This window comes from Neofelis nebulosa, chromosome 1, assembly GCF_028018385.1.
Source record: "Neofelis nebulosa isolate mNeoNeb1 chromosome 1, mNeoNeb1.pri, whole genome shotgun sequence".
NCBI classification, from domain to species: domain Eukaryota; kingdom Metazoa; phylum Chordata; class Mammalia; order Carnivora; family Felidae; genus Neofelis; species Neofelis nebulosa.
Genome location: NC_080782.1, coordinates 154409374 through 154669148, shown reverse-complemented (window position 1 = coordinate 154669148; position 259775 = coordinate 154409374). Strand labels below are relative to the sequence as shown.

General features: G+C 35.4%; 2 protein-coding genes and 1 pseudogene across 2 annotated transcripts; all 3 read left to right on the top strand.

Annotated features, from left to right (window-relative positions):
* The first annotated feature begins 20900 nt into the window (after positions 1 to 20900).
* LOC131485643 (butyrophilin subfamily 1 member A1-like) lies at positions 20901 to 123797 on the top strand. The gene is given in 9 exon segments (XM_058685370.1): positions 20901 to 21148; positions 30370 to 30455; positions 55279 to 55390; positions 55392 to 55552; positions 61738 to 62019; positions 67875 to 67988; positions 93478 to 93498; positions 123192 to 123614; positions 123617 to 123797. Coding segments are annotated over 9 exon segments (1617 nt in total). The 3' UTR covers positions 123787 to 123797.
* A 92223-nt stretch (positions 123798 to 216020) lies between these two features.
* On the top strand, positions 216021 to 216962 carry LOC131485585 (olfactory receptor 14A16-like). Its single transcript, XM_058685252.1, has one exon. The coding sequence runs from the start codon at positions 216021 to 216023 to the stop codon at positions 216960 to 216962; it is 942 nt and encodes a 313-aa protein (XP_058541235.1).
* A 27436-nt stretch (positions 216963 to 244398) lies between these two features.
* Positions 244399 to 245361, top strand: LOC131485522 (olfactory receptor 14A16-like; annotated as a pseudogene).
* Positions 245362 to 259775: the final 14414 nt, after the last annotated feature.

The window sequence follows — 259775 nt, the reverse complement described above, 5'->3', positions numbered from 1 at the left end:
GCTCCCATGCTTACTCCCAAATGTAGGATCAAATAAGACAAATTTTCCACTGTGAAAACACATTGCTGAAAAAGCCTCTCTTTCGGGATGTTGAGGTCTAGACATCTCACAACCTCTGTAGCTGTGCACAGAGGTTCTGTCTACATTTTGTGACATTGTTCATGTTTGCCTTCTCTCCATTAAGACAATTTGAGTGTCACTCATTTCATTTTCTTTGAAAGAGTAAAAGAGTAGCTTAAATTCTAATTCAGAAAATCAAACTTGATACTGAAATGAAGAGTTTAAGGTTAAGATTTTCTTCATTCTGTAAGGTGATTGTTTCATCCTATTATCAATAACCCTGCTTTAATCTTCTTCCTTATTTGGTCCTTTACTATTTAGAGCATGAATCAGTTTGTTTAGAGTCCACTTAATTTCTGCTCACACTTTCTCATATGTGAGTGGCCTAACAAGTTAGTTTTCTGTTTGAAAATTGCATTCACATTGTTTTAGAAATGGTGTGAATGTAAGTAAACCAGACTTCAGGACTATGAACCATGATAGTTCATGGGAGGACAGAGGTCTGACCTTCCAGCACTGAGACCCCCAACTGGGATGCAGCCTTTATGTGAGCATCAGGACCATTCTTCTCACAATTCTGCTTCCCTGACCAGGTGCAGGTAAGTAGGACAGAGAAACAATTATTTTTCCCTACCTGGTTCTTAACTCAAAAGTCATTTTTTCCCATAGAACAGGACTTCAGCTCTTTTCCCATCATCTGGACCTGAAGACTTGAGAATTGTTCTCATTTCAGCCTTTTCTTTCTTTCTTTCTTTCTTTCTTTCTTTCTTTCTTTCTTTCTTTCTTTCTTTCTTTCTTTCTTTTTTCTTTCTTTCTTTTGCCCTTTTTTGTCCCTTTCCTTTTCTATACTTTTTAGAATAAAATCACATAATTATGCAAATGTAATTTGTTACTGTAAATAATATATGAGTAATATCTCAAAATCCTGCCTAGTTTCTGTGACACATTTTCTAAGCTGAGCCTCAAAAAAGGAAATTTAGTTTGCTGCCTTGAGGGATGCTGTCTATCCACTGCTGCCAGAACCTACAGTCAGAATCTTTGGGATCCCATGGTCATGTTGCACCCATGCCCTTCATGACCATTGGTAGGGCTATTAAATACTTTTGGCCTTAATAAATGCCTTTATGCTTACATGAGTGCATTGAAATAAGTTTGAATATTACTTCCAATGTAGAAAGTTTGTATTTAAATAGTGTTGTGAGGAAATTGGTACAATTGAGAAGACACCCAATTGCCAGACAGCAAGTTAGTTGAAAGAAGTTCACAATATTCCATTTCAATTCAAATGTAAACAGTGGAATATCAACACATTTTGTACAGAATATTCATATTGATTTTAGTGAAAGAGGGGCTATTAAACAACAAGGTAAGTATACGCACTTTGCCATGCAATAAAAGGGATCCATTCCTTTTGACTACAGAGCCTATTCTCATAACCATGATGCTCTACTGATTCTCAAAGCCATTACATTCTGAAAATTCCATGTATCAGTATTAGCACTGGTGGGCACCATTGTGCCACTTAGACTCTCACTGACCTAACATATTATTTACTAGTCACCAAATGGTGTTTCTTCAGCGTCTGGCCATCCATGCAATACTAGATAACATTAGATAATTTTCCTCCATAAACTTCATAGACTGACTGTGATAACAAATTACTACAAATGGGATGTACTGAAAGCAACAGAATTTTAATTTCTCACAATTCTGGAGGCCAGAGTCGACAATCAAGGTGTCATCAGGTTATGGTCCCATGGAAGCATCTGAGGAGAATGCTTCTTTGACTCTGACAACTTCTGGTGGGCCCAGGCATTCCTTGGCTTTTGATGGGATTATTCCAATATCTGACCCCATATTCAAAGGGGCAGTTTCCCTGTGTCTCTCTAAGTTTCTTTCTTTTTATATAGACCACAATCGTTTTGGATTAAAACCCACCTATTCCGGTATAATTTCACTTTTACTAATTACGTGTACAGAATGGCATCCAAATATTGCACAGATATCGAAGGTTAGGACTTGAACACATCTAGTAGAAGACAAAATTCAACCCACAACAAGGATAGTTTTGTGCTAGTAAATTTGATCTTTTTTTTTTTTGTAATCGACTGTAATGGTTACTGTACATAATACTGTATGGAATGCTGCACTACTATTCAATGAGCTTCAACACACAGCAGCTTAAACCAAAATTTCTTTTCTTACAAGGTATATGGATAAAGGTACTAGAACTGGAAGAGTGGGTACACACTGCGAGGTTTACATATATCTCTCATCTTGATGGTTTGCTATATCCACAAAATTCACTTTTTAAGATAATTCACAAGACCTGTCTGTGATCCAGTCCTTGAGAGGTGAGGAAAAAAATGAAGGAAAAATTGTATCGCTTTTCTTTGAGGGAAATATTCTGGAAAGAACACACATCATTTCTATTTCACAACACTTCTATCATCATATCAAGTCCACTCCTCAGTGTAAGCTGATTTTGAACATTCAGTCTTAAACTGGACTGGGGTATCCATAGCTAAAACTTACATTATTCCCCAGATTGTTCTGTCCAAAATGGCAGCTACTGGCTGCATGTTTCATTTAAATTTAAATTTAGTTGGAATACATTCAGTTGGCTAAAATATGAACTTCAATTCCTAAGAAATAGCCACCTTTGGCTAATTATTTGGATCACATTGATGTTGGTAGCATTCCCAATATTATAAGAAGTTCTTGTTAAAAATAACTTCTTTAGAATTAGGGATTAAGAGGCATTTGTAAAATGACTACAAGTTTACTACAGAAAACCAATAACTGATGTGTTCCTTTAGATTTAGTGGCTGCAAATGAATTGATAGAGGGTTCTTCCACCCATATTTAAAAACAAAATGATGTTTATTTTTGGCAGAGAGAAAGAGAGATGAATGATCTGGGGAGGGACAAAGATAGAGGGAGACACAGAATCCAGGGTAGTCACCAGGCTGTGAACTGTCAGCACAGAGCCCAACATGGGGCTCAAACCCACATACTGTGAGATCATGACCTGAGCCAAAGTTGGACACTCAACCAACTGAGCCGTCCAGGTGCCTCATTCTTCTGCCCAACTTTAAAAATCATCAAACAACATAATCAGTGATGTTTCAGCTAGGAGGAAGGCAAAAGAAAACAATTAATACAGACATGCTTGGTATGTAGGTACTTTGTTAAATGTTGATACAGCTGATTTTTTTCCCCAAAGTTCTTTGGCTTAGTTATTTTTCTAACTCTCTTTTATGAATAAGAAAGATGAACTTCATAGAAGTTAATTAAAATGTAAACTGGCAAGAAAACTCTTGGAGATGCGTACTTTCTCTGTCTCTCTTTGGCTTTCCTAGTCTCAGGTACAGCTCCTCATATTCACATTGAGCCTGGCAATAGGATGGACATGAAGATGACCTGCACATCCATGGGGTGGTATCCAGAGCCTGAGGTACAATGGAGGGACCTTCAAGGACTCCACTTGGCACCAGCCTTTGAGACGAAGAAAATGGACTGTTTCATGTGGAATTATCTACCACAGTTGATAAAAATTCAAGAGCAGATGTGTCCTGTGTTATAAGGAACCTAATACTCAGTGTGGAGAAGGAGGTGCATGTCTCCGTAGCAGGTCAGTTTCCTCCAAAGTTGATATCTTGAGAAGTCCCTGCTGATCAGGAAGTTCTTACTGATAAAGACCTATGACTGACACACCAGAAGGATATTCTAGTTTATCCATTTCTAAATCTTAATGTGGAGAACCTGGAAAAAGTCACATTCTGTCTCCTTTTATATTTCTTCTTATGATAGAAATGTCATTCTTCTACTTTATACAAATGAACATATGAATGCGCAAAAGTAATAACGTTTTTGAGGAAACCATCAAAGTTCCTTCTAAACTTTTCCTAATCCCACTGCCTAGGGAAAGCTTCTTTTCACAATTTGCTGTTTTCTCCCATCTTTCAAATTGAATTTGAATCCTGGCAGTGCCATTTATCAGCTTCATGGTCTTGGGTAACTATTGACCTGTCTGTGCTCAGTTCCCATCAGTTAAATAAGGATAATCATAGGGTCTGCCTCATAAAAATGTTATGCATATTAACTCATATAATTAATATCACAGGCAGAGAAGAGCTTAGACATCCCAATAATTACCCAAAGTGATTGTTTAAAGAAATAGTTTGCCCACATGGTCTCCTCTAAATTCCTGTATATGCAAATATCCTTATTTGAAGTGTTGCAGTCTGTCAACAGCACTCTATCTCTTGTCCTTTCTAATCTCTCCAGTGTCATATTTCATCCCTCTCTTGTGCTGTCTCCAATTATTCCTACCCCTCATTAATTCTCTGAACATATTCACCCATGCAATACACCATGTAGGCTGTTATTGACACATTTCTTCTAATTTCCTGTAAATAAGTGATTCCCCTTAACTCAGTCTATATTTAACCTTAACCTCTCAGGAAGCTATTCTGTGTTAAGTGCCCTCTTTACTCATACAGTATTTTGATTATATGTTTCACAATTTTGCCAGATACAATATAAACTCCTGAGGACATGGTATCTATTTTTTATATCCCCATTACTTAGAAAAATACTGAGTCACAATATATTTTTCTACAATGGATAAATTTTTATATCACCTTTAATCAGCAAGTGAAGTGACATTTCTTTTGTGCTTTAGTTTGGGAGGTCACATTGGTGTATGTTAATCAGAAAGAGAACTTGAGGTTGAAAATGTGAAAGAAGTAAATACATACACCAAGATAGAGATAAAACATTTTAAAAATGCTCTTATATTTATATATACATATATACATATGTGTTTGAGATCATCAATTAAAAATTACACAGACATTTTGGGGCATCTGCGTGGCTCAGACAGTACCTCTTTTAAAATAATAGTATTAAATACAAAAATATCAAACTGATACTCATTTTTACTGATTTTATTTGCTAGCTGACAAATATCTCATAGGAAATTGTGAATTGAAATAATCTCTGTCACGAGAACCTAGACATGAATTCCATTTGGCTTATCATCCAAGATGTCACAAGTTCTCCTTTAATCTTTAGAATATTCCACATGTTTCTCACTCATTGGTATATTGTCAAATTCACATATATGTTTATGTAGAAAATAATTGGACAGAAAGGACACTTGGCAAAGTCAGTGTGGGGCCTATAGTAGAAAGAATGGAGAAAAGGATGAAAAAAAATACTGAAATGCATTTGTAGACTTTTATTTTTTATAAGACAGTTATTTGTTACAAATATAATACTGGTTGTTAAATCTTGATTGTGGATACATGAATTTTTGATAAATTATTTCTATGTGTTCAGCACATTAAGACATTTGATAATTTATAAAACAAATATCTGATACTCTATGTATTAGGAACATGAAAGGAAAATGAAGTCTCTATAGGGTTTCACAATTCTTTAGAATTGAAGGAAGGGGCAGGTGAGGCTTAAAATCTGTGTCCTTCTTCATAATGTCACCTAAAGGAAAACATCTTGGTATTTGTTCCCAGTAGCCAAGTCTCTGATACCAAGCTAGATGCTAAGTGAAAAAATTTATTTTTCAGATGCCTTGCTTCCCAAGGACTTTTCTTGGGCAGTGGCATTTGCTGTTCTCCTGTCTTTCATGGCCTTTGGTATGATCATCAGTGTTATACTTGTGTGTGCTAGAAAAGCCAAAGGTAAATGAAAAAAAAAAAAAAGGTGGATTGGCTTCATTTTTGAAAGAATTAGAGTATAACAGCAACAAAAATTTAAAATGGTCTATAGGTAGTCTTTAGTATTTAATACAGAGAACAAGAAAACCTGAACCAATGGGGTGCCTGGGTGGCTCAGTTGGTTGGGCTTCCAATTTCCGCTCAGGTCATGATCTCGCGGTTTGTGAGTTGGAACCCCATGTCGGGCTCTGTGCTGGCAGCTCCGAGCCTGGAGCCTGCTTTGGATTCTGTGTCTCCCTCTATCCCCCCCTCTCTCTTTCTACCCCCTCCCCCACTCACTCTCTGTCTCTGTCTGTCAAAAATGAATAAACGTTAAAAAAAAGTTTAGAAAAATAAGAAAACCTGAACAGAAAAACAAAAACAACAACAAGAAACACCTCCATCTACAAACTCTTGGCTCTGAATGTTTGTTAGATAATAGAGGTTGTCTGGTCAAGGTCAATTATTTTATCAAGAAAATTTTTAAAAATACGCTTGGTTTGTTTATGATCTAACATTTAAATTTTTGGGTTCAGAAACAATCATATAAAGGTTTGTTTATGCATTTATTTATGCACCCAGAGATAATCAAATTGTCTATGATATAATTTAACTGAAATCTTAGTTTAGCATTACAATGGCATTTTCTGTGATCAGAATGCCATTTTTCTCTGATATTTGGGGAGGGTGTCAGGTTATAGAAGTATTCATAGCATTTCTTTGTGAGCAAAATCAAGAAGATATTAACAAATTAGAATTTTTCCCAGGCCATTAATGCCTGTGACTGCCTTTCTGCCATTTCTTCTAATGTCTCATAAGATACCGTTATTCTGTGCTCTAGCTTGATTACTTTTCTCTACATAGGACTGGCTACCCACAGCCTGCGGCACTCCTGTGCCTCACTCTCAATGTGTTCAGGAGTTCCTTCAACAAATGCTTTCTGCAGAAGTAATATTGGCGCTTTAGACAGGCTTAGGTAGTTATTCTTTTAGAAGTAGGATATATTTCTGTTTAGATTTGTTCTACATTGATTGAATTTCCAATATCTTGAGGGTTACTTTCCTGCAAATATGATTTACCTCCACTAGGTAAGAGAAGAGAATCAGGACAGTGATCAAAAGTAAAACAAAAACAAACACAACAACAACAATAACAAAACACTGACCGTGAACAGAGCCATTGCATTGTGTGAAAGTTCTCTCATCACCTGTCAGTTCATGCAAATGATATAGTATATACCCCTAAATTTATGTATAGCTTAGAAATCCCTCAAAATATCCAATACTGTCTACTCTGTCAATATGAACAAGATAGTTTTTTTTTAATTAATGTGGGAAGTATATTTTTCAAGGGAGAAAAATGGATTTATAATCTAGAGCATAGCTGATAAATTTAATTTAATTGTTAATTTTACTGGAATTAAAATGAAAAACTTAATAAAAATGTATAGCTGACAAAAAAACATTACATTAGTTCCAAGTCTACAACAGAAGAGTCAACAACTCTTTACATTTTTCTTTGTTATCCAAAAGTGTAGCCATTATCTATCACTAACATCTATTATAATATCCTAAATTATATTACATAAACTGTACCTTTCATTCACGAGACTTACTTCATAACTGCAAGCCCATACCTCTCACTCCTTTTCATCCCTTCACCCTCCACTCCTGTAATCACCAGTTTGTTCTCTGTGTTTATGGGTCTGGTTCTGTTTTGTTTGTTTTGCATTTTACATTTCACATATAATTGAAATCGTATGTATTTTTTCTTTATCTGACATTTCACCAAAATACCCTCTAGTTTCATCCATGGTTTTGCAAATGGCATGATCTTATTCCTTTTTTTTTTTTTTTGGTTGAAGAAGATATATACAATATACACCAAATAATATTTATTAATTTATCTTTCCAAAGACATTTAGGATGTTTCCATATCTTGGGTGTTGTAAATAATACTGCAATAAACATAGTAGAGCACATACATTTTTGAATTAGTGTTTCCATTTTTTGGGGTTTAAATACTGAGTAGTGGAATTACTTGATTGTTCAATATTTCTATTTTTAATTTCATAAACTCCCTGATATTTTCCACAGTGGCTGCACTAATTTAGCTTCCCACCAACAGTGTGAGAGAGTTCTATTTTCTCCACATCTTGACAGCACTTAGTATTTACTATCATTTTGATAGTAGCTATTGTGATAAGTGTCAGATGACATTGCATGGTTTTGAATTGCATTTCACGGATGATTAGCGATGTTGACCATTATTATATGTGTCTATTCGCCATCTTGGAAAATTGTCTAATCAGATCCTCTGCCCATTTTTGAAATTAATTACTTGTTTTCTTTTTGTTTTCCTTTGGTGTTGATTTTATTTTTTTTTTAGATATATTACATATTAAGCCCTTATCAGATATATCACGTACACATATCTTTTCCCATTAAGTAGTTTGCCTTTTCTTTTGTAGTTTCCTTCACTCTACAAACACCTTTGTTTTTGGTGCAGTCCCAGTAGTTATTTTTTTGCTTTTGTTTCCCTTGCCCTAGCAGACATATACAAGAATATGTTGCTAAGATAAATATCAAAGCTATTGTTGCTTATTTTTTCTTCTAGGAGGTTTTGATTTCAGATCTCAGACACAGGTCTATAATTAATTTTTCTTTTTGATATGGTGTAAGAAAGTGAGTCAGTTTCATTCTTTTGCATATAGTTATTCAGTTTACCCGGGTCATTTATTGAAGACAATTTTTTTTTTCCTATCATGTATTCTTGCTTCCATTGGTTTATTTATTTATTTCTGGGCTCTCTCTTTAGATCCATCAATGTGTGGAAGTGTGTGTGTGTGTGTGTGTGTGTGTGTGTGTGTGTGTTGTGCCAATATCATATGTTTTATTTATTTTTTTATTTATTTATTTTTTCAATATAGAAAGTTTATTGTCAAATTGGTTTCCATACAACACCCAGTGCTCATCCCAAAAGGTGTCCTCCTCAAGACCCATCAACCCTCAGTTTGTTCTCAGTTTTTAACAGTCTCTTATGCTTTGGCTCCTTCTCTCTCTAAACTCTTTTTTTTTTTCCTTCCCCTCACCCATGGGTTTCTGTTAAGTTTCTCAGGATCCACAGAAGAGTGAAAACATATGGTATCTGTCTTTCTCTGTATGGCTTATTTCACTTAGCATCACACTCTCCAGTTCCATCCACGTTGCTACAAAAGGCCATATTTCATTCTTTCTCATTGCCACGTAGTACTCCATTGTGTATATAAACCACAATTTCTTTATCCATTCATCAGTTGGTGGCCATTTAGGCTCTTTCCATAATTTGGCTATTGTTGAGAGTGCTGCTATAAACATCGGGGTACAAGTGCTCCTATGCATCAGTACTCCTGTATCCCTTGGGTAAATTCCTAGCAGTGCTATTGCTGGGTCATAGGGTAGGTCTATTTTTAATTTTCTGAGGAACCTCCACACTGCTTTCCAGAGCGGCTGCACCAATTTGCATTCCCACCAACAGTGCAAGAGGGTTCCCGTTTCTCCACAGCATCTATAGTCTCCTGATTTGTTCATTTTGGCCACTCTGACTGGCGTGAGGTGATATCTGAGTGTGGTTTTGATTTGTATTTCCCTGATAAGGAGGGACGTTGAACATCTTTTCATGTGCCTGTTGGCCATCCAGATGTCTTCTTTAGAGAAGTGTCTATTCATGTTTTCTGCCCATTTCTTCACTGGGTTATTTGTTTTTCGGGTGTGGAGTTTGGTGAGCTCTTTATAGATTTTGGATACTAGCCCTTTGTCCGAGATGTCATTTGCAAATATCTTTTCCCATTCCGTTGGTTGCCTTTTAGTTTTGTTGGTTGTTTCCTTTGCTGTGCAGAAGCTTTTTATCTTCATGAGCTGTCAATAGTTCATTTTTTCTTTTAATTCCCTTGCCTTTGGGGATGTGTCAAGTAAGACATTGCTATGGCTGAGGTCAGAGAGGTCTTTTCCTGATTTCTCCTCTAGGGTTTTGATAGTTTCCTGTCTCACATTCAGGTTCTTTACCCATTTTGAGTTTATTTTTGTGAATGGTGTGAGAAAGTGGTCTAGTTTCAACCTTCTGCATGTTGCTGTCCAGTTCTCCCAGCACCATTTGTTAAAGAGACTGTCTTTTTTTCCATTGGATAATCTTTCCTGCTTTGTCAAAGATTAGTTGGCCATACGTTTGTGGGTCTAGTTCTGGGGTTTCTATTCTATTCCATTGGTCTATGTGTCTGTTTTTGTGCCAATACCATGCTGTCTTGATGATGACAGCTTTGTAGTAGAGGCTAAAGTCTGGGATTGTGATGCCTCCTGCTTTGGTCTTCTTCTTCAAAATTGCTTTGGCTATTCGGGGCCTTTTGTGGTTCCATATGAATTTTAGGATGGCTTGTCCTAGTTTCGAGAAGAATGCTGGTGCGATTTTGATTGGAATTGCATTGAATGTGTAGATAGCTTTGGGTAGGATTGACATTTTGACAATATTTATTCTTCCAATCCATGAGCAGGGAATGTCTTTCCATTTCTTTATATCTTCTTCAATTACCTTCATAAGCTTTCTATACTTTTCAGCATACAGATCTTTTACATCTGTGGTTTGATTTATTCCTCGGTATTTTATGCTTCTTGGTGCAATTGTGAATGGGACCAGTTTCTTTATTTGTCGTTCTGTTGCTTCATTATTAGTGTATAAGAATGCAACTGATTTCTGTACATTGATTTTGTATCCTGCAACTTTGCTGAATTCATGTATCAGTTCTAGCAGACTTTTGGTGGAGTCTATCAGATTTTCCATGTATAATATCATGTCATCTGCAAAAAGCGAAAGCTTAACTTCATCTTTGCCAATATTGATTCCTTTGACTTCCTTTTGTTGTCTGATTGCTGATGCTAGAACTTCCAACACTATGGTAACAACAGCAGTGAGAGTGGTCATCCCTGTCGTGTTCCTGATCTCAGGGAAAGAGCTCTCAGTTTTTCCCCATTGAGGATGATGTTAGCTGTGGGCTTTTCATAAATGGCTTTTATGATCTTTAATTATGTTCCTTCTATCCCGACCCTCTTGAGGGTTTTTATTAAGAAAGGTTGCTGAATTTTATCAAATGCATTTTCTGCATCAATTGACAGGATCATATGGTTCTTATCTTTTTTTTTTATTAATGTGATGTATCACGTTGATTGATTTGTGCATGTTGAACCAGCCCTGCATCCCAGGAATGAATCCCACTTGATCATGGTGAATAATTCTTTTTATATGCTGTTGAATTTGATTTGCTAGTATCTTATTGAGAATTTTTGCATCCATATTCATCAGGGATATTGGCCTGTAGTTCTCTTTTTTTACTGGGTCTCTGTCTGGTTTAGGGATCAAAGTAATATTGGCCTCATAGAATGAGTCTGGAAGTTTTCCTTCCCTTTCTATTTTTTGGAATAGCTTGAGAAAGATAGGTATTATCTATGCTTTAAACATCTGGTAGAACTCCCCTTGGAAGCCATCTGGTCCTGGACTCTTCTTTGTTGGGAGATTTTTGATAACCGATTCAATTTCTTTGCTGCTTATGGGTCTGTTCAAGCTTTCTATTTCCTCCTGATTGAGTTTTGGAAGAGTGTGGGTGTTTAGGAATTTGTCCATTTCTTCCAGGTTGTCCAGTTTGTTGGCATATAATTTTTCATAGTATTCCCTGATAATTGCTTGAATCTCTGAGGCATTGGTTGTAATAGTTCCATTTTCATTCATGATTTTATCTATTTGGGTCATCTCCTTATTGCTTTTTGAGAAGCCTGGCTAGAGGTTTATCAATTTTGTTTATTTTTTCAAAAAACCAACTCTTGGTTTCATTGATCTGCTCTACAGTTTTTTTAGATTCTATATTGTTTATTTCTGCTCTGGTCTTTATGATTTCTCTTCTGCTGAGTTTAGGCTGCCTTTGCTTTTCTGCTTCTATTTCCTTTAGGTGTGCTGTTAGATTTTGTATTTGGGATTTTTCTTGTTTCTTGAGATAGGCCTGGATTGCAATGTATTTTCCTCTCAGGACTGCCTTTGCTGCATCCCAAAGCATTTGGATTGCTGTGTTTTCATTTTCATTTGTTTCCATATATTTTTTAATTTCTTCTTTAATTGCCTGGATGACCCATTCATTCTTTAGTAGGGTGTGCTTTAACCTCCATGCTTTTGGAGGTTTTCCAGACTTTTTCCTGTGGTTGATTTCAAGCTTCATAGCATTGTGGTCTGAAAGTATCCATGGTATGATTTCAATTCTTGTATACTTATGAAGGGCTGTTTTGTGACCCAGTATATGATCTATCTTGGAGAATGTTCCATGTGCACTGGAGAAGAAAGTATATTCTCTTGCTTGGGATGCAGAGTTCTAAATATATCTGTCAAGTCCATCTGATCCAATGCATCATTCAAGGACCTTGTTTATTGACCATATGTCTAGATGATCTATCCATTTCTGTGAGTGGAGTGTTAAAGTCCCCTGCAATTACCACATTCTTATAAATAAGTTTGCTTCTGTTTGTGAGTAATTGTTTTATATATTTGGGGGCTCCTGTATTCGGCACATAGACATTTATAATCGTTAGCTCTTCTTGATGGATAGTCCCTGTGATTATTATATAATGCCCTTCTTCATCTCTTGTTACAGCCTTTAATTTAAAGTCTAGTTTGTCTGATATAAGTATGGCTACTCCAGCTCTTTTGACTTCCAGTAGCATGATAAATAGTTCTCCATCCCCTTACTTTCAATCTGAAGGTGTCCTCAGGTCTAAAATGAGTCTCTTGTAGACAGCAAATAGATGGGTCTTGTTTTTTTATCCATTCTGATACCCTATGTCTTTTGGTTGGCACATTTAGTCCATTTACCTTCAGTGTTTTTATAGAAAGATATAGGTTTAGAGTCATTGTTATGTCTGTAGGTTTCATGCTTGTAGCGATGTCTCTGGTACTTTGTCTCACAGGATTCCCCTTAGGATCTCTTGTAGGGCTGGTTTAATGGTGATGAATTCCTTCAGTTTTTGTTTGTGTGGGAAGACCTTTATCTCTCCTTCTATTCTAAATGACAGACTTGCTGGATAAAGGATTCTTGGCTGCATATTTTTTTCTGCTCATCACATGGAAGATCTCCTGCCATTCCTTTCTGGCCTGCCAAGTTTCAGTAGAGAGATCGGTCACGAGTCTTATAGGTCTCCCTTTATATGTTAGAGCACATTTGTCCCTACCTGCTTCCAGAATTTTCTGTTTATCCTTGAATTTTGCCAGTTTCACTATGATATGTCGTGCAGAAGATCGATTCAAGTTACGTCTGAAGGGAGTTCTCTGTGCCTCTTGGATTTCAATGACTTTTTCCTTCCCCAGTTCAGAGAGTTCTCAGCTATGATTTCTTCAAATACATCTTCAGCACCTTTCCCTCTCTCTTCCTCTTCTGGGATACCAATTATGCGTATAATATTTCTTTTTAGTGTATCACTTAGTTCTCTAATTTTCCCCTCATACTCCTGGATTTTTTTATCTCTCTTTTTCTCAGCTTCCTCTTTTTCCATAACTTTATCTTCTAGTTCACCTATTCTCTCCTCTGCCTCTTCAATCCGAGCCGTGGTTGTTTCCATTTTATTTTGCAGCTCTTTTACAACATTTTTTAGCTCCTCCTGAGTGTTCCTTAGTCCCTTGGTCTCTGTAGCAATAGATTCTCTGCTGTCCTCTATACTGTTTTCAAGCCTAGCAATTAGTTTTATGACTATTATCCTAAATTCATTTTCTGTTATATTGTTTCAATCATATTTGACCAGGTCATTAGCTGTTATTTCCTGGAGATTGTTTTGAGGGGAAGTCTTCCGTTTCCTCATTTTGGATAGTCCCTGGAGTGTTGCTGAACTGCAGGCCACTTCCGCTATGCTGTCTTGAATAACTTGCGTTGGTGGGTGGGGCCGCAGTGAGACCTGATGTCTGCCCCCAGCCCACCGCTGGGGCCACAGTCAGACTGGTGTGTATCTTCTCTTCTCCTCTCCTAGGGGTGGGATTCATTGTGGGATGATGTGGCCTGTCTGGGCTATTTGCACACTGCCAGACTTGTGGTGCTGGGGATCAGACGTATTAGCTGGGGTGGATTGGCAAGGTGCACAGGGGCAGGAGGGACAGGCTCAGCTCGCTTATCCTTTGGTAGATCCATTTCTGGAGGGGCCTTGTGGCACCGAGAGGGAGTCAGACCCACCGCTGGAGGAATGGATCCACAGAAGCACAATGTTGGGTGTTTGCGTGGTGCAAGCAAGTTCCTGGCAGGAACTGGTCCCTTTGGGATTTTCGCTGGGGGATGGGTGAGGGAGATGGTTCTGGTGAGTGCCTTTGTTCCCTGTAAAGCTGAGCCCTGTCTTCCAGAGCTCAACAACTCTCCCTCCCGTTGTCCTCTAGCCCTCCCGTTTTCCGAGCAGAGCTGTTAGCTTATAACCTTCCAGATGTTAAGTCCCTCTTGCTTTCACAACACACTCTGTCCGGCCCCTCCACTTTTGCAAGCCAGACTCGAGGGCTCTGCTTGGCCAGCGGGCTGCCCCTCCGCCCCAGCTCCCTCCTGCCAGTCCGTGTAGCACACACCGCCTCTCCGCCCTTCCTACCCTCTACCGTGGGCCTCTCATCTGCTCTTGGCTCTGGAGAATCCGTTCTGCTAGACTTCTGGTGGTTTTCTGGGTTATTTAGGCAGGTATAGGTGGAATCTAAGTGATCAGCAGGACGTGCCGTGAGCCCAGCGTCCTCCTACACTGCCATCTTCCTACGCTGGGAAAGTTGCTTATTCATAAAACTACTGCATTAGATATGCCTTATCAATCATATTTTGCACATGAGGAAATTGAAAGTAACTGCATTCTCTTTTTCATATGGAAGCCAACTAGCTGAGAGATTTTGGCTCGTATTCTCTTCCTATAATCCATGATCTTTTACTGGAGAATATTATAGATTAGACTCTATATCACAGGAGGATAAGGAATCATTCTTGTCAAAGTCCCCGTGTATCTTTTCCATTCACATCTTTCTTGCAACTATTATTCTATTTGGGTTAAAACTGCTTTCTTTCTAGACTTTATACTAACACATAGTGATTCCTGATGTCAAGCTCAATGTACATTCTAGTCACATCATGTTGATCAACTAGTCTATGATTGAATGTGAATAATTACCAGTGGGTATTCACTCTAATTTTGTCTATTAATCATTATACAAAGCTTTTACAGCCTTATCAGTAATACTGATTGCATTGGGGCAAATTCCACTGAATATCCTGATTAGGGCAATTTAGTTTTATTTCCTTCTAATTGCATCCATTTCTATGAGCAGGAGCCTCAGAGAAATTTCAGAGACAGCCTTACTCAAGTGAGATTCAAACCATATCCAATAAGAGTGAACAAGACACAGAATATTAGCTCCAGTTTCCTTTTTTCCCCATTGTTACTAGAGATTAATGTATTTAAAATAATCTTCAAATAATAGGGGTAAAATACTTTCTAATAAGTTAAATTTCAAGTTAAAGTTATACGAAGACTAGAGATTGGATGTGAGTGGAAAAGGACCTTTAGTTCCTGTTATTTCACTTTATGGAGAGAACACAATTGGTAGAAAGTGATATTAGATTTTGATAGAATTGACAGAGTTTTTAACATATCCAGAATACAAGAACTGTACTGAAGGAAATTCCTTCAGTATCACAAGTACCTTGTTTCCTAACGTAAAACACTATGAGAAATTGAAATTGATATTGAATATTGTTCTTAAGAGTTGTGATAAGATTAAAGGCTTAGTATTTATACTATTCACATGTTCTTTACAAAACCCTAAAGCATAGTCAAATAACAATGCCTAAATTTTACTTTATGAAACACACACAAAAAAAAGCAGGACGTTTGCTTGCAAAGGGAACTTGGAAAATAATGATTATGACCAAATGAAGGGAAGAGAACAATGTAAGTCTTCATAATTACTAAGAGAACACAAATAATGGGATTTAAAAATTTTGTGGTCATCCAGAACTGGTTGGGGGAGGGAAGGGGAGGATTCTTGAGGAAGACTTTACAAATTGCCCTCAGTCTACTGCATATCTTAAAAGATGCAGCCTGGGAGTCAAACACAAAACTTTAAAAGAATCTAGAGACTGGCAACAATTTTTTCTAATGATTTCAGAAGCTGAGAGATGTCACTTTTGTGTTCTCCCTCTGCCCTATTCCAGGTTGTCAGTATCTTGCCAAAAGGAGTTTGTGCACATATCTTGCATCCCAGCTTTTGTGGTTGCTTACAAGAGGACACATCCCTTGATAGTCTGGCTCTGGTATCCAGTAGGGCTTGGTTCACAGGTTCAAATGGATGGAAGAAAACATAGAAACTGGCTATGCCCTCATGGTTCAATGCAAAGGCAGCAAACAGAAGCTCCCATCTCTCAGTATTTTCTTGAGAGAAGTTGATTTGCATATTTATATAGCTGGAGGCTGAAGCCAAGACTTCTAACAGAACACACATCCAGAAGCTGAGTCAAATCTCTAGAAACTGAGGATGTTGGTTTGTGATGTAACTGTTTTATCTATCTGCCATGCTTCAGGTTGCTGGCATCTCTCTGTGAAGATTTTGTGCATTTTCAGGCACCTCAGCTATTGTGTCTACCACCCAAGCGGCACTTTCTTTAATTGCCTAACTCTGGTGGCCTACAGGGTTACATTCACAGGTCTCAAGGGACTGTAAACAACCACCAACAAACAAACTTCTTAATTACCTATACGCTCAGGACTCAACAAAGAGGGAATAGACAGAAACACCAATATCCCAGTCTTATCCTGAAATAAACTATTTTCATACTTTAAACCCTGCTACCCTAAGGTCTCACTTCCCATTAGACTGAATCTCATCTAGGTGTGGCCTGAGATCTTCCACTTTATTATGCTGACATGTTTTGTCACATCTTCAACCACTAGGAGCCACTAGGAGGTAAAGAATACAATACTGAGAGGCACCTGGGTGGTTCCCTCAGTTGAGTGTCCGACTCTTGATTTTGGCTCAGGTCATGATCTCACAGTTCATGAGTTCAAGCCCCCCATCGGGCTCTGTGCTGACAGTGTGGAGCCTGCTTGGGATTGTGTCTCCCTTTGCTCTCTGTCCCTGTCCCACTTGCATGCTTATTCTCTTAAAATAATAAATAAAAATAAATAAATTTTTAAAAAGGCTACAATAACTGAATTGAAAATTTCTGTAGAGAGATTAAACAGCAGGAACAGATTGAAGCACAAAAAAGTATCAACAAACTAAAAGACAGAGCAGTGGAATTCACTGAATAATTGCATAAAGTTGGCCTCTGAAGGATGAACAGCATTTGGGAAGGCATTGAGAAATAGAAAGGTCATTTTGGAAGATGGAATAACATGAATGGAGACTGAGATAAATGAGACATATTATACATTTGTCTCATATTTACTGAGTGTCTTCTATGGACCACATGTTGGGATGTTTATTGGATTTACACACATAAATATGAAAAGACTTTTTCTATATAGAAACAAATGGTCAAGTACTGAGGGCATTGCTGAGAAATGAGGATTCAGAACTAACTAGAATGGATACACCATATTGGGAGGCAGAAAGGGGAAAAACAGTACATGCCCTAAGATCCACAGGCTAATAGAAATTGAAAACTAGCATTGTGAAATAAAACATAAGAATCTATTAAGGACTCTTGAAAAATGAAGTGATTTGTTAAGTGGTATTTTAGGCAAATTCCTCTGGCTGAAATATTAGAGCTACATTGTGCTGATCACCTAATACAAATGATCGGCTAAAGACTCTTCTGACAAATTCACAGACCCAAAGAACAATGAAAACCATACTAGTTTATTGCTAATGGAAATTAACAGAAATGTTAGGCTCTGGGAACTAATTTCAGTAAAAGTGGGTTCTAATAGGTGAGTTAATGGAATTGTAGGATGAATGCTGTTTAACATCTTTCAATGCAGGTAATTTGGCTCTACTACATTATCTACTCAGCCCCATGGTGGTAAGGTACGTAAGGTTAGTAACAGGAAATTTGAAGTGATAATGCCAAAAGATATTCTGTTCTGATTACAATTTCATATGCTTCTATTTTCTACCCTGTTCCTCCACTATAGCAATTATTATTTTTCTTTTATTTTTTTCAATGTTTATCTTTGAGAGAGAGAGGGAGAGAGAGAGTGAGAGAAGCGGAGAGAGAGGGAGATACAGAATCTGAAGCATGCTCCAGGATCACACCGTCAGCACAGAGCCCGACCAGGGGCTCAAATTCATGAACTGCGAGATAATGACCTGAGCTGAAGTCAGACTCTTAACCAGCTGAGTCACCCAGGTGCCCCACAGTTATTCTAATTAAACAGTAACCAAGAAAATTTTAATCCTTTGTCTTTTGATTTCTTTTATGTTTACCATCACATTCCGTCTTTACTTTCTTTTCAATCAAGACATGAAATCCCTATCACTTCAAATATGGTCTTATAAAAATGGTCAATCTTGTTCTTCATTTAGAATGGAAGGAAAATCACTAACCCTGGACTATTTTAAACTTGCTACTCATTTTCTTTCTTCCTCTCTTCCTTCCTTCCTTCCTTCCTTCCTTCCTTCCTTCTTTTCTCTTTCTTTACTTCTTTCTTTCTTTTTCTGTTGACAGAGAGAGATGGAGAAAGAGAGAGAATGAGTGGGAGAGGGGCAGAGGGAGAGGTAGAGAAAGAATCCCAAGTGGGCTCCATGATTTCTGTGTGGAGCCCAATGTAGGGTTCAATCCCACGAACTTTGAGATCATGACTTGAGCCAAAATCAAGAGTCTGATGCTTAACTGACTGAGCCATGCAGAAACCCCTAAATCTGCTATTTTTTTTCTCTAAAACAGTTGGTTATGTACAATAGACAAATGACTACACTGCAGGCTTTAATTTCAACAATATCTGTCTGTGTTGTCAGTTATTCCCTTTAGTAATTCAAAGTTTTTCTTTCAAGCATTCTTTTCCACCACTCACCACCTGAAACTGTATCAAAATTTGGTTAATCTCCTCATTCCTTTATACCACTCTGACATTTAATCTGTTGATATAATCTCATCTCCTTCTTCATACTCTGTGAAATGGTTTACTGTCCCTTTTCATTTCATGTATCCAAGAAATAAATAGGTTATGCCCTTCCCACTGACCATTTTCCTATCTCTCCTTTTGACACCATTCCATTCTACTTCCCTTGGTGACAATATTTCATTGTCATAACTTGTCCTCTTTCACTTGGCATTTGCCCCTCATATTATTAAAGAAGGTCTCAAATCATTCTTTCTTTCTGTGTCCTTATGTTTCTAGAAAAACACTTTCTTTAACTTATTGTAGTGTGGACATGAAAAAAAAACACTTTGTTGCCAAATTCAATCCATATATCTAAAAAAAATATATTTTATTATTATTACCTGTGCAGTGTAAGGATCTCTAAACACAGAGCCCAAGGTGGGAACCCCCATTACCAAATCTAAAGATGGGTGATCTCTTTCAAAGCTTCTCCTGTGCTTCTCACATTGACATAGGCTGTGCCTTCTGTCTATGGTGTTTTTTCAACTTGCTTTGTTCAACTTACCTCTTTTCTACTTGCCTTGTGTTAAAGTCACAATATAAATATCTTACTTGGTATTGCACAGTTTATTTCTTCTTTACATACATATATTACAGAGAGACACTGAGTTGAGTGACTTTTATACCAAGTCTTCCATGCTTTCTTCCAGGCTACTTTGCCTTCACTTCAGCTTCTATACATCTACATCAATATATATGATGCAAATCTTAGAAAACTCTAACATAACCATATTCCATTTATGCTATCTCACTAAACAGAGAGATTTCACACATTCATCTATATAGTTAATGCACAGTAGAATGTTCTTTATGAATGAATTAACAAACATAATATGACATTTAAAAAAATCACATCAACCAATTAATGAGAAATATGAGTCCAGAAATAAATCTACACATATGAGTCAATTATTTTTATAAGGATGTCAAGAACACATAATGGAAAAATTATAGTTTCTTCAATAATTGTTGCATGAAAAGTGGATATTTGCATGCAAACGATGGGAGATTGTGTTTAAGATGGTGATGATGCAACATCTTCAACTCACCTCTTCCCACAGACACTCAAATAAAAAAAAATCTACAACTACTCATGTAATAATACCTCCTAAAGGAAGCTGAAAATTGTATAAACAGAGTCTCCACAAAGAATAAAATGATTTATTGAGATGGGAAAGGCACAGAGATATGGGCTCACCTGGGGAAAAAAAAAAACTACATCTCATTGTGATGTGTCACAATCAAGAGAGATACCAAAGTATTCCTTTCACACTTTCTATACAAATTTTGCTGAGGAGTGAGTGATTCAAGCTCTACATCAGGAACCACAATCCTTATATCCTGCACGAAGAAGATAATGCCCCCAAAACGCCAAGCATTTTGAATAATGGAGATTGAGGCACCTGGATGATTCAGTCAATTAAGCATCTGACTCTCGATTTGGGCTCAGGTCATGATCTCACAGTTCTTGAGACTGAGCCCCGCATTGGGCTCTGTGCAAATAGTGTGAAGCCTGCTCTAGAAACTCTCCCTCACTCTCTCTGCCCCTCCTCTGTACACTCTTTCTGTCTCAAAATAAGTAAATACACTTTTAAAATAAAACAAAATCAATGGGGATTTCATTTAAGAAAACTATAAAACAATAGGGTTTGGAAAACCTGCGCTTAAGGTCCATACATTCAGAGCTCAAATTAAAACCAGCGCAAAATCACCAATTTGAAAAATGCATAGACCTTAGGTAAAGGAGATATCTAACCTTAAAGTGTTTGCCATAGAGACAGGAAATGGGAGGGACTCTCCCTGGAAACTAAGATAATAGAAGAAACTATTTTCTGGTCTCAGTCTACCTTACCAATCCTGGCAATGGAATTCTGCCTCTTACCTGCTAACACCAGTGGTTATGTTCTGTTGAGAGCTCCACCCACTGATACAGCACAGCAGCCAGAGACACTTAACACACCAAGAAGGAATCCATCCCCACCCTCCCTGCAGAGCAGGAGTCATGCAAATGTCCAATAGTCAGGCTGGGGCCATCCCTGCCACCAACATGCCACAGCATCTGAAGCCTCGTCCTGTAGCCAGACTGTGTGCTAACCCCACCACCAACATGTCACACCTGCTGTCCTGCCTTAAGAAGAGTGTGCAAACATCCCACAAATGGACAACACCAGAACCTGGCTCTGGAGGCCAAGAGACATTGTGCTTCCTGGGCCCACAGGTCATCTCCTACATAAGACCACTGCTTGAAGAGTGAGAAAGGACACCCTTAGGGGGTCAGTCACTTGGGCATCTATTTCCACTACAGTAAAAGGTGTTTTTCCTCCCTGATGTCTTCTTTCAAGTTTTTTTTTTATTTGTCTTTGATTTTTAGCAGTTTGACTATCACATGCCTAGTTGTAATTTTTAAGGTATTTATCATCTCCATGTTTCCCGGGTTTCATTTATCTGTGGTCTGGTGTCTGTCATTATTTGGGAAATTCCCAGACATTATTTCTTCAAATGTTTCTTATATTCTTTTACCACTTTCTTCTTTTGGTATTCTTATCACATGTATATAACACCTTTTTGTAATTGTCTCAGTTCTTAGCTATTCATATGTTTTATCATTAAGTTTCTATTTTGAAAGTTTCTATTGACCTTTTGTCAAACTCATTGGTGTTTCCTCAGCCATGTAAAATTTATTGATGTCTGATCAAGACATTCTACATTTTCTTACAGTGGTTTTGACTTCTAACGTCTCTCTTTTATTCTTTCTTAGAGTTTCCATCTCTCTGCTTATGTTATCTCTTTTTGTATGTTGTACAAATTTTCCATTAGAAATTCTATCTTATTAATTTTGTTTTTAGTTCCTAGTCAAATTATTTCTACACCTCTTCTTAATGAGAGTGTGATGTGGATTTTCCTTCTATCTCTCAAAATCTCTTTCTCATCTTTTAGTAAGTCATGTAATCTTTTTTTCTTGAAAGCTGGGCATGATGTGTGGGGTAAAAGCACTGAAGTAATAGGCTTTAATGGGAAATTTTATGTTTATCTAGCTAGGAGTTAGTCTGTGTCTACTGTTTGCTCTAGCTGTAGGTATCAGAGGCTGAATTTCTGTCATGTTTTTGTTTTTATCTCCCCTTTTGGATTTGGCTTGCCATAGAGATTTCTACTTGACTAATAAGGTCTGAAGCATGTGTTTCTTTTGTTGTATTCCCCTGCTATTTTACAAGATCCTTACTGATGTGGTGGTAAGGTTAGAAGAAAAGGCATATGTTAGTTGTATAATTAGGTTCCAATCTTTTAGTGAGCCTGTGACTTTGCACAATGGTTTGTAGAAGAGTTTCTCAGTTGTCTCACTTCCCCTTCCCTTAAGTGTTACAGGATGGTTAGAAGGAGCTAGAGCTGGGCATTTCCCTCCCCAGGTTACTGAAGCTCTAGTAAGCCCAGTTTGTTGGACTTTGGTAAAATAGTTTTTTTGAGGACAAACCTTTTAGGAACAGGATGTTTGGTGGGAATTTCAAACTGACCACTTTTTTCTATTTGCTGTTTTTACTATTTGCTGAGGAGAGTTTTCCCCATTCTTCATTATGAAACTCTAGAAAAGCGTCTGGAGGTAAAATTCACAAAACTGTATGGGCCCCCCTATGAAGGACTTCCTTTATGTTTTTGACTCTTAAAATTATCTATCTCAATCCTCCTCTATTCATCCGGTATGGTTTAAATTTTTCTCCTGAGTTCCATGGATGTTTTCTATTTTGGTAAACTGAGATTCTCTGTATCTGCTGGTTGGTCTTTCCAATTTGAGGGAAGCTGTTTTCCCTATGATTTCAACTTTCTGATGAACCTAAGAAGAATTGTTCATTTTGAGTTTCTTTGTTTTTTTTGTTTGTTTGTTTGTTTTTTACTTTGTTTTCTTGTTGTGAGAATGGGAGTGAGGATTTCTTAGTCCCTTCCTTATATGCCAGATTGGAAACCAGAATCCCTGAGAGTTTATTTATTTTAAATATCAGTTTGCCATAAGGATTTAGAATTGAGTGAACATACTAAATACAATGTTTATTTAATAAGTCAAGAGTATCTTCTAATTTCCAAAACGTCTTCAACAGCAAAGGGTTTTTGAAATTAGAAAATTTTTTTTTTCAAAATTTTTAGTTTATTTATTTTGAGAGAGGGAGACTGAGAGAACATGAGTGGGGGAAGGGCAGAGAATGAGGGAGAGAGATAATCCCAAGAATGTTCTGTGACATCAGCTCAGAGAGTCTCACGGCTGGAACTCAGAAACACTTAATCGACTAAACCACATAGGCTCCCCCGGAGGTTATTCTTTTTAACACTATTTTATTTATTTATCCTTATGTTTATACCTTCTTATATTAATATGTGAGATTTTTCTTTGAAATCTGTTATCCTGCCTTCTAGTTCTGTCTTAAGCATTCATGTGCTTTATTTTCAGTGAGTTTTTTTCTTATTTTATTGATAACTCTTATTTTGTTCTTACTATTTTAAATGACACAAATTTTATAGAAAGCTAATTTATTTTCTCATACCATAAATTACAGTGTATCTAATCATGTGATGACATTTCTTTCCTACATATAAAATCAACCTATTATTTAGTATCAGTAATTTTACTATGACTTTGTACTTCTTTAATTCTGAATTTTAAACTTAAAAAAATTTTTAAATAACCATAGACTTATGAAAAGTAGAAAAATTAATACAGAGAAATCGCTTCCTCTGTCTCCCTCTGTGGTAATATTTTGTATAACTCCAGCATAATATCATAACCAGGAAATTGAATTGACTACAATCTACAAAAATTATTAAGCTGTTCCAGTTGCTATACACATTTTGCATGTGTGTTTTTGTGTGTGAGAGAGTAGTTTTATGAAATTTTTCTCCATGTGTAAATTTGGGTAACAACCTCAACCGAGAAATAGAAAAGTACACTCACAACAAAAATGTCTTGGGTTACCCCTTTAGAGTCACATTTGCCTTCCAACCCGCACCTCAAACCCATTTCCAGTTCCTAACACGTGTGAAGCACTAATCTATTGTCCATTTATATAATTTTGTTCTTTAAAGAACATTATTTGGGGGTGCCAGTGTGGCTCAGTCAGTTAAGCGTCCAACTTCAGCTCAGGTCATGATCTCGAGGCCCATGAGTTCAAGCCCTGCATCAGGCTTTGTGCTAATAGCTCAGAGCCTGGAGCTGACTTTGGATTTTGTGTTTCCCTCTCTCTCTCTGCACCTCCCCCACTCATACTCTGTCTCTCAAAAATGAATAAATATTTAAAAGTTTAAAAAAGAAAATGAACATTATATGATTAGACACATGCAGTACACAATCTTTGTCATTGACTTTTCACAGTGTAATTCCACTGATATCCATTCAAGTTCATTTATGTACCAATACTTTCCGTTTTATTACAAGTAGTAAACCATAGTGCATATGTGCACAGTTTGATTAATGACTCACCCCCTGAAGGACATTTGGAGTATTTCAAAGTTTTGACTATTACCAATTAGCTTTATGAACATCTGTAAACATTTTATGTGGACATAATTTTTATATCTCTGTGAATATTCTCAACACTTACAATTATTGTGTCATGGCATTTGGATGTTTATTTTTACTAGAAATTACAAAATTATTATTTTCAGAGTCTGTGTACCATTTTACATTCTTATTAACAATGTATGATTGATCCAGTTTATCTTTACAAGTATTGGCATTGTTACTTAAAAACAAAACAAAACAGGGGTCCCTGGGTGGCTCAGTTGGTTAAGTGTCTGCCTTCAGGTCCGGTCATGATCTCACCTTTCATGAGTTCGAGCCCAGTGTCAGGCTCTGTGCTGATGGCTCAAACCCTGGAGCCTGCTTTGGATTCTGTGTCTCCATCTCTCTCTGTGCCTCCCTTGCTCATGCTCTGTCTGTCTCTCAAAAATAAATTAACAATGAAAAAAAAAAACAAAAAACCAAAGACCCATAACGTTAATTTGTTACAAAAGATGTGTAATGATATCTCATCATAGTTAATTTCATATTTTCTTTATGGCTAGTGATGTTGTACATATATTCAATAAGTATTTATATACCCATATATGATCTGTGGCTAACACAGAGTAACCATAAATCAGACCTGTTTATGTTGTTTGGCCCAGTTTTGTAACTAGTATATTTTTTTTTCATTTTTACTCTTGATTTATGATGTTTGTGATATATTACAGCTAAAATATGTAGCTCCCATGCTTACTCCCAAAAGTAGGATGAAAGGAGAAGACTCCCTCTACTAAAATCCATCCCCAAAACACCCTCTCTCTCAGGATGTTGAGGTCCAGGCATCTCACAACCTCTGTACTTGTTCACAGAACTCCTGTCTGCATTATGTGACATTGTTCATGTTTGACTTCTGCCAATTAAGACAACTTGAATCTCACTAATTTTGTTTTCCTTGAAAGAGTAAAAGAGTGGTTTAAGTTCTAATTCATAAAACGAAGCTCCATACTGAAATGAAGAGTTTAGGGTTAAAGTTATCTTCATTCTGTAAGGAGATTGTTTCATCGTGTTATCAATAAACCTGCTTTAATCTTCCTTATTTGATCCTTTACTATTTGAAGCAAGAGTCAGTTTGTTCAGAGTCCACTTACTTCCTGCTTTCACTTTCCCCTATGTGAGTGGCCTAACAAGTTCATTTTCTGTTTGGGAATCACATTCACAGTGTTTAAGAAATGATGTGAATATAAGTGAACCAGAGTTCAGGACTGTGATCCATGATAGTTCATGGGAGGACAGAGGTCTGACCTTCCAGGACTGAGACCCCCAACTGGGATGCAGCCTTTATGTGTGGGCATCAGGACACTTCTCACAGTTCTGCTTCCCTGGCCACATTCAGATCAGTAGGACACATGAACAGATGTGTTTTTCTTTACCCCAGTTCTTAGCTCAGAAATCTTTTCTTTTTATTTCTGTAGAACATTCCCAGGGCTCCAACTCTTTTCTCATTACATGGACCTGAAGACCTGAGAATTTTCTCATGTAAGTGCCTCTTTCTGTCTTTTTTTTTCCCTTGGCCTTTCTATGTCCCTTTCCTTTTCTATACTCTTTAGGATAAAATCATTTAATTATGCAAAGGTGATTTGATATTGTAAATAATATGAGGAATATATCAAAAATGTTCTGTTATATCTGCCCAGTTTATGTGACACATTTTCTAAGCTAAAGGGAAAAGTCAATTTGCTTTCCTGAGGGATGCTCTCTGCCCACTGCTGCCAGATCCAAGAATCAGAAACTTCGGGATCTAATGGCCATATTGCACCCATCTCTTGGATGGCCCTTGTCAGGGTTATTAAATACTTTTGGCTTTAATAAATGCCTTTATTTTTATGTGAGTGTATTTGAACTAAGATTGAATATCATTTCCAAAATGGAAACTTCATGTTTAAATAGGGTTGTGAGGAAATTGTTCCGATGGAGAAGACATGCAATTGTCAGACAGCAGGTTAGTTGAAAGAAGTACACAGTATTGCATTTCATTGCAAGTGTGAACAGTGAAATAAGAATACATTTTAATAGAACAAATTCATATGGATTTTAACGAAGGATTTGTTAGTAAAAAGTAGTATAAATATACATACTTTGTAATAGAATAACAAAATTTAATTATAAAAATATATATGAGTTCTCTACTTCAGAAACAACATCTATTAAAAATGCAAGAAAGCAATTAGTCCTGGGACACCTGGGTGTTAAGTGTCCAACTCTTAATTTCAGCTCAGATCTAAGATTGAGCCCTGTATCAGGCTTTGCATAGACAGCATGGCTCCTGCCTTAGATTCTCTCTCCCTATCTCTTTTTTCCTCCCACTTTCACACACTCTCTCTCTCTCTCAAAATAAATAAATACACTTAAAAAAGGAATCATTAGTATATTAGAAAATAAATTTGTTAAATTAATTAATTAATTAACTTGAGACATAATTGAAAAATGCTTATTATATTCTTTGAAGTATTATTTTTAAAATTAGCTCTATTGAGGTAAAATTGATATACAAAAATGCACATATGTAATATATAAATTTGTGAATTTGGACATTTGCTGTTTTGTGTTCTTTAATAAAATGTTCAATCAGGTACAGCCATCAGAAGGGATACAGGAGAGTTTCTGGAAAACAAAGCTTTTTTTTTTTTCCATATGTCCTAGGGAAACAGTCATATTCCATGAAAGAGGTTTCATGGAGAAAGACAAAGGAAGTGCCAGAGACAGATAAGCTAAGCACTTTTAGAGTCTATACAGTGGAAGGCTTATGGACAAGTATCCTTAGTGGAGTGAATGTGGGACACGTAAAATAAAGGCCAAATAAGTTTCTGCATTTGAATATCACAAGGTCCTAATGTGAGGAGGGCAAAAAGGGAAACTTGAGGCAAAAGCCAGCTTATCACAGTGGTGCCTGTGGTCACCTGGGATAAGTGCTCCCTAGTCTGTTTATGGACTATTGAGGTAGCAGGAAAGCATGAGATGTAAAAATTTAGAATAGAAAGGCAAACCCCTGTGTAACAATCACCACAATCAAGTTAATCAACATATATAGACCTCCATAAATTTACTCTTGTCATGCTGTTTTTTATAGTGTGTGTGTGTGTGTGCGTGTGGTAAAAACAGTGAATTTGAGTTATACCTTCCTAACAAATTTAAGTGCACTATCAGCACTGTCAAGTGTACATCCTATGTTGTAGCTGATCTCTAGATCTTATTAGTCTTGCCAACTATGAATTTCTCTTTAACTGAAAAAAAAAAGAAGTGGGATGTAATTTTTGTTGGTGTCCTTGGTAAACAGTTCTCATGTTAAGAATGTTGCAGGATCATTTAGCAGGACAATCAAGAAAGAATTGTTGAAGCATTTTATGGCCCAACTAAGTATGTTTATTTAAGTAGCATGGGGACAGGACCTGTGGGCAGAAAGAGCCACACTTTTCCTCTAGGAATCAGGTGTTTATATGCTTAGTGCTCAAGGAGGAGGAGATGTGAAGGGAGTATTCAAGCATAGGTGTTTTCTTCAAATACCTATTCATAAAGCTACTTTTGCAAGAGTTTTCTGGGGCTTATCATTCAACTCAATATTAACTATCGTGAGACAGACAGGCAGTCATGACCCCCTTTAAGAATGTAGCAACCAATCCATAAATATGGTCCCTCATTGAAACTATGCAGGCCACAGCTAAGCCTTCTGGGCTAAAGGTGAACATTTTCCTGTTTCTGTCATCATTTCCCTCTGACCAATTTTCAGTCCTTAAATTTTTAAGATGGTTGAAGGGCAAAGGGCTCATCTTCTGTAACTTCTTCAACCCACAACCAGGCAGAGGATGTAGGGATGTCTCTACATATGGACTGAAATTGGTCACTATCTGTCCTATAAGTAACTATTACAGAAACTAATTGTAGTAGGGTCCAGAGTGGTCATAAGAGTAAATTTGTTACAAGTAAAAGGACCATCTGAAACTGGGTGAAGGAGACAGGAGAAACTTGCATGTATCTCAACAATAGGAGAGAAAAAAGTGAAAGAGACAACATATCAGGATTATTATTGTAATAAAAATAAAACAAGGTGACAAGAAGACCTTTCAGTGTAGACCTAGTTCACCTCTTGCCCAGGAATTTGACCAATCATTAAGTGACAACGTAGGGTCTTTAAGAGCACCAGTTTGGTTATGGATATCAGTTCAGTAATCCTGTTACTGTTTTGTTATAATCTGTAATGTAGATGCAACTTTCCACTTTAATAATGTCATATGTTCCTCCTTGTGCTGCTGTTAAGACATCTAATGTCTTTCTATTGTGTAGAATCAGTTTATGCATTTGAGCTACTCTAGAATTTAATAATGTAATTGTTTTGTGAGTTATTCAAGACTTTAAGTGTGTGTTTATCAAGGTGTGTGCTATATGATGGAAGAAAAAATAGATGTCAGATGGTCATACCATTAAACATGGAACTTGTGGGTGGTTGTTTTAGGTATGGAAGATTAGCTTGACTTGTGAGAGTGCTACAACCATGCATCCAAGCAAAACCTATAGCCCATTTCCTAACCCAGCCTGATGGAAGCCATGGCCACTAATTTGGCCCATTTACAATTGTGTCCCATTAGATGTTAGCCATGTGATGTCACTGGTTGCCTTGTCTAGTCAATAAGAAACCAATTCACTGCCTGTAAGATAATGGTATCATCATAGGCTTCTGGGGGCAGTCATCACTTTGGTGAGTAATATTGGCTCATGAATCAAGTATATGGTTTTTCTGTAGCCAGCACAACAGAAAAGGCCACTTAGTTGAGTTTTCTTATTGTGGGAGTAAGCCATATATATCCATCCCATATCTGATATAATTCTTCCTGAATATATTGATAAGAAGGATTATGTAGATGGGGGATGTGTGGTAATGAGTCTATCTGTTCGTTGGCACATTCAGTTAAAATTTTAATAATCTAAGGGTAAAATAAAGGCCTCCTATGACCCAGAACGTCGCATGTAATATTTAGCATAGAAATATTATATTTAGTAACAGAAATATTCCTATTAATGCTGGTATTAGGATGACTTTGTGTTAGGTTTGGTTAAAGGTGGCCACCCTATGCTTGTCTAAGCCTCTATTTGCAATTTTACATTAAAAGAGGTGGATCCCAGAATAAATATGACTGAGGGATAACAGTATTAAGAAGACTTCTTTGCCTGATGTCTAGCCTTAACCATATCATACTTTCAAAGAATCACTGGTAAGTGGGAAATGACTTGTCCTGGGAGATAAGGGCACCCCAAGTTCATTCTCTAATCAAATTATAAGGAAGATGGGGCCATCCATTATGTTCACAAGTTCATAGTTAAACCCATAGAGTAGGATATGTTCTGACTTTTAAGGAGCGGTCTTCTTATTCCAGTGACGTGGAATTGATTAAGGTGACCACTGAGTTACACAATTGTTGGGGAGCCCAACCCATTGTCCAGATGTTTAAATAAGCATATGTCCATGGAGCTCCTTTTATTAGCTACAAAGTAACAAGCAACATTATTTTTATGAGAGTTGTTATGGCAGTCTCTCTGAATTTTACCTCAAGTTGTCTTGCTTAGGCAGATAACAAACACTTAAAGACAATTAATCAAAACTAGAATCTAATACCCAAAAGGATAGGTTATTGAAGATATGTTATAGAGTATATGTTTCTCTCTAAATTCACCTTTATTTTCAGAGATAGCCAAACCAGGCCTAATTTGTTTGTGAAATAATTCCAGTTTTAACAGAATTTGGCTAATTATTTACATGAATACAGCAAGAATATTGATAGATCATATAGATCCTTTAAAATCTGCTTGCTGGAACTTTTTATAAAGAGTCTCTAGATTGAAATTTTAATAACCTCTTGAGGCCACAGCCAAGCAAATATTTGTTATCAGACTTGCGTGCAACATCTGCAGATTTGGGTGTATCCCTCTTCTCAAGGTCTCCAATATATCCTGGAAATACATGTCCTCCAATATATGCAGGAATCCTGCATCTGCCAAGAAGCGACATTCTCTACTCATCTGGTAAGGCTGCTGGGATCTCTATAAACAAGATATCAGGCCAACATTCTCAAGGGGCTTTATTGGCTTCAAAAAGTCAACTTTAATTCCTTAAAGCTATCTGGTCATATCTGAGTCTATGCACATCTCTTTCAAATATGACATTCCAATCAAAGCCTTTGTAATATCGTCAGTGTTTCCAATGGTTTCCTGTTACCAGGAGACCAGATTCTCATGGGATTTATTCAAATGATTATAAATTCCATGGAAGAAAGAACACTCACTGAGAGTTTCTGAATTCTGCAGGGTTCAGGTAGGGAGAAATGTTAAATTCTTCCATTTATTCACAAAAGGATATTCTATCATCCTCCATTCAGTTCTATGTTTTTAATTTTTGTTCATTTAAAATGCAGCTTTCCCATTTGTTCTGGAAATTCGTACTCAGGTCAGTTTTATGATATTCAAGGTACCAAAACACTGTATTTGTCAAAAATCCTTTCTATGAATCTCCTTGAAGATGAAACTCATTTTGCAATAGCATTAGAATAGTAACTATAAATGACAAAAAAATAGGAAAATACATGGTTAAAGATCTTTTATGATTGTTTAATATAATGCAATTAATTGACAAGGAAGTCTGGTTATTTCTGTGATATACATTTAAATAATACAAGTAATGACTTGCTATCCAGTTATATTATAAACTTCAGGAATTTCATATATTTCCTAGAAGACCTCTAAATTTATGCATAAAATACAACCTAAAGATTATCATTATTGGCTTGACAATGTTGTCCAAGTAACTTTACATATCAAATAAACAGGTGTGATTAGCAAAAGAAAAAAAAAACCTTCATTTAAAATTAAAATGTGAAAAGCTTGTTAAAACCTTCAAAAAATTTTAAAGCACATGCTGATAAATTATTATAGATAATTACAAATCTAATATTTAAACTTAACCAAGGTGACAATAAGGGATTCTATAGGAAATCATATATTGGTTAGCAACACTTTGCTCCTTCAACATTGGGAAGTTTTATTTTTTTCTTTTCTTTTTTTTTTTTTATTTTTTTTTTTTTACTAAAATTCTCCACACCCAATGTGGTGCTTGAATTTACAACCCTAAGTTTAAGAATCTCATATTCTACCTACTGACCCAGCTAGGCACTTTTTTAAGTAATCAAAGACCTAATAAAGATAAAGTGTTGGTTTTCTGGGCAGATAAAGAAAACACTGGTTATCTGGACAGACAAAAAAAAGAAAAACACCTTTCTTTATATTCTTATCAAGAGCAGACCAACAATCAAAAAATACACAAACAAAACAAAACAACAAAACAACAACAAAAAACACCTAAAGAGGAAAAGTTATTTCAAACTTATACTAGTGTAACTTTAATTTCTTTCATTAGAAAATTACTCCTGAACACATATAAAATTATTTTTCCAAACGTTCCCCCCTCACAATTTTTTGGCAGCTTTCTTTTTCATTCAGATTTTGTCCTAAACTTTTCCTCTAGAAACAACCAGTCTCCTTTTAGGACAAAATTTATTTTTCCCTCAACAATATGCATTTCCATTCCTACACCATTCTTATTAAAAACACATACTTGCTTGCATACAGAGTTGCTTCCCTGATTTCCATCAGTCTTAATTACACTTAGCAGAATTTTAACTCTTACACACTATAGTCTCCCAGAAAATTAAGTAAGAACCAATTGTGAACTGCTTCTTAAACCAGAATTCTTGGGATAGGAAATTCATGAATACATTGTATACTTCTAAAACCATATGTTTTTCCATAGTACATTTCTTTCAAAAAAACATAACACATGTTTTCCAACAGACCCAAGTATCTTCAGTTTCTCTGCATTAAGAAGCCAAGCACAAATTTATGTTCAGTAATCAATGCTTTACTACTTTATTTTATTTGGACAAGACTAAGATATCCAATGAATTCAGTCCAATTTATCATTTAACCAGAAAAACTTCAAAGTGTGCAGTTACCAAAGATTTTGAAAGTTATGAAAAATTTTATATATAAACATTTTAATTTATTTCACCTACTTGTTTAACAATTACCCATGAAAAGTTTCAGAGAGACAAAACTAGCATCGTTTTAAGTCATCTTTTTGCTAACAAATTACAATAGAGATCGCATGAGCTTATTTCACTTTTAGTAAACCTCGGTAGAATAAAAGATATATTTAATGCTGATAAATCTAAATACAAGTCTACTTTATAGAACTAACAAATTTATGTGACTTTAAAGATAGAATATTTGCACCTAGGTCGACTTAAGAGACTGTCAACTTGTTCCCACTGTCCATATAGACCTGCAGCACCTGTGGGGAGAGGGATACATTGCCTGGGGGCAATCACTGCTTGCACCACCCTAGTAACATAGCAATATGATCACCAACATAGAATTTCTATCAGCCTCCTTGTTTCGGAATTGTTTATGGAAGTTTCAGTACATAGCCATGTTTGCTTTAATTATTGAATTGTTTTAATCATTGGCCATTGATGACTGAAAATCTTCAGGCCTCTTTCTCTCCCCAGAGACTATGGGATGGGGAATACAGCTCTTCTCCTGTAACCCTCTAATCCCATGGTTCGTTCCCTGGAGATTAGCCCTCATCCTGAAATTATCCAAGGCCCCATCATAAATCACCTCAATAAATGAACTGAGGTGTGGCAAAAGGGGCTCATTACAGATATCAAAAAGACACCACTATCCTTCAGTAAATACCAAACTTTTAGGAAATTTGTGTGTGGAATAGAGGATACATATACATATATATGATACTGTAGGCATTTTTTCAGAAAAATAAATAAGATTCAGCCTATTACAATTTTAGTCCTATTATTGTTGATAAAAATGACCCAACCTGTCTTAGTTGAATATTTGTGTGGTATATTCAAGCAACTTTTAATAATCATCACTTGAGTTGGTGAGAGAGAGGGAGGACCGTCCTGTAAGAAAAGAATAAGGCAGAGACCTTATCATCCCCCTCACTCTGTCTACCAATTCTTAGTAAGTAACAATTCTTAACAAAATTAAGAAAGAAAAAAGAAACCATGAATCAGAAAACCATGATGGAAAAAGAGTTTAATATGACAGTTTTCTTTATACTATGAGATGTTTGTTTCATCATATGACCAATAACTGTGCTTTATGTTTCTTTCTTCTTTATTCCGCACTGTATTACAGAAAAGGATAAGCTAGTCAATTAGCTCCCTACTTTCACTTTTGATACACTGGGAAGTGAAAACTGGTGAGCCATTTTCTACTGTACAATCATTTTAGCAGCATTTCTGGAGAAGTTTGAATGTGCATGAACCAGACCACAAGGCTGTGGCCCTTGAGCATCAGGACAGAGAGGTCTTAACCTCCAGCACTGAGAACATAGACTGGGTTACAGCCTTTGTGCTTGGGCATCAGTGCCTTTCAGCTCTCTTTCCTGCTTCTATAGACAGTTGCAGGTGAGAGGGAAAGAGAAACAACCATTCTGAACTTTACACTGGAGCTCAGTAGTCATTTTATTCCACAGACTGTTCCAAAGGCTTCATCTATTTTCCCATTTCCTAGACCAGAAAACCTGAGGATGATTCTCATTTTATCTGTCATTCTATCTCTGCCTTTCTGAATATTTTTCCTTTTAGATTTTTTTAAATATTATTTATTTATTTTGAATTGGGGAAGAGGACAAGAGAGAGGGAGACAGAAAATCCATGTTGATAGCATGGAACCTGATGTAGGGCTAGATCTCATGAACCCAAAATCAAGAGTTGGATGCTTAACCAACTGAGCCAATCACGAGTCTCTATGTTCATTTTGATTTGTGCTTATGTAATGTCCAAAAATGTCTAGAACTCATCCATATTCTTCTAAAGTACGTGACCTCTATTACTCAAAATTATTGTAATGATAAATTAATTCAGTTATGCAAAAATTATTTTTAAACTGTAAACAATATAAATATGCTATAAATCACTCTGAGATATAAATACATGTATCATTATATTAGTTTCAGATGTAAAGCATAATATTTTGATATTATATATTTTGTAAAATACCCACAATAATAAATTTAGTTAAGATCCATTACCTCATGTAATTATATCTTCTTCTTGTGATGAGAATATTTAAGATGCACACTCTTAGCAACATTCAAACATATAATACAGTATTATTAACTATAATTAACTATAAACACTATAATGTTAAAACTGGATATTTTGACACATTCATATTTCACAATTGAATTGATCACAATTCAATTGATCACATTCACCCATTTCAGCCACCCGTACCAACCCCACCCCTAGCACCCACCAAATTTTTCTCTGTATTTATGAATTCATAAGATTTTTCTTTCTTTGTTTTAGATTCCATATATACGTGAAATAATATGCTATGTGTTTCTGACATATTTCATTGAGCATAATGTCCTTGAGGTACATTCATGTTGTCACAAACGCAATATTTGTTTTATGACAATAATTTTCAACTATATATATATATATATATATATATTTATATAAAATATATTTTATTTACCCATTTATCTATCAATAGACACTGGGGTTACTTATATGTCTTGGATATTATTTTTTAAATGTTGTAATGAAAATTGCAGCATGAAGAGTACATATATCATTTTGAGTTAGTTTTTTAATTTCCTTTGGAGAAATATGAATAGGTAGAATTGCTGTATCATAGAATAGTTCTTTTCTTTTCTCTTCTTTTCTTTTCTCTTCTCTTCTTTTCTCTTTCTTTCTTTCTTTCTTTCTTTCTTTCTTTCTTCTTTCTTCTCTTTTTGGAAACTATATTGTTTTCCATAATGACTACACCAACTTAAATTCCCACAAATAGTATGCAAGGGTGTCCTTTTCTTCACAACCTCATCAATACTTGTTATTTCTTCTTGGTTTTCTCCTTCCTCTTCTGCTTCCTTCCTCCTCCTCTTTCTCCTCCTCCTCCCTTTCCTCTTCCTCCTCATCCCTTCCTCCTTCTCCTCCTCCTTCTCCTCCTCTTTCTTCTTCTTCTTCTTCTTCTTCTTCTTCTTCTTCTTCTTCTTCTTCTTCTTTCTCCTCCTCCTCCTCCTCCTCCTCCTCCTCCTCCTCCTCCTTCTCCATCTCCTCTTTCTCCTTCTTCTTCTCCCTCTTTTGTTAATAACTATTTTAACAGAAATAATGTCTCCTTGTGATTTTGATTTGTATTTCCCTACTGATTAGCAACGTTGAGCATACTTTAATATATGTTCTGACCATCTAACTCTTCATTTGAAAAATGTCTATTTACCTTCTGTTCACTTTTTAATTGGATTTTTTTTTTTTTGCCATTGGTTGTATGTGCTTTTCATACATATTTTGGATATTAGCCCCTTAACAGACACATGATTTGCAAATACTGTCTTCCATTTGGGACATTGCATTTTCAATTTTTGTTGATGGTTTCTTTTGCTTTACAGAAGCTTTTTAGTTCAATACATCTCCACTTATTTATTATTGATCCATTGCTTTGTTTTTGGTGTCAAATTTAGAAAATGCCAAAATCAACAAGGGAAACTAAGACTTATGTTTGCTTCTAATTTTATGGTTTCAGCTCTTACATTCAAATCTTTAAGGTTTTTTTGAGTTATTTTCTGTGTATGATGTAAAATAGTGACCAATATTTATTCTTTTGTATGTGGCTGTTCAGTTTTCCCAGCACCATTTATTAAAGATGTTGACCTCTCCATATTATATATTCTTGACTTATTTGTTGTAAATTTACTATCTATAGATGAATTTATTCATGGACTCTCTTTTCAATTCCATTGACTGTATCTGTTTACATGCCAATATATTACTTTTAATATTAATATGGCTTAGTATATAATTTGAAATCAGGGAGAATAATGCCTCAGATTTACTCATTTTTCTCAAAGTGACATTGGCTATTCAGGGTCTTCTGTGGTTCCACAAAAATTTTAGGATTATTTCTTATATGTCTGTTAACAATACCACTGAAATTTGGATAGAGATTGCATTGACTCTGTAGATTGCTTTCAGTATTATGGATATTTTAGCCATATTAATTATTCTAATCCATGAGTTTGGTAATCTTTCCCTTCATTTGTGTCTTCAATTTCATTTACCATTTGTAATAGTTAAAGAGTACAGGTCTTTTACCTCCTTAATTAAATTTATTCCTAGGTATTTACTCTTTCTGATGCAATTGTAAATGAAATTGTTTTCTTTCTGAGGGATTGTTATCAGTATACAAAGGTACACTAAGTTTTTGTAGATGTTGTATCCTGAAATTTTAGAGTTTGTACATTAGTTCTAACAGGTTATAGTGGCATCTTAAAGGTTTTCCATATAATATCATGTAATCTGCAAATAGTAACAATTTTGCATTATCTTTCCTGATTTAGATGCTTTTAATTATTTATTTTCCATTCTCAATTTGTAACTGGAATGTCTAATGAAATGTGAATAAAAGTAACATGAGTGGGCAATATTGTCTTGTGCCTGTCTTAGAGAAAATGTTTTTGGCTATCACCCTTAAATACAATAATGTTAGCTGTGGGGTTTTCATATTGAAATATGGACTTGATTATGTTGAGTTACATTACCTCTATACCCACTTTGAGACTTTCTATCATGAATGGATGTTGAATTTTGTCAAATGTTTATTTTCCATCTAATAAGATCACCAAATGATTTTTATCATTAGTTTGGTTAATGTGGTGGATTACATTATTTGAAGTGTTGATGTTGATCCATCATTGGATCCCTGAAATAAACCCAACTTGATCATGGTGCATAATCATCTTATATATTCCTCAATTTATTTTGATATTTTTTGGGGATTCTTGCCTCTAGATTTATCGGTGATTTTGGCTTCTGATTTTATTCTATTCTTCGCTTTGGCATCCTTGTATGATTTTGGTATAACGGTAATGCTGTTCTAATAAAATGGTGTGGAAATACTCTCACTGTGTCTGTTTTTTGGAGGATTTTGAGAAGGATTGGTATTAATTCTTCTTTAATTTTTGGAGGAATTCACCAAGGAAGCCATCTGTCCTACACTTTTGTTTGTTGTGTTTTTATTACTGATATAATTTCCCTTCTGGTAATATGTGACGCAGATTTTCTATTTCTTTATGATGTAGTCCCTGTAGGCTGTATGTTTCTAAAATCTTATCCCTTTCTTCTACATGGTCCAACATGTTAACACATAATTGTTCATAGTAGCTTTTATTGTCCTTTGTATCTCTTTGGTATTAGATATAACATCTACCTCTTCATTTCTAATTTTATTCATTTGAATCTCTTTTCTTCCTTAGGGATACTGGCTAAATATTTGTCTACTTTGATTGCCTTTTCAAGGAACCACATCTTTGTTTTGTTGATCTTTTCTATTGTCTTTTTAGTCCGCATCTTATTTATTTCTACTTTGATCTTTTTAATTTTCTTCTTACCGCACACTTTGGGCTTCTTTTGTTCTTTTTCTAATTCCTTGAGTGTGAACTTCGGATCTTTGAGGTTTTTCCAGGTTGTTTTTTTTTGTTGTTGTTGTTGTTTTAATCTAGCATTTATCGCTATGAACTACCCTTTTAGAATTGCTATTGCTGCATCCCCTATGTTTTGGTATACTGTATTTTTATTGCCTCACAGTATTTTTCTTATTTCCATTTACATTTTTTGAACCATTAGTTTTTCAGTAACATATTTTGTCTCCACATATTTATAAATATTCTGCTTTCTGCTTGTAATTGATTCCTATCTTCATACTAATGTTGTTTGAAAAGATGTTTGATATGAGTCAGAACTTCTCAAATTTATTAAGACTTGTTTTGTGGCCTGACGTCTTATCTGTTTTGGAGAATTTCCCATGTGGACTTGAGTAGACACTGTATTCTGTTGCTTTTGCAGGGAATGGCCTGTGTATGTGTTTAGTCCATTTTTTCTAAAGTGTCATTTTAGGGTATTGGTCCTTTATTGATTTTTTGTCTGGATAATTTCTCCATTGATGAATTTGGGGTATTATGCCCCCTACTATTATTGTTATGCTTTATATTTGTCTCTTTAGGTCTGTCCAGGTCTATTAATATTCTCTTTATATATATTGGGTGTATAAATATTTACAAGTATTACATTGCTTTCTTACACTGACCCCTTTATCAATATCCCCTTTTATGACTCTTATTAGAGTATTTTCTTAAGATTTATTTTGTTTCATATGAGAATAACACCTTGCCACAATATTCTTTTGATTTCCATTTTAAAGGGTTCTTGTAAACCCCTTAGAAACTGTTTCTCAGTTTGCTGTAGGCTATGGGACTTTGGATGCAAGACCTATTGGCTTCCCCAACTAGAATGTTTGAGGGCTTCTTATCCAGGTGTGTGTCTTAATAGGTGGATTGCCAGATGTGGAGTTCAAATGCTTTGCTCATAAGGCAGAAGGTCAGCATTTTGGGTTCCCTCCCAATTATGGGTTGCTGTACTGAGGGTAGGGTTTATGCTGAGATCATGTCTCACACTCCCCTCTTTACTTCAATGTGGGTTTTTACCTCATTCACTTAATGTGTAGGAGTTGCTCAGTTATATATTCCCAGACAATATTCCTCCATATGTAGCTGTAGACTGACGTGTCCATGAGGAGTGAATTTAGATTCTCCTACAGCACTATCTTCAACTAGAATCGATTAAACTAGTATTTTTTTTGTCATTAATACTGTTTAGCTTAACGTGACACTACTAAAACTGAACCTGGAAAATAAAATAAAATAATATTCTGTGGTCCAATTTAAGATGCCCTCTGATCACTGCTGCTAGGAGATGGTTTAGAAATCTGGGATTCCAGGGCTATCCTGTACCCAGGCACCTTCAGAACCTTTGCAATTGTGTTAAAATTATTTTGGCTTTAACTGTGTTTAACCTGTTCAAATTCAATGTCCCTTCCAATGTGAAAATTCTGGTTGTGTGTAAACATTGATCCAATCAACGATTCATACAATTGTCAGCTGATGGGTGAATTGAAATAAACACAAAATATGCTATTCAAATGAAAAAAAGTGTGGAAAAGAATTATTAATACATCTTAATAGAGATGATAAACATTTATTTTAAGGAAAGGCATGCTATTGAACAGTAAAATAAATATACATTCTTGGACAACAACTAAAATAAATAAAAGTTCTAAAACTATAGCTCAGTCCTGTATTCTAGAATATATTGTCTACAAAAACATGAAAAATCTTTTGATTAAAAGTTTGTAAATTGGAAGAAGTATTTGTAACAAAATAGAAAGTAAGCTGACCTATGAAATCTAAGTTATCTTTAATACATAGTTCAATTAAAAAGTTATCAAAAACCATAAACATAATTTCTTAAAAAATAAACATCCAAATAGTATCAGAAAATACATGAAAAAATTCCATCCTCATTAGTAAAAATGATGAATTCAAAGTGGATACTTCTTTTTGTCATTGGACCTGGTCAAATATCCTAATGTTAAAAAGAAGCATCTAGAAAGCTAAATGTGTCCAGGTACAATGCCTTATAACTTTTTGATAAATTTTTCCTGAAATATAAACTTAAAATATAAACTTAAAATAAAAAAAATATTAAAGAAAACAAATTATCAAGAGATTCTCTACAGTGATAGATACCTGAATCTTGTGAATTAATTTGATGGTATTGCAAAAACTGAATTACCAGGGTGCCAGGGGGGCTGTCAGCTGTGCATCCAAATTTGGCTCAGGTCATGATCTCACACTTTGTGGATTCAAGCCCTGTGTTGGACTCTGTGCTGACACGTAGGAGCCTGGAACCTGATCCTGATTCTGTGTCTTTGTCTCTCTCTGCCCCTCCCCTCCTCATGTTCTCTCTCTCTCTCTCTCAAAAATAAATATTAAAAAAATACCTGAATTAACAATTATAAGTTCTAAGTCCACTGAGTACTCATCACCATTTTATAATATAATTCTTCAAAAAAAATGATAATTCTCAAATACTATGTCTACAATTAAGGTTTACCAACATCTAACTAGATGGTGGTCTCATGTTCCATAATCATCTCTAATATCCTAACAGTATGAAAACATTTTATTTTTTTATGTTTATCTTTTTCATTTTTTTAAATTTTTATTTACATTTATATTGAAAGAGAGTAGGAGAGTAGGAGGGAGAGAGAGAGAGAGAGAGACAGAGAATCCCAAGCAGGCTCCTGATTGTAAGCAAGAGTGTGACTTGGGGCTGGATTCCGGGAACCTTGAGATCATGACCTGAGTTAAAATCAAGAGTGGGAAGCTGAACAGAGTGGGCCACCCAGGCACTCCTAAGTTCTTTTTCTTAAAAATCAACATTTAATTTTTTTAATGTTATTTATTTATTTATTTATTTATCTTTTTAGAGAGAGACAGACAGACAGAGCATGAGTGGGGCCAGGGCAAAGAAAGAGGGAGACAGAATCTGAAGGTTCCAGGCTCTGAGCTGTCAGCACAGAGCAGAGGCAGGGTTTCAACTCATGAACTGTGAGATCATGACCTGAGCCCAAGTCAAAAGCCTAATCTACTGAGTCACCCAGGCATCCATAAAATTCAACATTTTAAAAAAGTAAAACAATACTCAAAATATTTTCAAATCAGAAATTTTACATTTCACTTCTGCCTAAATTCTGGAACTAATCTCTGTCAACTGTTCTTGCTGTTGACCCTGATGTTTCTGTATTCTTAAATATGTAATCTCTCATCTCATTGTTAATCAATTTCCACCATGAAAAATAATAACTGAATTATTCCACACTCTGTGTTTCTCACTTCCTTTTTTCATACTCTGTTAATAAAGTCTTACTGAATTCTTAGGTCAGTCCCACATTAAGTTTTTGTGTCAACCTGACAATGTGAATGCCTTTAATGCTAGTTTAGTAGTGCTCTAGCACAGTGCATCCTGTCATGTACTACCTTTCATTTTTCCTGAAGTTGACATTAGCATCCATTTTGTCAACTGCATGTTTTTCATCATTTGTTCCTGTAAATGTCTCATCTATGTCCCATTTCTATATAATACTTTTTCCATATATTCGAAATCAGTAATCTCATTGTACTCATAGAGGACTCTTTCTACTATCCTTTCATACCTTGAATAAATTTGTAAGTTCTGTGTCTTGGTCTCTTCATTCAATTCCCTAAACTTTGTGTCTTTCTCTTGGTTTGCTATGGTGTTTTACTGAATCACATCTTATAACTTCCAAAAGTACATATAGCCATGGTACATATTTAAGCCTTGACTCAAAAATGCCATTACATTCCATTTAAAGTTTAGCTAACTGAAGGTGAAAATGTTATTTTTGGATTTTGAAGAATTACTATACTATTGTCATGCATCGATATGGGCTATATGTAAGAAGATTTCAAAATATTGATATCTCAAAGCCTTAGAGAGGAACTCTATGCCTGGGTAAAGAACCCTGGGGCAGATCTTTTGAAATGAGTCCACCCTCCCTTATTGTTGCACATTCTCCCTCTGTTCCATGGTGTTCTAGTAAGGTTCAGATAGGAGGTAACTTACAATAACTAAGTTCATTTTCAACATATTACTATTAATTGCATCAAATGCCCACTCCCTAAATCCAGACTTGTCCATATTTTTTTTTGTTTCTTGTTTCCCTTTCTTTCTTTCTTTCTTCCTTCTTTTCTTTTTATGAAATATCACTGCAAAATAATTGAAGAATAGAACTGAGAATAAAGATGCAAATTGCTAATGAAAACTCTCTGCAGAAATATACTCCTTGACTGTGGGATTGAAGTTTCTGAACTCAGAAAAGATATCAATTCTAAAATCATCCTTGCTCCTTTTCACTAGAAATGCTCTTAATAGCCTTAGATGTTACTGTCACTTAAAGTTGGACCAAACAAAATGGTAGGGGTGAGAAAATTCCCACCCTGTGAGTATCTCCCATTTCACACTCTTGGTAACATAGTCATATATCAACTGTTTTTTTTTCAGCTAATTGAATTTTACAATGGAATTATCCTTGCCCAGTTTATTTGACAGCACCAAAGATACTATGGGTATTTCAGGTTTCAGGAGAATTTTGTGTTCTTTAATCATAAAGATCTTTACAATCAATGTTTCATAGCAAGCTAATAACAGTCCCTCAAATGAAAATTTTCACAATCAATTATAGTAAACATTTTTCAAGATGATACTCATCCACAAAATGAAACTATTCCACATGACAACTACTGTTTTTGATAGTTTCTTGTTTTTGTCCTTCTTCTTCACATGGATTTCCTGTGGTATTCCTTTTTCCCAGCATAATTTTTGGATTTTGGATCAGGTTTGAGGCTAATAATAAAAAGACAGACTAACTGAAATCTAAGTTTCTCCACCATCAAGTTCTGATTGTAACAACAAAGGAATTACATATTTTCCTTTCTTTCCTTAGTGGTTTTTCACATCCTTAAAGGTCTAGTGAACCATTCCCCAAAGTTTATGCATCATTTCCAAATTCAATTGATAATTTTCCCTTTAGCAAATGTTCTCAACAAAGCTGCTTTCCATAACTGTTTGACTCTCTAGCCGAGCAATTAAAGCTTCCATAACTTTTGCCCTTTTATCCTTTACATTTTCAAGTCACGTTTCTAATAAATTCCCCAAGCCAGTAGGTTGTCTAAAAATTCAGTAAAATTTGATACTAATCACCCAATCAGTGCAAATTCCACAACTTAATGCTTAATTCCACAAGACCATACCTACTTCAGACACCAGCCACTAATGAGATTGTGAAGTTATCTACATTCTGTCAGAAAGATTAAAAGTTCAGGTGTTCCATAACTTTCCTCAGTTTTGGTTAGTATCTAGAACAACTCACAGAACTCAGGAAAGAAATATACATACAATTATAGCTTATACAAAGAATATGACACAGGAACAGCCAAACAGAAAAATAAGTGGAGCAAGATATAGGGTGTGTTAGGGATACAGAGCTTCAATGTCTGTCCAGGCAGACCACCCACCAAAGACCTCAATGTGTGCACTGACTCTTATAGTCTCATAGTTTTAGAATGTTTGTGGAAGTTTCAGAATATAGGCATGACTGATTAATATCGACAATTGGTAATTGGAAAACTCTAGCCCAATCACCCTCAGAGGTTGGAGATGGGATTAAAGTACATAGTTCTAATATTCTAATCACATTGTTGGTCCTCTGTGGGCAAATCCCTACCCTGAAGCTATCAAGGGGCCCCACCTTGAGTCACCTCAATACCACAACCTCAGGTATTGTCAAAGGCTTGTTATAAATATTAAACAATATTTGTATCACTCAGAAAATTCTAATGGTTTTGGAGTCTGTTGAATTTCTATACTACAAATATAAAGCAGCAGATAGAGTAATGAAGTCAATCCCATTTACAAGTGCACAAAACCCCATAAAATACATGGGAATAAAGCTAACAATAGAGGTAAAAAAAAAAAAAAAAAACCTGTATTCTGAAAACTAAAATACAATGAGGAAAGTAATTGAAGATGACATACAAAAAAAATGGGAAAAAACATTGAATGCTCATGAAATGGAAGAAAAAATATTGCTAATGAATTTTTTCCAGGTATATTTCCAAGCGGCTTTTAGTAAATCATCTCTTGGGTTGTTGAGAAGGTGGGAGTAACTGTGTGTAGGAAAAAATAAATAAAGCAGAGACTTAATTTTTGGAACCTAACATTCAAATGATTGGTGGAAGAAAATGTACGTCTTAATTTTCTAAATTCTTGATTTAGCAACCAATTATTTTATTGGTTTTAATAAGTGGTTTTGCAATGTTTTTTGAACTCATAGGCTTATTTTTAAATTGTTAAGTTTTCTATGGTTTAGGAAATAATAAATATATCTGCTGAAAACATTGTAGAACACAAAACTCTTTTTCTTAATGTTTGTTTATTTTGAGACAGAGAGAGAGAGAGAGGCAGTGGCAAAGAAAGAGGGAGAGATAATCTCAAGAGAATCTCTGTGCTCAGCACAGAAGCAGACATGAGCTCGATCCTAGGAGCCATGAAATCATGACTTGAGCCAAAACCGAGTCGGATACTTAACCGACTGAGCCACCCAGGCACCCCAATAATACAAAACATTTTTGATGTTAAAGATGTTCATACAGGATCATCTACCTGCATTAACACTGGATTATGTCTCCCATTTCTTTCCTGAAGTACTCACATTGAATAACCACACTGATCCCACGTGAAAAATTCTTCCATTGATAACTATTAATTAACTATTTTATTTTATTTCTATGCAAACATTTTTAAATTAACTTATTGTCAAAGTCTTAAGTTTCCTTGAATAATTTCTGTCCACCTACAAGAGAGCCTTATCATTTAATGTCACAAACTTTGACACTGAACTAATGGCAATTCAGCTGTATGTTTGTGTCTGCCACAATTATGGTTAATTATGAGGAACAGTAGGATAAACCGAGAGATGTATTTTATCATCTTACCTAATACATGTAAGATTACCAGTTATTTTCATATCTTCAGCAGCCTTTAATTTAGTTGGAATTGTGAGAAGGGGATTATAAGCAAGAAGAGAAGAATGTCATGGTACAGTTAGTTGTCTTTACTTCCAGACTATCACAAGATGGCTCCGGAATCTTTCATCAAGAATGAAAAGAAATACAACCCACTCAGCCCTTGGGACAGTGCATAGAAAGTGTAACATTCTTCACCTCCCTTTTTTAGTTAAAGATTCTACTGAGATGGTACTAAACTCAACTTTTCTCCATCAATAAATTATTTAAGGGATACTTTGGAGATCTCGTATATTGTCACTTGGCTCATATAACATAAAATTTCATAATATCTGAGTCAGAAATTCCAGTTCCAAATGGCACATGTGACAAGCACCCAAGTCTAGTCTCCCAATCTCGTCATCTCAGATATAATTTGGCAATTAAATGTACCAATGAACTTTGAGATTTATGTACCATTTAATTAGTAATGCCCTGATAACCTGAGGTGCTATAAAGCCCATGATGTACCTTAAGTTTCATGAAGATTCACATGCTAATTATATCCCATAAATACCCCATTATTTGGCAGACAGCTTGTGCTCCGCACCCATCTTACTTAATTCTTAATAGACTTACCTTGCCTAATTGGTTCTCACTCCTTGTTTTTGCTTTCAAGTATCAAGCTGTTCAGTCTTCCATTGTTTATGCAGCACTAACAGGAAGGATTGACTATATGAAGACACTCATGTAGGAAGCCAAGTATGGCTTGCAATAAAAATGAGGATTTACTACTGGGTTTATAGATAAAAAAGCCTTGATTATGGAAATATGACAGTTTCTTTAAAGAGATGCAAAGAAATATTTCCTGGATCAAGAGTGATGAAGTGCCCACCATCCCAAAGACGAGGCAAACCATGGGTGTATATTTAGCTCCCATGACAATTTCTGACACATACAGATTATGCTGTTCTTTGTGCTTTGTTTCATCTTTTTCATGAAGCTTCTTTTCCCCCTTTCATCTATCAGGTCCCTCTGTTATTCTTCCAATGTATGCCATCAGAATCCTTTTTGAGGTAATACCTACAGCCATAAAAGGCATATATTATTGAGTTTTGTAAAGACCAATGAAATTCCTAACTGCTCTTTTTTACCATTTATCAGCTTTTTTCATAGTTTGATCATAGTGTTACACATTAAGTATTCAAAAACTAAATTTGAATGGATTTATGTTGAAAGAGAAGAATTTTATTTTGTTAACTGATTGATACCTCATTTGTTTTCTGATGAATCCTATGCATTTCTAAGTACTGTCTGAAGAGAGTAGGGACTCTATTAGAATTAAATATTCACTGCATGAAAAAAAGCAGGTTCTGGAAAGATAGAATTACTTTTTCTGTTTTTTTAAATTTGATCAAATAGATGATTTTCTTATTATCTTTGTATCTCTTACTGTACAAAAACAAGCACATTACTTCTACACAGAACATCTTTAACTACAATAAGAAGTGAAGAAGTTCAATTAGTCAAAAAGGGGATAAGGCATAATACTTAATAACCTTAATCCTCTTCACAAGTTCATGACAAGAAAGTTTTAAAAAGTCGGGGTGGACATTGTTGGAATTTGAGACATTTTATATATGGAGTTTACTTGCATACAAAAATAGTAGAGAAAATTTTGATTACTCTTGGGGAAATACTTAAAAATAAATTTGCCTGCCAACAGAGAATATATTTTTCACAAAGCTATAAAACACATAAAAAGCAAAGGTGTCAAAGGACAATCCTGAGCTCATGTCCTCCTACATATAGAATAAATCCCTCTAAAGGAGACCTAGAAACTGGATGAAAAAGCCTTCACAAGGGACAAAACTGAGTGGGGTACAAGAGGGAAAGATACAATCTTAAAAATGAAAAACAAAAAAAGTAAAAGTAAAACACCCCAGGTAAGGCATTCCATAGTTACGAAGTATCTCAAAGGTAAGAGATGTCCATGAAAATAATAATTTCGAGCTCCACATAAGGCATCTTAACCCTTAAATTATGCACAGGACAAATCAGTCCTCAAACACTTGTATTTGAAGAACAATAAGGAATACATCCGGGAAAATGATAAAAATGTAGGGAAATGAAACCCTTCTTTTAAGGCTTCCACATAGTCTCACTTGACATGGAAACCAGTGCAAAAATACCATATTAAAAATTGTATAGACCATACATGTAGACAGCCACTTCCTCATCTTGGAGTGCCTACCTAAAGAGCAAAGGCTATCATTAGGGACTCAAACACTGGCAACAACCATGTTTTGCCTTCTCCTCCTGCCATTCTGCTCTGAGGCCTGCCAGGAGACATTTGGGAATTCTCTCTCTAGCCTGCTAATTCCAGGGAGCACACCTTGATAAGAGTTGTAACAAGAAATCTACCTGAAAAAGAGTTCAAAATCAAGGTCACAGATATGCTTACCAAATACTGGAGATGAAAGTATGAACACAGAGAAAACTTCAACAAACATATAGAAAAAATAAGATATTACCAATTAGAGCCAAAGCTTGTAATAACATAAATGAAAAAAAAATAGCATATAAACAACAAATTACATGATACAGAAGAATAGATCAGCATTCTGGAACACAGGGGAGTGGAGTTCACCAATCCTAAAAAACAAAAAGAAATAAATAATAAATACAGTTTAAGGGACTTCTGGGGTGACATCAAACATACTAAAATTCACATTATGTATGTTCTAAAAAGAGATGAAAAGGAGATAATCAGGCAGAAAAATAATTGGTAAGAAATAATAGCTGAAAACTTCTATAACCTGGGTGTTGGGTGGGGGGGAAGGGAATAGACATCAAGGTCCAGGTGACACACAAAGTCCCAAAACAGATAAAGCCAAAGAGATACACATCAAAACTTAATATAATTAAAATGTCAAAAATGTCAGATAAAGAGAGAATCTTAAGAGCAATAAGAGAAAAATAATTAGTTACATGTAAAGGAACCACTATAACATTCTCAGCTAACTTTTGCAGGCCAGAAAAGAGTGACATGATATATCAAAGTGCTAAAAAGAAAACAGGAGGAAAAAAAAAAGCTTACAACGAAGTATACTGTACCTGGGAAAATTTTCATTCAGAATTTGAGAGATAGTTTCCCAGACAAGCAAAATCTAATTGAGCTCATCGCCACTAAACCATTATTTAAAATAATAATAATAATAATAATAATTTTTAAATTTAAAAAAGAATTATTCAAAAGAATTCTCTAAGGAGATAAGTAAAGGCCATAACTATAAAGGATAGAATATAGAAAAAAATAATTCAGTGGTAAAGAAATGTAGTGGATCAATTACTTATAAATAGAGATGTAGTGGATCAATTACTTATAAAATCAGTAATGAGATCAAATGTCAAAAGTAGTAAAATCAACAATATCTAGATTAATTAGTTAAGGGATACACAAAATAAACAAATAAAAATATGATATCAAAACATAAAACATGGGTGAGGAATAAAAATATGTGCTTTTAGAATGTTGAAGCTTAAGTGACCACCAAATTAAAATAGTATGGTAAATACATAGATTGTCATATATGAACCTCTCTCATGATACCCACAAACCAAAAGTATGTAAAAGATAAATAAGCATTAAAGACAAAGGAATCCAATCTTAATGCTAAAAAAATGCCAAAGTCATCAATTTTCAAGTATATATAACAAGACAATAAAGGAAGAGAGAATTGCAGAAAACACTGAACATGGTATTAAGTACATACCTACAAAGAACTATTCTAATTATAAATGGATTAAAGTCACTAATCAAAAGACATAGGATGGCTGCATGGGGAACAAAACAAAACAAAACAAAACAAAAACAAGACCCATCTATATACTACCTACATGAGACTTAGTTTAGATTTAAAGACACACAGACTGAAGGTGAAGCTTGGAAAAATATATTCCATTCAAATGGAAAGTAAAAGAAATAAGGAGTAGCAAATGTTTATATCAGACAAAATAGAATTTAAAACAAAGGCTGTGGTACATCTGGGTGGCTCAGTAGGTTGAGCTCCCAACTTGGGCTCAGGTCATGATCTCACAATTCATGAGTTCAAGCCCCACTTTGGGCTTTGTGGTGACAGCTTGGAGTCTGGAGCCTACTTTGGATTCTCTCTCTCTCTCTCTCTCTCTCTCTCTCTCTCTCAAATGCATAAACACTTTTTTAATTAAAACAAAGGGTTTAACAAGAGCAAATAAAAGAATTACATAATGATGAGAGGATTGCTCCAACAATAATATATAACAATTGTCACTATTTTTGCATCCATTATAGCAGCACCTAATTATATATAAAGAAAAATTAAAATATACAAAAGAAAATATTGACAGTAATGCAATAGTAATAGTGGCAGATCTTAACACCCTACTTACCAGATCATGCAGACAGAAAGTTAATAAGGAAAACATTGACCTTCAATGACATGTTAGACTAAAAGATTTAATAGATCTATTAACAATATTCTGCCTTAAATCAGCAGAATACATATTCTTCATAAGTGTATGGTACATTCTCTTGGATAGTTCCTATACTAAGCTGCAAAACAATGCTCAAGAAATGTAAGAATATTTAATCACCTGAAGTATCTTTGGAAAAAATAAAAAAAAAATATTGGATGTAGCAAAAGAACTTCTAAGAGGGAAGTTTATACTGATTGAGGCCCACTTCAGTAAACAAAAACAAAATTTTGAATAAAAAATACAGGTTTACATCTAAAAGAACTGGAAAAAGAAGAGTAAACACAGCCCAAAGTTAGTAGACAGAAGGAAATAATGAAAAGGAAAGATCAGAGTGGCCGTAAATAAAATAGATACAAAAGCAATGTACAAGGAATCAATGAAATTAAGTATTGATTCCTTGAGAAGATAAACAAAATCAATATATCTTTAGCCACAATTACCAAGAAAAAAAAAAAAAACGAGAGCCAAAAGAAAAATCAGAAATTAAAAAGAACATACAACTGATATCACAAAAATACAAAGAATCATAAAAGACTGCAGCAATCAGACTCTAACAAATAGAACAACCTAGAAGAAATAGATAGATTTTAAAATCATAGAGTCTTCCAATACTGAATCAGGAAAAAATAGAAAATCTGAATAGACCATTTAATAGTAAGAAAATTAAGTCCATAATAAAAAATGTTAACAAACAGAACTCCAGAAGCAGATGGCTTCAAAGGTGAATTCTAAAAGGCCTTTATTTATTTATTTATTTACTTACTTATAGTTTTCAGGAAGTTTAGTCATTTTTAAGAGAGAGGGATCACAGGTCAGGAAGGGTCAGAGTGAGAGGAGACAGAGAATCTCAAAGTGCAGAGCACTTCGGGGCACAAACTGACAAAGTGTGAGGTCATGACCTGAGCTGAAGTCGAGAGTCGGACACCTAACCAACTAAATCATCCAGGAGCCCCACAAAAATCTTTTAAGAAGAGGCAACACCAATTCTTATCAAACTTCCAAAAAAGCTCAAGAGGAAGATACGCCTACAAACTCATTGTACAAGGCCCAAAAAATCATGATTGCCAAGATAGAAAAACACACTATACAACACCCCCCAACACACACACACAAAGTACATACCAAAATCCCTGACGAACAAAATGCAAAAATCTTCAACAAAATGTTATCAAACTAAATTCAACAATACATTAAGAAGATCATACACCATGATCAAGAGAGATTTATTCTGAAAATGGAAGGATGGTCCAATATATGCAAATGAAACAACATGATGCTGTCATATTAACAAAATGAAGGATAAAAATATCATCTCAATTGATGCAGAAAAAAATTTGGCAAATTTTAATATCCATTTATGTAAAAAAAAACTCTCTACAAAATGCATATAGAAGTAACATATCTCAACTTAAGTTTGTATATGACGGACCCAGAACTAACATATTCAAGGAGCAAAGCTGAATGTTTTGCCTCTAAGATCAACAACAAGACAACGATACACAGTCTCAGCAATTCCATTTGACATAGTATTGGAGGTTCTACCAATAGCAATTATACCAAAAAATTTCACCCAAATTTAAAAACAAGTAAAACAGTCATGGTTTGTAAATTGTATGAAACTAGATATAGAAAACCTTATGTCTCAACCAAAAAAACTATTGGAACTTATAAATAAATTAGGTAAAGTTGCAAGATATGAAATCAATATACAGAAATATGTTGCATTTCTATACACTAAGAAAGATGAATTCAGTAAACAATCCTATTTACAACTGTGTTGAAAAAAGAATAAAATCCCTAAGAATAAATTTAATCAAGGAGGTGAAAGATCTGTTCTCTATAAAATGTAATATATTGTTAAAATTCCACACTACTCAAAAGAATTTCTCACAGAACTAGAAGAAATAATTCTAAAATTAGTATAAAATCATAAAAGACACCAAAGACCCCTGCCCCCCAAATGAGAGAAAAACAAAACTATCATGTTTCCTCATTTCAAACTGTATTACAAAGCTATATTAATTTAAAAGGTAGTATTGGTATAAAAACACTTACAGGGGTGTATTCGTGGCTCAGTCATTTAGTCTGACTCATGGCTCAGGTCATGGTCTCACAATTTCATGATTTCAAGTGCCGTGTTAGGCTCTGCACAGGCACCGCAGAGCCTGCTTGGGACTCTCTCTCTCATGGTGTCTCTATCTCTCTCAAAATAAATAAACAAGCTTAAAAACAGATATGGAAACAGGTGCCTGTGTAGCTCAGTAGATTGTGTATCTGACACTTGATTTCAGCTCAAACCAAAATTCCAGGGTCAAGGGATAGATCCAAGTATCAGTCTCTTCACTGAGTGTGGTGTTGTTTAAGAAGATTGGCTCTCTCTCCCTCTGCCACTCCCCCCTGATGACATGCTCTCTCTCTCTTTTTCTCTAAAAAAAAAAAAATAGGGCTTCTGACTTCAGCTCAGGAAATGATTTCAATGGGTCATGAGTTTGAGCCCCACATCTGGCTCTCTGCTGTCAGTGAAGAGCCCATTTCAGATCTTCTGTCTCTCTCTCTCTCTCTCTCTCTCTCTCTCTCTCTCTTGCTGTCCCTACTGTGCTCTCTTTCTCTCTCTCAAAAATAAATAAAAATTAAAATATTAAATAAAAATAATTTTAAAAGATACATAGATAATTAAATAGATATAAAGCCAGAAAATAAACTGATACTTATATGGCTAATTATATATTAGGCCATAAAGGATGAAAGCATAGACTTGTGAAAAAGTGCCTTCAATACACCACATCCAATAATAAACACAAAATAGTTTATAGACTTAAATATAAGATGAAAAACAATAAACTTCCTGGAAAAATATGTGATAAGCATTTTTATATCAGTTTTAGTGATATTTTTTGATCTATCTTCTCAGGCAAGAATAACAAAAAATTAATAATAACAAACAAGACTACATTAAATTAAAAAGGGTTTTCACAGAAAAGGAAACAATCTATACAACAAAGAAGCAACCTACTGAATTAAAGATATTGTCAAATGATATATCTAATAACGGGTAACATCCAAAAAAAAAATCCTATAATTCAATACATGGGAAATCTATGGATTTAAAAATGTGCAGAGAACCTAGATAAACATTTTTCAAAGAAGGCACACAGATGGCCAGTATACACATGAAAAGTTATTAAAAATCACTATTACAGAAATACAAATCAAAACCACAAAGACATAGTAGCTCACATCTGCCAGAATGGCTAATATCAAAAAAAAAAAAAAGAAATGACAAGTGTTGGTGAAGATGTGGAGAAGAGGAAATCTTCACAAATTTTTGGTGGGAATGTAAAAGGTACAATACTATGGAAAAAATGTGTATGTTCCTCAGAATATTAAAAAAAAAATAGAACTCCCATATGATTCAGTAGTCTACTTCTAAGCATTTGATAAACAAAACCACTTACTTGAAAAGACATATGTATTCCTATATTAAATGCAGGCTTTTTCTTTTACAATTGCCAAGATATGGAAACATTTTATGTCTGTGAATGGATAAATAGATAAAGAAAGAAGATACACACACACACACACACACACACACACACACAATGCGATAATAGTTACAAGAAAGAATAAAATCTTGAAACTTATGACAACATGGATGGAGACAGATATTATTATATTAAGTGATATAAGTGAGGCAGGAAAAGACAAATGCCATAAAATAGAAGTTATAAGTGGATTGTAAGAAACAAAAAACAAAACAAAACAAAACTAAATAAATGAACAAACAACCCAGAAACAGATTCCTAGTTACAGAGAACAAACTGATGGTTGTTGACAGATATGGGATGTTTGAATGGGTGAAACATGAAGGGAATTAAGATACATCATCTTTCGATTATAAAAGAAGACATGGAGATGTAATTTATAGCATAGGGAATATGGCCAACATTTTAACAACCTTATATGGTGATGGCAAGGACACATTTGGTGAACATTTTTATTAACATATATAAATATCAAATCACTATGGTATACATCTGAAATTAATACAACATAAAATGTAAATTATTCCTCAATAAAAAAAAAAAAGAAATGAATGGTTTTATTAACAACAAGCACTAGGGGCGCTTGGGTGGTTCAGTCAGTTAAGCGTCCACTTCTTGATCTTGACTCAGGTCATGATCTCGCAGTTCCTGAGATCAAGCTTAGTGTTGTGCTCTGCCCTGACAGAATGGAGCCTGCTTGGGATTCTCTCTCTCTCTCTGCCCCTCCCCTGCTCATGCTCTCTCCCTCTCAAAATAAATAAACTTTAATAATAATAATAATAATAATAATAATAAATAACAAACCAGAATGCAATGGCTTTGTAAGCACTCTGTAATCAATTTGGTCATGTGACAAGCAGTCCGTAAGATTTCAAGAAAGAAACAAACCTCACCCACTTTTCGAGCCAAGCTGGTTCATCTCTTATATATACATCTCAAAATATATGATAAAAAAAATTGTCTTTAAGTAAAATATTTTGACAGTAATTTTCATTTTAAATTCAACTAGTTATTGAGGTGGTTATCTGTGCTAGTTAGTTGCTTCTATCCAAAGGGAAAATAGAACTTTCCTTACATTTATGACATGTGAGCAGTTAGGACTTAAAGCCATGTATGCCTAAGTTAAACATACACAGATACAGAGTGAAAATGTTGCTAAACTTTTGATGTTGACATTTCAAAATGATAACCCTTACATCCTTAGGAAAGAAATATTTGAGGGGCACCTGGGTGGGTCAGTGGTTAAGTGCCTGATTTTTAATTTCAGCCCAGGTCATGATCTCATGATTTGTGATTTTGAGCCCAACGTGGAGCCCTGTGTTGGACTATGCACCAACAGCATGGAGCCTGCTTGGGATTTTCTGTCTCCGTCTTTCTTCACCTTTTCCCACTCTCTCTCTCTCTCTCTCTCTCTCTCTCTCTCTCTCTCTCTCTCTCTTTCTCTCTCTCTCAAAACAAATAAATAAACAAACAAACAAATAAATAAATAAAATAAACTTTAAAAATAAATATTTGAATTTCAATATTGGAAAAAATATTATGTAGCTCTCTAAAAGATTTACACCAGGTAGAAATTATTTTTTAAGATTGGTATTTAACCTATGGTTACTTGCTATGCCTATACTCAGAGAATTTACAGTAATGTTCTAGGAAATTGATGTTGTACACAGGATCTCATACTTATGTTCTAAAATGGGAAACTATTATATATAGTGTTCTAAGTTTTCTTAACATAAACACTTAATTTTAATATTTCACATTATATTTCATTATAGGTTATATTGTATTAGATAATACATGGTTTAAAGCAAGGAAACATTGGGTATTACTAACAGAATTTAATCCCTTGCCTTTCTAATTAAGTATTTAGTGGCAATTTATCATTCACTCACTCAATTTATTAATCACTGAATCAATCATTAGTTATTGACTGATTCAATATTCTCGTATGTTAAATATGATGATTATATTTTATAATACATGGAATTTTTATAAGACACACACACTGAGATTTATATAGTTTGAAATCCAGTCCTAGGAAAAAAGAAAGCACGATTAAATTTTGGTTAAGTACCTATGAGTGTTGCACATTGGCATCATGTCCTGTATTATCCTTTATGCTAACAGTGTATTTGGGCATCTTTGTTTTAAATCTGTTCATTAACTGGCTACAGCTTGCTATGTTAATTAAACTGGTCTAATTTTTTTACTGACCAGATGCTCACAACCATGCTTTTCAAGGTCTCAGTGTTGATTCCATTGTTTTAAAAATTATTTCCAGGACAATTCCAGGTAATGGGACCAAGAACACCAGTCATTGCCTTGGTTGGGGAAGAGGCTGTGGTTTCCTATCACCTCAGCCCATCAATGGATGCTCAGAACATGGAAGTGAGATGAGTACCAAGGGAGGACAGAATTCCTGAAGGAGAATATTACCAAAGGTCATGTTGCCTTAAGGATCCATCCCATCCAACCTTCCGATGGTGGGGATTATACATATTTCTTTGAAAGCTCCACTTTCTACAATGAAGCAAAATTCAAATTATTGGTCACAGGTGAGTCTCTTCAATGAAAACTCTTACACAAATTGCATTATTTTTCCATTAGCAGTCTAAAGTATTGGTGTATATGGATAGAGATGAGTAAATCTATACAAACACTATTTACTGCCAAGAAAGTTAAATATGTAAATCTAATTTAATCAGTGTCCCAACATTCTTGGGTGGTAGTGATACACATTTTCATCTTTTCTTTATCAACACTATTATTTCAAAGAAAAGAAAGAATAGGAATTATAGTATGTTCTTGTTGCGGGGTGTATGGCCAGAGTCACAAAAGATGAGTTCTAAAAGTGTAGTTAAGTAAAGGTTCTCAAATTCAAGTTGGAATGAGGCCCCGACTCCAGAATGAATCTTCCTTTCATTAGGATAATTGCTAAAGACTACGCACATAAAGTCAGCTAAGCAAGTGTGTTAATCAATTTAATGGTTTAGTTTTTCAAGCTAAGGAGTTTTACAGTTTCAGGTCCTAGATTTAAATCTTTAATCCAACTGTAGCTATTTTTTATGTACGGTGTAAGATTTTGCATTTTGCATGTAAACATTATTTTTCCCAGGAACCCTGGGTGGCTCAGTTGGTTAAGTGTGAAATCTTGGTTTTGGCTCAGGTCATGATCTGTCTCCTGGTTTGTGAGTTCAAGCCAACGTCAGGCTCGGTGCTGTAAGTGCAGAGCCTGCTTGGGATTCTCTCTCTGTCCCTCACTGTCTGCCCCTACCTTGTTCCCTGTTCCCTTTCCCTCTCCCCCTCCCCTCTCCCCTCTTCCTCTCCCTCTCTATCTCCCTCCCCCTTTCCCCCTCTCCCCCTCTCCCCCTCTCCCCCTCTCCCCCTCTCCCCCCTCCCCCTCTCCCCCTCTCTCTTCCTCAAATTCAACTCAAAGGTTGAATTTAGAGTTAATTGGCTTCTATAACACTAGGAAGGGTCAGGTGTGAAGGAAGATCTGGCCCTGGATGATGTTAGTGGCTCTAGGCATTCCTTATGTGCCTCAGCTGCTTTCAGCTGTGTAAACATATCCTAAGGCCTTGCACCTTCTCCAGCCCTTCTTCTTTGAAGTATTTTCCTTTGATGCTTCTCTCTTGAATCTCCCACATGTTCAATGGAGAAGACACCCAGAAATGATTCTTACTATCTTCTAACTCTCAGAAGGAGCTAAAAAGAGGCAGAAAGAATCTGAGCAGCCTGCCCTCAGGCTAGGTTTTCTGCACCTTGCTGCTGCCCACCCTGGGAATAGTCCAATCACATGTGGTCTTTCTCATTCTTAGTGTGACATCCTTGTTTTGAGCTTCAACAATTGTTAATTTGTTGACACGATTTCTAGAATCTCCTTTACAATCTTTTATTTCAAGAACATGAAGTTTTCTAATGCAACTTTTTATTGATTTTTCCCAATCATATATGCAAGAAAAGTGGTGTTTCCTAACCAAGCACATTTTTTTAATAAAACTATGAGAAAGCCTGTGCCAACTTCTTTAATTTACAATGTGGAAAAATATTACAAATAATACCCTTGAATTCTACCCATCTTTTTATGAAGCCCAGAAGCCCCACAACACTCAAAGAAATTTGGTTCCCTTTCTCTTGTTCAGTATAGACAGTAGAAATATGTGGATTTTATATTCCAACTAAGTAAAAAATTTTCATATAAAAATTTCACATTCAAAATTAATAAAAAGAGATGTACTTCTAAATTCTTAAGAAGTTGTGTCACCCTTTGGCCTATTATAATACAAACTTGTATATAAATATTGAGATAATAAGTAATCACAACTAAGTTTGTAGGAATACAGAATTTTCCCCCCAAATTACTTCTGTGCTCCCTAAATGTAGGTGGGCTGCTTTTTCTACCATATTTTGTTGATTATATGGGAGTCATATCATTTTTGAATCTACTATCCTCATTTATTATAGATCAGAAAAATAAAGTCCTATACAATTCAATCCTCTTACCTCCTCCAGTTGAATTATCCATGACCTTCTGTAGTTATTCCTGGGAAGGATCCCTTTATGCCCAATACCATATCACTGCAATGTAGTGTCTGGTGATGAGGTTTTTGGCATGATAGTGGGGTTCATGAGGTCCAGAGCCAATGACCAAGAAAGAAATCTTGAAGACGTGTTGGCTGTGAAAAGGTAATTTTATTAAAGCACGTGGACAGGACCCATGGTCAGAAAGAGATGTGCTGGGACCATGAAGAGACACTGGTTATATACTATGGAGCTGGGGAAGGTAGAGTCCAGGGCAAGTTTCCAGTGAGATTTTCATATGCTAAAGAAGACTCACAGGATACTGGAGGCCTAGCTATTGTCAGGCTAAGGTTGTTTTTCCCTCTAGCAAAGCATTAACATTATGACAGAAAGGAGTTCCAGGAGAAACCTTTTACTCTGCCAGCCCCAAGTATTTGTCAATAGGCTGCAGGTTATAAGGTAACTTAGTTCTATCTGCCATTTCCTTCTGCCTTTGTTTCCCACATCACTATGGAGAAGTGATGGAGACTTAAATCCTGAAGGACTATGATCTCTATCAGTTAAATATTTGTTTTTCCCTTTCCTTTTTTTTTTCTTTTTTAGCATCCAGGGGTAATTGAGGAATATCACACATATCCCACCTGCTGTGTGGGGGGACTGGGGTTTCACCCTGTCAGCTTGCCTTATGCTCCTTAGTCATCTGGTGCTATCTGGCCTTGTAGTTTTCATTTGTGCCAGATCTTCAGATCAAGTTCTTCATTTTCTCTAGCTGGATACCTCATATTTTCCTGTGACTTCCTTAGTTACTGTGATTTCTGGCATGCATTTCTTTGATGTATTTTTCCTTCCTGGAGGAGTGACATTTTCCCCAGAGTTACTTATCAGTTCCTAAAAGAAGTGGCAGTCATTGCAGGCAGCTTCACGGTCCTATACTATCTCCTTGAGAAAGGATTCTTCTATACCTTGAATCAAAACAGATTTAACTCATTCCCTATTCTTTTTATATATCTAGAAGGTCCTGGGTAAAAAAAAAAAATCTGCAGAACCCACAACTTCAGTAAACACCTATATTAAATTTTACGTGAAATCAATAAGCATCACTGCCCTTTATTATCTAACTAGTTTGACACTTATAGAGTACAGGTAAGCAAATCCATCAATCAATAACTATTAGGGCAACCACAAATATAGGTTGAAAACTTAACCAAAATATTTTCTAAGAGATAGGAAATAAAATTGAAGGCACTTATATTAGGTGACACAATCAGATGGTCTCATAATGGTGAAAACTATGGGATTTCTCTCCCTGCCATGGTCATAAGACAATAAAAATTCCAGACTCTCAAATAGGTAAAGAATGTATTAAAGTCAGCCTATGCTGTATCAGAAACTATCCAGGCTTCAAGTATGCCAGCTAGAAATGCACAGTAGTAGGAGAACTATGGTGACCTATTTTCCTCTCTTACTGACAGTCTTTTCTCCACTTTGATCCTTCAGTCCTGACTTGATCATTCATAAGACAACATTAATGGCCAAAGCAACACATGGAGTACATGTTTGAAGCCTGTAAAATTATCCATACTCATCACTCCTAATTCCCACTCCTATTTTTAATTGATACTGGATCCAAAAGTTGTGTTCTACCTTTAGCCCCAACATTTAATAAGACAAAAAGAATGGCATAATTCAAAGTACAACTTTACTCTTCTCTCTCCAAAAAATCGTAAATGAAATAAACACTCATTGTGTTTCTACAAGGGCCTGGTAACTATAATCCTGTCTTTAGAAAATGCCCATCCAAAATCACATTTCCCTTCAACTCTTAGCAGGTAGCCTAAATACATGAAATACAATGGGATGGCCTTTCAAGGGAAATGATCCCGGCAAATGAAATATTTATTTGTATTCTTTATTAATTACTTCTTTAAGATAAATAATGTTGGGGTGCCTGGGTGCTCATCAGTTAAGCATCCGACTCTTGGTTTCAGATCAAGTCATGATCTCACAGTTTGTGAGTTCGTGCCCTGCATTGGGCTTCATGCTGACAGCACAGAGTCTGCCTGGGATTCTCTCTCTCTCTCTCTATCTCTCTCTCTCTCTGCCTGCCCTCTGCTCTCTCTCTCTCTCTCTCAAAATATACAAACCTATTTTTAATATATATATATTTACAAACCTATTTTTAATATATATATATACAAAATGTACATATATATATGTACAAAATATACAAACCTGTTTTTAATATATATATATATAATTTAAAAAGATGAATATTTATTTTTACAACCTAGTAAGCACTTTATATGGAGTAATCTTTACACAAATCATATGAATTGAGACTTTTTATCCTGGTTTTGCAAAAAGGGAATGGAGGCATAGAGAGATTGAGTTATTAGATACACTGGGTCGCTAGTCCCAGCAAGTACAAGTGTAATCCTTTGACTCAAGAGCTTATCCTCATACCTGATGCTCTACTGATCCTCAAAGCCATTGTATTCTGAAAATACCATGTATCATTACTGGCACTGGAGGGTACCATTGTGCCATCTAAGTCATCACTAGCTTGACACACTATTTACTAGTCACCTCATGGTGTTTCTTTGAGATCTGACCATCCATGCAATATCAGATGACATTAGACAATTTTCCTTCATCAATTTCATAGAAGGACTGTCATTACAAATTACCACAAGTTGGATAGCCTGAAAACAAGAGAAATTTATTTTCTCACAGTTCTGGAGACCAGAGTCCACAATCAAGGTGTCATCAGGGTTATGGACCCATGGAAGCATCTAAGAAGAATTGTTCCTTGCCTCTTCCAGCTTCTGGTGGCCTCAGACATTCCTTGGCTTTTCTTGGGGTCTTTCCAATCTCTGCCTCCATCTTCACAGGGCCAATTTCCTTGTGTCTCTGTATCCAAATTTCTTTCTTTTTATGTAGATCACAATCATTTTGGAATAGGACCCACCAATTCCAGTATAATTTCATCTTTACTAATTGCATATACAGAATGGTAACCAAATAAGGGCACCAATGTTGGCAGTTACAGCTTGAAAATATCTTATCAGAAGACAAAATTCAACCCAAAAGAAGGATAGGCCTATCCCAGTAAATTTTATATTTTCTTTTGTTATAGACTGTATTAGTTACTATACATAAAAATGTATGGAATGCTACACACCTATTCAATGAACTGTAATATATAGTAGCTTAAACCAGAGTTTCTTTTCTTCTGAGCTACAGGGAGAAAGGAGCTGGAGCTGGAAGAGTGGGTACACACTGTGAGGTTTACATATTTCTTTTATCTTGATATTTTGCCGTATCCACATAATTCACTTTTGAAGATGACGCACAGGCACTTTCTGTGCTCCAGCCCTTGAGAGGGAGAAAAAATAAGTGTATCTCCTTTCACTGAGGGAAATATTCTAGAAGGCACACAAATAATTTCCCTTTCATAACATTTCCACCAGCATATCAAGGCCACTCCTAAATATGAGGGGGTTTGTAATATACAGTTTTAAACTACACTGGCCTATGTATAGTTAAAACTTACATTATTCCTCAAAATATTCAATCCAAATTGGTAGCTGTATAATAACTTCTTTAAAGAGGTGCCTGCATGGCTCAGTCAAGTCAGTTAAGCATCTGACTTCAGCTCAGGTCATGTTCTCACTGTTTGAAAGTTTGAGTCCTGCATTGGGCTCTGTGATGAGAGCTCAGAACCTGGAGCCTGCTTCAGAATCTGTGTCTCCCTCACTCTCTATCCCTCCTATGCTCTCTTTCTCTCTCTCTCAAAATAATAAATGTAAAAAATGAAAAAAATTCTTTAAATTAAGGTTTAAAATACATTTGGAAAATAACTAGCAATTTGCTACAGAAAACCACCAACTGATGTGCTCCTTTAACTTTAGAGGCTGCAAATGTATTGGTAGGATGTTCTACCCAACAACTTCAAAAATCATCAGATAAAATAGTAACATTTCAGCTGGGAGGTAGTAAAATAGAACAATTAATATAGACACGCTTGGTAGGTGGGTGTTTTGTTAAATGTTAATACTTGTGATTTTTTTTTCTGCAAAGTTCTTTGCGGCTAGTTATTCTTCTAACTACTACTTTTATAAATAAGAAAATTTATTTTCATAGAAGTTAAATAAAAGGTAAAATGGCAACAAAACTCTTGCAAATGCTTACTTTCTCTGTCTCTCTTTGGCTGTCCAAGTTCCAGGTACGGCTCCTCATATTCATCTACAGCCTGGCAGTAAGAGGGGCATTAAATTGACCTTCAGATCCATGGGGTGTTTTCCAGAGCCTGAAGTACAACGGAGGGACTTTCAAGGGTTGCACTTGGCACCAGCCTCTGAGACAAAGAGAAAAGAAGAAAATGGGCTGTTTCATCTGGAATCATCTATCACAGTGAATACAAGTTCAAGAGCAGATGTGTCCTGTGTTATAAGGAACCTAATACTCAGTGTGGAGAAGGAGGTGCATATCTCCATGACAGGTCAGTTCCCTCCAAAGTCAGTATCTTGAGAGATCAATGCTGATCATGGAGGTCTTACTGGCAAGGAGCTATGACTGACAGACCTAGAAGAATATTCTAGTTTATCCATTTCTAACTCTTAATGTGGAGAACTTGGAAAAATTAATATTTTGTCTTGTGGTAGAAATGTCATCATTCTACTTTATACAATGAATATATCAGTGCACAAAAGTATTCAAAAGTTAATAATGTTTTTGAAGAAAATTTCAAAGTTCCTCCTAAATTTCTCCCAATCCTACTGCTTAGAGAAAGTTTATTTTCACAATTTTCTGTTTTCTCCCATCTTTCAAATTGAATTTGAATCCTGACAGTGCCATTTAGCAGCTTCATGGTCTTTGGTAAGTATTGACCTGTCTGTGCTCAGTTCCCACCAGTTAAATTGGGATAATCATAGTCTACCTCATAAAATTAATATCACAGGTAGAGAAGAGCTCAGACATTCCAGTCTACTCTTTATCCATATCCAAAGTGATTCTTCAAAGAAATAGTTTCCCAAATGATCTCACCCAACTTCCTGGATATGCAAATATCTTTATTTGAAGTATTGCAGGCTGTCAACAACACTCTTTATTTCTTGCCCTTTCTTACCTGTCCCACTTCATCTTTCACTGTTCTTTTCTATTGTCTCCAATTCCTCCTACCCCACATTAATTCTCTAAACACATTCCTGTAATACCCCATGTAAACTGTTTGACACATTTCTTCTAGTTACCTGTAACTAAGAATTTCCTATTCAAACCATTCTGTGTTAAGTGCCCTTTTTACTCATACATTATATTGATTGTATGTTTCACTATTTCTCCAGAATGAATATAAACTCCTGAGGACACTATTTTTTTTTATTTTTTTAACGTTTATTTATTTTGGGGACAGAGAGAGACAGAGCATGAATGGGGGAGGGTCAGAGAGAGGGAGACACACAATCTGAAACAGGCTCCAGGCTCTGGGCTGTCAGCACAGAGCCCGACGCGGGGCTCTAACTCATGGACCGCGAGATCATGACCTGAGCCGAAGTTGGCCGCATAACCGACTGAGCCACCCAGGCGCCCCCACTATATCTATTTTTAATATCCCCATTACTTAGAAAAATACTGAGCCTCAAAATATTTTTGTACATACAAATGAATTAAAATTTGTGTGACCTTTTAAGTGTCATTTATATTGTGCTTTAGTTTGGGAGGTCACATTGGTTTAAGATCATTAGAGAGAGAACTTCAGGTTGAAAATGTGAAAGAAACACATATACCAGAATAGTGATAACATATTTTTTTAAATGCTCATATATTTATATGTACATACATACATGTTTGAGGTCATCCATTAAAAATTATGCAGTTATCTTGGGGCCTCTGGGTGGCTCAGTCAGTACCTCTTTGAAATAACAATATTAAATGGAGAAAATATCAATCATTTTTACTGATTTCAGTTCTTAGCTGACAGATAAAAGAAATGGTGAATTGAAATTACCTCTGTCTCAAGAACCTAGAATTCTATTTGGCTTATTATTCAAGATGTCACAATTTCTCCTTTAATCTTTAGAAAAAAGCTCCACATGCTTCTCAGTCATATTGGCACATTGTCAAGGTCGGTCACATATATGTTTATGTAGAAAATAATTGCATAGAAAGGACACATGGAAAAGCCAGTTTGGGGAACTGTAGGAGAAAGGATGAAAATGAATACTTGTTCTTTTTGATCAATCTGGCTAGGGTTTATCAATGTTGTCATTCTTTCATTGAACCAGATCCTGGTTGCATTGATCTGTTCTACTGTGTTGTTGTGGTTTTTTGTTGTTGTTGTTTGTTTGTTTTGTTTTTGTTTTAATTTCCATATCACTGGTTTCTGCTAAAATCTTTATTATTTCCCTTCTTGGGCTGGTTTTGGGCTTTATTCACTGTTCTTTTTCCTGGTCCTTTATGTGTAAAGTTCAGTTGTGTATTTGAGACATGTCTTCCTTCTTTAGGAAGGCCTGGATTGCTATATACTTACCTCTTATTAATGCTTTTGCTGCATCCCAGAGTTTTAGGGTTGCCATATTTTCATTTTCATTGGCTTCCATGTAGTTTTTAATTTCTTCTTTAATATTTGGTTAACTCATTCATTCTTGTGTAGAGTATTCTTTAATCTCAAAGTATTTGTGGTCCTTCCAATTTTTTTTTCTTGTGGTTGATTTCAGTTTTCATAGCATTGTGTCTAAAAATATGTGTGATATGATACTGATCCTTTTGTACTTGTTGAGGGCTGATTTGTGACTCAGTATATTATCTATTCTGGAGAACATTCCATGTGTACTCTAGAAGAATATGTATTCTGCTGCTTTAGGATAACATGTTCTGAATATATTTGTTAAGTCCATCTGGTCCAGTGTGTCATTCAGAGTCATTGTTTCCTTGTTGATTTCCTGCTTAGCTGATCTGTCCATTGCTGTAACCAGGGTGTTGGTTCCCTACAATTATGGTCATTATCAATGAGTTTCTTTATTCTGTGGTTAATTGATTCATATATTTGGGTGCTTTCAATTTGTGGACATAAATATTGACAATTGTTAGATCTTATGATCTAATGGCCTTTTTCATCTCTTGTTACAGTCTTTGTTTTACAATGTAGTTTGTCTGATATAAGTATGGCTACTCCGTCTTTCTTCTGATGCCCATTAGCATGACAGATGCTTCTCCATCATCTCACTTTAAATTTGCTGGTGCCTTTAGGTATAAAATGAGTCTCTTGTAGGTAGCACATAGATGGATTTGGTTTTCTTATCATTCTGTAACCCTTTTTTTTTTATTGTAGCATTTAATCCATTGACATTTGGAATGATTATTGAAAGATTTGAATTTAGTGCCATTGTGCTACCTGTACACTTGTTCTTTCTGGTGGTGTTCTCTGGTCCTTTCAAGTCTTTGTTGCTTTTGGTCTTTTTAATTCATTTTTTGTTTCATTTTTGTGTTATCTCCACTCAAAGAGTCCCCTTTATAATTCTTGCAGGGCTGGCTTAATGCTCTGGAACTACTTTAGTTTTCATTGTCTGGAAACTCTTTATCTCTCCTTCTATTTTGAATGACAGTCTTCTTGGATAAGGAATTCTTGGCTGCATACTTTTCTGATTCAGCATGTTGAATATGTCTTTCCATACCCTTCTGGCATGCCAATTTTCTATAGATAGATCTACTGTAAAACTGATCTGTCTTCCTTTGTAACTTATGGCCTTTTTTCCTCCCTGATGCTTTCATAATACTTTCCTTGTCTGTCTATTTTGTGAATTTGACTATGACATGCCTTGGTGATGATTGTTTTTTGTTTGTTTGTTTGTTTGTTTGTTAATCTAATGGAAGTTCTCTGTGATTCTTGGATTTTGATGTCTGTGTCCTTACCCATATTAGGAAAGTTTTCAGCTATAATTTACTCACATATATTTTCTGCAACTGTTTCTCTCTGTTCCTCTTCTGGGATACCTCTAATTCTAATGTTATTTCTTTTTAATGTCACTTAGTTCTCTAAGTCTTGTATCATGATCTTTTTGCCTTTGTTTCTTTCTTTTTTTCTGCTTCATTATTTTCCATAATTTTTTTTTATATCACTTATTGACTCCTCTGCTTCATCTACCCTTGCCATCACAGGATGTATTTGAGATTGCATCTCAGTTATAACATTTTTAATTTTAGCTGACTAGATTTTAGGTTTGTTTTTTTAATCTCTCCATGAATGGATTATCTTGTGTCTTCAATGCTTTTTTTTTTCAACCTCAGCTAGTGTTCTTATAATCATGGTTTTAAATTCTAGTTCAGAAATCTTACTTATATCAGGCTTAAGTCCCTGGCCATCATTTCTTCCTGTTCTTTCTTTTGGGGTGAATTATTCCATATTGTCATTTTGAAGGAAGAAAATTAATTAATAAAATTAAAAATTATAAAATTAAAAAGAAAAAAAAATCTAATAACGGAAGTTAGATCCTAGGTATGTTTCAGTCTGCTTGTTGAGAGAAGCTTGATAGAATAGAGAAAAAAAGAGAAATTAAAGAAAAAAAAATTAAAAAAATATATTTAAATAGTAAAATGGAATAAAATAAAATGGAATAAAAATATTTTAATAAAAAAACGAAAAAAATACACTTTTTGTATCAAAGGAAGAGAAAAAAAAAGAAAAATAAAAGAAAACAATTGAGCAAAAAAGAAGCAAAGAAATGAATAAATAAATGAACCAGCAAACACAATTAAACTTGAATGAAGTTGCATCCAGTTTTCCCTAGAAATGAAACTTTGAAGCACTATATAGTCCAGAGACTAAGCTGTGCTGGTTTTCTGGGAGGGTGTGCCTGGAGGGCACAGTTGGGAGGGATTGGCATAATGACTCCGTTCTCCACTAGGTGGCACTCCTTAGCTTACCAGTGTGGGCCAGTGTGTCTGGCATGCATTTGTGTGGGAGAAGTGGAAGTGGCTTCACCCAGCTCCCTAGTCTCTGGCACAGGAATTTCTCGCTCTCACCCACCTATGATCAAGCACCTCTCCTTTGTCTCAGGCCTCCATCCACTCCCTGCCACTACTCTGTCTCTGTCCAAGCTGTCTGCCTGCCATCTGGCACCTCCCTCCAGAGTTTTTTTCTCTGATGGGGATGTATTTCTACACCCCACTTTGGGTTTGACCCATCTCTCCTGTCAGGAAGAGGGTCTCACTAAGCAATGGCTGGGTGCCGGCTTGCCCCAGAAAATGTTCCTGCAATCTCACAGCAGCAGAGTTCCAGAGATTATGGCAAATTACAACACATAGCCAGAGCCAGGTTTCAGTGTACTCTGACATCTTTGTCCCAATACCAGCAAACATGGCTTCTCTCCGGGGTCCACTGGGGCCTTTGCCTGTGAGTAGACTGTATGGCCTCTACCAAATGCTCTCCAAGCAGGGAAGCCACTTCTCCCCATGCACACATGGATCCCTTAGACCCCGCTGTCGGCTCCTGAAAATTCAACCTGCTTCCTCATCAGAGCTCTGCCAGGCACTCAGCTCCAAAACTTCAGACTGTGCTCCACTGTTTAGAGAATCTTGGTGGTACTGAGACTCTCTCCTTTCTTTCCATCAATGGTTTTGGGAAACAGATTTCTTGTTCAGTCCCCTGCAAGTGTTTTCACTCATCTCTCTTTCTCTCCGACTATATTGGGGAGAGTACTTTTCTTGAGCAATCCCAATGCGCCACATTCTCCCCTCTCATCTCTTTCTTTTTCTGCCCTCTCTCTGCATAAATAGCTCCCTATCCTCCACAGCTCTGCGGCTTTTCTCTCCCCAATTTACCTCTCCACACCGTGTACCAGCTGCGTTCACTGGCTTAAATTATGCAATTTTTCACGTAAATTCTCAGATTAATTTCCTATTAGTTTTAAAATAGTTTAATGCTGGGGCGCCTGGGTGGCGCAGTCGGTTAAGCGTCCGACTTCAGCCAGGTCACGATCTCGCGGTCCGTGAGTTCGAGCCCCGCGTCAGGCTCTGGGCTGATGGCTCAGAGCCTGGAGCCTGTTTCCGTTCTGTGTCTCCCTCTCTCTCTGTCCCTCCCCCGTTCATGCTCTGTCTCTCTCTGTCCCAAAAATAAATAAAAAAGTTGAAAAATAAAAATTAAAAAAAAATAAAATAAAATAGTTTAATGCTGATATAGCTGTGTTTTCAGGGATGAGACAAGCCCAGGGCTCCTATACTGCTCTGCCATCTTAACTCCTCTCTGTACCATTCCTAAAAAATGTCACCTAAAAAACAAAATCTTGTGATTTGTTCCCAGTAGCCAAATCCCCTGATGCCAAGCTGGACACTAAGATAAATGATTTCTATTTTTTTCAGATGACTTGTTCCCCAAGGACTGTCCTTGGGCAGTGGGGTTTGCCCTTCCGCTGTCTTTCTTGGCCATTGGTATAACAGCCTGTGTTCTACTTCTGTGTTCCAGAAAAGCCAAAGGTAAATGGAATTTTAAAAAAAGTGGATATTAGCTTCATTTGTAGAAAATTATAGTATAATAGAAACAAAAACTCATAAGTGGTCTATAGTTGGTTTTTAGCATTTAAAATTGGGAACAAGAAAACATGAACAGAAAAAAATAATTCCATCTACAAACTCATGGCTCTGAATGCTTTTCAGATAATACAGGTTGTGTGTTCAAGGTCATTTATTTCATCAACAACAACAACAAAATATGCTTTGTTATCTGACAAATGTGCGGGCTTGGAATATTGATTATTTGTCTATGTGTTTGTTTATGCACCCAGAGATAATCAAATTATCTGTAACATAATTTAACTGAAACCTTAGTTTAGCATTTGGATGGTATTTTCTGTTATCAGAATGCCATTGTTCTCTAATATTTGTTGGGGGGTTCAGGTTAGAGCAATATTCAGAACATTTGTTTGTGAGCATAAGTAAAAAGATATTAACAAATGAGAGTTCTTATCCAGGCCATGACTGCCTGTGACTTCCTTTCTCCAGGCCCTAGAAAATAATGTCTCATAAGAGAGTTTGTTTCTCTGTGCTCTAACTTGATTACTTTTCTCTACACAAGACTGACTACCCACAGCCTATGGCACTCCTGTGCCTCACTCTCAATGTATTCAGGGAGTTCTTTAAACAAATGCTTTCTTCAGAGATAATATCAGTACTGTAGAAAGCCTTAGCAGCTATTCCTGTAGAACTTAGATATATTTCTATTCAGTTTTTTCTACATTGATTGAATTTCCTGTATCTTGAGGGCAACATGCCAGTCAACATGATTTACCTCCACTAGGTAAGAGAAGAGAATCAGGACAGTGACCAAAAGTAAAAAAAAAAAAAAAAAAAAAAGACAACAATAACAACAAACACTGACTGTGAAGAGATGCATTGCATTGTGTTAAAGTTCTTTTATCACTTGTCAGTTCAAGCAAATTATATAGTTCATACCCTTAAATTTTTGTACAACATATAAATCTCTCAAAATATCCAATGTTTACTTGGTCAATTTTAAAAGGTAGTTTTTCTAAAAATGTGGGATATATATTTTTCAAGGCAGAAAAATGGTATTTATCAGCTAGAGCATAGTATATCAAAACATAAGAACCTTACTGGGCATTGTTTGAATAAATTGTCTAAAAGGCTAATTATGTGGAAACCTTACCTAAATTTACAATTCTAGTGTCAACGCTTATTATCAATCTACCAAATCAATCAATAATTATTTTATTTAATTGAAAACAATTGTTGACTATACTGGAATTAAAATGCAAAAAACTTAATTAAAATGTGTAGCTGACAAACAATATTACATTAGTTTCAAGTGTACAATATAGTGATAAAACAACTATTTATGCTTTGTTCACCACAAATGTAGCCACCATTTATCATTATACAGCTATTATAATATCATAAATTATATTCTCCACACTGCAGTTTTCAATCATGAGAATTATTCATTTCATAACTGGAATCCTGTACCTCCTACATTACCCCTTCACCCCTTCACCCCCACTTCTGCAACCACCAGTTTGTTCTCAGTACTTATGGGCTTGGTTCTGTTTTGTTTGTTTTGAAATCATATGGTTTTTGTCTTTGTGTGACATCTCACCAAAATAACCTCGTTTCATCCATGTTGTTGCAAATGGCATGAACCCACTCTTTTGCTGGCTGAATAATAATCCATTGTTTATATATACACCATATGTTATTTTTTCATTCATCTGTCCAAAGGCACTTAGGTTGTTTCCATATCTTGGATGTTGTAAATAATACTCCAGTAAGCACAGTGGAGCATATGTATTTTTGAATTAGTGTTTCCATTTCTGGGGTGTTAAATACACAGCAGTGGAATTAGTGGATTGTACAGTATTTCTGTTTTAATTTCTTAAAGAGACTCCATGCTGTTTCCCACAGTTGCTACACTAATTTAGATCCCCACCAACAGTGTGTGACGATTCTTTTTCCTCCACATCCTTTCCAACACTTAGTACAATAAAACCTTGTTTTGTGAGCATTCTGCAAAGATGATTGTAATCCAAACACTTTTATATCAAAGCAAATTTACTGATAAGAAATAATGTAAATTCAGATGATTGATTCCACAACCCAAAATATTCATATAAAAATGATTACAATACTGTAATATAGTGCAAAATATTAAAGAATATACAGAATATAAAGAAAAAAAATAAATAAATCTGCATGTATCTTTGAAAGCCTTCCTGGCTGGTGTAAGGGAGATAAGAGAGAGAGAGAAGTGTTATTGTGTAGGACCACTTTCACTATCTTTAATGGAATAACTTCTATATATTGAGCCATGGAATCTTTTTCTGCATGGGGGACATTGTATATGCTCATATGGATGTTGACTACAGTATAGTATTAATAAACTCTTCTTATATATTGTACTTAAAGTAACTGGCAATGAGGTAGCAGAGGAAAACGTCTATATCTGCAGGCAGCCTGACCTAGAAGGAAGCAAAGCTTCCTAAGCTTACTCCTGTATGGAAAAGGAAAGGACTGTCCAAAGGTGCTCTGAAGTGACAAAAAATACATTAGTGTCAGTTATGGGCACCTTCCAAAATTCTGAAAAATCACTAATTTCTGCCAAACACCACAGCCTGAGACCAAGCATCCAAGCATAAGAGATGATCATGCACAATCACACAGTGAAAGAAAGAGAACCATTGAGTCAGTTGTGATCGTGATGTTCAGTGTCACATACTACTATTGCAAGACCTCGCTCATTTATCAAGTTAAAATTTATTAGAATTGTTTGCTCATCTTACAGAACACTTGTAAAATAAGTTACTTGCAATCCAGGGTTTTACTGTATTAATTAACTTTTTGATACTAGCCATTGTGATTAAGTGTCAGATGACATCTCCTGGTTTTGATTTGCATTTCACTGATTATTAGTGATGTTGACTATTTTTATCTGTGTCTGCTGGCAATCTGTATAGCTTTTTTTTTTTTTTGAAAATTGTCTAATCAATTCCTCTGACTGTTTTTAAATGAATTACTCCTTTCCTTTCCTTTCTTTTCCTTTCTTTTCCATTTCCATTTCCCTTTCCCTTTCCATTTCCCTTTCCCTTTCCTTTCCTTTCCTTTCCTTTCCTTTCTTACCTTTCCTTTTTTTCTTTTCTTTTCTTTTCTTTCTCTTGTTTCTTTTTTCTTTTTTTTTGCTGTTGACTTTTATTTTTTAATATATTTTAGATATTAAACCCTTATCATATATATCAGTTTCAAATATCTTCTCCCATTCAACAGATTACCTTTTGTTTTGTTGATAGTTTCCCTGACTGTGAAAACACTTTTTATTTTCGTGCAGTCCCAGTAGTTTATTTTTGATTTTCTTTCCTTTGCTTTAGCAGACTATACATGAATATGTTGCTAAAATCAATATCAGAGATATGCTTTCTTCCAGGAGCTTTATGGTTTCATATCTCAGACTTGGGTCTTTAATCCATTTTTATTTTTGGTATGGTATGAGAAAGTGAGTCAGTTTCATTCTTTTGGATGTAGTTATTCAGTTTACCCAGGACCATTTAATAAAAAGATTTTTTCTCACATCATATATTCTTGATGTCTTTGTCATAAATTATCTGACCATATAAACATGGGTTTATTTCCGGGGTCTTTATTTATTACCTTTGATCTGTGTGTTTTTGTGCCAGTAACATACTTTTTAAAGTTATTATAGTTTTGTGGTATATTTTGAAATCTGGGATTGCAATATATCCAGCTTTGTTCTTCTTTCTCAACATTGCTTTGGATATTCACAGTCTTTTGTGGTTCCATACACTTTGTAATTATTTATTTTAACTATGAGAAAGGTGCTATTGGTATTTTAATAGGGATTACATTGAATCTGTATCTTGATTTGGGTAGTATGGATATTTCAACAATATGAATTCTTCCAATCCAGGAGCATGGGTATCTCCTCTTGTTTTTTGTCATCTAATTGCCTTTTATATATATTATATAATTTTCAGAATACCGTCATTTTACCACTTTGGTGAAGTTTAGCGCTGAGTATTTTAATTCTGGTGCAATTTTATTTATTTTTATTTTTTTAACGTTTATTTATTTTTGAGACAGAGAGAGACAGAGCATGAACAGGGGAGGGGCAGAGTGAGAGAGGGAGACACAGAATCTGAAACAGTCTCCAGGCTCTGAGTGGTCAGCACAGAGCCCGACGCGGGGCTTGACCTCATGGACCATGAGATCATGACCTGAGCTGAAGTCGGACGCTTAACCGACCAAGCCACCCAGGCGCCCCTGGTGCAATTTTAAATGGGATGTTTTTAAACTTATGTTTTCTCCTGCTTCATTATTAGTGTATAGATATATAACTGATTTCTGTATATTAATTTTGTGACATGCAACTTTACTGAATTCATTCATTAATTCTAATAGTTTCTTGGTGGAATCTATAGGTATATATATAATATTTTGTCTTCTGCCAAAAGTAACAATTTTCTTTTTTCCTTACCGATTTGGATGCACTTATCTTTTTGCATTTTTTGATTGGTGTGACTAGGACTTCCCTTACATTTTTTAATAAAAGTGGCAGTAGTAGATGTCCTTCTCTTGTTCTTAGAGGAAAAGCTTTCAATTTTTCACCATTACATGGGATGTTAACTGTGGGTTTACCATATGTGCCAGTTATTACACTGAGGTGTGTTTCTCTAACCCTATTTTGTTGAGTTTTTACCATGATAAATTCCATATTTTGTCAACTGATAGTTTCTGCATCTATGGAGATGATTACATATTTTTTTATTCTTTATTGTATTAATGTGGTATACCCTGTTGATTGATTCGTGGATACTGAACCATCCTTGCATCCCAAGCGAAACCCATTTCATCATGTTGAATATTATTTTTTAAGGTATTGTTGAGATGGTGTGCTATTTTTGTGTGTGTGGAGAATTTGTATCTATGCTCATCAGGACTATTGACATGCTTTTGTTTTGTTTTGCTTTACTGTTTTTGGTTTTGGTATCAAGGAAAAGCTGTCTTCATAGAATGTATTTAGAAGCTTTCTTTCCTCTCATACTTTTTGAAATAGCTTGAGGAAAATCAGTATCAACTCTTCTTTGAATTTTTGGTGGAATTCATTAGGGAATCCATCTGGTCCTTATTGTTTATGTCAAGAGTTTTTGGTTACCAATTCAATATTGTTACATAGAAACAAGACTTTTCAGATTTATTTTTTTTTCTGATTCAGTTTTGTAATATTGTATGTTTCTAGGAAGTCACCCATTTCTTCCAGTTCATCCAATTTGTTGGTGCCTATTATTCCAAAGTGGCCTAATTGTAATCCTTTGCATTTCTGTGGTGTTGGTTATTACTTTTCCTCTTTTATATTATTTGTTTTTTAGAGAGAGAAAGAGAGGGGACAATTTTTTTTTTTTTTAGAGAGAGAGAGAAAGAGAATCCCTGGAGGGGCAGAGGGAGAGAGAGAGAGAAGGGAGGCTCACCCAAATCAGGGTTTGTGTTTTCCCAGTGGGTCTCATGTTTACCCAAAGCACAAGCTCATTTATGCAGGGTTTCAACTCACAAACCATGAGATCATGACCTGAGCCAAAGAAAGATGCTTAACCAACTGAGCCACCCAGGCACCTTCCTCTTTCATTTCTTTTCTTTCTTTTCCTTTCTTTTTTTTTCTTCTTTTTTAAAAGTATTTTAATGTTTATTTATTTTTGAGAGAGAGAAAGACAGAATGAGAGGGGAGGGTCAGAGAGAGAGGGAGACACAGAATATGAAACAGCCTCCTGGCTCTGAGCTGTCAGCACAGAGCCAGCCTGGGGCTTGAACCCATGACCTGAGCTGAAGTTGGACACTCAACTGAGTGACACAGGTGGCTTCTCTTTCATTTCTGATATCATTTATTTTGGGTTCTTTCTTTCTTTCTTTCTTCCTTTCTTTCTCCCCCTCTCTCTCTCCCTCTCTCTGTGTCTCTTTCTTCCTTTTTTTTCTTTTGAGTGTGACTAAAATTTATCAATTTTGTTTATTTTTTCAAAGATCCAGCTCTTGCTTTCATTGATCTTTTCTATTTTTTGGTCTCATTTTATTTCCATTCTGATCTTTACTATTCTCTTCCTTGTACTAACTTTGGGCTTTTGTTCTTTTTTCCAGCTCTTTTAGGTGAAATTTAGATTTTTTTAATTAGATATTTCTTGATCTTGATGCAGGCATCTATAACTATAAATTTTCTTCTTAGAATTCTTTTTACTGCATCCCAAAGATTTTGGAGAGTTGTACTTTCATTTTAATTTGTCTCCATGTATGTTCTTATTCCCTCTTTGATTTCTTTGATGACTCATTTACTGTTTAGTAGCATGCTGTTTACCCTCCTCATGCTTGTGTTTTTTCTAGCTGTTTTCTTGTAATTGATTTTTAGATTCATACTGTTTTTGTTCAAAGACATTCTTTGTATGATTACAATCTTCTTAAATTTATTGAGGGTTTTTTTTTCCCTTATTTTTTGGCCTAACATGTGATCTATTCTGGAGAATGTTCCTTGTGCACTTGAAAAGAATGTGTATTCTTATGTTTGCATAGAATATTCTTTATAAATCTGCTAAGTCCATCTGGTTTAATGTGTCAATCAAAGACATTTTCCTTATGGATATTCTGCCCCCCTGATCTTTCCATTGAGCAAATGAGTTACTAAAGTCCCCTACTATTATTGGATTATTGTCAATTTCTCTCTTTATATTTGGCAATAATTGGTTTATGAATTTCAGTGCTCCAATATTGAGTGCATAGATATTTACAATTGTTATATTCTCTTGTTGGGTTCATCCATTTATCATTAGGTAGTGTCCTTTTTCACTTTCTACAATCTTTGTTTTAAAGTATTTTTGGTATGGTGTAAGTATTGCTACCCCACTTTTTTCCCTCACTTCCATTTGCATTGTAAATGCTTTTCCATCCCTGCACATTTAATCTGCATATGTCTTTAGGTTTAAAGTAAGTGTCTTGTAGGCAGCATATAAATGGGTCTCTCTCTTTTTTTAATCCATTCTATAATCCTACATGTCACTATTGAGTCATTTTGGACATTTACACTTAAAATAATTATTGATAGGTACATTTTTATTGTCATTTTGTTATTTGATTTCTGTTTGCTTTTGTAATCTTTCTCAGTTTATTTTTTCTCTTCCTCTTGTTTTCCTTGTTCATTATTTTATTTAATGTAATTCTTTCTGTAATGTAATGTAATTTTTATTTATATTTTTGGGTTATCTAGTATAAGTTTTTGTTTTATGTTTACCATGCAGATCATACAAACATATTAAGAATATAGCAGTCTAGAGGTGCCTGGGTGGCTCAGTCGGTTAAGCATCCAACTTCGGCTCAGGTCATGATCTCGTGGTCTGTGAGTTTGAGCCTCGCGTTGGGCTCTGTGCTGACAGCTCAGAGCCTGGAGCCTGTTTTGGATTCTGTGTCTCCCTCTATCTCTGACCCTCCTTCGTTCATGCTCTGTCTTTCTCTGTCTCAAAAATAAATAACGTTAAAAAAATTTTAAGAAGAATATAGCAGTCTAATGTTGATATTCACTTAAATTTAAACATATTTTAAAAGAACTTCACTTTTCTTCCCACCCTCACCTGTTACATATATGTTGTCATATTTTGCATATTTTTATTTTGTTAGCCCCTTACTAAATTTTTTACATATAATTGATTTTAATATTTTTTTCTTTTTTAAAATTTTTAAATGTTTATTAATGTTTGAAAGACAGAGAGAGACACACAGCATGAGCAGCAGAGGGGCACAGAGAGAGGGAGACACAGAATCCAAAGCAGGCTCCAGGATCTGAGCACAAAGCCTGATGTGGGGCTCAAAATCACAAACTGTGAGATGATGACCCAAGCCAAAGTCAGATGTGTAGCTGACTGAGCCACCCAGGTGCCCCAATACTTTTGTCTTTTAACCTTTATGCTAAACTCTTTATCCCTCTTTCAATTCAAATGACATACTTGCCAGCTAGAGTATTCGTGGTTGTAGCTTTTATTATTTTTTTCCCTTTCACTTAGATCACTCCTTTATGCTCTACAGAATTTCTGCTAAAAATCAACAAATGGACTTAAGGGGTTTTTCCTTATATATAACTAGTTTCTTTTCTCTTTTTGGTTATTTATTTATTTATTCATTTATTTAGAGAGCATGAGTGTGGGATAGGGGCAAGGGTGGAGAGAATCTCAAGCAGGATCCATCCTCATTGTGGAGCCCTACATAGGGTTGAACTCACCACTCTGGGATCATGACCTGAGCCAAAATCAAGAGTCAGACAATTTACCCAGTCAGCCATCAGGCACCACTCTCTTTTTGCCATTAAAATTATCTCTTTATATTTAGTCTTCTACATTTTAATTATTAAGAGTCATGGTGTGGACCTCATTGGGTTTCTTTTGTTTGGAAGTCTCTGAGCTTTGGTACCTGGATATCAGTTTCCTTCACCAAGATAGGAAATTTCTCTGCCATTGCTTATTCAAGTAAGTTTTTTTGCCTCCTTTTCTTTTATTTTTCTGAAACCCATATGATGTAAATATTTGTTCACTTGATGCTGAGAGATCCTTTAGTTTAAAGTTTAACATCATTTTTAAAATTCTTTTTTTTTTCTCTTCTGCTCTGGTGCTTTACATTGCACTGCATTCAAGATCACTGATTCATTCTCCTGTATTTTCTAAACTACTGTTGATTCCCTTCAGTGTATTTTTTATTACAGTTATTGGATTCTTCAACTATGATTTTTATATTTTCCATCTCACATTCAAATTCTCACTGAGTTTGTTTACTCTCCAGACTTGTGAGCATATTTTGAATAATCACTTCAAACTCTTCATCAGGTATATGGTTATTGTCTCTTCATTGTGTTGTTTTTCTGACATTTTGTCTTGTTCTTTCATTTGGCTCATTCTCATTTTGCTCACTGAGTATGTGTGTGTGTGTGTCTGTGTGTGTGTATGTCTGTGTGTGTGTTTGCATGTGTGTGTTTTGGTCTATGAATTAGGCAAAACAATTCATTTTCCTAAACTTGAAGTAAAAGTTTGTAAGTTATCCTCTTTGTAGACTGTGTGTGCTTTGCCTTAGTCTAAGCTGGGTTCTGGCCAGGGGTTCCCAGGGTACATTGTGCTAGGGTGTTCCCTGGTAAGATGTTTGGAGCTAGAGTGTTACAGTCTTGGTGTTTTCCACCGTGTTTGCACTTGTGACACTGAAGTAATTCAGCTGGAGCTGTAGTGAGTGCAGAGCAGGTGTGTCCTGGTGTGCACTTCATTGGCTCATCATTAGGGGACTGGCCAGGGCTGATGTGGACTAGTGGGTCTGTGGATCATTAAGGAGGTAGCCTGGCTAGGGGCCCTGGACTATTGTGATGGAGGAAAATATATCCTGTGCTGTTCACTAGACCTTCTGACCAAGGTGAATTTCGTCACCTCCTCTGCCATTTGATAGAGTTCTAAGGCTGGATCCCTTACATTCTAGTTGCTATTTTCTTTTCCTTTTTATTTAAATTCAACTTAGTTAGCATACAGTGTTATATTAGTTTCCCATGCACAATATAGTGATTCAACACTTTCATACTACACCCAGTGCTCATCAAACCAACTATACTCTTTAGTGTTCATCACCTATTTAACACGTTGCCCCACCCAAGTCCCCTCTGGTAACAATCAATTGGTTCTCCATAATTAACAATCTGTTTCTTTATTTGCCTCTCTTTATATCTCTTTTTGTTTTCCAGTTGAACATTTGTTATGTTTCCTAAAACTCACATAAGAGTGAAATCATATGGTATTTTTTTAAGTTTTTTTTTTTTTCAGAGAGAGAGAATCCCAAACAGTCTCCAGGGCTCAAATTCACAAACTGTGAGATCATGACCCAAGCCAAAATCAAGAGTTGGACACTTAACTGACTAAGCCACCCAGACCCCCAGAAATCATATGATATTTGTCATTCTCTGTCTCACTTATTTTCCTTAGCATAATATTCTCTAGATCAATCCATGTTGTTGCAAATGCAAAGATTTCATTCTTTATTTATGGCTGAGTAACATTCCATTATATGTATATACCCCACTTCTTCCTTATCCACTCATTAGTTGACGGACATGGACTGTTTATACAATTTGCCTATAATAGGTAATGCTGCTATAAAGATCAGGGTGATATATCAGTTAGAATTAGTAGTTTTATATTCTTTAAGTAAATAACTAGTAACACAAATGCTAGATCATAGGGTACTTCTGTTTTTAACTTTTTGAGGAACATCCATATTGTTTTCCAGAGTGACTGCACCAGTTTGCATTCCCACCAATGGTGCAAGACAGATTCCCTTTTTCCATACACTGTGAACAGATATTGTTTCCTGTGTTGTTAATTTTAGCCATTTTGACAGGTGTGAGGTGATATCCAATGGTAGTTTTGATTTGTATTTCCCTGATTATAAGTGATGGTGAACATGTTTCCCTGTGTCTGTTGGCCATCTGAATGTGTTCTTTGGAAAAATGTTTATTCATCTATTTTACCCATGTTTTAATTGAGTTATTCATTTTTTTTGGGGGGGGTGTTGAGTTTTGTAAGTCATTTATATATTTTGGATAGTAATCTTTATCAGTTATGTCACTGGCAAATATCTTCTCCCATTCCATGGCTTACCTTATTTTTGTTAAATGTTTCCTTCCCTTTCAGATGGGTTTTATTTTGATGAAATCTCAATGATTTATCTTTTACTTTTGTTATCCTTGCCTCAAGGCAGATATCAAGAAAGAAGTTTCTATGGCTGATGTCAAACTAGTTACTGTCTATGTTCTATTCTATGATTTTTATGGTTTCAGGTCTCACAAATTTGGTCTCTAATCTTATTTGAATTTATTTCTCTGACTTGTTTAAGAAAGTGGTCCAATTTCATTCTTGGGAATTAGCTATCCAGATTCTTCACATCATTTGTTGAAGAGATTGTCTTTTTTCCATTAGGTATCTTTTACGGCTTTGTCAAAATTTAATTGACCACATAGTTGGGGGCTTATTTCTGGGTTTCCTATTCTTTTCCGTTCATAACTGTGTTTATTTTTTTGTGCCAGTTCCATACTGTCTTGACCATTACAGCTTTGTAATGTAACTTGAGGTATGGAATTGTAATGCCTCCAGCTTTTCTTGCCTTTTGCAAGGTTGCTTTGCCTCTTCGAGGTCTTTTGTGGTTCTATGCAAATTTTAAGATTGTTGCAGCTCTGTGAAGAATGCTCTTGGTATTTTGATGGGGATTACCTTAAATATGTAGATGCTTTGGGTAGTAGAGACATTATAACAATGTTTCTTTTTCCTATACATGCACATGGAATGGCTTTCCATTTATTGCATCCTCTTCAACTTCTTTCATCATTGTTTTATAGTTTTCAGAATACAGGTTTCCAACATCTTAGTTTAGGTCTAGTTGCATGTATCTTATTGTATTTGGTGCAATTGTAAATAGGATTGATTCTTTAAAATCTCTGTCTGCTGCTTCATATTAGTTTATAGAAATGCAACAGATTTCTGTAAGCTGACTTTGTATCTTACAGATTTACTGAATTCATGTATCAGTTCTAGTAGTCTTTTGATGAAGTGTTTTCATTTTCTATATAGAGTATCATGTCATCTACAAATAGTGAAAGTTTGACTTCTTCATTGCTGATTTGGATGTCTTCTATTTCTTTATTTTGTCTGATTGCTAAAGCTAGAACTTCCAGTACTATGTTAAATAACAGTAGTGAGAATGGACATCACTGTCCTATTACTGACCATAGAGGAAAAGCTGTTAGTTTTTCCCCATTTAGTATATTAACTGCGGATTTTGCATAGAAAGCCTTTATCATGCTGACATGTGTTCCCTCTAAACATATTTTTTCTGAGTTTTTTTTAAATCATGAATGGATTTTCTATTTTATCAAACGTGTTTTCTGCATCCAGTGAAGTGATTATATGATTCTTATTCTTTCTTTTATTAAATTGGTGTATCTTGTTGACTGTTTATGAATATTGAACCTACCTTGCAACCAATGAATGAATTCCACTTGGTGATGTGAATATTTTTTAATGTATTGTTGGCTCAAGTTGCTACTATTTTACTGATGATTTTTGCAACAATGTTCATCAGTGATATTGCCCTGTAGTTCAGTTTCCAGCTAACTGATTATCCAATTGTGGTATCAAAGTAAAACTGGCCCCATAGAATGAATTTGGAAGTTTTCCTTCCTTTTCTATTTTTTGGGCATAATTTGAGAATAGGTATTAACTCTTCTTTAAGTGTTTGATAGAATTTGCCTATGCAATTATCTGGCTCTGGACACGTTTGTTGGGCCTTTTTTTTTTTTTATCACTGATTCAATTTCTTTATTGGTTTTTGATTGGTAAAATTTTCTATTTCTTTCCATTTCAGTTCAGGTAATTTATATGTTTCTAAGAATTTATCCATGACTTGTAGGTTGTCTGATTTCTTGGCAGATACTTTTTCATAATCTCTTATTTTTTTTTAATTTTTTTTAATGTTTATTTATTTTTGAGACAGAGAGAGACAGAACATGAACAGGGGAGGGTCAGAGAGAGGGAGACACAGAATCTGAAACAGGCTCCATGCTCCGAGCTGTCAGCACAGAGCCCGACGCGGGGCTCGAACTCACGGACCGCGAGATCATGACCTGAGCTGAAGTCAGCCGCTTAACCGACTGAGCCACCCAGGCACCCCTTTCATAATCTCTTATAATTGCTTGTCTATCTGTGGTGTTGGTTATTTCTCCTATCTCATTTGTGATTTTATTTATTGGGGTCTTTTCTATTTTCTTTGATAAGTCTGACCAGAGCTTTATCATTATTTTTTGAAAGAATGAGCTCCTTTATTGACCTACTATATTATTTCTTTTGTTCTTTTACCATTGATTTCTACTATATTCTTTATTGTTTCCTATATTCAGGTGACTTTAAACTTTCTTTTTCTTTCTTTTTCTAGCACCTTTAGGTGTAAGGTTAAGTTACTTATTTCAGATTTTGTTGTTGTTGTTGTTCTTTAGGTATGCTTGTATTGCTATATACTTTCCTGTTTGGATTCTTTGACTGCATTCCAAATATTTGGGGCCATTACATTTTCATTGGCATTTGTAACCATTCCTTTTTACTTATTATTATTATTTTTTAATTTCCTGGTTGATCCGTTATTTTTTAGTAGTGTATTGGTCAAATTCCATGTAATTATACTATTTCAAAATATTTTTCTTGTGTTTGACTTCTGGCTTCATAGTGTTGGTATCAGATAATGCACATGGAATGATTTCAATCATTTTATATTTGTTGAAGCCTGATTTGTGATCCAGTGTGTATCTACTCTGGAGAATGTCTCGTGAGCATTTGACAAGAATGGATATTTTGCTGTTTTAGAATGAAATATTCTGAATATCTCTGTTTAGCCCATCTGGTCCAGTGTGTGATACAAAGTGTTGTTTTCTTTTTTAGATCATCTGTCCATTGATTTAACTTGGGAGTTAAAGTCACTTACTATTATCATATATTTATGTTAATCATTGTTTTATATATTTGCATGCTATCATGTTGGGTGCATGAATATTTACAATCATTAAGCTTTCTTGCTGGATTGTGTCATTTATTATGATATAGTGCCTTTCTTACCTCTTGTTACAGTCTTTGTTTTAAAAACGATTTTGTGTGATATAAGTATTGCTCCTCTGGCTCTTTTATTTTATTTATTTACCTTTTTAATTTACTTAAATTCAATTTAGGTGACATATAGTGTAGTATTGATTCCTGGAGTAGAATTTAGTAATTCTGTCTACATAGTTAGTAATTCATCACTTACATGTAATACCCAGTGTTCATTCCATTAAGTGCCCTCCTTAATGCCTATCACTGATTCAGCCATCTCCCAACCCCCTTCCCCTCCAGCAATCCTCATGGCTTTCTTTTTATAACCATTTGCATGATAGATGTTTCACCATCCTTCTTTAAATCTGCAGGTATCTTTAGGTGTAAAATGCACCTTGTAGGTAACATATACATGGGTCTTGTTTTTATCCATTCTGACACCCAATGTCTTTTGACTGGAGCATTTAATCCATTTACATTCAAAGTAATTTTTGATAGATGTGTATTTATTGCCTTTTTGTTACTTGTTTCTCCTTGTTTCTGGAGATTTTCTCTGATCCAGTTTATCTTTGTCAATTTTGGTCTCTCTTTTCTACTCGAAGGACCCCCTGTAATATTTATTTCAGGACTAGTTTAGTGGTCATGAATGCTTTTAGTATTTGTTGCAAACTCTACCTCTCTTTCTATTCTGAATGATACCCTGGCTGGAAAGATTATTCTGGGCTTTACATTTTTTACCATTCAGCACTTTGAATATATCATGCCACTTTATTCAGACTTTCCAAGTTTCTGTGGAGACAACTGCCCCTAGCATTATGACTCTTCCCTTGTATGTTAAGGACTTCTTTTGTCAGTATATACTGAATTTTATTTACAATGTGTCTTGGTGTTGGCCTGCTTTTGTTTTTGTTTTGTTTTGTTTTTTTGTTGTTGTTTTGTTGTTTTTGTTCGTTCATTTGTTTGTTTTTGATGGGAGTTTTCTACGACCCCAGAGTAAGGAATGTTTCAGCTATTTTTCTTCAAATAAGTTTTCTGCCTGCATTTTTTCTCTCTTCTTCTCTGGGACTCTTATGATATACATGTTATTACATTTGATACAGTCCCTGAGGTCTCTAAGTCTATTTTCATGGCCCATAAATCTTCTTTCTCTTCTTTTTCAATTTCATTATTTTCCATAATTTTGTCTTCTAGGCCACTAATTTGTTCTTTTGCTTCTTGCAAATTTTCTCCATTGCATCAAGCCTGCTTCCAATCTCATTTATTGCATCGTTCATTTTTAAATTATTCCTTTTTAACTCTTATATCTGTGGTAAGGTTCTGTCAGATGTCTTCCATTCTTTTCTAAAGCAAAATGAGTATCCTTATGAATGTTGCTTTAAATTCTCCAAAAGGTATGTTTATGTGTTAAGCTTAGATCTCAATCATTATCTTGTCTTGTTCTTTCCTTTGGGATAAATTCCTCCATCCTTCCTCTTTTGTCTAATTACCTGCCCTCTTCTCTGTGTTAGAAAAGTCACTTATCTCTTCCCTGGAAGTAATAGATTTATGAAAAATGGGCTGTGTGTGGTCCAGGACCTGGTGCTTCAGGGAGTGTCTGTGGTATGTGCTGTGTGTATTCTGCTATTGTGTTTTAGATGCTATATCCTTCAGACCAGTCATCTTAGGAGGCTTCTGTTTCCTGCTGTGTGTAGTGTTTGGTACTTGGCCAGCATGTGGCAAGTTTTAACTCTGGTCTACTTCTGAAATGAGACCTGGCACCACTTCCATGAGAACTGAGGACCTGAAGAACTCTCTCACTGGCAGATGTGTTGTGGGCAGGTGTTTGTGTTGGTCATCTGGGGGTGGGGTCCACTGCACTGGGAATGAGGCAAGTTTGACTAATAAGGTTAATGTCATTATAGTGCGAGGTATAGGTCTAAACGAGTTAAGCAGAGAGTATTGATACTAAGCTGCTTCCTGCATTTGGGTCTGTGTTTATCCTGAGGAGTGGGTGAAAGAAATGGCATGAGTCAGGTCTTTGATTTCTGTGAATGCTCCCTGTCAGGGATGCATTCTTAAAAGAGTGAATCATCTCCCCATAGTGTGCCCCAGCTATTCTTCAAGTTGTGTTTCCAGGCCATCTGTCCCTGGGTTGGTTGCCTGGCTTCCACACAGAAGCAAGGCACTGCCCTCAAGTTTCTATCCTAGCAAACTCTGCTGACCCTTCAAATTCATGATTTTAAACCCCACTTTTTGCAAGAACTCACAAAATTCAGCATATTTCATTTTCCAAGCTAATATCTTTGGGGAAATGTTCTCCTTGTGCATTCCCCCATGTGCTCCTCTCTTTCTTTCCCTTCATAATGAACAGTGTTCCATCTCCTCTGCCGTATCCCTGATCCATTTCTCCCTAAACCATGTTTCTTTACTTCCTACCTTCTTTAATGTGGTCTCTTCTCTCCGTTTAGTCATTTTTTTTTCTGGCAGCTTTCCAGTTAGTCTCTGGGGGTATTTAGGATGATTTGATCATTATCTAGTTGTTCTTGAAGGATGAGAAGAGCTAAGATTCTCCTACTCTGGCACTATCTCCATTCCTCCCCAATTCCTAATTACTCATTTCAACAACAGAGTTTCTTTGCTTGTTTGTTTTTGTTTTTTATGTCCCAGAGCATTTGGTTCTCTTGTTACCTAAGGTCACATTCAAAGACATCTAATATTAAAATTACAATACTGATTTTGGAAAAATCGGATTTTGTAAGTTGAGGGGATATGTATCAAGACCCTGGCAAATCTGGGAACATGTTGCCCGTAAATTCTGATTAACATTTGTAACAATGGAAGAAACTTCTTCACCCCCAGAAGAATCATTCTCCTCACCTCTTGTAGACTTGACCTCCCAGGCCACAAAAGAAATGCCTTTCATAACCCCATTAACAGCAGCATCTCCACCCACACTGGCATCTGGGTCCACCTGAGGGTGGTTAACTCTGTATTGCCTAAGGAAATAAAGCTTCCTCTGAGGCTATTGCCTTGCAAGGTAATGCTGATTCTTCTCAGGACCTATAACACTTTTTGCTTCTAATCCTCTAATTAGATTTGAGTCCCAGCAGGACCCTAAAAGTGATATGCAAAGTGTAACTCCTGGGGAGGTATGATAAATTCCAAAGGAAGTACTTGAGTTTCTAATTTACACAAAAATTTATATAAAGTGAATAGGAAAGGATATCAAGGGCCTGGAATAATTGTAGAAGGAACATAAGTTTAGATCAGGCTAAATTTATTATAGCATCCAACCAAACTTATTTATTTGAGATTCTGCATTTAATGTTGCAACTCAAGAGGTCAGAAAACACTTTATTTGGTTGGATGAAACATTGACCAACAATGTGAGTAAATGGATATACCAGACATGCCTTGATCTAATATGAAGAATTTAAAAGGTTTAGGAAGATTAGAATGTTAGAAAGAACTTGTAATTTAATACCTATTCACCCATACTATGAGGGCATAAAAGGTATACCTTAGATCACAACTGTGAGAAATAAATTTATGAGAAGAGCCTCATCAACGACATCCTTGAAGAGTTCCATGATCATTCCTCTTTTTGTAGGTCAGAATTCACAGTGGTAAATGCAGTCACTTAATTGAAAATTTTAAATGCAGTGGGAGGAATTAAATCCCAAGGTGGCAAGGGTCAAGTGGAGGCACCCAAAATCCAAAGGCAAAGTGGGTGTGACTACTGAAATGAAAAGCAGACTCAAAGCAGCATTTAGATCAGACTGACTCATGTAGACTTATGGTGTTGAGTATTAAAACATGGTGGTCCTAGAAATAAATTGGATAGGAAGCCTACTAAATTTTTACTTGATTTGTACAAGCAGGAAAGTTCTAGGTCAATTAAACAAAAGTCTAACTTAAATCATAAAAACATAGAGTCACAGTCCCTCAATCAATTTGAACTTGAGTCCATTTACAGACCAGAAGTCCCTAAGTAAGGGCAATTTGGGTTCTTTTGAGGATGAACTCCAACATTCTACTGAAAACTGATGCTGTCAGACTTTTTCACAGCCTTTCCCTAAGGGATCTAAGACTTTTACCAGGATAACTATACATTGCAGAAAAGGAGATAATCCGATCAGACCTTTTGGGACTACCAGATAATGTATCTGAACCTACACTAATTCAAGAAGACCAGAAATGTCATTGTCCCACCAGTCAGAGTAGTGGCAAAACAACATGCACAACATGGACCTACTTCTGGGTCACACACAAAATGCACAGATTATTGAATCTGTAAATGAGAGAAAATAACACACCCAAGTGGGGAATGTAACACCTACCAAATCCAAAGGGGCCCAAAGAATGTTGTGCCTCTTTCTTAGTTGTAGGATGTTTCAGATGCAAGAACTTACCATGTACCTTAGAAGGAAGATCTCAAAATTTCTCAGCCCACTGAACCCTTAGAAGTTTCTAGACAAGCCCTGAATTTTAGTCAGAATTTTTTCCACTCTGTGTCTTACCAATAAGTATAGAATAGTTGCTACAATTTATCACTAGGTGCAATCAGCATGTCATCAATATTATGGACCAATGTGATATTTCAAGGAAGGGAAAGGTAAGGAATAACTTTTAAACCCTCAAGTAGAACACCAAGTAGGTGGCAATACTCACAGGACTCGAACAAATTTCACCTGAAGAATCTGATATAATTCATAAGTCTAGAAACCAAAGCAGAGGCAGTGCTTGCTACCATTCACATTTACCTATGGTGAACCATAAGCAAAATTTAAACTTTTGTTCCCATGACTTTATGCTCTGTCGGCCTAGCAGACTTTAAATCAAAGGGAGGAATGTTTCCATTGGGAAATACAATGATAATTCCACTGAACTGGAAGATGAGAATGCTCCCTAGCCACATGGGCTCCTTATGTGTCTGAGTCAACAGGCAAAAAAAAGTTACACTGTTGGTTGAGGTGATTGATCTTCATTACAAGGGTAAATTGGACTGTGAATCTACAATAGAGGTAAAGAATATAGTACATATCTTAGGTTGTCTCTTAGTATTACCAAACTCTGTGATTATGGTTAATGGAAACCACAACAGCCCTATTCAAGGGACCTCTTATGACCCTCACCCATTAGAAGTGAATATTTTGGTCACCCAATATATAGAGAACAATGAGCAGCTAAGGTGCTTGTTGAAGACAAAGGAAACACAGAATAGGTAGAAGAAGGTAATTATTAATATCAGCTACAAGCATATGACTTATACATAAATGAAGACTGTAATTGCCATAAATGTCTCCTCATTAATATGTTTTTGTATATATGCTTATATTAAGAAAATACCAGGGTGCGTGGGTGGCTCAGGCGGTTAAGCGTCTGACTTCAGCTCAGGTCATGATCTCATGGTTTGTGAGTTCGAGCCCCGTGTCGAGCTCTATGCTGACAGCTCAGAGCCTGGAGCCTGCTTCTGTTTCTGTGTATCCCTATCTCTCTGCTCTCCCCTGCTCACGCTCTGTCTCTCTCTCTCAAAAATAAATGAACATTAACATTTTTTTTAAAAAGAAAAAATATATTTTCCTTTCCTTGCCTATTCTTTATCATGTAACATAAGATGTATTGGGTTTATATCAGCATTTATGCATTGTTAATTTTACATCTTAGTATTTGAGTTACAGGGTATTAGGAAAAGAGTAAGCATCACTCAAGAACTTTGCATCATGTTATGTGGAAGGAATTCATTTGTTTTGGGTTATATACATGATAGATGCATAATGTTAGATGGGATTATGACTTTCTTGTTAACTTTGAGGATTCAGTATGCTTTATGGAGATGAATATAGGTGCCAAGTTTGAAAGGGGTTGAAATCTGTTGTCTAATCTTATGTATCACACCTTTGCTTAAAAATGCCCAGGTATCTTGTAAAGTATTATTTCAGGGTGAATCTGTGAGGATGTTTCTGGAAGAGATTATCATTTGAATGGATCACCTGAGGAAAGACAATCACTGGCACCAGTGTGGATGTGAACATCATCTAATCTACAGAAACCTCAGATAGAACAAAAGGCTAATGAAGAGTAAATTTATTTTCTGAGCTTGAACATCCATCTTCTGTCCTTGGACACTGAAGCTCCTGGTTCTTGGGCATTAGCACCTGTATCATATTTTACATCATCAGTTCTTCCTGTTCTCAGGTGTTTGGGCTTGAACTGAGACTTAAAATATTGGCTCCACTGGGTGACAGCTTTTTGAGTTTTGAGTGGAACTATACCATGGGCTTTTAGGGACATAGTATTTGAGATGGCAGATTGTGGGGTTTTTCAATTTTCTCAATCATTTGAGCCAATTTCCTATAATAAATCTCTCACTATAGGTAGATCTATCTATCTATTTATCATCTTTTATCTATCTGTCTATTTGTTGAACCAATAGATATATTTAGATACCTATCTAAATATAGATATATTTAGATATAGACTTATAGATTATATATTATATTAGATATTAGATATATATATATTCATATATATATCAATAGATAGAACCAATAGACAGATAGGTCTTGATATATAGATAGATATAGATATATAGGTATAGATACAGATATAGATGATATAGATATAGATATATCCAATTGGCTCTATTTATCTGGATAATTCTGAGAACTATAGTCACCATGAAGCATATGAGAGGAAAAAAGAACAATTATTTAAAGAAATAATATCTGAAACTTCTCAATTTTATGAAAGATCTGAACCTAATCTAAGAAGCTTAAGACACTCAAAATAAAATGAACTTAAAGAAATCCAACTCAAACACATTTTAACCAAACTTTTGAAAGCCCAAAAAAGATAACAGTTTGAAAGCTACAAGGTAAAATTGACTTAGTACTTACAAGAGATATTCAAGAAGATTATAATGAGGTTTCTTGGAAATCATTGAGGTCAGAAAGAAGATAAGATGACATGTCTAAAGAAATAAAAGGTTTGTTTTAACTCCCAACCAATAATTATATGTCCAGCAAAAATGTCCTTCAAATATAAAGGAGAAACTAAGACACTTCAGATTAACAAAAGTTGAGGAAGTTAATTATGTCCAGACTTACTTTAGAATAAATCCTAAAAAGAGTATTTCAGATTAAAGTAAAACAATATTGGATAGCATTTGAAAAAAAAAATTACAATGTCTAGAAGATACAAATACATGAGCAAATATAAAAGCTATTACTGTTGCATATTTCATGTGTAGTTCCACTTTTTACTTATAAGACTGGAAAGACAAATGTCTTTGTCACTGGGAACACTCTGATAATTTTAATTTAAGGAATACATATTATGCATATGATAAAGAAGTAATTTATGAAAGCAAAAACACTAAGGGAGAATGGAGGTGTATTAGAAGAGAGTTTTGAATATTATTAAAGGGACATTGGTACAAATTTTAAATAAATTTTATAAATATATAATGCCAAATATAAGGTCTATGGTGGACATTATGCATATAGTTTTAAAATGTATAGAAAGAAGGAAATGAGAAAAGCAACAGCAAAGAGCTACAAAGAATCAAATAAACATAAAATAAAGCAGAAATGGAGAACACGAGAAACAGAAGACCTATAAAACATGCAAAAAATACATAGAAAAATGGGGAAAAAGTGTTTATTTATCACTAATCACTTCAAATGTAAACGGATGAACCCTCCAATCCAAAGGCTAAGACTGACAGAAGAGATTTAATAAAACATAATCCCACCAACAGTGCAAGAGGGTTCCATTTTTTCTACACCCTTGCCCACAATTGCTGTTTCTTGACATTTTTATTATAGCCATTCTGACCAGTGTGAGATATATCTCATTGTAATTTTGATTTGCATTACCCTAATGATGAATGATGACGAGCAGCTTTCATGTGTTTTTTGGACATTGGGATGTCTTCTTTGGAGAAATTTCTGCTCATATATTCTGTCCATTTTAAAAATTGAATTATGTGCTTTTTGGGTGTTGAGTGGTGTAAGTTCTTTGTATATTTTGGATACTAACACTTTATCAGATGTTATTTTCACATACCTTCTCCCATTCAATATGTTGCTTTTTGTTTTCTTGATTGTTTGATTAACTAAGCAGACACTTTTTATTTTGGTATAGTCCTAATAGTTTGTTTTCCCTTTTATTTCCCTTGCTTAAGGAGACATATCTAGAAACATGTTGCTACATCTGATGTCAGCGAAATTATAGCCTGTGTTCCCTTCTAGTGTTTTTATGGTTTCAGGTCTCAAATTTAGGCCTTTCCTCCATTTTAAGTTTATTTTTGCATATATTGTAAGAAAATAATGTAGTTTTCTTCTTTTGCATGTTGTCCATTTGTTAAAAGATTCTCTTTTTCTCATTGTATATCATCTCCTCTTTTGTCAAAGATTATTTGATTGGGGCACCTGGTTGGCTTAGTCAATTAAATGTCCAACTTAGGCTCAGGTCATGATCTCACAGTCCATGAGTTTGAGCCCCGGGTCAGCCTCTGTGCTGACAGCTCAGAGCCTGAAGCCTGCTTGGATTCTGTGTCTCCCTCTCTCTCTGCCCCTCCTCTGCTCATATTGTGTCTCTCTCTGTCTCAAATATAAATAAAAACATAAAAAATATATAAAAAGATTTTTTGACCATATGTTTATAGGTTATTACATGACCTATGTTTATTGCAGCATTATTTACAGTAGCCAAATTTTAGAAGTAGGCCAAACGTCTGTCAATACATGAATGGATAAAGATGTGATATTAACATCATATACATTTGTGTGTGTATCATATATATATATATATATATATGATATTGTTCAGCCATTTAAAAAATGAAATAATGCCATTAGCAAAGACATGGATGGAGCTTCAGAGTATTATACTAAGTGAAATTAGTCAGTGAACAACACATACAATATGTTCTCACTCATATGTGGAAATATGTGGAATTTAACAAACAAAACAAGTGATCATAGGGGGAAAAATGAGAGAGAGAGAGAGAGAGAGAGAAATCAGAAAACATACTCTTAACTATTGAGAACAAACTAATGGTTACCAGCAGAGAGGAGGGTAGAGGGATAGGTTAAAAAGGTGATTAGGATTAAAGAATGCAATAATCATGATGAACACCAATTAATGTATAGAATTGTTGAAATATTGTACACGAAAACTAATATAACAATGTATGTTAATTATTCTGGAATTAAAATGAAAATGTAATAATAAAACATAATCCAGCTATTCACTGTTTGTAAGAGCTTTACTTTAGATATAAAGACACAGTTTGAAGGGGAGAAGTTGAAAAGATGTGTTCCATGAAAATAGTGTCCCCAACAAAAAGCTGCGGTAGGTATACTAATTTCAGACAAACTAGAGGTAAAGTTAGAAAGGGTTAAAACATTAAAACATATTAATATATATATATATATACAAAATATAAAGCAAACATTAACAAAATTAAAGGAAGAAATAGTCAATTCTGTCATAATAATTAGAGACTTCAGTATACCAGTTTCAATAATAGATGGGATATATAGACACTATATAAATAATGAAATAGAGCACTTGAAGAACAGTGTCCAATAATTAGACCCAACAGACATATATCAAAGTCTTCACCAACAATGATAGAATCAACATTTTTTTCAAGGACATATGAAAACTTGTCCAGGCTAATCTATATGTTAGGTCTCAAACAAGTCTTAATCCAATATCATTTTGAAAGTTTGAAGCCATATGATTTGATAACTTTTTAAACATCAATAGCAAAATTTAGAAATATGTATAAACCAAACAACAAACAATTGAATAAAATTATGATAGAAATTAGAAAATATAGATAAATGAAAATGAAAAAGAACACAACATAACAAAGTTTACGGGATGCAAGAAAATAGTGGCTGTAGAGAAATTTATAGTTGTAAACGACAATGTTAAAAAAGAAGACCTCAGACAAATAAATTTATACCTGTAGGAATATAAGAAAATAATAAAAAGAGCAAACAAAATGAAAAGCTAAGAGAATAAAGGAAGCAATAAAGAATAGAAAAATAATAATTTTGAAAATTGTCACATTAAAGATAAAATCATTTTGAAACATTTATCTATACTGAGAAGAAAAAAGAAGAAAGAGACACAAATAATGTAAATCATAAATGAAAGGGGGACAATATTCGTGACATTGAAGAAATCAAAGTTACTATGAGAATATTGTAAATAACTGCATGACAAAAAATTGGAAAACCAACATATATAGGGAACAAGTTTCTAAAAACACAATAATTACCTAAACTGACTCAAAATAAGCTGTAAAATCACAACAGACTTATAAAATGTAAAGAAATTGAAAAAAGTCCATTCTATGGGTAAAGAATAGTTTAACAATGTTTCTGGAACAACTAGATTTCCACAATCAAAATAATGAATTTGGACCCCGGTCTCATACCATATAGAAAAATTAACTCAAACTATATCAATGAAATATATATAAAAGTGCTTAAAAAAACAATAAATAATATGGGGAAATTTTAATGACCCTCTTAAATTGGATACCAAAAGCACAAGCAACAAAGAAAAAAAACAAACTCATAAATTGAACTTCAATGACTTTTTAAATTTATTTATTTATTTGAAGATTTTATTTCTAATGAATATCTATACCTAACATGGGGCTTGAGCTTACAACCACGAGATTGAGTGGCAACACTCCACAGACTGAGCCATCTAAGTGCCCAGAACTACGTTGACGTTTGAAACTATTTTTACATCAAAGGTCATAATCAAGAGACTTAGAAACTACAGAAAGGGAGAAAATATTTGCAAAACATAAAAAATAAGGGTTTTATATCAAGAGCACTTAAAGAATATAAAAGAGCTTTAAATGTTCAACAAACAACCCAACTTGAAAATAGGTAAAATATTTGAATATATGTATTTTTAAAGAAGATATATAAATGACAAATAAGTACATGAAAAGATGTTCAACAGTATTAATCATTAGGGAAATGAAAACCAAAACGACAATGAGATACCACTTCACACATTTTAGGGGGGAGAGTGAAAATAACACGTGTTGGTAAGAATATGGAGAAACTGGAATCCTTTGACATTGCTGGTGGGAATTTCAAATGGTGAAGCCAGTGTGGAAACCATTTGGCAGTTCCTCAAAAAGCTATAAAAATAATTACCATATGATCAAGCAATTCCATTCCTATGTATATACTCCAAATAAACACAGGGAGCTGAAGAGTTACTTTATGTCAGTGTTCATTTCAGCATTACTCACAGTAGCCAAAATGTGGAAACAACACAGATGTTCATCATCACATGAATGGATAAATTAACTATGGTACATAACAAGAGTGAAATATTATTCATCTTTCATAACAGAAAATTATATTGCGGTGTGTGGTCCAACATGAATGAACCTTGAAAACATTATACCAAATAAAATAAGCCTGACACAAAAGGGAAATGTTGCATGATTAACTGATACTAAATAGGTAGACTAATCAAATTTTATAGAAACAGAACCAAGATTAGAGTCAAAGGGAGTTGGAGGTTGGAGACAGTGGGAAATTACTGCTTAATAGTTATAGATATTCTGCTTGGGGTGATAAGAGGTATTTTGGAAACAGTGGTAATGATTGCACAGCAACGGAATGTAACTAATGCCACAGATTATACACTGGATAATGATTAGAAGGTCAGACTGTGTGTTTATAATTATCCTCTTGTGAGCCGAAAGAGAAGCTCAACCCTTGGTGTGTCCTGACTAATAAATTCATTTTTGTCTGCTATTCCTTTTTTTTTTTACCCCCTTTTAGGTTCACTCAAGAAGAAGCATGGTGAGTTGGTTTACTTCTTTCTCAGAGAAGCTTACGTTTCCATTTAAAGGAAAAGGTCACAGATTCAAGCTGTGCCTGACAACCATGGATCCAAAAGAAAAGTTTGCAGGATTGTGTATGCATGGAAAGTTCCCACAGAACTAATCTTATCCATATTGAAAAAGAAAGACCAGGGTGAGAACTGAAGTAAAAGCTAGTGAACAGTTTATTATATATAAGCATTTTTCTAATCACATCCCTGAAGAGTATCTGTGTTTTGTCAGTTTCAGAGATCTAAGGCAGAAACACTACACCATTCTGTTCATCAAGTTATTTCTAGGAACCAGATAGAGCAAATGTTCTCAAGCCCAAGCATCTATCAGAATCTCATGGAGAGAACAAATCTCTGAGACACCCCCAACATTTTTGATTCAATATTTCTGGGTTGGATTCAAGTATTGGCATTTCTAACAAGGTCCCAGATTAGAAATGCTGATGTTGTGGAGCCAGGAGTCAGCCACACTATGAAGAATGTGGTTGTATAAAAATTTACTTGATTTACAAAAATATTAAGAACCATTAAACATTAGAATTTAGGTTTTATTTATGATTACTTGTTGGATTAAATGCACAAGAAACAGATCAAATGGAGGAAAAAGACACAGCTCCCAGGCTGCATGGAACTTAATGTCATTTATCCTTTGCTATTGTAATTTAAGAAAGAGGTAAGATATCAGAGTAGACCAAGACTTCTTTCGAAGGTAAGTAGTATTCTTCTGCTTTAAGAAATCACAATATGTATGAAAAAACAATTAGTAAGTACTAAAAAATATTAAGTCATTAAGAAAGACCAGAGCCCTTTTGAAAACTCAAGTTTTACTCCCTTGGATGCTTTAGACTGGGATAGATGCACTACCTGCACTTAGGTACAATGAATGCAATGCTTTAAGATTTAGATATTGACCTTTATTCTTGCTCCTATCCCTAGGACATTGCCTAGCAGAATGAGTCTAGATTCTTTGGGAGACAGGGCACTTGGAGCTGAAAAGATAATGCAACCCTGGGGAAGTCAGAGAGTGGAGACAACAAGTAGTGCCCTGTTGCAGAAATTTTGAAGTGTGAATTATGGGCTTACTCTTACACACAGTAGTCTTGGGCTAGTATCACTTTGTAGACACAGAAAAAGTTTCAGTGAATTCTCTGGAGAAATTTTTCAAGATTAGAAAGCAAATTCTGGGGTTTTGTAATGTATCTTTTTTAATCAAAGCTAACATACACAGTTTAATTTGTTCAGATATGCAGCACATTTATTTGACCATTCTATACATTACTCAATGTTCACCACGAATAATGTAATCACCATCTGTCACATACATTATTACAGTATTACTGACTGTATTCCTTATGTTGTACTTTTCATCTTTGGCTTACTTATCTTAGTAGAAGTAGAAGTTTGAATTCTTAATCCCCTTTATTTTGTCCATCTTCACAACCACCTCTTCTCTAGCAACAGCAATATGTTCTCTGTATTTAAGAGTTCACCTTTTGTTTGATTCACTGTTTTTGTTTGTTTGTTTGTTTGTTTGTTTTTGGATTCCACATATAAGTAAAATCATATGGTGTAGGTCTGTCTGACCTATTTCACTTATCATAATACCCTCTAGAAACATGCATGTTCAGGAAAATAGCAGGATCTTATTTCTTAAAGATAAGTAACATTATAGGGTGCCTGGGTGACTCAGTTTGTTAAACATTTGATTTCACTTTAGGTCATGATCTCAGTTTGTGGGTTTGAGTCCCTCTAAAAGCTCTGTGCTGACAGCTCAGAGCCTGGAGCTTGCTTCACATTCTGTCTCCATCTCTCTCTGCCCCTCTCCCACTTGCACTCTGTCTCTCTCTGTCTCTGAAAAATAAATATTTAAAGTGTTATTAAAATATAAGTAACATTATATATTTATATATATTTCACATTTTTTAAATTTTATTTTTCAATTAGCACTTGATTTGCCTCCATACCTTGGTTATCATATTAATTCTGCAATAAATGTAGAGCTGTATATATCTCTTAGAATTAGTATTTTAAGGGGAAGAGCTGAGATGGTCAAGTATTAGGAGGATCCTAAGCTTATCATGTTCCTTAAACACAGCTAGATAAATATCAAATCATTTTGAATAGCCAACATATCGATCTGAGGACTGACAGAACAAATTGCCATACTAGAGGGAGAGAAGAGGCCACAGTGCAGTAGGTATGTGGTGTAGAGAGGTGCTTTGGAGAGAAACCAATCACTGGTATTTTGGAACAGAAACCACCCAGTTTGTGGAGACAGGGTAGAGAGAGGAGTGCACAGGGAATCACATACAAAAAACATCTCCAAAGCCATTGACTGGGAAAATAAGAGGCTGATTTTGATGAGTATGTAACCAGCAGGGTGCAAAAGTTGGAGTTTTAAATGTCCCTGGCCTGGCTAGTTTAGAATCCTGGGGGCATTGCAGTGCTCCTGTGAAGAAAGCAGGCAGGTAACTTAGAGGCAGATGGCATAATCTGCATATCACCTGAAACATACTTGGGGACACAGTTATTACCCCTTTTTGGAGTGCATCTGAACAAAATGGCATTGTGTACTCAGGGACAAAAGAGCCTTTGGGTGCCATTTCCCTCCCCCACTCCTCAGCCCAGACTCAGAGAAAAATTCTGAAGGCGGTTAACCTGGACACTGACTCTTCAGTGCACTTTGCTCCAAACCCACATACCTGCAATTTGTTGAGACCACCCTTCTGGGTCAAATCTGCATCAACCTTAGTGCAGTGAGACCCTCCCCTAGAATTCCAGCACTTGTCCCCACCACCATACTGTTTGGAACTTTAAAATTCAGGAGCTTGCCTGGAATAGAACACAAAGTACACTCTGCTTCTCAAGGCAGGCAAGAAAATCAGGCACGGACAGAGTAAAAGCAACAATCTGAAAAATACCTGTGACACAAAAAGAGAAATCATCTGCTCTTCTGTGTGGGCTTCCCTGAGAGCAGTGAGCACAAACTGCCCGGTCTGTGGGACAAAGGAACTGTAGGTGTAATTTCCCCCCTCCCCTGTACATCAGCATAAGCTAACTTCAGTAAACAGCACAGAGCTAACACTGGCTGTGTCAATTCCTTACACGCAACCAGCTGCCCTGCACTCTGCTGATACTGCTTTTCTCTGGCAAGTGTACCAAAGGACTTGCACAGCAGGCCTCCTCCTCAGAAGACACATGCATAACCTCTGCCAATCATAGACTTCTGCAAAGCTTCAAGTATACTTGGAATAGAATCAGGTCTTTATTAACAAGCAGACTAGAGCACAGCCTATTTAAAATTCACTACTCTCTGGCCATGGCCCATACACTCCCCATAGGAGGCAAGGAGAAACTCGAGCGGACTCTTCTAAAGGATACAGCATCCATAACATAGCAAGAGAGTGTCTGCAGCACACACCACAGACATATCCTGAAGCACAAGTCTCTGGATATAATATGAACTGTTCTTCATAAATCCATTACACTCAGGAGAATGAAACATAACAAGCTTACAAAACACAGAAGAAGACAGACTTAGACAAATTACCAAGACAGAGCAATTCATCCCAAAAAAAGAACACGGAAAGGTCATGGGCAATAATCTACCTAAAACAGATATGAGTAACATGTCTGATTCAGAAAATCAAGCAACAATTATAAGAATACTACCTATGCTTGAGAAAAGCATACAAGACACCAGGGATTCCATTACCCCAGAGATAAAATTGCTTAAAACGAATCAGTCTGAAATGAAAAGCGCAATAACCACCATTCAAAACTGATGGGATTCAGTGCTACAAGAATGGAAGAAACAGAGGAATGAATAAGTGACATAGACAATAGATTTATGTAAAATAAGGAAGTTGATCAAAAAAGAGAATGAAAAATCTTAGATCATGAAAGTAGACTTAGGGAACTCAGTGATTCCATGAAATGTAAAAATATCAGTATCATAGAAGTCCCAGGAGAAGAGAAAGAAAAGGGGGCAGGTTTTCTTTAAGGAAATTATATATGAAGACTTCCTGAATCTGGTGAAGGAAAGAGATTTCCAAATCCAGGACACACAGAGAGCTCCCATCAAAATCAACAAAACAGGGGAATACCAAGACATATTACATCTAAATATTCAAAATGGAGAGATAAAAAATACAAAAAGCAGCAAGACAAAAGAAGTCCCTAATTCACAAGGGAAGATGAATAAGGTTAGTAGCAGTCCTTTCCACAGAATCTTGACAAGCCAAAAAGGATTCCATAATATATGTGAGGTGTTGAATGGGAAAAATCTGCAGCCAATATTACACCATCCAGCAAGGTTATCATTCAGAATAGAAGGAGAGATAAAGATTTTACCAGACAAAAATAAATAAATAAATAAATAAATAAGAAAAAACAACAACAACAACAACAAAAACTAAAGGAGTTCTTGTCCACTAAAGCAGCCCTGGAAGTGTTATTAAAGGGGACTATTCCAGTGGGAAAAGCACAAGAAAGGAACAGGCACAATCTCCAGAAACAATGACAAAACAAACACTAAGCTCATAACTATAAATAATTCATGCTTATCAATTAAAATACTCTGAAATAAACTGCTATTTCCAATCAAAAGAAATAGTGTGTCAAAATGTATTTTTAAAAAAAGACACTTATGCTGCCTACTAGAGACTCATTTTAGATCTCATGACAATAGTAGATTGAAAGTGAAGGGATGTGGGGAGTGCCTGGGTGGCTCAGTCAGTTGAATGTCCAATTTTGGCTCAGATTATGCTCTCGTATTTGTGGGTTCAAGCTCCACATCGGGCTTTGTGCTGATATCTCCGAGCCTGAAGCCTGCTTTGATTCTGTGTCTCCCTCTCTCTATGCTCCTTCTCTGCTCACAATCTGTCTGTCTCTGTCTCTAATAACATAAAACATTTAAAAACAAGAAGAAAAAAAAAAGTGAAGGTACACAGAAATATTCACCATGCCAATAGATGTCAAAAGAAAGCTGGAATAGCAATTTTTATATCAGTTATAATACGTTTTAAACCAAAGACTATAACATGAGATGAAGAAAGCATTATATCATAATAAAGAAGATTATCCAACAAGAAGATCTAACAATAATAAATATTTATGCCCCCAACATCGAGAACCTAAATATAAAAAACAATTAATAACAAACATAAAGGCACTCATTAATGATAATACAATAATAGTAGGAGAATTTAATACCCCACTTACAACAATGGACAGATCATCAGAGCAGAAAATCAACAAAGAAGCAAAGACTATGAATGACACAATGGATCAGATGGACTTAAAAGATATATTCAGAACATTTCATCCTAAACCAGCAGAAAAGCATTCTTTTTAAGTATGCATGGGACATTCTCCAGAATGAATCACATACAAAGTCACAAATCAGGCTTCAACAAGTACAAAAAGTTTTAGATCAGAACATGCATAATTTCTGACCAGCGTTATGAAATTTGAAGTTAACTACAAGAAAATGTTGGAAATACCACAGATACATGAAGGTTAACGGGACATCCCACTAATAAATGTATGGGTCAAACAGGAAATCAAAGAAGCAATGGAAACTAATGATGATGAAAACACAGTGGTCCAAAGCCTGTGGTATGCAGCAAAATTAGACATAAGGCAGAAGTGTAGAATAGTAGAGGTCTGCCTCAAGAAGCAAGAAAAATCTCAAATATGCAAACTAATGTTACACCTGAAGAAGGTAGAAAAAGAAAAAAAAAGTTAAAGCCAGCAGAACAAGGGAAATAATAAGGATTAGAAGAGAAATAAATGATAGAGAAACAACAACAACAAAAACAGTAGGTCAGATGAATGGAAAAAGGAGTGGTTGAAAAAATTGTAAAAAAAAAAAAAAGATAAACTCCTACCCAGACTTATGAAAAATACAGAGAAAGAACCCCATTAAATGAAATCACAAATAAAAGAGGAGAGACCACAACCAACACTACAGAAAAATAAACAATTAGAATGCTATGAAAAATTATATGCCAACAAACTGGGCAATTTGAAAGAAATGGATAAATTCCTAGAAAAATATAAACAATCAAAACTTAAACAGAAAGAAATAGTAAACTTCAACAGAGCAATGGCCAACAAAGTAATTGAATTGTTAATAAAAAATCTCCCAACAAACAAATATCTAGGACAAGAGGCATAGTCCCAGGATATAAAATGAATATAGAGAAATTGGTTGCATTTCTATACACCAATGATGAAGCAACAGAAAGAGAAATCAAGGAATCAATCCCATTTACAACTGCACTAAAAAACAAAATATATGTAGGAGTAGAACTAACCAAAGAGGCAAAAGATTTGCACTCTGAAAACTATAAAATACTTATTAAAGAACCTGAAGATGACACATTGAAAAATAGAAAAACATTCCATGCTCATAAATTGAAAAAAAAAAAAAAAAAGATATATGGTCAAAATGTGTATAGTACCCAAAGCAATTGCCACATGCAATGCAAATCCTATCAAAATACCACTAGCATTTTTCAGGGAGATGGAACAAACATTTCTAAATTTGGGGGGATTACAAAAGACTTGGAATAGCAAATATAATCTTGAAAATGAAAAGAAAAGCTGGAGACATCACAATTCCAGATGTCAAGTTACATTGCAAAGCTGTAGTGATCAAGACACCATGGTACTGGAATAAAAACAGACACATAGATCAATAGAAAAGTATAGAAAAACTGGAAATGGACCCAAAATTATATGACCAACTCATCTTTGACAAAGCAGGAAAGAATATCCAATGCAAAAAATATAGTCTCTTGTACAAATGGTGTTGGGAAAACTGGAAAGCAAGAGACAAAAGAAGGAAACTGGACCACTTTGCTATACTTTGCTTTACCACTTTGTAAATTCAAAATGAATGAAAGACATAAGTGTTAGAGAGGAAATAATTAAAATCCTAGAGGTGAGCACAGGCAGTAACCTCTTTCGTCCATAGCAACTTCTTATTAGATGTCTCTCCAAAGGCAGGAGGAACAAAGTCACAAACAAACTGTTGGAACTTGATCAAGATAAAATCTCCAGTACACTGAAGGAAACAATCAACAAAACTAAAAGACAATCTTCGGAATGGGAGAAAATATTTTCCACTAACATAACTAGTAAAGGGTTAGCATCCAAAATTGATAAATAACATCAGAATCAATAACCAAAAACAAATAATTCAGTTAAAAAATGGACAAATGAGGGATGCCTGGGTGGCTTAGTTGATTAAGCATCCAACTTGGGCTCAGGTCATGGTCTCACGGTTTGTGGGTTCAAGCCCTGCGTTGGGCTCTGTGATGAAAGTTCAGAGCCTGGAGCCTGCTTCAGATTCTGTGTCTCCCTCTGTCTCTGCCTCTCCCCTGTTCATGCTCTGTCTCTCTCTGTCTCAAAAATAAATAAAATATTATTTTTTAAATCAAAATTAAAATAAAATAAATGGACAAACAACATGAATATACATTTTTTTCCAAACACACATATAGAAAGCTAATACACACATAAAAAGATGGTCAACATCACTCATCAAGAGGGAAATAAATTTCAAAACTGCATTGAGATATCACCTCACACCAGTCAGAATGGCTAAAGTTAACAACACAGGAAACTACAGATGTTGGCAAGGATGCAGAAAAAGGGGAATCCTCTTACACACTTGGTGGGAATGCAAACTGGTGCAACCACTCTGGAAAGCAATATGGAAGTTCCTCAAAAACTTACTAGCTATTTACCCAAAGGATACAAAAATACTGATTTGAAGGAGAACATGCACCTGATGTGTACACAAGCATTATTTACAATAACCAGATTACACAAAGAGCTGAAATTCCCATTGACTGATAAATAGGTAATGAAGATGTGAAATATAAAAAAAAATGGAATATCACTCGACAATAAAACAAAACAAAATCTTACCATTTGGAAAATCACAGATGTAGCTAGAGATCATTATACAAGCTAAAATAAGTCAGCAAAAGACAAATACCATATGATTTCACTCGTGGAATTTAAGAAATAAAACAAATGAACATGGAGAGAAAGAGTGGGGAAAACCATAAAAAAGACTCTTAAGCAGAAAAGAAACTGAGGGTTGCTGGAGAGGAGGTGGGCAGGCAGACCATTTCACTGAGTGATGGGTATTAAGGAGGGCACTGGTGAGCAATGGGTGTATATAAGTGATGAATTACTAAATTCTACCCCTGAAATTTAAATTCCACTAACTGGAATTTAAATAAAGACTTGAAACAAATTTTTTTAAAAAATACTGTTTTCGTTTTGGGAGGTAAATACTAGTAATTGATTTATGGATCATATAGTGTTTCTATTTTTAATTTTTTGCAGAATCTTCATCTTCAATGGTTCCACCAATTTACATTCCTACCAACAGTGCATGAAGGTTCCCTTCACTCTACACCCTTGTCACCATGTGTTATTTCTTGTCTTTTTGAAACTAGCCATTCTGACAGGTGTAAGGTGATATCACATTGTGTTTTCGATTTGCAATTTGTTTATGATTACTGATGCTGACCATATTTCCACATGTATGTTGACAATGTGGTTTTTTTTGGAAACTGTCTACTCAGGTCCTCTGCCCATTTTTTAATCAGATTGTTTTGGTTTTACTAGTGTTGTATAAATTCTTTACACATTTGGATATTAAGCTCTTCTTGGATAGATTATTTGCAAATACCTTCTCTCTTTGGATTTTGTTGATGGTTTCATTTTCTGTTGAAAGTTTCATATGTTAGTGCTGTCCCAATAGCTTATTTTTGTTTTTGTTTCCCTTGCCTGAGGCAACCCATTTATAAACAGGATGCTAAAGATAATGTCCACAAGATTACTGTCTCTGTTTATTTTTATTTTATTTTTTTATTTTGTGTCTATGTGTGTGTGTTTTCATTTTTTAATGTTTTTATTTTATTTTTTTAATTTATATCAAAATTAGTCAGCATTAGTTCAACAATGATTTCGAGTAGATTTCTTAATTCCTCTTACCTATTCAGCTCATCCCCCCTCCCAGAACCCCTCCAGTAACCCTCTGTTTGTTTCCCATATTTAAGAGTCTTTTATGTTGTGTCCCTCTCCCTGTTTTTATATTATTTTTGCATTCCTTGCTTCTGTTTATTTTTAAAAGATTTATGATTTCTGGTATCAAAATTGGGTCTTCAATCAATATAAAGTTTATTGTATTTTTGTGTATGGTGAAAGTTGTCCAGTTTCATTCTTTTGCATGTATCTCTCCAGTATTCTCAACACTATTTATTGAAAAGCCTTGTTTTTTCATGATGTATTCCTGCCTCCTTTCTCATAGATTGACTACATAAATATGGAATTAATTCTGTGCTCTTTATCCTATTCCATTGATCTATGTGTCTGTTTTTGTGTCAGTATTATACGGCCTTGATTACTGCAGTTTGTGGACTGTCATTAAAATACAATTGTGAATCCACCAACTTTTCTTTTTCATCAAGATTTCTTTAGTTTTTAAGGTGTGTGTGTGTGTGTGTGCGTGCGCGTGTGCGTGTGTGCGTGTGCGTGTGTGTGATTACACACAAGTTTTAGGATTATGTGTTCAAGTTCTTTTAAAAGGTGTTATTGGAAAAAAAAAAAAAACGTTGAAAAAAAAAAGAAAAAGGTGTTATTGGTAAAACGTAGATTGCTTTAGGTAGGATAAACACTTTAAAGATGTAAATTCTTCAAAAAATTGAGCATGGCATATTTTTCCATTTGTGTCATTTTCAATTTGAATGTCTTTTTTTTTTTTTACTAATTTTCTTTTGTTTTCTTTATTTCCTTTATTTTTATTTATTTTATTTTATTTTATTTTTTTTTTAAATTTTTTCAACGTTTTTTATTTATTTTTGGGACAGAGAGAGACAGAGCATGAACGGGGGAGGGGCAGAGAGAGAGAGGGAGACACAGAATCGGAAACAGGCTCCAGGCTCCGAGCCATCGGCCCAGAGCCCGACGCGGGGCTCGAACTCACGGACCGCGAGATCGTGACCTGGCTGAAGTCGGACGCTTAACCGACTGCGCCACCCAGGCGGCCCTCCTTTTTTTTTTAATCTAATTGTGGCAGCTAGGTCTTTCATTAGTACAATGCTGAATAAATGTGGTGAGACTGAATATATTGTCTTATTTTTGATCTTAGAGGAAAGGATTTCAGTTTTTCACCATTGTGTATGATATTAGTTTGAATATTTAATATCACCATTATTATTTTGACATTTTTTTCTCTCTAAACCTACTTCATTGAGAGTTTTTAATCAGGGAGGAATATTTTAATTTGACAATTTTTTGTGCTTCTATTGAGATCACCATATGATTTTTATCCTTTCTCTTATTAATGGCATTTATCACAGTGATTGATTTGTGAACGGGGAAACACACTTGCATTCCTGGAATATATCTTACTTAAACATGGTTAGTGATTCTCTTTTTTTAATGTATTGTTGAATTTAGTTTGCTGATAGTTTATTTTGCAGTTATTCGTGTATGTTCAACAGTGATATTAGCCTGTAATTTTCTTCTTTTTGTCATATCTTTGGTTTTAGTATCAGGGAAATGCAGATCTCATGGAATAAATTTGGAAGTTTTCCTTCCTATCTGATTGTTTTGGAATAATTTGAGAGGAATAGTTATTAATGCTTCCTTAGATGTTTGGTAGAATTTCCCCGTGAGGCGCCTGGGTGGCTCAGTTGGTTAAGCGTTGGACTTTGGCTCGGGTCATGATCTCACGCTCCGTGAGTTCGAGCCCCGTGTCGGGTTCTGTGCTGACAGCTCGGAGCTTGGAGCCTGGTTCGAATTCTGTGTCTGCCCCTCCCCTGCTGATGCTCTGTCTCTCTCTGTCTCAAAAATAAAAAAAAAATTAAAAAAAACATTAAAAGAAAATTAAATGAGACAATTTAGCCTTGAACTTCTGGTTGTTAAAAGGTTCTTAATTACTGATTCAATTTCATTGTTAAGGAGTGTTTTGTTCAAATTTTGTTTTTTTGTTTTTTCTTCCTGATTGAGTTTTAGAAGATTGTATTTTTCTAACAATTTGTTTTTTTTCCAGGTTATCTAATTTTGGGCATATTATTTTAATAATATTGTCTTATAATCCTTTGTATATCTTTTGCATTTATTTTTTCTCCTTTATTTCTAATTTTTTATTATTGTGTCCACTCCTTCTTTTCTTTTTTTATTTATATCTTTATTTAAATCCAAGTTTGTTAATATATAATGCAATGAGGATTTCAGGAATGGAATTTAATGATTCCTCACATGCATAGAATACTCAGTCCATTCCCTATTTAGCCCATTCCCCTACCCAACACCCATGCAGCAATGAACCCTCAGTTTGTTCTCCATATTTAAGACGTTCATGGTCTGTCTCCCTCTTGTTTTTATCTTATTTTTCTAACCCTTCTCCATGTTCATATTTTGTTTCTTAAATTCCACATATGAGTAAAATCATATGATATTTCTTTCTTTCAATGACTTATTTCACTTAGCATAATATACTCTAGTTCCATCCACGTTGTTGCAAATAGCAAGATTTAATTCTTGTTTTTTTTAAATATTTGTTTATTTATTTATTTATTTATTTATTTATTTATTTATTTATGAGAGAGTGAGCCAACAGGGGAGGGGTAGAGAGATACAGAGACACAGATTCTGAACCAAGCTCCATGCTCTGAGCCGTCAGCACAGAACCTGACACAGGACTTGAACTCACAAACAGTGAGATCATGACCTGAGCCAATGTCACACACTTAACTGACTAAGCCACCCAGGCACCACAAGATTTCATTCTTTTTGACCACTGAGTAATATTCCTGCCATGTCTTGTTTATCCTTTCATCTGTTAATAGACATTTGAACTCTTTCCATACTTTGGCTATTGTTGATAGTGCTGCTATAAACATTGAGGTGCATATGCCCCTTTGAATCAGCATTTTTATATTATTTGGATAAATACCTACTAGTGCAATTGTTGGGTCTTAGGGTTGTTCTATTTTTAATTTTCTGAGGAACTTCCATACCATTTTCCAGTGTGGCTGCACCAGTTTTCATTCCTACCAGCAGTGCAAAAGTGCTCCCCTTTCTCTGTGTCCTCACCAAAATCTCTTGTATCCTGAGTTGTTAATTTTAGCCATTCTGAAAGATGTGATATGGTATTTCCTTTTGATTTTGATACATATTTCTCTGATGATAAGTGATATTGACCATTTTTATGTGTCTACTAGCCATCTGGATGTCTTCTTTAATGAGCTGGCAATCGATTTACCATGTTTTTTAACTTCTCATAAAGCAGCTCTTGGTTTCATTGATATTTTCAATTTTTGTCTCTTTTTACTTATTTCTGCTCTAATATTTATTTATTTATTGCTAGTATCTTTTTTGGTTGTCCTTTCCTTTCTCCAGTTCCTTTGGCAGTAAGCTTAGGTTGTTTATTTGAGAACTCACTTAATGGTGAAAAGCTGAAATCTCTTCCTCTAAGATCAGAAACAAGACAAGTATATCTAGTCTCAAAACCTTTTTACAACATGGTATCCAAATTCATTTCCATGCACTAATAATGAACTGACAGAACAATTAAGAAAGCAATTATTGGGGCGCCTGGGTGGCCAGTAGGTTAAGCGTCCGACTTCAGCCAGGTCACGATCTCGCGGTCCGTGAGTTCGAGCCCCGCGTCAGGCTCTGGGCTGATGGCTCAGAGCCTGGAGCCTGTTTCCAATTCTGTGTCTCCCTCTCTCTCTGCCCCTCCCCCGTTCATGCTCTGTCTCTCTCTGTCCCAAAAATAAATAAAAAACTTTGAAAAAAAAATTAAAATAAATAAATAAATAAATAAATAAATAAAAGAAAGCAATTATTTAAAATTGAATCAAAAGTGTAAAATACCTAGAAACAAGTTTAACCATGGACGTGAAACACTTGTACTCTGAGAAATATAAGGCATTGTTGAAAGAAATTGAAGAAGACACAAATAAATAGAAAAATGTACATAGTGCTCTTGGATTGGAAGTATTAATGTTGTTAAGTGTCCACAATACATATCAGTCTAGGAATTCAATGTAATCCAAATCAAAGTAGCAATACCATTAATAAAGAACTAAAAAAATAATCCTAAAATTTTTATGGAGCCACAAAAAAACTTTGAATAGCTAAAGCAAACTTTTCTTTCCAAGTTTTATTTAAATAACGTTTAGTTAACATACAGAGTAAATTTAGTTTCAGGAGTGGAATTTAGTGATTGAACAGTTACATTCAACATTCTGTGATCATCACAAATAGTTTACTCCTTAATCCCCTTCAACTATTTAACCTAATCACCTTAGTCACCTCAAGTCTGGTAGCCATCAGATGTTTTTAATAGGTAAGTGTCTGTTTCTTGTTGTTCCAACCTCTCTCGCACTCAATTTGGTGTTTTATTTCTTAAATTCCAAATATGAGTGAAATCATATGATGTTGTCATTCACTCACTGACTTATTTTGCTTAGCATATTGATCTTAGCTCCATTCGTGTCATTATGACTGGCATGATTTCTTTGCTTTTATTGCTGAATAATATTCCATTACATATATAATTGCCATATCTTCTTAGTCTATCCATCAGTTGATAAATCGATATATATTTGGGTTTATTCAATGTTTTGGTTATTGTTAATGATGTTACAAACGTTGAGGTGCATATATACCTTCAAATATTTTTATAACCTCTGGGTAAATATCTAATAGTGAAAAATTCTGGATCTTAAGGTAGTTCTATTTTTAACATTTTGAGGAACCCCAAATAGTTTTCCAAAGTGGCTGGTCCTATTGGCATAACCACCAGAGTGTAAGAGCATTCCCCTTTCTTCTCATCCTTACCAACACCTGTTGTTTCCTGTGTTGTTAATTATAACCATTTTGACTGGTGTGAGGAGTTATCTTATTGTAGTTTTGATTTGTATTTCTCTGATTTCCCTGATGTAGAGCATCTTTCTGTGTATCTGTTGGTCACCTGTATGTCTTCTTTAGAAAAATGACTTCAATATTGTGTGATTTTTAACTGAATATTAATTTCTGGAGTGTTGAGTTATATATGTTCTTTATATAATTTAGATATTAACTCTTTATCAGATGTCAATTTGCAAAAACTCTTCCAATTCTATAGGTGGCCTTTTATTTCTATTGATTTATTCCTTCACTGTGATTTATTTATTTAATATTAAATGTATTGTCAAATTGGTTTCCATACAACACCCAGTGCACATCCCAACAGGTGCCCTCCTCACTGCCCATCACCTGCTTTCCCTTCCCTCCCATCCCCCATCAACCCTCAGTTTATTCTCAGTTTGTAAGAGTCTTTTATGGGTTGCCTCCCTTCCTCTCTAACTTTTGTTTTCTCATTCCCCTCCTCCATGGTCTTCTGTTAAATTTCTCAGGATCCACATAAGACTGAAAACATACAGCATCTGCCTTTCTCCGTATGACTTATTTCACTTAGCATAACACTCTCCAGTTCCATCTACGTTGCTACAAATGGCCAGATTTCATTCTTTCTCATTGCCAAATAGTATTACATTGTACATATAAACCAAAACTTCTTTATCCATGCATCAGTTGGTGAACATTTAGGCTCTTTCCATCATTTGGCTATTGTTGAAAGTGCTGCTATAAACATTGGGGTACAAGTGCCCCTATTCATCAACACTCCTGTATCTCTTGGGTAAATTCCTAGCAGTGCTATTGCTGGATGGTCATAGGGTAGATCTATTTTTAATTTTTTGAGGAACCTCCACACGGTTTTCCAGAGTGGCTGCACCAGTTTGCATTCCCACCAACAGTGCAAGAGGGTTCCCACTTCACATCCTCTCCAGCATCTATAGTCTCCTGACTTGTTCATTTTAGCCACTCTGACTGGTGTGAGGTGGTATCTGAATGTGGTTTTGATTTGTATTTCCCTGATAAGGAGTGACATTGAGCATCTTTTCATGTGCTTGTTGGCCATCTGGATGTCTTCTTTAGAGAAGTGCCTATTCATGTCTTCTGACCATTTCTTCACTGGATTACTTATTTTTCAGGTGTGGAATTTGGTGAGTTATTTATAGATTTCACATACTAGCCCTTTGTCCGATGTGTCATTTGCCAATATGTTTTCCCATTCTGTTGGTTGCCTTTTAGTTTTGTTGATTTTTTCCTTTGCAGTGCAGAAGCTTTTTATCTTCATGAGGTCCCAGTCATTCACTTATGATTGGAATTCATTTATTGATATGTTATAAAGGTGGTCAAAAGGTATAAACCTCCAGTTATAAATAAGTTCTGGGGATGTCACATATAGCATGGTGATTATATTTAACAACACATGTCGCATATTTGGAAGTTGCTAAGAGAGTATATCTTAAAAGTTCTGATCACAAGATCTTAAAAGTTATAATTACAAGAAAAAAATTATAAGTATGGAAGGTTGTGGATGTTAAATAGACTTATTTTGATAATTTTTTTCATTGTATATTATAGCTAATTATTATTTTGTACACATTAAATTCACACAATGTTGTATGTCAATTATATCACAATAAAATGAAGGTGTGAGAGGAAAGTTATTCCTCTTTATTAAAGAAAAAAAGGAAACAACAAATAGCAATGATGTGGAAAGGAAATACTGGGAATTGTTGGTGGGAATATAAATTGGTGCAGCCATGTTTTAAAACAGTTTGAGGTTCATAAAAAAAAAAAAAATAGAATTATCATATTATCCAGTAATTCCAGTATTAGATATTTATCTGAATAAAATGAAAACATTAACTCAAAAAGACATTAGCACTCTTATGTTTATCACAACATTACCTACATGGCCAGGATATGGAATTAACATAAATGTCCAATTACAGTTGAATGGATAAGAAAATGTAGTACATATTGTAACTGTAGAAAGGAATATTACTTAGGCATAAAAAAGAATGAGATGTTGACATCTGAAACAACATGGGTGTACCTAGATGGTACTATGCTAAGTTAAATAAGTCAGATGAAGAAAGTCAAATAAAATATGTTTTCACTTACATGTAGAATCTAAAAATTAAAACAAATTAACAAACAAAATAAAACAGAAACTGTTTCTGGTATAGAGAACAAATTGTTGGTTTTTATCTGGTATGTTAAGTGGGGGAAATAGGTCAAGATGAAACAGGTCAAGGGGATGAAAGGATACCATCTTCCAGTTACAAAATAAATACAACATGAGTATGTTATGTACACCATAAGGAATATAGTAAAAAGTACTGTATCAGCTTTGTATGGTGATAAATAATAACTAGACTCATTTTGCTAAAGTTTTCATAAAATATATAAACACCGGATCATGACATTGTGCACTGGAAACTAATAAAGTAAATCATGCCGATTATTCTACAATTAAAAAAAATCTTGCTGGGTGAGTGAGGGTTTAAGATAATAGCGTTTAGCACTTTTCTGAACATAGAGATATGATTTTGGAGATATATATTTTACTCTCATTCTCCTTGAATGAGTTTTCATATCTTTAATTACTGGTGTCAGAGAGATTATGATTCAAGCAGGTTGAAAATGTTTAAAAGAATGTGGCTGATACTTGTTACAGTGATGTGTTTTGGGGATATTTGAATAAAGGACAGCTCAGAACTAGTAAATGCTCACCCAACAGGTCACATTGTTCTCTAGAGAATATCACCCTTCATGATGTTGGAGGGTCATGACTCAGAGCTCTCTGAATCATGGTACAGTTTCTCACAACTCTGTCAAGAAGCTCTATGGGGGTGAAAATTATATTTATTTGTTCTCCAGCTGCACAACACTTTGCTCACACACACAAAATATATAGTTTCCAAATTCCATCTGTAATGTGCTGCACCACCTTCACAGAGCAATGAATTGTCAGAATTTTTAGTTTCACACTCCAAATTATTTGTGTTTTTCTTCTTAAAGGTAAATTCCAGGAAGAATATGGTAAGTCATTCTTTATTTCCCTATTTTTATCAGATTGATCACAATATCAAAAGGTCAGGCATTTTTTAAAATTTTTTAATGCTTATTTATTTTTGACAGAGAGACAGAGCAAGAGTGGGGGAGGGGCAGAGAAAGAGGGAGACACAGAATCCAAAGCAGACTCCAGGCTCTGAGCTGTCTGCACAGAGCCCAACGTGGGGCTCTAACTCACAGACCAGGAGATCATGACCTGAGCTGAAGTCAGACGCTCAACCAACTGAGCCACCCAGACGCCCCTGTCAGGCATTTTTTTTTTTTGAAGGAAAGGTTTAAGAGGGAAAAAAAATGTCAGCAAATACATAAGGAAATGAATAGCAATTTGGAATTTGGGATTGTACATTTCCTTCCCTTTTGTCTTAATTAGGTCATAGGTTGTTCAAGTATCCATGTGCTCTGTTGGATCATTACGTGTATAATCCCTTGAAGTTTGCAAATATTGTTTTGAAATTTGCAAATATTGCTTTGATTCTACAGAGCATAGAAGCTGGTTAATACCTGGACAATATACTAAAGGAAGGTCTGCAGTAACCCCACTAGAAATTATGAAAAAGCACATCGTGCTACATTTCAATGCAGAGCACAACCTGGCCCACCATCCAAATCTTTACTAATGTTAGCTATTCTCACTTTTTGTTGGTTAGTTTGCAGTGTATATTTTACTTGTTATCCCACTTTCATTGGAATTGAGAAAAGGAAGCTTGTGTAAAATGCATTTAAAGAACTTTTTTCACTTCTGCATTTTCAAAACTTCCTTATGTCTTGAGGATTCTTTCTAACTTTCTCTGACCCCTCAAAGTTTAAAATTTTTCCTCATGTGCTACATACCAATGTCCAAGATATGAACTGGTGTTTGTATTGTCTTCGGTTTATGCCCCTTATTAAGCATTGGAGAAAAATTATGTCTTTCAATGACCAGGATTTCTTCTTAGGATGAGCAATGAAGACTAATTGGCTACTGAAGATTATTCTGGACTCTGGATATGTCCCCTCTCAAAGATTCTCTGATCCTGTCCCAATCTCTTGAAATTTGGTCCCCATATGTGATCTGGGTGAACTTTGTTTAGGGAATACCCTATGATGAGATCCACACATTCAGCAGATGGAGTGACATGGACTGACTTAGTTCTTGGAGAAAGGAGACTGTAGATGATGGAGTTATGTGCATATTTGATGATACACTGGAGTCTCTTAGAAATTACCTTTTTGAGATGATGGACACAACGCTGGCTTCCTTTTTTTCTTTTCTCTAGCTCTTATTTTCACTACTTGGCTAATATTTTACAAAGTTACAGTTTGAAAGATTTGATTAAAGTCTGTTTCTCTAGAAATTCTTCCATATATATTTTGTTGAAATCTTTATTATATATTTTATTTTTACACTGAAATCGTACTTAAACAGGTGAGTAGTATTTGTTTATATTTTAGAGGCAAACTTATCATTACAAATATATTTGATACACCAATAATTATTAGCAATTGATTTCTATATCATAAAGCATAAATTCTTTTAAACCGTCTCTCTATAGATGATTAGTTATAAGTTGAAACTATGTTGTACTTTGTAACATTTTAAATTATAGGTTGTGTAACCAATGTTCATTTCAAAATAGTCACACTGGGGGCACGTGGGTGGCTCAGTACGTTGAGCATCTGACTTCAGCTCAGGTCATGATCTCATGGTCTGTGAGTTCAATCCCTGTGTCAGGCTCTGTGCTGACAGCTCAGAGCCTGGAGCCTGCTTCGGATTCTGTGTCTCCCTCTCTCTCTACCCCTCCCCGACTCATGCTCTGTCTCTCTGTCAAAAATAAATAAACATTAAAATAGTCATACTGTGCCACCTTTTTTGAAATATTTCCCTGTTATTTTGATGTTTTATTTTTTAACGTCCCATTAAAATATTCAGATACTACTTCGAGATTTTTTCTACTATTATTTCTAAAATCAAGTCAATACCTAAATTTTGATCTTTACTTTGGATTCTTCTAATGACTGACTTTATTACTAAATAATAATTAATGCTAATTTGTATTTTATATATGATGCCAACCAAATATATCACCATCAATATTTGGCTCTATTAAAGGCTTTACATTTTTCTATATGATATGTAAAATTGTTCAAATATCATATGCATATGATTTGATATACTGTTTCGATATTATTTTTTGTTGTTTTGATTTTGTTTATTAACTATTGACCTTGTTACTTAGGAGAATGTTTTTATAGTAATTTGATCTCTGTATCTTTACACTTGCTTATCCCTATTCCTGAAATATTTTATTTCTTTGATCATTTCCCAAATAACTCTGCTTTTCCTGTGGGAACTGGTGAATTCTCACTAGTTCAGAGAGGGATCTGAGTACTCTATGGAATATCACACCCATGCATTCTCTCATTATTGATGTGCAAGGTGCTCTGTGCTTGTGGTAGGTCAGAGTTATGTGTCCTCCTTTACTGAGGGAACCTGATCAATGTAGAGCTAAGGGTGGCTAATCAACAAATATATGTTGAGTAGAAAAACTGATTTTTAAAGATTTTTTTTTCTTTTTCTGTTTGTTTCCTTTCTTGTTTTTTCTAGATTTTGTAGGAAAAGAGAACATAAGCTCTATTTTCTTTCCTGGTCTAGTGTTTAAAGATCACATAATACCTATTTTTTACAGAATCACTTATATCAAAATTAGTCTCTTATATTTACTTCATCTTATTTAGGTCTAAACCTCATATCTTTGGCCCTACACCTCTGGGCCAAGTGAGGCAAGGTGAAGAATCTTGTCCTGGAGTGGCCTAGAAATGGACTTTCCCATGAGACTTCCAGTTAGATTCCATGTGATCTCAGGACAATCATGTGGAGGGAGGAGTTGCTAAGAGAGTTACTAAGTATTCACGCTTCCATGAAAGGATTAAAAGGGAATTGGGAGGGAAGCCCTTGAGGAATCCAACAAATTCTCCCCAAAGAAAAAGTGAGAATTTGAGCATCTAAGCACACAGATGACCCTCATGTGAGACAAGTTTTTTTTCCTTCCTTTCCACAAACACACACTCTGTTCTATCTTTAGTTCGCTTTTTTGGAGGAACCACAAGGTTCATGGGAAATGAGAGGAGGTAGAAGAACTGAGGCAGAAGGGACAAAGGGCATTTCATGGCCTGGACACTTTAACACTAAAAATCTACATGGAAAGTATAATACTGGGAAATTTATTTGAAAAGGTAATAATAAGATTAATAAGGTTGTTTCTTGCATAAACCTCATGATTTCCAAGTTATCCTATGAATCATGTAAAGGCACATATAAATGAGTGTCCTATAGTCACATTTGGTCAAATGTTTAACAAATAGCTATTTTGAAAATGTTCTTAGTTAAATGAGTTTGGTACTGTTCAAGAAACATGCTATATTATTATCTGCATAAGAAACTTCTCAGAAAGTCCTTGTGAAGATATTTGCTGACTCTTCTCTGAAATACTCAAAACAATGAGTTATTATGATGTAATTGAGGAAAAAACCATGGGAATTGCAATTGATCCTAAGTCTGCAGCCATGTAGAGTTCATTCTGGAAGACAAATCTGCAATAAGTTCAGATTAATGTAAGATATATGTGGGAGGTTTCCAAGACTGTATGACTAAATAGCTTATGGTTTGGAACATTTAAGGTGTGGATCAGGAAACTACCTACTTATTTCTAAAACTCCAAGACACGTATCTTGAGTTTTTATGGCTGTTCAAATAAGGTATCTATTGCTTTAGCTGAGTAAAGCTACCGCCTCCTTAATGCAAGGTAAGGTAAAGCAAACCATCCCTCTGAGGAAATCCTTTCTCATTACCTTTTTTTTCTCCTTCATTTTCTTCTTATCAGCTTCTAAGTATTATAAGTGATCTCGTGATAAAATGAGGATCTGAAGGCCAGTTTCATACTTCCCTCTTATCCTGGAAAGAATGGGTAGAATTTGTAGGTCCTTGGCATCTATTTTTTCAACTTTCAGACCTCATCTAAAAGAGTCCCTTTTATTGATTGATTGATTGATTGATTGATTTAGAGAAGACAGCACAAGTGGGAGGTAGCATAGAGAGGAGACACAGAATCCAAAGCAAGCTCCAGGCTCCATGTTGTCAGCACAGAGTCCAACACAGGGCTCAAACTCAAGGACCATGAGATCATGACCAGAGACAGAATCGAACACTTAACAGAATGAGCTACCCAGGTGCTTCCAAAAGTGACCCTTTTAATGTCCTGGTTTATATCTTTATAAACACATTTACATGTCAATAATATATATTTTTAGCTTGTGCTATTATTATTTTCAGAAATTAACTGTCTCTCTCCTTGTCAGAGATACTGGTTCATCAAATCTTTGGTCTCAGGGTCTCTGCTTTCAAATAGGGACCATGTTCTGGGACACATTCTCCACTAATAGGCATAAGAAGAAAAGTTCTAACATACTTTTGCTTATTTCTTTATGTAAGGAATAAGAAAAAAGAGAATGATAAGTTATATCTATTTTTGACTGAAGTTGTGTTTGAACATTCCACACTTGATGTTCTTTCTTCATTAAAAAAAAAAAAAATCCAGGCCTAAAAATATTTAGAAACAGCTAAAATATCTTTTGCTACTTTTTAAAAAGTGAATATAAAAATTCCTCAGACAGGGAAAGATTTAGGCATAAATGGAGAAGAGCAAGATGCTTCAACTTGTGTTGTTGAGTGCTGGAACTCAGGTCTTATATTTGCCCCATTCATTGAGCATAGTCACAATTTGCACATATAGTAATTAACTACCTATTTTATAGCCAGTGCTTAAAAAGCAATGAGAAAAAAAAAACAAACAAACAACTTTCATTATGAAAGTTGCCAACTTAGGACAGATGAAAATTCCATATTTAAATAATAAATGTAAAATAAATATTCTAATAAGTGTCACGGAAGAGGGTTCATGATGCCATGAACACAGGCAATAGTGAGATTTAACTTAATTGTGGGGCTGTGGATTTGCTGAAGAAACTCAATGCAGAAAAAGTCTAGTGGTAATGAAGAGGAAAGGTAGATCAAAGAGAGGATTAGCATTTATAAAGCAGAAAGCACAAAATGCGCTAAACTCTGGGGGGGGCGGGGAGGGTGGTGAGCCCATGATTTATTAGAGGAGACAAAATTAGCCAGGTGTTTGTGGTTCAGAAAACCCACACAAGGCTATGGGTAGACAAAAACTGGGAAATGTAACATCTATTTACCAATCTAAGAATTTTGAGTGCTGTCCAAGAAACAGAATTTTGAATATTATCCAAGAAAATCAGGAAATCATATAAATGCTAAACAAATAAAAAAGGGTGCAGTGATAAAATTTTTATTTCTAAAATGTTATTATCTTGAAGGTAGAGAACAGATTATATGGTTAGTGGTAAAAAAGAAAAAGAAAAGCTATGGGAGGGATCTACTCTGAGATATACACTCAGCTAAATAAACAGATCTCAAAAGTCTGTACATGCTTACTTATTTCCTAGTTCATGGTTAGTCTTTTAAGTCACCAATTATGTATATTACTTAGTTATTGTATGACTCTAATGGTCTCTTTAATGAGAAAAAAAATCCTGGATAAATTGGCATTTAATGGAAGAAGGAAATCCTATGTAAAGTCTGTGAATTCATTTTGGCTCTGAGATTCATAGCCTAGAAACCACATGCCACATGATAGTGTTTGCAATATTGCCCCTGCTTTATTTGACTTTGAAATCTTATTCAGATTTAGATTTTCTGTGTGACAAATACTCTCATTTAAGGAAAGCTGTTGATCAAATGTAAAAGTACTCTGAATGGGCCTATATAACATAAACCCATCCTGATTGAAATCAGAAGTAACTACAAATTAAACCAAACCTGAAACCACTATATCTATATTTACTACATTTCCAATAATTCTTTGCAACTCATTTTCCAAGAATTGAATTAATACTTCTTTGGAGAAAAGAAAAACTTGAATTCATTACACAAGGAATGTCAACAAACAGTTTCACTCTTTTTTTTAAATTTTTTTTTCAACGTTTTTTTTTTTATTTATTTTTGGGACAGAGAGAGACAGAGCATGAACGGGGAAGGGGCAGAGAGAGAGGGAGACACACAGAATTGGAAACAGGCTCCAGGCTCCGAGCCATCAGCCCAGAGCCTGACGCGGGGCTCGAACTCACAGACCGCGAGATCGTGACCTGGCTGAAGTCGGACGCTTAACCGACTGCGCCACCCAGGCGCCCCCAGTTTCACTCTTATTAAAAAAAATTAAAGTAATGCATGAAAGAATGAAAGCATTTATCTATAGTTAACAAAGGTAGGTTAGTCATGTTTGATATATCCTGATGGGAAAATGCATTTGTCATCATCGTTGTCTTCCTCCTTCTCCTGATCATCATCAATAACAACCTACATTTATTTATTAAAGCTCTTTGTATCAAAGAAATTGTGCTTTACAATAATAATACATAAGTAAGTAAAAAGCACATATTCTTTCCTTCATGTGCCTAACATTAAAACAAGAATATAGATTATTAAAGTAATATGATGTCAAAAAACAAAGAAAGTACAACTGAGGAAGTAGACAGAAGACACTGTCACTTTTAGAATTCAATATTCATCCTATGAGTGGTGAAAGTAACTGAGGAATTTTGAGTGAGTAGGTATTTAACCTAGAAGTTATAAGGCTAGCATTTTAAAAAGACTGTATTTGAAAATCCATTGATGTGTTCAGGAGTGGGCATTGGGAGACCAGCAAGGGGTCTTCCACAGTGGGTAAGATTCCAAAAGGTGATGAATGGTGGAAGTTGGTTAAAAGGGCTTGAGGGAACATGAAACCTACCATGGAGCTGAATCAAGAAACTTTAATGAAGAATTCAATGTGGAAGGTGGAGTGGGAGGTAATGGAGAAGGAAGTACAAACAAAACGCCCCCCTTTTGGCCTCTGCAACTGGTACCATTGATTTTGTCCATTGAGATGTTAATAAAAATCTGTACTTTATATCACTGATTCATCAACTGTTCTAACATTAGTGATCTCTTCAATTGCCTAAACTTTCGGTAATTAGAACCAGGCCCTCAGTGACACTTGGCCAAAAAAAAAAAAAAAAAAAAAAAGGTTTAAATTTTATTCTCTAATTTTGATTTATTGCTTTATTTTGTCTTTATACTGACAAACTGCACTTTTACTTTAACTGTTTTTGACTCATAATCATTTTTCTGCCTTCAAGTTTTTTGTTTTCTTTCTGTAGGATCATATCTGGGCTGGATTTATAAATGAACAATAGTTAGGTTGTTTTTTTGTGTGTGTTCTTTTATCAGATGGAGGGAATTATCAATAATCCTAAAAGAACTAGTTTATTAAATGTCATTTACAAGAAAGAAAACCATTCTTCACTCAAATATGCAATAGAAGAGTATTTATTTTCATAGAAAATATTACAATTAATTTTGAAAAGAATAGAACACATTATGGAAAAAACATGTATTAGGTATTCTTTTTGTTATTGTGGGGTAAAATATTTGGATATGCAGATAATGAAAATATGTAAATATATTTTAAAGGAGTTGTAGCTGGGTAATGGAAACCTGATGGTACGTATATATATGTATATATATATATATATATATATAATCTTTTTAAAAATAAATTAATACACATATTTTTGTAACAAATGATGTTTATAGTTAAACACGTAGATTATAACCCCTCTGAAAGTAGGCAGAAATACCTCTGGTGACCCTTTCATTCTCTTATAGCACCTTGATTTTACAATGATGTTTCAGTTGGCAGGCGTCTTGTCAAAGCCTCTGTGGGTAGAGAGACTGTGTCGTATTCATCACAATGAAAATAGTGTTTGGTCTAAAGAATAGTCTCAATAGGGGCGCCTGGGTGGCGCAGTCGGTTAAGCGGCCGACTTCAGCCAGGTCACGATCTCGCGGCCCGTGAGTTCGAGCCCCGTGTCAGGCTCTGGGCTGATGGCTCAGAGCCTGGAGCCTGTTTCTGATTCTGTGTCTCCCTCTCTCTCTCTGCCCCTCCCCCGTTCATGCTATGTCTCTCTCTGTCCCAAAAATAAATTAAAAAAAAAAAAAAAAAAAAAAGAATAGTCTCAATAAAAATGTAGATAAGTAGGAAATATTTGCAATTAAATTAAGAATGTCATGAATGAAAAGTAATGAAAAGTAATGTTATTTGTGGACATGTCAGATAAGTTAAATACCAGATGCTGAATGCAGAATTTTGGATTTTTTTTTCAAATTAGCTCATTTATCCATCAAGTTGTAGATAACAGCATCATCTTAATTTAAGATACTTTCTTACTATTACACGGATCACACCTGATAGAGATATAATTTGGTTATAGTTTGCTTTTGTTATTGTGTATGTTCTTTATAAATTTTGATTATTAACTCTTTTATGAGGATTTGCAAATGTAGAGAGACAGGTCCTAAAGGTGTGATGATGAGAGAATTACAAATCAGGGGGCTAAGACTCTCCAGGAACCTAAGCACTGGGGCCTGGATCAAACCTTTTTTATTTTTGCAATTTGTCTGATAGCAGCAAGCACATACAACAAAGTATTTGGCATATTGACAGGTCACGTACCTGCAGTGTATTCTATACTGGGTCATGAGTGCATCTGATGCTAGACAAAACATTCTTATCTCAGGCCTGGTGCTCGTATGATGTCCTTCTGAAGAGAATGTGCAGTCCCAGTGGCCTTCCATCCTAGGAATGAAACTGTTTTCAATTTCTTGTTGCTCCATCCCTTTCCTTCAGTACATTCTTATGGTGCCTCCGTCTTCTTGTTCTCCAACATGTAAATATTTCCTCCTTTTGGTATGATTGATTTTGTTGATTTTTGTATGTTGATTTTGTTGAATTCTAGAAGTTGGGAAATATAAGGTCAAAGCACCAGTAGATCTGGTGTCTAAGAGTCCACTCCCTGGTTTGCAAATGGCCGTGTTCTCACTGGTCTTTCACATGACTGAAAGTTGAGAGCAAGAACAAATACTCATGCCTCTTCTTATGAGGGACTAATCCTATTCATGAGGGCTCCACTGTAATGACTTAATTACTTTCCAAAGTCTCCACTTCCAAATATTATTACATTGGGTTTTGGAATTTAACATATGAATTTTGTAGAAAGAAATTCATTTTATAACATGACATTAAGGGCATGGAAGTCCAAAACCTTCTTGGTGGCATTTTTTCAAAATATAGAAACTCATAAAATTGTTATAAAATTTTATACTTGTTAAATTTTTAGAAAATACCTACATACTGAAGTAATATTTCACTTTACCTTGAGAGAAACTAAAGTTTACACACAGCAGCATGTACTTGCACTACCTCCACCTCCATGCCCAAAAATTTGTGCAAAGGAAGAGAATTAAAAAAATGATGAAGGAAAATAGAAATAAGATAAAAAATAGCAGAAAAGAAATATGGATTGGTGAGGGTGGCATTGGTGAGGGTGACAGCTTGGAGTTACTGTGAATGTGGCAGGACATAAAGATTTTTTTTTTACTTTTTTATTTTTTTTATTTATGTTTTGAGAGAGAGAGAGAGAGAGAAGCGGGGAGGGGCATTGAGAAAGGAAGACATAGAATCCCAAGCAGGATCCAAGCTCTGAGCTTTCAGCACTGAGCCCGATGCAATGGCCAAACTCATGAACCACGAGTTTATGACCTGAGCCAAAGTTGGAGTTTAAACCACCTGAGCCACCCAGATGCCCCAGGACAGAAAGTTTTACTATAAGATGCAGATGGGTATATCCCAGTGTCCTTTTAAGATGTGTGGAAATGTGTGTGTGTGTGTGTGTGTGTGTGTATTTTTGCATGCTTATATATTGTATGTATTTCTATACCTCTAGACTCAATTGGGTACAACTTTCTACCTCACAAAATCACACATAAACAAATGCAAAATTCATAGCATACTCAAATATCTTCTTTTTTTAACGTTTATTTATTATTGACAGAGAGACACAGAGCATGAGCAGGGGAGGGGCAGAGAGAGGGGGAGACACAGAATCTAAAGCAGGCTCCAAGCTGTCAGCACAGAGCCTGACGCCGAGCTTGAACTCACAAACTGTGAAATCATGACCTGAGCTGAAGTCAGTGGCTCAACCAACTGAGCCACCCAGGCGCCCCAAATTCCTTCTTAATAAGTTATTCATATTGGGACAAATTCACAATTTCAAAACAAACGTTATGGCAGAAATAACTTCATTTAGTTTTTAATTCTTCAGGTGCAGAGAATCAGAAACTATATCCAAATCTCACCGTTGCTTTCAGTGCTAGCTTATCAATATTTATACTTTTTGGTTGGGGAAGTCTGTAAGAGTCGATATGCTTAATGGAAACACCTGGGAGAGGCTATTTCTGGATAACAATTTGCATTATGATCGTTTGAATTATGTTAAAACAAAGCAAATGGAAATCTTTTTAACCATTATTTATTTTCCAACTCTGTAACTTAAATCCAACAATTGTCTATTCTTTTTTTTTTCCTTACACCAAAGATTTACATGTGTAAGCATTAGAAAGAGAGTCTAGTTAACAAGTCCTAAAAAATTCTCACAGGGATTTGTCACTGTTTACATTTTAGGAAAACTTCATGAAGATCTTGGTAAGTACTCTGTAAAGATAAGAATTTAAATATATTTTTAAAAAGAGATGTATTTATATTTCAAAGCAATACCTCACTACATCCCATTCTTTCAGAAAGAATAAAACTCCTGGGAGAAGAAGGTGAGTAATGAAAATGGCCACCTCTAGCCCTGACTCATGCACTTGCCTTTTGACCACTCATCTCTGTCCTGTTTTATTCACTGATAATTCTTAATTTCAAAACTACATATATATATATATACATATATATATATGTATATATGTAATATATATATATATATATATATATATATATATATATATATATTAGGGTTGAAATTTGCTCGACACTATGCAGGTAACTACACACTGAAGTATTTGGATATTGATGATATTGATACTTCTTTTTGGCCAGGACACTAGACCATCAGACAAGGGAAACTGTAACACACTTACAAACTCACACTGAAGACACACACAAATACCTTTTTTTTTTCTCCAAAATTTCCATTTTGTCATCTTTATTGTTGTGTACTTTATAGCTATAACTCCTTACATATCACAAATGGTGCTGCTCTCTGAGAGTCAGTGATGGAGGGAAGCAAAATATTATAGCCCTAAATGATATCATCAAATGTGCTTTTTAGAACGAGAAATGAGTTAGGGAATGGTTTTGGGGGCAGCTGACAGGGAATGGGGTAAGGGCAGGTTGCCACTCATCTATGTTAGGATGGAGGCTAGTGACACAATGACAGTAATTGCCTATGGATCACAATCCGTTGTTCTTCATTTACTTTATCAAATTGAGAACTCCTACCTCCTTTAGGATATCTTTTGACTTCTAACAAATTGTCAAATTTAGGACCTCTGTTTAATATTAGGAACAAGAACAACGTGTGTTACATTTTACAGCTTTGTATGAATTATTTCAAATAAAGTATTTTCATTTGATTACCACAAATACACTTTGAGGAAGAAAAGTCAGGGAGTAATACACTGTTTTCACAAAGACATGTATGCTAAGTATTCTTAGGAGATTTCTCCAGTTTATATAACTAATTGACATAATATTCACATTTATTAGACAACTTTAGAAACAAATTTATTAACTGAAAAAAAAAGCATAGCCTAGATATCATATATTGCTTTCAAAAAATGCCCATGAATAAGTGAGTTGCAGTGGCTTTAAGGGCACATAATCTTATATTTACAGTGCTAACATATCAGAGTCTTTGGTTATTTTATATTACATTAATACTAGTGGAATTTTCTTTGTGGTTACACTAATACCAGTAAAATTTAGTTTTACATACAACTATGAGAAGTTAATTCATTACAGAAACACTTTTAGCCTGTATTAATAGAATCCTATGTAATTGGGTAAATGTTTGGATCATTTTTACATCTGGCTTGTGTGTTTATATGCTTTCAACATTTTAAAAATTACTTTTGGATTCACGTATCTGTGAAAATTTCTATCAACATGAATAAACTTTTAGGAAAAGTAATTCAGTAAATCTGGTTAAATTTCATAGGGTCATTTAGGACAAATTTTAAATTGTCAAGGCATTCAGATGTAAAGAAAATATGTATAATTGTTTTTCATTAATTCACAAATTGAATCAGATCTGGACTTCAATCCGAACATTGATGTATATTAGTAATCATGGTTGGATAAACTTCCCTAAATGTTTGTTGTCTTAACTACAAAATAAACATATTTTTCCATTTCATTGCATTGTTATGAAAATTATTTATAAATATGTTTCAAACAGCACAAGGCACATAATAAGTGTGCAGTGTGAAATTGGCCACATTCAAAATTATTTTGATGAAAAAATATCTGTGTGTTTAAAAACTAATTTTTTCCATTCTGGACAAATTCTCTTATCAAGTTCTCAAGTGCTTGAGTAACTATAAAGATCATTCTCTAAGGTAAAGGAGCAACTTCATTTCAGGAAAGCTAGAGAAAGATCCTATATAGAGGAAGGGCAGTTGTATGCTGTGTTAATTTTTATTGATATTATTGATCAGAGCCAAAACTAATAACATGTTCTTCCATAGAAAATGTTACCCTGGATCCAGACACAGCTCACCCATATCTCCAAATTGATGAAGACAACAAAAGAGCAAAAGGAGGTGATATCTTTCAGGAACTACCCAAATGTAGGCAGCGGTTTGAGAAACTGGTCTGCGTATTAGGTCAGCAATGTTTTTTCAGAGGTAGACACTACTGGGAAGTGAGTGTGAAAAATAAAATAAAATGGACTATCGGTATTTGTAAGGATTCTGTCTGCAGACAGGGAGAAATCATGTTATCCCCAGAGACTGGATTCTGGACACTGTGCTTGAAGAGAAGTAATGGCCACCAAGCTCTTGCAAATCGATGGATAACACTCCACCTTGAGGAATCTCCTGAGATTATTGGTATCTTCCTGGACTATGAGGCTGGAAGAGTCCCTTTTATAATGTGACCAACCTGTCTCATATCTACACCTATAAAAACTGCTTCACAGAGGCCCTGAGGCCATACTTTTGTCCTGGCTTCCTCTACAGTGGTCTAAATGGGCATCCTCTAGCCATTCTGCCAGTAATAAAATGCCAGGAAGAAGATCTTCTTTGTGACTGAGGAAAAATGGTCCTATTTTGAATCTGCTGAAACTTGGTACTTATGTACCTAATTTGTAAATATTAAATTTAGATATATATTTGTTTTATTTTAGAATTATTCAAATGATGAATTCTTTTAAATAAATCTAAAAATAATTTTGATGTAATAATTTATAAAGTTTTATCATTTCAATTTCCAATGTCTATTTTTTAATGGACAACAATTATTTGATTTGAATTACATGCTGTAGAATTTACTTGATAATAAATCAAGTCAACAGAATGTAAATATAATACCCAAAGAAAGTTTCTACATGTCCAAGTGGTAAAGGAATTTTAATTCTTAAGTGATCCCTAATGGGTATGATTTCTCCTTCATTCATATTTAGAGATGGAAGAGAACATAGACTCTACTCCACATCATCAGGATATTGGCTGGAGTCCATACTTTATCGATTTTGCTTAAACTGAGAGGAGCATGATGGTTCTGAAAAGAGAGTTCTGGACTATGTACTGTTCAGTCCATAACATGTTTTAAGTAATTATGTTTTCTAGCTACCCATTTCTTTACCTTTTCATCTCCATGCTATTTTGATGTTTAAATGACCACAATCTCCAATTTAATTTGACATAACTGTATAATTTACTCACCTACTCAACAAATGCTTGTTAGGTACTGTATATATCTGTTCTAGATATCCATTATCTACAACGCTGTAGATTTTCTATCTGTAACTGTAACTACATATCTGGCACTGTCAATAAACAGGCAAACACTGACACATAGTTATTAATTTCAAAGTGCTTGTGAAAGGCTAAAGGTATCCAGATACAGATGGTAGTGAATGAGTTCATTTCAATTTCGACATTATGAAAACTCTCACTGAGAAAGTAATGCATGAAAGATGGAATTTTCCTCACACATAGCTGGAAATGATTCAATTCAATATAGCACACAGAATGCAGAGTGGGCCTGAGTGAGAAAGTAGAAGACCTGTGTGGTTCAGATGAAGGTGTGACAAAATTGTTATAATTCACACTGCAAAGGTAAGTAGCTGAAGTAATATAAAAGGCTGAGTTGAAATGGATTTTCTTTGTGTCACTCACAGATCATTTGGGTTTATTATAATAAATATTTAATATATAAAGAAGCATTAAAATGAAATCCTTAATTTAAAAAAAAAAGGTGAATTATTCTAAATAAATACCAAACCCAACATCATAGGTTATTTTAAAGGAGGTGCCTGAATCTGATTACATGGACCTAACTGCTCATGGGCATGGACAATTTAAGAAAGTCAAAAGAGAACATGGAGGTTTTAGGAAAGAACTGTAGGTGTATTATGAGTTACTGTCCCAGAAATTTAAGAGCTGGCATGGTTGCCTGCCCCTTACTTAAAACTTATGGGAAAAAAAATAAGACGTTAGTCTGGCTCATGAAACCTAAAGTTCCATAAGTGGACCTATATTTGCCTTCTGTCTGGGATATTGAGAGAGAGAGAGAAGAGCCAGTAGCTACTCTGTAGCTTGAGGGAGCAGTGCTGTATTCCATGATTTGTGCACTTAGAGCTTTTCTGGGTGAAGATCTCATGTTTCCTGAAGGTTCAAGTGTGGTCCATGCAAAAGAAATCCTCTGAGATGGTGCCTGCAAAAGGGAACACTATTAGTGCAAATCAGATTGTGTATCACAGGATGCCTGGCAGCTGAGAAAGGAATCTTGACAAGCCAAAATATAGAAATATTTCACCTTCCTCAAGTTAACAGCAAGAAAAAGATCCTCAGCTATATGGGGGTCTTTGAAGAACTAAGGAGGGAAAATAAGCTTGAAATGCCTTCTACATGTAGTGCATTACAACAGCAATTAAGTAAAAACTCTCCTGCTCTTGTTACAAAATAAGAATAACAATGACAACAACAATAATAAGTAAATATAGCTCCTTTTAACAATAATTAAGTAAAAGTCTTCTTGCTCATGTACCCTTTAATGCCCTCTCATTCAAACACTCCACAATTCCCTACAATTTTTATTTTACATTACTGTAGTGAGTAATATATGTGACTCATTCAATTACAGGTGTTTTCCTGTTAACCTTTAGCTAGAGGGCATTGATAAATGCTAAGGGGAAAAGACATCTATCATATGGAGGCATCTTTCCAACTGTCCTGTAGAATAAGATTCAGAAAATGGAAAATTTAAGGCAAATTTTACACAAGACACAATACAATTTCATTTTGCTGAAATGCCTGAAATTCTGCTTAATTAAAGATAAGAAAATGAGGAAGGAGTAAAGGACAGAAGAATAGGGCAAGTCCTCTTGTCTTGCCTAGTCCTTCAAACACAGTTAGATATATAACAAATCATTCTGAGCACACAAGAAATCAAACTGAGGACTGAGAGAACAAAACTGCACATCTACAAGTAGAAAAAAATGATTACCTCATTGAAGGTAATAGGTGCAAAGAGTTGATATGGGAGAGAAAAAAAAACTGTGTGCAAAAAAAAAAATGGAGAAGTCCTTGATTTCAGAGAGAGGAGTGAGCTAACAAGCAAGAAAGAGAAAGACAAAGTGAACCAACAGGCAGGGATTGCACAAGGAAAATCCTTTCCATAATCCATTGGGTGGGAAAAGGAGAGGGACAGACTATTGCAAGTTATTATAAGCAGCAGAGCACAAAGTCTGAAGTTTTAGAAGTACATGCCATCACCCAGTGTCATGCCTGATGGGTTTACCAGTGTTCCTCTGTGAATGGAGGGTGAAGATGTGGGATTGGGCAGCATGATTTTAGGATTATCTGGTCTCATGGGAAGAAACAATTCCTCCCTCTGGAGTGCATTTAGGAGTGATGGCACAGATTCTTCAGGTCTAAAGAACTGATGGTGCCAACATGCTGCCCTGTTCATTAGCATAAGGGCAGAGACATCAGCGGAGGGCAACAAACCTTGGTGCTGGCTTTTTGTTATGTTTTACTATAAACTCTGACCAATGTGCAGTTGTGTGACCACTTTTCTGGGGTAAACTAGCATATTGCAAAAGCATGGTGAGATGCTCCCCTAGAAGAACAGGGCAAGTCTGTGCCCTGTGAGTCCATAAAATTTGGAGTTTTAAAGTCCAGTTATATGCCTGAGATAAAACGCAAGAGTACTGTGCTTCCTGGCAGCAGAGAACTCAGACACAAACAAGGTGAAGGCAAGGATCTGACAGAAGCTGGAGACATAAGAGTGTTGATTGTCTGCTATTATGTGAGGGGTTCCTGAAAAGTGGTGGGCACACACTCCTGCTCCAAGAGGAGAGAGTGGGGTGAGGCCATTCCTCACATCTACCCATCAGCATTGGCCAACTTCAATGAGCAACACAGTGCACCTCAGTAGAGATTGGAGCTGTTTACATCAAGACCTGCCTCCCTGACCCTGTAGGTGCATCTCCACTAGAGCATGTACACCTGAGAATAAGTGCAGCAAAACCTTCCCTGGAAGATTAGTGCAAACCCCTTGCACCAAGTCTATTGATCATAGTGCTCTAAGCCTTCAGCACTGAGGGAAATGAGGTCTATTTTATTTTATTATTTTATTATTTTATTTTATTTTATTTTATTTTATTTTATTTTATTTTGTTTTATTATTTTATCTTATTATTTTATTTTATTATTTTATTTTATTTTATTTTATTTTATTTTATTTTATTTATTCCATTCCATTCCATTCTATGTTGATCTGGACTCTTTTAATAAGCAAACATAGTTAAAATTTTCCACACAGTGGATGGTGTCAAACCACCTACCCCCACCACTGAAGGAAAGGATAAACTCTTCAGAGGACTGAATTCAGGGTGTAGCAACCAAAATAGAATAGCAGAGTGCATATAGGAACCCCCTTTCTAAATGGACCTCTTCTTAGTATAAGCATTACTCTCAGGAGCAGGTATATAGCAGGCTTTCCTAAAAAATCACACACACGAAAGCAAACAAGTGACCTACAGAAAATGACAAGATGGAGGGATTCATCTCAAAAGAAAGAAAAAGAAGTAATGACCAGTGATTTAGTAAAAACAAATATAAGTGTGATGTCTGAAACAGAATTAAAAAATATATATTAGGATATGAGCTGGGCTTGAAAACACTAAAGAAAACACTAAAGCAGAGAAAACACTAAAGAATCCCTTACTTCAGAGATAAAATAACTAAAAACTGTTTATTATATAACCATTGAAAATACTATAATCAAGATATAACCTAACTGCATGCCATTACAGTAAGGATTGATAATGCAGAAAAATAAATCAATGATATAGAGGATAAAATTATGAAAAATAATGAAGCTAAAAAGAAGACAGAAAGGAAGGTATTGTGCCAAAAAAAGGTAGACTTAGTGAACTCAGTGATTCCCTAGATTGTAACAAAATCTCTGTAATAGGAGTCCTAGAAAAGGAAGAGAAAGAAAAGGGGGCAGAAGTTTTATTTGAATATACGGTTTTTGTGGTGGTTCCATACAAATTTTAGGATTTCTTGATCTAACTCTGAAAATAGTCCAGCTTCTAGACTAGAAAACATTTTTCATGATGGTATTTTGATAGGGATTGCATTATATGTGTGATTTCTTTGGGTAGTAAGACATTTTAACAATGTTTATTCTTCTAATACATGAACATGAGACACTCTTCTATTTCATTGTGTTTTCTTCAACTTCTTTCATATGTCTTCTATAATTTTCTGAGTACAGTTCTTTTACTTAGTTTGGTTTATTCTTAGTATCTTATGGGGTTTTGGTGCATTGTAAAAGGGATCGATTCTTTGATTTCTTTTTCTGCTTCTTCATTTTACATGGATAGAAGTGCAACAGCACCATATTTCTGCAGTTAATTTTATATTCTACAACATTGTTGAATTTATGTATTAGTTGCAGAATTTTTTGGTGGAGTCTTTTGGGTTTTCCACATTGAGTATCATGTTATCTGCTAAAGTGAAAGTTTAATTTTTTCCTTGCTGAATTAGATGCTCTTTATTTCCATTTGTTGTCTTATTGCTGGGGCTATGACTTCCAGTGCTATATTAAATGGTAATCGTGAGGGTAGGCATTCTTGTCTTCTTCTTGACTATAGGGGAAAGGATTTATTTTTTTAAAGTCAAGGATTTTAGTAGCTTTGCGTTTTTCATACATGACCTTTATGATGTTGCAGTATGTTTCATCTATCCCTACTTTTTTGTGGGTGTTTATCAAGAATGGATGCTGAATTATGTCACATGCTTTTTCTGCATCTACTGACAGAATCATATGGTTCTTATCTCTCTTTTTTTTAATTTTTATTAATGTGGTGTATCATGTTGATTGATCTGTAAATATTGAACCAGACCCACATTCCAGGAAAAAAAAAATTCACTTGATTATTGTGAATAATTCTTTTAATCTGTTGAATTTTATTTGCTAGTATCTTGTTGAGAATTTTGCATCCAGGTTCACCAGGGATATTAGTACCCCTCCCTCTCCTTTTTAGTGGGGTCTTTGTCTGGCTTTGGAATCTTGCAAATAAAAAACTGAACTGGAGGCATAGTGATTATTGATTCCAAGCCATATTACAAAGATGTAGTTATCAAGACAGGATGCTACTAAGAGGATATATAGAGCAATGTAACAGAACAGAAAACCCAGAAATGGACCCACAACTATATGTTCAATAATCTTCAACAAAGCAGAAAATAATATCCATTATATAAAAATCTCTTCAGCAAATAGCGTTGGAAAAAACTGGATGGTGACATGAAGAAAAATGAAACTAGCTTACATTCTTACTGTAATGCCTCCGATTTCAAATCCGAGAGACCACCAAGGAGCTGATACCGATGCAAATGCACAAGGGTTTATTTGCAAGCTCGAGCTTGGGCCCAAGTATACCAGACACAGAGGAGCAGGGACTTGGATCCCTAGGTTAAAAGGCATAGCAGTTTTATAGGGACCAGTGGCCAATGAGATTGTAACACACACAGAAAGTTGCATAGTCAGGTCAGTCCACACACAGGTGGCCAATTGAATTACAATTTACCCTATAGTAACTGTTTGAACTAGCCTATCAGTCTGGTCAGAATTGGCGCGCAAATTTGGTGGGCAAAAGGTGGGGTTTAAGAATTGGCCTGCAAGTTTGGCGGGCAAAAGGCGGGGTTTACATTCTTTGGTGGTTAGGGGTTCCACATTCCTATATGAACCGGTTTCCAGTAAGGGTGTGCTCAGTGGCTTGACTAGGGTGGGGGAGTGTCTTAAGCAATAAGTAGGTCATATGGGGGTTATACGTGAGATGGTGGGTGTAACACAAAATGGAGTTAGTCTTGCTCTGCTTGTCCAGGGGTAGGGGATTTTTGTTAAATTCCTTGGGTCCCACACTTACACCATATAGAAAAAAATAATTGAAAATGGAAGAAAGACACAAATGTGAGGGAGAAAATCATCAAAATCCTAAAGGAGAACACAGGAAGCAACCTCTTTGACTTGGCTGGGCGACTTCTACTTAGACATATTGCCAAAGGCAAGAGAAACAAAGCAAACATTAACTATTGGGACTTTATCAAGATAAAATCTTTCTTCATAACAAAGGAAACAATGAAGGAAACTTAAAGGCAACTGATGGAATGGGAGAAGAGATTTGCAAATGACATATCTGATAAAGGGTTAGTATCCAATATCTATAAAGAAAATATCAAACTCAACAACCAAACATAAACACCCCAATTAAGAAATGGGCAGAAGACATGAAGAGACATTTTTCCAAAAAAGATATGCAGATGACTAACAGATACATGAAAAGATGCTCAACATCAATATCATAGGGAAATACAATTCAAAACCACAGTGAGATAACTCTTTATATCTGTCAGAATGACTAAAATTAACAATACAAAAAGCAACAGGTGCTTACAAGGATGTGGAGGAAGGTAAACCCTCTGTCAGTGCTGCTGTGAATGCAAACTGATGCAGCCACTCTGGAGAATAGTATCGGAAGTTCCTCAAGAAACTAAAAATAGAGCTACCCTACAACCCAACAACTGCACTATTTACCACAAGGATAGAAAAATACAGATTCGAAGGGGTACATGAATCACAGTATTTATGGCAGCATTTTCAACAATAAGTGAACTATAGAGAGAGCCCAAATGTCCATCAACTGATGAATGGATAAAGAAGATGTGGTGTGTGTATGTGTATATATATATTACTCAGCCATCAAAAAATGAAACCTTGCCATTTTCAATGACATGACATGAGCTAGAATATATTATTATTTGAAATAAGTCAATCAGGGAAAGACAAATATCATATTGTCTCACTCATACATGTGAAATTTAAGAAACAAAACAAATGAATACAGGGGAAGTGGGGTGGGGAGAGAAGATAGTGTAGAAAAACCACAAGAGACTTAATGATAGCAAACTGAGGATTGATGGAAGGGGTTGTTGGGAGATGTGGTGATGGGTAGTAAGGAGGGCACTTGTAATTTGTACTAGGTGTTGTAAATAAGTAATGAATCACTGAATTCTACTTATGAAACCAAGGATGCACTGTATATTACCTAAGTAAAATTTTTAAAAGGAAGTTTATTTGAGCATATTATAACTGAAAACTTTCCCAATCTTTGGAAGGAAACACTAATTGACATCTAGCTGAAAGGGTGGGCCTACGCCGGCCGACTCCATCTTGTTCTGTGTCCTTCACCTTGACCACTCCTCCTCCCCTTTCTTAACCTCCCACTCACCTGCCTAACAGGACTCCAACCCTTCTCCAGCCAATCAGCTGAGGCCACAGCCATTACCTCACCAACTGCCCCTAGGCCCCAATAAAACCTTTGTCCCTTTGAAACTCACTCTCTCTACGGTATCTCACCGCTGCATTGGTGCAGGTAGGGGACTGAGCTCTAGCTAGCTTGAATAAGGGCTCTTTTGCTTTTACATAGGACTCGGCTCCCTAGCGGTATTTGGGGATCATGAATTCTGGGCATAACACTAACACTGAGAATTCCCATTAAATTTAACAAAAGTCAGTCATCACCAAGACATATCAGAGTCAAATTCACAAAATACACAAACAAGGAATGAATCCTAAAAGGAGCAAGGAAAAATAAGTTTTTAATATACCAGGGAAGACAGGTCAGCCTCACAGCAGATCTGTCCATAGAAACTGGGAAGGCCAGAAGGGAGCAGGATGATTTTTGCAATGTGATGAATCAGAAAAATATGCAGCCATGAATACTTTATCTAGCAAAAATGCCATTTACGTTAGAAAGACACATAAAGAGTTTCCCAGACAAATAAAAACTAAAGGAGTTTATGAACACTAACCCATTCCTGTAAGAAATATTAAAGTAAACTCTGAGTAGGGAAAAAAAGACCAAAAGCAACAAAGACTAGAAAGGAATAGATAACATCACCAGAAACACCAATGTTACAGGTAACACAATGCCACTATTAATATCTATCAATATTCAGTCTGAATGTACCTGGATTAAATGCTCCAATCAAAGGACATAGGGTATCAAAATGGAGAAAAAACAATACCCATCCGTATGGTACCTACAAGAGACTTTAGACCTAAAGACACCTACAGATCGATTGTGAGGGGATGGAGAACTATTTATCATGGTAATGGATGTTCAAAATAAAGCCAGAATTTCCATACTTATATCAGACAACCTACATTTTAAACCAAAGACTATAACAAGACATGAAAGGCATCATATCATTATTAAGGGTTATATCCACCAAGAAGGTCTAACAATTGTAAATATTTATTCCTCCACTTATAGAACCAAAATACAGAAATCAATTAATAGTAGTGGCACCTGTGTGGCTCAGTTGGTTAAACATCTGACTTCGGCTCAGGTCATGGTCTCATGGTTCATGAGTTCAGGCCCCGTGTCAGGCTCTGTGATGACAGCTTGGAGCCTGGAGCCTGCCTCGGTTTCTATGTCTCCTTCTCTCTCTGCTCCTCCCCCAACATGTGCGCTCTCTCTCTCTCTCTCTCAAGAATAAATAAGACACTAAAAAATGAAAAAAAAAGAAATCAGTTAATAACAAATATAAAGAAACTCTTTGATATTAATACACTAATAATAGGGGACTTGAAAACCCTGCTTACAACAATGGAAAGATAATCTAAGCAGAAAAGGAAACAATAGCTTTGAATGACACACTGAACCAACTAAATTAACAGATGTAGTCAGAACATTTTAACTTAAAACAGCAAAATACACATAATTTTCAATTGCACCTAAAATATTCTCTAGAACAGATGACAGACTGGCTCGTAAATCGGCCCTCAACAGTACAAAAAAATGGAGATCATAACATGAATATTTTCAGACCACAATGCTATGAAACTGGAATCAAATTACAAGAAATATTTGGAAAGATGACACATGAAGTTTAAAGAACATCCTACTAAAGAATGGATGAGTTAACCAAGAAAAAAAAAAGAATAAATTAAAAAATACATGTCCGCCAATGAAAATGAAAACATGAGAGCCCAAAATCTTTGCAATGCAGCAAGGCATTCCTAAGAGGGAAGTATATTAACATACAGGTCTACATGAAGAAACAAGAAAAGTATCAACTACACAATGTAACATTCCACACAAAAGAGTTAGAAAATTAACAGCAAATGAAGTCTAATACCACCATAAGAAGGGAAATAATGAAGATTTGAGTAGAAATGAGCAATACAGAAACAAACACACAAACAAAAAGCAGTAGAAGAGATCAATAAAACTAAAAGCTGGTTCTTTGAAAGAATTAATAAAATTGATAATCCCTTAGCCAAACTTATCAAAAACAATAGAGAAAAGACCCAAAGAAATAAAATCACAAGTGAAAGAGGAGAGATCACAACCAAAACCACAGAATTCAAATATTTACAAAAGAATAAAAGTGATATGCTAACAAACTGGGCAATTTGGTAGAAATGTACAAATTCCTAGAAACTCACAGAGTACATATACATACTACAGAAAAGTTCCTCAGGGTCATTGTGAGGTGTTATCTCATCCTCCTCCTTTTTCTTCTCCACCTGCCTCTGAGGACTCACAGATGTAGTGTAGATGCTTCTTTGATGCAGATATTTTAAGCAAGCTCTTAGTGGTGAAATATTGCTTAAAATCTACTAAAGATACTGCAACTGTAAATACCCACATTTAATTGTACTCTTTCATATATGAAAGCAAAATATTCTTGGGTCTAAGAAAGTGGTTTTATTTTTGAAAATAAGTCTTCACCTACACTACAAGGAAGGATGCAACTTGAGCATTATACATGTTTAACATGTTCTGAATCTTGCTTCAAGTTATCATCAAATAATGTAGAACTACAACTTCAAAACCTTTGGTGTGGACACAATTTGACCCAGTAGAGATCCTTTCTCCCCTTTGTTTATTCCCCTTTTATAACTATAGGATACAATGAGGAAAATATCATTTCAGGGTCTTTTTCGATGTTTTATCATGGCTGAATATGTTTCATTCAATGCTCAGTTCAAAAGTCACATACTACAAAATGCATGTTTCAGCCATGACATTTAAATTAGTGATTAAACTATACATGTTGCCTAACTGAATTTATATTATTATTATTATTATTATTATATTTTCTGTGTGTAATATTTTTCTTAAACTAAAACCTAAACTCCTAGAAGGCTACCTGCGTATTGTTCAATGCTGCTCATCCAGTGCACTGGATGCAGCCTAACTAAACTAAACACATAATAAAGATTGTTTTCTGGATGACTGATCAACCTGTGTATGAGTTATGGTTGCATAAACCTATAAAAATGTATGTCATGAGTAAATAAGTAAAAAAAAAAAAAAAAAGTAATTCTACACAGTATTAAATACCAACAGCCTTTGAGAAAAAAGAAAGAAGAAAACAATGGATTATAACAGACCAAAACAACATTCAGATATATTTTAATCATGTAACACAAAATTCATGCAGCTGTCAGTTCTGTGTAGTAAGTACATAGGAGTTCATAAAAAGTTCTTTGTCACTTCATGTACTGGTGTATTTTTAAATAAAATGTTAAAAGGATCAACCTCACTGACAACAAAAGAAAAGGGTAAAGAAAGGTTTAGGTTCTCTAGGTCCAGAACTCTGGGAAGATAACAGAGTTGGAGTATCCTAAGCTCACCTCATTCCATGCATGCACTGAGATAACAGCCACATTACTGCAGCTGACTCAAAAAATGACTCAACAACGGGCATATCAGATATTCCAGAGTTAATCATAGAGAAGTCACATCAAAAAAAAAAAAAAAAGAGAGAGAGAGAGATACAGAGAGAGAGAGAGAGGTGGAGATATGGTTGGGAACCAAAACCTTTGCTAGACTAACAAAAAATGGTGGGTGGAGGGGACATTGCAAGCATGGGGAAGTGAGAGGTCAGCCCCACACCATGCACCCCAGTCAGGTGGGACCCACACTGGGAAGATGAGTCATCTTCACACTTTGCTTACAAAATCAGTGGGGCCTAAGTTGTGGGTTTTTATAATCAGCAGAGCTTAACTCTGGGTACTTTAAAAATTAGTAGGTTTAGCTGTGGGTGAGCTGGAGGGCAATAGGAAACTGAGTCCCTGTCCTTAAGGAAACAATATAACAAATAAACCCATCAAGATATAGCATCAACACAACAGTTGGATAAGAGCTTTGGGTATTCGAAAAGGAGATTTATTTACTAATCTCAGAATGTGTACTTAAGGTACAGGAAATTTTAGAAGATTTCTTCAGGAAGAAAAGACCTGGCAATTTCCATTTCTCTCCCTCTACCCCCAGCTTGAGACCCAGCATAAACATTCCCCACCTATCCTGCTACCATGCATGCCTTGCCCCCTTATTCTTCTGTTTACCCACCCCATCCAAACTGCCTCACTCAATAGGCCTACCTCCAAAGAAACCCTTACCCTGAAACACACTACAAGCAGCACTAGCAGGGACTAGCACCACTCCAAAGTGTCTCCTGCCCTGGGGAGAAAAGAAAATAAGCCCCACACACCAGTGCGATTGCAGCGCTACCAGCCAAACCCTTTCCCAGGAGACAGCACAGGAGGAGAGCCCTGATGTCAGTGTGACTACAGTTCTAACAGGTGAATTGAGGGCATTCATCTGATTTGACTGTTGACACCACACTACTACACACCTACAGCATCCCCAGGCAGTTCCCTTAATACAACAGGGATCAAACCTAGACCAGTACACCATACCAGCCAAATTGCACTACTGAACCCAAATGGGCCAAAAACACAAACAGCTCAGCTGCAGCTAAGTAAGGTGTATGACACATACAAGAGACATCCCTGAAACACCTTATTCTGAGACACTAAAAGTCATCACAAGATCTCTTCATCATAAGGCCACAACTTGCAAGACCAGGAGACATAGATCACTTTCCTAATATCTAGAAATAAACATAGAGTTGGACAAAATGAGTAGACAGAGTAACAATGTCACAAATGTACAAACAGGAGAAAAACCGCAGCAAACTAGCTACATTAAACAGAGATAAACAATATGTGTGATAGAGAACAAAGTAATGGTCACAAAGATACACAGTAGACTTCAGAAAAGAGTGGAAAGAGTGGAGTATATCAGTTATCAGTGAGACATTCAACAAAGATTTTATATACATATATATATATATATAGAGAGAGAGAGAGAGAGAGACAGAGACAGAGAGAGAGAGAGAGGGACTATATATGTGTGTGTGTGTATATGTATACATATACATATACACACACACACTGTATCAACAACCTGGAAGGGATGGTAATAAAAAGAAACCAAACTGAACAGCAGAAAAAATAAAATAATAAAAATGAAAAAATGTTAAGGGAACTCAGTGACATCATCAAGCATAATAACATCCACATTATAAGCATCACAGAGGGAAAAGGAGAGACAGAAAATTCATTTGAAGAAATAATAGCTGAAGATTTTCTAATCTTAACAAGGAAGCAGACATCCAGATACAGGAGGCACAGAAATTCCTCAAGAAAATTAACCCAGTGGGGTCCATACCAAGAGACTTAGTAATTAAAATGGCAAAAAACAGTGATAAGAGAGCATTTTAAAAGGAAACAGAAAAAGAAACAAAATAATTACATACTAAAAAACCTCGTTATCAAATAATTTTTGTGCAGAAATTTTGCAAGCCAGAAAGGAATAGCATGATATAGTCAAGGTACTGAAAGGGAAACAAAACTCGCAGCCAAGAATACTTGACCCAGCAAGGTTATCATTCAAGTTGGAAGGAGAGATATAGATTTTCCCAGACAAGCAAAAGATAAAGGAGTTTATTATCACTAAGCCAGCCCCATAGGAAATATTAGTAGGAATTCTTTGAATGGAAAGGAAAGACCATAATCTGGAGTGACAAAAATATGAAAGAACAAACTTTTACTGGTAAATTCAACCATTATGTAAAAGCATTATAGGGGTGCCTGGGTGGTTCAGTTGGTTGAGGATCCAACTTCGGCTCAGGTTATGATCTTGTGGTTCATGGGCTCAAGCCCCGCATCAGGTTCTGTGCTGATGGCTCTGGGCCTGGAGCCTGTTTCAGATTCTGTGTCTCCCTTTCTCTCTGCCCCACCCTTGCTTGCACTCTTCCTCTCTGTGTCTCAAAAATAAACATTAAAAAAAGCATTATAATCAGTTATATTTATAAAATTTGGCAAAAGAAACACAAAATAAAAGGATATAAATGATGCCATCATGTGCACAAAACGTGGAGAGAGGAGTAAAAATTTAGTGCTTTTTGAATGGCTTAAATTAATATAATCCATTGTATGCATAAGGTGTTATACATGAACCAAATGGTAACCATAAATCAAAACCTGGTAACCATAAATCAATGAATAAATCAATGAATAAATCAAATGGTAACCATAAATCAATACACACACACAAAAGGAAAAGGAAATTAAACATATCACTGAAGAAGCCATCAAACCATAAGGGAAGAGAGCAAGAGAAGAAGGAAGGAACATAGAAACACAAAAACTACCATAAAACAACAGACAAAATGGCAATAAGTATATCTTTATCAAAAATTAGTTTAAATGGAAATGGATTAAGTGCTGCAGTTAGAAGACAGAGTGTGGCAATATAGATAAAATACACCTGGAGATTGAAAGTGGAGGGATGGAAAACAGGTACCATGAAAACGGAGGCAAAAAGAAATATAGGGTAGCAATACACATATCAGACAAAATAGACCTTAAAACAAAGACTGAAATAGAGACAAATAAGAATAATACATTATTATTAATAATTATTATTATTATTAATGGGAACAGCCAACAAGAGGCCATACTGATTGTAAATATTTATGCACTAAATTTGGAGTACCAAAATATATAAAACAACTATTAGCAGATATAAAGAAAGAAATTGACAGAAATGCAAAAATAATAGGGGACTTTAGCACCCACTTACATCAATGAATAGATTGTCCAAAGAAAAAATCAACAAGGAAACTCTGTCTTTAAATGACACATTGGATCATATGGCCCTACAAATGTATATTCAGAACATTCCATCCAAAAGCAGCAGAATACACATTCTTTTCAAATGAATGTAGAACATTTTTCAAAATAGATCACAAAATAGATCACATTTTATGCCATAAAACATTTAAAAATATTGAAGTCACATCATGCCTCTTTCCCAACCACAATATGAAACTGTAGATAAATAAAAAAAAAAAAAAGAAAGAAAGAAAGAAAGAAGAGAAATACATGCAGGTTAAGTTCATATTACCAAACAATGATTGGGTCAACCAAGAAATCAAAGAAGAAATAAAAAAATAAAGGAGCTAGAAAAGGAAGAGCAAAGCTCCAAACCAGCACAGAGGAAATGATAAAGATTAGAGCAGAAATAAATGAAAGAGATAATTAACCCTCAACACACACATACAAACACATGCACACACAAAATGAAACCAATCAATGAAACCAGAAGGTGGCTTTTTTAAAAGAGAAACAAAATTGATAAACCTTTACTCAAGTTCATAGGAAGAGAGAGAGAGAGTGAGAGGAAGAGAGAGAGAGAGGACTCAAATAAAAGCAAAAGGAGGAGACATAACAACCAACACTACAAAAATACAAAAGATTATGTGAGAATACTATGAAAAACTATATGCCAAGAAGTTGGGCAATCTAGAAAAAGTGGAAAATACCTAAAAAATACAACTTTCCAAACCTTAATTAGAAAAAAATAGAAAACTTGAATATGCCAACTACTATCAATGAAATTGAATCAATAATTTAAAAAAATGCCCAACGAACAAACACCAGGATCAAATGGCTTCACAGGTGCATTCTACCAAACACTTAAAGGAGAGATAATAGCATTCTTCTCAAATTATTCCAAAAAAAGAAGCAGAAGAGGAATTTCCAAACTCATTCTACATGGTCAGCATTATCCTGACCCCAAAACCATTAAAAACGCTCTAGAAAAAGAAAATTACAGACCAGTATCTCTGATGAGCATAGATATAAACACCTTCATAAAGATATTAGCAAACCATATGTAATAATACATTTTAAAAATCATTCATTATGATCAAGTGAGATTTATTCCAGGGATACAAGGGTGGTTCAATATTTAAAAATCGATCAATATGATACATCATATTAACAACAACAACAACAAAAAAAAAGAGGATAAAAATATATGATTATCTCAACAGATGCAGAAAAAGCTACTAACAGTGTACAACATCCATTCTTGGAAAAAGAAAAAAAAAAACTCCCAACAAACCAGGTTTAGAAAAAACATACCTCAACATGAAAAGGCCATAGGTGAAAACCCCAGAGCTAACATCAACTCAGTTGTGAAAAATTTGGTTTTTCCTCTAATATAACTAACAACACAAGGGTGTCCACTGTCACCACTTTTATTCAGTATAATACTATAACTCCTAGCTACAGCAGTCAGTTTAAAAAGAGAAATTAAAGGCATCCAAATTCATACAGAAGAATTACAACAGACACTATTTGCACATGACATGATGCAACATACAGAAAGCCAAAAACTACTGGAACGGATAAATAAATTTTGTAAAGTCACAGGTTACCAAATTAATACACAGAAATCTATTGAATTTCTGTACACTAATAATGAATTAGTAGAAAGAGAAACTAAGAAAATTGCATTTATCCATGTGCCAATAAGACTTAACTACCTAGAAATAAACTTAATGAAGGAGACAAAATGTTTGTACTCAGGAAACTCTAAAGCATTGATGAAAAATTGAAGATAACATAAACAAATGGAAAGATATCCAATGCTCGTGTATTCAGAGAATCAATATTGTTAAAATTACCATACTAATCAAAGCAAACTACAGATGTAATTCAATCCCTGTCAAAATACCTACATTTTCAGGAAAGGATGTAAAATGTCAAAGAAGGGGGACTCAGGGTTTTCATCATCCCTGAAACACAGCTATTTTGATGTCAGATTACTTAGAACACCCAGGAAATAGATCTGTCGTGTGGCAAAAGGATCTCCACAGTTGGAGTGAGGCAGCTTGGCTGATGCAAGGTGAGTGGATATGAAACTGGGGAGAGAGAATGGCAGAGCTGTGGATACCAGGCAAGACTTTCTATGGAGAGACAAAAGGGAGAGAAAAAGAAAGTGGTTGAGAAAGTGTACCAAGGACAGGGGAGTGAAAAGTACTGAGTGTCCCAATTCTTTTTTGCAAACATCTTTTGGAGTTCGAACTCTGAGGTTTTGGAAGTGTGTGACTTTCTCAGAAGCAGGGCTGTTGTGTGCACTCCTGGGGAGGAGGGAGCTGGCCCCAGAATGAGTAGTGTGGTGGGTTGATCTCTGGGGTGCACTGGGAGAGAAGAATCTCTTCCTGGAGTCCTTCTGGAAGAGGGTTTATTTCACCTCTCTCCCCTTCAAGGAAAAAAGACCCTTCAGGTGCCTGCCAAAGATCTTTCATCAGCAGCATGGAGAGGGTCTATTCTGGAAGAGGCGAGAAGATCCATTCTAAGCCAGTCTTTCAAGACTTTAGGTTTTGAATCCCAGCTGTGTGCCAAAGGCCAGGTCCATTAAGACTTTGGGTTTTGAATCCCAGCTGCAAGCCAAAGAAAAAACACAGGAGTTTTGAAGCATGGCAAACTGGCTTCCCTCACTAATCCATGAGAGCTGCCTGAAGAGCAGGGTTTGAAATCCCTAGTCCTAGGATGAAAGATTGTCATGGCACCATTTTCTCCCCAACACCAACATGGTGGGACTCCCAAAACAGAAAGAGGTTTCTCCAAATCCTCACCAACATCTGTTGTTGCCTGAGTTGTTAATGTTAACCATTCTGACAAGGGTGAGGTGGTATCGCATTGTGGTTTTGATTTGCATTTTCCTGATGATGAGTGATATTGAGCATTTTTCATGTGTTGGTTGGCCATCTGAATGTCTTCTTTGGAGAAGTGTCTATTCATGTCTTTTGCCCATTTCTTCACTGGACTATTTTTTTTTGGGGGGGGGATGTTGAGTTTGATAAGTTCTTTATAGATTTTGGATACTAACCCTTTATCTGATATGTCATTTGCGAATATCTTCTCCCACTGTGTCAGTTACCTTTTAGCATTGCTGATTGTTTCCTTTGCTGTGCAAAAGCTTTTTATTTTGATAAGGTCCCAGTAGTTCATTTTTGCTTTTTTTCCCTTGCCTCCGGAGACGTGTTGAGTTAGAAGTTGCTGCAGTCAAGATCAAAGAGGTTTTTGCCTCCTTTCTCCTCAAGGATTTTGATGGCTTCCTGTCTTACAATGAGGTCTTTCATCCATTTTGAGTTTATTTTTGTGTATAGTGTAAGAAAGTGGTCCAGGTTCATTCTTCTGCATATTGCTGTCCAGTTTTCCCAGCACCCCTTGCTGAAGAGACTGTCTTTATTCCATTGTATATTCATTCCTGCTTTGTCAAAGGTTAGTTGGCCTTATGTTTGTGGGTCCGTTTCTGGTTCTCTATTCTGTTCCATTGATCTGAGTGTCTGTTCTGGTTCCAGTACCATACTGCCTTGATGATTACAGCTTTGTAGTATAGCTTGAAGTCTGGGAGTGTGATGCCTCTTGCTTTGCCTTTCTTTTTCAGGATTGCTTTGGCTATTAGGGTCTTTTCTGGTTCCATATGAATTTTAGGATTATTTGTTCTAGCTCTGAGGATAATAATGGTCTTATTTTGACAGGGATTGCACCGAAAATGTACATTGCTTTGGGTAGTATTGACATTTTAACAATATTTGTTCTTCCTATCCAGGAACATGGAATCTTTTCCCATTTTTTTGTGTCTTCTTCAATTTCTTTCACAAGCTTTCTATAGTTTTCAGTGTATAGATATTTCACCCCTTTGGTTAGATTTATTCCTAGGTATTTTATGGTTTTTTGTGCAACTGTAAATGGGATCAATTCCTTGATTTCTCTTTCTGTTGCTTCATTGTTGGTGAATAGGAATGCAACCGATTTCTCTGTGTTGATTTTATATCCTGCAACTTTGCTGAATTCATGGGCCAGTTCTAGCAGTTTCTTGGTGGAATCTTTTGGGTTTTCCATATAGAGTATCATGTCATCTTTGAAGGGTGAAAGTTTGAACTCCTCTTGGCTGATTTGGATGCTTTTATTATTTTGTGTTGTCTGATTGTAGAGGCTAAGACTTCTAATACTATGTTGAATAACAGTGGTGACAGTGGACATCCCTGTCTTGTTCCTGACCTTAAGGGGAAAGCGCTCAGAGTTTTCCCACTGAGGATGATATTAGTGTTGGGTTTTTTGTATACGGCTTTTATGATCTTGAGGTATGATCCTTCTATCTCTACTTATTGAGGGTTTTTTATCAAGAAACAATGCTGTATTTTGTCAAATGCTTTCTTTGCATCAATTGAGAGGATCATATGGTTCTTGTCCTTTTTTTTCTTTTTTTTTTTATTGAGGTGATGAATCACATTGATTGTTTTGTAGATATTGAACCAGCCCTGCATCCCAGTTATAAATCCCACTTGGTCATGGTGAATAATTTTTTTAATGTATGGTTGGATCCAGTTGGCTAATATCTTGTTGAGGATTTTTGCATCCATGTTCATCAGGGAAATGGGTCTATGGTTCTCCTTTTTAGTAGGGTCTCTGTCTGATTTTGGAATCAAGGTAATACTGGCTTCATAGAAAGAGTTTGGAAGTTTTCCTTCCATTTCTATTTTTTGGAAAACCTTGAAGAGAATAGGTATTAACTCTTACTTAAATGTTTGGTGGAATTCCCCTGGAAAGCCATTTGGCCCTGTACTCTTGTTTTTTGGCAGATTTTTGATTACTAACTCAATTTCTATCCTGGTTATGGGTCTGTTCAAATTTTCTATTTCTTCCTGTTTCAGTTTTGGTAGTGTATATGTTTCTAGGAATTCCTCCATTTCTTCCAGATTGCCCATTTTATTGGCACATAATTGCACATTATATTCTCTTATTACTGTTTGTATTTCTGCTGTGTTGGTTGTGATCTCTTCTCTTTCATTCTTGATTTTATTTATTTGGGTCCTTTCCTTTTTCTTTTTGAACAAACTGGCTTGTGGTTTATCAATTTTGTTAATTCTTTCAAAGAACCATCTTCTGGTTTCATTGATCTGTTTTACTGGGTTTTTTGTTTGTGTGTTTTGGTTTTTGCTGTTTCAATAGCATTAATTTCTGCTCTAATCCTTATTATTTCCAGTCTTCTGCTGGTTTTGGGTTGTATTTGTTAGTCTTTTTCCAGCTCTTTAAGGTGTAAGGTTAGGTTTTGCATCTGAGATCTTTCTTCCTTCTTTAGGAGGCCTGGATTGCTATATACTTTCCTCTTCTGACAGCCTTTCCTGAATCCCAGAGATCTTTGGGTTGTGGTGTTATCATTTTCATTGGCTTCCATGAACTTTTTAATTTCCTCTTTAACTTCTTGGTTAGCCCATTAATTCTTTAATAGGATGTTCTTTAGTCTCCAAGTATTTGTTACCTTTCCAAAGTTTTTCTTGTGGTTGATTTCAAGTTTCATAGTATTGTGGTCTGAAAATATGCACGGTATGATCTTGATCTTTTGTACTTTTTGAGGGCTGATTTGTGTCCCAGTGTGTAGTCTATCCTATTCTTTAGGGTGAAATGTTCTGAAAATATCTGTTAAGTCCATCTGGTCCAGTGTGTCATTCAAAGCCATTGTTTTCTTGTTGATTTTCTGATTAATCTGTCCTTTGCTGTGAGTGGGGTGTTGAAGTCCCCCACTATTATGGTATTATTATCAATGAGTTTCTTTCTGTTTATGATTAATTGATGTATATATTTGGGTGCTTCTACATTTCGCACCTAAATGTTTACAATTGTTAGGTATTCTTGGTGGATAGACCCCTTAATTATGATATAATGCTCTACTTCATCTCTTGATACAATCTTTATTTTGAAGTCTAGATTGTCTGTTATAAGTATGGCTACTCTGGCTTTCTTTTGTTGACCATTAGCATGATAGATGGTTCTCCATCCCCTTAGTTTCAATCTGAAGGTGTCTTTAGGTCTAAAGTGTGTCTCTTGTAAACAGCATATAGATGGATCTTGTTTTCCTATCCATTCTTTTACCCTATGTCTTTCGATTGGAGCATTGAGTCCATTGACCTTTAGAGTGAGTACTGAAAGACTTGAATTATTGCCATTATGTTGTTTGTAGAGTTGGAGTTTCTGGTGGTGTTCTCTGGTTCTTTCTAGTCTTGTTGCTTTAGGTATTTATTTATTTATTTATTTATGTACTTATTTATTTTATTTATTTTTTCAACTTTTCTCCCCTCAGAGAGTCCCCCTTAAAATTTCTTGCAGGGCTGGTTTAGTGGTCACAAACTCCATTAATTTTTGTTTTTCTAGGAAACTTTTTATCCCTCCTTCTATTTTGAATGACAGTCTTGCTGGATAATGAACTCATGGCTGCACATTTTTCTGATTCAGCACATTGAATATATCTGCCACTAGTTTCTGGCCAGCTAAGTTTCTGTGATTAGGTCTGCTGCAAACCTGACCTGTCATCCCTTGTAGGTTAAGGGCTGCTACTTTCAGGATTCTTTCCTTGCCTGAGTATTTTGTGAATTCGACTATGATATGCCTTGTTGATGGTAGGATTTTGTTAAATCTAATGGGAGTCCTCTGTGCTTCTGGATTTTGATGTCTATGTCTTTGCCCAGGTTAGGAAAGTTTTCTGCTATGAATTACTCACATAACTTTTCTACCCCTATTTCTCTCTATTCCATTTCTGGGACCCCTATGCTTCTGTTGTTGTTCATTTTTAATGGGTCACTGATTTCTCTAATTCTTAAAAATTGCTCTTTTGCCTTAATTTCCCTCTCTTTTTCTGCTTCATTATTTTCCATAAGTTTGTCCTCTATATTACTGATACTCTGTTCTGCCTCATCTATCCTTGCTGTCATGGCATCCATTCAATATTGCAGCTCACTTGTGGTATTTTTTATTGTATTCTGACTAGATTTCACTTCTTTTATCTCTGCAGAAAGAGATTCTAATCTATTTTCGATGCCAGTTAGTATTCTTATTATTGTGATTCTAAATTCTGGTTCAGACATCTTGCTTGCATCTGTGTTGGTTAAGTCCCTGGCTGTTGTTTCTTCCTGCTCTTTCTTTTGGGGTGAATTTCTTCTTTTTGTCATTTTGAAGGGAGAAAAGGAATTCATGAGGTAAAAGAAAATTTTAAAAAATTAAAATTAAAAAAATATTAATATCAATTAAAAACAAACACATACAAAAAAAATCTAATAAATGATGCTAGATCCTAGGTGTGTTTTGGTTTGGGTGTTGGAAGGGGCTTGATACATTAGAGAAAAAAAGGGAAAGGGAAAAAAAAGGAAATCGTTTGAAAATTTAAAAAAGTAAATACATTGAAGTAAACTAAAATGAAATGATTGAAGTAAAATAGGAATTGAAAAAAAATTTACACAAAAATAAAAAATTTAGTAGAAAAAAATTTAAGAATATTTCTAATAAAAATTGAAAATAAAAATATTTTTTTCTCTTTCTGTATTCAAGAGAAAAGAAAGAAATGAAAAAGAGAAAAAAGAAAAAAAGGAAACAAAGAAAGAATGTTGAATAGATGGATCAGCGAACAGACTGAAATCTGACTGAAATTACTTGTTTTCCCCTAGAAGTCAAACCATAAGCTAAGCAGGCAGAGAGACTTGTGTTCCTGAAGAGAGAGGCTGGTCCAGTTAGGCAGGGCTTAATGTAATGGCTCTGTTCTCCACTAGATGTTGCTGCTTAGCTTTGTGGGGTGGATTGTTTTAGCACTTCTAGCTGCATATGTGCATGCAGGGGACTGGTGAAAATTGTGTCACCCAGCTACTCAGTCTCTAGTATTGGAACTCTGTTCTCCTGATCAGCATTCACACACCCGTCTTTTGTCTTTGGGTTTCGTCCACTCCCTGCTTTTACACAGTCCGTGACCAAGCCCTAGGAAGCACCTCCCTCCTGAGTTTTGTCTCAGATGTGGCTGTTTTTACCGACCCCTTACTTCTGAGGGACTGTGGCTTTGACCAATTCTGTGCCTCTGCAGAAGGGTCTCACTGAGCAATGGCCAGGTGCTGGCTGCACCCAGGAATGTTCTCAGGACTATGCTGCTGCCAATGCCCAGAGACTGTGGCCAGGTGCCAGCCCGCCACAGAAAAACTTCACAAGATAGTGTAGCAGCATTTCAGGGATTATGGAAAATCATAACACACATCTGGCACCAGCCTTCACCCTTAACAACCTTGTTCCAGCACCAGTGTATGTGGTTGTTCTCCTGGGCCCACTGGTGCCTTGCCTTTGGGGAACCCACACAGACTCTAGCAGGTGTCCTCTCAGCAAGGGATCCACCTCTCTTCTGTGGCCTGAAGAACCTCGGACTCCACTCTGCTCCTGGGGATTAGCCCTGTCTACCAGAGCACCGCCAGGTATTGAGGTATGGAATTTCAGTCTCTGTGCTACCCCTGGTTATAAGGTCTTAATGGAATTTAAACCCTCTCCTTTCTCCTTTCTCCCTTTTTAGTTAAGTCCCTGTGGCTGTTTCCACTTTTCCACTTTCTCTCCTGCTGCTTTTATTTGGGGGGGTTGCTTTTCCTGTATTCTACCCCCATCTCCATCCTCTCTCCACATGCAAAAGTGGCTCCCTGCCCTCCACATCTTCTCTCCCCCAGTTCACCTCTTTGCACCATGTACCTGCTGAATTCTATGGTTCAGGTTGTGCATACTGTTGTGTTAATCCTCAGATGCTTTCTAGGTGTGCAGGATGGTTTATTGTTGGTTTGGCTGTATTTCATGGGTGTGAGACACACAGAAAAATCCCATGCTGTTCCACCATCTTGCCTCCTCCCTCCTCCACTATAATTTCTATGATATTACCTTAAGTTTATAAATTTTAAAAAGTTTCAGATTAAAACATCACTTTTTATACTTCTATCTTCCATATTCTAACTAGAAAATATTTATTTCCATGAGAGGTGTTCAATAAATAACATGATATGGTAGTAAATTTGGAGGATTAGAAGGCAGGGGACATTTTTCTTTTTATTTTTTTTAAATGTATTCATTTTTGAGAGACAGAGAAAGAGTGTGAGTGGGGGAGTGGCAGAGAGAGGGAGACACAGAATCCAAAGCAGGTTCCAGGCTCTGAGCTATCAGCACAGAGCCCAAAGCAAGGCTCAAACCCACCAACTGTGAGATCATGACCTGAGCCAAAGTCATAAGCTCAACCAACTGAAACACTCAGGCACCCCAGCAGGGAAAACTTTTCAACATTGATTTCAGCAGAATCCCACGTTTTGCTTTTGTGCCGGAAAAAATTGTATTTATTTCTATTGGTCCACTCAGCTGTTTGCTGTTTGCTGATATGAGGAAAAAAAAAAAAAAAACTTGCCAAAGCCATAACTACAAACTTTTTTGAAGGTCTATGAACCAGGGTAATATTCCTCAAAGAAGTTGTACTGAAATCCAGAATCACCAGAATAAGGTACAGTGGTGGTTCCCACTTCTGTGAGTAACAGAAGTTTGATCCTTCCTTGGATATAAAGTTGAATATTGCTGTGACATATAAGTAGTGCAGATATGTCCACATTTATCAATATCCTTCAAAGAGTAGATAATAACCCTACATCAAGATTGTGGAAATCACAAGGAAACCCACTTCATACCCACAGTATAACTTTGCTAGCAAGAAATATTTAGTGTCAGATACACACCTATTGGATAACAATTTTAGGGACTTTGTCCTCCTTATTACTGTTTCTCAGAAGTTCATGCATAATCGTGTTTTTCTTGCTCAGAATATCAAGGATATAGGAAGAGTTCTCTAGTACAGAAGTATAAACTAACTTGGAAGTCACACAGAAACACACTCACACACACACACACACACACACACACACAGACAACACTGCAGAACCAGTAACTAATTTGAGATGCAGAACCTACAGGTAATTACAGAAGATTACTTGGGGGAAAAAAACGATGTCAGTAGCTCCTATGCTTTTGTGATCTCCAGTTTACTGTTGTGCTCTGAGCCTTCTCTCAGCTGAATGAGGTGTTGTGGGCAGAATACATAAGGACCAAGTCTTTATGTTATTTCTGCCCAATGTCTAGAAACATTGTGAGTAAGAGGAACATTCTGAAAGAGGAAAATAAGCTCAAGTCTCTACAAAAGTCTTTATAGGTCAAAAGCTACTACTGAAGAAAAGGAATTGTGGAGTACAAACAGCGTTACAGCCAAAGGGATTCAAATTAATAGTTAATTGCTCTATATGCTGAATAGGTAAGGAAGAATGTGAAAAAAACATAAAATGTGACAAAAATTAACACAACTTAAATTTCCTTGTGGTTAATTATCATCAGCAGAAAAAATACCATATTGTTAAATAGAACTATGCTGGAAAAATATTCCGGGAAAGTAAAATGTGTTCCCTTTACAAGTTATTTATGGGGATAGGAACTAAAGATGGTATTCACATCCTCGATTGATTGTGGAAAAGCGAAGGTAAGATGAAGAGAAAACATCTCTAAATTTCTGGTGTATAAATCAGGGTTACTCTAAGCTTGTGTTCTATTAAATGTAGTTCTGAGATTTTCTACATATTTATCTGGTTTGCATAAATAAGGGGGGGAAAAAAGTCATGCTATTTTAAAGTTACCAGATTTGGTTTTAAAACTAAATGTAGCCATTTGTGATACATTTTTTCACTATGTCACATTTATTTTTTATCACTGAGTCAGAATTTTTCTTGTATAAATACAAGAAAAAAATAAAAACAATTGGAAATGTAGAACACAAAAACAGTTTTAAAATGTTCACCTAATTGACATAATCACCACTAACATTCTGACATCTTGAAATTTGAGACTCTATATAATATGATTTCATACTTCCATTTTAGTTCATAAAACTACAAGGTCCAATAAAAATAAATTTGCAGATTAGTATTAGTAATAAAACAAAGACATTTTAAGGTTATATTGCTTATTGTTCTTTTGAAAATCGTGGACATGATTTTCTGTTTGTTTTTTTTTTTTTTGAGAATCAGAGAGCATGAGCAGGGGAAGGGCTCAGGGAGAGGTAGAGAGAATATTAAACAAGCTCCACGCCCAGTGAAGAGCCTAACACAGGGCCCCATCTCATGACTGTGATATCATGACCTGACCTGAAATCAAGAGTCAGAATCTTAACTGAATAAGCCACACAGGCACCTGAAAAATCGTTTTTTAAGGTAAAAATATTTAATAAAAGCCTTAGCTATCAGTTCAAAAGATCATTAGAAGGGCTTCTGGAGCAGATGATGGAGAAGGAAGACCCTGAGTTCACCTGTTCACATGTGTACAACTAGCTAACACTCACATTAGTGTAAATAACCTAGAAAATGATGCAATGAGTGGCAGAACAATCTCCACAAATAAATGTAGAGAAGATGCCGCCTTGAATAGGGTAGGAAGGAAAGAGATGTGGTTGGGAGCTAAATGTATGGTCCCATGGGACTGTTCATGGGATGGAGGGATGGCACGGGCACATAGAAGGGATAGACAGATCCTCACATTGGGGAGTGTGCAGGGGTGGGGAGTAATGAATTCCCATAACTTTTGGCTTTTAAAACTAGAGGGGCTGGATTTCATGAATTCTTACAACCAATGAAACTTAAAGCATGAAGGTTTAAAAAATCAGTGCACTTGACTTTGGGAGAGTGGAGAGGGTGAGAAGAAACTGAGTCCCTACCCTTAAAAAGACAGCACACACACACACACACACACACACACACACATACACACAAACAAACCAAGGAGGTAGAGATTGGAAGCAGTAGTTTGAAAAAATACCTGGAGCATATGGGAGGCAGAGTAGTTTACTGATCTCAGAGGTGTCCTGGAAGGAAGAGGTCCATTGCAGACTTCTCCAGGAACAAAGTAGCTGGCAAACACTATTTCCCTCCCCTGCCCTCCAGAATAACCATGTCTTCTTGAACCAGTGCAACACTAGCACTCACTGCCTAATTTGCTAAGACTGTTGCTCCCATCCACTACACACATTGCAGATCCACCCCTTCCAATACACTCTTGTCCAGACTCCATCTAGGTTGGTGCCACATGCCTGGCAGTGTGCAAGCAGCACTGCAAGGATCCAGACAACTCCAAAGTGACTCCTGAACAAAAGATAGGGGAAAGTAACCACATACACAAATCTGACTGCAGCTGCAGCAGTGGGATGGGGACAGTGTGTCTAATTGTCAGTCCCACTTATCAAAGTAGTCTTCCCAAATGAAAACATGAAAAAAGTGATCTGCAGTCAACAGTGTGCAAGCAACACACATAGGACACACCCCTTAATCACCAGGTTTTGTTGAACAGGGGGTACTTCACTACAGAGCCCTACAGGACATATTTTTCATAAGGCCATGACCTTCATCAGCAGGGGGCACCGCTGACTTTCCTACCATACAGAAAGAGACACAAAGAGTTAGACAAAATGAGACAGAGGAATATGTCCCAAATGAAAGAACAGGACAAAATTATTCCAAAATAACTAAGCAAAATGGAGATAAGTAATATGTCTGATAGAGCCACGAAAGTAATGGTCATTGGACTATTGGACCATGGTCAAGTCATTGGACTTGAAAAAGGAGTAGAATACATCAGTGAGACCCTCAACAATGAGATCTAAATGATATAGAAAAGAATCCACCAGTGATGAAGAACACAATGAATGAAATTAAAAATATGCTAAATAGAATAACTAGTAAGGTAGAGGGAGCAGATGCAGAAGAATGTATCAGCAACCTGGTAGACAGAGTAATGTAAAATTATCAAGCTCAGCAGGTGACAAGAAAAGAATTGGGAAGAATATCAGTAGATATAGGGAACTAAGTGCACAGCATCAAGCATAATAACATTCACATTTTAAGAATCCCATAGGGGCGCCTGGGTGGCGCAGTCGGTTAAGCGTCCGACTTCAGCCAGGTCACGATCTCGCGGTCCGTGAGTTCGAGCCCCGCGTCAGGCTCTGGGCTGATGGCTCGGAGCCTGGAGCCTGTTTCCGATTCTGTGTCTCCCTCTCTCTCTGCCCCTCCCCCGTTCATGCTCTGTCTCTCTCTGTCCCAAAAATAAAAATAAAAAACGTTGAAAAAAAAAATTAAAAAAAAAAAAAAAAAAGAATCCCATAAAGAGAGAGAAGAGGGGGCAGAAAATTTATAAGAAACAACAGCTGAAAACATGCCAAATATGATGAAGGAAACAAAAATTCAGATACAGGATGCACAGAAAGCCCCTAGCAAATTCAACCCAAGGAGGTCCACACCAAGAAACATAGCAATTCAAATGGCAAAAAGTGGTGATAAACAAAATTTTAAAAGCATCCAGGGAAATAGTTTCATACAAGGCAAACCCCAGAAGGTTATCCATGGATTTTTCAGCAGGATCTTTGTAGGCAGGAAGGGAGTGGCATGATATATTCAAAATGCTAAAAAGAAAACATCTGTAGCCAAGAATATACAGTAAATCTATGAGTCAGAATAGAAGGAAAAACAGTTTCCCAGACAAAAATTTAAAGGAATTCACAACCACTAAACTACTTCTACCAAAAAGGTTAAAGGAAACACTTTGTGGAAAGACAATAAGTAAGAGTAACAAAAGTAAGAAGCACAAAAGCAGTAAAAAAAAAAAAATCACTCAAAGCCCTCACAAAACAAAAGAATGTAAAATATAACACTATACACCTAAAATGTTGGGAGGGAGTGGTAAAGAATGGGTTCAAATTTTAGCGACCACCAACTTAATATAGACTGCTATATGCAGAAGATAGTATATCCAAACCTAATGGTAATGAAAACAATTTTAAAAAGTAACAAATATACAAAAAAACAAAGAGGAAAGAATTAAAATATTATACATTTTGGATATTAAACCCTTACTGGATATATTATTTGTAAATATATTCTCCCATCCAGTAGGTTATTTTTTGTTTTGTTGGTGGTTTCTTGTGCAAAAACTTTTTATTTTGGTGAGATCCCAACATTTTATTATTACTTTGTTTTTCCTATCCTAAACAGACACATCTGGAACATGTAGCAGAAATATAAATTCCTTTTTTTACATTTATTCATTTTTGAGAGACAAAGAGAGACAGAGCACAAGCAGGGGAGGGGCAAAGAGGGAGAGAGACACAGAATCTGAAGCAGGGTCCAAGCTCTGAGGTATCAGCACAGAGCCCAATTTTGCGCTCGAACTCACAAACTGTGAGATCATGACCTGAGCCGAAGTCGGACACACAACCGACTGAGCCACCCAGGCCCCCCAGAAATAGAAATTAAGATAACAATGCCATTTACAATTGTGCAAGAATAAATAAAATCCCTATGAACATCCAAGGAAGTGAAAGACCTATAACCCATGTAATAGAGTTCATGGGAAACTACCCAGACAACCTAAAACCCTACTTATAGCAGAGATGGCAACCAGTGGTTCTTCCAATCTGCAAAACAAAACAAGTAGACTCAACTTAAAAGAAAATTAAGTGCATGTTCCAACATGATTTGCATCCTTCCATATATAATAATAATAATAATAATAAATGAATAATAATAATAATAATAATAATAATAAAACAACTCTGGGTATTAAAAAGAGTAACTAGTCCCAGCCTATGGTAAGCATGGATATATCTAGTATGAGAATCCCAGCAACCATGGAGCCCATCCTACGGCCTAACTCTGATACAGAATGAAGCCAGCAGTCCTTTTCAAATGTTCTAAGCAATTGGCATACTCCCTATCACTGACCTTCGAGCTTCAACAGATGTCTCACCCTAAAATGGACCATAATAGCAGGCACCATCTGCCCAAATTCATTACCAACAGACAAGTTCAGAAACCCAAGCTGAGCTGATTGGTGAAGAATTGTCTCTACCAAAACAAACCTGTAAAATCTGAAAGAAGAACCTGATTACTCAAATACAAAGATATCAATGAAAGAAAGTAAGGATCATGAAAAATCAGATACATATGACATCATCAAAGGAAACTAATAAAGTTCCAATAACTGACTCAAAGAAATGGGGATATACAAACTATCAGATGAAAACTTAAGAACAGTTATCTTAAGGAAGTGAGTGAACTACATGAATACACAAATGGAAAACTAAAAGAAATTAGGAAAACAATTCATGAGCAAAACAAGATGTTCAACAAAGAAATAGACAACAATAAAAAATGCCACAGGAATGTAGAGGTCATAGAGCTGAAAATACAATGAAAACAAAGAAAATACAATGAATACAAAGAAAAAAAATCTATAGAGATCTTCAATAATGTAATCAACCAAGTAGAAGAAAGAATCGATTGACTACAGATGGGGCATTTGAAATTATCCAGCAAAAAGAAAAATAATTGAAAATAATAATGAAAGCCTATAGAACTTATGGAAAACCAAGAAAAGAAGCTACACATGTTATTAAAATATCAGAAAAAGAAGAGAATTGTGGTATAAAACTTATAAGTAAAGCAATGATGGGGGAAAAGCAATAATGGCTGAAATATACCAAAATATCAGGACAGAACAGTACATCCACATTTTTGAGACTCAAAGGATAGCCAATAGGTTGAACTTAAAAAAGAAATACACACAGGTACACACACACACACACATACACACACACACACGAATATACCTAAGCAAATTATAATTACATTATCAAAGGTCAAAGCAGAAAATTTTGAAAGCAGCAAGAAAAAAAAATGCTATATGTAACCTCCAAAAGGCTATTATTGTTATACAATAAAATTTTTCAGGCCAGCCAGGATGGAATTGGATGATATATTGAAAATGTAGAAAGGTATCTTGTGCTTTCTTTTATTGATGTGATGAATCACGTTAATTTTTTGTGGACATTGAACCAGCCTTTGGTTGGTTGGTCCAACCACTTGGACGTGGTGAATAACTTTTTAATGGATTGTTGGATCCAGTTGACTAATATCTTGTTGAGGATTTTTGCATACATGTTCATCAGGGAAATTGGTCTATAGTTCTCCTTTTCAGTGGGGTCTCTGCTTTTGCAATCAAAGTAATGCTGGCTTCATAGAAAGAGTTTGGAAGTTTTCCTTCCATTTCTATTTTTTGGAACACCTTCAAGAGAATACGCGTCAAGAACCATACGATCCTCTCAACAGACACAGATAAAGCATTTGACAAAATACAGCATCCTTTCTTGATAAAAACCCTAAAGAAAGTAGGGATAGAAGGAGTATATCTCAAGATCATAAAGCCATATATGAACTACCCAACTCTAATATCATCCTCAAAGGGGAAACTCTGAGTTCTTCCCCCCTACAGTCAGGAACAAGACAGAAATGTCCACTCTTGCCACTGTTATTCAACATAGTATTGGAAGTCTTAGTCTCTTCAATCAGACAACACAAAGAAATAAAAGGCATCCAAATCGGCCAGGAGGAGGTCAAACTTTCACTCTTTGCAGATGATGTGATACTCTATATGGAAAACCCAAAAGATTCCACCAAAAAGCTGCTAGAACTGATTCATGAATTCAACAAAGTTGCAGGATATAAAATCAATGCACAGAAATAGGTTGCATTCCTATACACCAACAATGAAGTGACAGAAAGAGAAATCAAGGAATCAATCCCATTTACAGTTGCACCAAAAACCATAAAATACCTAGGAATACATCTAAATGAAGAGGTGAAAATCTATACACTGAAAACTATAGAAAGCTTATGAAAGAAATGGATGAAGACACAAAAAAAAAATGGAAAAAGATTCCATGCTTCTGGATAGGAAGAACAAATATTGTTAAAATGTCGATACTACCCAAAGCAATCTACATGTTCAATGCAATCCCTATCAAAGTAACACCAGCATTCTTCACAGACCTAGAGCAAATAATCCTAAAATTTGTATGGAACCAGACAAGAAAAAGAAGAAGCCTAAATAAAAATTTCAAAATGAGTAAAAGGACGGTTTTATATGGTAACAAAATGGTAAATCCAATCAAAAGACATAACGATTGTAATTATACACCCAACATAAACATACCAAAATAAAGCAAATACTAAAAGAAAAAAAATGGAGGCATAGAACAATAAAACTAATCCAGGGACTTTAATAAACCATTTTAACCAAAGGTAGAGCATCCAGACAGGTTATCAGTAAGGAAACTGGATTTTAACAGCAGTGCAAATCAAATGGATGTAACACACATCTACAGTATATACCAACTAAAATAGTAAAATATATTTTTTTCTTTTGTTTTTATTTAACACAAGTTATTGTCAAATTGGTTTGACATACCCAGTCATACCCAGTGCTCATCCCAACAAGTGCCCTCCTCAATGTCCATCACCCATTCTCGCCTCTCCACCACCCCATCAACCCTCAGTTTGCTCTCTGTATTTGAAAGTCTCTTCTGATTTGCCTCCCCACCTATCTGTTTGTAACTATTCCCCACCCACCCCCCCGACCCTACCCACATGGTCTTCTGTTAAGTTGTCTCAAGATTCACATATGAGTAAAAACATCTGGTATCTGTCTTTCTTTGACTGACTTATTTCACTTAGCATAATACCCTCCAGTTCTGTCCACATTGCTGCTAATGCCAGGATTTCATTCTTTCTCATTGCCAAGTAGTATTTCATTGTATGTAGAAATCACATCTATTTTATCCATTCATCTGTTGATGGACATTGAGATGCTTTCCATAATTTGGCTATTGTTAAAAGTACTACTATATACATTGGAGTACATGTGCCCTTATGCATCACTACTCCTGTATCCCTTGGGTAAATTCCCATCAGTGCTACTGCTGGGTCATAGGGTAGTTCTATTTTTATTTTTTCAGGACCCTCTACACCGTTTTCCAGAGAGGCTACACCAGTTTGAATTCCCACCAACAGTGCAAGAGGGTCCCTGTTTTTCCACATCCTCACCAGGATCTATAGTCTCCTGATTTGTTTATTTTAGCCACTCTGATGAGTGTGAGGTGATATCTCAGTGTGACTTTAATTTGTATTTCCCTGATAAGGAGCGACGTTGAGCATCTTTTCATGTGCCTGTTGGCCATCTGGATGTCTTCTTTGGAAAAGTGTCTATTCATGTCTTCTACCCATTTCTTCACTGGATTATTTGTTTTTCAGGTGTGGAGTTTGGTGAGTTCTTTATACGTTTTGGATACGAGTCCTTTATCCAATATGTCATTTGCAAATATCTTTTCCCATTCCGTCAGTTTCCTTTTAGTTTTGTTGATTGTTTCCTTTGCAGTGCAGAAGCTTTTATCTTGATGAGGTCCCAATAGTTCATTTTTGCGTTTAATTCCATTGCCTTTGGAGATGTGTCAAGTAAGAAATTTCTGCAATTCAGGTCAAAGAGGTTTTTTCCTGCTTTCTCCTCTAGAGTTATGATGGTTTCCTGTCTAACATTCTGGTCTTTCATCCATTTTGAATTTATTTTTATGTATGTCGTAAGAAAGTGGTCTAGTTTAATTCTTCTGCATGTTGTTTTACAGTTCTCCCAGCACCATTTGTTAAAGAGACTGTCTTTTTTTTGCATTGGATTCTCTTTCCTGCTTTATCAAAGATTACATGGCCATATATTTATGGGTTCAATTTGGGTTCTCTATTCTATTCCATTGGCCTATGTGTCTGTTTATGTGCCAATACCATACTCTCTTGATGACTGCAGGTTTGTAGTAGACTAAAGTCTGGGATTGTGATGCCTACTGCTTTGGATTTTTTCTTCAATATTACTTTGGTTACTCGGGTCTTTTGTGGTTCCATGCAAATTTTAGGATTGTTTGTTCTCACTTTGAGAAGAATGCCAGTGCAATTTCATTGGGATTGCACTGAATGTGTAGGCTTCTTTGGGTAGTATTGACATTTTAATAATATTTATTCTTCCAATCCATGAGCATGGAATGTTTTTTCCATTTCTTTGTGTCTTCTTCAATTTCCTTCATAAGTTTTCTATAGTTTTCAGTATACAAGTCTTTTGCATATTTGGGTAGGTTTATTCCTAGGTATCTGATGTATCTTGGTGCAATTGTAAATGGGATCAGTTTCTTTATTTGCCTTTCTATTGCCTCATTATTGGTGTATAAAAATGCAACCGATTTTGGTACATTTATTTTATACCCTGTGGCTTTGCTGAATTCATGTAACAGTTCTGGCAGTCTTTTGCTGGAGTCTTTCGGGTTTTCCATGTAGAGTGTCATGTTGTCTGTGAAAAGTGAAAGTATGACTTCTTTGCCAATTTTGATGTCTTTTATTTCATTTTGTTGTCTGATTTCTGATGCTAGGACTTCCAACACTGTGTTAAACAATGGTGAGAGTGGAAATCCCTGTCGTGTTCCTGATCTGAGGGGGAAAGCTCTCAGTTTTTCCCCATTGAGGATGATATTAGCTGTGGGCTTTTCATAACTGTCTTTTATGATGTTTAGATATGTTCCTTCTATCCCGACTTTCTCGAGGGTTTTTATTAAGAATGGATGCTGTATTTTGTCATTTTTTTTCTGCATCTATTGACAGGATCATATGGTTCTTATACTTTCTTTTATTAATGTTATGTATCACAATGATTGATGTGTGAACAATGAACCAGGTCTGCAGCCCAGGAATGAATTCAACTTGATCATGGTGAATAATTATTTTTATATGGTATTGAATTTGATTTCCTAGTATTTTGTTGAGAATTTATGAATCCACGTTCATCAGGGATATTGGCCTGTATTTTTCTTTTTTTACTAGGTCTCTGTCTGGTTTGGAAATCAAAGTAATGCTGGCTTCGTAGAATGAGTTCAAAAATTTTCCTTCTATTTCTGTATTTTGTAACAGCTTGAGAAGAATAGGTATTCACTGTGCTTTGATTGTCTGTAAGAATTTCCCTGGGAAGCCATCTGGCACAGGACCCTTATTTGTTGGGAGATTTTTGATAACTGATTCTATTTCCTCACTAGATATGGGTATATTCAAATTTTCCATTTCTTTCCTTTTGAGTTTTGGCACTGTATTTGCTTAGGAATTTTTCTATTTCTTCCAGGTTGTCCAGTTTGTTTACATATAATTTTTTATAGTATTCCCTGATAATTGCTTGTAATTCTAAAGGATCGGTTGTAATAAATCCATTTTCATTCATAATTTTATCTGTTTGGTCCTCTCTCTTTTCTTTTTGAGAAGCCTGGCTACAGGATTACCAATTTTGTTTCATTTTTCAAAAATTTCATTGATTTTTTCAAATCAATTTCATTGATCTGTTCTTCTGTTTTTTTATTATATATATATATATATATACATATATATATATGTATATATATATGTATATATATATGTATATATATAAACATATTTTTTTCTGTTCTGATCTTTATTATGTCTCTTCTTATGCTGGGTTTGGGGTGTCTTTGCTGTTGTGATTCTAGTTCCATTAGGTGTGCTTTTAGATTTTGCATGTGGATTTTTCTTGTTTCTTCAGATAGGTGTGGATTGCAATGTATTTTCCTCTAGGACCATTTTTTGCCTCATCACAAAGGGTTTGGATTATTATATTTTCATTTTCATTTTCATTTGATTCCATTTTTTAAAATTTCTTCTTTAATTGCCTGGTTGATCCATTCTTTCTTTAGTAGGATGTTATTTAACATCAATGCTTTTGGGTTTTCCAGACTTTTTCCTGCGTTAGCATTGTGATCTGAAAGTGTGTATGGTATGATCTCAATTTTCTTATATTTATTGAAGGCTGCTGTTTTGTGACCCAGTATGTGATCTATCTTGGAGACTATTCTATGTGCACCCATAAAGAAAGTATATTCTGCTGCTTCTGCATGTAGAGTTCTAAATATATCTGTCAAGTCTATCTGGTTCAATGTATCCTTCAGGGCCAGTGTTTCTTTATTGATTCTCTGTATGATCTGTCCACTGTTGTAAGTGGAGTATTATAGTTCCCTGTAATTATCACTTTGTTATCAAAAAGATTGCTTATGTGTGTGATTGTTTTTATATATTTGTGCACTTCCAATTCAGTGCATAGACATTTAAAATTGTTAGCTCTTCCTGATGGATACACCCTGTAAGTATTATATAATGTCCTTCTTCATCTCTTGTTACAGTCTTTAAAGTCTAGTTTGTCTGATATAACTATGGCTACTCCATCATTCTTTTGACTTCCAGTAGTAACATGATAGATAATTCTCCATCCCCTCACTTTCAATCTGAAGGTGTCCTTAGGTCTAAGGTGAGAATCTTGTAGATAACAAATAGATGGGTCTTGTTTTTTTTATCCATTCTGATACCTTATGTCTTTTGATTGTAGCGTTTAGTCCATTTACATTCAGTGTTATTATTGAAAGATATGGGTTTAGAGTCATTGTGATGTCCGTAGGTTTCATGTTTGTAGCGATGTCTCTGGTACTCTCTCTCACAGGATCCCCCTTAGGATCTCTTGTAGGGCTGGTTTAGTGGTGATGAATTCCTTCAGTTTTTGTTTGGGAAGACCTTTATCTCTCCTTCTATTCTGAATGACTTGCTTGCAAGATAAAGGATTCTTGGCTGTATATTTTTCCTGTTCATCACATTGAAGATATGCTGCCATTCCTTTCTGGTCTTCCAAGTTTCAGTAGATAGGTCTGCTACCACCTTTATGTATCTACCTTTGTATTTTAGGGCACACTTATTCCTAGCTGCTTTCAGAATTCTCTCTTTATTCTTGTATTTTGCTAGTTTCACTATGAAATGTCGTGCAGAAGATTGATACAAGTTATGTCTGAAGGGAGTTTCTGTGCCTACTGGATTTTAATGCCTGTTTCCTTCCCCGGATTGGGGAAGTTCTCAGCTCTGATTTGTTCAGGTACACCTTCACACCTTTCTCTCTCTTCTTCCATGGAATCCCTATGATACAGATATTATTACATTTCATTTAATCACTTAGTTCTCTAATTCTCCCCTTGTGATCCTGTATTTTTTTATCTCACTTTTTCTCAGCTTCCTCTTTTTCCATAATTTTATCTTCTAATTCACCTATTCTCCCCTCTGCCTCTTCAATCTGCGCTGTGGCCACCTCCATTGAATTTTGCACCTCATTTATAGTATTTTTTAATTCATCATGACTATTTTTCATACCTTGATTTCTGTAGCAATAGATTCTATGTTGTCTTCTACGCTTTTTTCAAGACAAATGATTAATTTTATGACTACTATTCTAAGTTCTTGTTCAGTTAAGTTGCTTCAATTTGTTATGATAAATTCTTTAGCTGTCAACTCTTCCTGGAATTTCTTTTGAGAAGACTTCTTCTATTTCATCGTTTTGGCTAGTTTTCTGTTCCTTATGAGTTTTAAAAGCTTGTAATTTTCTCTGCACCTGTGAGCACTACTATATTAAAGGGGGAGTTTTACACGGTCTAGGGCTTGGCCCTTCAGGAGGTGTTTTTTGGAGAGTGTTACTTTCTCTCACTTGTTGTGATTTTGGTTATTTTATTTTCCTACTCTAAGTGATGTTTTAGACCCTCCAGCAGGTGTGTTTTGATTTGTTTCTTGAAATAGCCTTGGAAAGGAAAAGAAACAGAAGACAAATGAGAAACAAAATATGCAAACACACAAACAAATAAAACAAACAAGCAAACAAAAACAAAAAAACAAAAATCTGAAAACAATACAAAAACAAAAAACAAAACAAACAAACAAACAAACAAGCAAAAAACCAGAAACACCTGCTACAAGTAAAGAACAAAGTGGAGATGGTGCTGATGGAAGAGCACATACAAAGAAAGAAATGACAGGGGTGGGGAAAAAGAAAAAATAAACATACACATTGAAGAGACAGAGAGATTAAAAGGCTTAATCCAGAGAGATAGAAAGGAAAATAAGGAAGAAAGTGGGAAAAAAGAAATGAAGATAAAGTTATGCAGACAGAGAAATTCTATGACTTGATTATTCCAGAGAGAGAGAAAAGAATGTAAAGAAAGAGGTGTAGAACATGTATCAAGAGAATGGATTTAAGATGTCTGTTTAAACAAATCAATAACCAGAGTGACCAGCTTAGAGGAGGGAAGAGAGAAAAAGGGAAAATGGTGGGGGGGGGGCGGTGGGAATATATCTATATATCAAGAATTGTCCTAGAAGTAATCCAGGAAATGCTGCAGTGTTGGTCTGTAGGATGGAGCCATCTAGTTCCATATCCTCTATCTTGCTTCAGTAGATATGCACTTACCCAGCATGGAGGGCCATGGTTTGGTGCAGGCTGGTTCAGCCTCCACTGTGGGCTCTGCAGACTGGGTCATGAGGTCCCACCTTGGTGGTGGTGGGAGGAAAAATGGTGATCTCCGTCTCTTCTCCACAACCCGATGTCCCAAATAACTCCTTTGGAGACATCCTCACTGTGCTGCAGGCACAGAGGAGGCTATCTGTCTCATCCTCAGACTCCTTTGCCCTGGGGGCTTGGTTGGGAATTAAACTTCTGCTCCATGTGGCCTGGTACCGGGGAAGCATCTCCCAATATGAGGTCCCAGCTGGTTTTGTCCTGTGCTGCAGCACTTCACAGGAGGGGACCAGTTTCTTCTGCTGTGGCTGGGCCCCTCATCCATCACTGAACCCAGAGGTGGCTCACCTCTTCCCCATGTGTATGAACAGGGCAGCCAGCCCCAGTCCTAAGATAGGATCTGCAGTTAGAGATCCTCTAACCTGCAGTTAGAGATGGGATCCCTCTCTGTCCAAGTCCAAGGTTCTTTTGTCCAGATACAGTCCTACATTTCCCCAGCCACTCATTCCCTTCCCTTTGTCTCTCAGTATAAGGGGATCCCTCCCCTCCATGTCTACATGGCCCATTTTATCTCCCCCAGTTTGCAATCATCCACCTATGGTCTCTCACATTGTCTGCTTTCTCCCTCATAGACTCAGTCTTTTCCTCCCAACTTTTGGGTTTCAAAGTCCTTTGGCTTCAGCCCTTCTTTGTTTGGGAGATGCAAGAAGTACAGATCCCCCTACTTCTCTGCCATGTTGCCCCCTTCCTCCATTTGTAGCATTTTTAATTCATCGTGAGTATTTTTTAGTTCCTTGATCTCTGCAGCAATAGATTCTCTGCTTTCTCTATGCTTTATTCAAGCCCAGCGATTAATCTTATAACTATTATTCTAAATTCTTGTTCAGTTTTATTGTTTATATCGGTTCTGATCAATTCTTTAGATGCCACTTCTTCCTGGAATTTCTTTTGAGGAGAATTCTACTGTTTCATCATTATGGCTAGTTTTCTGTCCCTTTTGTGTTTTAAAAGCTTTTTATGTGTTCTGCACCTGTAAGCACTGCTATATTAAATGGGGGTCATACACTGTCCAGGGCCTTGCCTTTCAGGAAGCATTTTTTGGAAAGTGTGACTTGTTCTCTGTTGTAATTTTGGTTATTTTATTTCCCTACTTGTAGTGATGTTTTGGACCCTGAAGCAGGTGTTCCTTGAAGTAACCCTTGAAAGGAAAACTAACAGGCAAACAGAAAACAAAACACGAGACACACAAACAAAAAAAGAAAAAAAAAACAAAGGGGGTAAAAAAACCAGAAACACCAGCTACAAGTAAAGAACAAAGTGGAGACAGTACTGATGGAAGAGCACATACAAAGAGAGAAATGACAAGGGTGGGGGAAAAAATAAACATTGACCAGGCAGAAAGACTAAACAGCTTAATCTAGAGAGACAGAAAGGGAAATAAAGAAGGAGGTGGAAAAAAAAGAAAGAAGATAAAGTTGCCTAGAGAGAGAAAATATACAGCTTAATTATTTCATAGAGAGAGAGAGGAAAGAAGGAGATATGGAAGATGTATGAAAAGAATAGATTAAATATGTCTGCTTGAACAAACCAACAACCAGAGTAACAAGACTAGAGAAGGAAAGAGATAAGAAGGAGAAAAAGAAGGAGGAATATATCTATATAACAAGAATTGTCCAAGAATTAATCCAGATAATGGAACAGCACTGGTCTGGAAGAGGGGGTCATTTGGTTCCTCAGTATGTATCCTGCTCCAGTAGATACAGTTTTCAGGCAAGGAGTAGTGTGGTTTATTGTAGAGGTTCCTGCCTCCACTGTGGGCCCCACAGTCAGATCTCTGAGTTCTTGCCTTGGTTGTGGTGGGGACAAAAATGGCAACTCCCCCGTCTCTCCTCCAGGGACCAGACCCAGTATCCCAAATCACTGTGTTGTATCCGTCCTCACTGTGACACAGGTGCAGATGATGCAGTCTGTCTCTTCCTGATAACTCCTATGCCCTGGTGCTTGGCTGGGATTCAAACTCCTGCCTGGAGTGTCCCAGGTACTGGGGAAGCTCAACTCCATCCCACCCAATATGTTGTCCTTGGACAGGCTTTGTCCTGTCTTGCAGCACTCCAGGGAGGGTATTGCTTTCTCCTACTGCAGACTGTGCCCCTGACTTAGCCACAGAGCCTAGGGCTGGCTCTCCTCCTCCCCAGGTGCATGAACAGGGCAGCTGGCCCAGTTAAGACAAAGCCTTGTAGTTAGACATTCAATCTTTCTGTGTGCTAGTCCAGGGTTTTTCTCTTGTACAGATACAGTCTTATGCTCCCCCAGCCCCTCTTTCCTTTGTTTCTCCTCAGAAGGAGATCCTTCCCATCTATTCTTTTAATCTCTCCCAGTTTGCAATCATGTACCTATGACTCCTGTGGTTGTCCCTGTGTATTCCTGGTAGCAGCTCATTCTCTTTTCTTCCCAGATTCTTGGGGTTCAAAGTCCTTTGGCTTCAACACTTCTTTGAGATGTGGGAAGTTCAGATTCCCTTATTTGTCTTCCATGTTAGTCCCACCTCCCATTTTTTTCAAGTACAAATGAATATTTCCTAGTGTATACCAGATAGTACACACAAAGACGTTCTTAGTAAATTTTAAAATAATAATAATATTACCAACTATCTTCTGTAAACAAAATAGCATAAAACTAGAAGTAAATAACTACAAAAATTAGAAATATCATGATTAAATTGTAATAAAATAAATAAAATAAACCCTGAAGAAGCAGAGACGAAAATGAAATTTAGAAAGGAAATAGAAAAGTAACTGACACAAGCTAAAATGTTAACAAGACATGCCAAAACTTATAAGATTTAAAAAGATCGCTTCTAAGATGCAATTTGCTATTATTGACCCTTGAATAAGATGGTGATTAGTGGCATTCTCCCCAGCCTCATCAAAAACCCACATTAACTTTGATTTCCCAAAACTTAACTAATAGCCTCCTGTGATTGGAAGACATAGCAATAAGAAAGAGTTGATTTGCCTTTATTTTGTATGTTATATGTTTGTATGTGTATATATACATATATGTAAATATATATGTTATATGTACGTATATATGAATATAGATATATGTATGTATAATTCTTACAATAAAGTAAAATAGAAACGTCTTAAGAAAATTATAAATGATAAAAGAAATTAATAATGGCACAGAGAAATGGAAAAATATTCCATGCTTATCAATTCAAAGAACAAATTTGTTAAAATGTTCATATTACCCATAGAAATCTATAGATATAATACAATCCCTATTGAAAAACATTTTTCACTGAACTAAAACAAATAATGGTAAAATTTGTATGAAACCACAGACACAAAAACTCAAACAGCAAAAGTAATCTTGAGAAAGAACAAAGTTGGAGATATTATAATATCAGATATCAAAATATATTACAAAGATATAGTAATCAAAAGAGCAGGATACTGGCGCGCACACACACACACACACACACACACACACACCAGTGGAAGAGAATAAAAATCTCAGAAATAAATGCTCACTTATATGGTCAATTAATCTATGACAAGGACAATTAATTATTTTACTATTATCTCCTCAATAATGTTTCTGGGGAAACTGGACAGCTACATGAAAAAAGAAAAAAAGAAAGAAAGAAAGAAAGAAAGAAAGAAAGAAAGAAAGAAAGAAAGAAAGAGAAACTGTACCACCTTCTTATACCACACACCCAACCCCCTACACCCATACACACACAACTCAAAAGAAATTTAGATCTTTACCCAAATATAAGATCTGAAATCATAAAAGTCCAGGAAAACCATAAGAATTTCTTTGACATTGCTAATGGAAACGTTTTTCTAGATATATCTCCTTAAGCAAGGGAAACTAAAACAAATAAGTTACTGCGACTACACCAAAATTAAATCCTTTTGCAAGCAAAAGAACCTTAAAAAAATAAAATAAATTAAAAAAAAACAATCTAATGAATGGGAGAAGAAGTTTGCAAATCATACATGCAATAAAGGGTTAGCATCCAAAATATATTAAAAACCTACATAATTCAACACCCCAAAATACACATAAATTAATTAAAAATGAGCAAAGGATTTAAATCAATGTCTTTCCCTAGAAAACATACAGAGAGCCAAGAGACACATGAAAAGATGTTCAATATCACTAATTATCAGGGAAATAGAACACAAAACAACTATGAGATATCACCTCACATATCAGAATGACTAAAATAAAATATATCAGAAATTTAAAAAATGAAATCAGAAATAAAAATAAATCAAAGATGGCACACACAAATGGAAAGATATTCCACGTTTATCAATTACAAGACATATTACCAACATAAATGTTGGTTAGGATGTGGAGAAAAAGGACTTTGTGTGCTTTTGGTGGGAATGAAAATTGGTTCAGCTGCTGTAGGAAACATTATGGAGGTTTCTCAAAAAATTAAAATAGAATTACAATACAGTGCACTAATTCTACTATTGGGTATTTGTCAAAAAACAAAACAAAGCCACTAATTCAAAAGATGCACACACCTATGTTTATTGTAGCATTACTTATAACAGCCAACATATAGAAGCAAACAAAGTGTTCATTGATAGATAAATGGAAAAAGAAGATATATATATATATATATATATATATATGAATATATATATATGAATATATATATATGAATATATATATGAATATATATATATGAATATATATGAATATAGATATGTGAATATTACTCAACCATTGAAAATGAGATCTTGATATTTACAACAATAAGTAAAGACCTAAACCATCTAAGTGAAATAAATCATTAACAGAAAGACAAAAACCATACTATTTCATTTATAGTGGAATTTAAGAAATCAAACAAACAAACAAGGAGATATAAAAATAAACAAACCACAAAACAGACTCTTTTTTTAAAAATTTTTTTTAATGTTTTTTATTATTTATTTTTGGGACAGAGAGAGACAGAGCATGAATGGGCGGGAGAGGGGCAGAGAGAGAGGGAGACACAGAATCCGAAACAGGCTCCAGGCTCCGAGCCATCAGCCCAGAGCCTGACGCGGGGCTCGAACTCACGGACCGCGAGATCGTGACCTGGCTGAAGTCGGACGCTTAACCGACTGCGCCACCCAGGCGCCCCAAAACAGACTCTTAAATACAGAGAAATATCCAGTGGTTTTCAGACAGAAAATGGGTCAGGAAATAAGTGAAATAGATAAAGGGAGTCAAGAGTACATTTATCTTGATGAGTACTGAACAATGTATTGAATTGTAGAATCATTATAATGAACACTTGAAACTAGTATAACACTGTTAAATATAATTCAAAACAGGAGACACAATTAAGAAGTAAAAAATACATGTACTGTGTTGTATTTATTGAAGAACATTCAATGCATTCAAAATATGAAACCATTCGACATGAACCAGCACATCCAAACCCATGTAGTCCAAGGGTCAAATGTAGTTATAAATGCATACATTAGGAAAACACACATATATCAAACAACTAATATAGTTGTGCAAATGAGGAACTAGGAAATAAAACAATAAACTAAGTTCAAAGTTTGCAGAAATAAAGACATAATGGAGTTTAGTTAATAATTACACTTACTTAAGTGTAATTAGAAAATTAGAAGTTCCAGCGGAGACATAGTGACACCCCTGAAATATACAAGATAATAATAGATCCCTATAAAATAGTATGTGATGAAGAACTAGAGACACCAGAAGAAACTGATAAATTACTAGAAATATACAACCTTAAAACTGAGTGAGAAAAAAATTGAAAATCCAAACAGACTGATGAGGAGTAAGGAGATTGAATCAATATTCAAAAACATCTCAACAAAGAAAATATTAGGATCAGATAGATTCCCTGGTATCTTTAACCAAGCATTTAAAGAAGAATTAATGCATATACATTTCAAACTCTTATACACACACGCACACACACACAAATCAAATAAAGGGGAAAACACTAAAACTCAATTTGCAAGTTAGCATTACCCTGATACTGAAGCCAATAAGGAAACTATAAGGAAAGGAGTCTATAGACCAATATTCCTGAAGAATATAGATACAATCATCCCAAATAAAATATTGGATTAGCAACATATTAAATAACTGTCCCACAATAAAAAAGTGGGACTCATCCCTGGGATATAAAGTTGCTCCAACATATGCAAATGAATAAATGTGATACATCATGTTAATAAAAGAAAACATAAAAATCCTATAATTTTAAGATGCAGGAAGAGTGACAAAATTCAACATACTTTTATCGTAAGAACTTTTTTTTTCTACATTTTGTAATTTATTTTTCAGAGACAGGGTGTGAGTCAGGTAGGGGCAGAGAGAGGGAGACACAGAATCTGAGGCAGGCTCCAGGCTCTGAGCTGTCAGCACAGAGCCCGATGTGGGGCTTTAACCCACCAACTGTTAGATCATGACCTGAGCCAAAGTCTTACACTTACTTAACCAACTGAGACACTCAGGCATCCCTATCATAAGAACTTTAAATATTTAGGTATAGAAGAAATTATTCTCAACATTATAAAGCTCATATGACAGGCAAATAGTTAACATCATACTCAATAATAAAAGGTTAAAAGCTTTTCTTCTAAGATTCAGAAAAAGACAAAGGTGTCCATTCTTGCCACTTCTATTCAACATAGTACTGGAAATCTCAGAGGAATAAGGTAAGAAAAAGAAATAAAAGACATCAGATTTGAAAGGAATGAGTAAAATTGTATTTGCAGATGACATGTTTCTCTCTATATAGAAAATCCAAAAGATTCTACCTAAGAACTGATAGATTTAATCAACAAATTCAGTAAATTCACATTATACAAAATCAACATAATTTATCAATAAATTTTATATGCTAATAATAAACTATGTGAAAAAGAAATAAATGATTCCATTTGCAATAGCATCAAAAACAATAAAATAATTAAATTAAATTTAATCAAGCCTGTGTAAGACATTTATACTAAAAACTATAAGACATTGATTTAGAAATATTAAAAAAGACTCAAATGAGAAGTATCCTATGTTCATGAATTTGAATAATTAAAACTGTTCAAATGGCCATATTTTCCTAAGATGTGTATAGGTTCAATGCAGTCTTTATACATATTCCAATGGCATTTATTACAGGAAGTAGAAAAAACAGTCCTAACATTTTTATAGAACACCAAAGACCACAAATATCCCAAACATTCCAGAAAAAGAACAAAGCTAGAAATATCACCTTCTGACTTTCAGATACATTGTAAAGCTATAGTAATCAAAACAGTATGGTACTGGCAGAGAGAGAGAGAGAGAGAGAGAGAGAGAGAGAGAGAAGAGAGAGAAATGATCAAAATTGAATCCATGCATATATGGTCAACCAATATTTGACAAGGGGGGCCAAAGATGTCCAATTAAGAAAGTCTCTTCAACAAATAATGCTGGGAAAACAGGATAAACTTATGAGGAACAATGAAATTAGAGTTCTATTTAATAGCAATCAAAGAATAACTAAAAATGTATCAAACACTTAAATATAGCACATAATGCCACAAACTCCTAGAAGAATATATATGGAAAACCTATATATGTTATCTTTTGGATATGATACCTAAAGCAAAAGAAACTACATTAAGAAAAATTATAAGTCAATTTATACCAAAATTAAATCTTTTTCACAGCAATAATAACAATAAACAAAATGCAAAGGTAACCAGCATAATAGGGAGGGAGATATTTGCAAGCCATATACCTGAAAATGGGTTAATATTTAAAATATATAAAGAACTCATATAACTCAATAGGAAAAAATCCACTGAAAATGGACTAATTATGAGGTGCCTTGGTGGCTCAGTCAGTTAAGCATCCAACTTCCTCTCAGGTCATGATCTCATGGTTCGTGGGTTCAAGTCCAGTGTCAGGCTTTGTGCTGACAGCTCAGAGCCTGGAGACTTCTTTGGATTCTGTGTCTCCCTCTCTCTCTGCCCTTCCCCACTCACACTCTGTCTCTCAAAAATGAATAAATGTTAAAAACATGAAAAAAAAAGAAAGAAAATGGGATAATTATATGAAGAAACATTTTCCCAAAGAATGTACTTAAATGGCCAGCAGTTACTTTAAAAGTTTCTCCATGTGACTAATAACTAGGGAAATGCAAATCAAACGCCAGCTGGTATCTCTTCATGCCTGTTAGATGGCTATGGAGAGAGACAGCGAGAGAGAGAGAGAGAGAGAGAGAGAGAGAGAGAGAGAGAGAGAGAGAGAAGCATTCCTAGTGAGGATGTAGGGGACAGAGAGCCCTCACTCTCTGTTTACCAGGATGTATATTGGTATAGTCATAATGGAAAACCATATGGAGTCTCCTTGGAAATTAAAAATATAAATACTATCTTAACCAGTAATTCTGCTCCTTGGCATATATCTAGAATAAAGAAACTCACTATCCTAAAAAGATATCTGTACCCCTATGTTTGCTTCAGCACTATTTATTATAGTCCAAATATGGATGCAACCTATTTATATTGGGAGATAAATAAATAAATAAATAGTGCTATGTGTATACAATATCCAGTGTTTACCACAGCAAGTGCCCTCCCTAATACCCATCACCCATTTAACCTATCCTCCCAACCCCCTCACTCCAGTAATATTAATTGTGTCATCTATAGTTAAGAGTTTGTTTTATGATTTTCCTCTCTCTTTTCTTCCCCTGTTTATTTTCTTAATCCATATATTTGAGTAAAATCATATGGTATTTGTCATTCTCTGACAATTATTTTGCTGCATAATATTCTCTAGCTCCATCCATGTCATTGTAAATAGGAAGATTTTAATCTCTTTTATGGATTAGTAATATTCCATTGTGTATATACTACAACTTCTTTATCCATTCATTACTGGATGGGAATTTGGCCATTCTCCATAATTTGGCTATTGTTGATAATGTTGCTACACACTTCAGGATGCATGTACCTTTCAAATGAATATGTTTGTATCCTTTAAGTAAATACCTAGAAGAGAAATTGCTGGGTCTTAGGGTAATTCCATATTTAACCTTTTGGGGGACTTCAGAGTGGCTGTATCAGTTTTTATTCTCACCAACAGTGCAAGAAGGTACCCCTTTCTCCTCATCCTCACCTACATCTGTTGTGTCCAGTGTTATTAATTTTAGCCATTCTGACAGGTATGCCATGATAACTCATTGTATTTTTATTTTTATTTGAAATTTCCTTATGTTAAGTGGCATTGAGGATCTTTTCATGTGTCTATTGGCTATTATTGTACCTTCTTTGGAAAAAAAATGTATATTCATGTCTTCTGCCCATTTTTTTTAACTGGGTTATTTGATTTTGGGATGTTGAGTTTGGTAAGTTTTTTTTAATAGATTTTGGACACTAACCCTTTATCAGATATGTCATTTGTTAATATTTCCCCCCCCCCCATTCCATAGGTTGTTTTTTAGTTTTGTTGAAGGTTTCCTTTGCTCTGAAGAAGCTTTGTATTCTGATGAAGTCCCAATAGGTCTTTTTTTTCTTTTGTTTCTTAAGCCTTCAGAGATGTATCTAGTAAGAAGTTGCTGTGGAGAATGTCAAAGAGGTTACTGACAATGTTCTCCTACATGATTATGATGGTTCCCTATGTCACATTTAGTTCTTTCATACATTTTTAATTTATTTTTGTGTATGGTATAAGAAAGTTGTCCAATTTCATTCTTTTACATGTCGCTGTCCAGTTTTTCCAACACCATTTGTTGAAGAGACTGTCTTATTTTCCATCGGATATTCTTTTCTACTTGTTGAAAATTAGTTGACTATATAGGTGTGGGTCCATTTATATATTGTCTCTTCTCTTCCAATGATCTATGTATCTGTTTTTCTGCCACTACCATACTGTCTTGATCCCTACAGCTTTGTAATATAACTTGAGGTCTGGAATTGTGCTGTCTCCTGGTTTGTTTACTTTTTCAAGATTTCTTTGGCTATTTGGGGTCTTTTGTAGTCCCATGCAAACTTTAGGATTATTTCTTCTAGATCTATGAAAAATGCTGGTTGCAATATGATCAGGATTTCACTACATGTGGCAATTGCTTTGGGTAGTATAGACATTTAACAATATTTTTCTTCCAATCCATGAACATGGTATGATTTTCCATTTCTTGGTGTCATCTTTAATATCTTTCATTAGTGTTTTATAGTTTTAGGTATACAGATCCCTTACCTGTTATGTTAGGTTTATTCTTAGATTTCTTATGTTTTGTTTTTGTATTTGTTTTTGTTTTTGGTGCAATTGACAATGGTATTGATTCCTTGGTTCCTATTTCTGCTGCTTCATTATTGGTGTATAGAAACGGATCCGATTTCTGTACATTTATTTTGCATCCTGGAATTTTGCTGAATTCTTGTATAAGTTTTAGCAATTCTTTTGGTGAGCTCATTGAGATTTTCTGCACCGAGTATCATGTTGTGTGAAAATAGTGATAGTTTGACTTCTTCCTTGCAAATTTGCATGGCTTTTATTTCTTTTTGTTGTCTGAATGCTGAAGCTAGGACTTCCAGTACTATATTAAATAACTGGTGACAGTAGACACTCCTGTCTTATTCCTAACCATAGAAGAAAAACTCTCATTTTTTCCCTATTAAGTATGATATTAGCTGTGTGTTTTTCATATATGCTCTTTGTGATGTTAAGGTATGTTTTGTCTATTCCTACTTGTTGAGGGTTTTTTTGTTTGCTTGTTTGTTTTATCAAGAATGTATTATGTACTTTGTCAAATGCTGTTTCTGCACCTGTTTAGAGGATCATATGGTTCTTACAGTTTTTTTTTTAATTAATGTGTACCACATTGATTGATTTGTAAATATTGAACCCCTCTTGGAACGAAGAATTACATCCCACTTGTGTGAATGATGTTTTTAATGTTCTCTGTTCAATATGATTTGCTAGTATTTTATTGAGATTTTTTACATCTATGTTCATTAGTGATATTAGCCAACAATTATTTTAATATTTTTTAATATTTATTTATTTTTGAGAGAGAGAGACAGAGCATGAGTGGAGGAGGGGCAGAAAGAGAAAGAGACACAGAATCCAAAGCAGGGTCCAGGCTCTGAGCTGTGAGCACAAAGCCCAATGTGGGGCTTGAACTCACAAACTGTGAGATCCTGACCTAAGCCAAAGTCAGACACTTAACCGATTGAGCAACCCAGGTGCCCCAGTAATTTTCTCTTTTAGTGGGGTCTTTGCCTGACTTTGGAATCAACATAATACTGCTCATAAAATGAGTTTTGATGTTTTCCTTTGATTTATTTTTATTTACTTTTTTTATACTTATGTATTTATGTATTTATGTATGTATGTATGTATGTAGGTATGTATGTATTTTGGAGACAGTTGGAGTGAGAAGAATAGATACTACTCTTTATATGTTTGGTTGAATTCCCCTGGGAATCTGTCTGGCCCTGAAATTTATTAGGAGGTTTATTAGGAGGTTATTGATTACTGATTTAATTTCTTTCCTTGTTATGGGTCTTTTCAAGTTTTCCATTACTTCCTGTTTCAGTTTTGGTAGGTTATATATTTCTAGGAATTTATTCATTTCTTCTAGTTTGCCAATTTTATTGACGCTCAATGTTTCATAATTTTCTCTTATACTTGTTTTTCTGTGGTGTTGGTTGTGATCTCTCCTCTCTCATTCATGATTTTAACTATTTTGGGTCATTTCTCTTTTCTTTTTGATAATTACAGCTAGGGAGCTATCAATTTTATTATTTTTTTCAAAGAACCATCTCCTGCTTTCATTGATCTATTCTACTGTTGTTGTTGTTGTTGTTGTTGTTGTTGTTGTTGTTTTTCTAAGTCCTGAGGCTGTAAGGTTAGGTTGCAAATTTGAGATTTTCCTTGCTTCTAGATGTAGGTCTGTATCGATATGTACTTTCTTCCTATGTTCGCTTTTGATACATCGCTTTTGATAGTTTTAGACTATCATGTTTCTAGTTTTATTTTTTTGCGTGTATTTTTATTTCTTCTTTAATTTCCTAGGCACCTATTAATTCCTTAGTAAGGTGTTATTTACTTTCCATGTATTTGTGATCTTCCAATTTTTTTTTTCTCTTGGTTGATTTCAAGTGTCATAATATTGTGGTTGGAAAATATGCATGGTCTGATATTAATATTTTTGTACTTGTTGAGGTCTGATTTGTGACCTAGTATGTGATACATTCTGGAGAATGTCCCATGTACACTCAAAAAAAGAATATTTTTTCTCCTTTATGATGAAATGTCCTGAATGTATCTTTTAAGTCCATGTGGTCCAGTATGTCACTCAAAACCTTTGTTTCCTTGTTGATTTTCCACCTAGATGGTTTCTCCATTGCTGCAAAAGGGGTGCAAAAGTCCCTATAATATTGTATTAGTATTATTGAGTTTCTTTATGTTTGTTATTAATTGATTTTGACATTCAAATAATTCAATTTTGGGGGCATCAATATTTACAGTTGTTAGATCTTGTTGGATAGACCCCTTTATTGTGATACAGTGCCCTTCATCTCTTGTTACTGTCTTGGGTTTAAAGTCTACTGTGTCTAATATAAATATGGCTACTCGTCTTTCTTTTGATGCTGATTAGCATGATAAATGGTTCTCCATCTTCTCACTTTTGATCTGCAGGTGTCTTTAATCCAAAATGAGTCTCTTGTGGGCAGTATATAGATTTTTTTAATCTATTCTTACACTCTATGTCTTTTGATTGCAGAAAATAATCCATTTTCATTCATAACAATTATTGATAGATATTTAGTGACATGTATTACTTGTTAAATCAATGTTGCTGGAAAAGTTTTCTGTTCCTTTCAAGTCTTTTTAACTTTAGGTCTTTCATTCCCAAAGTGTTTCTTTTAATATTTCTTGCAGGGCTGCTATAGTGATTAACATCTCCTTTAGCATTTGTTTGTCTAGGAAACTCTTTCTCTCCTTCTATTTTGAACAATGGCCTTACTGGGTAGAGTATTTTTGGCTTCAGAGTTTTTTCATGAAGCACATTGGGTGCTTCATGCCACTTTTGCTTGCAATGTTTCTTTGGAGACATCTGCTTCTAACTTATGTGTCTTCCCTCGTAAGTTAGGGATTTCTATTGTTTTGCATCTTTTAGGATTTTTCATTATCCCTGTACTTTGCAAATTTAACTGTGGTATGTCTGGGTATTGGCCTGCTTTTACTCATTTTGATGGGAGTTCTCTGTGTATCCTGGATTTGAATGTCTTCTGTCCCCAGATTATAGAAGTTTTCAGCTACTATTTTCTCACATAAACATTCTGTCCCCTTTACCTCTCTTCTTCTGGGACACCTATGATACAAGTGTTAACACACTTCATGGAATCACAGATTTCTGTAAGACTACTTTTGTAACCTTTTAATTTCCTTTTTCTTTTCAGTTTCATTATTTCCCATAATTTTGTCTTCTCCATCACTTATTTGTTCCTCTACTTCTATCCTTGTGGTCACTACATCCAGTAAATTTTAAATCTCGGTTGTTGTGGGTTTTCTTAGCTCAGCCCGACTACTTTTTAAGTCTTTTATTTCTGTGGTCATGGACTCCTTGGTGTCTTCAATGCTATTCTGAAACCCAGCTAGTATCCTTATGATTATTGAGTTAAATTCTGGATCAGGCATAGGACTTAGATCAGTTATGATTAGATCCCTGGCTGTGACTTTTGTTGTCCTTTATTTGGGGAAGAATTTCTCCACCTAGGCATTTTTATCTAGCCCTCTGTATTCTTCTTTGTGTTAGGAAAACCTGTTATGTTTCCTGCTAAAGAGTAATGGTTTTATCAAGAATAAGTCACATAATACCCAAGCCCTGGAACTTTAGGAACTCTCTCTCATGTATCCTGTGTGCACTCTAAGGTTGTGTTTTGGTTGCTTTTTCCCTCATCCAATATGGAGTGTTTTGAAACTGGTCAGAGTGTGGTGAGTTTTAAATATGTGTGCTCTGGTCTGCTTGTTAAAAGAGATCTGATGCTATTTCCACTAGAGCTGATGTTTTTCAGGACTCTATGGTAAGTAGAGGTGGTGCATGCATGGGGGTTTGTGTTAGTCTTCTGGAGATGGTGCTCACTGCTTTGGTTTTCAGGCACACTTACTGGAGAAAAGCAGGACTAACATGGCACATGTGTGTAGGGCTTAATGCACAGGATTTAGGCAGTCACTGTTGGTGCTGTGCTGCTTATCAAAGTTAATTTATCCTAAGGAATGGGAGAGACAAATGGAGCCAGCCAGCCCTCTAGTGCATAGATAAGGGAGTTTGCACCTTCTACTGTCTGGGAAACCCTTCCAGAGGAATTAACACTCCTCTCATGTGCCCCAGGTGTCCCTTGGATACCTGCCTTCACCCTCTCTGTGTCTAAGCCATCTGCCAAACAGGCAGCACAGTGCACCTTGGGGTCTATACCAGGCAGGTCAGTTGAGTTTTAAAACTCCAAAGATTAGGACGTGGCATGGGAGCGACCCATGCTTGTTCTCTGAGGGAGGGCCTCTCCATGCTGGGAATGATGCAGTTTTGTCCCAGAAGGGCAGTTGCACCAAAGCTCAGAAGTGTGGAGTTGGATTAAAGTGCAGCAAAGAGCCAGTGTTGAGTTTTCCACCCTGGACCGATGACTCAGGACCTACACTAAGGGCAGGGGGAGGAAATGGCACCAGGTTGCTCTTTTGTCCCCAAAGAAGCAATGCCACCTCTCCAGTTGCTCTCCAAGAAGGGGGAACCATCTCTACCAGTTTATCCCAGGGCATCCTCAGATTGCATAGTCTGCCCCTGGTCTATCTCCACAGTAGCACTGCAGTGCCCTCGGGGTTCCACATCAGCCACAGCTGCTTATAAAAATTTACAAAAATAAGTTCCTCTCATTTCCTCAGTCAATGGCTCCAGGGAATAATTATTTTGTTGTGTGATGCCCTGTGAACCTCTCTCTCTCTCTCTCTCTCTCTCTCTCTCTCTCTTCCTCCCTCCCTCCTATATCTGTGACCACAGTCCCTTCACCTTTGCAGCACCTGCAATCCGTTTCTCCCCGAAGCCTTGTCTGTGTACCTCCTACTTTCCTCCTCTCTTCCTCTAGTTCTGTCAGTCCTCAGATCTATTTATTGGTCATTCAGAATAATTTCATATTTATCTTGTTGTGTTTGAGGGATGATGGAAGCCTAGGGACCTCCTACTACTCTGCCTTTTCCTCTCTACTCTATGCCTTTAATTAGTGAATATAACTAGTTTACATTTAAAGTAGTTATTGATAAGTGAGGTCTTACTATTGCCATTTTTAAATTATTTTCTGCCTGTGATTTGCCTTGATTTTTTTCCTCTTTTGTGTGTGTATATTAATTACTTTTTTTGTGTACTTTAGGTTACAAAGATTATGGAAAGTGTTTTGTAGGTATAACCATTAATTTTAAGTTTATAACAACTTAACATTAATTGTATAAAATTCTCCATATTTTACTCGGCCCACAAATTTTGTTTTCTTATAATGAGAATTTGCTTCTTTTTATATTATGTATAAATGAACAAAATTTTACCTTTTAACTTTTATATATGGATTAAAAGTAATTCTTACATTATCTTCATAGTGTTAATTATTTTTTATTTATCTATATATTTACCTTTATGAGAAAGATTTATGTTTCCATATGCTTTCCTGCTGCTCTTTCTCATCTTTTTCCTTCAAACTGAAGAGGTTCTTCATCTTATTTTATTTTTTTAAATAGTCCAAATGCCCAACATGGGGCTTGAACTCATGACCCTGAGATGAAGAGTTGCATCTTTTACCAGATGAGCCAGCCAGTAGCCCCTTCAAGAGCTTCTTTAAGAATTTCTGGTAAAGCAGGTCTAGTGGTGATAAGCTTTCTGAGTTTATCTTGGTTGGTCTGGGAAAGACTTTATCTCTTATATATATTTAAAATATAATTTTGGCAGGTAGAATATTTTGTTTAACATATTTTTTTTCAATATTTCAAAAATATTATTTCCTTCTCCCCTCTACCTGTAAAGGAATGCTAACATATCTGACAATAGCCTATGGGGTTTCTCATATTTGTGATTATTTATTTTTCTCTGGTGACATTGAAAATTTCCTTTTCCTTGTTGATATTAAGCTTGGGATTATAGTATTTCTTATTTTATTCTTATTTTTTTAATCCTATTTTGGGGGACTTTAGTACTTCAAGAATCGGGATGTCCATTTCCTTACAAAAATTTGGAAAGTTTTCAGCCAATATTATTACGGTTTTTAAAAATCTTTCTGTTCCTTTTTTTAAAAATCTCTCTTCTCTTTTTTCAGATTCCCATAAAACTACTGTTAGCTTTCTTGATGTTGCTCCTTATCTCCTCTATTCTTCAAATTTATTTAATTTTTTCCTACTCTGCATAGATAGTTTCAAATGACTTGCCTTCATGTTCACAGGTTCCTTCTCCTGCTTACTCAAGTGTGAATCATTGTATTGTATTTTTCACTTCATACATTGTATTCCTCAACTACAGAATTTCTGTAGTTTCCTTTTTTAAGATTTCTATCCTTTTGTTGAACTTAACATCTTGTCTATGTGTCATTTTCCTGATTTTATTGATTTGTCTATCTCTAAACCTTTATATCTTACTAATTTTCATTAAAACAATTGTTGATGGATGCCTAGATGTTTATTCAGTTGAGTGTCCAACTCTTGATTTTTGGCTCAGGTCATGATCCCAGGGTTGTGGGATCCAACCCCATATTGGGATCCACACTGAATGTGGAGCATGCTTTAGATTCTCTCTCTTTCTCTTTGCCTCTCTCCCCCATTTTCACTCTCTCTCTCTCTCTCTTTCTCTCTTTCAAACAAATAAACAAACAAAAAAAGTAATAATAAATGGTTGTTTTTAAATTTGATAGTTATGTTATACATCCCTATTTTAGCTAATTCATTATGGTGGTGACATGTTTCCTTGATTTTTTTTTCTTTACAGACTTATGGTTATGTCTGATTATTTGAAAGAGTAGTCCTCTTTTTCAAGTTTTAAGGACTGCCCTCTGTTGGAAAGACTTTCACTTGTGGATCAGCACGAAGTCATGATGTAAGTAAATTGCAGTACTTGGGTCTCTATGGGGCCCCAGTGGCATTGCTTTGCATATCTCCAATAGCTGAAGTCAGCACAGGCATAGATTATGGGGGATCTTGTTTACCAAAGCTGCAAGTGTCAAAGGAAGTGGCAACATTGCTAGAGTCCTTCATGGAAAAGGCTATTGTCCCCTGATCCCGTTTTTCCTTGTGAGGAAAGTAATGACCAAGGGAATTCTTTCTGGAACTGAGTCATACCAGGTTAAGGGTTAGGAAAACACAGACATAAATGGTTAGTATGCTTTTCTATAGTTTCGTCCTCAGTTTTTGTGCTCTAATTACTTTTGGTAGTCTCTTTGTTCTCCAGAGCTCTTCCAGTGTGATTTTTGTTGGTGGGTACTTATTTTACTTAACTAATTAATTAATTAATTAATTGTGTGTGTGTGTGTGTGTGTGAATACCATCAGATATTTTTGCCAGATACTTTTTAAAAATATGTATTTTTTAGAAATTCTAAGAATGCCTTATCTGTCTTACATAATTACTTTATTTATCAAATTTTTCTTACATATATATATTTTAATTTCCATGTTCTTCCTAGTTTTCATAGACTGTTGTCAAAGTTTTCCAAATTTCTTGATTTACATTTTGAGTTTATTAAGTTTAATATATTATTTATTTAATTTGTTGAATTTGTATTTATATGTTTATTTAGAGACAGCACAAGTTGAGTAGGGGCACACAGAAAGAGAGAGAGAATTACAACCAGTTCCATGCTGTCAGCACAGAGCCACCGTTCAAACCCATAAATGGTGAGATCATGACCTGAGCCAAGATCAAGAGTTGGACACTTAACAGACTAGCCCCCAAGGCACCCCTGTTGTTTATTTTTTTTTAAATAAATGTGAGTGAAAATATACAGCACCTATAAGAGCAGTTAATTACTGAAGTTTCACTTAGCATAGTTTTCAAAATTCGTGATATTTTGAGATGAGTTTGTCATTGAACAAATAGTATTTTAACATTTATAAACACACAAAAATTGTTTTTCAAAAAAATGTTGATAAAGCAAGACATCAATGTTTATATAATTACATATCTTTTGTGTGTGTGTGTGTGTGTGTGTGTGTGTGCGTGTGTATGTGAGTGTACATACTACTTTGTGACATATAAAGGAATTGAAATCATGCTAGATAAATGATATTTAAAGAAATCATTGGTGAGATTTTGTGTTTGTGTGTTTAGAGGCCTTAATGCCTTATTTATTTATTTATTTATTTATTTATTTATTTTTATGAAATTTATTGTCAAATTGGTTTGCATTCAACACCCAGTGCTCATCCCAAAAGGTGCCCTCCTCAATGCCCATCACCCACTTTCCCCTCCCTTCCACCCCCCATCAATCCTCAGTTTGTTCTCAGTATTTAAGAGTCTCTTATGGTTTGCCTCCTTCCCTTTCTGTAACCTTTTTTTCCCCCTTCCCCTCCTCCCTGGTCCTCTGCTGAGTTTCTCAGAATCCACCTATGAGTGAAAATATATGGTATCTCTCCTTCTCTGACTGATTTATTTCACTTAGCATAACACTCTCCAGTTCCATCCACATTGCTACAAAAGGCCAGATTTCATTCTTTCTCATTGCCAAGTAGTATTCCATTGTATATATAGACCAAATCTTCTTTATTTGCCAGTTGATGGACATTTAGGCTTTTTCCATAATTTGGCTATTGTGGAAACTCCTGCTATAAACACTGGGGTACAAGTGTCCCTATGCATCAACACTCCTGTATCCCTTGGGTAAATTCCTGGCAGTACTATTTCTGGGTCATAGGGTAGACCTATTTTCAATTTTTTGAGGAACCTCCACACTGTTTTCCAGAGCGGCTGCACCAGTTTGCATTCCCACCAACAGTGCAATAGGGTTCCCGTTTCTCCACATCTTCTCCAGCATCTTTAGTTTCCTGATTTGGTCATTTTAGCCCCTCTGACCAGAGAGAGATGGTATCTCAGTGTGGTTTTGTTTGGTATTTCCCTGATGAGGAGTGACGTTGAGCATCTTTTCATGTGCCTGTTGGCCATCTGGATGTCTTCTTTAGAAAAGTGTCTATTCATGTCTTCTGCCCATTTCTTCACTGGATTATTTGTTTTTTGGGTGTGACATTTGGTGAGTTCTTTATAGATTTTGGATACTAGCCCTTTATCGGATATGTCATTTGAAAATATCTTTTCCCATTCCATCAGCTGCCTTTTAGTTTTGTTGATTTTTTCCTTTGCAGTGCAGAAACTTTTAAAGATTTTGAAAACAAAATGTAGAACAATATATATGTATATATAAATATATACTTTAATTTTTATATCTATCTCTATATCTATCTGTTTAAAACCTAATAGATAAAGCATACATTTAAAATACATACCCAAATGCAGATTACCTATAAAGGACAAAAGAAATAAAATAAAATTTTTCATCAACACGGGGGCATGGAGGCATGTAGACAAGGGAAAATTATTTCTGTACTGAGGGCAACTGTGTGGACATAGAAAAGGGAGGATAAGTCATTTAAAACCTAAACTTTGGGGCACCTGCATGGCTAAGTCAGCAAAGCATCTAACTCTTAATTTTGGCTCAGGTCATAATTTCATGGTTTGTGAGATCAAGCCTAGCATTGAGCTCTGTGCTGGTTGGGATTCTGTCTCCCTCTCTCTCTGTCGCTACCCCAGTTGTGCTCTCTCTCAAAATAAATAAATAAAACTTTAAAAAAACTAAATAAAAACCTAAACTCTTAGGGACTCCTGGCTGACTCAGTCGGTAGAGCATCTAACTTTAGATATCAGGGTCATGAGTTCAAGCTCCACATTAAGCATGAAATCAAATAAATAAATAAAAAATAAATAAATATCTAAACCTTTAGAAAATAAATCAATTTAACACATGTTTGGATGTAGAAAGAAATCCTGTACAATGTATCACTAAATTAACTCCCAAATATATAAACTAGAAAATAAATACATATTGCATATGTAAATAAATTGGTTTAAAAAGTTGGGTGAAGACTAGAAATAAAAATATTGGTTGCAAAATTACTTGAGCATAGATAATAGTAAATAGGCAATTGATATTTCTTCTTTCTTTCTTTCTTTCTTTCTTTTTTTCTTATTATTTGAATTTAAATGCAAGCTAGTTAACATACAGTGAAATAATGATTTCAAGAATAGAATTTAGTGATTCATCACTTACATATAACACCCAGTGCTCATCCCAACATGTGCCCTTCCTAATGTCCATCACCCATTTAGCCCATCCCCCTATCCAACACCCCATCAGTAATTCTCAGTTTGTTCTCTGTATTTAAAGTACATAAATACATAAAGTACATAAGTACATAAAGCACCTTATGGGGGCGCCTGGGTGGCTCAGTTGGTTAAGTGGCCGACTTCGGCTCAGGTCATGATCTTGCAGTCCATGAGTTCGAGCCCCATGTCGGACTCTGTGCTGACAGCTCAGAGCCTGGAGTCTGTTTCAGATTCTGTGTCTCCCTCTCTCTGACCCTCCCCCGTTCATGTTTTGTCTCTCTCTGTCTCAAAAATAAATAAAAATTTAAAAAAATTTTTAAAAAGAGTACCTTATGGTTTGTTGCTGTCTCTGTTTTTATCTAATTTTTGTTTCCCTTCCCCTATATTCATGTGTTTTGTTTCTTAAATTCCACATATGATTGAAATCACATGTTTTTCTTTCTCTGATTGACTTATTTTGCTTGTCATAATACACTCCAGTGTATTATAAATGTGAAAGGTATTTCTTTCTGTGTTCTCCTCTAGGATTTTGATGGTTCCTTTTGCACATTTAGGAATTTCATCCATTTTAAATTTATTTCTCCATATGGTATAAGAAAGTGCTCCAGTTTAATTCTTCTGAACATCACTATCCAGTTTTCCCAACATCATTTGTTCATGAAACCATCTTTTTTCCATTGGAGATTCTTTCCTGCTTTATTGAAGATGAGTTGACCATATAGTTGTGGGTCCAATTCTGGGCTTTCTATTCTGTTCCATCGATATATGGGTATTTTTGTGGCAGTACTACATTGTCTTTATGATTACAGCTTTGTAATATAGCTTGAAATGTGGAATTGTGAAGCCTTCGGTTTTGTTGTTCTTTTTCAGGATTGTTTTACCTATTAGAGACCTTTTTGGTTCCATACAAATTTTAGGATTGTTTGTTCTAGCTTTGCAAGAATTGCTGGTGGTAATTTGATAGGGATTGCATTAAATGTGTAGATTGCTTTGGGTAGTATAGACATTTTAACAATGTTTGTTCTTCAAGTCCATAAGCATGGAATCCTTTTTTATCTGTGTGTGTGTGTGTGTGTGTGTGAGTGTTTCCTCTTAAATTTCTTTCATAAGTGTTTTATTGCTTTTGGAATATCAATCTTTTGCCTATTTATTGAAGCTTATTCTTAGTATGTTATTGTTTTTGGTGAAATTGCAATGGAATCAATTCTTTTGATTTTTATTTCTGTTGTTTTATTATTGGTCTATAGAAATTCAACAGACTTCTGTTGGCTTTATATCCTGTGACTCCTATGATATGACTGTTATTATGTTTTAATAAATTGCTTAGTTTCCTAAGTCTGCCTTCTTGCCTGTTGTTTTTCTCTTCTTTTCACCTTCATTATTTCCCATATTTTTATCTTAAACAGCACTAATTTGCTCTTTTGTTTCATTCACCTTTTTTATGGCCTTCAATTGGGTTTACATCTTGGTTATAGCATTTTAAATTTCAGCCTGACTAGATTTTAGTTCTTCTATCTCTGTAGAAATGGATTCTCTGGTGTCTTCTATGTTTTCTTTAAGCCCAACTAGTATCCTTATAATCATTGTATTAAATTCTAGTTCAGGCATCTTACTTATATATTCGTCGACAACCTCTGGCTGTCATTTCTATCTGTTCTTTATTTTGAGGTGAATCTTCTGACTTGCCATTTTGGAGGAAGAAAACCAAAAACAATAATAATAACAATATTTTTAAAATCAAATACAGCAAGTTAGATTCTAGGTGTATAACAAGCAGACTATGTTAAGAGAAGGTTGATAGAAAAAAGGGAAAATGAAAAGAAGGGAAAAAATAAAAGTTAAAATTTAAAACATGAAAAAAATGAAACAAAATAAAATGATTTTTTTAGTTTACTCTTTCTGTATCAAGAAACTAAAAGAAAAGAAGAAAAAACACTACAACAAAAATAAAACAGATGCAGTAACAACTACAAAATAAAATGAACAAACAAACAAATCCAAGTGAAGCTAGATTCAGCTTCCCCTAGAGCTGAAACTTAGCAACAGTCTATGGTCAGTATACTAAGCTCATGGAAGGGATATATGTTCGTCTTCTGGAAAAGGGGTTTGCTACTCTGATTCTCAGGCTGACTTGCACTAGTGGAGATATGCTTGGAGGGCAAAGGGGGTGGGGTTTGGTGTAAACTGACTCCATTATCCACCTAAAGCACAGTTTAACTCACTGGGGTCAATTAGTGTTGGTGCACTAATCATGAAAATGGTTTCTCCCCACTCTCTAGTCTTCACAGCAGTGGGGGTGGGGGAGGTTTGCACCCTCACAGACACTGGATCAGTCACCCTTCCTGTGTCCTCTGCTTCGGTCAGCTCCTTGTCTTTCCCTGTCTGTGTCCGAGCTGTCAGTCTGCCAGGTGGTGCCACTCTCTAGAGTGTTATCTATGGCACAACTGTATTTCAAAAACCACTTCAGAGACCCCTGAGGTTACAACCCACAGTGTTCTTCTCAGGGAGTATCTTCCCACATTGTGGTCAGGGCCAGTTTGTTCCAGGAAACAGTTGCACCACTGCACATTGGCAGAAGCTCTGAGTTAATGTTAAATCACAACATACAGACAGCACCAGAGCTCATTGCCCTTAGCTAGCATCTGTGTTCCTATATGAGGGCACATTGTGGTTATGATGCCCACCTGGTCTTTTTTCAGCAGAGAGATCACACCAACTTCACTCAAAGTAGGGGAACCACTTCTTCTTGTGTGACCCAGGAGATTCTCCAACCACACTGCCCACTCCTGGGGCTCAGCCCTGCTTCTTAACCAGAGCACCAGCAGGGGTTTACCACTGAAACTTCAGACTCTGTGTTCCACTGTTTATAAAAAGAAAAACAAAAAACAAACAAAAAAATACAAAACAACAACAACAACAAAACACTAATGGTATTGAAATCTTCTTTTCCCCCATCAATGGTTTTGGGGAACAGTTTTCTTCTGCAGTCCCCAGCGAATGGTCTTACTCTTTCTAACTTCTTTAAGGAGGAGTGCTTTCTTGCACAGACCCAATGCACTGCTCTCTTCTCCTCTGACCTTCTCCTAAGAAAGTGGCTCCCTGCGCTCTGTGGCACTGAACTCCTCTCTTCTCCAATTCACCTCTCCACACCACATACGTGGCTATTTCTGTCCCTCAAATTATGCAGATTGTACCATTGATCCTCAGACTGATTTCTGAGGTGTCCAAAATGGTTTGATATTAATCTTGCTGTGCTGGATGGAAGAGATAAGCCCAGGGTCACCTTAGTACTCTGCCATCTTAACTCCTCCTCCCTCTTAATTTGACTAAAAAATATATTTTTACCTTCAATTTTATTACTTCTGTACATTTTCCTTAGCATTGCATTGAATTGAGATATACTGTCATTCCCCTTTTTCCCTTGCAATATTGAAAATATATATCTATTATTTCAATAATAAGCAATAGCTCAAATATATATATATATGTATGTGTATATATATGTATATATATATATATACACATATATATATAGGCAAGCAGGATAGAGAGTCAGAGGGAGAGAGGGAGAGAGAGATAGAGAGGGAGGGAGAGAGAGACAGAGATTGAGAGAGAGTCTAAAGTGAGTTCTGTTGGATGAGGGGATGGATTCCACATCCCAGGAATAATGAGACAAAATCAAGAGTTGGACACTTAACCAACTGAGTGACCCAGGTGTCCCCATTTTTCCTTTTTATAAATACTTATTCAGTTTTTCTTCTTTCATTCCATAAACGTGAATATATTTAATATGCACTAACTGGCCCTATTGTCAAAAATCTCTTTTGTTACATTTATTTGAAGTACTAAACTTACTTTTTTTATGTAGACAAAAATTTGCTTTAGCATTATATTTAAAGTTATCATTTTTGTGAGTATCATAGTTCATATCAATGGACAGATCATCTAAGCAAAAAAATCAATAAGAAAACAATGGCTTTGAATGATACACTGGACCAGATGGAGTTAATCAATATGTGCATAATATTTCATCCTAAAACACCAGATACACATTCTTCTCAAGTGCACATGGAACATACTGGGTCACAAATCAGACCTCAACAAGTACAAAAAGATTGAGATCATACTTTACATATTTTGAGACCACAACGCTATGAAACTCAAAATAAACCACAAGAAAAAATTTGGAAACAGCATGAATATTTGGAGACTAAAGAAGAACATGATACTAAATAATTAATGGATAAACCAAGAAATTAAAGAGGAAATTGAAAAGCACATGGAAGCCCACAAAAATGAAAACATGACATCTCAAAACCTCTCAGATGCAGCAATTTTGTTCATAAAAGGGAAGTATGTAGCAATCCAGGTCTCCCTAAAGAAGGAAGAAAGGTCTCAAATACACAACCTAGTCTTACACCTGAAAGAGCTGGAAAAATAGAAAACAGCAAATAAAGCCCCCAAAACCAGCAGAAATCAATAAATAATAAAAATTAGAGCAGGAAACAATAATATAAAAAAAAAAACAGAGGTAAAGATCAATGATAGAAAGAGCTGATTAATTGAAAGAATTAACATAATTGATAATCACCTAGTAAGATTTATCAAAAAGAAAAAGGAAATGACTCAAATAAATAAAATAACAAATGAAAGATGAGAAATTACAACTAACACCACAGTAATACAAACAATTATGGACCATCTGGAAGAAACAGACAAATTCGTAGACACGTATAAAGTACTGACACTGAAACAGAAAGAAATAGAAAATTTGAACAGACCCATAACAAGTAATAACATTGAATAAGTAATCAAAAATCTCCCAGCAAAAAAAAAAAAAAAAAAAAAGTCTAGGGCCAGATGGCTTTCCAGGTAAATTCAACCAAACATTTAAAGAAGACTTAATGCCAATTCTTTTGAAGCTGTTCCAAAAAATAGAAGTGGAAGGAAAACTCCCAAACTCATTCTACAAGGCCAGCACTACCTTGATTCCTAAACCACACAAAAGCCTCACTAAAATGAACTACAGACCAATTTCCAGGAAGAACATGGATGGAAAAATTCTCAACAAGATACTAGCAAACTGGACCCAACAATATATTAAAGGAATTATTTACCACAAACAAATGAGATTTATTCCTGGGATCCAGTGTTGGTCCAATATCCACAAGTTAATGTTATACATCATGTAATAAAAGAAATGATAAGAACCACATGATCCTCTCAAACAGATGCAGAAAAAGCTTTTGACAAAATACAGCAACTTTTCTTGATAAAAACCCTCAAGAAAGCAGGGTTAGAAGGAACATATTTCAAGATCATAAAGGCCGTATATGAAAGTCCCATAGCATATAATCCTCATTGGAGAAGTGAGAACTGTCCCCATAAATTCAGGAACACAACAGGGATGTCCATTCTCACCCCTGTTATCCAATATAGTGTTGGAATTCCTAGCTTCAGCAATCAGACAACAAAAAGAAATAAAATGTATCCCAAATGGCAAGGAGAAAATCAAAATTTCACTCTTCACAGAGGACATGATACCCTATGTGGAAAACCCAAAAGACTGCACCAAAATACTGCTAGAACTGATGCACGAACTCAGCAAATTTTCAAGATATAAAATCAATGTCCAGAAATCAGTGCATTTCTATACACCAATAATGAAGCAGTAGAAAGAGGAATTGTTTCCATTTATGATTGCACTAAACACCATAAAATACGTAGGGAGAAGCATAACCAAAGACATGAAAAATACATTCATTGAAAAATGATAAAAAGCTTATGAAAGAAATTGAGGTAGTCACAAATAAAAGGGAAAAACATTCTATACTCATGGATTGGAAGAACAAATGTTAAAAAATCTATACTACCCAAAGCAATCTACATATTCACTGCAATTCCTATCAAAATAATACCAGAATTCTTTCCAGAGCTAGAACAAACAATTCTAAAATTTGTATGGCAACAGAAACGACCCTGAATAGCCAAAGCAATTTTTACAACCAAAGCTGGAGGCAACACAATTCTGAATTTCAAGCTATATTACAAAGCTGTAATCATCAAGACAATGTGGTATTTGCATGAAAACAGACACATAGATCAATGGAACAGAATAGAGAACCCAGAAAGGAACACACAAACAAATGGCCAACTAAAATTTGACAAAGCAGGAAAGAATATCCAATGAAAAGAAAGACAATCACTTTAGCAAATGGTGCTGGAAAAACTGGACACCAACATGCAGAATGTAATTGGACAACTTTCTTACACCATACACAAAAATAAATTCCAAATGGATGAAAAACCTAAATGTGAGACATGTACACTACTAGAATTTTAGCCAAAAGATACAAAAATACAGTTTTGAAGGGGTACATGCAGCTTAATGTTTACAGCAACATTATCAATAATAGCAAGACTATGGAGGGAACCCAAATGCCCATCAACTGATGAATGGAAAAAGAATTGTGGCATATATGTATGCATGCGTGTGTGTGTGTGTGTGTGTGTGTGTGCGTGTGCGTATACTTATTTTCCTAAGCTATGCTAATAGCAAGATTTCATTCTTTATGGTGGCTAATCTTGCCATTAGCATGGCGTGGATGTAGCTAGAATATATTATGCTAAGCAAAATAAATCAGTTAAAGAAAGGAAGAGAAAAATACTGTATGATTTTACTCACATGTGGAATTAAAGAAACAACATAGATGAACATATGGGAAGGCGAAGAAGTGAAGAGAGGGAAACAAACCACAAGATACTCATAGTGATAGAGAACAAACTACATGTCAATGGAGGGAGGTGGGGGATGATCTAGATGGGTGATGTTTACTAAAGAGGGTACTTGTGAGTAGCAAAGGGTGTTGTATGTAAGTGATGAATCATTGAATTCTACGCCTGAAACTAATATTGCACTGTATGTTAACAAACTAAAATTTAAACTTAAAATTAAATTTTAAAAGGAAAAAAATAAATGAAATTAATATTAATTTTGCAATATTTAGTTATTAATAAAGAATCATATGTAGGTTATAAGAAAAGCATATTGGACCTATAACATAACATGTTCACATGAAACAAAAAATTAAACAGAAAAGTGTTGACAAGAAAGCACAAAATTTGAAATACATAAACGCTATGTGTAATACATTTAATTATAATTAAATAATTTATACCAAAGAGCATTCTCTGTCTCTCTTTCTGTCTCTGTCTGTCTCTCCCTACGTATGCCACTTTAACATACATCACTGTATATATACATATATATGTCACTTTTAACAAAATAAAATTACAAACTATCATTCAAAAAATAAATGAAGTGGGTTTCTTAACAAAGAAACAGATAAAAGTATGTCATAAAATTATATTAAATTATCATACTGTACACTTAAAATACATATATAAATTTTATTTTTAATCTCAACAAACAGAAAGAATAAAAGTAATACAAACAAAATGAATACATCTTCTAAATCCAATGTGGATTATTTTATACTTAAACATATCTTCAGGAATCCAGAGATGGAGGCATAGGAGGACGTTGGGCTCACCGCGCGTCCTGCGGATCGCTTAGATTCCACCTACACCTGCCTAAATAACCCAGAAAGCCACCAGAGGATTAGTAGAACGGAGTCTCTGGAGCCAAGCGCAGACGAGAGGCCCATGGAAGAGGGTAGGAAGGGCGGCAAGGCGGTGTGCACTGCACGGACTGGAGCGGGGCGGGGGGGGGAGCCAGGGCGGAGGGGCGGCCCGCCGGCCAAGCAGAGCCCCAAGTCTGGCTTGCAAAGCAGAGGGGCCTGATGGAGTGTGTTCCGACAACAAGCAGGACTAACAATCTGGGAGGTCATAAGTTAACAGCTCTGCTCAGAAAGCAGGAAAGCTGGAGGACAAAGGGAGTGAGAGTTGCTGAGCCCTGGAATGACAGAGCTCAGTTTGGCGACAGAGCTCAGTTTGGCGGGGAACAAAGGTGCTAGCCAGCGCCATCTCTCTTGTCCATCCCCAGACAAAATCCCAAAGGGAACCAGTTCCTGCCAGGGAACTTGCTTGCTCTGCACAAACACCCAACAATGTGCTTCTGTGGAGCCACCCCTCCTGCAGTGGGTCTGACTCCCTCCTGCTGCCACAGGGCCCCTCCTGAAGTGGATCACCTAAGGAGAAGTGATCTAAGCCTGCCCCTCCTGCCCCCGTGCACCTTGGCTACCCACCGCAGCTAATAAGACAGATCCCTAGCACCACAAGCCTGGCAGTGTGCAAGTAGCCCAGACGGGGCACACCACCCCACAGTGAATCCCGCCCCTAGGAGAAGGGAAGAGAAGGCACACACCAGTCTGACTGTGGCCCCAGCGGTGGGCTGGGGGCAGACATCAGGTCGGACTGCGGCCCCGCCCACCAACTCCAGTTATACACCACAGCACAGGGGAAGTGCCCAGCAGGTCCACACCACTCCAGGGACTATCCAAAATGGCCAAACGGAAGAATTCCCCTCAGAAGAAAATCGAGCAAAAAACAGCAGCTAATGAACTGATCAAAAAGGATTTAAATAATATAACAGAAGTGAATTTAGAATAATAGTCATAAAATTAATCGCTGGGCTTGAAAACAGTATAGAGGACAGCAGAGAATCTATGGCTACAGAGATCAAGGGACTAAGGAACAGTCAGGAGGAGCTGAAAAACGCTTTAAATGAGATGCAGAGTAAAATGGAAACGTCCACAGCTCGGATTGAAGAGGCAGAGGAGAGAATAAGTGAACTAGAAGATAAAATTTTGGAAAAAGAGGAAGCTGAGAAAAAGAGAGATAACAAAATCCAGGAGTATGAGGAGAAAATTAGAGAACTAAGTGATACACTAAAAAGATATAATATACACATAATTGGTATCCCAGAGGAGGAAGAGAGAGGGAAAGGTGCTGAAGGTGTACTTGAAGAAATAATAGCTGAGAACTTCCCTGAACTGGGGAAGGAAAAAGGCATTGAAATCCAAGAGGCACAGAGAACTCCCTTCAGATGTAACTTCAATCTATCTTCTGCACAACATATCATAGTGAAACTGGCAAAATACAAGGATAAACAGAAAATTCTGAAAGCAGCAAGGGATAAACGTGCCCTAACTTATAAAGGGAGACCTATAAGACTCGTGACTGATCTCTCTTTTGAAACTTGGCAGGCCAGAAATGCATGGCAGGAGACCTTCAATGTGATGAACAGAAAAAATATGCAGCCGAGAATCCTTTATCCAGCAAGTCTGTCATTTAGAATAGAAGGAGAGATAAAGGTCTTCCCACACAAACAAAAAATGAAAAATTCGTCACCACTAAACCAGCCCTACAAGAGATCCTAAGGGGGATCCTGTGAGACAAAGTACCAGAGACATCGCTACAAGCATAAAACATACAGACATCACAATGAATCTAAACCCATATCTTTCTATAATAACACTGAATGTAAATAGACTAAATGCACCAACCAAAAGACATAGGGTATCAGAATGGATAAAAAAACAAGACCCATCTATTTGCTGTCTACAAGAGACTCATTTTAGACCTGAGGACACCTTTAGATTGAGAGTGAGGGGATGGAGAACTATTTATCATGCTACTGGAAGCCAAAAGAAAGCTAGAGTAGCCATACTTATATCAGACAAACTAGACTCTAAATTAAAGGCTGTAACAAGAGATGAAGAAGGGCATTATATAATAATCACAGGGTCTATCCATCACGAAGAGCTAACAATTATAAATGTCTATGCGCCGAATACAGGAGCCCCCAAATATATAAAACAATTACTCACAAACAAAAGCAACCTTATTGATAAGAATGTGGTAATTGCAGGGGACTTTAACACTCCACTTACAGAAATGGATAGATCATCTAGACACACGGTCAATAAAGAAACAAGGGCCCTGAATGATACATTGGATCAGATGGACTTGACAGATATATTTAGAACTCTGCATCCCAAAGCAACAGAATATACTTTCTTCTCGAGTGCACATGGAACATTCTCCAAGATAGATCATATACTGGGTCACAAAACAGCCCTTCATAAGTTTACAAGAATTGAAATTATACCATGCATACTTTCAGACCACAATGCTATGAAGCTTGAAATCAACCACAGGAAAAAGTCTGGAAAACTTCCAAAAGCATGGAGGTTAAAGAACACCCTACTAACGAATGAGTGGGTCAACCAAGCAATTAGAGAAGAAATTTAAAAATATATGGAAACAAACGAAAATGAAAATACAACAATCCAAATGCTTTGGGATGCAGCGAAGGCAGTCCTGAGAGGAAAATACATTCCAATCCAGTCCTATCTCAAGAAACAAGAAAAATCCCAAATATAAAATCTAACAGCACACCTAAAGGAAATAGAAGCAGAACAGCAAAGGCAGCCTAAACCCAGCAGCAGAAGAAAAATAATAAATATCAGAGCAGAAATAAACAATATAAAATCTAAAAAAACTGTAGAGCAGATCAACGAAACCAAGAGTTGGTTTTTTGAAAAAATAAACAAAATTGACAAACCTCTAGCCAGGCTTCTCAAAAAGAGAAGGGAGATGACCCAAATAGATAAAACCATGAATGAAAATGGAATTATTACAACCAATCCCTCAGAGATACAAACAATTATCAGGGAATACTATGAAAAATTATATGCCAACAAATTGGACAACCTGGAAGAAATGGACAAATTCCTAAACACCCACACTCTTCCAAAACTCAATCAGGAGGAAATAGAAAGCTTGAACAGACCCATAACCAGTGAAGAAATTGAATCGGTTATGGAAAATGTCCCAACAAATAAGAGTCCAGGACCAGATGGTTTCCCAGGGGAGTTCTACCAGACATTTAAAGCAGAGATAATACCTCTCCTTCTCAAGCTATTCCAAGAACTAGAAAGGGAAGGAAAACTTCCAGACTCATTCTATGAAGCCAGTATTACTTTGATTCCCAAACCAGACAGAGACCCAGTAAAAAAAGAGAACTACAGGCCAATATCCCTGATGGATATGGATGCAAAAATTCTCAATAAGATACTAGCAAATCGAATTCAACAGCTTATAAAAGCATTATTCACCATGATCAAGTGGGATTCATTCCTGGGATGCAGGGCTGGTTCAACATTCCCAAATCAATCAACGTGATACCTCACATTAATAAAAGAAAAGATAAGAAACATACGATCCTGTCAATCGATGCAGAAAAGACCTTTGACAAAATTCAGCACCTTTCTTAATAAAAACCTTGAGAAAGTCGGGATAGAAGGAACATACTTAAGCATCATAAAAGCCATTTATGAAAAGCCCACAGCTAACATCATCCTCAATGGGAAAAACTGAGAGCATTTTCCCTGAGATCAGGAACACGACAGGGATGCCCACTCTCACCGCTGTTGTTTATCATAGTGCTGGAAGTTCTAGCATCAGCAATCAGACAACAAAAGGAAATCAAAGCATCAAAATTGGCAAAGATGAAGCCAGGCTTTAGCTCTTTGCAGATGACATGATACCATACGTGGAAAATCCGATAGACTCCACCAAAAGTCTGCTAGAACTGATGCATGAATTCAGCAAAGTTGCAGGATACAAAATCAATGTACAGAAATCAGTTGCATTCTTATACACCAACAATGAAGCAACAGAAAGACAAATAAAGAAACTGATCCCATTCACAATTGCACCAAGAAGCATAAAATACCTAGGAATAAATCTAACCAAAGGTGTAAAAGATCTGTATGCTGAAAACTATAGAAAGCTTCAGAAGGAAATTGAAGAAGATATAAAGAAATGGAAAAACATTCCATGCTCATGGATTGGAAGAATAAATATTGTCAAAATGTCAATACTACCCAAAGCTATCTACACATTCAATGCAATCCCAATCAAAATTGTACTAGAATTCTTCTAGAAACTAGAACAAGCAATCCTAAAATGCATATGGAACCACAAAAGGCCCCGAATAGCCAAAGTAATTTTGAAGAAGACCAAAGCAGGAGGCATCACAATCCCAGACTTTAGCCTCTACTACAAAGCTGTCATCATCAAGACAGCATGGTATTGACATAAAAACAGACACATAGACCAATGGAATAGAATAGAAACCCCAGAACTAGACCCACAAACGTATGGCCAACTCGTCTTTGACAAAGCAGGAAAGAACATCCAATGGAAAAAAGACAGTCTCTTTAACAAATGGTGCTGGGAGAACTGGACAGCAACATGCAGAAGGTTGAAACTAGACCACTTTCTCACACCATTCACAAAAATAAACTCAAAATGGATAAAGGACCTGAATGTGAGACAGGAAACCATCAAAACCTTAGAGGAGAAAGCTGGAAAGGACCTCTCTGACCTCAGCCCTAGCAATCTCTTACTCGACACATCCCCAAAGGCAAGGGAATTAAAAGCAAAAGTGAATTACTGGGACCTTATGAAGATAAAAAGCTTCTGCACAGCAAAGGAAACAACCAATAAAACTAAAAGGCAATCAACGGAATGGGAAAAGATATTTGCAAATGACATATCGGACAAAGGGCTAGTATCCAAAATCTATAAAGAGCTCACCAAACTCCACACCTGAAAAACAAATAACCCAGTGAAGAAATGGGCAGAAAACATGAATAGACACTTCTCTAAAGAAGTCATCCGGATGGCCAACAGGCACATGAAAAGATGTTCAACGTCCCTCCTCATCAGGGAAATACAAATCAAAACCACACTCAGATATCTCCTCACGCCAGTCAGAGTGGCCAAAATGAACAAATCAGGAGACTATAGATGCTGGAGAGGATGTGGAGAAATGGGAACCGTCTTGCACTGTTGGTGGGAATGCAAATTGGTGCAGCCACTCTGGAAAACAGTGTGGAGGTTCCTCAGAAAATTAAAAATAGACCTACCCTATGACCCAGCAATAGCACTTCTAGGAATTTACCCAAGGGATACAGGAGTGCTATTGTACACTTGTGTACAGGAGTGCACTTGTACTCCAATGTTTATAGCAGCACTCTCAACAATAGCCAAATTATGGAAAGAGCCTAAATGTCCATCAACTGATGAATGGATAAAGAAATTGTGATTTATATACACAGTGGAGTACTACAGGGCAATGAGAAAGAATGAAATATGGCCCTTTGTAGCAACATGGATGGAACTGGAGAGTGTGATGCTAAGTGAAATAAGCCATACAGAGAAAGACAGATACCATATGTTTTCACTCTTATGTGGATCCTGAGAAACTTAACAGAAGCCCATGGGGAAGGGGAAGGGAAAAAAAAAAAAGAGGTTAGAGTGGGAGAGAGCCAAAGCATAAGAGACTCTTAAAAACTGAGAACAAACTGAGGGTTGATGGGGGAGGGTGGGAGGTAGAGGAGGGTGGGTGATGGGTATTGAGGAGGACACCTTTTGGGATGAGCACTGGGTGTTGTATGGAATCCAATTTGACAATAAATTTCATATATTGAAAAAAAAACATATCTTCATAAAACTAGCCACATTTCAAGTTCCCAGTAACCTCACATAGCCAGTGGCTACTATATTGGATGATGTTACTGTCTTAGACTCTGGGTGTGGAGTTGAGTTTTGTCCAGCAAGAGAGCCGGATGCAGGATTGAAAATGCGAGAGAAGCTAATGTCCACAGGGAGACAAGAGCACCACATAAGGGTCCTTGCTCCATTTTTATTAAGATCAGAAGGCTTACAAGTGTAATGGACATGCAAAGAGAGACAATGAAACCGGAATATTAACTCATGGGTGTGGGGAAAAGAGGGTTTTGGAGATATGTGGTTTGGGTCAATACAAAACAAGATTCAGGTGCTGTGTGGAAGCTTGTTTATAGCAAACGTTAGGCCCCACCTCTTTTTACTTAAACTGGCCTAGGGGACAAGAAAGGCAGAGCATGCTACCTCGGAGTCAACAAGGCACCTTTCTTTTGCTAATTAGCTCCACTCTGGGCAACTTTGCCCACTCTATTGCCCTATTTACCTGTTTACCTAATTTGGTCCTTCCTTCCTGTGGAAGCAGTGATCTTCTGTTGTCCTGTAGTTTTGTCCTATACTGGGGGCCTTTGCCCCGTTTACCTCATTTTATTTACCTAATCTTGCTTACACAAACTTGGGTGTGTTCAAGCTCAGTGAAATCCTGAATATTCCTGATTATTCCCCAAATATTACTCCATAAGAAAAAGAGCAGCTGGGTAAACCTAAAGCATACAATTGCATATGTTATATAAACTATTTAAATGTAAAAGAAAATATGTAGCTACAACCATGAATTCTCCATATATATATATATATATATATATATATATAATGTGTGTAAATATATAATAAATGAATAAATTATAATATATAATAAATGACAAGAGTGTGATTAAGAACAAATAATAAGGGGCGCCTGGGTGGTTCAGTCGGTTGAGTGTCCGACTTCAGCTCAGGTAATGATCTCGCGGTCTGTGGGTTTGAGCCCCATGTCGGGCTCTGTGCTGACAGCTGAGACTCTGAAGCCTGCTTCGGATTCTGTCTCCCTCTCTCTTTGCCCCTCCCCTGCTCATGCTCTGTCTCTTTTTCTGTCAAAAATAAATAAACATTAACAAAAATATTTTAAAAAAGAACAAATAATAAGAATTCACTGGGGCGCCTGGGTGGCGCAGTCGGTTAAGCGTCCGACTTCAGCCAGGTCACGATCTCGCGGTCCGTGAGTTCGAGCCCCGCGTCAGGCTCTGGGCTGATGGCTCGGAGCCTAGAGCCTGTTTCTGATTCTGTGTCTCCCTCTCTCTCTGCCCCTCCCCCGTTCATGCTCTGTCTCTCTCTGTCCCAAAAATAAATTAAAAAAAAAAAAATGTTGAAGAAAAAAAAAAAAAAAGAATTCACTAAAAAAAAGGCTGTTTATTTTTTTAAAAAATCTATTAGAATTTGAGAAACATAAGATGGAGCAGAAAAAAAAAAACAAGAGAGATATACAAACAACCAACCAGAAGAGTTAACAATAAATACACAACAAATACAGGTGGAGTGGTTGCAGAGTGGTTGGCTGAACACGCTTTCCCCTCACTGCAAGGTATCCCCCATATCCTCTCACTCTCACCTATGTGATGTGCTAGATACCCAAACCACTAGACTTGCTAAAAAACATCTTCAGAAAAGACCCAGGGTCCTGGTCATGACTTGTACTGTAAGATACTGTTTGGGTATTGTTGCATTCTGAGGTATCAAAGCTGCTGTCCCTGCCTTGGTGGTTAACCTAATCTCATGAGAAATCATGAATTACATCTGTGAATCAGATTCAAGAAACAAATACACATACTTGTATTCTAATTCCTCAAAACATTTTATTCTTACTTATATGATAACCTAAAAGGATTCGCACATGATACCAATTTCAAACAATAAATTCGATATGTACATGTATACTGTAGCCTCTCACTGAAGAAAGAGTAGACTGAGCAGGCGTGCAGGGCTGCCTCTGCCAGAGAAACAGCAGTAGTAGCAAAAGGCACACAGTCTTTATTTCATGTTTTCCAGGGGTAAACATCAAAGAATTTCAAAGCGTGATAGGAAAACACAAAGAGCCTCCAGACACAGACCAAATACACATATGGTGTTTAAGTGAAAACATGCAGGGAAGATGTGCAGTTTCAAGGACTACTAGGCCATTACAGTGGGACTGCTCTTTAATTGCCTCCTGGAGTATCATGGGCTTCTGGATCTCATAGTGCTATTGTGTTTGACAGCTTTGAGACCAGAGCATTGCTGACGCTTCAGCAATGACCCCATTCACTTTCCCAGAGCTTACAATACAACTCTCTAAATATAAGTCCACATTATATGAGAGATAGATTGCAAAAGTACATCACAAATATAATGGTGTTTCAATAATGTCTTTCACTGTAAATTTTCTTGAAGTGTAAATAGCACCTATAAATATCAAAAAATATATATATATACATTCATATATATATATACATATATATATATATATATATGTATATATATATATATTTGTTTCATTTATTTTTTAATTCATCAGTGAGGTGCCTGAGTGCCTCGGTGGGTTAAGTATAACTGGCTCAGGTCATGATCTTGCAATTTGTTGTTTTGAGCCCCACGTAGGGCTCTTTACTGACAGCTCAGAGCCTGGAGTCTGCTTCAGATTCTGTGTCTCCCTCTCTCTCTGCCCCTCCCCCACTCACACTTTGTCTCTCTCTGCCTCTCAAAAATAAATAAACATTAATTTTTAAAAAAATCATCAGTACTATTAATTGAGGAAATAAATGTAAAGCCACCAAATGAAAAAAAAAAGCAAAATCATTTATTCAAATTGTTACAAATAGTCACAAAGAAATCAGCCAACATTACTTGTGTTTTAGGAGAGACTCAAATATACTTGGCTGACTGGGAAATTTTTATGGTGGGAAAAGGAAAATAATCAGGTATGCCCTGATTGGAGACTGCTTCCATGTGGAAACTGTAGGCAGTCCAGAGGTATATATTTGACTTTCTCTAGTTTTTCCTAAGTGTCATAGACTCTTAGTCTAAAGTTCTCTTTAGGCCAGCAAAAGAGCAGATGCAGCATTAAAACGAGAGATGGCTAATGTCCCGGAAAAAGAACAGAACCTTGAAAAAGAGTCTTTGCCCTATATTTATTCAGATTAGAAAGTTACAAACGTGATGGGTGTGCACAAAGAGACAAAGAAACTGTGAATATTAACTTGGGGACCTGAAGAAAAAGGGTTTTTTTATAAAGATATACAGTATTTGGGTTTTGGGTCAATATAAAACAAAATCCTGGCACCGGGCAGATGGGCAGATGGTTGTTAACAGCAGACAGGAGGCACTGCCATGCCTGTTTATCTTTGCTAGCCTAGAGTATGAGACAGATAGGGGGAATAACCTCAGGGTAATTAATAAGGTACCTTATTGTTGTTGTTGTTGTTAACTATCTCCTCTCTGGGCTGCTTTGCCTTCAGCACAGAGGATCAGAGTCCAATTCACCAATTTACCTAACCTGGCCCTATGCTCCTGTGAAAGCAGCTTTTCTGCTATATACTAAATTTGGGGTGCTTTCACCCTGAATATCTAATCTTGTCACTCGTATGTATTGGGCACCTTTGCACCATTTCTATTTTAGGCCTTTGCCTCTCCTTCTCTATTTTGGGGTCTCTATACCCCCTCCCTATTTTGGGGTACCTTTGCACCTCACTATTCCTGGCACCTTTTTGCCTCCCTATTCTCCAGGTGTCTTTGCACCCCTCTATTCTTGGAGTGCCAATCTGGTTCACCCAAGCTAGGGTGTAAGCATTTTATGACTTTGTATTTCTTTATGTCTTGTTTTTCCATTGATGTAAGCCCAGGATATTCCTAAGCTTATCCCCCACAGGGAGAAATAAAAATAATTTGGAAAAATGTCAGTTATTAATCAGTTTCTGAAAATGTATGATTATTACTAGGGTTATTGTTTGGCTTCCCTTATTTTTAGCAGGGATCGTGGTCTGAGTTAGAACTTATATCAGATTGACTTCTTAATTTAATTACTGAAAATTGTACACCCAAATTCTATATCTACATATGACTTGGCTGTTTACCACATGTTCATTTTTATATGTATATTTTTATATATGACAAAAGTGAAAGATATCATTTCAAAGTGATAAAGTGCATGCATATGACAGAAAAAGTAAAATATTTAAAATGATTTTGTATGCTTAAAATTTTAAATATATTAATTACCTGTACATAAATTACTTATGAAGGTTAAAGAAATAAATATAAATGAAAATAAAAATATAAATACAATTTTGAAAGACTAAAGATTAGAGGTAAAAATCCATAGAATGTTTCAAAAATGATTTGATAAAAAATTGAAATGTAAAACTTAAGCCCATTCCCAAAACAATAAAATTTTAAAAAATGAATAACTTATACTACTTAAAGGGATAATCAAAACTATCTAACTCCCCAAGCTTGCACATCCAGTCAGTTGGCACCAAGTTTTATAAAATGCCTTTCTTTCTAAGTGCAGCCACTGTGGAAAACATTATGGAGGTTCCTCAGAAAGTTAAACATAGAACTACCATATTACTCAGTAATTGCATTATTGTCTACCCCCCGCAACCAAAAACCCACAAAAAACTAATTCAAAGTGATATATGCTTCTATATGTATACAGCAGCATTATATATAATAACTAAAATATGGAAGCAGACCAAGTGTCCATCAGTAGATAAGTGGATTAAGAAGATGTGCTGAGGGGCACCTGGGTGGCTCAGTGGGTTAAGCGTCCAACTTCGATTTGCGAGTTTGATCCCTGGTCAGGCTCTGTGCTGACAGCTCGGAGCCTGGAGCCTGCTTTGGATTCTGTCTCCTTCTCTTTGCCCCTCTCCCACTTGTGCTCTGTGGCTCTAGGCCTATCATAAATAAATAAATGTAAATGTTTTAATTTTAAAAAATGTGGTGTGTGCGTATCTTAATATATATATTATATATACAATGGAATATTACTCAGCAATAAAAAATGAAATCTTGCCATTTGCAGGAACATGAGTAGAGCTGGAGAGTGTAATGCTAAATGAAATAAGTCAGTTAGAAAAAGACAAATACCGTATAATTTCACTCATGTAGAATTTAAGAAACAAAGAAAAAGAAAATGAGAGAGAGAAGAGCCAAGAAACAGAATCTTTATTATAGAGAACCAACTGATGGTTACCAGAAGGGAGGTGAATAGAGGGATGGCTGAAATAGGAGGACATCGATTAAGGAGTTCACTTGTAATGAACACTGGGTGATGTATGAATTTTTGAATCACTATATTCTATACCTGAAACTAATATAGCACCATATATTAACTATACCATAAAAAAAAAAAAATAGGAGCGCCTGGGTGGCTCAGTCGGTTGAGTGTCTGACTTCGTCTCAGGTCATGATCTCTCTGTTCATGAGTTTGAGCCATGCATTGGGCTCTCTGCTGAGCCTTTCTGCTGTTTCATTAGTGGTGTATAGAAATGCAACTGATTTCTACACATTGATTTTATATCCTGCAATTTTTCTGAACACATATATCAGCGCTAGCAGTTTTTTGGTGGAATCTTTTGGGTTTTCCACTTAGAGTATCATGTCCTCTGTGAAGAGTGGAAGTTTGACTTCTTCTTTGCCAATTTGGCTGCATTTTATTTCTTTTTGTTGTCTGATTTTTGAGACTAGGACTTCCAACACTATATTTAACAACAGTGGTGACAGTGGACATCACTGTCATGTTCCTTATCTCAGGGGAAAGCTCTCAGCTTTTCCCTACAGAGGATGATATTAGCTGTGGGCCTTTCATATATGTCTTTTATGAGGTAAGGTATCTTCCTTCTATCCCTACTTTCTTCAGGGTTTTTATCAAGGAAGGATGCTGTATTTTATCAAATGCTTTTTCTGCATGTGTTAACAAGATTGTATGGTCCCTATCCTTTCTTCTATTAATGTGGTGTATCACACTGATTGATTTGCAAATATGGAACCAGCCTGCAGCCCAGGAATGAATCCCACTTTATCATGATAAATAACTCTTTTAATGTACTGTTGAATTCAATTTGCTAGTATATTGAGAGTTTTTGCATCCACGTTAATATGGATATTGGCCTGTAATTCTTCTTTCTTGTGAGGTCTTTGTGTGGTTTCAGAATCAAGGTAATGCTGGCTTGATAGAATGAGTTTGGAAGCTTTCCTTCCATTTGTATTTTTTTGGAAATGTTTGAGAAGATTAGGTATTAACTCTGCTTTAAATGTCTGATAGAATTCCCCTAGGAAGTCATCTATCCCAGGACTCTTGTTTGTTGGGAGGTTTTTGATAACTGATTCAATCTCTTCATTGCTTATGCATCCTTGTCAAATTTTCTATTTCTGCTTGTTTGAGTTTTGGTAGTGTGTGTCTAGGAATTTGTCCACTTCTTCCAGAATGCCCAGTTTGTTGGCATATATTTTTTTTTTCATTCAATTCTTTTATAATTGTTTGCATTTCTGTGGTGTTGGTTGTGATTTCTCCTCTTTCATTCGTGATTTTATCTAGTTGTGTCCTTTCTCTCTTTTTTTTAGAAGTCTTGCTAGGGGTTTATCAATTTTGTTTATTCTTTAGAAAAACCAACTCTTATTCATTGAAGTGTTCTACTGTTTGTTGTTGTTGGTTGTTTGTTTGTTTTATTCTATGTTGCTTGTATCTCTTCTAAATTTTATTATTTCAGATTATGTTTCAGATTATGTATCTCACTCTCTCTCTGCCCCTTTCCTGCTGTCATTCTGTCACTCTCTCTCAAAAAAAAAAACACTTTGACAAGACCAAAATTAAAAAGTTTCTATCATATGCTTTCTAGAAATTTTATGTTATCAAGTGTTACATGTAAAAATTTAATCCATTTTAAGTGAATTTATGTGAATGATGTAATGTAGGGGACCAATTTTTTATTTTTCTCCACATAGTTATCTATTTCCATTTATCTTACATTGAAGATATTATGTTCCCATTATATCTTCCTTGTTTTCTTGATAAATATTAGTTGACCATATATATAAGTGGGTTCTTTTCTTGGCAGTCTATCAGTCCCATTGATGTATGTGTTCATTTTTATCTTAGTAATGTATGATTTTAATTACTATAATTTTGTAATTAAGTATGAAATCAGGAAGTGTGATGACTCCAATTTTATTTCTCTTTTCAAGATTGTTTTTGCTCATCTAGGTTTTTGTGGTTTTGTATTAACTTAGAGATAGCTTTTTTTTCTGTTTCTGTGAAAAAAAGGTAACAATGATAATTGAGATTTTTAAAATTTGTCTTGGGATAGAAAAAGAGAGAGAATGTACAAGCAAGGGAGGGCCAGAGAGAGAGGGAAAGAGAATCTGAAGCAGGCTCCACACTGAAAGCATTGAGTCCAATGCAGGGCTTGAACTCATGAGCCACAAGATGATGACCTGAGCCGAAAACAAGAGTCAGATGTTCAACTGACTGAGCCACCCAGGTGGCTCTGTAATTGAGATTTAAAAAAATATATTTTTCAGGGAGTTTGTTGTTTGTATATAGAAATGAAACTTTCTTAATATTTATTTTGTATCCTGCTATTTTTCTAATTTTGTTTATTGGTGTAAATTTGCAATCATATCATCTGCAAACAGAGATATTTTAAATTTTCCTTGCCAAGTTTGATGCTTTGTATTTCTTTCCCTTACCTAATTGCTTTGGCCATGTCTTCCAGTACTGTTCAATAGGATTGTAACTGTGGGTATCCTTGTGTTATTCCTGCTTTTAGAAGAAAAGCTCAGCTTTCAATTTTTCTATTTTGAATTTTGTGTTTGTTGTGGGTTTGTTCTTTATTTTATTGAAGTACTTTATTTCCATACTCAATTTTGGAGAGTATCATGAAAAGATGTTGGCATTTATCAAACGTTTTCTGCATCTATTCAGTTGATCATATATTTTTAATTAATTTATTATTTTTATTGAAGTATTTTTGACAAAAAATATTACTTCAGTTTCAGCTGTACAACATATTTATTCAACAACTTTATATTTAATGCTATATTTGCAAGTATAGCAACCATCTCTCACCATAAAATGCTATCACAATATCATTGACTATATTCCTTAAGCTTTACCTTTCATTTGCATAATTGAAAACTTGTATTTCCTTTTCCCCTTCACCCACTTTGTCCAATCCCCCATCAAACTCCTCTCAGGTAACACCAGTTTTATTGTATATAATTGGGTCTGTTTATTTGTTTTGTGTGTGGTGTCTGGAAGAGACACAGTTTCATACTTTTGAATGTGGCTAAACAATTTTCCCAACATTTATTCAAAAGACTTTTACCCATTGTAATTTGTTGTCTCAATTTTTGTAGATTTTATTTATTTATTTATTTATTTATTTATTTATTATATAATCTTTAAGTTTATTAGTGTTTAGTATCACATTTATTGATGTATGTATGGTAAGCCATCCATACATCACATTTACAAATTCTACTTAATCATTTTATTTATTTATTTTTCAGAAAGAGACAGAGAGAGCAAGTCAGGGAGAGGCAGAGAGAAAAGGAGAGAGAGAATCCCAAGCAGTGTCTTCACTGTCAGCACAGAGCTCGATGTGGGGCTTGAACCCACAAACGGTGAGATCAGGACCTGAGCCGAAACCAAGAGTCAGACACTTAACCAACTGATCCACCCAGGCGTCCCTATACTTAATCATTATGTGTGACACTTTTATTTATTGTTTCTTTGTTTCAAGCTTAATGTAAATTCTAGTGAGTTAACATATTATTTAATATTATTTCCAGGACTAGAATATAGTGATTCATCACTTTCAGGTAACTCTGGAATGTTCATCACAAGTGCCATACTTTATACCTATGATCCATTTAGCTTGTCCCCTGCCTATCTCCCCTCCTGCAACCCTCAGTTTGTTCTCTATTGTTAAGTATCTCTTACTGTTAGGGTCCCTGTCTTTTCTTTTTTCCTCATTCCCCTACGTTTATCTCTTTGTTTCTTAAATTCCACATGTGAGTGAAATCATATGGTATTTGTCTTGTATATGTATGTATGTGTATATATATACATATATATACACACACACACAAGACAAATACCATATATATATATATATATATACACATATATATATACATATACATACATACATACATACATATGTGTGTGTATATATATGTATATATATACATGTATATATACATTTATACAAATAGCATATGATTTCAGTCATATATATATACACACAATCAAATACCATATGATTTCACTCATATATATATACATATATATATATACACATTTATACAAATAGCATATGATTTCACTCATATATATATACACACAATCAAATACCATATGATTTCACTCATATATATATATATATATATATACACATATATATTTATATACATACAATCATCTCTTAGACATTTGAGCTCTTCCCATAATTTAGCTATTATTGATAATGTTGCTATAAACAATGGAATACATGTGCCCCTTTGAGTTTGTATTTTTTATTCTTTCAGTAAATACCTAGTAGCACAATTGCTTAGTCTTTGGTTTGTTCTATTTTTATCTTTTTGAAGAACCTCCAAACTATTTTCCATAGTGGCTGAAACAATTTACATTCCCACCAATAATGTAAGAGGGTTCCCCTTTCTCTGCATTCTCACCAACATCTGTTGTTTCCTGCGTTGTTAATTTTAGATATTCTGACATGTATGAGGTGGTATCTCATCTTGGTTATGGTTTGTATTTCCTTGATTATGAGTTATGTTTAGTATCTTTTCATGTGTCTGTGAGTCATCTGGATGTTTTCTTTGGAAAAGTGTCTATTCATGTCTTTTGCCAATTTGTACTAACATCCTGCTAGCAATCTGCATGTCTTGTTTGGAAAAATGTCTGTTCATGGCTTCTGCCCATTTCTTAGCTAGCTTATTTGTTTTTTGGGTAATCACTTCTATAAATATTTTGTACTGGTACAAATATAAGTACTTTGAAGATTTGTACAGTTGTACATTTGTACCTCTGCATTCCATAGGGTTAGACTGTTGTGTTTTCATTTTTATTTCATTCCATATCTTTTTCTTCTATAATTTCCTGGTTAGCTCATTTATTTTTCAGAATTTTCTTTAAATTTCATGTATTTTTGGTCTCTGCATTTTTTTCTTGTAACTTTTCCAAGTTTTATAACATTCTAATCTGAAAACATGCATGATATGATATCAGTATTTTTGTACTTGTTGAGGCCTGATTTGTGACCCAGTATGTGATTTATTCTGGGAAATGTTACATGTGTACTGAAGAAGAATGTGTCTTCTGCTGCTTTAGGTGAAATGGTCTGAATAGATCTGTTCATCTATCAGGTCCAGTGTGTCATTGAAAGCCTTTATTTCCTTATTGATTATCTGCTTAGATGATCTGTCCATTGCTATATGTAGGGTGCTAAAGTCACCTACTATTATTGTATTATTATTTATGAGTTTTGTTTGTTATTAACTGATTTATATATCTGGGTACTTGCAAACTGCCAACAAAATATTTGCAATTGTTATATATTCTTTGTGGATAGACCCCTAAATTATGATAAAGTGCCCTCCCTTACTCAGGTCTTGTTATAGCCTTTGGTTCAAGCCTAGTTTTTATGATATATGTGTCCTACTCTGGCTTTCTTTGGTGACAATTACATGATAAACTGTTCTCCATCCCCTCACTTCCAATCTGCAAATGTTAGGTAGCATATCGATGGGTTTTGTTATTTTATCCATTCTGATATCTTATATCTTTTTATTGGACCATATAGTCCATTTACATTCAAAGTAATTTTTATAGATAAGAATTTTGTTCCACTGTATTACCTGTAAAATCACTCTTGAGATTTTGTCTGTTGCTTTCTTTTTTTAAGCATTTTTTCAAAGTTTATTTATTTATTTTGAGAGAGAGAGAGAGAGAGAGAGAGAGCGAGCATGGGAGGGGCACAAATAGAGGGAGAGAGAACGAATCCCAAGCAGGCTTTGCACTGTCAGTGAGGAGCCCAATGTGGGGTTCAAACCCACAAACCATGAGATTATGACCTGAGCTGAAATCAAGAGACAGATGCTTAACTGACTAAAACACGCAGGTATCCCTCTGTTCCTTTCTAGTCTTTGATTTTGGTCTTTCTTTGCCACTTCAAGAGTCCCCTTTAATATTTCTTGCTGGGATGGTTTAGTAATCACAAACTCCTCTAGTTTTTGTTTATCTTGGAAGGTCTTTATCCCTCCTTCTATTCTGACAGCCTTGATGGATAAAGTATTCCTGGTTGCATCTTTAACCCCCTTCATGATGTTGAATATAACATGCCACTTACTTCTGGCCTGCCAGGTTTCTAAAGCGTGGTCTACTGCTCACTTGATTAATCTTCCCTTGTAGGTTAGGGATTTCTTTTCCCTTGGTGTTTTCAGGATTCTTTTCTTATCTCTATATTTTGCAAATTGTACTTCAATATATCTTGTCGCAGGCTTTTTGTTGAATTTTATTTTATTTTTTTAACGTTTATTTTTAAGACAGAGAGAGACAGAGCATGAACGGGGGAGGGTCAGAGAGAGGGAGACACAGAATCTGAAAGAGGCTCCAGGCTCTGAGCTGTCAGCACAGAGCCTGACGCGGGGCTCAAACTCACAGACCACGAGATCATGACCTGAGCCAAAGTCGGCCGCTTAACCGACTGAGCCACGCAGGCGCCCCTACTTTTTGTTGAATTTTATAGGAATTTTTGTGCTTCCTGGATTTGAATGGCTGTTTCCTTCCCCAGATTAGGAATGTTTTCAGCTAAGGTTTTCTCAAATGAACTTGCTGCACTTTTCCCCTGTCTTCTTCTGTAACTCTTGTGATAAGAATGTTATCACACATTATGGAGTCACGTGAGTTCTCTAAGTCTACATTGGTGATCCATTACTTTCCATTCTCTCTTTTGTTCAGCTTCATTATTTTCCACAATTCTATTTTCTTTAGCACTGATTCTTTCCTCTGTGTTGTCCATTCTCGTTCTCATTGCCTGCTGTCAGTTTTTCATCTTGGTTGTAATTTTTTTTTTTTTTGGCCTGACAAGCTTTTAGGTCTTTTACCTGTGCAGAAAGGGATTCTATACTGTCCTTTAGGTTTTTCTCAAGCCCAGATAATATCCTTATTTTAAAATTTTGTTCAGGCATATTATTCATGTATTTTTATTAGATCCTTTGCCACAACTTCTTCTCATTTTTTGGGGTGACTAATTCCTCCTTTTTTGAAATTTGCTTAGACCTCTGTCTATTGTGTGTTAGTAAAATCTGTTACATTTCCTGGTCCTGAGAGAGTAATAGCTATATTAAGAAAGGTCCTATACTACTGTCCGTGTCTGGAATGTCAGGTTTGTTTTTTTGTTTTGTTTTTGTTTTTGTTTTTGTTTTTGTTTTTGTGCTGTGTGGACTCTGCTGTTTTGTTTTGGTTGCTCTTTCTGTCAGATTAGTCTTATGCTGAATTTCTTCTTGCCTGCAGTGTGGAGTGTTTGGATCTGGTCCAATATGTGGTGAGTTTTAACTGTGTTTTCATTTGCTTGTTAGAAAAGGCTAGATCTTATTTCCTTTAGAACTGAAGCTCTACAGCACTCTATGATAAATAGACTTTGTGTGTGCAGGGGGGTGGGGTGGTGTGCTGGTTTTCTTTGGAAGGGGCCTGATGCACTGGTTTTCAGGCCAACTTGTCCTTGTAATGATGCACCTGCAGGACAGAGTGAGGCTGGGCTTGGAGTAAGGCACCCCAGCCTCCACTCATGTGCTGTATTGCCCACTGAAGTCTGTCCATAATGATGAGCAGAGGGAAATGGTATCACCCACTCTCTCATCCACAGAAAAGGGAGTTTGTACCCACTGCTGTTCAGGTAGCCCTCACAGAAGAGTGAACAATCTCCCCTCAGGTGTCCTAAGCTTCTGTCAGAACTTGCCTTCACCCTGTGTCCGAGCCATCTCTCTGCCTCGTGGACAGTATTGCTGTGTTTTATCTCAGGTGTGTGGCTGAGTTTCAAAGCTCCAGGAATCTGGTGTGGTGCAGACCTGTGCTCATCCTCTGGGTCTCTTTGTGTTGTGGCTGATGATGGTTTGCCCTAGAAAAGCAGTCACAAGACCATGTGGGATTTGGAGTTTATGGTAAAGCCCAGTCAAAAGCTGGCTACCAAGTTGGCTGCCTTCATCAGGTGCCTCTGCTGCTAAGCTAATTAATGCAGCCACCCAATGGAACCCACTTACTCTTTTGTTCCCTGTGAGGTAATTCAGCCTCTCCTCAGTGCACTTCAAGTAGAGGAACTGTTTCTCCCTGTGCAACCCAGAGGAAACAAAGACCACCTTGTCCACTCTTGGGCCTCTGCCCTCCTTACCCACAGGAGCACTGCTAAGCCCAACTGGCATGACCCCAGAAATGGTGGGACATCTAAAACTTCAGACTTTGAGCACCATTGCTTATAAAAACTGTGACAGTTCAGGCCCTTTCCTTTCCACAGGCAATGGTTTTAGGGAAGAGTTTCTCTTGTGCAATCCCCTGTACACTACTTTCACTTTCTCTTTCTCACTCCTCTTTCTGTGATCAGGACTCCTTCCTCTGTAGCACATGCAATTACTTTCTCCTCCAAATCAACTCTCTGTATCTCCTACCTTCTACAATGTGACCATTTTTTTTTCTTCCTCTACATGTGCAGTTTGTTCTCAGTCTGATTTCTTGAATTTTCAAAATGATTTGATATTTATCTGGCTGTGTTTGAAAAACGAAGCAAGCATAGGGTCACCTTACTTTTCCACAGGCTTAACTCCTCTCCAATAGCCATGTCTTTACATTGGATATTCAAGTTAGAAGGTGCTAAATTCTGTGAATGCTTGTGTCCACAATCTGATTTTTTTCTGAAATAGGACATGTGTATTTGTCATTTCCTTCCAAGTCCAAAATAGTTGCATAGTATTTTTTTTTCCTTTATTTCTAGAATCAGGAATCAGATATCATGATTTACATTCTTGTACTGTCTCATGTTCACTACCTAAAAACAATTGTCTCCTATGTTTTATTTATAGCCTGACTTTTTTGGGGATAGATATTCTGGCTTTAAGGTACTATTTACATAGACACAACTAGATGTGAAAGTTATTATATTATTTTATGATGTAACAATGTTTTTTTTTTTTTTTTTTTTTTTGTATTGGAAAATGAATCATGCACCTGAAATTAAGGAAAACATAATTTTGGATAAAATAATAGATTTGAAACAGCCATATCTCTCTACTCTGTCTCCCAAACTATTAGATGATAGGGAAGTTGAGAAATGTTTCCTCAGAAAGAATACAATAGTGGAGAAGAAATGGAGTATGAGATATTGTGGATTAGTTACTTTTTGTAAGAAGAGAGTTTGTTCAAAATAGAGATAAGACAATAGATCTGTTATCCACTTTGAAAGTTTACAAATTACTCCAACTCCTGGAGGCAGGAGTTTAATGTACAGTATGCAGAATTCAAAACAGAGATTAGAGTTGGATATATCAGGTATTGCAAAAATGGTAGTGGGGGAAAATGGATACATAAATAGATAGGTATTGAATAGAGACATTAACTATTTTGAAGACATTAATTAACTTTAAGATATTTTACAGAATTCATGTGACCAGTCTTCCACTAAGCTCAATATTCTGTGATTTTTACTTCTGGAGAAAAACCCACCTTAAAATGGATATTTATGACCTGTCAAAATTTCTACTTCCTTCTCAATGAAGCTCAGCTGTACAGCAAATTCAGCCCATAAACCCAACATTTCATAGACTCCCTCACTCTTAATTATAAAATCAGAGATCATCAGGTGAGTGTGAAAATTCTAATTTTAAAGATAGAAAATAAGATATCAGTAATATTAATAGAGAATAGAAACCAAGAAAAAAAAAGAAGTATTGCAGAAATATTGAAGGAAATATTGAAACCACAAATAAAATTTCTCATAAAAAGGAAAATTCTTCTATAGAGAACTATATAAATATTATTAATATCTGAATGTAAAATACAGAAAAACATTGACATGGTAAAGATGTAAGGATAGTTTAGGAGACTTCCATGAAGAGTTAAATGAGAAACAGAAAAATAAAGTTAGAGAGACAGCATCAAAAATAATAGCAATTAAGGAAGTCAAAATAATAAATTTCCTGAGAGAGGATGTTATGCCCAGAATTCGTGATCCCCAAAGACCACCAGGGAGCCAAGTCCGATGCAAAAGCAAAAGAGCCTTTATTCGAGCTAGCTCGAGCTCAATCCCCTACCTGCACAGACACAGTGGTGAGATACCAGGGAGAGAGAGCGAGTTTCAAAAGCACAAAGGTTTTATTGGGGCCTAGGGGCAGTTGGTGAGGTAATGGCTGTGGCCTCAGCCGATTGGTTGGGGAAGGGTAGGAGTCCTGTTACACAAGTTGCTGGGTGTGTTTTGATCAGGAAGTTTGAATGGCTGAGCGGGAGTTTACTCAAGGGGAGGAGGCATGGTCTAGGTGAAGGACACAGAACAAGATGGAGTCAGCAGGCGTAGGCCCGCCTTTTCAAGGAAAGAAAAGAAAAACAAAAAGAAAGGTATCAAAAATTTTTAAAAAGGGAAGATAATTCATTAAAAGAATAAAATGAGTTTAAGAATGAAAGGCTCCATTTTATTCTCAGAACAAGGATCTGTAAACAGAAACTTTACAACATGGTAAAATACTGTGAAATCCATGAGCACAAGAAACAAAGAGACTCCTTCAAGATCATTCAGCAAGAGAATAAACAAATATGCATAAATGTGAGGAAAAAGCATAGGAATTCCCTGAGTTTGCATAGGTGGGTTAACAAGACATAAAAAAAAAAAAAAATAGAAAGCCACAGGATGAATGCATCCAAGATTATTAGGCAAATAAGATTAGGTAAACAGGTCAAAGGCCCCCAATATAGGAATAAGGTATAGGAATAGGAAATCTCAGGATGAAATTGTCCAAAATGATATAAACAAGATTAGGTATTCAGGGTGGAAATGCCTCCCAACTTAGTACAATAGCAAAAAGCTGCTTTCACAGGAAGAAAGGACCAAAATAGGTAAACAGATAAACAGGGCTATAGACCTCTATAGGGCAAAGTTGCCTGGAGCAGAACTAATTAGCAAAAGAAAGGTGCCTTGTTGACCCTGAGGTACCATGCTCTTTCTTGTCCCCAGGCAAGTTTAGGTAAAGGGAGGTGGTGCCTCATATCTGCTGTAAAAAACCTTCCACCCAGTGCCAGGATTTTGTTTCCTGTTGGCCCAATCCCCTAACACTGCATATTTTCAAAAGCCCCTTTCCCTCATGCCCATGAGTGAATGTTTATGATTTCATTGTTTTTGCTCACATCCATCACACTTGTAAGTCTTCTGATCCTAATAAAAACAGAGCAAGGACCCTTAGGACTCTTGTCTCCTCTCAGACATTAGTCTCTCTCACACTTTAATCCTGATTCCACTCTCTTGTCGGGCAACAGAGAACTCCAGACAGAGTCTATGGCACATAAACATAAAATTATTGTGAGTTTGAGTGCATAGGTCATCAATATAGATAAGGAGGAGGGAAGACAGAGAAACAACCTCAAATCCTAAAAAGTCAAATTTAAAGTATTTACAACATCAAATTTACAATATTTATGGGAGTAGAATCCTTGAATATCTAGAAAACATGTTACTTTGTTGTCTCTTTTTGGCTGTCTAATATACAATATAATTTTTCTGGTCATAGTATTTTAGGTTTAAATTTACTTTCTCAAAAATATCACTCAAAAATAATATCATTATCTGAAAAAATCTCTTAAGCACATGAGATTAGGGTTTATAAAACAAAAATAGATTAAGGTTTTGTTAAAGGAGAACTTTAGGTATCACTATAAAAATATATTCATGAACAAAATACCTCTCTCACCTCTCCTACATGCTTTTTCTAAGTCATCATGAACCCTCATTAGGAATAGAGACATAGCATTCATTTTTTATTTCCAGTTAGCTTTCTCCACAGCCTGCACTTGTCAAAGACTGATCTGTTTTAAATATAAGTTGATCATTTACTTTCTCTACTCAAAGTCATCTGTGGTTTCCTCTCATTCAGAGTAAAAGTTAACAACTTCACATGAACTGCAGTGTCTACTGGCCTTGCAGCTATTTCTTTTTATTTTTTCATTTTTTTAATATATAATTAAATCCTCATCTAGTTTATTGTTGCCTGCTTCCCTGAAGTTGCACTAGACTCTGAAGCCCCCATGTCACAACCTCACCATGTGCTTTTCTTGGACCCATTTTAGTCCTATTCTCTCTGAGACTACACTCTTTTTTGTTCTGTGTGCATCCCACTTCCTTTCCAATGTTTCTGTCTCCTGGTGAAAGACAGTGAGGTTAGAGCTCACTTTTGAACTTTGAATCACTGCATTGGTTTTACTGAAGTGGTGCCAAAAACTGGTTGTGATCCATAGGCAACACTCAATATATCATGACTAAAACATTAGATGCTAAAGTTAATTACAATCCTATCCATAGATGTGTAAACAACCAAAAAAAAAAAAAAAAAAAAAAAAAAAAAAAAACAAACACACACACACACACACACACACAATCTACTGATTTTACTAATTATTCAGTGAGATTTATTATTGGCTGGTGGCAATTAAGCAACTCAGTCGAGAAAAACATAACATTATGTTCCCTTTGGAATAGGGCAGCTCGATAAATTAAGGTCTTGGACAATTCAAGTACACAAGAGACTAGTAAGAGAGGTAAAATTGCCAAGTTCTTTAAGTCCCATATTTCTTCCTATTGACATAACGATAAAGCTTGTTATGGAAATCATATGACTTTTCAGAGGATCAATGCATGTAATCATCTGTATTGAAATGAGATTTTATATCCTTCTGCCCTTGTGATGGTAATAGTTAAAAATACAACTGGAACTTTCATATACCAGGTTTGGAGGTATACTATTAACTGATTTATTTGGAAGAAAAAAAAAACATTTAAGCTTAAAATGTTTTAGATATAATAATTTATTTTGGATATGAGAAAAATAGGAGTTAAAAATACTAATTTTACAAATAATGAAAACCAAGAAAATGTAAAGGTATGGTCTTATTCTGCTGCACAGATTGTTTGATTTAAAAATGCCAGGTTTCTGTAGTCAGATTCACTGGGAGAAATATATACATACGCAAATACATACACACACACACACACACACATACACACACACACACATATATATATAATATATATATATATTACTCAATTTAAGAGACTCCACTTTTTATGATTTTTAATACTTCTATCATATTATAATATTTTGAATTAGAGCATATATGACAATTGCCAGCTGTATAACTGTAACACACTAAGCTTAAATTGTATTAAATGTTAAATTAAATCATAATTAATAAGAATAGGTAATGAAGAAAGAAACTCAAGGTGAAACTAAAAAAAAAAAGCACTAAGTGTTAGAAGTGGAATGCTATATTTTTTAGCCCCCCAAATATTAATCACATGTATAAATTAGAATCCTCAAGAACTCTGTATTTAAAGTTTACATATTTTTGAGAGAAGGAGAGAGAGAAAGAAACAGAGAGAGAGAGAGAGCAGGAAAGAGGCAGAGAGAGAGGGAGACAGAGAATCTCAAACAGGCTCCACACTGTCAGCACAGAGCCTGACATGAGGCTTGAACTCACAAACCGTGAGATCATGACCTGAACCAAAGTTGGACGGTTAACCGACTACACCACCCAGGCACCCCTTCAAGAGCTCTTTAAGCTAATATTTCCCAATCATTTTATATCTATCACATTAGAGATGACAAGCATATATAGAAATCATTCTATTTGTAGCTTTGAACTTCTGAGTTTTTCTTCCTCCATCACTTGAGCTGTTAGTAGTATTATAAGATAAAGAATTTATCGTATTTCTACAGGGACAGTAGTACATGTATATAAAATTTAATTATTAAAAACATATTTTAAATCATTCAGAATATTTTTACGTCTTGGACTAAAATATATTGTAAAATTTATTGCATTGTTTTCTTTAAAGTTTCTGCAATTATATTTTTTAATATATTAAAATTTTTATATTACTATTTCCCCAATTCCAGCAACCACTATTTACTCAGAATCGTTCCATTGTCCATCACAATAGAGAGAGGTTGATCACATATGCGGGATAATTAAAATAAGAAGAAGGTGTGGGAGAGAATATTGTATAGTGCATCTTTATAGTTCCCTAAATTTGCATGAAGGCTGATTAATAAAATCTGTACAAACAGAAGATACCAAATGTCACTGCAAATCAAATTGACAACCACACTCATGAGACTAAAACTATTTGGATTTATCTCCTAAGTGTGTGGTCTGTTCTTCTCTGCCAGAGATTTGCATTAATTTTATGGGAAGAAAAGAAGAAGACAAGGAAGGGGATTGGACAGGAGGTGGACTTGAAAACTGTTATAGTTTGCAAGTACAAACATTTTAGTATTAGATGTGTAAATATGATGAAAAAGGAAAAAAAAAGTTTGTGAGGAAAATATTTTTTTTCCCTAATGATATAGTGGGAGAAATCAGATGACAGTGTGAATAATGAATTAATTGGTGATGAGGAGGTCTATAATCTTAGCTAAAACAATGTAGGATTTTTGGTGACTAAATCAGGACATGTATCATATGAAAGTATGCACATAAAACCATGTAATTATATGATAAATATTTTGAGTTTTGTGAATGAGAACAAAGTTAGATTTATTTCTATTTAATCTCTCTATTAAACACTGTATTTATTATTTATTTTGATGTTTATTTGTGTTTAAGTGTGAGAGAGTGTGAGCAGGGGAGGGGCAGAGAGAGAAGGAGACACAGAATCTGAAGCAGGCTCCAGGCTCTGAGATGTCACCACAGAGCCTGACGCAGGGCTCAAACCCATGGACCATGAGATCATGACCTGAGCCAAAGTCAGAGGCTCAACAGATTGAGCCACCTAGGTACCCTACTATTAAACATTTTAAGTGTAAGGACATCTCTAAATTAAGCAGACAGTAAGTAGGTTAAAGATTTCATAGGATAGATTGCAGGTCTGTAATCATTTTCTTTCTAAGAATTGTTTACTATTCCACTCCTTGAAGGTATGCTGAAACAGGTTTTGTTAGTCATAGGATAATCATGATATAGGGACCATGTGACTAAGACACAATTTAATAGTTGTTGGTTTGTCACTTTGAATTTACTGAGAGATGTGGGAAGGATACATGCTTTTCATGTTTTGATAAGAACTGTTGAAAATTTCAATGCTTCAACAATTTTCATAGGACAATATGTTGAAACACATTTACAAGAACTGAAAATAAAGTGGTTCAATAAAATAATATTACTCAAGTAATTATTGGTGATTGATATAATGTGTAGGAGTTAGATTTCTCTGGTAAATAGTTTGTATGATTGCCATTGTAGAAACCCATTTTATGTTCAATATTGAAAAGTTGACAATGATATTTTATTTCTCTATTTTTTTATACAGATTATGCCTCCAATAGTGACAAATCTCACAGTTGTGACAGAATTTATCCTCATGGGATTTTCTACCAATGAAAATATACACATTTTGCAGTTAGTGTTCTTCTTTTTGATTTATTTTTGTGCTCTGATGGGGAATGTCCTCATTATTATAGTCACAACTTTGGACCGGAATCTCCACACCCCCATGTACTACTTCTTGAATAATTTATCCTTTTGGGATCTCTGCCTAATTTCAATCACTATTCCCAAATCCATTGCCAACTCTTTGTCTCACAATAACTCCATCTCATTCATTGGCTGTGTTGCACAGGTCTTTCTGGTAGTTTTTTCAGCAACCACAGAACTGCATCTCCTGACAGCAATGTGCTTTGACCGCTGTGCTGCCATATGCCATCCCCTGCACTATGAAATTATCATGAACAAAGACGTGTGTGTTCACTTGACAGTTGCATCTTGGCTGGGTGGGGGTTTGATTGCTTTGATGCACACAGTTGGTACCTTCTCCTTATCCTACTGTGGATCTAACATAGTCCATCAGTTATTTTGTGACATCCCCCAATTATTGGCTATATCTTGCTCAGAAAATTTAACAAGAGAAATTGTACCTATTATCATTAGTGTGGTTTTGGACATCTGTTGTTTTATTTACATCATTATTTCCTATGTGAACATCTTTTCCACTGTCAAGAAGATTCCATCAACAGGTCAGTCAAAAGCCTACTGCACTTGCCTTCCACATCTGGTGGTAGTTATATTATTTCTCTTCACTGGCATCTTTGCTTATCTGAAGCCAATTTCAGGGATTCCTTCTATTTCTGACCTTTTAATTTCTATGTTCTACACTATGGTGCCCCCAACCGTTAATCCTATTATATACAGTCTAAGAAATAATGCCATGAAAATGTCATTGCGGAGGTTGCTAAAAATAATATTCACCAAAAATTAAAAATTATTCCCTCTTTTTTTAATGTTCAATAATACTTATGATCTACAATTTTACACACATTATTTCTTAGTATTTTTGCCTCAAATTTTTCTAGAGCACTTTTAGTATTAAAAACATTAAGAGAAAGTACAGAAAATTTCCATATAACCACTGCATAGACTTCCACAGTAACAATATAATTCACTAGGATCAAAATTTTTTGTTTTATTAATTAATTATTAATTTATTTATTTATTTATATTTTTTTATTTTTTTAAACAAAGACATACCTACATTGAAACCTCATGATTATCCAAAGTCTATAGTTTACATTAGGGATTCTCTTAGTGCTTTACATCTCTTGTTTGAACAAACACATAATTAAATATATTCATCACTGTAATGTAACATAGAGCATTTCACTACTCCAAAACTCCTCTGTGCTCTACCCATGATTCTCCCCTTAGATTACCCCAGGTATCCACTGATCTTTTTACTATCTGCATATTCTTGGCTTTCCCAGAATGTCACATAGTGGGAATCATACAATATACAATCTATTCAGATTGGCTACTCTAATTTAGTTACTATGCATTTAAGTTTCCTCCATGTGATTTTGTAGCTAAATAACTCATTTCCTTTTATTGCTGTGTAATATCTCATTGTTTTCCTGTACCGCAATTATTTATCCACTCACCTACTACAGGACATCTTGGTTTCCTCCAGATTTTGGCAACTAACAATAAAGCTACTATAACCCTCCTTGTGCAGTTTTATTTGTGTACATAAATTTCCTTTGGATAAATACAAAGGAGCATGATTGTGAGATTATATGGTAAAATTATATTGCTTTTTTAAAATTTTAATTCTAGTATAGTTGACATAACATGCTATATTAGTTTCAGATGTACAATATAGTGACTCAACAATTCCATGCATAGCTCAGCACTTAACGCAAGTGCCTGCCTTAATCTACATCACCTATTTCACCCATCATCCCACCTACCTCCCCTCTGGTAGCCATCAGTTTGTGCTTATAGTTAATAATATGTTGCTTTGTTTTTCTCTTTTTTTTTCTCTTTGCTCAGTTTTTGGTTTCTTAAGTTTCACATAGTAGTGAAATCATATGGTATTTGTCTTTCTCAGACTGACTTATTTCACTTGGCATCATACACTTTTTCTTAATTCATGTCTTTGCAAAAGGAAAGATTTCATACTTTTTGTGGTGGAATATTATTATATGTATACACGCATGCACACACACACACACACACACACACACACACACCACTTATTCTTTATCCATTGATCTATTGATAAACATGTGGGCTGCTTCCGTAACTTGGCTATTGTAAATAACACTACGATATGCATAGGGTTGTATATATCTCTTTGAATTGTGTTTTTTGTATTTTTAGGGTAAATATTCCAACATTGAAATTACTGAATTATGGGGCGCCTGGGTGGCTCAGTCGGTTGAGCGGCCGACTTCGCTCAGGTCACGATCTTGTGGTCTGTGAGTTCGAGCCCCGTGCCGGGCTCTATGCTGACAGCTCGGAGCCTGGAGCCTGTTTCCGATTCTGTGTCTCCCTCTCTCTGACCCTCCCCCATTCATGCTCTGTCTCTCTCTGTCTCAAAAATAAATAAACGTTAAAAAAAAAAAGAAAGAAATTACTGAATTATAGGGTAGTTCTGTTTTTAACTTTTTGAGGAATGGCCATACTATTTTCTGCAGTGGCTACACCAGTTTACCACCAACAAAGCAAGATGCTTTCTTTCTCTCCACATCCTCACTAATGCTTGTTTCTGTTTCTGTTTTGTTTTCTTTTGTTTTGCCATTCTGACAGGTGTGAGATGATATCTCATTATACTTTTGATATGCATTTCCCTGATGATGAGTGATGTTGAGCATCTTTTCATGTGTCTATTGGCTATCTCAAAGTCGTCAGGGTTAACAGAAAGGGATATCTGTTCATGTCACCTGTCCATCTTTAATTGGATTATTTTTTTTTCTTGGAGTTGTGTTATATTGTGTGTATATATATGTGTGTGTGTGTGTGTGTGTGTGTATGTATACATATCTATATCTATCTATCTATCTATATCTATATCTATATCTAGATATAGATATAGATATAGATAGATAGATATAGGTTACTAACCCTTTATCAGTTATGTTACGTACAAATATCTTCTATTCCTTAGGTTGCCTTTAGCTTTATTGTCTCCTTCACTGTTCAGAATTTTGATGGTGTCCCAATAGTTTATTTTTGCTTTTATTTCCCTTGCCTCCAGAGACATACCTAGAAAAATTTTGCTATGGCAGATGTAAGAGACATTATTGTCTGTGTTCTTTTCTAGGATTTTTATGCACTAAGGTTTCATATTTAGGTTTTTAATGAATTTTGAGTCTATATTTTTGTATATGGTGTAAGAAAGTGGTCCAGTTTCATTCTTTTGGATGAAGCTGTCTAGTTTTACCAGACCCTTTGTTCAAGAGACTATCTTTATTTTCCCATTGAATATCCATTTCTCCTTTGGCAATGAGTAATTGACCATATAATTGTGAGTTTATTTCTAAATGTTCTATTTTGTTCTATTGACATGTCTATTTTTGTACCACTATCATACTGTTTTTATTACTACAACTTTGTAATATAATTTGAAGACTAAAATCGTCACCTCCACTTTGCTTTTCTTTTTCAAGATTGTTTTGGCTATTCAAAGTCTTTTGTGGTTTTATATAAATTTTAGAATTGTTTGTTCTAGTTTAGTGAAAAAATGCTCTTGTTATTTTGATAAGGATTCCATTAAATATATAGATTGCTTTGGGTAGTATGGACCCTTTGTATGGACAATATTTATTCTTTAAATCTATAAGCCTGTGTTATCTTTCCATTTCTTTGTGTCATCTTTAATTTAATTAATAGTCTTTTATAGTTTTCAGAGTATTCAAAGTATAAATCTTTCATGAAGTTTATTTCTAGGTATGCTATTGTTTTTGGTACGGATTTAAGTGTCATTGTTGTCTTAATTTCTCTGTTGCTTCATTATTGATGTATAGAAATGCAACATATTTCTTTGCATTGATTTTGTATGCTATGAAGTTACTAAATCCACTTATCAGCTTTAATAGATTTTTGGTGAAGACTTCAGCGTTTTCTATATATAGTATCATGTCATCTACAAATAGTGAGTTTTACATCTTCCTTACCAATCCAGATTGCTTTTATTCCTTTTTGCTGTCTGATTGCTGTGGTAGGACTTCCAGTACTGTGTTGAGTAAAAGTGGGAGAGTGGACATCCTTGTCTTATTCCTGACATAAGTGAAAAGTTTTCCATGTTCCCAATTGAGCATGATGCTCACTTCATATTTTTCATAGATAGCCTTTTTTTGTGTTGAGGTATGTAACCTCTCTCCCTACTTTGTTGAGGGTTTTTGTCATTAATGGGCATTGTGCTTTGTCAAATGCTTTTGCTGCATCTATTGAGATGATCACACAGTTCTCATCCTTTCTTTTATTAATGTAGTGTATCATGTTGACTGATTTGCAAATATTGAACCACGTTTGCAACCCAAGAACAAGTCCCATTTGATCGCGGTGAATTATTCTTTTAACACATAGTTGGAGTCAGTTTGCTAGTATTGTATTGAAAATATTTGCATTCATGTTCTTCAGGGATATTATCTGATAACTGTATATTGAGTGGTATATTTATCTCGTTTTCCTATGAGGAAAATGCTGGCCTCATAGAATGAATTTAGAAGTTTTCCTACTTGGGACACCTGAGTGGCTCAGGTTAAGTTTCCGACTTCAGCTCAGGTCATGATTTCATGGTTTGTGAGTTCAAGCCCCGTGTTGGGCTCTGTGGTGACAGCCTGCTTTGGATTCTGTGTTTCTGTCTTTTTTCCCCTTCCCCACTCATTCTCTCTCTCTCTCTCTCTCTCTCTCTCTCTCTCTCTCTCTCTCTCAAATAAATAAACATTAAAAAATGAAAAAGAGGTTTCTCTCTCTTTTTTTTTCTTGTCATTTTGGTCTAGTTTGAGAATAATAGGTATTAACTCTTCTTTAAATATTTTGTAGACTTCACCTTGAAGGCACCTGGCCCTTGATTTTTGTTTTTTGAACGATTTTTGATTAATGATTCAATAATTTTGCTGGCAATCAATCTGTTGAGTTTTCTGCTTACTCTTGTTTCAGTTTTGGTTGTTTATACGTTTCTACTAACATATCCATTTCTTACAGGTTGTTCAATTTGTTGGCATATATTTTTTTATAATTTTATCTTATAATTGTATTTCTGTGTCATCGATTGCTTTTTCTCCTCTCTTATTTATGATTTTATTCATTTGGGTTCTTCCTCTTTTTTTTGGAGAAGTTTGGCTACAAGTTTACCAATTTTATTAATTTTCAAAAAAACAGCTCCTGGTTTCACTGGTACGTTTGTTTGTTTGTTTTTTAGTTTCTATATCACTGATTTTTGCTCTAAACTTTTTATTATTTCATCCTTTCTGCTGGCTTTAGGCTTAATTTGTTATTCTTTTTGTAGCTTCTTTTGGTGTAAGGTGAGTTTGTTTATTTGAGATTTTTCTTGCTTTTAAGATAGGCCTGTACTGCTATATGCTATTGTCTTATTACCAATCTGCTGCATCCAAAATGTTTTTGACTGTTGTGCTTTCATTTTGTTTCCATGTATTTTTAACTTTTTTTTTACTTCTGATTTATCTGTTCATTGTTTAGTGGTATGTTGTTTAATCTCCATGAAAAGATGCTCAACATCTCTTATCATCAGTTGAATGTAAATGAAAACAACAATGTAATATCACTGCACAAATTTTTCCATATATAGATGAGAGTATGCTGTATTTGTTTTCTGTTTCTTACTTGTTTCACTTCACATGATGTCTCCAGGTTCATCTATTTTGTCACATATAAAACAATTTTCTTCTCTTTTTTAAGGCCAAATGATATTTCACTCACACACACACACACACACAATTTACACATTTTCTTTATTAATTCTTCTGTCATTGGACACTTGGATTGTTTTAAAAACTTCTCTGTGGGGAATAATTATACAATTACAATTGAATAAAAATATTTCCGAAATGTGGTGATTTTATTTCACCTAGGTATATACCCAAGAGTGGAAATTTAGATCATATAGCAGTTCTACTTTTACATTTCTGAGGAAACTCAATAATGTTTTTCAAAATGATTGTTCAAATTTCCATTCACACACCAGAACACAAGTTTTTCCTTTTCTCCACTTCCCCATCAATATGTGTTATCATTTTTTTAATTAAGATTTTATTTTAATTACAATATAGATAACAGGTAGTGCTATATTACTTTCAGGTGTACAATATAGTGATTCAACAATTCTATACATTAGTGCTCACCATGATAAGTGTGCTCTTTAATCCCCATCACCCATTTCACCCATCTCCCAACCCAACTGCACTCTGGTAACCATAGTTTGTTCTCTATAGTTAAGAGTCTGTTTCTTGATTTGTCTCTCTTTTTTTTTCTTTCTTTGCTTGCTTGCTTTGTTTATTAAATTACACATGTGAGTGAAATCATGTGGAATTTGTCTTTCTCTGACTGACCTATTTCACTTAGCATTATACTCTTTAGCTCCATTCATATCCTTGCAAGAGGCAAGATTTCATTATTTTTTATGGCTGAATAATATTCCATTGTGTATATATGCCACTTCTTTATCCACTCATCTATCTATGGACACTTGGGATGCTTCCATGATTTGGCTGTTGTAAATAATACTGCAATAAACCTAGAGGTACATGTATCCATTTGAATTAATGTTTTTGTATTTTGAGGGTAAATACCCTATAGTAAAATAACTAGATCATGAGATAGTTCTATTTTTAACTATGAGGAAACTCCATACATTTTTTTTTTCCAGTGGCTACACCAGCTTGCATTCCCACAGTGCATCAAGATTCCCTTTTCCCATATCCTCAACACTTGTTTCTTGTGTTCTTCATTTTAGGCATTCTGACAGGTTTGATACATCCTTTGATTTGCATTTCTCTGATGATGAGTGATGTTTAGTGTCTTGTCATGTGTCTGTTGTCCTTCTGAATGTCTTCTTTGGAGAAATATCTCTTCATATCTTTTGTTATTTGAATAACAGCCAACTAACAGGTGTGAGGTGACATCCCATTTTTTTCTTTTATTTGTATTTATCTGATTATTAATGATATAGAGAATCCTTCAAAAAACCCAATATGTCTTTTTTTTGCAAAGATATCTAAAAAATTCCTTTGTTCATTAAAAATATTTGTTATTCACAACTCCTGAGTTGCATAAGTTACTTGTGTATTTTGCATGTTAGCCCTTTATCAGATATGATTTGCATATGAGTTGAATTTTGTGAACTATATAAGGAACTCATTTCATTACTTTGCATGAGTATATCCATTTTTCCCAACATTTATTGAAGAGGCCATCTTTTCCCCATTATGTATTCTTTGTAACTTTGCTTAAAATTAGTTTTCCATAGGGATGCCTACGTGGCTCAGTTGGTTAAGTGCCCGAATTTGGCTCAGGTCATGATCTCATGGTTCATGAATTTCAGCACCCTGTAGGGCTCTGTGCTTACAGCTCAGAGCCTGGAGCCTGCTTTGGATTTGGTGTCTCCCTCTCTCTGCCCCTCCCCAACTCACGGAATCTCTCTCACAAAAATAAACATTTAAAAGTTAAAAAAATAATTTTTATATATGCATGAGTTTATTTCTAGGATCTATTTTGTTCCATTTATTTATATACCTATTTTTATGTATCATACTATTTAATTACTATAACTTTGTAATAAAAATTCAAATCAAGAGGATGATGTCTATGATATTGCTCCTCTTTAAATTGATTTGACTTTTCAATGTTTTTTCTGGTATGGTAAGAAATTAATTTTTTTTTTCTGTGAAAACTTGTACTTACATAGGAATTGCATTGAATCTATATATTTTTTTGGATTGTATAGATATTCTTCCATTTTTTATTACTATGTTCTAGTGTTCAGTATGCAGACATTTTATCTCCTTGCTCAAGTTTTTTTTCCTAAGTATTTGATTTTTTTTTTAAGTTTTTAAAATCTATTTTGAGAGAGAGGTGGGTGGGGGGAGGTAGTCAGTGCAGGAGGAGCAGAGAGAAGGAGAGAAAGGGAATCCCAAGCAGACTCCACAATGTCAGTGTTGAGCCCAACGCAGGGGCTTGAACCTCTGAACTGTGAGATCATGACCTGAACTGAAATCAAGAATCTGACCCTTAACTGATTGAGCCACCCGGGTGTCCCTAAATAGCTTTCTTAATTTATATTTTGGATAATCTTTTTTAATGTAAACTATAGATCTTTGTATGCTGATTTTGTATTCTACTTAAAATTATTTATTAGTTGTAATAGTTTTGTCCTGGAACATAAGGTTATACATAACTACCACCTGAAAACAGAAACAGTTTTACTTCAAGTTGAATATTTTCTCTTTTCCAGTTGTTCTGGTTGGACTACTTGGATTTCTACTACTATGTTGAGTCAAAGTGATAAGTTTGGACACCCTCACCTTCGTCTTGAAATTAGAGGACTATCTTTCAGTTTTTAAACAGTGAGTGTGATGTTATCCATGGAAATGTCATACATGACTTTCATTGCATTCAAGTACCTAATAATAAAGAAATGTTAGCATAGAAAGACTTTCATTTTGCCAAATGCTTTTCTGAATCTTTTGAAATGAATATATATGTAATTATTCTTTTTCTATTTTTTAGCAATAAAAATATTTTTTAGCAAAATCTACACTCAACATTAGGCTCAAACCCACAACTCTGAGATCAAGGGTTGCATGCTTTTTCAACTGAACCAGCCCCACACCCCTATCATTTATTTTCTTAATGTGTCATATCACTTTTATTGATTTCTATATGTTGAACATTATTGCTTCCCAGTAATAAATCTCCAGTGATCATCGTGTATGATCATTTTAATGGGTGTAGAATTTAGTTTAATAGTATTTTGCTGAGGATTTTGGTATCAGTGTTCATCACAGATTATGGCCTATAGTCTTTATTTCTTGTAGTGTATTTTTCTAACATTGGTATCAGTATAAAGTTGGATTCACACAATGAGTTTGGAAGTGTTTCCTCTTCAATTTTTTGTGAGAGTTTAAGAAAAATTACTAATAATTATAAGTTTTTAAAATTTTTGGTAGAATTTACTAATGAAAACACCTGGTCTTGGACATTTCTGGGAGATTTTTACTACTGCTTCTATTTCCTTACTTAGTATTGGTTTTTTGAGAATTTTACAATTTTTTCTTATGAATCAGTTTTAGTAGTCTGCATGTTACTAGGAAGTAATCCATTTCTTTTAATTTGTCCAAATTGATGGCATGATCCTTTACGTATTTGTATATCTTCTTGTTAATTTCTGATTCTATTCATTTGAGTTTTCTCTATTTTTATCTTAGTCTAGCTAATGGTTTGTCAGTTTGGTTAATATTTTAAAACCATCTCTTACATTTATTATTATTTACATTTTCTGTTTTCTATTTCATTTATTTCTGAATTGATCTCTCTTATTTCCTTACCTCCAACAACTTTGGCCTTACTTTGTTCTTTTTATAACTTCTTAAGGTGTATGTTTGGTTCTTTATTGGAATATTCTTTTTTATCTTAGTGTAGGCTTTTATTCCATTAGAATTATTTAATAGAACCCCTTTGATACATCCTACAAATTTTGATATGCTGTGTTTTTGTTTTCATTGTCTCATTTACTTACTTCCCTTTTAATTTATTTGAGTCACTGGTTCTTCATTCATGGGTTGTTTTCTTTTTACTTATGTAAATTGTTTTAGTCATCCACCTGCTACTGATTTTTATATTGTTTGTTGGAAATTGTGCTGCGTATGATTTCAGTCTCCTTAAATTGTTAAGACTTGTTTTGTGTCCTAACACATGATCTATCCTGGAGATTGTTCTGTGTGAACATCACAGGAATGTGTATTCTGCTGTATTAAATAGAATTTATTGCAAATATGGGTTGGTCTAATGGGTACTTGAAGTCCAATAATCCTTATTGATTGTCATTTTATTTTTGCTTGATTTAGTCATTTTTGAAAGTGGGGTATTAAAGATTTATACTCGTGTTTTGATGCCTTGTCTCAGTTGAAATCTTTTAATATTTCATTTATATATTTAGTGATCCATGTTAGGGGCATTTAAATTTTCAATTGTTATGTACAATTGATAAATTGACTATTTTATCATTATATAATGATTTTTGTATTCTATAACAGTTTTTGATTGAAAGTCTCTGTTGTCTAATATAACAATGGCAACTATTTACTTATTTATTTATTTGCTAAACATATTTGTTTTTAATCTAGATCCAAGTTAGTTAACATATAGGGTAGTATTACTGGATTCAGAAGTAGAATCCAGTAATTAATCACTTACATATAACACCCAGCGCTTATCCCAACAAGTGTCCTCCTTAATTCCCATCACCCATTTACCCCATCCCTCCACCCACCTCCCCTCCAGAAACCCTAAGTTTGTTTTCTGTATTTAAAAGTCACTTATGGCTTGCCTCCCTCTCTGTTTTTCTTTTATTTTTGTTTCTCTTCCCATGTGTTCATCTGTTTTGTTTCTTAAATTCCACATATGAGTGAGATCATATATTTATCTTTATCTGACTTCTTTTGCTTAGCATAATACCTTTAGTACCATCCACATTGATGAAAATGGCAGGATTTCATTCTTTCAGATTGCCAAATAATATTCTATGGTATTATATATACACACCACATCTTCTTTATCCATTCATTAATTGATGGACATTTGGGCTGTTTCATAATTGGCTATTGTTGAAAGCACTGCTGTAAACATTGGGGTGCCTGTGCCCCTTCTAATCAACATTTTTGTATCCTTAGGATAAATACTGAGTAGTAAAACTGCTAGCTCGTAAGGTAGTTCTATTTTTAACTTTTTGTGGAACCCCCATAGTGTTTGCAGAGTGGCTGCACCAGTTTGCATTCACACCAGCAGTACAAAAGTGTTCCCCTTTCTCTGCATTGTCACCAACATCTGTTGTTTCCTGAGTTGTTAATTTTAACGATCCTGACAGGTGTGAGGTGGTATCTCATTGTGGTTTTGATTTATATTTCCTGATTATGAATAATTTGAGCATCTTCTCTTGTGTCTGTTAGCCATCAGGATGTCTTCTTTGGAAAAGTGTCTATTTATGTCTTCTGTCCATTTCTTCACTAGATTACTTTTTGGGTGTTGTGTTTAATATGTTCTTTATAGATTTTGGTTACTAACCTTTTATGATATATGTCATTTGCAAATATCTTTTCTTATTCTTTCAGTTGCCTTTTAGTTTTGTTGATCATTTCCTTTGCTTTGCAGAAGTTTTTATCTTGATGAGGTCCCAAAAGTTCATTTCTGCTTTTGCTTCTCTTGCCCCAGAGGCATGTCTAGTAAGAACCCACAGCAGCCAGGGGTGCTTGGGTGGCTCAGTCAATTAAGTGTCCAACTTTGACATAGGTCATGATCTCACAGCTCTTGGGTTTGAGCCCCACGTCCAGCTCTGTGCTGACAGCTTAGAGTCTGGAGCCTGCTATGGATTCTGCTTCTCCCTCTCTCTCTCTGCCTCTCCCCCACTCACACTCTGTCTCTCTCTCTGTCCTTCAAAAATAAATAAACATTAAAAAAAAAGAACCAGCTGTATCCAAAGTCAAAGAATTTGCTGCTGTTTTCTCCTCTAGAATATTTATGGTTTGCTGTTTTACATTTAGGTCTTTTTATCATGTTTATTTTTGAGAGAGAGAGAGCATGAGCAGAAGGTGGGGAGGAAAAGAAAGATAGGAGAACAGAAGATCCGAAGCAGGCTCCATGCTAACAGCAGAGATCCCAATGTGGGGCTTGAACTCACGAACCATGAGACAATGACCTGAACCAAAGTCCAACGTTTAACTGACTGAGCCAACCACACTCTTCACATTTAGGTCTTCATCCATTTTGAATTTATTTTTGTATATGGTGAAAGAAAGTGGTCTAGTTTGATTATTCTGCATGTCACTGTCCAGTTTTCCCAGCACCATTTGCTGAAGAAACTGTATTTTTACCATATGATATTCTTTCCTGCTTTGTCAAAGGTTAGTTGGCCATACATTTGTTGGTCCATTTCTGGGTTCTCTATTCTGTTCCATTGATCTATGTTTCTGTTTTCGTGACAGTAGCATACTGTCTTGTTGATTACAGATTTTAAAATATAGCTTGAAGTCTGGATTTGTGATGCTTCCAGCTTTGCTTTTCTTTTGCAGGATTACTTTGGTCATTTGGGGTCTTTTCTGGTTCCAGGAAAATTTTAGAATTGTTTGTTCTAGCTCTGTGAAGAATGCTGGTGTTATTTTGATAGAGATTATATTGATGTGGAGATTGCTGTGGATAGTGTGGATATTTTAGTAGTTTGTTCTTCCAGTCCATCAGCATGGAGTGTTTTTATTTGTGTCTTCATAAAATTTTTTTACAGGATTTCTGTAGTTTTCACCTACATATATTTTAACTCTTTGGTTAGGTTTATTTCTAGATATTTTATGGTTTGTGGTGAAATTGTAAATGGGATTGATTCTTTGATTTCTCTTCGTGCTGCTTTCAGTATTGGTGTATAGAAATGCGCCTGATTTCAATTTGTTGATTTTATATCTTGTGACTGCTGATTTATTTATCTGTGTATCTATCTTACTATCTATCTATCTATTGCTTTCATTATTTTAGAATATCCTATTCAATTATTTCAGTTTCAGTCTATGTAATCAGTTACATCTGGGTCTTTTATACATAATATAGAGGTGGTCTTATTTTTGTTGTTTTAACCTTTTAGCCACTGTCTTTTGATTGGAACATGTATTGCATTTACATGTAAAAAAATTAATGATATTCAAAGACTTCTTATTGCCAGTTTACTACGTGTTTTCTGGCTGTCGTGTAGATCATTTGTTCTTTTATTTGCCTTTTACTGAATTCCTTTGTGATTTGATGCTTTTCTGTAGTTTTATGCTCTGATACTCTTCTCTTAAGCATTTATGTGTCTGGTATAAGATTTTCCTTTGTGATTACAAAAAGCTTTGCATAAAATATCTTAGAGTTACAACAGTTCATTTTAAATTTAAAATTTAATCTCATAATATGCAAAAACTTTTTATTTTTACTTTCCTTCAAACATTTTATATTTTTAATATGTCTATTTACATACATTTATATTTTACATACCTTAATAAATTATTAAAGTATAGTTATTTTAATACTTTGTCTTTTAACATTTATTCTACAGTTAATAGTGATTTACACACCATGATTGCAGCATTAGAGTATTCTGAATCTGTCTGCATATTTACCAGTGCATTTTACATATTCATATGTACAGTTACATTAGTACTTAGTGTCCTAAATTTTTAAAATAATTTTAAGCTTTTTAATTTTTTTAACTTTTTATTTTAATTACATTTAGTTAATATAGAGGGTTGTATTAGTGTCTTTTCATTTTAATTTGAAGAGTTCCTTTAGCATTTCTTATAATTTAGTCTCAGTGGTGATGGTATTTCTCAGACTTCCTTGTCCAGAAAGTCATTATTTCTCCCTTATTTCTAAATGACTGTTTTGATGGGTAAAATATTCTTTTTTGGCAGGTTTTCTTCATTTAATCTGTGGAGTCTGTCATCCCACAATTCATGGTCTCTAAGGTTTCTGCTGAGAAATACACTATAGATAGCCTTATGGGGATTTCTCTGCATGTGGCAAGCTCCTTTCTCTTGCTGTTCTATTTTATTTTTTTAATTTTTGACAATTGATTATAATATGCTTCAGTGAAGTCTTATTTTATCTGAATGTGTTGGGGACATTTATCACTCATTTATCTAGATATCTACTTAATTTCCCCATTCTGGGAGTTTTCAGTCATTTTATTTTTGGTTTTTCAATGTTTATATATTTTTGAGAGAGAGAAAGAGAGACAGTGCACGAGTGGGAAAGGGGCACAGAGAGAGAGAGAGAGAGACAGAGAGAGAGAGAGACAGAGAGACAGAGAGAGAATCCAAGCAGTCTCCAGGCTCTGATCTGTCACCACAGAGACCAATGTGGGGATCGAACTCACACTGATATCATGACCTGAGCTGAAATCAGAAGTTTAACCAGTTGACTGTGCCACCCAGGGGCTCCTAGTCATTTTATTTGTATATAAACTTTCTCCCCTTTTGTAGATCTTCTTTTTGAGCTTCCATAATGCAAATATTAACTTTTTTTGTATGCCTATTCTCAATACTGTAATATATTAATATGTATCTACATTTGTTTTTTAATATAATTTATTGTCAAATTGGCTTCTATACAACATCCAGTGCTCATCCCAATAAGTGCCTTTCTCAATGCCCATCACTTATTTTCCCCTGTCCCCCAAATCCTATCCACCCTCAGTTTGTTCTCAGTATTTAGGAGTCTCTTATGGTTTGCCTCCCTCTCTGTAACTATTTTTCCCCTTCCCTTCCCCCATGGTCTTCTCTAAGCTTCTCAAGATCCACATATGAGTGAAAACATGATATCTGTTTCCGACTGACTTATATCACTTAGCATAATACCCTACACTTCCATCCACGTTGATGCAAATGACATGAATTCATTCTTTCTCATTGCCAACTAGTATTCCATGGTATATACAGACAACATCGCCTTTATCCATTCATCAGTTGTTGGACATTTAGGCTCCTTCCATAATTTGGCTATTGTTGACACTGCTGCTATAAACATTGGGGTACATGTTCCCTTATGCATCAGCACTCCTGTGTCCCTTGGGTAAATTCCTAGCAGTGCTATTGCTGGGTCATAGGGTAGTTCTATTTTTAATTTTTTAAGGAACCTCCACACTGTTTTCCAGAGGGGCTGCACCACTTTGCATTCCCACCAACAATGCAAGAGGGTTCCCGTTTCTCCACATCCAGGCCAGCATCTGTTGTTTCATCAGTTGTTCATTTTAGCCACTCTGACCGGTGTGAGGTGGTATCTGACTATAGTTTTGATTTGTATTTCCCTGATGATGAAGGACGTTGAGCATCTTTTCATCTGTCCATTGGCCATCTAGATGTCTTCTTTATAAAAGTGTCTATTTATGTCTCCTCCCCATTTCTTCACTGGATTATTTGTTTTTCAGGTGTTGAGTTTGGCATGTTCTTTATACATTTTGGATATTAACCTTTTATCCAATATGTCATTTGCAAATATCTTTCCCATTCCGTCAGTTGCCTTTTAGTTTTGTTGATTGTTTCCTTTGCAGTGCATAAGCTTTTTATCTTCATGAGGTCCCAATAGTTCATTTTTGCTTTTAATTCACTTGCCTTTGGAGATGTGTAAATCAAGAAGTTGCTGCAGCTGAGGTCAAAGAGATTGTTGCCTGTTTTCTCCTCTAGGGTTTTTGTGGTTTTCTGTCTCACATTCAGGTCCTTCACCCATTTAGTTTTGTGTATGGTGTAAGAAAGTGATCTAGTTTCATTCTTCTGTATGCTGCTGTCCTGTTATCCCAGCACCATTTACTAAAGAGACTTTTTTTTTCCATTCTATACTCTTTCCTGCTTTGTCAAATATTAGTTGGTCATACATTTGTGGGTCCAATTCTGGAGTCTCTATTCTATTCCATTGGTCTATGTTTCTGCTTTTGTGTCAGTAACATACTATCTTGTTGATTACAGCTTTATAATACAGCTTGAAGTCTGGATTTGTGATGCTTCCTGCTTTGGTTTTCTTTTTCAATATTATTTTATCAATCTGGGGTCTTTTGTGATTCCATACAAATTTTAGGATTGCTTGTTCTAGCTTTGAGAGGAATACTGGTACAATTTTGATTGGGATTGCATTGAATGTGTAGATTGATTTGGATAGTATTGACATTTTAACAGTATTTATGCTTCCAATCCATGATCATGGGATGTTTTTTTCTTTTCCATTTCATTGTGTCTTCTTCAATTTCCTTCATAAGTTTCCTAGTTTTCAGCACACATATTCTTTACATCTTTGGTTAGGTTTATTCTTAGATATTTAGGGGTTCTTGGTACAATTGTAAATGGGATCAATTTCTTGATTTCCCTTTCTGATGTTTCATTACTGGTGAAAAACAATGCAGCTGATTTCTGTACATTAATTTTGTAGTGTGACTTTGCTGAATTCATGTGTCAGTTCTAGTGGACTTTTGGTTAGGTCTGTAGGGTTTTCCATGTAGAGTGTCATGTCATCTGTGAAAAGTGAAAATTTGACTTCTTCTTTGCCAATTATGATGCATTTTATTTTATCTTGTTGTATCATTACTGAGGCTAAGACACCCGACACTGTGCTATACAACAATGATGACAGCGAATATTCCAGTCACGTTCCTGATCTCAGGGAGAAATTTCGTAGTTTTTCTCCATTGAGGATGATATTAACTGTGGGCTTTTCATATATAATTTTTTATGATGTTTAGGTATGTTCCTTCTATTCTGATTTTCTTGAGGGTTTTTATTAAGAATGGATGTTGTATTTTGCCAAATGTTTTTTCTGCATCTCTTGACAGGATCAATGGTTCTTATCTTTTCTTTTATTAATATGATGTATTAAACTGATTGATTTGCAAATACTGAACCAGCTCTGCAGCCTAGGAATGAATCCCACTTGATCATGGTGAATAATTATTTTTATATGCTGTTGAAAATGATTTGCTAGTATCTTTTAATTTTTTTTTAACGTTTATTCATTTTTGAGAGACAGAGAGAGACAAAGCATGAGCGGGGAATGGGCAGAGAGAGAGGGAGACACAGAATCCGAAGCAGGCTCCAGGCTCCAAGCCATCAGCACAGAGCCCAACGCACAGCTCAAACTCACGAACCACGAGATCATGACCTGAGCCAAAGTTGGACTCTCAACCGACTGAGCCACCCAGGCACCCCTGACTTGCTAGTATCTTGCTGAGAATTTTTGCATCCAGGTTAATCAGGGATTTAGGCCTATATTTCTCCTTTTTTTGTGGGATCTCTGTCTGGTTTTGGAATCAAGGTAATGCTGGCTTCATAGATTGAGTTTGGAAGATTTCCTTCCATTTCTATTTTTCAGAATGGTTTGAGAAAGATAGGTATTAACTCTGCTTTAAATGACTAGTAGAATTCCCCTGCAACTCTGGCCCAGGAGTCTTAATTGTTCAGAGATTTTTGATAACTAATTCCATTTTTTCACTGTTATGGGTCTGTTCAAATTTTCTGTTTTTTCCCATTTGAGTTTTGGTAGTGTATGGATGTCTAGGCATTTGTCCATTTCTTCCATGTTTTCCAGTTTGTTGTCATAGAAATTTTCATAGTATTCTCTGATAATTGTTTTTATTTCTGAGAGATTGGTTGTGATAAATCCATTTTCATTTGTGATTTTATCTCTTGGGGTCCTGTCTCTTTTCTTTTTGAGAAGTCTGTCTACGGTGTTATCAACTTTTTTTTACATATATATATATATTTTTTTAATTTTTTTTTAATGTTTATTTATTTTTGAAGGAGAGAGAGAGTGTGAGTGGAGGAGGGGCAGAGAGAGAGGGAGACACAGAATCGGAAGCAGGCTCCGGGCTCTGAGCTGTCAGCACAGAGCCCGATGCGGGGCTCGAACCCATGAACTGTGAGATCATGACCTGAGCTGAAGTCGGACGCTCAACCAACTGACCCACCCAGGCGCCCCATACATATATATATATTTTTTAAATCAGCTCTTAGTTTCATCAATCTGTTCTGCTTTTTTTTTTTTATTATCCTATATTGTCTATTTCTTCTCTGATCTTTATTATTTCTTTTCTTCTTCTGGCCTTGGGGTTTCTTTGCTGTTCTTCTTCTAGTTCCTTTAGGTGTGATGTTAGATTTTGTATTTAGGATTGTTCTTGTTTCTTGAGATAGGCCTGTATTTCAGTGTATCTTTCTCTTAGTACTGCCTTTGCTGAATCCCAAAGGGTTTGTACTGTCATGTTTTCATTCTTACTTGTTTTCATATTTTATTTTATTTTATTTTATTTTATTTTATTTTATTTTATTTTATTTTTTAGTTGCCTGGTGAACCCATTCATTCTTTAGTAGAATGTTTTTCAACCCCCATTCCTTTGGACATTTTGTAAACTTTTTCCTCTGGTTGATTTTAAGATTTATAGCATTTTTTAATATGAAATTTATTGTCAAATTGGTTTTCCAGAGTGGCTACACCAATTTGCATTCCCACCAACTTGTAAGAGGGTTCCCGTTTCTCCACATCTTCTCCAGCATCTATAGTCTCCTGATTTGTTCATTTTAGCCACTTTGACCAGCGTGAAATGATATCTCAGTGTGGTTTTGATTTGTATTTCCCTGATGATGAGGGACGTTGAACATCTTTTCATGTGCCTGTTGACCATCTGGATATCTTCTTTAGACAAGTGTCTATTCATGTTTTGTGCCCATTTCTTCACTGGATTATTTGTTTTTGGGGTGTGGAGTTTGGTTACTTGTTTATAGATTTCAGATACTAATCTTTTATCCGATATGTCATGTACAAATATCTTCTCCCATTCCATCAGTTGACTTTTAGTGTTATTGATTTTTTTTTTTTACTTTGAACTGCAGAAGCTTTTTATCTTGAAGAGGTCCCCATAGTTCGTTTTTGCTTTTAATTCCCTTGCCTTTCGAGATGTGTCAAGTAAGGAATTGCTGTGGCTGAGGTCAGAAAGGTTTTTTCCTGCATTTTCCTTTAGGGTTTTGATGGTTTCCTGTCTCACATTCAGGTCCTTTACCCATTTTGAGTTTATTTTTGTGAATGGTGTAAGAAAGTGGTCTAGTTTCAATCTTCTTCATGTTGCTATTCAGTTCTCCCACCACCATTTGTTAAAGAGACTGTTTTTTTTTTTTTTCCATTGGATATTCTTTCCTGCTTTGTCAAAGATTAGTTGGTGATACTTTTGTGGGTCTAGTTCTGGAGTCGCTATTCTATTCTATTGGTCTATGTGTCTGTTTTTATACCAATACCATGTTGTCTTGATGATTATGGCTTTGTGGTAGAGGCTGGGATTGTGATGCCTCCCGCTTTGGTCTAATTCTTCAATATTACTTTGGCGATTCGGAGTCTTTTGTGGTTCTATACAAATTTTAGGATTACTTGTTCTAGCTTTGAGAAGAAAGCTGGTGCAATTTTGTTTGGGATTGCATTGAATGTGTAGATTGCTTTGGGTAGTATTGTCATTTTAACAATATTTATTCTTCCAATCTATGAGCACAGAATGCTTTTTCCATTTCTTTGTATCTTCTTCAATTTCCTTCATAAGCTTTCTATAGTTTTCAGCATACAGATCTTTTACATCTTTGGTTAAGTTTACTCCTAGGTATTTTATGCTTCTTGGTGCAATTGTGAAAGGGAGCAGTTTCTTTGTCTTTCTGTTGCTTCATTATTAGTGTATAAGAATGCAATTGATTTCTGTACATTAATTGTATATCCTGCGACTTTGCTGAATTAATGTATCAGTTTTAGCAGTCTTTTGGTGGAGTCTATCGGGCTTTCCATGTATAATCATGTCATCTGGAAAAAGTGAAAGGTTGACTTCATCTTTGGCAATTTTGATGCCTTTTATCTCATTTTGTTGTCTGATTGCTGATGGTAGAATTTCTAACACTATGTTAAACAACAGTGGTGAGAGAGTACATCCCTGTTGTTTTCCTGATCTCAGGGAAAAGCTCTCAGTTTTTCCCCATTGAGGATGATATTAGCTGTGGGCTCTTCATAAATGGTTTTTATGATGTTTAAGTATGTCCCTTCTATCCCAACTTTCTCGAGTGTTTTTATTAAGAAAGGATGCTGAATTTTGCCAAATGCTTTTTCTGCATCGATTGACAGGATCATATGGTTCTTATCTTTCCTTTTATAATTGTGATGTATCACATTGATTGGTGAATGTTGAACCAGCCCTGCATCCCAGGAATGAATCCCACTTGATCATGGTGAATAATTCTTTTTGTATGCTGTTGAATTTGATTTTCTAGTATCTTGTTGAGAATTTTTGCACCCATATTCATCAGGGATATTGGCTTATAGTTCTTTTTTTTATGCTGGGTCTCTGTCTGGTTTAGGAATCAAAGTAATGCTGGCTTCATAGAATGAGTCCTGACGTTTTCCTTCCCTTTCTATTTTTTTGAATATGTTGAGAAGGGTAGGTTTTATCTCTGCTTTAAACGTCTGGTAGAATTCCCCTGGGAACCCATCTGGTCCTGGACTCTTATTTGTTGGGAGATTTTTGATAACTGATTCAGTTCCATAGCTGGTTTTGAGTCTTTTCAAGTTTTCTATTTCTTCCTGTTTGAATTTTGGAAGTGTGTAGGTGTTTAGGAATTTATCCATTTCTTCCAGGTTGTCCAGTTTGTTGGCATAAAATTTTTCATAGTATTCCCTGATAACTGCTTGTATCTTTGAGGGATTGGTTGTAATAATTCCATTTTCATTCATGATTTTATCTCTGTGGGTCCTCTCCGTTTTCTTTTTGAGAAGCCTGGTTAGAGGTTTGTCAATTTTGTTTATTTTTTCAAAAAAACAACTCTTGCTTTCATTGATGTGCTCTACAGTTTTTTAGATTCTATATTGTTTATTCTGCCCTGATCTTTTTTTTATTTCTCTTCTTCTGCTGGGTTTAGGGTGTCTTTGCTGTTATGAATCTATTACCTATAGGTGAATTAGATTTTTATATTTGGGATTTTTCTCGTTCCTTGAGATAGGCCTCGATTGCAATATACTTTCCTCTCAGTACTGCCTTCGCTGCATCCCAAAACTTTTGGATTGTTGTATTTTCATTTTCATTTTTTTCCATATTTTTAAAAAATTTCTTCCCTAATTGCCTGGTTGACCCATTCATTTTTTAGTAGGGTGTTTTTTAACCTCCATGCTTTTGGAGGTTTTTCAGACTTCCTGTGGTTGATTCCAAGTTTCATAGCATTGTGGTCTGAAAGTGTGCATGGTATGATCTCATTCTTTTATACTTATGAGGGGCTGTTTTGAGACCCAGTATGTGATTTATCTTGGAGAATGTTCCATGTACACTCAAGAAGAAAGTATATTCTGTTGCTTTAGGATGCAGAGTTCTAAATATATCTGTCAAGTCCATCTGATCCAATGTGTCATTCAGGGCCCTTGTTTCCTTATTGATCCTGTGTCTCGATAATCTATCCACTGCTGTAAGTAGGGTACTAAAGTCCCCTGCAATTACCACATTCTTATCAATAAGGTTGGTTATAGTTGTGATTAATTGTTTTATATATTTCGGGACTTCTGTATTCAGTGCATAGACATTTATAGTTGTTAGCTCTTCTTGATGGATAGACCCTGTAATTATTTTATAATGCCCTTCTTCATCTCTTGTTACAGCCTTTAAAGTCTAGTTTGTCTGATATAAGTATGGCTACTCCAGCTTTCTTTTGACTTCCATCAGCATGATAGTTCTCTATCCCCTCACTTTCAATCTGAAGGTATCCTCATGTCTAAAATGAGTCTCTTGTAAACAGCAAATAGGTCTTGTTTTTTTTTTTTTAATCTATTCTGATACCCTATGTTTTTTGATTAGTCCATTTACATTCAGTGTTAGTATTGAAAGATATGGGTTTAGAGTGGTTGCGTAATCTGTAGTTTTCATGCTTGTAGTTATGTTTCTGGTACTCTGTGGTTCTTACAACAGTACACTCACAGAGTCCCCCTTAGGATCTCTTGTAGGGCTGGTTTAGTGGTGATGAATTCCTTCAGTTTTTGTTTGGGGAAACCTTTATCTTTTCTTCTATTTTGAATGACAGACTTTGTGGATAAAGGATTCTTGGCTGCATATTTTTTCTGTTCATCACATTGAAGACTTCCTGCCATTATTTTTGGGACTTCCAAGTTTCAGTAGATAGGTCTGCTACTACTCTTATGTGTCTGCCTTTGTAAGTTAGAGTCTGTTTATCCCTAGCCGCTTTCAGAATTTTCTCTTTATCCTTGTATTTTGCCAGTTTCACTATGATATGTTGTGCAGATCAATTCAAGTTACGTCTGAAGGTAGTTTTCTGTGCATCTTGGATTTTAATGCCTGTTTCCTTTTCCAGATCAGGGAAGTTCTCAGCTATAATTTCTTCAAGTACACCTTCAGCCCCTTTGTCTCTCTCTTCATCTGGAATTCCTATGATAAGAATATTGTTCATTTGATTGCATCACTTATTTCTCTAATTTTCCCCTCATACTCCTGGATATTTTTATCTCTCTTTTTCTCACCTTCCTCCTTTTCTATAATTTTATCTTCTAATTCACCTATTCTCTCCTCTGCCTCTTCAATCCATGCTATGGCCACCTCCATTTTATTTTGCATCTCATTTATAGCATTTTTAAGTTCCTCATGAATATTGTTTAGTCCTTTGATCTCTGTAACAATAGATTCTCTGCTGTCCTCTGTGCTTTTTTCAAGTTCAGCGATTTATCTTATGACTATTATTCTAAACTTTTGTTTTGTTATATTGCTTAAATCGTTTTTAATCAATTCGTTAACTGTCGCTACTTCCTGGAATTTCTTTTGAGGAAAATTCTTCTGTTTCGTCATTTTGGGTAGTCCCTGTGGTAGCTCCAAATTGCAAGGCACTTCCTTGTGCTGTCCATAGAAACTCGTGTTGGTGGGCAGGGCAGTAGTCAGCCCCAATATATGCCCCCTGCTGGGGCCACAGTCAGACTGGTGTGTACCTTATCTTCCCCTCTCCCAGGGGCAGGCCTCTCTGTGGAGTGATGTGGCTCCTGTTTTGGCTGCTTGCACACTGCCATGTTTGTGCTGCTGCTTTTATGGGATCTGGCCATGGGAGTATTTGATGGGGTCAATCAGCAAGGTGCACAGGGGCAGGAGGGGCAGGCTTAGCTAGCTTTGCCTTGCCTTCAGTCGTCCTCTGCAGGAGGGGCCTTGAAACACCAGGAGGGAGGCAGGCCCAAGGGAGGGATGGATCCAGAGAAGCACAGTTTTGGGCGTTTGCATGGTACAATCAAGTTTGGTGACAGGAACTTTTTCACTTTGGATTTTCGGCTGGGGGATGGGAGAGGGAAATAGCTCTTGCCAGCACCTTTGTTACCCCACCGAGCTCTGTCCTACCATGGCTCAACTCTCCCTCCCGGTGTCCTCTCGCCTTCCCTGCTCTCCAAGTGCAGAGTTCTGCACTTCTAATATTCCAGATGTTAAGTCCAGCTGGCTGTCAGAATTTACACAGTCCAGCCCCTCTGCTTTTGCAAGCCAGACTTTGGGGGCTCATTGATCACTTAGTTCTCTTATTCTCCCCTTAGAGTCTAGAATTTTTTTATCTCTTTTTTCCTAAGCTTCATCTATTTCCATTTTACCTTCTATTTTACTTATTCTACCCTCTTACTTTTCTTTCCTTGCTTTCACTACTTCTAGTTTATTTTGAAGCTCATTTACAACATTTTTTAATTCATCATTACTATTTTTTTAGTTCCTTGATCTCTGCAGCTATAGATTCTCTACTGTCTTCTATGCTTTTCTTCAAGTCCAGTGATTAATCTTATGACTGCTATTCTAAATTCTTACTTAATTATATTGTTTATATTTTTAGTTTTCATTTCTTTAGCTTTCGTTTCTTTAGCTTTCATTTCTTCCTGGAATTTCTTTCAGGAGAATTCCTCCATTTCATAATTTTGGCTAGTTTTCTGTACCTTATGTGTTTTAAAAACTGCTATATGCCTTGCACCTGTGAGCTCTACTGTATTAAAGAGGGGTCAAACACTGTCTAGGGCCTGGCCCTTCAAGAGGTATTTTTTGGAATGTCTTACTTGCTCTCTATTGTTGTGACTTTGTTTTATATCCCTACTTGTAGTGATGTTTTGGAACCTCCAGCATGTGTGCTTTGATTCGGTCATTGAAGTCACCCTGGGAAGAAAAACAAATAAACAAACCAAGAACAAAAAAACCAGAAACATCAGCTACAAATAAATAACAGTGTGGGGTCAGTGCTGATGGAAGAGGCATTATCCCATACAATGAGAGAAATAACAGAGACAGAGAGAAATAAAACAAAAGAAAATTAAGGAGTCAGAGCAACTATAAGGTTTAATCCAGAGAGAGAGAGAGAGTGAGATAAAAATAAAGAATGAGGTATAAAACAAGTATAAAGAGAATAGAGTAAGGATGTCTGTTTAAGAAACCAACAATCAGAATAACCAGATTAGAAGAGGAAAGAAATATAAATATATATGTGTGTATATATATATATATATATATATATATATATATAATAAGAATTATCCAAGAATTAAATCAGGAAATGCAAAACTTCTGGATGCTTTGGAACTGGTGGCAGTGCTGGTCTTGAGGAGGGGTTGTCTGGTTCTTCAGTGCCAATCCAGCTCCAGTAGATATGCAATTTCCAAGCATAGAGGGGCCTGGTTTGGTGTAGGTGGGTCCCACCTCCACTGTGGGTCTGCTGTCTGTCCCCTGAAGCCCCACCTTCCTAGGGATGGTGAGAAAAATGGCAATATGCCAGTCTCTCTTCCATGGACTAGGTGTCCCAAACCATTCTAATTTGGCCATCCTCTCTCTACCACAGGCACAAATGAGGCTTTTTGCCACCCCCCACCCCCACCCCCGCACTGACTCCCATGCCTCCCTGGTGCTCAGCTGGGATTTAAACCCTGATATCTTAAGGGGCCCCACTCCATGTGCCCTGGTTCTGGGGAAATGCCGCTCGGCCCTGCCAGATATATAGTCTTTGGCTGGTGGGTGCAGGCACTCTTTGTCCTTTGAATTGTTATATACCTTATTCCCACAGCACTCCAGGGAAGGGATTACTTTCTCCAAGTGAGGACTGTGCCTCAGAACTAGTTACTGAGCTGGGGGCTGGCTATCCTCCTCCCCAGGTGCAGGAACAGGGCAGCTGGCCCCATTCTGGAGAAAGCCCTGCAGTTAGAGATTGAATCTTTCTGAATCCTGGTCTGTGGTTTTTCTCAATTTCAGATACAGTCCTATGATTCCTCAGCATTCTTTCTCTTCCCTTTGTCTCTCCACAGCAAGTAGCTGTCTTGATGGAGTCCCATAAATATAAAAGGTTTTACCCTTTTTCTTCTTTTGTTGTTGTTAAATCTTGGTCTGGATTTGCATATGACTTATCTTCAAGTGAGCTGGTTTTATCTTGAATGATTCAAAGTACTTTATTTTAACCCAAAGTTCAACAACTGCTTATAATGTTCTTATACCTTTTCTAAATATTGTTAAATTATTTAATTGCATTTGCTAAGATTTTCTTTTTTACATCTCACAACATGTTTTACCATCTGGATCTGGAATTATTTAAACACAATAATATGTGTTTGCATTGCACTCAGTTTCATGAAATTTGTTTACATAACAGTCTATCAATTACTAAAACAAAATTATTAAACTTATTAATTCCAGCTAATGTATAAAAAATTATAAGTAAACTAATGCCTAGTTGATTAAATTACCTTTTGTCTGTCTCACTGTCTGTATGTGTAGGTTTTTTATTTTTATTTTTTTTTTTTAAATTTTTTTTTCAATGTTTTTTATTTATTTTTGGGACAGAGAGACACAGAGCATGAACGGGGGAGGGGCAGAGAGAGAGGGAGACACAGAATTGGAAACAGGCTCCAGGCTCCGAGCTGTCAGCACAGAGCTCGACGCGGGGCTCGAACTCACAGACGCGAGATCGTGACCTGGCTGAAGTCGGCCGCTTAACCGACTGCGCCACCCAGGCGCCCCTATGTGTAGGTTTTTTAAATGATATTTTACAATATTAATTGATATCACTCATTGAAACCATTTATTTGCTCTATAGAAGAAAATATGACTGGACAGTCCAACACGACAAATGAGAATATAACTGTGATTTCAAGAGGCTATTGAATAAAAATATATTTATAGTGTGAATGAGATAATGTAAACACACCAAGGAAAGTGTCAGGCTAATAGACACTTCTCTATAATGGCTCTTTGTGTGATTGGATATATATGCTTCTTCAGTGACTTCTCACAAATTATGAAGACTCTTGATTGCATCACAGTATTTGAAGTTAATCATTAAAAAGGAACTTTTATCATGATACTTCATTTCCACATATCTTATTGTGCCAATGTGTGTCTCTTATGATTGTGAGAAACAGACTACATCAGTCCATTCCGACAAAAGTGGCAGCATTTCCCTTTGGAATACTCCAGAGTTCAAGCCATTGGGAGATGGACAGCAAATATAAAACCACCATTCTCATTGTGTTTAATCTTATTCACAACTGTATTTGTTAAAGCCAAGAGAGCAAGAAGTAAAGTGCCTTTTAGGAACGAACTTTCTCAATGCTACTGTTGTTGACTTAGAATAATCAGGAATAGTTTCATCAACAACTATACACAAAGCCTGATGTTTTCTTCCATCTTCTACAGAACGGATACTTTATGAGTTTTATTTTCTTTTATTCTGGTTATTGATTGTAATTTCAGTAAGAAAATAATAAACCTGTAAAAAGTTCCCTAAATTCTCTAGTGATACAAATTTCTTGGATTATTAAATGTTTATTTTAATATCTCTAGAACATAGGTTTTCTAAGTGCAGACCAAACTTGTTCTGAAATATGAGTTCACACAACAGGGACACTTTGGACTTCAAAACACTTATTTATGTAACTTCATTTTAATGCATAACAGGATGCTGATTTCACTGTAATCAATTAAAAACAATTAAAATACCAAGTAAATTTTTATTTTAGTCATAAGCAGAGAGTAATAAAAGAATTAAGTCGTGAAATGATAGATTAAAAAAAATGATGACTAGGTTGGCAAAACATTACCTCTAAAATGTAGTTAAAATTATTGGGATTATAGGCTACAGTATCATCAATTAGCTTTCCTTACTTTTGATTTATGGAAACATTAGATTGCTTTAAATTATACATAATTATATATTATACAAGTATAGATTTGTAAAATAGTAGAGGTCAGTTGATTTCAGAAATTTACACTGAATCCGTTCACCCAACTTTTTGAAACAACTGCACTTTCTTCATCCATTTACACTATGTTCAAGTAATTGAATTCTTAATTGAATGAGTAAGAATTGGTAATTTTTGAGGCCAAAAGAGAAGTCACAGATATTGACACATAAGGGTTAAACTTATAAAACACATTGAAGTAAAATTAGATAGACAGTAAATGATAGATGATATAAATGATAGATTATATATATATATATAACATATATAATATAAATATATAAAATATAAATATAAAATAATAAATATGCTTATATGATATTATATCTATGTATATGTATATTATATCTATCTGTCTATATCATCTATCATTTATGCAATTTATCTCTACCCATTTCAAGTCTTTTCTGTTAAAATGTTGGCAGATTTTAAATCAAGTAGAAAAGTATACAGCATTTTCTACTTAATATAGGATTATTTGAAGTAAAATATTTGAAAAAAATTCATGTGTAAGCATCATGTCCATCAGAGAATTATAAAAAGGATATTATTAATTAAAATACAGGGAAAGGATATACAGACTTGTAAATAGAAGTTTAACTTACTTTGTATTTGTAACTGTGTAGCAGTGTAATAAAGTAAGATTGGATAAACACATATATGTATATCTATTTGTATCTATCAATCTATCTAGGCATATGGATTTCACAAATGCATAAAATGACCTTAATTTGTGAAAACTAGATAACTAAAAAAAGTTTAAGTGTAACAAGGTATAATATATAGTAATCCAGATAGCTAAAATAAGAAATTCTGTATTATATTTAGTCACTTATAAACAGTAATCTAAAATATCAGAAGATAAAAGAAAGGATTAAAGTAATACAGAAAGAAAGAAAGTTTAAAGTAGAAAGAGGAATGCCTGTTGTTTCATGAAGTTACTTTTAATACAAGTACAGGAACAGTTAATTATCAAATTATTAATTCATTGAATTGGGTAGAGGAAGTGGCATGGAACCATTGGATACTTCATATTTATTCCCCCACTTTCTTTCATGTGTAAATTAAGACTGTTCTCTATAAGCACAGGTTGCATTTTGTTAATATTCAGTTGATATTCTTCTCTATAAGCACGGGTTGCATTTTGTCTGATAATCAGTTTGTACATATGTTCTCATAACATTATAACAGACACTTAGAGAAACAAAAACTTGATGAAACGAAGTACATACAAAATGTGGATTTATTGATGAGGAAAATGCATTTTTAAAAATTATTTATGACTTTTTCTCACACACACCACATTTGCTAATGTGATAAGAATTAACAGAGGGTTTTTTTTTCTCTATTGAGGTGAAATAAATATACTTAGAATTCACAGCTGTTGTAACTATACCTTTTCTTTTTTAATGCAGAATGTTTCATCAAAAATGAACAATATTTCAGTGGTGACAGAATTTCTTATCTTGGGATTTTCAGGCCCATGGAGTCTTCAGTTCTTACAATGTGTGCTTTTTACAGTAATTTACCTGTTTGCCCTGATGGGGAATGGCCTCATTATTACCATAACATCCTTGGACCCATGCCTGCACACACCCATGTATTTTTTTTTTAAAGAATCTGTCTTTGTTAGATATCTGTCTCATTTCAGCTGTTGTGCCCAAAACTGTTGCCAATTCCTTGACCCGCAGCAATTCCATCTCATTTTTTGGCTATGTCACCCAGGTCTTCCTGGTGCCTTTTTCAGCAGGGGCAGAGCTGTTCTTCCTTACACTGATGTCTGTTGACCATTATGCTGCCATTTGCCATCTACTGTACTATGAAGCCATCATGAACAGGGGCACGTGTGTGCAGAGAGTGGCTCTGTCCTGGCTCACTAGTGGCTTTATATGTTATATATACAGCAGGAAACTTTTCCTTATCTTACTGTGGATTCAGTGAAATTCAACAATTCTTTTGTGATATTCCCCAGTTGTTACCTATTACTTGCTCAGAGAATATAACTTTAGAAACTGTACTCATTCTTGTTAATGCAGTCCTGGATGTCTTCTGCTTTATTTGCCTCACAGTCTCCTACATCTACATGTTCTACACTGTCAGAAAGATACCATCCATGAAAAGGCAGTCAAAAACCTATTCCACTTGCCTTCGACATTTGGCAGTTGTTATACTTTTTCTCTCAACTGCTTTTATTGCTTACTTGGAACCTATTTTAGGGTGTACATCATTCACTGATCTTGTTCTATCTTCTTTCTATATTTTGTTACCCCCTTCCCTTCCTTAATCCTATCATCTACAGCCTAAGAAACAAGGCAATGAAGGCAGGTCTGGGAAAGCTGATCCCTAGAAGACTCTTGAGAAAGGAGAATGTCCTTAATTTTCTCCAAGAGTAAAGGTGTTTTCTTTTGAATATTTTTTGTAAATACAGGGTTAATCTAGCTAGTATGTTGCAAATTTGTACTTATCTCTGGAGTTACCTGGAACAATGGTGGTAATCCTTGACCAAATGGAGTTAAATATACTAACTAGTATCAGTGAGGATACATTCAGGTCTGACATTAACTTTGGAGCATTGCTAGAGAAAATGTAAACATTCTTAGTTTGTACTTGGTTTCTATTAGGCTGTTTTAACTTCTGTTTATTGAGTCAGATTATACATCTGGTTTTGGATACTTGACTGGAGAACCATAAAAGTTTTCTCCTTAAATGAGAGTGTGGATTCCCTGGTGTCCTGATTTATTATCCAGAGAGGAAGCATGTCTCACATGACTGAAAATGTTTCCCAGAAGCTGAGCCTCATTCTTCTGAATGTCCCTAATATTGCATTATACTTCTTTGCTTTTGCTACACTATACCATTTGCTGTAACAAATCTTTCCTGAATACAGATTGATATATTGTAATCCTTTGTTATTATATAAATCTACAAAACCAGAAAAGAGGTAAATAAAACATTTACTTTTACTTCACAAGTATATTTGTAAATATAAGTGAAGAATAAAATGGGAGCCCAGTTTTGCCTGGGAGATTTGTTTCTTCATAGATAACAGTTCTACACCCACATAAAGTTTTGCATTTACTATATTCCTGCATTTATATCAGTTCAATATTCTTGGGTGGTATAAAATATGGAAAGGTAAGAAGTTATTTATACTTTAAATTGTAATTGTATTAATATTTTCTGTATTTATTTTCCAAATTCCACTTTACACTTTAGTTCTTACCCAATATTATGAAAATGTTAATTCTGTATTATACCTGATGAGTACCAAAAATAAATTATATGAGATATGTGTTTATTAGTATTCCTTTTGGCAATGTCCATTCATTATTTGTCCCAGTGATTGCATGAGGAAAGAACTGATACAAAACAAATTCAGTCAAATTTTCCAGATGAGTCTGCTGATTGAAATATAATTAGTATAATATAATATAATATAATATAATATAATATAAATAATTTTCTATACATTTATAGCTCATAAACTTAGCTAAATATCAATGTGCAGTGAATAAATCTTTTCATAGAAAGAGACAGTCAGAACGCACAAAAAAAAAAAGAGGGCTGGGGCGCCTGGGTGGCGCAGTCGGTTAAGCGTCCGACTTCAGCCAGGTCACGATCTCGCGGTCCGATCTCGCGGTCCGTGAGTTTGAGCCCCGCGTCAGGCTCTGGGCCGATGGCTCGGAGCCTGGAGCCTGTTTCCGACTCTGTGTCTCCCTCTCTCTCTGCCCCTCCCCCGTTCATGCTTTGTCTCTCTCTGTCCCAAAAATAAATAAAAAACGTTGAAAAAAAAAATTAAAAAAAAAAAAAAGAGGGCTGATGATATAAGTGTTCTGTTTGTTTTAGCTTTTATTATTTTCAAAAATCTTTACCTGTTGAAATAATTGACTTAGTTTTCAATGATGAAGAGTATTACATTTTGCACTACTTTTATCATTCACACATTTATAATAAAAAAAAACTAATATAGAACACCGTATTTTAAAAATGTACTAGAGTTAATAAATTCATTATTTTATGAATAATTTATTTTGAAAATTCATTATAGTTCTCTATATTTTTAAAGTAATTACATTCACACATATGTTTATGTTCTTTGAAATTATATTTTAAGATGACTGAATATAATTTTGTTTATATATTGTATTAACTCTTTTTTTTTCTTTTTAACACTTAGATCTTTTTTGATACTGCATTATAATGGAAAGTAATAGACATTTATGTAATTTTTCTTTGTCTGTTGATTCCCCATTTTGGTATCTCTTTAGAGATGCAACAAACTCTGATTTAAGTCAGTATTCAGAGAATATTGTCTACTTTTAATTAATTGTAATTCTAATAGGTATCAGCTTTATCTCTGTTTTCAAGGCTAATATCTTCATGTTTCTATGTTACTGATATCCCTTAGCACTTGTGTGAACAATGACTATGAACTAGCTTAGGATGCCACATTATTTAATCAGTACAAGAGCTACAGTTACATAAATAAGGCATGTACTATGATTTGTAGTTAGAATCTGAATAATCACATTCTAATGCAGATAAGTATTATAGATGTTATTTGAATTAGACCATCTTATAGGAACTAAATATGGGAATCTAGCACTTATTTAAAATAAAACATACATTTATTGTAAGGTATAAACCACTATGTGTGAGAGTCCTTAACTGTGTGATAAGAATAACCAAGAAAAAAAAAAAAAGGACTAGAATTGTTTAGAGCAAATAAGATAAATTAACTACTTTATAATGGTAAAAACAAAATAATAGATATTAGCTTATATCATAAATCTAATATTTCCAGAAATATTTGGTGAATAGCATTTATAACACTATTCTATGCTCTATGTATGCATTTACTTTCATTTATTTAATTACATGAAGAGCATGGGAAGCTAAGAAAAATGTCCTGGTGGAACACTTAATTTCATCACAATAAGTTATACACTAAATATTTACTTTTGCATACAGACATTTTAAAGGAAGAACAGTTTGGGGCACCTGGGAGGCTCAGTTGGTTGAGCTTCTGGCTTCGGCTCAGGTCATGATCTCACGGTTCATGAGTTCGAGCCCCGTGTCGGGCTCTGTGCTGACAGCTCAGAGCCTGGAGCCTGCTTCGGATTCTGTGTCTGTCTCTCTCTCTCTGACTCTCCCCTGTTCATGCTCTGTCTCTGTCTCAAAAATGAATAAACATTTAAATAAAATAAAGGAAGAACAGTTTGAATTTATAACAAAATCATATATTTTAATATAGAGTTTATACAGTCTTAGAAAAGTAAATATTTTAAAGAAGAAATTGAAATATGGGAAAAACAAATAATCTTCACTATCTATTATTTTCTTCCTTACCTCAGTTGAAATAAGTATCAAATTGTACCACAAGCATACACAAACAGAAGCTCTGTGATTCCTCACTGGGCTGAGACATTTGCTTTCTATTCTATTCAAATATGTGCAAATGTAATGCCAAAATACTACATAATAACAATTTAGGTTCAATATACAATACAATATTGATTTGTTCTCAAATGACCAAAAGTCCACACCACAATGGTTATTATCAACTCTCACACTGTCTTCAGCCCAATACTGATTTTGATATGGATAAAATGTATATTTGGAGACCATCCATGAATGATTAGAATAGATTATAAAATCTTGATCTTTTGAATTTGTTGTGTAAATGTTTTTAATGATTGTTTTCTCTTACGAATCACTTTATTTTCTTTATTGACTTTTTTAATCTTTATTTTTGAGATAGAGTGAGAGACAGAGTGTGAGCAGGGGAGGGGCAGAGAGAGAGGAGACACATGATCTGAAGCATGGTCCAGGCTCTGAGCTCTCAGCACAGAGCCCGACATCGGGCTTGAACTCACAAACCGTGAGATCATGACATGAGACAAAGTCGGACACATAACCGATTGAGACACCCAGGTGCCCCTCACTTATTTTTTAATATTAATTGTAATACTATTACATTCTCATTCCAAAAGAGGTATGGAATGTAATAAGAATTCAATGATGTATTATAAAATAAATTACATCATTTTAATATTTTTTTAAGTTTATTTATTTATTTTGAGAGAGTGATAAAGTGAGAGCAGGGGAGGAGCAAAGAGAGAAGAGAGAGTGAATCCCAGGCTGACTCTGCACTGTTAGTTCAGAGATTGATATGGGGCTCAAACTCACAAACCACAAGATCATGGCCCAAGCTGAAATCAAGAGTTGGATGCCCAACCGACTGAGCCACCCAGGCACCCATAGACCATTTTAAACATATTTTAAATCTATCCGTTGCCAATATGTTTTCCAAAATTGACTGTAGAATGCAATTTAAAATATTTTAACTAAGTTAATGAAACATTCAATGATGGCTAATGTATGTTTTTACATTTTTAATCACAATTACAGTGATTAGGTTGATTTCTTATTCTATTTTATTTTTAATTACTAAATTAACTTATATTAATGGACCATTAACAATTTACTTTTAATCACAAATACATATTAAAGAACATCACATAATACTTTCTTATATTATATCTTTTTAAGTTTGTTTAAAAAATTCTCATTGTATAAAAATTATATACATTCCAATAGTTAACTCAGAAGATAAATAAATGTGTACCATATTTTAGGGTTTTTTTAATGTTTTATTTTATTTTCTTAAGAGACAAAAAGGACAGAGCATGAGCAGGGAAGGGGCAGAGAGAGAGGGAGACACAGAATCCAAAGCAGGTTCCAGGCTCTGAGCTGTCAGCACAGAGCTGGATGTGGGGCTCAAACCCACGAGTCATGAGAGCATGACCTGAGCTGAAGTCTGACGCTAAACTGACTGAGCCACCCAGGTGCCCCAAATATGTGCCATATTTAAAGTCTAGAGAGAATCAAAGAGACTTAAAAATGAAGTGTGGGAAATAATTATTGACCATAAAGTTTTGAAAAAAGTTGTATGTACTACTTGCATAAATAGAAGATAATTATTTAAAATAAAAATTCAATGAAAACTTAAAAATTAAAATTAGTGATAAACTCAAATATGAAAAATTGCCATGAACATTTTGTAGAAGAAAGGAAACAAAAATTCACAAACACGTATGTACACAATCACACAGACACAAACATGATACATATAAACAAAAAGTGAGAATAAACTGGAAAATACTGCATTGTATACTTAATATTTGCTGAGGGTGAATCTTAAGTATTGTTACCACATCCCCAAAAATGATAACTATGAGAAGTGACAGAAATGTTAATTAGTTTGATTTTTGTAATAATTTCACAATATACGTGCATATAGAAATATCATGTTCTACACTCTAAATATACACAAGTATCATAATCATACTTCAATAAAGTTTAAGGGAAAAGAAGATATTGATAAAAAGCAATCTGTGATCATCTATTGGACCTTAGAATAACATATACTTAAGTAAAGACACAGATACATATATAGTATAGTTGTATAGACAGATGATAATGATGTATTAATATATACAAAAAGGATTGCTTGGACATTTGACATGGAGATTTAATAGTAGAATTGAGTCCACAGTATGTATCTTTTTCATTATTATGAAATTTTGTTTTAGACAGATCTAGGCTATATATATATCTTTTTTTTTTTTTTTTTTTTTTTTTAATTTTATTTTTGGGACAGAGAGAGACAGAGCACGAACGGGGGAGGGGCAGAGAGAGAGGGAGACACAGAATCGGAAACAGGCTCCAGGCTCTGAGCCATCAGCCGAGAGCCTGACGCGGGGCTCGAACTCACAGACCGCGAGATCGTGACCTGGCTGAAGTCGGACGCTTAACCGACTGCGCCACCCAGGCGTCCCTATATATATATCTTTTAATGTGTATTTTATATGTCAAAATATAAATTATAATATTTTATATGTTGTTTATATTTTAATGTTAAAATATACATATACATATATATTTTTAACGTTCAATTTTAATAAAAAATTTTAAATTGGTTTTATTATTTATTTTGAGAGAGAGATACAGAGTGTGAGCAGGGGAGGGTCAGTGAGAGAAGGAGACACAGAATATGAAGCAGGCTCCAGACTCTGAGCTGTCACCAGAGAGCCCAATGAAAGCCTTGAACCCATGAACTACGAGATCATGACCTGAGCTGATGTCGGACGCCTAACTGACTAAGCCACCCAGGTGCCCAGATCTAGGTTATATTTTAAATTTTGTTTAATTTGGTTTATCAATCAGAAGTGTTACTTGATACAATATAAGCTTTATACCATTTTATATTTTTTGCTTTTTATTTGTCTCTATGATATTTATGTCTTTCCTCAAAAAAAGTTTTTCTTTCTCAGATTTTCCAAGAGTTAAGTATGATTGACAAATACAAATGGTACATATTTAAGATATACTACTGTAAAAACACTCCAATCAGTCTTAAGGGTTAAATTGTTTCAAAGGTATACACTACTTGCTTGTTGATCTAAGTCCCTTGATCTGTGGAACAACTAACTTACTTTATTTGAAATTTGCAAACTGCTGCTTTTGAGGAGTGAAGGACCAAACTTTCCGTGAGGAAAAGACCAGACTACATTCACAAATAACTGGTTAAACTCCATCTGTAGACCTTGCATACAGAAAGAGCAGAGCATTCCTGCAGGTCACAATACAGGAACCAAAGCCCCATGCAACAATCCTTCAGCACTCATATGACATCTGTAGCTGCCACCATTGAGATTGCACATAATCAAGAAGTGTTACAGACTACTTCATGCCCTTTATTGATTAACTACCCTAAACCCTTTTAAAAACTTTGTTTTCATATGATATTTATTCCCATATGAAAATAACGCAGACTGTTTTATTGCTTGTTCACTACGTAAGGGAACATACTCATTAACTATTTCTAATTAGTAATGGTAATCGTGTGCTCATATAGTTTATTCATTTGCCTGTGGTGTGATAACTTTTGTGGTTAAATTGAATGTACTTTTATAAAGTTGCAGATAATAGCATTTATTACATCTGAATTTTTTCCATCATTAATTGTCCCTTTAATTACATTTTTTACTTACACATTTTTTATTTTATTTTATTTTATTTTATTTTTTTATTATTTTAATTTATTTTGCTTTGTTCGATTTTATTTTATTTTTTTATTTTTTTATTTTTCAACATTTTTTATTTATTTTTGGGACAGAGAGAGACAGAGCATGAACGGGGGAGGGGCAGAGAGAGAGGGAGACACAGAATCAGAAACAGGCTCCAGGCTCCGAGCCATCAGCCCAGAGCCTGACGCGGGGCTCGAACTCACGGACCGCGAGATCGTGACCTGGCTGAAGTCGGACGCTTAACCGACTGCGCCACCCAGGCGCCCCTGTTCGATTTTATTTTTGATGCTGATGGCATTATTCTTACATGGTGATTTAGCTTATTCTTTTGATACTTTCACTGAGATACATTTACATATAGAATCGTATAAATTTAATATTTGCATTGTAATGACTTGATACACATATATCCAAAATGAGTACCACAAGGAGGTTAGTTAACATGTCCATCATCTCACATAATTACACTTTTTTTGTGACTAAAATATTTAAGAGCTAATTTCTTAGAACTTTAAAATATAAAATACAATATTGTGAACCAAGTCACAATACTGTACATTTCAGAATTTATTCATCTTATAACTTGAATCAATACCCTTTGACTAGCATCTCCCAATTTCCCTGTCCTTTAGCCTTTGGAAGCCACCATTCTATTCTTTGTTTTAATGACCTCAGCTCTTGTAGATTCCACCTATAAGTGAGAATGCACCCAAGGTCTATCCATGTTATTGCAAATGGCAGAATTTCTGTGCTATTAATAGCTGAATACTATTACACATTTTATATCATATACTATTTATATAATTATAACACTTTAAGTATTTACAATATTTATATATGTATAAATAGTAACATCTAATATTTATTTTCTGATTTTATTGATGTGTGTTGTCTATCTTTTTTCTTGCTGAGTCTTGTTAAAGGTTTGTCTATTTTGTTTATTTTAAAAAACAGTTACTTTCATTTCCTTTTGTATTGTCTTTTGGAGACTGTATTTCATTTATTCTCATTGTGATCTCTTCTTTTTTTTATCTGCTAATTTTAGGCTTTGCATTTTTTCTAGTTCCTTTAGGTGTGAAGTTGTTTACTTGAGATCTTTCGTATTTCTAAATGTAGGAGTTTATTGTTATGATCTTTCCTCTTAGAGCTGCTATACTTGCATCCTATATTTTTTCGTATACTGTATTTCTATTTTTATTTTTCATGATATATTTTTTAAATTTTTCTTTTGATTCCTCTTTTGACCCATTGGTTTTAATCACATGTTCTTTAATTTCCCCTTATTGTGAATTTTCTAGTTTTCTTCATGGAATTGATGCCTGGTTTTACATGATTGTGGGTATAAAATATGTTTGGTATCATTCCAATATTTTTTGTATTTATAAGGACTTGTGTTATGATCTAACATATCTATCCTGGGTAATGTTCCATGTGTGCGTCAGAAGAACATGTGTTCTGCGGCTTTTAGTTGAAATATCATTTGGGGTGCCTGGGTGGCTCAGTCAGGTAAGCGTCTGACTTCACCTCAGGTAATGTTCTCAGGGTTCATGGGTTCAAACCCTCCGTTGGGCTCTGTGTTGACAGCTCAGAGCGTGAAGCCTGCTTCAGATTCTGTGTCTCCCTCTCTCTCTGACCTTTCACTGCTCTCTCTGTCTCTTTCTCTGTTTCAAAAATAAATGTTAAAAAAAAAAGGAAATATCTTTTAAGTCCATTAAATGTAATTTGTTAAGCAAATGTTTTCTTATTGTTTTCCTATGTGGATGACCTATCTATTGCCAAAAGTGAGGTATTAAAGTTCACTAGTATTAATGTATTCCTTTCTATTTTTCCAATAAGGTCTGTAAATATTTGCTGTATATATTTAGGTGCTCCTATGTTGAGCACATAAATACTTACAAATGTTATATCCTTTATTGGTTTGACCTCCTTATTCTTATATAATTATGTTCTTTGTCTCTCAGTACAGTCTTTGTCTAAAAATCTATTTCGTCTTATATAAGCATAGATACACAGCTTTATTTCGTTTTCCATTAGCCAGGGATTATCTTTCCTTTTTTTTTTTCTTTTTTTTTTTTTACTTTTAGTGTTTGTATGCTCTGAAAGCTAAAGCAAGGCTGTAGAAGGTACTGTATATTTTGTTCCTATAATTTTACCCATTTTGCCACTCTGTATCTTTTGATTGGAGAATTTAGTCTATTTACATTTAAAATATTTATTCATAGGTATTTTCTTATTTCTGTTTTATTATTTTTTTCTTGCCAATTGTAATTCCATTGTTTTTATTTATTTTACTTTTTTTGACTTCATATTTTTTTGAGTGAAATTGTTAGATTCCTTTCTCTTAATCTTTTGTGTACCCACTACAGATAATTTTGCTTTTGGTTACCATGAGTGTACATAAAACATTTATTTACAACAATCTATTTCAAGTTCATAACACCTTAATTTAAATACATTTTAAACTCCACACTTATACCTTCCCCATACATTTTGTATTTTTGATGTCACTATTTAAGTTTTTTATCTGGTATATCCATTAATCTATTACTGTTGTTATAGTAATTTTTATTATTTCGTTTTATAAGCCTCCTACTAACTTTACAACTATTTAACCCACTACTTTTACAACATTGGGCTATTCTGAATTTTACTAGATATTTGCTTTCACTAGTGAGATTTATATGTTTATATGTTTTCTATGGCCCAAAATAGCATGCTTTCATTTTTGCTTAACAAAGTCCATTTAACTTTGCTTGTAAGGATTGTTCAGAGGTGGTGAAATCCTGAAGCTTTTGCTTCTCTGGAAAATGATCTATTCTTCAATTCCGAATAAAGATTTTATCAGGCAGAGTATTCTTGCTTAGAAGTTTTTATTTTTCAACACTTGAATATATTGTGTCACTCTCTCTGGCCTGCGAAATTTCTGCTGAAAAAATCTGCTGATTGTCTTATTGTGGTTCCCTTATAAATAGCAAGTTGTTTCTCTTAGATCTTCTAAGATTTTATTGTTGTCTATATGTTTTGACACTTTAATCATAATTTGTCTTGCTGTGAGTCTGTTTGATTTCTTGTACAGTAAAACCTTGGCTTGTGAGCATAGTTCATTTCTGAAACATGCTTGTAATCCAAAGCAATTTGTATTGAAGAGAATTTCACCATAAGAAATAATGGAAACTCAGATGATATATCCACAACCCAAAAATATTCACATAAAAATGATTACAACACTGTAATATAATACAAAATAACAAAGAAAATACAAAATATAAAGAAAAACAAATTAACCTGCACTTACCTTTGAAAACCTTCATGGTTGGAATGAGGCAGACAAGAGAAAGGAGGGTTAATGTGTAAGACAACTTTCACTATTACTAACTGAATCATTGCTATCTATTGGCTCTATGGATTTTTTTTTTTCATACAAATTTAACCTGGAACTTATCTAATGACACTTGTTTTTGCCTCCTTTTAAGTATTCCACAGAAGTGTGACATTGCATTGTCATTGAAACAGATTCATCGCTCTCACTGTTATGGCCTTATTTGGGTGGTGCTTTTCTACAAAAGTTTGCAGTTTCCCACATTGTACATATCTCCTTTATATCATTTGACTCCTTTTGGTGCATCTAGCCCCTTATTTCTTCTTTCTTCTTTAATATTGTGCAAATGATCAATGTAGCCTTCTTATAAATTCTTGCAATTTTAGACATTGCCTACCTCATCCATACTTCTCAGTGATTTCCTTCTTAACTTCCACCATAATCATCTCTTTCTTATTGCTTTTCTTTTCCACCTTTTCCTGAATGGGATCATTATATATGCTTCCATGGATGTTGACCAGACTACTGTATTAATAAACTCATATCATATACTGTATTTACTATAATTGGAAATAAGGCAGCAGAAGAAAGGGTCTATATCTGTAGGCAGCTTGATCTAGAATAAAGCAAAGTATTCCTAAACTTACTCCTGTATTAAAAAGCAAAGAACTGTCCATTGGTGATTTGAAGCGACAAAAAATACACTAGTGCTAGTTGTGGGCACCTTCCAACATTCTGAAAACCACTGATTCCTGCCAAACACTGTGGCCTGTGACCAAGCATCTTAGTATGAGAGATGGTCACCCACAATGTCAGAGAGAGAGAGAGAGAGAGAGAGAGAGAGAGAGAGAGAGAGAGAGAAAACCATTAGCTCAGTAGTGATCATGTGATGTTTGGTGTTATGTACTACTCGTATTGTAAGACATCACTTGTTTATCAAGTTAAAATTTATTAGAAATATTTGCATATCTTGCAGAACTCTCACAGAACAAGTTACTAGCAATCCAAGGTTTTACTGTGTATATAACTAGAAAGTGAAAATCAAAATTCATAAGACAACTACAAAAGTGACATAACAATATATTTGAAAATGTAAAATATAGTCTTTTGCAAAAAAACAATTTGTATTCAACTCAATAAGGAAAAAAGTAGGAATAAACCATAGTAATTAAAGAGATTAATTGATAATGGAAACTATCCCAAGTGTGAATCAGTAGCCGAGTGAGTTGACAGAAACTTTTATTAAATTACTGAGAAGGATGGGGCACCTGGGTGGCTTGGTCCCTTACGTGTCTGACTCTTGATTTTGACTCACATCAGGGTCCCATGGTTTGTGAGTTCGAGCTCTGCACTAGGTTGCGTTCTGACAGTTCAGCGCCTGTTTGAAATCCTCTCTCTCTTTCTCTCTCTCTGCCCTTCCCTAGCTTGTGTCTGTTTTTTCTCTCTCTCTCTTAAAATAAGTAAATAAACAAAAAAAAATACTAAGAAGGATGAAAGGATTTATGATCCAGAAAAATATATTTTGAATTTGACTTCCAGTCCCTTTACGCATTTTACACCAAAATCAGAAAATAAACTCCGCATAAAATGTCGATTTTTAGATTGTAGCATAATTATGAAAATATACAGCAATTAAAATTAAAACTATGGCTTTTAAACTTCTCAATGATATTCAAAGTGTGGGAAACATTAAGTAATCACTTAGAACTTTGATTCCATAGTAAGTGGTGATATTTTGATAATGGCTTTTCTCTCATGTTTTGTAAACTTTTAACTAGGTCTGTGTACCATTACTCATATTAATAGATAAGCAATAAGAAATGCAATGATCTTGAGTCCTGGAGGTACCTAAGCCTCTGGATAAGCTAGTACCAAATCTATCACATGAATATATAAAATGTTTATTGTGCAAACATCTAAAAAGTTATATATGTCTGTTAGCCATCTGTATGTCTTCTTTGAAAAAATGTCTATTTATATCTTCTGCCCATTAACTGGACTATTTGTTTTTTGAGTGTTGAGTTTCATAAGTTCTTTATAGATTTTGGATGCTAACCTTTCATCAGATATGTGATTTGCAAACACCTTCTCCCAGTCCATAGGTAGGCTCTTAGTTTTCTTGATTGTTTTCTTCATTGTGCAAAAGTTGAGGGTTTTTGTTGTCGTTGTTTTGTTTTGTTTTGTATTGTATTTATGAAATCCCAATAGTTCATTTTTGTTTTTTGTTTTTTTTTTCCCTCATCTGAGGAGACATATCTAGGTAGAAGTTGCTATGGCTGATTTTAGACTTACTGTCTGTGCTTTCCTCTGGTATTTTGATGATTTTATTTCTCACATTTAGATCTTTCATTCATTTTGTGTATATTTTTTGTATGGTGTAAGAAAGTGGTCCAGTTTTTGTTTGTTTGTTTGTTTGTTTGTTTGTTTTTGAATGTTGCTGTCCAGTTTCCCCAACATCAATTTTGAAGAGACGGTCTTTTTTTTTTTTCCTTTGGATATTCTTTCTTGCTTTGTTGAAGTATATTTGACTCTATAGTTGTAGATTCATTTCTGGTTTTCTATTCTGTTCCATTGATCTTCATGTGTATTTTTGTGTCTGTACCTTGCCATCTTATCACTACAGCTTTGTAATGTAACTTGAAGTCCAGAATTGTGATGTCTCCAACTTTGCTCTTCTTTTTAAATATTTCTTTGTCTATTAAGAAAAAGGTTCCATACAAACTTTAGGATTGTTTGTCCTAGCACTGTGAAAAATGCAGGTAGTATTTGAAAGGGATTGAATGAAATATGTAGATTGCTTTGGGTAATATAGATATTTAATAATATTTGTTCTTCCAATCCTTGAGAATGGAATGTTTCCATTTCTTTGTAACATCTTCAATTTCTTTCATCACTGTTTTTTAGTTTTCAGAGTACAGATCTTATGTTTCTTTGGTTACATCTATTTCTCAGTATCTTTTATTTTTGCTGCAATTTTAAATGGGGTCAATTCCTTGATTTCTATTTCTGCTGCTTCATTATTGGTGTACAGAAATATAACAGAATTCTTTATGTTGATTTTGTGGCCTAAGACTTTACTGATGTTGTGTATCAGTTCTAGCAATTTTTTTTTTGGTGAAATCTTTCGGTTTTCCATATAACATACCATCTACAAATAGTGAAAGTTTGAATTCTTTCTTGTTGATTTAGATGGATTTTATTTCATTTTGTTCTCTGATTACTGAGGGCAAGTTTCCAGTACTATGTTAAACAACCATGGTGGGAATAGACATCCCTTTCTTGTTCCTGACAGTAGCAAAAAGTCCATTGACAGTTTTTGCCCACTGTCAGTGGTATTACGTGTTTTTGTTTGTTTGTTTGTTTGTTTGTTTTTGTTCTTTTGCTTGGTATGTGGTCTGTAAGATGTTGAGATATGTTCCTTCTATTCTTACTTTGTCAGGTTTAGGGGAGGTTTTTCGTGAGTGGATGTTTTACTTTGTCAAACTTTTTTTTTTTTGCATCTAATAGGATCATATGATTCTTGTCCTTTTTTAATTAATGAAGGTTACCACATTGATTGATTTATGACTATTGAATCACACTTGAAACCAAGAAATAAGTTCGACCTTATTGTGGTGAATGATTCTTTTAATGTACTGTTGGATTTGATTTCCCAATATTTTGTTGAGAAATTTCGCATCAATGTTCATCGAGGTTATTGGTCTGTAATTATCTTTTTTAATAGTCTTTGGTTTTGGAATCAGGGTAATGATGGCCTCATAGATTGAATTTGCTAGTTTTTCTTCCATTTCTATCTTTTGGAAGAGTTTGAAAAAACCTAGTTATCAATTCTATTATTATCTTTTTTTTTTTTAGAGAGAGAGAAAGAGAGAGAGAGAGAGAGAGAGAGAGAGAGAGAGAGAGAGAAAGAGAGAGAGAAGGAGTGGGGGAGGGGCATACAGAGAGGGAGAGAGAGATTCTTAAGCAGGTTCCATGCCCAGCACAGAGCCTGACTGGGGCTGGATCTCACGACCTTGAAATCATGACCTGAGCCCAAATGAAGAATCAGACACTTAACTGACTGAACCACCCAGACATCCCTTATTAACTGTTCTTTAAATGTTTAGTAGAATTTCCCTGTGAAACCATCTGGCCCTGGAATTTGGTTTCTTGGGTGACTTTTGTTTACTGATTCAGTTTCCTTGCTTGTTATCAGTCTGTTCAAGTTTTCTCTTTCCTCCTGTTTCAGTTTTGATGGTTTATATGTTTCTAATAATTTAACCAGTTCTTCCAGATTGTCCAAATTGTTGGCATATAATTTTTCATAATATTCTGTTATAATTGCTTGCATTTCTGTGGTGTTGGTTGTTCTTTTTCTGGTCTCATTTGTTATTTTATTTATTTTGTCCCTTTCTCT

Coding starts and splice junctions, on each gene's coding strand:
- LOC131485585 (XM_058685252.1), top strand. CDS start 216,021: ATGCCTCCAATAGTGACAAATCTCACAGTTGTGACAGAATTTATCCTC.